This window comes from Xyrauchen texanus, chromosome 42 (genome assembly GCF_025860055.1).
Source record: "Xyrauchen texanus isolate HMW12.3.18 chromosome 42, RBS_HiC_50CHRs, whole genome shotgun sequence".
NCBI classification, from domain to species: domain Eukaryota; kingdom Metazoa; phylum Chordata; class Actinopteri; order Cypriniformes; family Catostomidae; genus Xyrauchen; species Xyrauchen texanus.
The window spans coordinates 16,305,967-16,571,213 of NC_068317.1; the positions used below are offsets into that span (position 1 = coordinate 16,305,967).

The 265,247-nt window shown below is 38.4% G+C and overlaps 5 protein-coding genes across 7 annotated transcripts; 3 read left to right on the forward strand and 2 right to left on the reverse strand.

The window, feature by feature from the left end:
- Positions 1–26,310: 26,310 nt before the first annotated feature.
- crispld1a (cysteine-rich secretory protein LCCL domain containing 1a) lies at positions 26,311–42,119 on the forward strand. Its single transcript, XM_052115292.1, has 15 exons — positions 26,311–26,539; positions 27,897–28,217; positions 35,098–35,216; positions 36,118–36,250; positions 36,934–37,049; positions 37,181–37,281; positions 38,430–38,576; positions 39,187–39,247; positions 39,573–39,639; positions 40,320–40,450; positions 40,525–40,568; positions 40,658–40,730; positions 40,983–41,058; positions 41,163–41,296; positions 41,793–42,119. The coding sequence occupies exons 2-15, from the start codon at positions 27,957–27,959 to the stop codon at positions 41,842–41,844; spliced, it is 1,515 nt and encodes a 504-aa protein (XP_051971252.1). The 5' UTR covers positions 26,311–26,539; positions 27,897–27,956; the 3' UTR covers positions 41,845–42,119.
- A 19,696-nt stretch (positions 42,120–61,815) lies between these two features.
- On the forward strand, positions 61,816–166,731 carry LOC127634863 (docking protein 6-like). Its single transcript, XM_052114587.1, has 8 exons — positions 61,816–62,009; positions 105,812–105,919; positions 127,656–127,770; positions 133,818–133,937; positions 137,850–138,039; positions 138,288–138,426; positions 143,021–143,129; positions 165,032–166,731. Exons 1-8 carry the CDS (start codon positions 61,944–61,946, stop codon positions 165,178–165,180), a joined length of 996 nt encoding a protein of 331 aa, XP_051970547.1. The 5' UTR covers positions 61,816–61,943; the 3' UTR covers positions 165,181–166,731.
- A 719-nt stretch (positions 166,732–167,450) lies between these two features.
- On the reverse strand, positions 167,451–186,007 carry LOC127634862 (CD226 antigen-like). 2 transcript variants are annotated; one of them, XM_052114586.1, is made up of 6 exons: positions 185,898–186,007; positions 181,133–181,459; positions 170,590–170,946; positions 170,138–170,240; positions 169,415–169,469; positions 167,451–167,585 (listed from the first exon to the last, which is right to left on the reverse strand). In XM_052114586.1, exons 1-6 carry the CDS (start codon positions 185,962–185,964, stop codon positions 167,565–167,567), a joined length of 930 nt encoding a protein of 309 aa, XP_051970546.1. In that variant the 5' UTR covers positions 185,965–186,007; the 3' UTR covers positions 167,451–167,564. The 2 variants fall into 2 exon arrangements, with proteins under 2 accessions (XP_051970546.1, XP_051970545.1); XM_052114585.1 differs by having other exon boundaries at positions 167,508–168,247.
- Positions 186,008–186,276: 269 nt separating this feature from the next.
- rttn (rotatin) lies at positions 186,277–243,517 on the reverse strand. 2 transcript variants are annotated; one of them, XM_052114583.1, is made up of 49 exons: positions 243,342–243,517; positions 242,649–242,836; positions 242,206–242,401; positions 241,902–241,979; positions 240,696–240,786; positions 240,476–240,590; positions 234,918–235,065; positions 231,874–232,039; positions 231,163–231,347; positions 229,083–229,198; positions 227,777–227,947; positions 226,970–227,182; positions 225,122–225,234; positions 224,884–225,010; positions 223,649–223,774; positions 223,252–223,368; positions 222,828–222,967; positions 221,983–222,154; positions 216,525–216,624; positions 216,037–216,125; positions 212,968–213,085; positions 212,090–212,186; positions 210,995–211,060; positions 210,433–210,624; positions 209,386–209,625; positions 207,712–207,856; positions 206,514–206,686; positions 204,638–204,857; positions 204,009–204,137; positions 203,628–203,738; positions 202,129–202,287; positions 201,126–201,203; positions 200,763–200,940; positions 200,334–200,431; positions 199,746–199,836; positions 199,440–199,635; positions 198,566–198,653; positions 198,202–198,352; positions 197,461–197,598; positions 196,659–196,861; positions 196,017–196,122; positions 195,249–195,346; positions 194,386–194,463; positions 193,384–193,510; positions 189,867–190,069; positions 189,036–189,312; positions 187,190–187,293; positions 186,647–186,716; positions 186,277–186,501 (listed from the first exon to the last, which is right to left on the reverse strand). In XM_052114583.1, the coding sequence occupies exons 1-49, from the start codon at positions 243,376–243,378 to the stop codon at positions 186,419–186,421; spliced, it is 6,705 nt and encodes a 2,234-aa protein (XP_051970543.1). In that variant the 5' UTR covers positions 243,379–243,517; the 3' UTR covers positions 186,277–186,418. The 2 variants fall into 2 exon arrangements, with proteins under 2 accessions (XP_051970543.1, XP_051970542.1); XM_052114582.1 differs by having other exon boundaries at positions 194,386–194,466.
- Positions 243,518–253,675: 10,158 nt separating this feature from the next.
- LOC127634860 (suppressor of cytokine signaling 6) lies at positions 253,676–261,433 on the forward strand. Its single transcript, XM_052114584.1, has 2 exons — positions 253,676–253,994; positions 255,643–261,433. Exon 2 carries the CDS (start codon positions 255,767–255,769, stop codon positions 257,336–257,338), a length of 1,572 nt encoding a protein of 523 aa, XP_051970544.1. The 5' UTR covers positions 253,676–253,994; positions 255,643–255,766; the 3' UTR covers positions 257,339–261,433.
- The last annotated feature ends 3,814 nt before the right edge of the window (positions 261,434–265,247 follow it).

Consider the following 265,247-nt stretch of genomic DNA (forward strand, 5'->3'; position numbering starts at 1 on the left):
ATATGATGTCATTAATTATTATTATTTTTTTTATAATGACACAAGCTGTTGCCTCTATTTGAAATTTAATATACTTTTTGGTTTTTTTTGCAAAGTATTCACAAGGTTGGAACCTAATAATGAACATAGAATTACACATATAACAATTATTTAATAATTTTATTATAAAAAAATATAATTTAAGTGCTACTATATCAAAACTACTACTACAAAATCAAACAAATACTTGCATAGATGTGAAACAAGCCTATTTCTTAAATCATGTAATACCTACAGTGTTTTCTGAAAGTAAAATATTGATGTATGAATGTGCAATAAAATATTTATGTTTTAACACATTTATTACACTTACTACATTACTACATTTTGTTGAATGTTTTTAAATGCACACTTTTAAAAACAGTCAGTGGAAAAGTGCTGCCAAATAAGGTCATTTTCCTTCAGAGTGCATGCTCATGAGCCAGAGCACACTGTAAAATATGAGGCTGAATCCATCTTCTTAATCACCAGCTTCTTATTCAGTAAAAGGATCATGGTGCACAGAGTGCTTCGCCACTACACAACTCAATCTCTGGCGAGTGAAATCTTAATATTTACTCACCAGTGGCAAGTAACAGACATATTTTAGCCGCATAGCACAAAATGTTGTCGCATATGCGAGTGATTTACTCGCAATGTAGAGGGCTGATTGGATGGACCAAGAGAGAGGAGATATTCATCTAAAAATCTTTGTCTGTGTTCAGCAGAAGAAAGAAAGTGATACATATCAGGGATGGCATGAGGGTGAGTAAATTATGAGAAAGTTTTCATTTTTAGATGATCTATCCCTTTGAGAGCAGATTGAAATGATTAGAGACCTTGTTAAAGTAAACCGATATGTTGGGATCCTTTGGAAGGATATGCATCTTTTCTCCATATTACCTCAACGCAATTGGCCGAGCAAAGTTTCTTATCACCCAGTAGTCATCATTGACGTATTAACGCGAATACTCGTGTGTTGATATATTCATCTGTCTGACATCAGAAAGTTGCAAAGGTTTCAGATTGAGTAATTTTTTTGCAGCTTGGTTTCAATAAATGTTCATTTTTGACAAGGGAGGACGTTTGAGATCCGAAACTTACATAGCTCTTTTGTCATAAAAGATCAAGGAAAATGTTATTTCTTGCTACATGACCCTTTAAAAGCTTTGCATATTGCTTGAAAGATTCAGCTTGAAAGAAAGCTTGCACATTTACTCTCAATGCTCACCTTTTAATTCTTGGGAGAAGGGGAAGAAAAACAACACTTGGTAAAATGGAGGGTGAAGAGGTTACAGAGTAGTGTCCTGCATCTGGTGCTCTCCACAGATGCAAGATCTGGTCTACTGCAAAAGCAACAAAATGGACTGTAAACATCCTCTGTGCAATGCCAAAATTTCTCTCTAAGTTCAGTTCCACAGCCCCATCAGCCCAAGTACCCCTTTGTCAACACCAAACCAGAAAAGTGTCCTATTCCAGTAACCCATATTCTGAATACCCATTAATATTGATATTATCAAAATGGCCATTATTACAAATATTCACTTTAGCCAAAACCAGGTAGATTAGGTACCAGGTACCAATCAATACTGTAGGTTTAAACAAACTCACAAAGTAGCTTCTGATCAAACTGAAAAGGAAGTCTTGACCCTTGTTTTATACATTTCTTTAATACAAATTTTATATAAATTGTGGTTACAGTTTGGCACTTACAATGGAATTAATTGGGGCCAGTCCATAAACATTAAATGTTTTTAAAAGTATAGCCTCAAGATGCAAACATTACACTTAAATATGATGTAACATGATTTTAGTGTAATAAAATGGCTAACTAACCATCTGAATAAAGTTCTTTCCAATATTACAACTTTGTTGCCATGACAATGCAATGCCAGCAAGCATGCACTAAATCTAGATGCAAGTGGCCTTGTCGCAAAGTGCTAATGGAATGGGTCAAGTGCAATTTAGTACTGAACTTCTTCTCTGGTTATTGCCTGTGGAAAAGAACAGTGGTAAAAAAAAAATCACAAATCAAAACATTTTACCCTCTTTAACTTCATTCACCGGCCTGTCTTGCAATGACCTAGAAATACATCCAACAAGTGGAAAATGTGTTACACAAATTAGATCATGAATACAATTGTAAATGTAAACATAATAATATTAATACTACTACTAATAATAATAAATATAGCTGCAAGCAGCGACGATGGGCCCAAGTACCATGGGTCCATTTCCACCCGGTGGCTTTTGGAAAACAATGCAAGGTGGGCACATGCATTTGAAATTTTTACATTATTTTAAACAATTTAGAAGCGATTTGGGCCATTAATTTAATGCCTCGCCATGGCAACAATGTTTGATTAATCAAAAATCTGTTCACAATTTGGCATAATATTATCTAAATGTGGTGACAGTCTCATGAATTCCATAGGATTATATAAAAGATCAGAGACTGCAATATTATAAAATCCAAAATGGCTGACTTTCTGTTGGGCAGAGGTATAACTATGATTATGAAAGTTGTCTGGCTTGATGAGACCTATACATGTACCAGTTTTGTTGACTGTAGGTGAAAATGGGGGTATTAAAGAGGCCGTCTTACACATCCATTTTAAAGGTGGTGCTCCAAAGCCGCCCCTTTATTGTCTTGTAAATATACTTTATAAACAGTGTATTTTAAAGATTACTGCAACTTTTATTTTTACTGTAATTGACTTTAATGTAACTGCATTTTTGTTGCTTTTTTAAATAAACAAGAGACAAGACAAAATCATTATATTACAATTTTTGTGGTAATTAACATTATACTACAATGTACATTTTTTAGTTTTGGAGCTTAAATTCTAATGACTCGGTTATTTAAAACATAGTTATTAAAAATTTTTGAGAGCACTAACATTTTTATTTTAAACTTGTAATTTCTGTTTTGTAGGTTTAACAAAGCAAAATCTAAATCTTTTCATGTACTCCCTGGAATCTGCTGAAATGCTCCTTTGGGAATGCATAGCCATGGTTGGGAATCACTGGTGTTGTTGAGCAAGCTGGCAAGAAAACAAAAGTGAAATAAGTCAGATAGTAAGCAGAAAGAGAACCAAATGAAGCCACTCTAGGATTACACATGTCTGCTCCCCTTAGTTGCAAATCATATGTTATTGATAAAGGTGTGAGGAGATCTGTTGAAATTATAGGAATCTGCTTCAGTGTTTTGATGGCTGGAGCACGGTGAATTTAACACATCTGTTTGACAGAAAGCAAGTGCTCTGACTGTAAGCATGTTTGGCAATCTGCACAGATGTTGGCGCATGGGTGTTAAAACATTCTCAGCTGTAAATCTTCCTATGTTTGGTGAGCTACCACTCACAGTCTGCGTTCCAAGGAAGTGATCTAAAGATGCAACCAAGTGAGCGGTGTCCCTTATAGACAAGGGAAATAAGCAGTGGGAAGACTGACCATACTGTACACCACCACCACCACCATTCTAAACAGTACTGTGGCAGCAGTGGAGTCATTCAGGTTCCTGGGCACTACCATCTCACAGGACCTAAATTGGGAGACCCACATTGTCTCCATTGTGAAAAAGGCCCAGCAGAGATTGTACTTCCTTCACCAGTTGAGGAAATTCAACCTGCCACAGGCACTGCTGATACAGTTCTACTCAGCAGACATTGAGTCTGTCCTCTGCACTTCAATAACTGTCTGGTTTGGTTCAGCTATGAAATCAGATATCAGAAGACTACAAAGGACAGTTTGGACTGCTGAGAGGTTATTGGTTGCCCCCTGCCTTCCCTTCAAGAACTTTACACTTCCAGAGTGAGGAAAAAGGCTGGAAAAATCACTTAGGACCCCACTCATCCAGCCCATTACCTTTTTGAACAGTTGCCTTCTGACCGACACTTCAGAGCACTGAGCACCAGAACCATCAGGCACAGGAACAGTTTTTTCCCTCAGACTATCCATCTTATGAACAGTTAAAACTACCCCTTTGAGCAATAATTATGTGCAATTCACAGTCTACTCTTTTTATATTTATCCAACACATTCAACCTCTTCTGCCATTACATTCCCTCACACTGTATATAACAGCTTTGTATTTATATTTGCACTATAAATGTGTGTGTGTATGTATGTATGCATGTGTGTGTGTGTTTTATTATTCTCTATGTATTGTTGCTGTTTTGTGTTGTTGTGCAGTGGAAGCTCCTGTCACCAAGACAAATTCCTTGTATGTGTAAGCATAATTGGCAATAAAGCTCATTCTGATTCTGATTCTATAGTTTGTATAAGCTCGCTCTCTTAACACAAAAGTCAATCTCGAAATGCAAGTTGAAATGACCTGTGACATGCACCAATGGGAAATTGCAATAAATGTGATGATGTAAGATATTGCAGGCTTGATGTAATTAAAAAATAATCACTGTTTTTAGCCAAATTCAAGAAAACTGCATCTTCCATTGATTGCGTTCTCCAGATAACCTATACATTCTCTCGTAAATTATTTTGCATTCTCTTGCAAAACATTGCATTCTCTCGCAAAACTAGTGCTCTCCTATATGCATTCTGCTCCTGAATGCTGTGCAGGCTGTTGCATTTATGAGAGATAAGTTGAGATGACAGGTGCCGGTGCCTAGTTTTTGTGGAAAACTGTATCTTCAAAAACTGTAACATGTAAAGAGTGAGAAGATACAGTGACTCCTTTCTGTATTGCGTCATTACATCATACATAAATCTGATATATGGCATATGCAAAAACTGAAAATATATGATTTTAATTTAATTCAAAATGCAATTTTTTTTATTATTATTATTCTACAAAAGGACAATTTTTATATATGTAGCTTGTTTTCCCAAACTACAAGCCTAATTGAATTTGAATATCATATGCTCAAATATCAACTATTATGTTATATTTATGTATGTTTCTGTGGCCATTTATCATGTGCCAGCAGATGGCAATAATTGTGTTATGTGTGCATCAATCAATCAACACTGACACATACCAAACTGCATAAATGATACCTCCACAGGGCACTCTGAAGGGAGAGCAAACATGGTGGCTACACTAAAGGGTTGTTCCAAATACAAATACAAATTATTTAAAAGTGAATTCCAAATTGCAGTTATTTTAAAGCTCAAAACCTTCAGTCACCATTTATTGCATCATTAATGGAGAGGGAAACACCATCACAACATAAACAATAATAATATGTGATTCAATTGTGCATCAGAGTATTCCATTTCAATTAGACACTCGCAATTAATGTAATTTTAACTGTGCTGTCTTTATTTTAACATATTCATAAATTAAAGATTATGATTTGTGCATTGCCTTGTGCATTGTCAAGTATTGTCTTTTGGGCTTCACTCATTCATTGTACTGGCTTTCTCTTCTTGTTGAACTCAAAAGCTGGAATAATGCTGGAATGCACATAGGAGAGCTAGCAGAAGACTGTCATTATGACGCACGTTTTGTAAACTTTCTCGGGGAAACGCAAAGTTTTGTGAGAGAGCGCAAAATTATTTAGATATTTTTTTCTTTATTTTTTACCACTCAACTAATTTTTTTCCCCACTATCTTGACCCTTTAGGGGTTCAGTATGATGCTATTCCTGGGCAGCGAAATTTAGCTATGATTTAATAAATTGTTTTTATTCCACATGTTTGAAAGTGTATCTGTTGATAACATTTGCCACCATGAAAACTGGGATGATGATTTTGTGCCTGGTAATGAAGTTACTGGTGTGAAGCTGCATTTAAACAAAGATTGCCATCTGCTGGTAAAGGGACGATATGAAAAACATTAGGACATTTGTAGACAGACTATAACAATAGTAAGCATTGACAAAAATGCACATTGTAAAGGGTAGGAAAAATAGTAGAACTGTACAGTATCATCAACAGCATAGCTTGACCCTGGCTGATAGGACTGAAGCCCCGGATCATTTGTTAATAAATGTTTTTTTTTTTTTTGTGATGAGGGAGAGAAAAAAGTAAGGCTTAATGTTAATTACATCCGGGTACAAAAGCAACAAGGCAGGCTTCAGTTCTGGATTCAAATTTAAATTCATTCTGATCAGTGAGCCCCACCTGCATTAACTGACAGTTCGCACTTTGACTTTTACCTGCTGTTTGTGCTCAAGTTCATCAGACACGTTACGAATGCATCATGTTGAAGCTTTCTATTTTCCCTCACTTTTTTGCAGCAGCTTTTTTGTATCAGAGGTATTGAGGTTTTTTTCATTTGTTTTTAAAAATCCACACACACCAAGTAGATTTTAATGCATGCACCAGTCATCTTGGACACTGGACATATTCGAGTTTATTCGGGAGTCGGTGCACAATAATAAAGAATGTTTTTTGCAATGTAATTTCCTCAAATGCAACTCAAAATATCAGCACAGTGAGCTATAAGCCTAAATAGTACAATACATAGGTCTTAAAATGATAAAATCATTTTAGATTTTTAAATGGTTTAAAATCATATGACATTGAACTTGTCAAATTATTGTACTTAAGTCTGCACACCAGAGCAATAGGGGGAAAATACTCTTACAGTTTTCAAGCATTGAAACTTTTCTTTGTTAAAATCTGTCAAGGTTTGTTGAGGAAGGACCCAAATGCAGAAGGCAAGTATAAGGGCTTTTTAAGAACATAAACTCATGAGGGAAGAAACCAACAAATGAAAACAAAATCAAGACAGGACCGACTGGATAACTGGAACAAAACAAATCGGTTACCTAACGTAACCTCGGTTCTCTCTAGACGAGGGAACGAGTATTGCGTAAGCTAGCTTACGCTACGGGAAAGATTAATCTTTTCTGAGATATTGAAGCCAAAAAATTATCCTTAATTTTGTATCATTTGTCAACACAGTGCAGCAACTGCAGACCTTGAGCGGGCTAGCTAGCGAGCTCATTGGTTGCTCTGCGGCAACTGCTGCAGCCTATAGACGAACTTGGGCGAACTCGTGTCCAATGAGAGGCGTCCACGCGCTTACTGCATCAAAGCCCGCCAAAATGGGCCTGGCTAGAGTGCATATAAGCGTAGTTCGTAGGCTGGAACCCTGGTTTTCATTGAATGAAGCAGAAGTCGCTTGTGGCGCGAGCACGGCCGGTTACGCAATACTCGTTCCCTCGTCTAGAGAGAACCGAGGTTACGTTAGGTAACCGATTCGTTCTCTTACGAGAGGTTCTCTCGTATTGCGTAAGCTAGCTTACGCTACGGGAACCCATTGTCAACGCCGTGCGCGCCAAGCATCCACTGCATGAGCCCCGGGGGTTGGGGGACCCGGGGGAGCCCTTGTGAGTGGGGAAATAATATTTGGCCAGCAAGAGTGCGGGCCAGTGTGTGTGTAATACATAAGCACATTGTGGGAAGAGAATGACAGAGCAGCGGTGCCGGTCTGTGTGGAATAAGTCCCATCAGTGCAGCTCACCAGGGGAGCTGTAGCATATTAAACCGCTAGTAGTTTTGCCTGCAGGGCGGGCACTTCCAGATTGTAAAATCTGACAAAGGTGGAGGGGGAAGCCCAGCCCGCTGCCACACATATGTCGTGAATGGAAATCCCGCTGGACCATGCTCACGATGAGGCCATGCCTCTAGTGGAGTGAGCCCTAATGCCCAACGGGCATGGCAGGTCTTTTGACGCGTATGCGTCCACTATCCATCTAGACAGTGTCTGTTTCGAGGCGGCGAGACCTTTGGTGCGCCCTCGAACGAAACGAAAGCTGCTCAGAGCGTCTGAAAGAGGCGGAGCACGCAGTATACAATCTCAGTGCTCTGACTGGGCAAAGGAGATTGGCGTCGCGTTCGCTATTGGATGCTGGCAGCGCCGATAAGGAAATGACCTGTGCTCTGAAAGGAGTACCGATCACCTTGGGAACATAGCCGTGTCTAGGCTTTAAAATGACCTTGGAGTCACTTGGTCCAAACTCAAGACACGCAGCGCTGACAGACAGCGCGTGAAGGTCTCCCACACGTTAGACTGATGACAGGGCAGTCAGAAAAACGGTTTTGAGTGAAAGGTATTTCAAATCCACGGATTGAAGTGGTTCGAAAGGGGGGGCTTTCATAGTTTTGAGAACTATAGAAAGATCCCAGATAGGAACCGATGGGGGGCGCGGGGGTCCATCCTTCTAGCTCCCCTGAGGAAGCGGATGACCAGCTCGTTTTTTTCCCAGTGACTGGCCGTGCAGGGGTTCAGAGAACACCGCGACGGCCGCCACATACACTTTGAGCGTGGATGGGGATCTGCCCTTATCCAGCAGCTCTTTGTAAAAACATGAGCAGCGACGACACCCCACATGTCCGTGGGTCCAGGTCTCTGTCGGTGCACCATTTTGAAAACACAGACCATTTTGACGCATAGAGTCTTCTCGTGGAAGGGGCTCTAGCGTGTATGATGGTGTTTATTACCCCTTCTGGCAGAGCGACGGGTAGTCGTTGATCACCCACGCCTGCAGCGCCCAGCGCTCTGGGTGGGGATGCCAGATCATGCCGCGAGCTTGAGAGAGGAGATCTGCTCTCACTGGGATGGGCCACGCGCTGTCAGTGACAGCTGCGTAAGCTCCGGGAACCATGTCTGATTCTCCCAACGCGGGCTATGAGGAGCACCGAGTGACACGTTTCCTGATCCTCTGCATTACCTGTGGCAATAGCGAGACGGGAGAGAAGGCGAAAGCGGGCGGTTGGGCCAGTCCTGGGCCGGCGCGTCCTCGCTCGAGAAAAATATTGGGCAGTGAGAGTTCTCTTCTGACGCAAAGAGGTCTATCTCTGCTCTGCCGAATATGCGCCATAACTTCTGGACTGTTTGAGCGTGCAGGGACCATTCCCCTGGGGGAATATTGTCTCTGGACAGTCTGTCTGGGCCGTCGTTCAGGTGGCCTGGCACGTGCGTCGCCCTCAGCGAGCGCAGGTGGTACTGGGACCAACTCAGTATGTGTTTTGTCAGATGGAAGAGGTTCCTGGATCTGACACCGCCCTGACGATTTAGGTAGGATACCACAGATCTGTTGTCCGAACGGACCAGGACGTGGTGACCCTGAATGACCGGGAGAAAGCGCAGAAGCGCGTACTCAACCGCTATCATTTCCAGACAATTTATGTGAAGGAGCTTTTCCTGAACTGACCATAGGCCAAAAAAACCGGAGAGCCCTCGCAGACCGCGCCCCAACCCGTGTTGGACGCGTCTGTCGAGATGACTTTTCGGCGAGATACAGCTCCCATCGTCACTCCCCGCTGATACCATTCGGCCACTGTCCAGGGCTGCAGAGCTGAAATACAGGTCTGAGTCACCTTGATCGGCTGGCGGCCTGTGGCCCAAGCCCGGCGAGATGCGCTGGTGTTTAGCCAATGCTGAAGCGGCGCATGCGCAGTAAACCCAGCTGAAGTACTGCTGCGGCTGAGGCCATGTAACCTAGCACTCTCTGAAATTTTTTCAGAGGCGTGAGGCTGTTCATCTGAAAGGACGCGGCTAGTCGCTGAACACGGCGCGCTGTGTAGATAAGCGAGCCGTCATTGCCACGGAGTCTAGTTCTATTCCAAGGATGGAAATTGCCTGACTGGGCTGTAGTGAGCTCTTGGTCCAATTGACTGCAAGACCCAAACTGTTCAGATGGCTGAGGAGAACTGTTCTGTGAGACAGAAGCTCCGTATGTGACTGTGCCATAATCAGCCAGTCGTCCAAATAGTTCAGAATTCGCAAGCCCTGACTCCGCGAGGGGTGCGAGCGCCGCATCCATGCACTTTGTGAAAGTACGGGTGCTAAAGACAGGCCGAACGGAAGGACGGTGTATTGATAAACCTGGCCGTCGAAGGTGAATCTCAAGAATGGCCTGTGACGGGATTTATCTGAATCTGAAAATAGGCATCTTTCAGATCGAGAGAGATAAACCAGTCCCCTGGCGCGTATGCGTGAGGAGTTTCCTGATGTAAGCATTTTGAACGGTCTTTTGCAAGCACCTTGTTCAAAACCCTGAGATCTAATATTGGTCTGAGGCCGCCGTCTTTCTTTGGAACAAGAAAATAACGGCTGTAAAACCCCGACTCGCTCAGCAAAGGTGGCACTTTCTCTATGGCCCTTTTGCACAGAAGGTTTGCTATTTCTGAACGAAGCATGCAGGATGCTTCCGTGTTCACAATAGTTTCGAGCCGCTCTGAAGCGGGAGGGCGGCGATCGAACTGTAGCAAATAGCCCTGTTTTATTGTGCTTAACACCCATTTGGATATCCTGGGATAGCTTCCCACGCTTTGAAGCATAACGCTAGAGGGTGAATGGCCAAATCGCCCTGATTGCCGCACACAGCAGCTGAACAGAATGTGTGAGCCGCTTACTGTGCTTATGCATGACTGCTCGCAGACAGCAGGGACAGGCTGTTCTGTGAGTGACTTCCGATTGAGGTGAATGGGGAAAGAGTCACATCTGTTAAGTGATGCGCGAGCATAGTCACGGGCACGGGACTTACATACAGAGAAGTGTTTGCTGGCCGTGGTGACAGAGCGGGCAGAGAATGGGCGCACACACGTATTGGTGAGCGCGCTTATTGACTCTAACACTCGAGCAGGCTGTGTCCGCTTTATGTGAGTGGGCTCTGATCGGGACACGGAAGTGTAATGCTTGTGTGTAGAGGTGAACAATGGATTGTGGGCACATTTTCTACACAAGGCTGGTCGTGGTGACAGAGCGGCCAGAGAAGGGGCGCGCGACGGATTCGTGGGCACGCTTATTGACTCTAACACTCGAGCGGGCTGTGTCCACTTTATGTGAGTGGGCTCTGATAGGAACACGGGAAGTGTAATGCTTGTGTGTAGGGGTGAACACTGGATTGTGGGCACATTTTCTACACATAAGGCATGTTTGCTCTTTACAAGATTTCTTTGGGTCGCCGTGAAAACGGCGTTTGAGTGCAGAGCAAGCGGGCAGTATCACCGGCTTGTTGGCTGCTGAATCCACCACTGCAGTAGCCTGAGAGAAGGGGACTGACAGAGGGCGAGCTTTGACGGCTGTCCGGCTGCGGCGGGACTGAGCCGCCGCTTTCTCAACAAAGCTAGGAGGACTTCAGTTGCTCAGGTTTCAACACAATCTTAGGCCGAGGCCCGCGGGGGGGCGGCGGTCTGCGGCGGCTGTCTGAGCGCGACCTAGGGCGGCCGCCCTGTTGACGCTGAAAAGTCTGGCTTTGCTGAGCTGGGCGCTGTGAAGAGGCTCGTGCAGGAGGCTGGTCACGTGGGCGGCCTGCAGAGGAGCTAGCGCGACGAGGCAGGAAGAGATTCATGGCTTGGGTGGCTTTCTGGACTTCCGTGAAACGGTCAACAATGCCACTCACCGCGGAACCGAAGAGACCGGACGGAGAGAGCGGGCGTTGTCCGTCAGCGCTCCTTAGATCTGAAACAGCCTCTGGGTGTCCGCCTTTCTCATCCCATTCTCGAAGGAGGTCCGCTTGGAGGATCTGTAAGACGGCCATGGAATGCAGAGCAGATGCGGCTTGGCGGCGGCATAGGCGCGGCCAACACAGGCGGAAGTAGTTCTGCAGGCCTAGACGGGAGCACCGGTTTAGACCGCCATCTCGCAGAGGGCGGGCAAAGGTGTGCTGCTACCGAATCCTCTGGATTCCTGGGCCGAGGAGGAGGCTTGGGAGCCTGACCACTCCTCGCTGTCCGAAGCCATGATGGAACAGCAACCCTTATCCTCCGCCTCGTCATCCCAGATGGCAGCAGTCCGACCGCTCGGCCGCAGGAAGTGCGAGGCATCTTTAAAAAGACGCTCGATACTCTTTTTGTGAAGCTCGCTGAGGAACTTAGCTTGCTCTAAAAAAGGATACGTCGCCGGATGGCGTAGCTCGCAGGATGGCTGAAGGTGGCGAAGACGGCCGGCTACGAGCGCTGTCCAAGCTTGCTAGATGCCCCTCGAACGGCGACGCGGCTTCCAGTTCAGAGATGCGAAGAGCTTCGCTGAAGAGATGAAAATCAGGGTTCCAGCCTACGAACTACGCTTATATGCAGGCGGGCTTTGATGCAGTAAGCGTGCGGACGCCTCTCATTGGACGCGAGTTCGCCCAAGTTCGTCTATAGGCTGCAGCAGTTGCCGCAGAGCAACCAATGAGCTCGCTAGCTAGCCCACTCAAGGTCTGCAGTTGCTGCACTGCGTTGACAAATGATACAAAATTAAGGATAATTTTTTGGCTTCAATATCTCAGAAAAGATTAATCTTTCCCGTAGCGTAAGCTAGCTTACGCAATACGAGAGAACCTCTCGTAAGAGAACCAGGCAACTCACAGGCAGTACATACACAATAGTAAAAAACAATCTGGCAGAGACATGAGGGAAGAAACACAATATAGGCAGCAAGACATGAGGAGCAGGTGAAACTATTAACATTAACAAGTATTAAATGATGGAGAGTGATGAGGGAACGAGAAGGCATCAGTGTCAACAGGGTTGGGAAGTAATGGAATACATGAATACATACCTTTCAGATGGAAAACATTTATACATATAAATGATGTGATCCAAAGTGCATTTGAACATAGGTGAAACACTTTCTTATGATGTGTTACATTGCAGACAGAGAAGTAAGTTTGGAGCAGAAGAAATAGAAATAAAGCTTGCGTAAATTTTCAGCTTTATGCTAAGCTAAAATACTATTTCTAGCCATTTTACATGCACATGTTACCAGACACGATCATATATTTTTTTATCAAGAAAATTCAGGGTGGATCATAATTTCTTTTTTTCTAGTCAGACCTTTGATATTAGGGCAAAATCATATTCTTGAAAATATATATTTTTTAATTTTCCTTTAAAAATAACTAAAAATCGTTAAAACAAGATCAATTTGATTGATCATGTTTTAGAAACAACACTGCATAAGATATTTAGGGTTTTCAGCTAATGTATTTTTAACATTTGTATTTTGTGTTTTTATAGTCAAAATAAGTGAAAAAAATCTACTAGTGCTGAAGAAGTAATCCAAAGTACTTAGAATATGTTAGAGTAATCTAACAGAATATGTTACAAATTATATTTTACAACATGTATTCTGTAATCTGTAGTTGTTTCAAGTACATTTCAAAAGTAACCCTCCCAACCCTGAGTTTCAAGATCCTGTCACCACAATAAACATGACATAGATGACATTAAATCTTAAAATAACCCCCTCAAAAGGGACGCACCAGGCCACATGGTGTCCCAAGGCGAACATCAAACACAAAACAAAACAAATCCCACAGACACAAAACAAACTAAGACAGGCTGAAAACACAGACTAGAGTGAAGTGGTCAGAACCAACCAATGAAGGGAGGGAGGGTGGGGGAAACAATGGAGGTGGCACTAAGAAAGGGGCAGAGTCCAGAGGCCTTGGACAAGGGTCAATGTAGGGGCGGAGTCTGGAGGCCTAGGATGTGGCGGCATGTGGGGGGGGGGTTCCAGAGGCCTGGTATGTGATGGGGTAGGGGCCAGGTAGGGGATGGGGTCCAGAGGCCTGGGATGTGGCACCAGTTAGGGGGTGGGGTCTGAGGAGGCCTGAGAGAAGGGTGCAGGCAAGCGGTGGGGTCTGGCAGCCTGGGAGTATGCTTGAGGAATGGAGCAGAAATCCAGGTTATTATGGCTGAAGACCCAAAAACTAGGGCAAAGTCTGAGAACCAAAGGACAGGTCAGACCTTCAGGCAGGGTCCCCGAAGTTCTGAACCGAATGGGCAGGGGTCCCAGGGAGCTGGGCAGACTGGGCTTTGGTGGTGCAATGGGCCTGGGTGGACAAGTCATTGGTGGCCACAGGGAGTTGGGCAGACTGATCGATGGCGACCACAGGATTTTGGACAGGCGGAGTGGCGGCCGCTGGACAGAGGTCAAGCTGGGTGGTGGCCGTTAAGCAGAGGTCAGGCAGGGTGGTGGCCGCTAAGTAAGTGTCAGACTGAGAGATGCCACTGATCAGGAGGAAATCCGGCAAGGTGGCGTCCACTTGGGACTGGACAGATTGAACGGCAGCCACAGGGAACTAGACAGGCTCATCAATAGCCTCAGGGACTGGACAGGCTCGTCGACGGCCATAGGGAACAGGACAGGCTCGTCAACGGCCTCAGTTTACCCCATGTGACTCTACCCTCCCTAGCAACAGGGCCAATTTGGCTGCTTAGGAGACCTGGTTGGAGTCACTCAGGACACCCTGGATTCGAACTTGTGACTCCAGGGGTGGTAGTCAGCTTCTACACTTGCTGAGCTACCCAGGCCTCCTAGTATAAGGGCTTTTGTAAAAAATTACAAAAAGCAAACTAAAAAATCTTTCGAGGGAGAAACCAACAAACTAAAACAAAATCAGTACAGGACTGTCTGGATAACTGGAACAAAACAAGGCAACTGAGAGGCAGTACATACACCATAGTGCAAAACAATCTGGCAGAGACATGTTCTTCTACTTCTTCTTTTCTGGTTATTGATGGTTGGCAAACCAGCTTTTGGTGCATTACTGCCACCAACTAAACTGGAGTGTGGAGCATCGATGGGACATGAAAATTACTACTCAATATATATATATATATACACTCACCTAAAGGATTATTAGGAACACCTGTTCAATTTCTCATTAATGCAATTCCAATCACATGGCAGTTGCTTCAATGCATTTAGGGGTGTGGTCCTGGTCAAAACAATCTCCTGAACTCCAAACTGAATGTCAGAATGGGAAAGAAAGGTGATTTAAGCAATTTTGAGAGTGGCATGGTTGTTGGTGCCAGACGGGCCGGTCTGAGTATTTCACAATCTGCTCAGTTACTGGGATTTTCACGCACAACCATTTCTAGGGTTTACAATGAATGGTGTGAAAAGGGAAAAACATCCAGTATGCGGCAGTCCTGTGGGAGAAAATGCCTTATTGATGCTAGAGGTCAGAGGAGAATGGGCTGACTGATTCAAGCTGATAGAAGAGCAACTTTGACTGAAATAACCACTCGTTACAACCGAGGTATGCAGCAAAGCATTTGTGAAGCCACAACACGCACAACCTTGAGGCAGATGGGCTACAACAGCAGAAGACCCCACCGGGTACCACTCATCTCCACTACAAATAGGAAAAAGAGGCTACAATTTGCAAGAGCTCACCAAAATTGGACAGTTGAAGACTGGAAAAATGTTGCCTTGTCTGATGAGTCTCGATTTCTGTTGAGACATTCAGATGGTAGAGTCAGAATTTGACGTAAACAGAATGAGAACATGGATCCATCCTCTGATGGCTAATTCCAGCAGGATAATGCACCATGTCACAAAGCTCGAATCATTTCAAATTGGTTTCTTGAACATGACAATGAGTTCACTGTACTAAAATGGCTCCCACAGTCACCAGATCTCAACCCAATAGAGCATCTTTGGGATGTGGTGGAACAGGAGCTTCGTGCCCTGGATGTGCATCCCACAAATGTCCATCAACTGCAAGATGCTATCCTATCAATATGGGCCAACATTTCTAAAGAATGCTTTCAGCACCTTGTTGAATCAATGCCACGTAGAATTAAGGCAGTTCTGAAGGCGAAAGGGGGTCAAACACAGTATTAGTATGGTGTTCCTAATAATCCTTTAGGTGAGTGTATAAATATACTTTAAAAAAACTTTATTCTAGATTCAACTCCTGTTGCTTTTAAAAAGCCCAAAACTGCATCTTTCATTGGTATTCTCCCATGCTTTTTAGCCAGAAGAGTTTCTAGAGACATAATATTAATTTCCATTTCCTGCAACTTTGCCTGCATTACTTGCCTTTCATTGTTATTTGGATATGTTCAACTGTTTCTAGATCATTGCATTTACTGTGGGATGCATTTTGAATTTATGTAAATTGGCATTCAACCCTGTGTGTCCTATACAAAGTCTTGTTTATTGAATTTTCCTTTCTTCTTAATACAGAAATCAAATCTCCTGTTCACACATTTTTCTGAATTTTAAACAGATAGCTCACCTTTAACTCTCTTTCCCATAGATTTTGCCAGATGTTATTAACCGCTTTACAAATACAAGTCTTGGTTTCTGATTTACTCATATTGATGGTAATCTCTACATTACAGTATTTATGTGAGTTCTTTGCAAGTTTATCTGCTACCTCATTACCCTCAACTCCTATACAGTATGTGCAGGAACCCAAAGAAATTAGATGGAAAAACCTCTGTTACTTAACCTATATAAAACCTGCAAGATTTCAAAAATAATATATATACAGGTGAAACTTGAAAAATTAGAATATCGTGCAAAAGTTCATTAATTTCAGTAATTCAACTTAAAAGGTGAAACTAATATATTATATAGACTCATTACAAGCAAATTAAGATATTTCAAGCCTTTATTTGATATAATTTTGATGATTATGGCTTACAGCTTATGAAAACCCCAAATTCAGAATCTCAGGAAATTACAATATTACATGAAATCAATAAAAAAAAAAAAAGGATTTTAAATACAGAAATGTCGGCCCTCTGAAAAGTATAATCATGCATATGTACTCAGTACTTGGTTTGGGCCCCTTTTGCATTAATTACTGCCTCAATGCGGCATGGCATGGATGCTATCAGCCTGTGGCACTGCTGAGGTGTTATGGAAGACCAAGATGCTTCAATAGCGGCCTTCAGCTCTTCTGCATTGTTTGGTCTCATGTCTCTCATCTTTCTCTTGGCAATGCCCCATAGATTCTCTATGGGGTTCAGGTCAGGCGAGTTTGCTGGCCAATCAAGCACAGTAATACCATGGTCATTGAACCAGGTTTTGGTACTTTTGGCACTGTGTGCAGGTGCCAAGTCCTGCTGGAAAATGAAGTCAGCATCTCCATAAAGCTTGTCTGCTGAAGGAAGCATGAAGTGCTCTAAAATGTCCCGGTAGAAGGCTGCGTTGACTCTGGACTTAATAAAGCACAGTGGACCAACACCAGCTGATGACATGGCTCCCCAAACCAACACAGACTGTGGAAATTTCACACTGGACTTCAAGCATCTTGGATTGTGTGCCTCTCCATTCTTCCTCCAGACTCTGGGACCTTGGTTTCCAAATGAGATGCAAAATTTGCTCTCATCAGAAAAGAGGACTTTGGACCACTGAGCAACAGACCACTTCTTTTTTTCTTTAGCCCAGGTAAGACGTTTGACATTTGAAACCCATGTCCAGGACCCGTCTGTGTGTGGTGGCTCTTGATGCAGTAACTCCAGCCTCAGTCCACTCCTTGTGAAGCTCCCCACACATTTGAATGGCCTTTTCCTGACAATCCTCTCCAGGCTACGGTCATCCCTGCTGCTTGTGCACCTTTTTCTTCCACACTTTTCCCTTCCACTTAACTTTCTATTAATGTGCTTTGATACAGCACTTTGAGAACATCCAACTTCTTTTGCAATTACCATTTGAGGCTTTCCCTCCTTGTGGAGGGTGTCAATGATGGTTTTCTGCACAACTGTCAGGTCAGCAGTCTTCCCCATGATTGTGAATTCAACTGAACCAGACTGAGAGACCATTTAAAGGCTCAGGAACCCTTTGCAGGTGTTTAGCTGATTAGAGTGTGACACTTTGAGCCTACAATACTGAACCTTTTCACAATATTCTAATTTTCTGAGATTCTGAATTTGGGGTTTTCATAAGCTGTAAGCCATAATCATCAAAATTATATCAAATAAAGGCTTGAAATATCTTACTTTGCTTGAAATGAGTCTATATAATTTATTAGTTTCACCTTTTAAGTTGAATTACTGAAATTAATGAACTTTTGCACGATATTCTAATTTTTCGAGTTTCACCTGTATATATATATATATATATATATATATATATATATATATATATATATATATATATATATAATGTCTACTATCAGAATGGCCTGATTGCAGGCTTTTCAGGGCTGCCAGAGAATCTGTACATATTTCATCTCTCTCAACATTTATATCCTCCACCCACTGAAGAGCAATGAGATTTGCAGCTAATTCCACAGTTAATACAGATAAGTTGTCTGATGTCCTCTTTCTGATAGATACCAGATTTTTCAGTACAATAATGGCTGTTCCAGTTTTTCCTGAGATTGGATCTTTTGATCCATCTGTAAAGATATGAATCATGTAGCTGTACTTATGTTCCATGTAATGCTATATGGCATATTCTTCTGAAAATAGTGAATTTTTCTTAGTTTCTTGAAGTAAATTAATGTCTGTGCAAGGCATTGGAAAAAAAAAACATGGTGGAATTGTGGGCAATGGCACAGTTTGGCTATAATTGCTATGGTCCAATCCCATTGACTGGGCTAATTTAGTCCCTATCAATCCAAGACTTTGGCTGTTGCCTCGAGTATGCTCCAAGCATTCATCGAACACAGACTTGGTAGGATGTATATCCTTGTGAACCTTTAATGATACCCAATACAACATGGAGAGCTGTTGTCGTCTCAGTTTTAGCGGCATTTCACCCATCTCCACTAGCAAAGCTGCCATTGAAGATGTTCTGAAAGCTCCACAGCATATTCTAAGTGCATGATTCTGCACTACATACATTTTATTTAGAAGTGTCTTATATGCTGAATCGAAAGTCATGCAACCATAATCTATTGCAGATCTAACAAGGGCACAATAGTTGTTTCTGTGTGAGTTGCAGCTTGCACCCCACTCGCATCCTGCCAGTCATCTCATGACATTCAGGGCTTTCTTGAATTTTGTCACCAATTTCTCTATATGCACACTGAATGTAAATTTTTCATTCAGCCATACTCCCAAGAACTTAATCGCTGACACCTGTTCAAGTGCATGACCATAAAGTGTCAAACCAACTGGAATATGTTTCTTTTTTGAGAAGCATATAACTTAGGTCTTTGCTATAGACAACTGGAATCCCCATCTCATAGCCCACTCTTCGACTTGGTTTATTGCTGTCTGAACTTTGTTAGCTGTGAATACCACATTCCACCCTCTCTTCCACAATGCTCCATCGTCAGCATAAAATGATCTCCCCATATTCATTTCTACCTGACTAAAGATATCATTAATCATGATATTAAATAAGAGCGGACTACACACACTTCCCTGTGGTGTTCCATTTTCAATTTGATATGTCCTAGAGTAAGATGTTCCAAAGATTTCATTTTTATTAAAAGGCCATCTCTCCACAGCATATCATAAGCATTTTCAATATAGAAAAACAGAGCTATGGCAGTTTCTTTACAGATTTGAGCCTTTCTTATGTCAGATTCTAGGCCAAGCATTGCATCCATTGTAGTGTGTCCACAACGAAAATCACTTTGGTATGGAGAAAAAAGCCCTCCATTTTCAAAATAATACATTAACATATTAACTGTCATTCTTTCCATGAGTTTACACAAATTTGAAGTTAATACTATTGGTCTGTAACTAATTGCTTCTGAGTGATCTTTACCTGGTTTCTTGATTGGAATAATTATTGAGTGTTTCCATGGTGTGGGTAGTGTGCCTGTTACCCACACCTTGATTAGCAGTATAACTGTAAGTGCTGCATCAGACAGATGTTCAATCATATTACAGCATATCTCATCTTCACCAGATTTCTTCTTTGCCCTAGCAATAGCTCTTTTAAGTTCAAACATAGAAAAGGTCATATCTAATGGGCTTTCATTTGTGCTACTTTTCTCCAATACACCAGGATTTTCTCTTCGGACTGATACTGTTCTTTCACTAGCTTCCTCGGTTAGATTACTATTGCTATGCACCTTAACAAAAACTTAAAGCAACATTTCTGCTCTTTGTTTATTTGAAATTGCTACCTCCTCTCCATTATGAAGGGCATGCATATTGCTAGTCTTTCTAGTAACTCCATCTTCATTATCATACCCCATATATCTGAGATCTGAGTTTCTCTTCCTATAGTATTGCAATATTCTCTCCAGTAACTTCTCTTTTCAGTTCTTATAGTTTTTCTGACTATAGCTTGTGCTCTCCTATAATTAATTAGATCTGGGAATGAGTGAGATGCTTTCACCTTCCTAAATGCACTGTTTCTGTTTCTAACTATTCCACACTCACCATTCCACCATGGAACTGCTTTCCGTTTACTAACTTTTGCCACCTTTCCAATTACCTCCTCAGCTGTATTATGCATTATACTGCTTATACTGGAGTTGCATTCCTCTTCTTTACCTTCTAATTCAGACACTTCAATTAATCTATTACTGCATATTGTGCTAAACCTATCCCAGTCCACATTTTTTTAACTTCCATCTAGGTATATACACTCATCTTCAATCAATTTTACTTCCAAACCAAGTGTGCAATAAATAAGATAGTGATCACTACTTAATGTAGACTGATTTATAATTCTAAATGTACTCTTTCTTGCCACATCCTTAGAAGCTCAAATAAAGTCCAGCACAGATTATCTTTCTTTACCACAACCAGTCTAATACCACTACCAACATTTAGACAAACTAATCCAAGTTAATCCATCAATTCCTCAATTATATTACCATTAAAAGCACTCCCCCAAAAGAGTATTGTGGGCATTAAAATCACCACACCAAAATATCTTATCAATAAAACTCCCATCCAATAATTTCAAGTGCTTCTTCTCTTAGTTTATTACATGGATTAAAACAATTTATAACATAAATTTTCTTATTACCATACCGTATTTCCACAGATATCACCTCCAATTCATTATTTTTAATTTCGCTGAATTTCAAGCCTTGTATTATAAAAGAAGCTACTCCTCCCCCATTTCTTGATTTCCTATCATTCCATATAACATCATATACATGTATAACAAAATCAAGACGTGGCTTGTGCCATGTCTCCTGTATACATATAATATCTGGTTTCTGCTGTAAATCCTGAATAAACTTTTTAAACTCTTGTCCATTTGCTCGAAAACTTTGTGCATTCCATTGGAGTCTGCCTAATCCTTTCATATACTTTCCCCATTTTGCCTTTGAGTGCTTCATTAATTGCTTTTACTGTAATATCCTCTACTTTTAAATATTTTTCTGCTGCTCTGATGATAATTTTAATCCTTTCCGTTCTGCTAGTGGTTTAGTCAGAACAATTAACCACTTAAGCCATAAATCGAATCTTTGGTATGTCTGCATTTGTTTACTTCTTTCTCTGGCCTCCACATAAGATATTCCTTCTTTCATTTTAATGTTCTGCATGTCAGCTGCTCTTTTCCTAGCATCACATTTCCATAAGCAACACTACGGTCACCCCCACAGTTGCAACATTTTATTGTATCCCCCTCACCTCATGCTCCATACTGATGTTAAAGTGATTTGATTTGATTTGTTCCCCTCAACATTTCCGAAATCTTTGTTTACCTTTACAGATTGCCTCTTCATAAACCCAACCATCTCTCTAGACAGTAGAATTTCCCCTTGGATTTGCAACATTACATTACTGGACTTCTCCAGTCACAGCTCAGTTCTGCATCCCGCCTCTCACCAGCTGAATCTGGCAGAGACATGAGGGAAGAAGACACAGGCTGTGTCTCGTTTGGAAGGATGTGTCCTCCGGAGGTCGCATTTTTCGGCTGCATACGTCATCGAGGCGGTCTCGTTTCATAAAAGCGAGTAGGACACTTCGAATGCGACCTTCTTTCACGGGAAGTCAGAGGATGCATGAGGTACTCACAACCCACAATTCTTCTCAAGACCAGACATGAGCGTATGGCAAGAAAACCTAAACCGAACATGAAGCCATGCGCTCACAAAGACAAGACATAGAGCATGAGTGTCCAGATCCTGAGACTGAAGAGTCAGGATCAAGACACCATGCTCTAAACATGGAACACAGACTAAACAGAAGAGTACATGGGAAGGAAAACATCCAAAGCTGTGTGCTCACACAGAAAAATATTTTGGGAATAAAGTCAAAATTACAAGAATAAAGTTGTAGCATTATGAAATTTAAGTCGTAATAGTTTGAGAATAAAGTTGTAGCATTATGATATAAATTTCATATGAGAATAAAGTCAAAATGATTAGAATAAAGTCTTAGCATTGTGAGAATAAAGTAGTATACTGTGTGAATAAATTAGAAATATTAGAGAAAATATCTCAATATTAGGCTAAACAGAGCATCATTATCACAACGATAGAACAGATGGATGTGGAGGATGTAGTTAAATCATACTTTAGGATGGTATTTATGCAATAAAGAAATCCTTGGTCTTTTGGTATATCAGTACTGAGTTAGTAGTATCCAGACACTGCAGCGGACAGATTTGAGCAGTCCCGCTTGCATTGTTATTGGGTGTCCTCTCTATCCAATCATTTTTCACTTCACTTGAGTTAGAGCCTATATCTCGTGCCTCCCTTGACAGGCGCCCACATGTTGAAAACTCCTGTACCAATGCACACCTCATTCATGAACATAGAGCTTGCCAAATCATCCCACAAATTCAGCTTGGTTGCATAGCAAGTGGTTATCTCCCTGGTTAATGATGTTGTATATAACGACCCAGATGCTTCGGTTTGCTAATGTCCACCACATCACTTTGATGTTATTTTCCTTTCGACTTACTCTAAAAAAAGATTATGATTTTAATCTCCTATTGCTTACATTTTCTTCTCGTTATTTTTACTGTATTCTCAAAATATTATGATAAATGACAAGTGCAAAATTAAATTGTTAAATTACTTTGATTTTGTTGTTAGCGTTAATTACAAGTTGTAATTCTCACTTTGATCCTCTGTAATTTTTATTAAAATGTGTTTTGATACATTTATTGTTTGTCTGACGTTGGCTTATATAAAGTTCTGAACTTGTGTTCATTTTTTTTTTTAGGCAACTCTTATGTCTGTAGTCTTCAAGGAAGTGTACACCATTTTAAACACATTTTGAACAATTTTGTAAATTTCTTATGTGTAAAATGTTTCAAGGATGAAACTGCGGAGTACCTTTTTTATTTTTATTTTTTCTCAAACAATACATACAGTGTGGCGATGCGCTGGAGAAAAGACTGGGATCTGCTGGTGATTCACTACACAGCTCAAAGCTAATACACAAAATATCCAACCATCCTGATTTTGTGTACAATTGGTAGAAATCCTATGCTAAATTGAGGGACTCACTATAATAAAATAAGGCAATTTAGCATACATGACAAAATTCTACAAATGCAAATTCTTGGCAACATATTACATACAACCATGACTGCACCACTGCTCAAAATTGATCAAAACTGAATTTTGAATAAAAACATTGTGGAAATCAGAATCAGTGAGACAAAAACCACGTTACTATTATTATTATAATATACTTTATGGCAAACTTGTGCCTGATAAAAATCAACAATTAAACACTGTAGATAGAGTAGACCCACTATATAAGCAGGGTTGGGGAGAAACGGATTTCATGTTATGGGATTACATATTTAAAATACAAAAATATAAGTAACTGTATCCCAAGACATTTACAATTTAAATCATTGATAATTAGAATACAGTTACATTCAAAAAGTATTTTGATTACTAATTACTTTGCAGCCATTTAAATTTATTTCATTTAATATTTAATCCTTTCAGATGGAAAACATTTGTACATATAAATGATGCAATCAAAAGTGCATTTGAACATCAGTGAAACATTTCTTATAATGTGTTACATTCACACGAGCAGACAGAGAAGTAAGTTTGAAGTAAGTTTGGAGCAGAAGAAATAGAAATAAACCTTGAGTAAATTGTCAGCTTTATGCTAAGCTAAAATTGTATTTCTAGCCATTTTACTTGCACACGTTACCAGATACGATCATATTTTTTTTTATCAATACAATTCACGTTGGATCATACATTATTTCTAGTAAGAACTTTGATATTAGGTAAAAATTTTATTCTTTTTTTCTCCCCTTTTTCACCAAAATTTGGAATGCCCAATGTGCTCTAAATACTTGTGGTAGTGTAGTGACTCACCTCAATCCAGGTGGCGGAGGACAAAGCTCCCTCTGCGTCTGAGACCGTCAATCCACGCATCTTATCACGTGGCTTGTTGAGCGTGTTACCGCCGAGACATAGCATGTGTGGAGGGTTCACGCTATTCTCATCCGCGCACAATTCCCTATGCGCCCCACCGAGAGTGAGAACTGCATTATAGCAACAACAAGGAGGTTACCCCATGTGACTCTACCCTCCCTTATATTACAGAGTTGGGAGGGTTACTTTTTAAATGTATTCCTGCAGAATACATGCTGTAAAATATAATTTGTAACGTATTCCGTTAGATTACTCAAGGTCAGTAATGTAGTCTAAATACTTTGGATTACTTCATCAGCACTGGTAGATTTTTTCACTTGTTTTGACTATAAAAACTCCAGTAATTTAGAGTAAGACAAAATACACATGTTAAAAATACATTCTCTGAAAACCTAAATACCTTATGCAGTGTTGTTTCTTGTAAGCTCAGCGAGTAAAGATGCTGACTACCACCCCTGGAGTCGTGAGTTCGAATCCAGGGCATGCTGAGTGACTCCAGCCTGAGACTAAGCATCCAAACTGGCCCTGTTGCAAGTTAGGGATATATAAAAGTTGGTAAATCATCAAAAAGAAAACAGTAGAGGGAGACATTGAGCAGCATTTGGTGCAAATATCTGGGTTCATCCAGTTTATTGGGCAGATTACATACACATAACTTCATTGTGTACACTTTGTAAGGAAGGAGAGATTTGGCTGCCCAGCAGAGACAGCAAAATAAGAAAAAGTGTGGAAAGAGACTTCAACTGAGAAACAGGGATTCTGAATGGAAAGAACCAAGAAGCAACTGCACTGTACAGCAAATGTCTTTCCTTTGAATTACCAATCTGAATATTTGGTGAGGTTGACGTTTTATATCTTTTCATGGATAAGTAATGAAAAGAAATAAACCATAAATAAAAGTAATATTATAAATAATTATAAAACACCTGGTAAATATTTACTTGAATCCACTGTCTCAATAACTGACACCGTGTTTCTGAATACCTGGGTGTCTAGTACAACGTGTTTAGATATTTTCCCTCTATTTTAAGTTTATATGAATCATTTCATGTACCCTGCTTATAAAACAAATTCAGAGGTGTTAATACAGGTAAGTTATGTCTAAGCAGTCCAAACAGTATATTTTAGCAAAACATACAGAAAAGTGAAATGTGGAGGAGTGGCCATGACTGTCCTGTATGTGTAAAATAAATGGTGAGTGATGGTGGCGTAGTGGGCAAAACCACATAACTGGTCATCAGAAGGTTGTTGGTTCAATCCCCATGGCCACCACCATTGTGTCCTAGAGCAAGACACTTAACTCCAGGTTGCTCTGGGTGAATTGTCTCTGTAATAAGTGCACTGTAGGTCACTTTGAACATACAGATGTTCAAATGTCCAAATGCATAAATGTAAATAAATGAGTGTTTTGTGGCAAGCTCCAGCTGGCATGGGGAGTACTGTGGCATTTAATTTGTTGTGAGTCCTGGTCACTTTGCACAGCTATACATTCTGATGGCTGCGGTCAAGTCCCTGTGTCAGTGACCCAGAAGACTAGCCACAAATTCTGGTTCATTGCCGTTTAAAATCTGTTAGGTCAAACAGAGGCAGCCCATTAAGGCATTAAGTGAAAAGGTGTACTAACAAATAATTATAATAAGAAGAATAAGAATTGTTTCTGGTTCAGAAGCACACATAAAGACAGCAGAGTGAAGCTAAATATGAATTAGAGTTTGAGAGTCAGCAATAAAACAGGACTGGATAAAACTGTATGGATGTGGTTGTGGAGTATAATAGAGAGTGAGAGGACATTGATGTGCAATGTAAGTTCTGCGAAATGTAGTTAATGAGGGAGAACGTGTCTCTTATGCTGTACTCTGCTGTGAAAATAATGTGAATTTCATTATCACTGATAAACAGTAGAACAAAAGTGATGTAGACCACTGAAATGTTTTGACCACATACAGTAGCCTACAATGATTTTTGTGACCATTTATGGGATGGTTAGATTTGAGTAACAAAAATACCCTTAAAATCAAACACATTACAATGACCTCAAAGCACAACAATATTAAAAATAATACAAATGAATAAACATAAAAATAAGTGACAAAAATGAATAACATGACATTCTAAATGTGTACCTAATAAAGTGACCACTGTGTGTGTTGATCATGCACAAAGGAAGCTTCACTGGATACTATGTGCTGCATTTATCATGGTACTGTACATACAGTAGTGCTTCAACCTCTCTGACACGCATCCACACAAACATTTGGAACTATTATGTCTTTGAACCCAGGTAAAAACTGGTGAGTTCACTAAAACACGGGAGGTGTGGTTTAAAAAGAAATTCGACACTGTAAAAGAAGTTCAGTGCGAATTTAAAGAGAGATGTACAGTCGCATTCTGTCCCACATTGTTGAAACCCTACTGGGCACGCTGCTGATCCAGAAACGGCCTTATGTGCATTTTTTCAGATGATTGCATTATGGTTTATGGATGAGACGTTGATGCAAACAACACAGCAAGTGCAGTGATTAATAAGTCGGTATTATCCGCTGAGTGTACGTGAAGACTCGCTTTTGTTGCCCGTTGGCTGGATACAGTGTAAGGTAATTATCAACATTCAAACGTGTAACTAGGATTAAAAATAGGCACTTTCTCTTTCAACACAAGTTTGAATGTGTTGGCACCGTTTTACGCATGATCGTGCACTGATGAATCATTGGTTTTGTTTGATGCTTTAATTGATCCGATGCTGATAAGTGTAAACACTTGGATCAATGTTTAAGTAATGTAATTATAGGCACATATAACAGTTTAATGACATCTGGCTGAACTTGGTCATAGTGCTTGTCAAACATGATCAGAGAATATGTTTACTTCTACGTTGCCTGTTGTCATATCATAAACCTTAATGTCTTAATTTCCTAATTTCCATTAGGCTACATTGCAAACCAATGTAATATTTAAGATTTCAAATATAGTTCACCTAAAAATTATAATTCGCTTATCATTTGCTCACCCTGTTGTCTCTAACTCGTATTTCTTTCTTGCTTCAGAGGAACAAATATGAAAATATTTTAATGGAGATGTGTTGTCAGTTTGTCCATACAATGCAAGTGAATGGTGACCAAAATGGTCAAGGTCCTAAAAGTACATAAAGGCAGCATAAACGTAATCAATAAGAATCCAGTGGTTTAATCAATGTCTTCTGAAGCAATCTAATTGGTTTTGGGAGAGAATAGACCAAAATGTAACTCGGTTTAATTGTACACCTTGTCATTGCAGTCTCTAGGCACGATCATGATTTCAAGTTCAATTGCACTTCCTAGTGCTTGACACATGCACAGAGCTCTAGATTGAAAATGTTGTGAGCACTTGCATTGTTTGGACAAACAGACATCGCATCTCCAACAAAATGTCTTTGGTGTTCCACGTAAGAAAGTTTTAGATGGCAGAGGGGTGAGTAAATGAAGATAGAATTCAAATTTTTCTGTGAACTATTACTTTAACAGAATCAGTGCTTATATATGTTACATGACGTCTAGGGGGTAACTGATATTAGAGGCCGTTCACACTGAACTCGTGTTTGCACCACACCACATTTAGACTCTGTGTCAAGTTAAAAAGAACTTTAACTGTTAAAAGCCTGTCTCGAAACTTGTTCTGCTCAGTTGGTGGCGCTGTGTCTAGCTTTATTGTGAACAGCTGCTTATGCGTCTTTGGCTGTTGCATTATGTCTTGTGCCTTGAGCTTCCTGTGCATACACCCCCTTAACAATAAAAAATTGTATCAGTAAAGTTGTTGGTTGGTGGGATGGAATTTTCTGCATTTTTGTCTTTCTATTCTAGCCAACCACTACACTCTGTCTCATTCTCTATCCTGTTATTACTCTCCTCCTCCTTTCTTAGCTTTGTTACCTTGAAGTTTATCAGAGTTTTCAAACTCCTTTATGTCTCAACACAGCCAGAAGACCCTCAAACGTCATAGATAAGGTCACCTCTTCAAATCCAGAACTCATCCACCATGATGAGTCACTTAGCCTCTGCATTACTCAGGGGTCTCTCTCTCTTGCTGGTGACCCAGAGTGTGTTCGCTATGGTGCTATTGAATGCCACAGATCTGGGAATTCTCTTGGAGAAATACTTGGATGATGATGGAGACAGGGTGGTGGAGAGACAGCGAGGCAAGAGGGCCATCACTGCCAGTGACATGCAGGCAGTCCTGGACCTTCACAACAAACTCAGAGGACAGGTCTACCCACAAGCTTCAAATATGGAATACATGGTAAGACAAGTCTACTCAACATTGAATGCTACAAATGTTAAAATCATATACTGTAAAAATAATTAAAATATTTTTGATATAAAGAAGAAGATGCTGCCCAAATAATAGTACAGCTTGACTGAATTTATTGCTTGGCCTTAAACTTTGATGTGAAAGGCATGGTTATTTTGTTATGTCTTTGGTCAAGCACTGCCAACTTTCAATGGATTGTTTAGTTTTGTGAAGACACAGTGATTCGGGCTAGCGGGACCACACACTTGTAGGCAATTACCACCAACTTTAATTTAGTCTTCATGTAAAAACACAATCCTCAAAGAAGGCATTACAGATGAAATAACCTAACATTTGCTGTTTTGTCTGAAAGATCAATGTCAATATGACAAGTAAATTGCAATTCCATTATTACTCCTGTCTGTCTGTGAAACTGACAAAGAACCCCTTTAGTGAGAGTTTTACTCGTGGATATAAAAAGCAGATTGTCATTATCTGCGTTACAGTCAGTGGTGGGTAGAGTAGCCAATACTTTACTCAAGTAAAAGTACAATTTCTTTAAAAAATAATTACTTTCTTCCATGCAACATAATAAGGAGATATTAGACAGAATGTTAGCCTGAGTCACCATTTACTATCAGTGAATGTGTTTTTGTTTCTCTATATTTTTAAAGTGAATAGTGAATGAGACTGTCAGACTCTAACATTCTGTCAAATATATTTTGTGTTAAACATAATACAAAGTGTCATATGGGTTTGGAACAACATGAGAGTAGGGAAATGATGACGGAATATTGAATTATGGCTGAGCTATCATTTTAAAGGAATAGTTCACCCAAAAATGAAAATTCTCTCATCATTTACTCACCCTCATGCCATCCCAGATATGCATGATTTACTTTCTTCTGCAAAACACAAATGAATATTTTAAAGAATATTTCAGCTCTGTAAGTCAGTACAATTCAAATTAATGGGTGCCAAAATTGTGATGCTCCAAAAAGTACATAAAGGAATAATAAAAGTAATCCATATGACTCCAGTGGTTAAATCCATATCTTCAGAAGTCATATGATAGGTGTGGGTGAGAAACAGATCAATATTTAAGTAATTTTTTGAGAGAAGTTCTTCTCCCAGCCCAGCAGGAGGCGATATGCAGAGAAGAAAGTGAATCACCAAAAACACAAGAAGAAGAATGTGAAAGATATTGATTAATCCACTTGAGTCATATTGATTACTTTTATGCTGACTTATGCAATTTTGTTTTTAGCTTTAAAATGTTGTCACCCATTCACTGAGAAATTCTTCTAAAAATCTTAATTTGTATTCAGCAGATGAAATATAGTCATATACATCTGTGATGGCATGAGGGTGAATAAATGACGTGAGGCTATTCACTTTTGGGTGAACTATCCATTTAAGGGCTCTTGTCAGATCTGGATGAATTTGTCAATAAGAAGAGAAGTTTGGAAAACGTTCTGTAAATACTATGGTGAAAACACAGGGACATTATATATAATGCTGAAATATAAACAAAAGCAGCCCCAGAGCTCCAACGCTCTGTGTATAGGTCAGCATCCGAATTCACTCACTCATTTCGCTCACTCACTGCTGAGATATAGTGCACTCACTGCCATTCACTATATAGGAAATAGTGAATGAGTGAACGACACAGCCACTCTCTTCGCCATAGGATTGCCTCACGCCCGCACATCTCTCATGCGTGCCCCTCGCTTTGCACCCACAGAAATACTGTCTATTCGAGCTCCAGTTGTCAATCACGCAAATGGCAGAGCAAAAGGCATTTACACATAACTTGGATGTTATACTGTTAATCATCCCAAAGTAGCTGTGATAGTACCCATGCGAGGGCATGTGGTAAATGCGTATATACTGCTCATGACATGCGGGACATAGCACACTGATAGATTTAAAAATGTACATTTAAAAACTGATGTCATAAAAGCTCATATTTACTGAATCACCCTGAAAATGACCATCACATTACACAGAAAAGCCTGCGTTATCATTAGAGCCAAAACTTACTTCAGTGTGCTGCAATTTTAATCTTGAAATATCCGCTTGACTTGGTGTTAAATGAAGGCATTGCATGATGAAACTATTATTTTTTCACCGTGCATATCGAAGAAAGTGTTTTACTTAGTTTGAAGAGCTTGATGCTGCAGCATTGATGGACTCGGCTTGAGTGACATTCTGTGACAGCGTGCGCAGCTGTGTGAACTTCCAATGTCGTAAAAGTTCCATTCAATAATCTCTCAATATATTACACATTAATTAAAATTAAACCCAGTAATGTAACAAAAGGAACGCCAACCATTGTAAAGAAGTAAATGTACATTTTTATCATTAGAAATTTTAAAAGTACCCACTTTTAAACCTACTCTAAAAGTACATTTCTTTCCAGAAAGTTACTCAAGTAAATGTAACGGAGTAAATGTAGCGTGTTACTACCCACATCTGGGTAATGTAAAACAGTTAATTAGAGCTTCAGAAGGAGGACTCCTGCAAGTTAGTCAGACTGGCTCAGCATTAAACCCTTTGGCTCTGAAGAAGTATTAAGGTTTTATGTATTTTTTTTTTTTTTTAAAGAAAAATGCATTAATGGTCTATCCTTGTAAAAATGCAGACATACTACAATCACTACATCACTAATGTTATGTTTGGAGGTGCATACGATCATACTACTCTTACTATTGCTGCAGTATACAGTATGCATACTGTGCATGCATTATACAAATGTTCTGTATGCATAGAATAACCAGATGATATACTACATTTGCCAGCATGAGCAGTATTCAGCAAAGCCTGCACTTGCTTTTGGCTGAGTTAGAAATTACATACTACCATACTACTCAGTAAGAATAGTCTGATAGTACACCATTCTGAACTCAGCCCTGATAAATAAAATTTGCAGAAATAATAAATAAATATCGTAGTCCGTCCCAATGGCCCCAAAGTTTCATAAAGTAGCCAATGTGCCTTATTTGTCATATTCCAAGTCTGCTAAAGGCATACATCAGGTTATGTAAAGAATTTTTTTACTTCCTTTTTGTTTTTTCGAAGATGATAATTGAATGGCACTTCCTGAATTGTAACATGATGAGGTTATGTGAGAAAAATTTAGCACTAAAAACATTTATCATGGAATATATTATTTAATTCTATTATTTAATTTACTATTAAATAAAAAAAAAAAAAGAAAATTGGTAATGTAGAGAATGTACTGCGCAGTATTCAGTAAGATGCTGTTCCATTGCTTACCCTGTGACCCAATTTATATTGCAGTTTTTCCACAAGTCAGGAAATGGTTTAAGAGATGCATTGCAGGCCGTTGTTAACAGGGTGTCAGGATTGGAATTTGGGCAGCACAGCAGAGTGAAAGTAATAGAAAAGGTGTGATGGATGTGGAGACATGGAATGTGATGATGCGCTGTTCCAGCCCTCCACAACCTCTTACAATAATGGAACAAAAACAGCAGAATTTCTGACTGCAATGTGCAATCAACAGACCCTTATTTCAACAGCCACTCATTCATGTTCCCACACTTTTTCAGTCTGTTGCTGTACAGCCCCTCCACTGACTTGCTCTTTTAATACTTTCTCTGTGGCTCTTTTCCCACTCAACAGGAAAAATATCAACTCCTGAGGGATGCTGGAAATTTTAAAACTTTCTTGGAATGCGACCAGATGACAAAAACCTTTCAACTAATGAGGTGTCAAATTAAGTAAACAATAGTGTGTGAAGGAGTGTGAGTGTTTGCACTGACGGGTCATGTTTTCCTTTACCGGGCCTGTCTAAGTGTGGTCGGATTCTTTGGGGCCTCCCCTGTCGAGAACGCTGTGCAAATTATTTTTTCAGTTTGCAGATTTTTCTCTGGAAATGTGCAAATCTATGCAACTGGTACGAGCTGTAGTTCCGCTTTGGAATTCCAGCAAATGTTATTTTTTCTAATCCTTTGGTTTACTGAACAATCTGTTTGGTGTTTACCAATTAGCTTGTATATTCATGTGCATTTTCGGTTTCCTTGTGTTTGTTATATTCAAGATTTTGTACACCATAACACTTGAGGTGTTATAGACCAGTAGATATCAGCTGGTGGGTTACAGATCTGTTCTGGTCATGGACAGAAGGGAAAAACAATGCTAAATGCAAATAATAAAATGCAGCTAACCATATAATTTTGTATTTAGGAAAGCAAAATTAATAGGCTTATCAAATTTTAAAAGGGAGGAGAAAGAGCTTCCCAAATCTTCTGTTGCTGATGTCAAAGGTTGTGCGTCCAATCAAACTGTATGATACTTTAGCACAAATTGATTTGTCACTTTGTAGAAGCCAGTCAAACTAGGTAGATGCCACCATGGGCTGCTTGCGTGATGTGCTCTTGTCTTAAAAAACCATGAACAAAACTACACAAGTTAAAAGAAAATATGACTCAAAATAGTAAAATCAATGTAAAATCTGGGTCCTGAAACAAAATCTGTTGAGAGCACTAATATAGATTTCTCTCAAACTTTCGTCATGATAACTCCACAGTTTAAAGGCCCACTTTGATCATTGACTTTGCAAACCAACCAGATATCTTGTTGGCAGGTGCTCACTTCAAGGATTAATGTCTTCTTTATTCTGGGGGCACAGCAGCTATTTTGGGTGCCTTACTGGACCAGATTTACCGCTGGACTGTGCTTTGGGACTTCCCAGGGAAAAAGTGTAAAATGTATGGGTAGTGACAGGGCAGACAACTTCCCCATCACCCCCCTCGCAGTTCTGGCTCTGATTTCTCTCCAACCTTGAGTTCTGTGTGTTTTCTATTCAAGGTGAATGTGGCGTTTTGAAAGCACACATTTTCCTGAAGAAGCTCTCAAGTGAGCTAAAATGGATGGTTTGTACAAAAATGTAAGTTTTATCATTATTTAGTCCAAACTAGGGACGTGCTGGTGGTCGACTAATCGACTAGTCGTCCCAATAGCTGATTAGTCAATAGTAACATTAATATTTTTAGCGATTGTGGTTTTATTGGGAGGCTCAATTCTCAAATAATATTAAAGACGCAACTACTTGGAGAAGGTTTTTGCATGGTTATGGCTTTCTGTGCTTAAAAGTGAATAATAGGTAGCACAGTAAAACCTTATTCAGAAATGTTGTCTCTTTAATGTTTTAAGATTTGTCCGTTTATGCACTGCTGCTGTTTTGTCATCAAAGTGCTGCAGCAACAATACATTACAAAACGTTCTCCGTCGGACGTTAAATAATGTCCCCATACTTGTGAGGTGTTTTGTAGAGAATAAAGTCTTTTGCTGATTTTGTCTGACATTTCTTGAATAAATAAAGTAAAAAAATGAAAAGGTTTAATCTGCTTGATTTCGTGAACTGGATGTGTACCCGCATCATTATCTTGCAGTTCAGCACTTTTTAATGCACTCCCAAGCTCTGGTTATATTGAAGTGTGTATGTGGCAGCGGGGGCGTGGTCAAGCGCCCGTCCGGGAGAGAAAAGCGGTAAGGGCGCTCACACCTGAGCTAAATGATGACTAACACCTGTGTCTGATTGCAGTAACATGAGGAGAGCGGCATAAAAAGGGCAGGAGCGACGGAGCACGGGAGAAAAAAGAAGCAAAGACTGTCTCTGCATACCTTTAAAGAAAAGATTAAAAAGACTTACCCTTTAAATTGACGCTGGTTTCCTTGTATTGTTTTACAGTGTCATTTTGTGTTCAGGATGCGCACGAGGGGTTTTGTGCCACTCTGTATTGGTGCCTTTTTTTATTATATTGTAACATTCTCTATCTGATGAAGCACCAGCACCAGCACCAACTTAACTATGTCTAAAAAATGCAAAGGTCCTTCAGGGTACACTGAAAAAAGTTAGTTGTGGCACAACGATCAAAGATGTCCGTCCAGTGCGTTTATGTAGAAAAACAATTGAAAAACAGTGCAGATGCATGTGTGAACAGCCCCTAACTCATCCTATAGCCTTCTTGGAAAACTGACCCGAACCTGGCCCAAAACCTGTAGGTTTGTCCGGTACGTCGGACAGGTTGAAGACATCTAAACACGTGCAGAATAACTGAATAGTGATTTTGGTATTGAATACAGGTGCTGTGCACATCCCTAATAATAATGCATGATTTTGGATCAGTTTATAATTAAAAAGTACATATGATTGGCCGTGTAAGCCATTGCTCCAAACCTTTCTTTTGTCTATTTGAAAAATGAAGTCAATCATGTCTTGGAGGGTCTCTCGGTTATTAATATGTCCTTGGATCAGGGTCACGTGAACATAACAGAGCCAGATTATACATTATTATCCTTAACAGCCACTAGTCAAATAGTTTTTCAAACAACCGACCAACTAGTTGATTATTAAAAGTAATGATGGTGCCATATTATTATGGTAGCTTTGCACATCTCTGTTTCAAAAGTATATGACTTTCTTTATTCTGTGAAAGACAAAACAAGATGTTTCACTTATAAAGAATTGATCTTTTTTCATCCAATGAAAGTGAATGGTGACTGAGGCTGTCAGTCTCTAACATTCTCCCTAACATCTCCATTTTTGTTCCACAGAAGAAAGAAAGTCATATGGGTTTGGAAGAAATTGAGTGTGAGGAAATGGACAAAATTTATATTTTTGGGAGACGCATACTTTTACTTATTGAAAACTGTCAAGTCTTATTTACAATGGCAATTGACTTGTTTGCTGTCTCATCAGTATTTCACTGAACCAAACCCTTTTTATTCATCACACTAGCCCAAAAGCGCAACACATATACAAATGCAAAGGATTAAGGATTAAACAGATTTGTTTTTATAATGCTCTACTTGCCCACCCGTGTCCATTTGAACCTCAGCCCAGTCTCTTTATTTCTGCTAGGTTTGGGACACTGAACTGGAGCAGAGTGCTGAGGAATGGGCCGAAACCTGCTTGTGGGAGCATGGCCCAGCAGGCCTGCTGCCTCAGATTGGACAGAACCTTGGAGTGCACTGGGGAAGGTTTGAAATTGAACTAAAAATGCAAATTAATTGTATTGATTTCCAAATAATAACTGGATGCCACTTGCAATGTGATGATGTCACATGCGTGAAATGCATAGTGTGGAATGGTGCCTATTGTTTCCCATATTATTATTCAAGTAGGCAGTAAACAATGTGTTGTGTGCAGAATTTAGTAAGTAGAAAGCTAATAGTCAATTCACACATATCCAGTGTGATAACGTAATGTCTATACTGCTAGAATTCAGCTTTATTAAAGGGTTAGTTTACCCAAAATTAAAATTCTGTGATCATTTATTTTCCCGCATGCCATCTCAGATGTGTATGACTTTCTTTCTTCTACAGATCACAAACAAAGTTTTTTAGAAGAATATCTCAGCTCTGCAGGTCCATTCAATACAAGTGAATTTAAAGGCAGCATAAAAGTAATCCATTCGACTGCCGTGGTTAAATCCATGTCTTCAGAATCTATATGATAGGTGTGGGTGAGAAACATTCTTCTTCTTTTGTTTTTGGCGATTTACATTCTTCTCGCAACCTACTGGGTAGGGAGGAATATTTATAGTGAAAAAGGACTTAAATATTGATCTGTTTCTCACCTACACCTATTATAATGTATTTCTCCAGAAGACATGGATTAAATCACTGGAGCTTTATTCACCATTCACTTGCATTGAATGGACCTACAAAGCTGAAATATTCTTTGTTTGTGTTCTGCAGAAGATAAAAGTCATACACAGGTGGGATGGCATGAGGGTGAGTAAATGATGAGATAATTTTTATTATTAGCTGTTCCTTTAATACAAACATGTCTTTAAACTAGTGAATTGCTCTTTTTACATGGACTTTATTAATCTGACTTTTGTTATAATTAATGATGCTGTTTGGATGTTCACCTCAGGTATCGTCCACCTACCTCTCATGTGCAAGCCTGGTATGATGAGGTCAAAGACTACTCTTTTCCATACCCCCAGGAATGTAATCCTAACTGCCCTTTTATGTGCAGTGGCCCAGTCTGTACCCACTACACTCAGGTAGATGTAGTGAAATATTACTTATGGAGTACTGTACAAATGGAACATGCATCATAAACATATCACATGACAATTTGTGTTCAAGCACATAGATGGTTTTGAAGACCGAGACAGTGAGTGAATTCTTAAAACAATCCTGAAATTTTGGGGGACCCATTTTATGACTCGTAAAACAGATGTAATGTATGATTCTGTTCTGTTTAGACCCACCCTCATATCATTCCAAACCTGTATGTTGTTATACTTTTAGTGAAACAATTTTTTTTTAAAGAATCTTCACTTTGTTCTTTACCATCCCATGAAAGTACATAGTGACCATGGTGTCAAGTTTTAAAAATAACAAAAAGACATTATATTCAAAATTTTTGTGAACATGGACAGTGACAACATTAGCGGAAGGGAAGATTATCAAATAATAATAGGTTCATTTTTGGTCTGTTCATCACACAAAGTTATTGAATGTCTTCTAAAAACTTGGATTATTTCACTTGGTGATGTGGTCACCAAGAACCCCCTTTGCGTTAAAAAGAGGGATAACCCATGCGCGAAGTTTATAAAATCTTTGAATATAAAGCATTTCTGTGTACCTGATCGATCATGCCAAAGATCATTATAGAACTGAATGCAGATTCCATAGAAGCAGTTATATTTGACTTACTATTTTGCTTCCTTACTGATTTCAGCTTGTTTGGGCGACTAGTAGTCGAATTGGCTGTGCGATCAATGTGTGCTACAACATGAATGTCTGGGGCCAGATCTGGGCAAAAGCAGTTTATCTTGTCTGTAACTACTCACCAAAGTGAGTTATCTAATTATTATTAATTATTCTTTATAAATTATTAAATACTGCACTCTTTCTCTGTCAGTTGTGCTATGATAGGTGATAGGCTCTTTAGTTTTTCTCTTTTCTGTGTGTTTTGACCATGTTAGAGGTAACTGGTGGGGATATGCCCCATATAAACATGGCTCCCCTTGCTCTGCCTGTCCACCCAACTATGGAGGAGTGTGCAAAGAAAACCTCTGTTATAAAGGTTTGTTTTTATAAGTTGTGTAACACAAAATGTTATTTATCTAATCTGCTAAAAAAGCTTGTCCTCAAGCAGTTTCCAACATGGTCCATACAATATTTTAATATGTTTAATAATTTATACAACAGTTCATCTCGGTCCTCCAGTCTGATTGGACAAGCAGCATTTCAAGATTTCAACATGATTGGAACACTTCACTGTTTGTCACACTCTGATTTTTTTGGTGCTTGGTGACATGCAAAGATTGATCCTGTTTAGCGTTGTGTGGAACTTTTTAAATTTCACCATTTCAAAATAAATGGCCATATTGTGTTTATAATGGAAGCTACCCAATATTAACTGTTGTATAAACGCAAAATATCTTGCTAAGAGCTATACTGTATAAACTACTGTAGATCAGCTACAATGGAATACACAATAAGGGACATTATTCTAGAATCATTAGCTGTTAAAGGGATAGTTCACCTAAAAATGAAAATTCTCTCATCATTTACTCACCCGTGTGCCATCTCAGATGTGTATGACTTTCTTTCTTCTGCAGAACACAAATTATGATTTTTAGATGAATATTTCAGCTCTGTAGGTCCGTTCAATGCAAGTGAATGGGTGCCAAAATATTGATAAAGCCCATAAAGGCATCATAAAAGTAATCCAGTATTTTAATCAATATTTTCAGAAGTGATATGAAAGGTGTGGGTGAGAAACAGATGAATATTGAAGTCTTTTTTTTTTGCTTTAAATTCTTCTCCCTGCCCTGTAGGGGGCAATATGCATAAATAATGTGAATCACCAAAAACACAAGAAGAAGAATGTGAAAGTGATCTTTATCTCTCCCACACCTATCATGTCACTTCTTGAGATATTGATTTAACCACTGGAGTCTTATGGATTACTTTTATGCTGACTTGTATGATTTTTGGAGCTTCAAAATTTTGGCACATATTCACTTGCATTGCATGGACCCACAGAGCTGAGAAATTCTTCTAAAAATCGTCATTTGATTTCAGCAGTTGAAAGAGAATCATACACATCTGGGATATCATGAGGGTGTGTAAATGGTGAGAAATTTCATTTTTGGGTGAATTTACCCTTTTAGCTCCATGTTATTTATCAGTAACAAGACATTATAGTCCCCTTCATTTCACTCTCAGGTGATGAAACAAATAGACAAAGCCCACGTGAGGAAACAGAGGAAAGAAACTCTGTAGAACTGGATGCACCTCATAGCCCTGGACCCCGTTTACAGGCCCCAAGTCCAACCAGACGCCCAAACCCAGTTGTGAGCAAAGAGCAGATGTGTAAGCTGTGGATTTCTGATAATACTTTTCAGCTTAATAGTGGCACCACTTTCTAAAATAATTGCTGTCCTTGAAATACAATTTCTCTTTTATCTACAAATTTATTTTCTGAAACTGCCTGCACCCAATTACATTAGTTGCAGATGAAAGTGCTTGCCCCCAAACTGAAACAAACTTGTTTCTGTTTATCTCAGATTGTTTTGATGTTCAGCTGGCATAGATCTGTCAATTCTACTGCCTTCCGTGGCAGAGTTAAAAATTATTATTTTTTTTTTTACATGCATTTAATACATGTAAGTCTCTTTGTGCAGCAGGGAAGTTTTTTTGTTCTCATAATGGCAGTCTTCCTGCTGAGTATGTTTGCTTTGGGGATGTTGAATACTTGTGTGTTTTAAATTGCTTCCATTGCTGAAATGGGGGTTTTGACTGAAAGCTGAGACCTCCTGCTGGAATTCCTCAGCTTGATTTTAGAGAATTGCAGAAACAGAGCTGTGCAATACCTGTCTGGTCCTTTCCATATATCTGCTAAAATATACAGCATGTCTAAACTTTGCAATATACCTGATCTTGCTGAACTACCTGTGTCAGATTTTTTTAATTTTTTCTGCAGCCCAGATTGTGACGTGCGACACAAAGCTGAGAGACCAGTGTAAAGGCACTACATGTAATAGGTGAGGTGTGAAAGCTTTCGTTTTTAAATCATATAAAAAATTAAGAATTTTAATCAAGACAACCTTCAATTCATATTTGTACACAAATTATATTTCTCCATCAATAATCATAAAAAAATTATAATAATAATACAAAAAATATATTATTATTATTATTATTTTATTTTTTAAATCTTAATACACTTTGCAACAAGCTAAACAGCACATTTTCCGTAAGGGGCACCTTTAGTCCCATTGTACCCAATTTTTATTTGATCTGTATGCCATTCTTTCTAGTGAAACATTATTTTTGCCTTTACCAAAATAATGTTTTGCCTCTGTAAAGGTACGAGTGTCCTGCTGGTTGTTTAGACAGCATAGAAAAAGTGGTTGGAACAGTTCATTATGATATGGTAAGAAGTCTAAAAATAAAGTATTAACACAATAACTTAAAGGAATAGTTCTCTCATTGTTTAATCGCCCTCGTGTATTTCCAAACCCATACGACTTTATTTTTTCTGTGGAAGACAAAAGAAGACGTTTTTGAAGAATTGTTTTGCAGCTCTTGTCATAGAATGACCAGTTAATTGTGACCAGGGCCTATCAAGCTCTAAAAAACGTTTTGAAGCACCAAAAAAGGTAATCCATATGATTTAAGCGCTATAGTCCAAGTCTTCTGAAGCCATACTTTAGGATCGTGTGAGAAACAGACTGAAATCGAAATCATTATTCACTGATAATTTTCACCTCTGCCAAATCTCACATCAAGCCTGTGTTTGCATTCAGATTCAAAAAAGCTGCATTGGTTACTATATGCAAGAACCAATAAGGTTTTGGCATCAATGACATCAATACACCATTATCTGGATATGGATGCAGGCTAATTCAGCTGGAGTGAAGAAGATTATCAGTGAAAATTATTTAAATAATGATTAATACTTACATATGGTATAAAGTATGTAAATATTAAATACGTTTTTATTTGTGGGTGTCCTATTCCTTTATAATAATTTTTCAGTCAATCATGTTGTGATTATCTTCATGCTTTTCAAGTCTTATTGCTGAGATTATCTTTATATTTATTGTTCTTTAGCAGTCTAGCATTTGCCGGGCAGGTATTCATTATGGCGTCATTGACAATGATGGAGGTTGGCTGGATGTCACAAGACAAGGCAGAACGGATTTCTTCATTAAATCCTACAAAAATGGAGTCCAGTCTATTGGGTAATCAATCTGTTAAAGAATGACATTCATATACAACAGAGACGACTCAATCTAACAGAATGACAATGTTACAGGAAGTACCAGAGTGCCAATGCTTTCACAGTATCAAAAGTGACAGGTAAGTTTTAAATACAAGTTTTTTCCAGTTAAATATACAATACATGCCTTTTGTTGCTTTAATGTTCAATTTAATCATATGTGTTGCAGTAAAGGTTATCACATGTGTGACTACAGTTTCTGTGCTATGTCCTTACCAAAAGTCTGCAAGACACTGTCCAAGGTAAGCTGAATTTAAATGTTATGGAAAACAGATAGACATTAAGACAAGTCAAAATAGTTAGAGTTTTTCTCCTGACAACTGGAGAAAAAAGTGTGGGTTTTCCAAAATGAACCAAACCTCCATTTGAAATGCCCTTGTTACCACTTTTGAAACAATTTTGAAATGAAACTTGGCACAAACTGTTGGAACTCTTAACCCTGTGACAGTGTCTAAAATATAAAGAAAATCTGACCTATCTTATCTTCCTGCAAGGATTTACTGTCCTCAGAACTGCATGCAAGAAAATTCCCACCTTTCCAGAGTCATTGGTACTACAATTTATTCAGATGTAAGCATCCTCTTTCTTTTTTTCAAAACTGATCTTAAAACAAACAGAATGCTGTACCACCAGAATGTGTTTTTCATTTGTATTTATTCATTTATTTTGTTCAGAAATCTAGCATATGCCGGTCAGCAATTCATGCAGGTGTCTTAAACAATGAGTTAGGTGGTTACATTGATGTGATGCCCACCGACAACAGGAAGCTGTACATTTCCTCTTACCAGAATGGCGTATTATCAGAAAGGTACAGTATGGTCACTTTTGTCTGCTAGGCTAAATGGTAAATAATTTGGTCCCTTCAGCTTTTACCCCCCAAACTGGCCCATGTGCACCTGGTGTAAGGCAGAGTATGGGGTAGCCTGTCTCTCCCTAAGCCTCTAAAATCACAGGCCTATACTGACAAAGCTGATTAGAGCAGAGCTGTACCAGCACAACAGTGGTTCCACTCCAAGTGTGGTAGAGTAAAGCCAAAGAATAAAAACCACTTTGTGTGGTAGTATGTGTGCTGTCTGCAAAATCATTTGGTGAATGGATGAATGCTATAATTATGCTAATTTAAAATGCCTTGTAATAACATAAAGTCAGCCTCCCCATCCCATCAAATAACCACAAAGATTTTTCCTAATATTGTAAAATATCCTCTTACACTAAATACCCTTTGCAAGTGCAGGTTTCCATGAGCACAATAATGCTTAAGGGTTTGAAAAAATTGCTTATTTAACTTCTGAATTCTTTTGCAGCCTGCAGAACCCCGCAGGAGGCAAGGCATTCAGAGTGTTTGCCGTTATTTGAGTGTGTGCTGAAACCGTGGTCACTCATCAACTGTTGATTAGACTGTAATCGTGCCCATTGTGAGGGCTGTTCTGCTTTAAACCAGCTTATATTTCCTTTCACACAAATGTTGACTGATCTAAGTATTTGCTGTATAGACGGAGAGCCCCTCCAATGCATCAAGTTGATTAGCCATTGTCTTGCCTAAAAAGCATGTAATTAGAGGATCTTTCAGGGAATGTGGTGCCTATATTGCAGAGAAAATCACTTAAGAGGTTTTAATCTTTTATTATATTCACTAAGCACATTTCAGCGAGTGTTATAGCACATCTATGACATCTTCTAGTTTCATTACATGCTGAATATGCATCTAGTTCTCACTCATTTATCATTTTCTTCATTTGTCCACTAGGCCTATGTATTTATTTTTACCATTTTGTTGCTTTAGAGCAACGAAGGACTGCTGATAAGGTTTTTTATTTTATTTTTTATGTTTGAGTTTTGTTTTTGATATTTTGCTTATTATTGTGATGATAATAAAGAATGTGGAAATAATCCTGCAGGGCAGGAACAAAAGATTGTATGGATCTTTGAACTCATTTAACATTCTGTAAATAGCTTGTTGTAAATAGCCTGTTCATAGTGTTAATTGAATGAGGTGCTGTATTCGTGTTTGTATGGTTATAATAAGCTTAAATTTAACAATTTAGTAGGTTGGTAAAAACAAGCATTTGTTCATAATAAAAACATTTGAGGTGCTTTTCATTTGTAAAATGTTTTGAATGTCTGTGTTTCCTTAGTGTATGCATATGATTGTACATATTATTTTTCCTACCTCATATTGTCTAAACATTTTACAATAAATTTAATTAATCAGTCCCAGTGTCTCTTATGCATTCCTAACTGAGAATATAGTGTGTGTTAAACCCACTCTTTAAAATTACTTTTTCACTTTTTTGAAATATGTTTAAAAAACATGTAAGTGGCACAATGCATTTACCAGAGAAATTATTGAGGCCATATGTCAGTAATGAAAACCAGATGCAATCATTCTTAGTGTTTACTGGTCTCTCACCCTTAGGGTAACAGCTAAAGCAATTCCCTTGTGCATTATTGAATCATTTTATAGAGCAACAAACTTCCACATCACTTTCATTCATTTAAGTTGATGCTGTAGATCTGTTACATTTTGGGGTCTTCTAAATGTCTTCTAAGTAAGAAGAATGGGCAAAAATGATACAATCCGAACTACTATTGGAGTGGTGGTGTAGTGGGCTAAAGCACATAACTGTAAATCAGAAGGTCGCTGGTTCGATCCCCACGTCCACCACCAATGTGTCCTTGAGCAAGACACTTAACTCCAGGTTGCTCCGGGGGGGATTGTCCCTGTAATATGTGCTCTGTAAGTCGCTTTGGATAAAAGCGTCAGCCAAATGCATAAATGTATATGTAAATGTACTTAACCAGGTTAAGCCAGGCTCTGTTAAAACACTTGCCATTTTGGGCATCTCAAGTATTTTTTTAAATAGCTTGTGTATAAGGTACTGTGCAAATCATACGTAAGTCTATTTTTTCCAATGCTGCCTGACTTAAGCATCATATTTTTATTGAGGCCTGAGAGAAAGAAATATATATGATTGGTTGATACGTCTTGACTTGATCTTATGAGAACTGATTATCATCAAATCTTGATAACATGCGTCAATTTCCCTTCATAAAAAGTTAAATTAATTATGTTTCTAAGAGACCCCAGAAATAAAACCATAAATAAGTTCATAAATTGATAAGTTAATTTCCAAAGTATTTGGTGTTCATATTTTAGAGCTACAATATATATTTGTCACATTGCTAAAAAGTGCATGAATGCTTTGTGCCAAAACGGAGGTATATGGCTTCAATAATATCTGCCCATTGGGTTTTCATTTGGTCAGATGAACTTATTGGAAGATTTTGAAGGGAATATAAAACGTAATTCTTTTTTTAACTACAACCCCAATTCCGAAAAAGTTGGTACAGTATGAAAAGTGTTAATAAAAACAAAAAAGAGTTAGTTGTAAATTATATTCACCCTTTGCTATATTGAAAGCACTACAACTAAACATTATATGATGTTTTTCCTTTGAATTTCATAGTTTTTTGAAGATGTACAGTAATTTCAAATCAGATGATTGCAACACATTCCAAAAAAGTTGGGACAGGGGCAGTTTAAGACTAATAACAATTTGACTAGTTGAAATAACAAGGTGTTGTGAAACAGGAGATGTTAAACAGGTGAGGCAATCGTATCATTGTACTGTATACTGTATAAGCACACTCCAAAAACAGCCTAGTCCTTCAAGAACAAGGGTCATTTGAGACTTGTCAATTTGCCAACAGATGCTTCAGCAAATAATCCATCACTGAGAACAATGTTCCCCAAAGACAAATTGGAAGGATTTGGGGCATTTCACCCTCTGCAGTGAAAAATATAGTTAAAAGATTCAAGGAATCAGGTCAAATTTCAGTGCTTAAAGGGCAAGAAAAAAACCACTTCTGAATGCAGGTGATCTCTGATTCCTCAGACATCACTGTCTTAAAATCATCATTCTTCTGTAATGGATATCATGAACATGGTCTTGGGATTACATTAGTAAACCATTGTTGGTCAACAACATTCACCGCAGCATCCAAAGATGAAAGTTAAGACTTCACTATGCAAAGCAGAAGCCGTACATCAACACTGTCCAGAAGCGCTGCTGACTTCTCTGGGCTCTGTCTCATCTTAGATGGAAAATAGAACAGTGGAACAGTGTTTTTTGGTCTGAAGAGTTTTTGAAAAACACAGATATCATGTTATCTGGGCCAAAGAGGAAAAGAGCTTTCCAACCTGTTATTAGAGTCAGGTCCAAAGCCAGTGTCTGTATGGGCCAGGGGTGTGTCAGTGCCCATGGCATGGGTAACTCATACATCAGTGAGGGCACCATTAATGCAGACAGATATGTTCAAATTTTGGAGCAACATATACTGCCATCCAGCACCTTCTTTCCAGGGACATCCCTGCATTTTCCAGCAGGACAACTTCAAACTACATACCGGATTTCAAGTGCATGGCTGTGTGAGCAGAGAGTGCTGGTGCTCCTGCAGTCCTGACCTGTCTCCAATTGAGAATATGTGGTGCATTATGAAGCACATCATACTGCAACAAAGACCCCGTACAATTTTGCAACTAAAGACCTAATGGATGATTGGGGGTAAATTCCACTTTCTAAACTTGACAAATTTGTGTCTTCTGAGCCCAAATGCATAATAATTGTTATTAGAAGAAATGGAGATGTTTCACAGTGGTAAACACTCGACTGTCCCAACCTTTTTGGAGCGTGTTGCAATAATCTGATTTGAAATGACTGTACATTTTCAAAAATGGCAATTCCATATAATGTATAGTTGTAGTGCTTTCAATATAGCAAAGGGTGAATATAATTTACAAATCACTCATTTTTGTTTTTATTAGCATTTTTCCACATTGTCCCAACTTTTTCGGAATTGGGGTTGTGCTACACTCACTAACATATAATTTTAAGATTTATAAATGTCAATTTCATAACAAAATCCCATCAAATTGAATCAAGTAATTTTTCAAAAAAATAGTACTTTTTTTATTTTTATATATATTTTATAAGTTTTATAAATGCAATTTAGTTTAAATTACACAAAAAAAAAATTAGCACATACATTCTACATGTCATCATTGGGGTCTCAACAAATCATCTCTACAGAACATAATGGTTAAGACAGTTCAGACCCTTTACTAGATATTTTTTGCAAGTACTTGTTTTTTGTTCCCCAATCTCTTGTTTTGCCTTTGAAAGTATTTATTATCTATGTCCAAAACATCACTCTCCTTCCAGGTTCTGTTCTGCCTGGATGCCTGCAGTCCAAAAACTAAACTCTAGAGTAATTACTGACCAGCAAGCTGATGTCTGACATCATAACAAAACCTTTGTTTATACAGAGTAATGCATGGTGACTTCAGCTGTCACAATAATATATGTCAATAATATTGAGAGCTGCTAACATGGAACAACGTGATTTTAGCACCTCGGTAAATAACTATGCCTGTTAATGGAAGTTAGGTGCCTTTCAAAGTAAATGACCCAATGATGCAATAAAGTAAGAAATGGAAATATTAATGTTAGGCCTACTACTGCTTTATGCTCCTTCAAAATAATTGGCAAAATGTAAAAAATACAAGGAAATTCCACCCTATATAAGGAAAAGTGAAAATACAGAACTGCAACTTATTAAGTATAAAGTTGTGAGCTCAACTGCTCTTTGACTAAGAGGGCACAAAGAACAACATTGTGAGCATGTCAGAATAATCCTGGCCTCTTTAACTGCTGAAGCTGGACATGATAGAGCGCAGTTGAAGTTTCTTCTTGTCATTTACACATATTCTGTACGATTTTGCTAGTGCTGTTAAATGCAGTGCTATGACATGCATTTAAACATTGGTTTAGAATTGGTGAGAACAAACAAATGACAACTCCTCAATGGTATGTTTAGTGATATTGATACTGGCACTATTCTGAGATTATTCAACTCTTATTTGTTACACTTTAATTTGGGTCCATCCACATTGTGAATTTCATCATGATATTTGAATACTGTTGACATTTGTGATCTTTTCTCTTTCTTTCTTTCTTTCTTTCTTTTTTTCTTTCTTTTAAAAAAATACATTGTTTGTGGCCATTCTCCAAAGTACCACTCTCCACCAAAGTTCAGTTTGTGCTTTGAGAAGTGCCCTATACTGTCAGTAAGAGGGTTTTAGGAACTTGAGCTCTCTCTTATAGAGAGGGCCTCTTTGTTCAGTGACTTTTCAAATCACAACTTCTGAAACATTGACAGCACAGGTGAACAGACTGCACCAATCTGCTGCCCTTAAGGAGTTGGGATTCAAACATTAAACTGCCATGTTCACAAGGAAATGTCTTCTTTAGCAAGCACAATGGTACAACTTAGAATAATAATGAATAATGTTAGAAATAACACATTGTAGCACACCAAACTCATAGGTCTCCTCTTATAAGCCAAAACAGAAGGTTGCATAAAATACAAAGCAGTTCATATGTACCTTTAGAGAGAGAGAATAAAAAAACAGGACTAAAGTGTCTTTGAACAGCATGACAGTAAAGGTTCACAAAGGACAAATAGGTTTGGGTGTTGCCTCAACTTTCAATTGACACGTACAGTGGTTTTGAAGACTGAAGATATCTGTGCATTTGTGTGTTTGTGCATATGATGAAAGACAAACTCTACAGACTGAAGGTACACTTGTGTTTTCTTTGTCATTTGAAATAACAATCAACCTCAATCTTCTTTGCTGCAGTGTGATGAACTAAAAGCAATATATATTCACCTCCTGGCACACTTTGTCAGTAAAGCCAAAGAAAACGTATGACTTTTCCCTTTTAACCCTTTGGAACACATGCGCCAATCATATTCATTCATGTATTTTGTCTATTTACATGCTGCATTACCTAAATGATTCAGTCTGGCTCCCATAAAGTTGTTGACCATGAATTGAAATATTATGGTCACCAAAGGCAATGTCTGCCTTTCTACAGCCATCTTTTCCTTGGCATTGGAATTGAACTTACAGATGAAGGAATATTCTAAAAATATGACACACAAATTAAAAAACATTTGAGTGGAAAGAGCTTTTTACTTCAAATGAGTTGCCAAATGAGTCCTAATAGTAGAGCTCTTTCTTTGTTTTTCAGACATAGAGCCCATACAAACACAAGACAAGTGATTTTAAATATCCTTTAATTACTATCTGGCTTTCTTTCTGGGATACTGAAACACTGTCTGCTTGTGTCCATGAACATTGCTTAGGATTGATGTGGAACTTGCACGTGTATGTGTTTTTGAATTAGAGATTTGATTTATTAAGTCTGACACATTAACAGGACTAATAATGTCTCACTCTAAGCATATTCAGCATCCCATTTGTATATAAAAATGACATGTAGTCTATTTCCACAATAAATTTCAAATTCAACTTCCAGTACGAGTCTTTCATAATGATCAGTCAGCAATCATTACAGCAAATGAAGTGTCAGTTGGATTAGGTACAGAACATGTGATCTGACATGTGCATTTATGAGTATATAAAGCCATTCGTGTACTCTTGCTACACGGTAATGCAGTCATTTTGTGCTGGTTCAAATTTTTCCTTTATACATGTATTGTATTGTTTAAGAAATGTGCCATGTTTCATTTTTGGATGGAATTTCTGAAGTATAAACTGTTTAATATAAAAAGACTGGTATTGTTATCTGCCCCTGCCCCCTTTAGGCTATTTTGCCCTAAATTTGCACCATTCTGTAAGAAGACAAAATGTAAATGCTGCCATTCACTGTAAAACATGATATACCAAAACCATGCCAACAAAAGCCTAAGAAAAACATTTGTTCTTTTGAGATCCAATAAAACCAATCTAGCATTCACTTACGGACTGTCAGGAAAGCCATAACAAGGTTTTGCTTCAGGTGTGTACCATATGTCAAAAGCTTCTAAAAACAAGCAATCTTAATGTCAACAGTTCAAAAGCCACAAACGGCACATGAAAATCGAGTGCATCCAATATCCAGAGTTTCCCTCCAGAGATTTCCAGTCATTGGAAAGGTTCAGTTTTTATACTCTATTGTAATGGCATGTTGTTTGTGCATAAATAATCAAATTCAAGAAATGATTTATGAGATGAAAGTTTAAAGAAGTAGTGTACATTTTTAACATGTAAAATTATGATCATAATTTCTTTCTTTTAAAATGAGAACAAACCCACAGTTTTAGTTTACTGAAAGACCACCTTCACATTAGTTAAATAAGATAAACATAGGAATTGGCTCATATATTAGGGCAATGTCTATTTTGGCTTTCCTGAGGGAAGAATACTGGGTCAAATAGGATCATGGAGATTTTTATATATTTTTTTGCAATCAAATGTAGAATGAAAAGTAGAATTGCAGTGAGGAAATCCAACAGATTATGTTCTGCATAAAAAGTGGTCTGGCATTTTTATTAACTTTAATGCTCATATTTTCGTAGGAGTGAATTTACTGAATAATCTTTAAGTAGTTTGAAAGTTAATGTAATCCTGCAGTAAGGATAGCGTGAACATACGGGGCTTGCAGTTCCTGGCAGAGGGCTTGAGGCTCGATACTTGACCGAATGCCCAACCGATTCACTGTCACAGGAAGTGAGGCATGTGGGGCTTTGCTTCTTCACGTCACAACTGACCTTTCTCTGTTTATAAAACGAATTTCATTTTGCTCCTTTTTCAATGTTCACACATAAGCCATTGTCGGTACCCACGTGGGGAGGTAAAAGAGTCTTTGTCTTGATGAAATGGCAGCAACGGTCACACGTGTCCCTGCCTAACCAGCGCAGATTCAGAGTCATCAAAACTTCACCTGTTTTATATTAAACCTGTCAGATTAAATGAGTGAGCCAATAAACTGCTGCAAATACAGTGTGAGCCAAAACATACGCCTCTTTCCCCTTCACTTCCCCTAGCAGTTGAACCCAACGTGATGTGAGCAACACGATCAAAACGAGAATGCCCCCATTAATCAACAAGTCTGTACGGCTCGCTTGCAATGACAACCTGTGAAATGAATTCTGGTCCCAAATAAGCAACATTGTTCGATAATAAATTTTCCCCTCCAGTTGGATAACTTCTACAGTAATAAACAATTCTGTACAATCAGCATTTAATGGAGTCTCCCAATCTCTCGTTGTCCATGGCAGGCGATGAAAAAGATTGATTGAGAAAAAGTAGGCCTATAGCAGTATGTAAATCAATGATCAAAATAAATAATTGAGAACAATACAGAAATACAAATGCTATTCGAATCAATGTATAATCCACTCTTGCTTTGATGCTAAGGGAAAATATAAAACAGACAACTTTATTTTAGAATTTTTTCATTTAGAGGCTACATTTTTACCATCTATCTGAGGGTGTGGTACCACAAAGGCTAAATCGTTACTATATACTTTAGCAGCCTGTACAAAAACAACATAAAAAGTAGGCTTCCACAGTATTAATTAAAGATGTGCACGGATCGGTTAAATGTTCAACGCGGCACTATTCGAATATCAAAAACACTCTTCGGTTGTTCTTTACATGCAACACAGATCTGCAACCTGAAGAGCTTGACGAGTTCTGACAAACCATCAGATTTCCGGCAAGGGTTTAGGTAATTTTTTCAAATATAAGGAGAGTTCGGGGATGTTCAAACATGCTTTTGTGTGCATCTGCGCTGTTTTTCTGTTATAGATCAGTGATACACTAGTGATGGGTTGTTCATGAATGATTCATTAATTTTGAGTAGTCTCAGTGAGTGATTCGTTCATTATGTGTTGGCCGCGCATGCGCAACCTCCGTTCATTTGTTAAGAGAAAACCGAATAGGCGCTTTACAGGAAACCTCTAGAGTCTTCTTGTCCAAGTCGTTCGTTCTTTTGTCATGTGACAGCCATATGCGCTATGCACACACAGGAAACAGAAAGATTAGTTCACCTCTCGAGTCATCTGGTTCGAGTCATTTGTTCTTTTGTATGTGCTGCAGAGAACCATTGAATAACCTTTTTTTCTCTCCAAGAATTATTGATAAACCATCATGAGGCCCTTTCTCACCTACAGTCCTGGTACTTTTGCCTTAGTAACTTTCTAGATGTAGTGATTCCATCTAGTCATTAATCGGCCATTAATATTCTGACGTTATTTGCTTGCAAGTTTCAATAGCAACAACAACAAAATCAACCACACCGACGGAGGACGTTTGTAGTTTCCTACAAACAAAAGTGTAGGAAAAGCTTTTTTTGGAATTTAATGATATTGCCCTCAAACACTTTTCCGTGCAGGCTTGAATGAGCCTGTGCACTCCTGGATGACTGGAGTGGAGTACCTTCAATTGGAGTACCTTCAATCTGGCTCAATATATCAACCTTGCCCTGCGGAGAAGTGGATCAACTTTTACTGTGGGGGAGGTGGATAACGAGCCAAAGTCCCACATCTTGGGCATCAAGCCAGAATCCCAAGTCATCCCCGCCAAGCCAGAGTCCCACATCATGACTGCCTAACCAGAGTTCCCCGTCATGGCCGCCGAGCCAGAGTGCCTTGTCATGGTTGCCGAACCAGAGTTCCCCATCATGGCCGCTGAGCCAGAGTGCCGCTTCATGGTTGCCGAGCCAGAGTTCCCCGTCATGGTCACCGAGTCAGAGTGCCAATCATGGTCACCGAGCCAGAGTGCCACATCATGGTTGCTGAGCCAGAGTGCCACGTCATGGTCGCCAAGCCTGGGTCCCACATTGTGGTCGCAGATCTTGCGCCACCTTCCACCCCAGATCCTGAGCTTGCTCCAGGTCATGTCACAGCCACATCTGAGTCTGCTCCAGGTCATGTAACAGCAACGCCTCAGCCTGCTCCATGCCATGTCACAGCAACACCTGAGCCTCTCACAATATCGCCTCAGTCTTCTCCATGCCATGTCACAGCCAAGCTTCAGTCTGCTCCATGCCATGTCTCAGCCAAGCCCCAGATTTCTCCATGCCATGTCACAAGCAAGCTTTTGCTCCATGGTCCAGGCCCACCTCTGTTCCAAGGTTCAGGCCCACCTCTGCTCCACAGTCCAGGCCTGTCTTCGCTCCACGGACCAGGCCTGCCTCTTCTCCATGGTCCAGGCCTGCCTCTGCTCCACAGTTCAGGCCCTCCTCTGCTCTATGAGCGCCTGCCATGGCCAATGAATCAGCATCCATGCCTACCATGGCCAAGTCAGTGATCCTGCCGTAACATTTTGCCACGTCATGTCATGTAGCCACGTCATGTTGCCATGCACAACCCCCCCAGCTCCCTACTGAACTTTGTGTTTATGTTTTGGGGCTTAAACATGTTTTGTGTTTATGTCTTTTGATTCCCTGTTCCATGTCAAGTCATGTGATCATCCCATTTTCCTCATGTTTTTTATGTCTGTTTCCCATTGGTTCATAGTCTTGTTATTGGTTCTATCATGTTTATGCTCATTGTCTTGTTATCTTGTTTATAGTTCTGTCTGGTCATTGGTGGATGTTACCTTTGTCTATGTATCAAGTCTCATGTTTCCATTGTATCAAGGTCAGGTATTGAATGTACTGTATTGAATGTTAACGTGAGCGTTTGTTTTGTGCAACGCACATCAAGTCAAGTCCATGTTCATGTTTATGTCTAGTGTTATGTTATTCAAGTCAAGTCAAGTCTAGTCAAGTCTGTTTGTTTGGATTTTATGTTTCTGGATATACCAGATCAAGTAATAAACAGCATTTTGGTTCTTACTCTTCATCTTCATCGACTGTTCATGCTCTTCATGTCTAAGCTACGTTTCAGCACAGACCCACATTACAGAGGCAACTTTACTGAGTCAGCCAGAGTATGATATGAGACGAGGCGGATAAAGCACTGTTTAACCACACAGCATACTCCAAACTCAGCAGACAATTACTGAAAATTCACTATAAACCTATTTATCAACACAATCTTATACATTATGACTCAACATAAATTACTGTACTGAAATACTCACTCATTGGCTTAAAAAAGACATCTTGATGCAAGTTAACCATGCAGTAACAGGCACACAAATCTTCCCTTGTGTAAACTAGATTTAATGACCGTTAACTGTATAATAGAGTTAAATTACCCACTCTTGATAAATATCTGATTATCTGTCATCCCAGGAAAAAGTCAACATAATAATCCAGAAATCACTTTATTTTCTGTGTAGTCATATGGTAAAGATGCGATGAAAACTCAAATGAAGTCACACACATACACACACATGTGAAATGGGTGATTTTTCTTTGGATACTTTGTTTGATATATGTTATTTCTGTTAAGAGAAATGTACAATTACCACAATCCTCTCAGTAGAAGGCTAGCAGCTAGTTGTTTACTACTGGTGTCTATGGAGCTACTCTCTTTTCATAATGCAGGTTTTTGTCCAGTCACAGACTGCAGCACCTCCCAAATTCCCACAGTTCCTATATGCCCCAAAATGATCTACCCCAGATTAGGAGCTAGAAATATCCCCTAAACTGCTTCGAGGAACTATAGTTCCTTAGGTGCTAAATCGACGAAAACTACTGTATAAACAATCTTAGCCTTTTAATTTGTTTGTTGATATATTGCACATCATTCTGATTAGTACATTTCCTCAGTGAATGCCATGCTCCTCCGTAGGCTAGATAAATTGGACATTTGTGAGTAGTTGTGAAATAATTGTTCTAATGTGAGAGTTGAACAGCCACAGATTGATATCAACCCTCATGTGGTTGCTTGCTTATTAGTTCAGTTATCTGCTGTATGATTTACTGCACACTGCAGTAAATTAATACCGAAGACAACACTTCCTTTCGAGGAAACCTGCTGATCATGACACATTTTAATAGGAACATCTCATGCTGCCAGCATTAAAAGTCTATTCCGGGTTCAATACAATTAAGCCAGCATTTATGGTAAAAAGTTGATCACCACAAGAACTGCTTTCAATTTGTCCCTCCTTTAAAAAAAAAAAGAAAAATGGTAACAATTAGGCACTTACAAAGGAAGTGAATGGGACTAATCCATAAAGGTTAATAAAAAAAAAGATATATATATATATATATATATATATATATATATATATATATATATATATATATATATATATATATAACAAAGTGAAGTCTAGGCAATGTTCACTAGAAACAAAATAAAATTCTGTTGTTGAGCAGCTTAAGACTATGAGTAATCAAACAAGCACTCCTTTCCAAGTAATATAAATGTATCCACTTTGGGTCCTGCCATTGGTAATGTACTATCTAGCCTTTTAGAGAAATGGTTGATCGAACATATAAAAGGACTGACGTCATAAATGCCCTGTCCTTGTCTAATACATAGTGTGCAATGATCCGTTGTTTGTGGGATTTAAGAGGAGAGAAGGACACAGACAATTGATGGATTCTTGATTCTTGTCTGAGATTTTGTAGGACAAATCTCTCCACAGGCCCAGCAGACATCAGAAAAACACAACAGGTTATTTACCAAGCAGTACAGAGAATCTATTAATTGGAAAGTTCACCCAAACAAATGAAAATAGTGTCATCGTTTATATCCTCATGTTGTTCCAATCTCATGACCTTCTCTTTTCCATTGAACACAAAAGGAGATGTTAGGCAGAATGACTCAGACTCCATTTACTTTTCATTGTTTTGGTAACAGATGCTTTGAAAGCGAATGGTGACTGAGGCTAATAAATTATGGCAGAATTTTAATTTAGAGGTGAACCATACCTTTATGATGCTTTTTTGGGATTAATTGTCTTGAAGTAATTATAAAAAAGTGAACCTATGTTTTAATTTGTTTAATAAATACATTTCCACATAATAACTAAGATAATAGTTTGTTTAAAGGAAAATAATTTAGATTAGTGCCATTGAGGTCTACAGTAGCAACTATCCACATCTCACCACCTGCAAAACCTTCGCTTATATGATGACATCAGTTACTAAGAACAGCAAAACTCATGTGTGAAGCACTATGTATAGAGGATATTGCTGAGCACTTTGCTATAATTAGCACAGGATTTTTGCACTGCAGCATTTATATCCTCATGTATTCTTGCATGATTGAATCTGACGACTTGATATCTTTCTCCCTCTCATGGGATTGGAATCATCATTGGTAGAACTCACTCTTAAACTCATCTCCACCATTCTCGGTGTTTTAATTCATAATTGATTCAAGTCTTTAAACATTTCACTAAGCAGAACATTGTTAATTGCACATTAATATTAATGACCCAAAAAAAGCAAACAAATTGTGTCCTTGGAGAAGGTTCTTTTATCGAAATTACATGGCAACCTGTGTACTGTGTTCTCTCTGCACATTCTCTGTACTCAGCCTGACAGTTATCTGCATTATATTGTTTTTACAATGGTTTTTACAGGTGTTTCAAGGTCAGCCATTACTTTCTAGACTTTTCAAATGAAACAGATCAAGTGAGATTATTATGCATGCATTTTCTGCAATGATCCTCTCAGATTAACAGTATATGATCATTAGATTTATATTGCTTGAATAAACAACTTAATGCAAAGTATGAGGGAAGGATTGAAGAGATCATTGAATTGCTAGCATGTATTTTACACTTGGTTCTGCATAGAAGTGTTAGGAAACAAGTTATAAAAGAGAGATAGCCTAGTTCATAAAAACGTCTAGGTTACGATTGTAACCTCCGTACCCCGATGGAGGGAACGAGACGTTGTGTCGGAGAAGCGACACTAGGGGTCTCTCTTGAGCACCGAATATACCTCTGATCTATGAAAAAAGTGTTTTTTATGCACCAGACGACCAGCTATATCAAACTACACGTACCCTTCCCCAATGCCCCACAAAACTCGTCGGAATCCTTTTGGTTACCCTGACAGCGGAACAAGGCGACGCTTGCCAACCTGGGAATGGGCCAAGCCTGGCTGGGCCTCTTTTCTCTCTATGTTTCTCGCATAGAGCAATAGACAGCCGGGGCCCTTGCATGCACTGAGGGAAGGGGGTCTTACCCAATTTCCTATTCTTTCAGGGGGAAAAGACCCTGCGGAGACCACCCATACCCAGCTGGGGAGGTAACGTGGTGAATACATCACGTGTTTTTAGGCGACACGTGGAAGTGGCGCGGTGGTAGATCCAGCCTCAGAGAGGGGGGAGTTGCTACACACGGCGACCGAAGGGCAGCCGAAACTTACCCAAGGAAAACGCGGGTCCACTTGTAAGGGGACCGTATCGTGGAAAATACACACAGGGGGAGTCCGCGTAGGAGTCCTCACCCTGTGGAGCACCTATTCCAGTACAGGGTAGATTTGAGTACCCGCAGTGGATTGGGTCGGCAAGTTCCTCTGCCGAACTGCGGACCCATGAGGGCTAGGGAGGAATCAACCAGGGATTCGAGTTGAGTGGAATCTCCTGGGAAAAAAGACACACAGTTTTACCTCAAGCAAGGGAAAGGGCATATATGCAAGCGATTCACCCGGTCAGCCCATCAGTGTGTTACCGAGTTCTACTGGCTCAGACCTGAGAAAACACGGGATGAAACTGACTCAACCCTGAGATTATAGTATCTCGTAAAGGTGTTGGGTGTCGCCCAACCCGCTGCTCTACAAATGTCTGTCAGGGAGGTACCCCTGGCCAGTGCCCATGAGGACGCAGCACTCCTTGTCGAGTGAGCTCGCACCCGCAAAGGGGGGTTACGGCCTGAGTGTGATAAGCCAGTGAAATGGCATCTTCTACCCAGTAGGAAAGCCTCTGTTTGGAGACAGCGTTTCATTTCCGCTGTCCCCCAAAGCATACAAAGAGCTGCTCAGAGTGTCTAAAGCTCTGCGTGTGGTCCAGATAGGTACGCAAAGCACGTACCAGACACAGCAAAGATGGGGCTGGGTCTGCCTCCTCCTGGGGCAGCGCTTGCAGGTTCACTACCTGGTCTCTGAAAGGCATGGTAGGAACCTTGGGCACGTAGCCCGTTCGCGGTCTTAGGATCACATGAGTGTCTGCCGGACCGAACTCCAGGCAAGTGTCGCTTACAGAGAACACTTGCAGGTCCCCAACCCTCTTGATGGAGGCGAGCGTGATCAGCAGGGCAGTCTTAAGAGAGAGGGCCCTGAGTCCAACTGATTCTAGCGGCTCAAACGGAGGTCTCTGGAGGCCCGCGAGGACTACCGAGAGGTCCCAGGAGGGGAACAGGCTTGGCCGGGAGGGATTTAACCTCCGGGCGCCTCTTAGGAACCTGATGATTAAGTCGTGCTTACCAAGGGACTTGCCATCTACTGCGTCGTGGTGGGCCGCGATAGCAGCAACATACACCTTCAAGGTGGACGGGGACAGCCTCCCCTACAACCTCTCCTGCAGGAATAGGAGCACTGACCTAACTGCGCACCTCTGTGGGTCTTCAGCCCGGGAAGAACACCAATTTGTGAACAAGCGCCACTTCAGGGCGTAGAGCTGCCTGGTGGAAGGGGCTCTGGCTTGGTTGATCGTGTCTACGACAGTAGGTGGTAGGCCAGCTAGATCTTCCGCGTCCCATCCAGGGACCAGACATGGAAGTTCCAGAGGTCTGGATGCGGATGCCAGAGCGTGCCCTGCCCCTGAGAATGAAGGTCCTTCCTCAGGGGAATTCGCCAGGGAGGGGCTGTAGCGAGGAGTACGAGGTCGGCGAACCAGGCCTGGGTGGGCCAGTATGGAGCCACTAGAGTGACTTGCTCCTCGTCCTCCCTGACCTTGCACAGCACCTGTGCAAGAAGGCTCACTGGGGGAAATGCGTACTTGCGCAGCCCCGTGGGCCAGCTGTGTGCCAGCGCGTCTGCCCTGAGGGGAGCCTCTGTAGTGTGGCGTCGGGAGGCAAGGGTGCGTCCAGAGGCTTTGGTGCTGAGAATAAACTCAAAGCACTTACCTTGCCTGTTGAGGCCTGGCGGCAGAGTGCCGTGAGAACAGCATTTGCGGGCCAGGTGACCCAGAGACAAAAAAGGAAATAGCTCTATTATTGAGAATGTGAGTACCGCAGCCCCCGTTAGGGGGTGCAGCCAAATGAAATGGGATTTTCCCGGCGAACACAGCCTTTCATTGTCCCCAAATCACCTCCATCGCCCGTGGCACCTGCCTCAATCCCGTGGGAAGGAGGCGAGGCGCGGGGGGTGGCTGAAGTGGCTTTCTCTCATGACAAAAGAAAGCCTACAACCGCAATGCTGCCTCAGCTATGTTCTCGCACTGAGAACGTAACCCATTGGAGAGAAATCGCTCATCCCGAGCTCGGACGGAAACCAGCAAGCGTGCCGGGGAGGCGGGTGGTTCGCGGGGATTTACCCGGCAAACACAGCCCGTCATTGTCCCCAAATCGCCTCCATCGCCCGCGGCACCTGCCTCAATCCCGTGGGAAAGAGGCGAGGCACGGGGGCCGGCTGAAGTGGCTTTCTCTCATGACAAAAGAAAGCCTACAACCGCAATGCTGTTGTTCTCGCCCTGAAAACATAGACCATTCATAAAAATGCTGCCTGCGTGTAATCGCAACCCAGGTACGCCAGGCAGCTTTTATGATCGTCCGAGGTGGGGAGAAATCAACCGCATCCAGAAACTACACAGAGGCGGAAACACGTCTTTAAAATGACGCGTCCTGAAAAGGACGTTCAACGCCGCTGTGTATTGATCTTTTAGAGAAAATCACTCTTTTAAACAACTCTCTTAGAGTTTGGGTTTCTGCACTGTCGAAGCGCCCAGGGGCAATTGCACTGCCGTGCAAGAAGGAGAAATCGCCGCTGTATTGCGCCATCAATCCAACAGCATGCAAAGCGTCAGAGGAATACTGGAACTGGTGTGGTCTCACGCAAACAGCATGCACAACCATCGGCTCCGAAGAAAATTTCTGAATGAACTCTAGTATTTGCCTCGCCTTTGTACCCATATGTCCGGGGGCGGGGTATGCAAATACTAGCTGCCAACTTCGCATTAGCCTTTTTTCATAGATCAGAGGTTTTTTCGGTGCTCAAGATGGACCCCTAGTGTCGCTTCTCCGACACAACGTGGAGAGAGCGATAGAAGGGGAACCAAGCATTTAAAACTTTTGCATGTAAATTTTATTTTTGTGTAATCTTAGACTTACTTTCAAAATCTATAGTTTTCAGTTTCATATGACATTGTAGAAATGCACTATTATATATGAATGTTATATGAATATTTTAATCAGCCAAGTTGAATCCATGAGTGAAAGTGTCCAATAAGAGGACAGTTACTGTGATTAAGTGAGTAGCAATCTGCTGGTAACGTGATCCAAACATGGCAGCCCCCATGAGGGGACCCTCTCCACGTAGAATAAAACAGCTTTTATGAGGCTACTGATGTGACTGGATTCTTAATCTTTAATTAATTTCTTTAGGAGTAAAACTTTTTTTAATGAGGAAAAATTACTCAAATTTAAAATAAATGTGCTTTTCATTTCAATATTTTTTTTTTCTCTAGTAAGATAATTTTTGTACCAATTGGTGGAGGGTGAGCACCTAAAGTGAGTCTCCAAATTAGGCTATATCACATTTATTCAGGTATAAAGATTCATCCATGTGCCATTTGAGTGCTCTGTAAACAGTACATGAACTGACTGGTCCCTGAGGTCACTACGAACTGCATCAAATGTTACATTGCCATCTAATGGAGAATAGTTGCAGTGACAATTGAATGAACAGTAGGCATATGGGTGTTTGTCATTTCAAACTTTAATGTTTTTAGAGCACAAAAGATAGAAAATCACTTGAGATATTTAATCATCTCAAGTGACATCTCATGTTTAAGCAAATGTAATGCTGTTAATAGCCAAAAGCAAATTTAGCATATTTAGACAAATAGCATATTTAATTTAAGCTCAATCTATGGAAAAATCTTTAATGGTCTTCATGCATTATATGGCAAGATATTTATAATAAATATCACCATTGGAACACTTTAATGAAGAAAAACATTACTAGATGAAAATAGCCATCTATTAGGGAGTGCTTTTAACTGAATTTTCAATCAATGTGCAGTGGCAATGAGTCGTGTGACATTTCACATGCTCACTGTGTATGTGTGAATGAGTGTGACAGTCAGACAGCAGTTAAAATCTGACAAGATGCAAACATTTTTGACAAAATATATCTTAATATAGCACAGCCAGCCCATGATTAATAGTTTACCGTTAACACTTCTGCCTCACACAGACACACATTCTGCACAATGAGATGTGTGATCTCCTTTGTTTTTCTTTTCCAGTTGAAGACTTTGTTCCATTGCAGAGTGAAGCCACCTACAGTGACAGCTCTCAGACTCCTTAGGGTTATGCATTTTGTATAACTCTCTTTTATTGTTGAGTTGTCCTAAGCACAGGTAAATTACTTCAAAGGCAGCTAGCCTGCTAAACAATGTTACCTCAAAAGTGAAGGGTAAACACACCCTCAAACCATTTCCTATTCAACATTTATGAATGTATCATTAATATGACAGCAAACTCCTGTGGGTGGACAGTGGAGATTTCATTTTGAATGCATTACATGAAGTGGGGGGCTTGCAAATTGCAAAAAAGTTGCTGTGAAAGAAATGCTCCGTCTTAGGGTTGTACATTTATTGAGTGCTTTATATGAAAGGTCAAAAAATGAGGAATAAGCTGAAAGTTTGTTGACTGATGTGTATAATCATACTAATCTACTAATATAATACAGGTTGGTATGTAATGTATGTTGTACCATTGTTTTACATAACAGTTATTCTGGGCAGATTTGTATGTGTTAATTCATAAATAGAGGCATAATGTTGTGCACTGAAGCACAATAAACAAATGAAAATCTCTCAAAGTAGCAAATCTGTGAAGTAACAAGGACTTTCTTTCTTAGAAAGATACCTTTTATCCCTGGGGGAAACAATGAATGACTGTGTGACATGATTTTTAGATATACAGAGAGATAAACTAGCAGATTTCTTACACACATGTGCAGGATTCATTCATATCAGTGTCATTCAATTGTCACTGAAGCAGTCAGAACTCTCTCACACAGTCACACATGTAAATGTATCATCAGCTGTATTTAATGTGCTGGATTTGGGCAGTTTATCACAGGAAAAAGGGTGTCTCCATGAAGTAGGAATAGAGGATGAAGCTTTTGCTGGCATGTTCAGCATTTGTGTCAGTGGAGCTACACCGTGCTGTGCATCTAATATATGAATATTTTATCACAGTTTTTACCCCCTTTTTTCATTGCTTTATATCCACTTTGATCTTTTAATCATGAGGATGCAATCAGCAAAACAAAATCTCCCATCACCTAGTATCACCACCCTTTGATTGTATTACTAACGGATGCTAATATAAAAGAAAAATGAACTTGAATGAAAATTAAGTCTCAGAAGATATCACAAAGCACATGCAGTTTGATGTAAATTAGTATCTGGAGTCTTTAGGATTACTTATTGCTTGTGTTTTGGTTTGGTTTGTGAATCTTGGAATTAATAATAACATGCAATTATTAGTTATAATACACAAGTGTATTATTTGATGAATCACACAAAACCTGTCAAGAACACGTTAACCCCAAAATCAAAAGAAATAAATAAAAAATTAATCTATATTTATATTTAAAAAATGAAACACATTTTTGGGAATAATGTGAAATATGATGAACATGTAAATCACAATGAGGTAATTGTCAGGAAAATAATATCACGATTAAAAAAAAAAAACATTTTCTTTATGCTGAATAATATACTTTTTTTGAAACCTAAATAATAGTTTATTCATTTTTAATATTTAACTGACATAAAAATGTACTATTATTTTCTTTTGTTTTGAGGTGAAATGTGACCTGAAGATGTTTTTGCAAGATTCACTCATAATAATATGATACTGCCACAATGCCAAAAGACACAAATTTAAATAAATAAAAACATTTCATGTGTGACATTTATTACAGCAATATCAGGACATTTCAGTAAAAAATAAACAAGCAAAATAAATAAAAAGACAAATATTTAAATTACTTTTTATGACACTTAAATCACATTCAAATAAGTAAATAAATATCAGGACATTTAAACACACACACACACACACACACACACACACACACACACACACACACACACACACACACACACACACACACACACACACACACGTATTTACATACTTTTCATGTGTAAAATCTTAAATTTTATGACTCTTCAATCACATTATCAGGACATTTAAATGAATGAATGACTGAATGAACGAACAGACGAACAAATGGAAAATAAATCTATATTATTTTTATGCAAGTGATTCACAGCGAATCCACCCCTCTGACACTCCTCGTATGGAGCATTCCAGGAAGCTGCACTCCTTTCTGAATTAAATCATCTGACGCGCGCTGTCTCCCTATTCTCGGATGGAATGAGCCGCTCGAGCCGGTTGCCCGAGCAGCAGCAGCGGCACTGAGGCAGGTTGTTAAAGGACTGAATGTCGTACTGACTTCTAAAGGGACTCGCATCCGAAAAGGGGGAAAGAGGACTGGGAGGCTGTCAGGATGGCTTCAAACTTCAACGATATAGTGAAACAGGGATACGTGAGGATTCGGAGTAAGAAACTAGGGGTGAGTACAAGCAGTCACAGTCTTCTGGACGTTACTGTGTGGTCAGTATATTTGGGTCTCATCCAGATGCCTCCACATCTGTATTTAAAAGGGCTCGAGGGAGCAAGCGCTGATCAATGAGAACATGCTATCAACGTGCACGAGCAAACCAACTCAGTGCGTTACATTTGTATGGTTTTATTCTATTAAGTCAGTTATTTTAAAATCCTGTTCTGAATTAGTAGACAATAATGTGTATTTAAAAAAAAAAAAAAAAAATGTGTGTGCTTTAAGCGAATGTGGAGTGTTTAAAAAATGGTCACATTATTTTTTGCCATAAACTGAACACTGGCACTAGGCACAAATTATTATTATTATTATATATATTTTTTAAATATATTTTATTTCAAAAGTTATAATGGACTTTTATGAATTGTAAAATAGATTCTTAAGCATTTAATTAAGAACCTGCTGTCTTCAATAGTTTCTTTGCATATTTAGAAGGCACATTAATCGAGTCTGTCCAAAGCAGCATCATGTTTAGCTACTGTTCACCTGATTCTGTAGCTGTGACAAGAGTGAGTAGTAGATCATCAGGTCTGTGTGATACAGCAAGTGAATTAATCTCTACGCTTCACTGCCACAGAAGAGCTGGATACATGGATATAAAACATTACTAGTGCAACAATGACAAGCTACAATTTAAAGAACTAAAAGTTCAGAAATAAACTTTACATATGCATTGTGCAGTATTGTTTTATAGCAGCAAGGGGTTTGAAGACCTCTAGTTTTAAAGTGTCAAACATCTGCTGTGAGTTAAGCTTTTTGTTTGAATGCCAAGTGGAGTTCAGACTGTCTTTGAAAATTCTGAAAGATTCTTTGAAAAAAATAGGACACAGCACATCATACAGTATAATGTTATGCAATATAAATAACAAAATACAATACAGTACAGCACAGAGTTAACACTTTACAAAACAATATACAGTACCACAGAATAAGTAGTGTTACCAAAAACCATATTGTCTAGGTGCTTCAAATAAAATAAATTGGCCTATATGTTCAATTTAGATAGCATAACATATGACTTAAAGCTCAAATCAATACTTGATGCCCCTTTCAGCCTGTTTCATGAACGCCTGACCAAGAAGGTTTGTTTTTGCCCTTAGACATGGGTTATGAGATGTGAGATAAAGTTTATTGCCACAGATATTGCTTCCATAGTATGGACTCACCCTAATTGTATTACTTATTTGTATTACTTTAGATCAAAGTGCCGATTCATATTGTTAGTTGATTTTTGTTGGTTTTATAAAGTTACCAGCCCCATTTTAGATATACAGTACAGTACATCAGTCTGTTAATATACAGTAGAGGCCATGTCTCTTTGGAACACATAAAAATGAATGCACATTAATGCCATATTTACTGCATTTGTCCTGGCATGCAAAACATAGAAATATTATTTTATAGTAGTGTAGCGAAAGAACACAACCGCTTTCATTATTTTCAGATTATGTGCAATGAATTCTCATAGTCCCATTTGTCATTAATTGAAGGAAATGAATGTTCAAAAAAAGAAAATGTTTTAAAACCATGTTGCTGTGAAATTACTGTAAAACATTGAAAAATGAATTTGCATCTCAGTGCACTTGACATTAACTGACCTTATCACAATGACACAATGACCTTTGAACTCACCATCTTGTCCACCTTTGGCATTTACCCATTTCATCTATTTACATTTATGCATTTGGCAGACGCTTTTATCCAAAGCGACTTACAGAGCCCTTATTACAGGTACAATCCCCCAGAGCAACCTGGAGTTAAGTGCCTTGCTCAAGGACACAATGGTGGTGGCTGTGGGGATCGAACCAGCGACCTTCTGATTACCAGTTTACCAGTTATGTGGTTTAGACCACTACACCACCACCACTCCACCTATCCTATCTATCTAACACATTAATGATTACAACACGATAGAAGAAAGTAGCGGAAAGCTTTTGTTGATATTTAAAATGGCTATTACTGGTCTTTAGCGACCATTTGTATCTGTTTGAGTATAATCTGTTCATCTGATAAAATATTCTGATGAGACAGCCAGCTGCTCCTTTGAAGACTGGTTTAAAGGGAAATACTGCTTGTCTCATCAGAGCTGGAACAGACTTTTTTCTACAAGTACGATGTTTTGAACTGCAGGATCAGCTAAGGGTTTCCCTCTGATCTCTTTCTATTTTCCCCTTCTCTTTTTTCCTCTCCTCTCTTTCATGCTCTTCTGAGATATAGAAATGTGATGCAAACTCCAACGAAATGAGAAACCGTCAAGGATGCAAATAAAGTCAGGTCTTTATTAGATTAACTCATTTAAGGTTCGATTGCTTGGTCTTAACTCAAGTTCGATACCACACCCCTCCCCCTGCCATCGCTAGTCTCTTTTCATATTGTACTTTTGGGTCCGAACTGAGGTATGATTGGGCCATCAACGTTAGTACCATTGTGAATACTAGTGGCAGCTGTTTACCACTGTAGCTATAACATCTCCGGGAGAAAATGTGCCAGTTTTGCTGTTATTTAAGTGTTTGTCCGTTTGGATTTACCTTCAAAATTTTACACACAGAGAAAGGCACTTGTAGATGCTTTGCAAGAGATGCAAAGAATGTGTACTGTTCTCCGATGACAATTTATTCTGAAATTAGCAGTTTTGAGAAATGTTTCAGTTTAAATGTAAGTTTTTGGAAATGTTATGTTGAACGAGAGAATGCAAATATGAAAATTGCATGTTATCAAAAGCAGTTCACTTCCACATGTTATGGCAGATTGCTTTTATACCACTAATAAACTTCATCAGAGTTTACCTGAAACATACTGCTCAAAATCACATCAAACTGCATTCACGCCAACTACCCAAACCCAATTCAGCAAACGCACCGTTAGACTATAATGCATTTCTCCTGCCATCTTAATCTGTATTGCCCAGCAGACAGTGGATAGTCGGGGAATTTGTAAATAAAGTAAACCCAGTTCTTTCTGAAATGCTAGTACCCTTTAACCTAAGGTAATTTAACATTTTGTCTCTTTATGTCGTCTCTGTTATCCGAGACGGACACAGTTTACAATGCGTATAAACATCATTCTAAAGCCTGTTAAATGCATTGTGAATCCATAGAGAATCAACTAGGCTTACCCTTAAGTAGTCAACTTAAACCAGCCTTGCCTCTCAACAGTTTCAATGGAAGTGTAATCTTATTTAAGCTGTCGTTGCAAGCCTGTTCTTGGCCCACATTTGAGATCCGTGTCTCCAAATGTACTGCTAGAGATTAATGTTTCTCCCAGAAAAGCCCATTAGATATGCAAATTTTATTTAGAATGAATAATGCTGCGCTATTGTGCCATTTCTCTCGCAGATAAATCTCCTCTCAGTCTTCACTCTAGCATTTCACATCATCGATCCCTGCTGTTTTTAATTATATAGCATACTTTTGTTTTGGATAGAGGCAAACATTACTATTAGCCATCACCGATGTGTAAGACATGAATGATTGTATAGGCTCTTCAAGAGTAGAAGGGATCACTGCTCATATCACATTGTTGAGTGAGTCAGTGCTGTTTATGTCAGGCTATTTTCTTGTTAAGCTCACTCACATTCTCAAAGTTTGGAATCCTCACACAATATAGTACATTATGTACCATGACAACACTCTGAACAGTTTTTGTGTGTGTCTTATTTGATACTTTATTCAATTTACAGACAGTATAATAGAGAGAGAGAGAGAAAGGGTGAAAGTGAGAGAAAGCATTTACACACTGCAGCTGATAAAAGTCAAAGGACTATTTTGTTCAAGGTCATTTTAAAGTTGAAATTTAGCCAATCACCAGACTGAAAAGTCAAGTTGCAGTAGTTTGAATCTGAAAAGGGCTCTTTTAGCTTTGATTTTAGCTGTCCACAACTTTCATCTGAGAGTTCACTTGAAGAGAATAACTTATACGATTTGTTGACAAGCCAAGAAATGTGTGTTGCAGGGTTAATTCACCATAGCTCAGGGCAAGAATCCCATGACAACTGACAAAAATGCCCTTGTAATGAACATATAATTTGCAACATCTAACATATTTCAGTAAATTCTTTGATTTAAAAGGATGGCAGACTGGGCCTTTTCACACTGCACTAAACCCCAGGTTATCTTCATTCTAAACCCTGCTTTTAACCAACCTTGTAATTTTGAAAGGGGGTTAGCACCGCTTTTTACCCAGGGTTATAAAACCCTGCTTTGGAGCAGAAGAGCAGAGCAGCTCCATTGACGGTTTGTGTGCCCATTGCGAGCCGCATTTGTCCAATCATTGTTATCGACACAGCAAATATACAAATAAGAACATTAACCTGGGGTCTACGAGTGCACAGTGTGAAACATCGGAACATGAAAACCCTGGAAATTATTAATCCAGGGTAAAATATTTATTGTGTGAAAAATGGAACGGGATAACCTAGAATACTGTTTATCCAGGGTTTAGAATGACCCGGGGTTAACAATTTAAAGTGTGAAAAGCCCTACTCTGTCCACATATACCATGTTGTATGGTAAAAAAATATATATTGTAGGTTGAAAGTTCTTAAACTGAAATCCGGCTGCATTTCCCAAAAGCATCGTTAGCCAACTTTGGTTGTAAGTTCCATTGTTACCAACATAGTTAAACTATTTGGTGTTTCCTGAAACCAGCTCTTTGTAAGAAGCATAGTTCCTTTCATAATTTGCTGTGTGGACATTATTTGACTTCGCTGAGGCTTCTATAGTTTTTATTCTATTTATCTTTCATTCTGTCAAGACTCTGATCACATTTACATGCATTAAAAAAATACTTATTCTGAGTTTTGCAGAAAGCAAACGTGAATGCAGCAATTTAAGCGCTTATAAAGCCTTATAAGGTAATGAGAGAGCGCATTAACACAAGTAATTTATTTTAGAGAGCACGGCTTCTGTTCCCATGTTAATGCGCAAGTGACATTTTTGGCTGCCTTCCAAATGGGATAAATCGTCTTCCAACAATCAAAATAGATCAAACTATATACCTCCACTGCTTTCACAGTGGATGCTAAAGACTTTGTAGGGAATAGGGCATAGGGATGATCTCTTCTGAATTGAAGGCGCCTATTTGAAGATTGCGAATGTGTGTTTGTACTCAAGTGCATCGGGGGAACCCCGAAGTCTGATGTAGAGCAAAACACATCTATTGCAGCACAATGCATCTGTTTTATTACATAGTGCATGCTGATTTAATGTCTTCAGCTGCTTTCTTGCATTAAACTTCTTTCTGGTGTACGTATAATGAGCTGTTATAATGACATTTTCGTTGAAGTTTTCACTCCACTCCTGCGTACCATCATTAATGACAGTTCTATGTTGTTGAACCATTGTGGTTCGAACGATGGATGTGCAACATAGTTACTACGGTTTCAGGAAATGGTCGTGACTTACTAGTTAATTTCTCCAATGATGCGTCGTACTATGGTAGTTAAGCAATGAGTTATGTAATTGTTTGGGAAATGCACCCCTGTACTCACAAACTCAAAAGCAAGTTTTAAGTTGTACATGATGTAATACAGCCAACAGGAATGCATATTTTATTATCCATATGCCCAAACCCAATGGTGGACTGTAACAAAATGTTTTTACTTTTTTACTGTACTTAAGTACATTCTTCAAGTATCTGTCCTTTATCACAGTATTTTCATTTTCATATCATTTTCATTTTCATACTTATACTAAATTTCAGAAAAACATGCCATTTCTCATTATTTCAAAGTAAAGAAATACATAACAATGATGTACAAAATGATTAATTGCTTTGAGCAGTTTCTTTTCAATGAACTGGTTAGTTGGTTGTAAAATTTACTGAATGATTCCTTCGTGATTCGGACTGATCCTGTCCTAGCGGTTCCCCAGTAAACAATCAATGATTCAATGACGTGGTTGGTTGGGTCTTAAGTTGGCAACTCACTAAATTGGTCTTTCTGGTGTTGTCTAACTTAAAATAAGCCAACAACTGGGAGCAATATGATCCTCAGAGCTTAAGTATATGGAGAATTTGACTGATGTAAGTAATAGCTAAATGCAGCATATACAGTATGTACAGCAAACATGTTCACAACTTTGAATGACATATATACTAGAGTTTATTTTTTTTTTATTTATGTTTTATTAAAATTATGATAATATGACAACCATTAATTCTAAAATCATATTACCTAATACGTTCAATAGTAAGTACTTCTGTACTTTTACTCAAGTTGACATTTAAAAGGAATACAGTAATATTTTATCAGGGTTTCTGTACTTTAAAAAATGTGTGCTGATCATTGATAATTTGAATGCAAAATATGATTCTTGGAAGTTGGAGTACTTGGAATATGATTCTTGCTTCTTGGTTTCCAAGTGACCAGAACCAGGACCAGAACCTGAGTCTCTTAGGCTGCTCAATCAGCACGCTATTAGTTACGGAACAGGAAATGGTAAACATGTGAATTGATGTAAACTTTCTGATGTGAGATGCTTCTTGTCAGTAACTGTGCAGATTGGGGTCAGAGTACGAAAGGTTGGAACATGTTGAGTTCCAGTGTGATGATTGTGAATATTTTCATATAAGTAAGAAGAATATATCAGAAGGTGAGGTGCTGAAATGCCCAAGACTTACTTAATGTATGGCATATACTGTATATACAGTTACATGTCCCCAGTCTATGGAGACTCTTTCAATTTGTGTGGAAAATCTCCTACTCTGAATAAAAAAGTACCATATATAGGTCCATTTACCCAGTGTCTCCCTCCTCTAATCATCTAGCACACATTAATCATAGCTGTGTCTCCTGGGTTTTGCTCATCTCTGAGCACAGTACAGTATGTGCTGTGGGCGAAAGCATCAGCACCCAATCTGGCCTACCCAGCCCCATTCATGCTATCATGGCCAATTGAACACACTTCTGTGGTTTTGTTTTCTGCAGGGCATGTTTTATTTCACTCCACTATCGCCCTATTTCCCACAAACATCTCAGTTTTCTTTTTTTCTATCATGCTCTCTTAAGCTGAGAACATTCTTGATGCTTTAGGCCTCTGAGAATTTGCTATGTGGACATGCTATCTGCTTTCATTTGCCAGACGCTAGAGTGTGTTGCTATTCTGTTGAGTCTTGCTATATTGTATCCACAGATAAACCACACATCCATAGTATAGCTTAGAAGTTAGACTTTATTATTTTCCTTATAATTCCATATACAGTGTACAGTTAAGTGTAGTTTTATACAATTATGTCCCTAGTACACTAGGCCACTATGTGTTGAAACTGTGTTGTATGGCCATTTAAAAGTTTGTTGATGGGGATTTTTTAGGGATGTCAAATGAATGTGTTAATTCAGTGCGATTAATTGTGTGTGTATATATATATATATATATATATATATATATATATATCTCTATATATCTATCAGGCTCTGGGCAAAAAATTAAAAAAGGGGCTGGCCTGGAAATTGGGGAAAACACACGGGACCGACTGGAACAAGACCAACATACAAGACGAACTGGCACTGGACAGCATACAAGAGGAGACTAAAATAGGGAGAGAAATCAAACAGGTTAACAGACAGGACAGGTGTGACTAATTAACTAATAATAGGCAAACAAGTAGGAGGGATATGGCGTGAGACTGAGAGACACTTGGCAACAGAAACAATTTTTTTTTTCTCAAAGACACAAACACCCGAATGGCATGAGCACTGCTCTTTAAGACAATAAGGCAATGTACGCTCCTTCCAACCAACAGAGAAGATGAGAGAATGCGTAGTAATGCCAAACAAAGCAATGCCATGCATTCCCACACTAAACAAATCCTGAGCGCTGCATGCAACAGGCGACAAAATGAGACAGGACACCTGTGCAAGAGTTTGGCCACACACAAACCCGACACCTCAGACTAAATTGACCGAACCCAAGCGCAACGGGAAGATAGTTCATGACCCGGGCACACAGCGCAATAATAGCGCAACGCAAAGCGCAGCCGTGTTTGCTGGAGACAGACAAACTATTGACGCATGCTGCCAAGCACATGCCGCAGTGCCAAGATGACATAAGTGCAATGCACTCACATTAAAAACAGACAGAACATGGAGCATGACCCAGACCGAAACCAAACCTGACGGAAGTCAGGATCCATACACCATGCCCAGACATGGAAAACAAGACAGACTGAAGAGCGCACGGCAGGGAAATCAAAACCAAATCCGTGCATTCACACAAAGACAGACAACGGAACACAAGACAGACATAGGATGATTATGTCAAGGTCCTGTCACACAAAAACCCAGACTGACAGAGTCAACAGGCAACACTGGCAAACTGCATAAGATGAGGAAATATTCTTGAGTTCAAACAGAGCTGGACGGAGCGCAACTCCAAAGGGACAGAATCCTTGGATAGATTGATTAATTCAATTGCAAAATGGATTGCTGTGGACTGTAGGCCAGCTATATATTGCCTTTCAAAGCCAATTTATCTATTGTCCAGTCAATGCTTTAATTGTCTGCCATAATAATTTTATGTATTTTAATTAATTGATTTATTAGATTTATAATATACACTGTCAGACAAAAGTTTGAAATAATGTACAGATTTTGCTGTCATGGAAAGAAATTGGTACTTTTATTCACCAAAGTGTTAAAGTGTAATTTTGCTTTTTACTCTTGCACTTCAAGTTATTTTAATCTTTCGTAGTTCTCACCATGGTTACTATTAATTATGACAGACATACTCCTATCTCTATTGGTCTACAACTTACTCACCCATCATTGTTTTAAACACCGGACCCATGCTGGCCAAGCGAGATTATAAGGAAGAACAAAGGACATGACCTGAAACGGCAGACCCCAGAGAGGGGAACGAGCCTGCGTCAGAAACAGACTGAGGATTCGCGCCCACCGCACTCCCCTGCCTAGTATTCTGCTAGCCAACGTTCAGTCACTGGAGAACAAGCTGGATAACCTCAGGGCCAGGGTAAAGTTCCAAAAGGGCCTTAGAGACTGCAACCTCCTCTGCTTCACTGAGACATGGCTGAACCCAGCGATTCCGGACAACGCCATCCAAGTTCTTTTTGGTTTTTCCCATGGACAGAACAATGGAGTTAGGGAAGTCAAGGGGAGGTGGTGTATGTCTGATGGTGCAACAGCTGGTGCAACAGTGCGAGCATTTTTCCTCTCACACATTCCTGTACACCCAACCTGGAGCTTCTGACCATCAACTGTCGCCCTTTCTACCTTCCTCGAGAATTCCCCTCGATCATAGTAAGTGCCATTTATATACCACCTCAGGCGGACACTGACACTACCTTATGTGAATTACATGTGGCTCTTGTTCATCACCGGGACGCTTCGCTCGGTGATGGGGGACTTTAACAGCGCCAACCTAAAACAAACCAAACTTCCACCAACACATTACCTGCCCTTAGAGGCAGCAGGACTCAGGACTCACCCCAAATTAAAGAAGGCTACAAAGCACAGTCTGTACCATCGTTTGGGAAATAGGACCATGTTGCCATCTTCCTCATACCTAAATACAAACAAATGCTGAAAAAAGAAGCCCCAGTTCAGAGGGAGGTCACATGCTGGACTGACCAATCAGTGGCCACTCTGCAAGGCGCTCTAGATGACGCAGATTGGGATATGTTCCGGCACAGCTCTGATGATATCAACGAGTTTACGGAAGCAGTCGGGGGGCCGATCGGTAAACTGGAGGATGATACAGTTAGCAAAACCACCATCAGGATGTTTTCCAACCAGAAGCCGTAAGTGGCTAAATCCATCCGCGACGCTCTGTCATCCCGCACTGCTGCCTTAAAGTGGGCAGCAGTGAACATGTCATTAGGAACATGGACAATAACAAAATTGCATCTTAGAACACACACAGGTTGTTGAGGGAGGCAAAGTGGTGCTATGGAAGTAATTGGAGTCACTGTTTCAAAATGGTGGCGCTAGAAGCCTGTGGCAGGGACTGCGAACGATAACGGACTAAAAAACACCATCCACAAAAATCGCGAACGCTGATGCTTCTTTCGCAGATGAGCTGAACACTTTTTACGCTTGCTTCGAGGCTGCAACGTTGTTGACAGCACCAATATTGATAAAAGGCTGCTTGTATGCTGACAGCATTAACGCTGGAAACACGTTCACCATCACAGAGTGCGACGTGAGAAAGGCTTTCTTGAGAGTGAGCATCAGGAAGGCCGTGGTACCAGATGGAATCTCAGGTCTGGTCCTCAGAGCCTGCACTGACCAGCTAGTTGCACTGACCACTGGTTTTCACAGAGATATTCAACCTCTCCCTGGAACAGTTAGTAAATCCAATCTGTTTTAAGCAGTCCATCATTGTTCTGTCCTGTTGCACTGACCTTAATTGTGATGAAGTGCTTTGAAAGACTGGTCAGAGACGTCATCACCTCCTCACTACCTGACACCCTGGATCCCTTACAGTTCACTTACCCTCCAAATTGCTCAATGGACAATGCCATCACACATCTCACAGTGCACCACACAGTCCTAGATCATCTGGACAAGAGGAAGGGAAATTATGTTAAAATGCTGTTTGTTGATTACAGTTCAGCTTTTAATTCTATAATTACCTCTAAACTCACCACCAAGTTGAAGGACCTTGGATTTAGCCCATCTCTGCGTCAGTGGATCTCCAACTTCCTGACTGACAGGCCACAAGCAGTAAGGGTGGGCAGACATGTCTCACCCCCCATCACCCTCAGCGCTGGAGCCACACAGGTTTGTGGCTCCAGCCCCCTGCTGTACCCATTGTACACTTATGACTGTGTGGCCACTTACAACTCCACCACCAATGTCAAGGAACTACCACCACATTATGATCAACAGGGCCAGAGTGAATAGAGTGGACCGTTTCTGATATCTTGGCATACACATCTCACACGATCTGTCATGGACTTGCCACATTTACACCCTGGTGAAGAAGGCCTGTCAGCATCTTTACCACCTCAGGTGCTTAAAGGACTTTAAACTACCCTCTATGGTGCTAAAAAACTTTTACACCTGCACCATTGACAGTATCCTGACAAGAAACATCACAGCCTGGTTTGGAAACTGCACGAAACAAGATAGACTGGCACTACAAAGAGTGGTGCGATCAGCTGAGCGAATCACCTAAATCAAACTCCCTGACTGTCATCTACAGAAAACGATGCTGGACCAAAGCCAGGAGGATCATGAAAGACCTCAACCATCCTAATAATGGACTCCTCTCTTTGTTGCTGTCAGGGAAATGCTTCCGCTCCCTGAGAGAATGAGAAGGAGCTTCTTTCACCAGGCCATCCGTTTCCTGAACCAAGGACAATACCTGGACTAGTTTCACTATTTAACTCCACACGCTTGAAGCAATATTACACTCTGCATTATCATTATACATCTACAACATCACCTCTATAACACAAGCCTGTTGCAGGTCAACATTACTGCACAATTGCACTTTACCTTGCACAATGTACATAATGCCAGTCAACCGTTGCTGCTACAACTTCTACGTCATTTTGCACTATTTCATATTCATTTTCATACTTTGTACATACAATATATATTTCTTTAGTCTCCTATTTTATTATGTTGTAAATTCTCCAGAGTATATATTCTCGTAATCGCTTAATCTTTTTTGTTGCTCTTAATCTTAAATTTTAGATTTCTTTTTTTTTTACTTCTATTCTTCTATCTATCCATCTATCTATCATATAATATCTAATTTTATAATTGTATTTTTTTTTTATTATTATTGTAAGCTGTGGGGAGAAAAGTTGTCCAAGAATTTCAGTACATGTTGTACTGTGTATGGTTATGGGTGTGACCAATAAAACTTGAAACTTCAACTGATCACAATGTATAGTCAGGACATTAATAACTTGAAAAACTACTATTATAAATAAAAATAAAAAAATTCAGATCTTAAACTATTTCAAAGAGTTCTCATCAAAAAAATCCTCCATGTGCAGCAATGACAGCTTTGCAGATCCTTGGCATTCTAGCTGTCAATTTGTCCAGATTCTCAGTTGGCATTTCACCCCACACATCCTGTAGCTCTTACCAGAGATGTGGCTGTCTATTCGGGCACTTCTCATGCAGCCTACTGTCTAGCTGATCCCACAAAATCTCAATGGGGTTAAGATCCATTACACTCTTTTCAAATTGTCTATTGTCCAATGAATGTGTTTCTTTGCCAACTCTAACCTTTTTTTCTGTTTCAAAAGTGACTTGTTTTTGTGCAATTCTTCCCATAAGGCCTGCACCCAGAGTCTTCTCTTTACTGTTGTACATGAAACTGGTGTTGAGCGGGTATAATTCAATGAAGCTGTCAGGTTAGGACATGTGAGGCTTATCCTCTTGTTTAGTTATACATCTGGCCTTCCACATCTTTTTCTGTCCTTGTTAGAGACAGTTGTTCTTTGAAGACTGTATTGTTTCACCTTTGTATGAAATCTTCAGTTTTTTGGAAATTTCAAGCATTGTACAGTATAGCCTTCATTCCTCAAAACAATGATAATTGTTGACCATAAGACATGCCAGTCTATTGCATAATGTGGCAAAACACAAAGACAATTTTAAGCTTCATTTAACAAACCAAATATTTTTCAACTGTGTTTGATATAATTGTGATTATAGGTGATTTTCTAGTACCAAATTAGCAATTTAGCATGATTACTCAATGATAAAGTTTTGGAGGGATGGCAGCTGGAAATGGGGCCTGTCTAGGTTTAATCAAAAATGACTTTTTGCAAATAGTGATGGTGCAGTTTTTTTGGTAAATTAAAGTACCAATTTCCTTCCAAAACTCTGTATATTATTCCAAACTTTTGGCTGTCAGTGTGTATATATGTATGTATCTTATATATATATATATATATATATATATATATATATATATATATGTATTTAAAAAATAAATATTTGGCAGCATTCTCTGCAAAAATGTATATATACAATTGTGATTAATTTTATAAAATAATTGTCAGATCATGTAATTAATTTGATTAAAAATGTTAATCAACTGACAGCACTAATTTCTTTACATTACATCTTATTTATGTATTATCATGTATATTAAAGTTTCTCCAAGTTAACCTATATAAAAGGTAGACTTTTGTTTCAGTTCAATGTAGATACACTCACCTAAAGGATTATTAGGAACACCATACTAATACTGTGTTTGACCCCCTTTCACCTTCAGAACTGCCTTAATTTTACGTGGCATTGATTCAACAAGGTGCTGAAAGCATTCTTTAGAAATGTTGGCCCATATTGATAGGATAGCATTTTGCAGTTGATGGAGATTTGTGGGATGCACATCCAGGGCATGAAGCTCCCGTTCCACCACATCCCAAAGATGCTCTATTGGGTTGAGATCTGGTGACTGTGGGGGCCATTTTAGTACAGTGAACTCATTGTCATGTTCAAGAAACCAATTTGAAATGATTCGAGCTTTGTGACATGGTGCATTATCCTGCTGGAAGTAGCCATCAGAGGATGGGTACATGGTGGCCATAAAGGGATGGACATGGTCAGAAAAAATGCTCAGGTAGGCCATGGCATTTAAACGATGCCCAATTGGCACTAAGGGGCCTAAAGTGTGCCAAGAAAACATCTCCCAGACCATTACACCACCACCACCAGCCTGCACAGTGGTAACAAGGCATGATGGATCCATGTTCTCATTCTGTTTACGCCAAATTCTGACTCTACCATCTGAATGTCTCAACAGAAATCGAGACTCATCAGACCAGGCAACATTTTTCCAGTCTTCAACTGTCCAATTTTGGTGAGCTCTTGCAAATTGTAGCCTCTTTTTCCTTTTTGTGGTGGAGATGAGTGGTACCCGGTGGGGTCTTCTGCTGTTGTAGCCCATCCGCCTCAAGGTTGTGCGTTTTGTGGCTTCACAAATGCTTTGCTGCATACCTCGGTTGTAATGAGTGGTTATTTCAGGCAAAGTTGCTCTTCTATCAGCTTGAATCAGTCGGCCCATTCTCCTCTGACCTCTAGCATCAAAAAGGCATTTTCGCCCACAGGACTGCCACATACTGGATGTTTTTCCCTTTTCGCACCATTCTTTGTAAACCCTAGAAATGGTTGTGTGTGAAAATCCCAATAACTGAGCAGATTGTGAAATACTCAGACCAGCCCGTCTGGCACCAACAACCATGCCACGCTCAAAATTGCTTAAATCACCTTTCTTTCCCATTCTGACATTCAGTTTGGAGTTCAGGAGATTGTCTTGACCAGGACCACACCCCTAAATGCATTGAAGCAACTGCCATGTGATTGGATGATTAGATAATTGCATTAATGAGAAATTGAACGGGTGTTCCTAATAATCCTTTAGGTGAGTGTATATGTCCACTTCATCAGCACTGTTGTTCTCGGTGTTCTTTAGTATGTATCCCCACAGTGTTTTGCTAAGAAATATCATGGTTACTGTTGTAACCTCCATTCCCTGATGGAACGAGATGTTGTGTTGAATGTAGTGACGCAAGCAGTCTTTCTTGAGAGCCTTGCATACCTCTGAACTTGAGAAAAGGCCAATGAGAAATTGACAGACAGAATTTGTATGTCCCGCCCCCAGACATACAGGGCGGGACATGTGTCAAATGTAATGACACAAGGGGTCCCATTTAAAAACACCATGCACTAGACCATGTTATGTTAACTGCTGACACAGGTGCAAGCAAGCTACTGCATGCTAGAAGAAGCTGTATCGGACGCATGTAACCCTCCCCAATGCCCCCAGAAAAAGGTGTCATATACAGTCCTTAGGTTCCCAGCACCCCTAAGGGGGGAATGGGCGATATGACTATCATGGGAGCAAGCCGGCCAGCCGCAGCCTTTTCTCTCTCTATGTTTCTCATCATAGAGCATAAAGCTGGGGCTGTCTTAACGCTATGAAATACATTGGGGAAGGCAATCTTTTCTGTTCCTATTCTTTCAGGGGGAAAAGACCCTGCAGAGACAACATCCTGCCCAGACTGAGGGGAGGTAATATGAGGCCAATACTTCACATGGCTTTTCAAGCCACCCGTGGAAGTGGTGCAGTGGTAGGTCCTACCTGAAGAGGGAGGAGCTCTACAAACACAGCAACACAGAGGGACTACCTAAGGTAGACGCGGGTCTTCCGACATGGGGACAGAATTAGGCCTGTGGAGCCCTACCCCAGTACAGAGCACTTGAGGCTCATAGTGGGTCTGGCCGCAAATTCCTCCACTGAATTCGCAGGCCAGAAGGTTAGGGAGGAAGAACATCCAGGAAGCGAGAGCTTGGTGGCTAACCTGGGAGAGAGAGTGCACTGGATCACTTTGGTGAAGGGCGCTAGGTGCAAGCGGAACACCTGGTCGGCTCGGACCTGACAAAACACTGGATGAGACCGACTCAACCCTCAGATTGTAGAATCTCGCAAAGGTATTGGGTGTTGCCCAGCCCACTGCTCTGCAGATGTCTGCTAGGGAGGTGCAGATGGCCATTGCCCACAAGGTTGCCACACTTCTCGTCGAGTGTACTCGAACCCGCAAAGGGGTGGGCACGGGCTGGGTCTGGTAGGCCAGGGAGATGGCGTCAACGACCCTGTGAGCTAACCTCTGTTTGGAGACTGCGTTCCCTTCCCGCCGATTTAGAAAAGGAGCTACTCAGAACATCTAAAGCTCTGCCTGCGGTCCAAATAGATATGCAAAGCACGTACCTGACACAGCAACGAAAAGGCTGGGTCTGCCTCCTCCTGGGCAGCACTTGTAGGTTCATGACCTGGTCCCTGAAGGGGGGTCGTAGGAACCTTGGGCACGTAGCCTGGTTGCGGTCTTTGGACAACATGGGTATGTGCCGGACCAATCTCCAGGCAAGTGTTGCTGACGGAGTACGCTTGCAGGTCCCCAACCCTCTTGATGGAAGCTAGCGCTATCAGGAGGGCTGTCTTCAAGGAGAGGGCCTTGAGCTCAACTGAGTCAAGCGGCTCGAAGGGGGTCTCTGAAGGTCAGAGAGGACCACTGAGAGATCCCATGAGGATTCAGCCTCCGGGCACCTCTAAGGAACCTTTATAATCAAGTCAGGCTTACCCAAGGATTTGTCCGTCCACTGCATCGTGGTGGTGGTGGGGGGGTCGCGATAGCAAGGTGGAGGGGGGACAGCCTCCCCTCCAACCTCTCTTGCAGGAATGAAAGCACTGACCGAACTGCGCATCTCTGCGGGTCTTCAGACCAGGAAGAACACCAATTTGCAAACAAGCGCCACTTGTGGGCGTAAAGCTGCCTGGTAGATTGAGCTCTGGTATAGTTGATCGTGTCTACGACCGCAAGTGGTAGGGCACTCAGATCTTCCGCGTCCCATCCAGGGGCCAGATGTTGAGGTTCCAGATGTCTGGGTGCGGATGCCAGAGGGTGCTGAAGGTTCTTCCTCAGGGGAATTTGCCAGGAAGGTGCTGTCACGAGTAGCGTGAGATCCAGGAACCAAGTCCAAGTGGGCCAGTATGGAGCCACTAAGGTGACTTGTTCATCGTCCTCCCTGATCTTGCACAACACCAGTGCAAGAAGGCTCACTGGGGGAAATACGTACTTGCGCAGCCCCCGGGGCCAGCTGTGTGCCAGCACGTCTGTCCCAAGAGGAGCCTCTGTTAGGGAGTACCAGATTGGGCAGTTGGAATTGTCTTGGGAGGCAAAGAGATCTACCTGTGCCATGCCGAACCAGCCACAAATCAGCTGGACCACCTGGGGGTGGAGCCTCCACTCACCGCTGAGCGAGACCTGCTGCGACAGATGCAGGAGTGTCCGCTGTCATGTTGAGGTTGCCCGGGATATGAGTGGCACGTGCTGCTGACTCCAAAGGAGGAGATGGCGTGTAAGTTGTGACATATGACGAGAGTGCACGCCACCTTGGCGATTATGTACACTACTGTCGCGGTGCTGTCTGAATGGATCACTACCCAGGCACACAAGGTAGCACCTATAACCGTCAGTCTGGAGAGATATCGACAGCATCCAGGAAGGACATGAGCGGAAGGGCATCTTTAAAAAGATGCGTCCTGAAAAGGACGTGCAATGCCTGCTGTGTATTGCTTTTTTTGTGAATGAAAATACACTCTTTTAGAGGTATACACATTTAACAGAAGCGCTGTCAAATCGCCCAAGTGCGTGGAGTACACAGCATGCAGAGAGAGAGAGAAAGCCGCTGATAATGCACCGTAGATCCAACAGCAATGCTCGGCTTAGAGGTGAGTGGAACAGTAGTGAGATTCAGCTTGCTGCTGCACAACCGTTCAGCTCCGAAGAAAAAAAATCTGACTGACAGACGCATGCCCGCTTCCCTTTATACCCGTATGTCTGGGGGCGGGACATGGAAATTCAGTCTCCATATTTCTCATTGGCCTTTTCTCAAGTTCAGAGGTACGCGAGGCTCTCAAGAAAGACCCCTTGTGTCACTACATTCGACACAACTTGGGAACCGCTCTTAATGATTCAGTGAGAGAGCAGTCCGAACAAATGGAACTGAATCGTGAATCGATTTAGACCATTTTGCATGCCCGTTCAGCCAATTCACAAAAAAGAATCCACTCAAAAGAATGATTCGATTGCAAATTGGGCATCGCCTTCTGATTTTTAAACAGCCAACAGACATGCAGGACACACAGCATTATAGCTGAAATATTTGAAGAGAAAATGTTTCTCATGTTAGTCGGAGCACAAATGGTACGCACATTGCGTACAGCCACACAGCTGTAGGCGCCAGTGTATTTGCTAAAGTCATAAAATCCTCTTATAAACGTAGTGTACTTTAGCTGACTGATTGCGAACGTGGGACGTTTCAAGCTCTCCTTTAATTGGAGAGCCACTTGTTAAGCACCTGATCCATGCAGTAAATTATGCAAACTGCTTTCCACAAATCCATAATGCTGTTTGATTTGAAATTTCTCTAAAGCCAAGGCTTAGAAGAAGTCCACGCCATCTGTGAAGTGTTGTTCGGCCATTTAAAATGAATTATTTACAAGCAGGAATAGGCTTTGTGATTTTCTTTAGGGTTGTTTTTGATCCCACCATGACTCATTTTTTTAGATTAGCTGCCCACGCGGTACCATGAGCCCATCAAACTTAAAATAAAATCCAGAGTTTACTTAATGGGTGCCCATTCTGCTTTGTAATATCTGCCAGAATGAAGAATAGTCCCTCTCACATATATGAGTGACCGCAGGCATTCTGTCAAGAAATGGTGGTCACCCATATAACAGTGCAATAGGCTATAATGAGGAGAGTGATGGCTGGATGGAGTTGCAAAATTATCCAGTTTTTGATGAATATAAATCATTTTATTTTTAAGAGTAATTGGGCAGTGGAATGAATTCTGCCTTTTGCTACTCACCATTTCTATCTTGGTCAAATCTAAATTTTTTCCAAGGAAATTTATCGGTAATAATAGGAGATGCAGAGGATACAAATGACTCAGACGGTAACAAAAACATGTAATTTATGGGAACATTGCCAGAAACAAAATTATGTGTCATAAAAATGATGAATATATTCTTGGGAATGGAACTTGACTTGAGATCTGTGAATTTGTGGGCCACTGTGGTTCTTTTTGATAAAAGCTTACTATGTTTGATTTTGAATTACCTTTTTCTCTCCCATTAGGGGTTCTCAGGCCACAGATTTCTGTCCACAGTGGCAATTGAATGATTATGGCAAATTACCTCATTCTGTCATCCACTGTATAGTCTGCCTGCAGAATTGTTCAGGCTTTGATTTCTTTATGAAACCACATTGTTGTGCATGGGACCTCAAACTGAGTATTTCAAAGAGATAACAAGTATAAAAATAAGCATGTAATGATATTGAATAGCTATTTTTCTCTGTGCACTGTTGCATTTCAATGCTTCAAGTCTCCGGCGATCTGTCACACAGGTTTTACAGTAGATTTATGCTCTTACAATGAATTAATATATATAGTGATGCACCTGAAATCCTGAAAGGGCAACAGCAATTTCTCAGAATAATCTTTGAACAATAGCCGTGTATTAATCCTGGTTGTTTACCATATAAGGTGTGTGAGTGCACGTGCTTAACCTCAGTGATTAGTCCAAAAATAGCAAACCAACAGTGTTCCCAAACTCCACTTCATTATTTTCCACTGATCGTGTTGTCATGTGGGAAGATGGTTGTCACGGTGGCATGAAGGTAAACAAGTTAATGTGACAGAAAATCAAAGCTTCCTCGAGTTCCTTAATCATGTGTCTAAGTAAGATAGAACTTTGCTCATGAATAAAATTTGAAAAGAGCCTTTGAAAAAAAAAATATATATATATTTCATTTCACTGAATTACAAACCCTCATTGAAATTCTGTTTTAGTTATAATAATTATATAATTTCAAATATATGTATTCTTTTATGTGGTATAATACACTGAAACTCAAAATGTATTCTTTTATGTGGCATTTTTTTATGTTAGGTAATATAATGTTTCAAAATAAAATTAAGAATTTGAAATCTGCTGTAAACCCAAAAGGAGACATTATTGAAAAGGCTAAATAATAGGAATTGATAGCCTCATTTAACATTTACTTTAATTGTTTGGAAAAAAGATGCAGTGAAAGTAAATGGTGACTGTTACTAACATACCAACCTGGTCTCATAGAATCAAGTTACTATATCTACATTTTGCAAAAAATATTTTTACGTGTATGTATCATGGCACCTTCCTGGTGAAATGAACACTAGAGGTTCTACAACAATGACTTATTCCTTTTCACACAATTCACAAGTTTTCACAAAATTTAGATTTGCACCGTATGCATGAATCACTTTGAATTTTGGATTTGTCGGCTCTATCGTAGGCTCATCTGTCCCCAATTTTGTTAATAAATTGTAAATGGATCAATATTATACTTTTCGACTAATTTCAGACATGGTTTCATGCAGTTCTTTTTGTGAAATGGCTTCATTTGTGTTTGTGCTCTCATACAGGCAGTGTTATGCAGGGCTCTTGATATGGTTGACTGCTGCATCTTTACTTTCTTCCCAGCTGCCAAACTCTTAAGCTTCTTCAAAGTAATTGTTGGCCTCTCTGTGGCTTCTCTCACAAATCTCCTTCTTGTTCGGGTGGAGGGCTTTGACGGATTACCTTTTTCTAGACAGTTTCTGGGTGGTTTCCTGTATCCTCCACTTGAGGATAATTGACAATTCAACCAATAGTGCCCACTGAAACTGGCAACATGCTGTATGTGTCCCAACCCCAGGTAATGCACAAAAATCATAAGCAATCAGCCAAGACCTCAAAGAAAAATTGCGGACCTCCATAAATCTGGTTCATCCTTGGGAGCAATTTACAAATGCTTGAAGGTACCACGTTCATCTGTACAAATAATAGTGCGCAAGTATAAACCCCATTAGAACACGCAGCCATCATATCACTCGGGAAAGAGACAAATTCTGTCTCCTAGAGATGACAACAACAACAAAGGACCTTTTGAAGATGCTGGTGAAAACAGGTAGACAAGTATCTATATCCACAGTAAAATAAGCCCTATACTGACATAAACTGAAAGGCTGCTCAGCAAGGAAGAAGCATCTGCTCCAAAACTACCATAAAAAAAGCCAGACTACAGTTTGCAAGTGCACATGGGAACAAAGATCTTACTTTTTGGAGATATGTCCTCTGGTCTGATTGAACTGTTTGGCCATAATGGCAATTGTTATGTTTGGAGGAAAAAAGGTGAGGCTTGCAAGGCAAAGAACACCATCCCAACCGTGAAGCAAGGGGGTGGCAGCATCATGTTGTGGGGTTGCTTTGCTGCAGGGGGGACTGGTGCACTTCACAAAATAGATGGCATCATGAGGAAGGAAAATTATGTGGTTATATTGAAGCAACATCTCAAGACAACAGCCAGGAAGTTAAAGCTTGGTCACAAATGGGTCTTCCAAATGGATAACGACCCCAAGCATACCTCCAAATTTGTGGGAAAATGGCTTAAGGAAAACAAAGTCAAGATATTGGAGTGGCCATCACAAATCCCTGGCCTCAATCCGATAGAAAATTTGTGAGCAGAACTGATAACGCATGTGCAAGCAAGGAGGCCTACAAACCTGACTCTGTTACACCAGTTCTGTCTGGAGGAATGGGACAAAATTCCAGCAACTTATTGTAAGAAGCTTGTGGAAGGCTTTCCAGAACGTTTGACCCAAGTTAAACAATTTAAAGGCAATGCTACCAAATACTAACAGAGTGCATGTAAATTTCTGACCCACTGGGAATGTGATGAAATAAATAAAAGCTGAAATAAATAATATATTATTTTGACATTTCACTCTATTAAAATAAAGTAGTGATCCAAACTGACCTAAGACAGGGAAGGTTTTCTACGATTAAATGTCAGGAATTGTGAAAAACTGAGTTTAAATGTATTTGGCTAAGGTGTATGTAAACTTCTAACAGCAATATGATTATTAACATGAAAAAAAACAAAATTTTAAGTGTTTTGTTTTGGCCAAAATTAAATCATGGGCAAACATGCTCAACTGCCAATAAAAATAATGTTCATGAAAGGGTGTTTACACAAGTCATAAAATAACCAGATTAATTAAAAATGACAGTGAAACATAGAGGGGGAAAATAAAAAACAGATTCACATCATCTTCACATTGTATCATAGTCAAAAAACTATGGAACGAAATGTTCTCCCAATGGCCAGTCCGCCCCTGATCGGCCCCAAAGTGCGTCGGCCCACCGGCAAAATGCCTGTATGCCAGATTACCAGTCCAGCCCTGCCGACAAGTAGAAAACAGAAGAACACTTTGACCTTTATGCTTATGACACATAGAAATGGCTGGATATAAATGCAATTTCCATGAGTCAGGGTTCACAAACAAAATTATGTTTGTTTACAAATTACTGCAGAGAGTGGTACATAGACGAGATACATAGAGATACAGTTTCAGAATTGCTTGGCCTTAAATGTCATCTAAACAAGAAAAAAAAAAAACTGCTTGTTCACTTTACATGTTAGTCAGAGGAATCATTTTTGACCAAAATGGGTGGCAATGTGGACCAGACATTAAGTCGATATTTAAATATCTGACTGTGTGAAACTATCTGGTTTGTGTGATTACAGATTATCACCACTGCCAATGCTTCTCTTTAAGATGAGGAAACTTGACCTACATATTGTTTCAAAATCATTTAACAGCTATTTTGGTAATGTACTGGTATGTGTAGAGCACAGGCAGGCGGTTAGACCTGCCTCAAACCTGACATTTTAACTAATGTTCTTCACGAAAGGTTAGAGTGACCTACATGCTCCATGTTGAGAATTTTCTCCCCCTCCCTCTCTATTTTTGCACCTGAATGAAAGGTTACCAGTGCTGAAGTGTTAGAATGCACAAAATAAGATTTGGTAATTATTCAGGTTTTCAATTACGTGTTTCATGATAAGGATGATGTTGATAACAAAAGTGTCATCAACAGTAAAATTAGCCCTTCTAAAAGAGAATATAAACCTTGTAACCTGACTCTCTATCCCTGAAATCAAACGGGACATGGTGGCTCTGATCACCAGATGTTTTTGAGTCATTATCTGCACCTGCTGAATGTCACCTGAATTAAATTTCCTCCTACACCTTCCAAATCTGTTGGCTGCCGTTACAGAGATGGCATGTGTTCATCCAAAAATTGGAATTCTGTCATTATTCACTCACCTTCATTGCAAACCTGTATGACTTTATTTGTTCTGTGTAACACAAAATGATACATTTTGAAGCTGGTTGCACTTTTCCATTTTACAATGAATGGGGACTGAAGCTTTCAAGCTTCAAAAAGAGACATAAAAGTGATATACAAAGCTATTGTATGACTTGAGAGCACTTAATGCATTTGCATCCTCCTTCAAGCTTGAAAGCTCCAATTCCTGTTCATTGTAATTAATTGGAAAACATTAACCAGCACAGTCCTCAAAATTTCCCATTTTGTGTTCTACAGAAGAATTAATGTCATACTGGTTTTTTACTAAATATGGATGAGTGCATTATAACAGAATTTAAATTTTTGCATGAACTATTCCTTTTAAAGGTATAGTTCACCCAAAAATTAAAATTCTCTTATGATTTACTCACTCTCATGCCATCCCAGATGTGTATGACTTTCTTTCCTTAACAGAACACAAACAAAGATTTTTAGAAGAATATTTAATCTTTGTAGGTCCATACAATACAAGTGAATGGTGATCAGCACTTTAAAGCTCCAAAAAACACAGACAGTCATAGTGAAATTAATTCATGCAACTACAGTGGTTAAATTAATGACTTCTAAATTGATACAGTCACTTTGGGTGAGAAATGGAACAAAATTTAAGTCATTTTCAATATAATTGTTTACCTCATGTGAGGACAGACTACACAGAGCATCTCTTGTGGCGTAAGCACGTTGGCATGTTCAAATGAAAGCAAAACCAGGGAATATTGTGAACATATGTTGTTTTGTAAATAAACCGAGCTGCACTTCCGGTTGTATTGCGTCAGCGTTCCCCTGATCATTGCAACACGCTTATGTCACTCGAGAGGCAGCGTGAACTGATTCTCCTCATGCCTTGAAAAACTACCAGAAGTAAACATTTATAGTGAAAACGACTTAAATATTTATCTGTTTCTCACCCAAAGTGATCGCATCGCTTTAGAAGACATTCAGTTAATCACTGAAGTTATATGAATTTCTTTTACAATGACTGTCTGTGATTTTTGGAGCTTTAAAGTGCTGATTGCCATCCATTAGCATTGTATGGACTAAAAAGCTGTAATATTCTTCTAAAAATGTTTGTTAATGAGGAAAATCATACACATTTGGGATGAAATGAGGGTGAGTAAATGATGAGTAAATAAAAATTTTTGGGTGAACTATCCCTTTCAGATAGTTCTGTTTGTCACTGAGCGTTTTCTTTTTTTTTTTTTCACTGCCTCTCATTATCTTCCTCCCTCCTGCAGTATGCTGGACACTGCTTCTTGCTGGCAGTGTTATCATCCATGCAGATCTGTGAAAGGCTTGGTTTTGGATTAGCCCTATGCTGACACAGCTTGACCTTGTTTGGCTGTGTTTATCTCCTTGATATGTGAAAGTGTATGAATCTGTATGTGTGTCAGGAGCATTTTCCCTGAAAGAGGCTAGGGTGGCAGTGTCTCCTCAAAATAAATAAATGAATGCAAATAAATGCAAAAAAGCATAGTCCAAAACATTAGATTAAACATTGTAGTAACCCTTTCTAATGTAACACTGTCCAACAGCAACACCAAACTAGTGGAAATGGACTAATTACAAAGAAAAACAAAATTTACTCTGATGTCATCACTTTTGGCCAAATCTACATTAACTTGAAATTATTTGGAACTTAAAGTTATCTGTGTGGGATCCAGTTTTCAGGTGAACTCGGTTAAATTAAAGGTGCATGTGACCATCTACATCTGTTATGTTTACTGAGGATTTTATCACTTATAATCCAAAAAATATGACTATTAATGAATAACAACAACTAAATAAATAAAAGATATGTTAAAGTTATAAATTGTACTTATTGTTTTTGAAGGGATGTAAACATTTAAAAACATAAAATAAGATAAGAATTTGATTAGTTTTAATAAATAGTGTGTTAATAGAAACACAGATTACAGTATTGGTCTCTTGTAGTGTGAGGACTTGTGTTGCATAAGACTTTAATCTGGAAATGGTGTAAATTGAAACAGAAATGGAATATGAGTTTACGTTGGACTAAAAAAAAACAAAACAAAATGCAGCGAGTAAACTTTGCATCCTTATTTCAGAAGTCTGTGACACGCCACTGATGTGTGTGTGTGTGTGTGTGTGTGTGTGTGTGTGTGTGTGTGTGTGTGTGTGTGTGTGTGTGTGTGTGTGAGCGTGTATTTATCACTTTGTGGGGACCAAATGTCCCCATAAGGATAGTAAAACCCGAAATTTTTGACCTTGTGGGGACATTTTGTCGGTCCCCATGAGGAAAACAGCTTATAAATCATACTAAATTATGTTTTTTGAAAATGTAAAAATGCAGAAAGTTTTTTGTGAGGGTTAGGTTTAGGGGTAGGGTTAGGTTTAGGGGATAGAATATAAAGTTTGTACAGTATAAAAACCATTATGTCTATGGAAAGTCCCCATAAAACATGGAAACACAACAAGTGTGTGTGTGTGTGTGTGTGTGTGTGTGTGTGTGTGTGTGTGTGTGTGTGTGTGTGTGTGTGCATGTAGGCATGTATCTTCTTGATATGTGAAATTGTGTGGCTCTAAGTATATGTCGCATTCGCCCATGCCATTAACTCCATATTACATTTCTGGACTTGGGTGTGAGCCCAGCAGGGATATTTTATTAAAGATTGTCCGTGCATGGGAAATGAGCTGGAATTTTACTGTGATTACTTGCTATTGGGGCAGCAGTATGCTTTACATTTGGAATGGTCCAGATAGTGTAATCTATGATTAATAAGGAAGACATTTCCCTTTCCATGGAGCAGTTGTTGCCACAGACTAAATTGATAAATTAAGCAATGTCTATACCTGAGATGCATCAGCATACAGTGACATTGCAGCCACTGGGAGTGGAATCCAATCTAATCTGGCACTAATCTGAGTGGAAAACTCATACAAAACCATCATCAGAATGCAAACAGAAGTCTGGATATGATTGCAGTTATGATGGCCTTAGCAACCGCCCGTCCAGATAACAAATCAAATCATTGCATACTCTTCAGCTCTGTCCCAAAACAGCTTGGCAATCAAGAGGAGCCCATTTTCTTGTTCGTAAACTGGTACTCACAGTGTCAGGATATTCCCAAAAAACATCACTGCTCATCAGTCTTGCCACTTCATTCTTCAGTTTCACACAATCAGCAGAAAATTGCTTTTGTGTGTGTGTGTTTAAAGAGATTATCTTAGCTTTAATGTGTGTTCCTGTGCCAAGACTCTGCTGTTGACCATTATTTTTCAAGTGTTAAACTTACTTCTTTTAGCTGATAGGCTGTGATTGTATTTAAAGGGATAGTCCACCCAAAAATGAAGGTACTCTGCATGTCCATACAGTGCAATTGAATAGTGGCCAGAAATGTGAATCTCCAAAAAGCATATAAAGGCAGCACAAAAGTAACCCATAAGACTCCAGTGGTAAAATTCATATTTTGAGAAACAGATAAAGATTTAAGTATTTTTTTTTTACTATAAATATCCTCTTTTGACCAGCCCCAACAAGTAGGTGCAAATATACACGAAGAATACGAATCGCCAAAAAATAAAAGAAGAAGAATGTGGAAGTGAACCTGGAGATTTGTAGTAAAAAAAGACATAACTATGATCTTGTTTACACCTGGTATTAAGTGTGTCTTGGGTAATCCGATCACTCACATGTGTCAGCTGAGAAGCACTGCTGTTTACGCCTGGTCACTTAAAAATTCTCCTTTGACCTCTTGTATTCGTATTTCAAGACAAGGGTTTCTGTTTCATGGTGACATACATCAATTACTATGTCTGTGTGTTACTGCATGAAAACAAACCTCAAAAAGTAATGAAATACAAGTGTGAATAAAGCTGGCACGCTGTTTTTACCAGATGGATCTGAAATTTAATTAAAGCAAAAACACAACATTTCGAGCAGAATACATTGGAAGAAAAATAGAAAAATGTCTTTGCTTAGTAGGTCCTTAAAATGCAAGTGAATGGCAATGTCTCTTTTGAAGGTCCAAAAATCAAAGATTATTAGCATAAATGTCGTGGATACGACTCCAGCTGTCTTCTAAAGCGATGCGAATGCTTTTGGTGCAAAAAAGATAAATATTTAATGACTTTTTTAACTATAATCCAACACTTCAGAAGAGCGGTTTCTCATGTCACCGAGGCAAGCTCACGTTCTCCACTCGGTTGAGACATCCAGGATGAACACGCAAACTCACCATTGTAAAGAAACAGATAATAACAGATCTAAACCAAAATCAACCAAGCTACTGTACAGCATTCTACAACAATGCAGCTCTTCCGGCTGTGACGCATTTGCATCAGTTCTCACGATTTTCAAATATATGCGATTATGTCACACGCGCGTACCGCTGCCAACCAGAAGCATGGTTTAGAGTTTAAAAAAGAACTTTATCTTTTTTGCTCCAAAATTGATTATGTCACTTTAGAAGACATTAATTTAACAGCTGGAGACATATCAATGACATTTATATTGACTGTCTGATTTTTTTTTTCTTCAATGAAAAATCCCCATGCTCTTGCATTTTAAGGACCTACTGACCCAAGACATTTTTCTATTCTTCTTCAAATGTATTCTGGTGAAGCCCCCAAAAAAGCTGCTGAATTGCTACACTTTCCATGTCAACACAGATTAAGTATTTCTTGCACTGAAATGGAAAAAATGGCTACTGAGATTTTACAATTTTCTGACAGCTGCTGGTGTAACCAACAAAACCAGCAATGTTACAGTACTATGCAGGTGAACAAGTGCAAGACATTTTTTTAAAGATTCCAGAAAATGGCGCCAGTGATAACTATAAAGCAGTACAAATACTGACAGAATACTTCCACCCAAGTCATTATGTTGATAATGAGGTCAATGTCTTCAGACAAGCTAAACAAAAGCCAGGAGAGACATGTTCATCATCAAAAATACTGAGGAGAGCATTAAGTTTGACATTGCAGTTTGACATTGAAAGGACTTTTGGATCTAGCAAGAGCATTTGAAACATCAGAAAAACAGGCAGCTGGCATTGAAAATGACATAAAAGTCAGTGACACTGAACACATTGCAGCAATACTGAATACAAACATCAAAAAAAGGATAAGCATAAACCAGCAACAGAAAACAATACAATGCAAACAACAATCAACATACAAAAATTGTGGTGGTTCTTTTCCACATCCTGGTGGACAATCAGCATGTCCAGCTAGAGGGCTATTGTGCAAATCCTGTGGCAAAGCAAATCATTTTGCTTGTTGTTGTTTCAGCAAACACCACAAAGACAGAGTCTAACACATAAAGTTAGAACAACACAGATAAACGAGAGTAAAAGAGTCCGCTACATCCTCAGGTACAGACTATGAATGTGTCTATGTCACGCAAGCATCTTCAAACTTCAAACAACCAATGACAAAAGTCTGGATATCTGAACAACCTCTTGGCATCCAATTGACACTGGAGCCACTTTTAACAGGGTTTCCACGGGTCTTAAAATGGTCTTAAAATGACCTTAAAATGGTCTTAATTCGCCCTTCCGCAAAATAAAGCCTTAAAAAGGTCTTAAATCAGAGTAACAAGTCTTTAATTCATAAGGTCATGGCATTAAATGTTGTTTGGGGGATTGTTTTCTCATTGGGGGATTGTTTTCTCGTTGCCCTTGTGCTGCCCTTCAAAATCTACATAACACAAAATGTACTCTTATTTACACAAATCATACTGTTAAAAAGTTTACACCCCTTGGTTCTTCTTATGTTGGCTTCTTGAGCATCAAACATTTTTGCACCTTTTGTAATAGTTGTGTATTAGTCCCTTGTTATTACACAAACAGTCATTGATCATCGAGAAAACAACACACCATATAGAATCCAAGGAAATGTAAACTTCTTAACAAGACCATGTATGTAAATTCAGTAAATATCTTGTTTTGTGGAATATATGCAAGGATGTATTATGTCAAATAGCTTCTTCAGGGCAGTACTAAATAAAAACAAAATGCAATTTTTATGATCCCTCTTTTAAAACATAACCATCCAATGTTTCAGCCTGTGGAAGAACCACTGAAGCAACATTCTATGTGGTTCAAGGTGATCATGGTTCACTACTCAGTCACAAAACTGCTTGTCTTCAGCTTGAGCTAGCACCTGAGTCTAGGTACATAACATCGTTTTCAACTCATCTAGGTCTGAGAAGATACAAAAGGCTCATCTTCGGTATCTCCTCAGGAGCAGAAGTCTTTCAAAATGCCATTCAACAGGAATCCTTGGAGCCAGAAATTTTAGTGATGACATCCTAGTGTATGGCACCATAGAAGACGCCCACAACAGATCTCTTGAAGCTGTTTTTCAAAGACTGCATGAAAACAACTTAACAATGAACGAAGACAAGTGTGAATTTCACAAAACAACCCTGGAATTCTTTGGATACTTTTTCTCCAAAGATGGCATCTCAGCCAACCCAAAAAAGATCACTGGTATCTCACCCCCACAAACTCAGAGTCCATAAGATGTCTTCTAGGAATGGCAAATTACAGTTCAAGGTTCATTCCTGACAAATCCTCAATCACACACAGTGTTGGAAAGATTACTTTTAAAATGTATTTCACTACATATTACAGAATACATGCCATTAAATGTAATGTGTAATTTTGTTAGATTACGCTAACGAAATATGTGATATATGACTGATAAGTGAGTAACGTATTTTAAATACTTTGCATTACTTCAACATTGTCTTACATTATTATTATATGTAACAGTGTGCATGAATGTGGCATTCACACAATACTACTACCTTAAGTAGACTGAACCCAGGAGTCACTCTGAATGGATATTAACTCTTGTTGTAGAGATGGACGCTATAAACAGTGTTGGGGAGTAACGTATTACATGTAATGGTATTAAGTATGGAATGATATTCCGGACATTATTCAAAAGGAATTGCAAATTGTATTTGCAATTGCGTTTTCAATTTGTGGACGCATAAAATGTGACATAATCCAAACGCAATTGCAAATCGCGCATTACGGTTTGCATTTTCGTTTAGCGAACGCACAGTGACTGCCAGATTTCAAATGGAAAAGCAAAGTCTGTTTGCAACTGTGTTTCCCATATCTTACGAGTTTTGGCCCTGTCATATTTAAATAGCAATTTCAATTACCATGTCTGCTTTTTCACTTTCTCAGCGTCGCGTATGTAGCCAGCCAAAACTCAAATGGAATACTAATTCCCTTAGTATTTCCATTTCGATGCCTTACACAGAAACCTGTCAATCAGGGTCAAGGGTGGGATTATGCTATGGGGCGTGTTTGTCTTGGGAAGTGACATCACTCACAGTCTATCAGGATCAATAATTAGCACTGCACTTTATTCATCTATAATCTCACACTGGACTGTCAACATATTCTCCTCAATATACTACTTCAGATTATGTATATATATATATATATATATATATATATATATATATATATATATTTCATATACTCCTACTTATTGTATTGTATATTGTGTGTATTGTTTACTGTACATTGTATATAATTATTGTGTTGTGTAAGTATGTGTACATTTGATTTGTAAATTGTTTTGTGTAAGTATGTTGTTTACTGTAATTGGTATATGTCTCGTCACTGTCATGACTGCTATGTTGCTCGGAACTGCACACAAGAATTTCACCTACTGTTGCACTTGTGTACATGGTAGTGTGACAATAAAGTGATTTGATTTGATAAACCGGCGTCTGTTCAGGGCATCACCTCTTGACCGTCAACTGTGAGTGATGTCACTTCCCAAGACAAACACGCCCCATAGCATAATCCCACCCTTGACCCTGATTGACAGGTTTCTGTGTAAGGCATCGGAAATGGAAATACTAAGGGAATTAGTATTCCATTTGAGTATTAGAAAATCAGTTATTTTGAATTCTTATAATAAAGGTGGCTTAAATTTCATTGATTTTGATTCTCTTAACAACCTTAAAAATTAATTGGCTTAAACGTTTCCTTCACAATCAATCTTCTATTTGGAGTATAATCCCAAGATATATTTTTTCTCAATTAGGAGGTATACATTTTCTTTTAATGTGCAATTATTCAATTAGTAAACTTCCTGTCAAACTTTCCAATTATCATCAGCAGATGCTTATGGCTTGGAAACTTATTTACAAGCATAATTTCTCGCCACACAATTTTTTAATTTGGAACAACTGTAATATTCTTCATAAGAGGAAATCTTTATTTCTTGAAAACTGGTTCAATAATGGGGTGATATTAGTAAACCAGCTATTTGATAGTGAAGGTAATTTATTTAATTATTCCGATTTTGTTTCAGGATACCAATTCCCAGTATCTAGTAAAGAATTTAATATAGTTTTCAAGGCCATCTCTTTGGAAATCTGTATGCTGTTTAGAAACAATAATAGTGCTACAGTGACTTCTGTTTCTCCCCTAGCCCTGAATCTACTGTGGTTGGTTCTGTTTGTTTTTCAATACATAAATCCAATTATAAAATTAGGTCATTATTTTTGGACCCTGTTACTTCAATTCCTTCCTCCATTTCTTATTGGAATAACCTTTTTGATGATATTAAATGGTCATATGTTTGGTCACATCCTCAGAAATTCTTTCTAACTAATAAAGTTAAAGAAATATCCTATAAAATTATTCATAGATTTTATCCAGTTAAATACTTTTTAAAGAAATTTAGAAATGATATTGATACTTCCTGCTCTTTTTGTGAAGCCTCCTCTGAAACTGTTGATCATTTGTTTTGGGAATGTCTTTTTACTCTGTCTTTCTGGAACAATATTGATGCTCTGATTGTCCTTTATCATATAGACACATTCTTTTTGGATTTTATGTTAAAGACAAGAATCTAATTAATGCATGTTTTTGTATAAACCTTCTTTTATATATTGGAAAGTTTCATATCCATAAATGTAAATATATAAAAAGTAAACCCCACTTTAGCTTTTTCAAAGAAGAATTGAAGATGTATTTAAATACAATTTCAACTTCTGTTAACAAGAAAGCAATGAAAACATCCAGAATTAGTGCCATGTTTAATATTCTCTCTTAATATTTTTTCTTTTGTGCCCTCTTCTTCTTCTTGTTTCTTTCTTTTCTTACTCTCTTTTCTTTTTAGACTATTGTTGAATATATTTAAATTTCTTTCACATTTCCTCTCTTAATGTATTCTGAACCATAATTTCTCTTTTGTTTTGAAAGATTGTTTATATTTCTTGTATGTATCGTCTTGTTCTGTTTGTTAATATTGCAATAAAAAAAATAAAAAAAATAGTATTCCATTTGAGTTTTGGCTGGCTACATACGCGACGCTGACAAAGTGAAAAAGCAGATGTGGTAATTGAAATTGCTATTTAAATATGACAGGGCCAAAACTCGTAAGATATGGGAAACACAGTTGCAAATGGACTTTGCTTTTCCATTTGAAATCTGGCAGTCACTGTGCGTTCGCTTAAACGAAAATGCAAACCGTAATGCGCGATTTGCAATTGCGTTTCGATTATGTCACATTTTATGCGTCCACAAATTGAAAACGCAATTGCAAATACAATTTGCAATTCCTTTTGAATAATGTCCGGAATATCATTCCATAATTACGTATTTCAAATTCAAAGTATAAATAAATGTATTCCACTAGTTCAGTTACAATTCAAATAATTTGTAATTAGAATACAGTTACATTCAAAAATTATTTTGATTACTGAAGAGATTACTTTGCTTTTTATTGTCATTTGTTATATTTCATATTTTGTACTTTCAGATGGAAAAATGTATACATATAAATGATGTGATACAAAGTGCATTTGAACAGCAGTGAAACACTTTCTTATGATGTGTTACATTGCAGACAGAGAAGTAAGTTTGAAGTAAGTTTGGAGCAGAAGAAATAGAAATAAAGCTTGTGTAAATTGTCAGCTTTACACTGAGCTAAAATGCTATTTCTATCCATTTTACATACCACAGCATAAAAATGGGTGAAAAATAAATAATAAGAACATAAACTTACTGTTAAATCAAACATGTATCTAGATTGCCCACCAAGTCAAATGCTATCATTATTTCAGCATTCACATCGCAACTGTACACATTCACATTCAGGCAATATTCACATCAGTTCACATCAGGCAATATAATTCTGGCAATATAATTCTTCTTACACAAATATTTCCCTCAAAACAGGATTAAACAGTTTAAATAACTCAAACTGGATGCAAAGATGGCAAAACATGAGAACAGTATTGGCACCAGATTTTGCATTTGAAATGGATGTACAATCAAACAAAAGAAATGACAATGCTGTGAGCATTAACTTGCTTTCCAGCCCACTTTACAACAAAGAGAGTAGAAATGCAAATGCAAATTACACAATATAAGAATGGTCTTGGCACCAGATGTTGCATTAACATGCATTCAAAGTAAAATAAAAAAAATAAAAAAACAGACTAACAATGTTTTGAGCATGGCCCAATTTAATTACTCATTTACTTTGCAGCCCACTTAACAACAAAGGGAATTGAATGCAGCAAGAGTCTGTTAATTTCTCTTTTTTCACACCTTTCCAATGTTGGATAAAAATAATCCCTTGTTAATAAATCAAATGTATTATCAGTGCATTTGCTTTATGCATGTACAATGCTGCTTCAACATGCATTAAATGTAAAAAAAAAAAATATGAAAAAATGTGACTTGAACTAACATGCAAAAGTGCAACTGCTTTTGACCAGTTTATGTGCCAGCATGTCCCAACTCCTCTACTTCCCACTGTACTACCCACCTACTCCATTACTCTGCAGTCCAGTAACTGTGGTTGCAACTCAGCAAAATAATCTGTTCAAAGTGTTTGTCTGACGTACAGTTTTGGTGTGGGGTGAAAATAAGCTTTCCTTGACTAAAAAGTCACTCCACCGGAGCACTTGACGGCAGTGTGGTGTTTTAAGAAAAGGGCTCTGATCATTCGATACGCCTTCAATGAACCCAGTGACTTGTCTGGATTTTAGAGTTACTTTTGCACCTCATCCTCTGGTTATTTGTGCATTTTCAAAAGAGAAAAAATGGTCCTTGTCTTCATTATCCTTCTCATGGGTTCCCTCTTGTCAGCAGCAAGCCACCACAGTCGGAACTTTGGGATGGTGGATGCTGCCATCCTTGCCTCATGGGAAGCCAAGGCATCTCCAAAACGAGTGACAATTGCCTGGATTATTGCTGTGAGGTTGTGTGATGAGAACTGTACCTGTGGCAACTTTTCAGACAGTTCTTTTCACCTTGGAGATAGAGTGAGTGGTTTCAAGATAGCTATGTGCACTTTGAGAAAAATTGTCTCTTGAGGATATAGTTTTGCTATTTGGAGATGGTCACAGACTGCAGTGAGCTGAGCTTTGGTGAGACTCATTATTTTTCCAATGCCAGTGTACTCTGAGCTGCACATGGTCATGGATGGGACAACACACCTCATGTTGGCAATGTCTTCAATGACATCAGCAGCACCTGAGGAGCGAAAAGACTTGTTCAAATTGGCAGCATATTTGTACATAGCACTAATTTCCGTGAGGCACCTTGTGATGCTGCCTTGTTTAGATCAGTTGTGGCGACAAGATTGAGAATGTGTGCAGCAGAGATGGTGTGGGGGCAAAAAAAAAATTCTGACATCAGCAAACTGCCCACATCTGTGCTATCCATGTCATCTTCTGGATCTAAAGCTCCATATTCAGTAAAAGCATTGACAAAATTGCAGCCATTATCTGTCACGGTTGCACTGACTTTGCCCTGAAGGTGAAATTCGTCATGTATTTGGCTTATTTTGGCAGCAATTACATTGTATGTGTGGCGTCCTCGAATTCTTTCACATGCCAACACAGCTGACTTTCTCTCCAGCATCCTTGGCTCAATCTCATGACATGCCCATGAAGCTCCTATGATGAGCCATCCATATGTCTGCTGTTGTGCACACTGTTTCAATGCTCTGAAGCGTTTCTGTCATCATTCTCCTTCATTCTCAAGTATATTTTTTCAATGTGTTGCATCAAGGTTTTCCTACACATGGGTACATTTCCCCCACTCATTCCCTCAATCATTTTATGGAATAGGGCATTCTATACTAATGAAAAGGCTTGCATATCTTGCACATCACAAATATAAATTCAAAAATCAATACATTTACTTTCCTCTGGGTGGTGGCTGTTGCCATGAGCGTTTTTGGAGGAGGAGGTGCACATGATCACCCTCATGTGAGCAAATAAATTGTTTAAGGTGAGAATAAAAGTATAAGTAAACAACATTACATAAAGGTTCCTGTAAAACAAAATAACCAACCTAATGGCTGGTTGCATGGTCAAGCATCATTTGTGAGTTCAATACCATTGCATTTATATGCAAGTTCAAAATGATTAAAGAGCATGTTACAAAAATTGTGTCATGGGGATGTCAATCGCGTCTCCCAATCGCATACCATTTGTTGCGTGTCGGGATGTCATGGCTATAATTTACATAATAGGATATTATATATAATAGGATATTATATATCCTATTATATAACTACTATACCGACTATGCTAACAGGCTGATCTGCAGTCGGCTAACAATTCGGTTGAGTAGGTAGCTCGATATGTAGGCAATTTGACTAGCAAGTGTTCAACTTTTTCCAGACAAAAATAAACTTGCTTCAATGTGTTTCTTCAAGTTAGACATAGAGTGTTTGGATGGAGAAAGCAGCTTTTTTTCCAGGCAAGCAGAGGTTGCACTGCACAATAATATTGCAGTCTACTTTGCCCTCTATGAATGTGACCAGGGAGTGGTGGTGGCATACTGGTCTAAGGCACTAAACTGTTAAGCAGAAGGTTATCAGTTCGATCCCCACAGCCACCACCATTGCGTAGAGAGGCTTCTCATTGCAGAGCCAAATAGGTGGAGCTTGACTGACATGGACGCTACACTGCATGCATAGCCTACAATGGTGCACTCTTTTACATCAGGGGTTTATTGGAAAATAGTGATGCATTTTTAAATTTCAGTGCAAATTATGTACACTTAAAGTAATCCTTTAAGAAATCTATTGATTTTAAGAGTTTAACTGTATTCTGAATACGACCCATAACTAAATACAGTATGTCATATTTTGTACTCTAAATATGTAATGCCGTTACATGTATTTTGTTACTCCCCAACACTGATCACACAACATTTGAGGGAGCTCACAAGGAAAGATTCGAATGGCTTTGGGGTCAAGAGCAAGCTGATGCACTGATGACTCCCAAAAAAAGACTTGTCAACGCCCCTGTGATGAGTTACTTCAACCCTGAAAGAGAAACCAATGTTATTGTCGATGCCAGTCCAGTTGATCTTGGTGCTATCTTGAGAGACAATAACACTAACAACACGTACATTGTGGCTTATGCAAGCAGGGCATTAACCCCAGTTGAACAGAGGTACTCTCAGACTGAAAGGGAAGCTCTTGCCATCGTCTGGAGCTGCGAACACTTCCTGTAACAAGGTAAAAGGGAAAGGAGGAGGCGAGAACCGGCTTGACAATATATATGATAATTTAATAATGAACTGAACCAAAAAAAGACAAACACACACAGCTGTCAGACAGCTGCCCATAATTCTCTCTCTGTCGCACTGACATCTCCAGTCGGCCCTTACCCCCCCTTCTTTCCCTGAGTGCTCCGGCAGGTCATCCCCATTTACTTGGATGAGGGAGGGGACAAAGGGAGGGAAAAAAAAAAAAACGGTACTTACACGCCATAACGGCGTTGTACCAAATTAAAACACTAATATTTAAAAAGAGAGGGAAAAGGACAATGCAGAGCTGCAAGGGAGAGAGAGAGGAGAGAAAGAGAAGGAAAAAATAAATGCATTTACTCACCGGTTCTACAATACGCCGTAGCTTGGTCCTCGGCCACTTCTCCACCCTCTAGCAGACAACAGCTGCGCCTCCCCGGGAGAGGGGCTCTCAGACTCGAACCCTACAAATACAAGGTGATTTACAAAGCAGGAAAGACAAATCTGGCTGACTACATGACTCGTCACCCACAACAACTTCACACATCCTCTATCACAGATGATGTTGACACAGAAATACATGTCAATTTCATTGCATTCCCCAAAACTGGAAGAAATGAAGGCCAAAACATCAAATGATCGTCTATGTCACCATATTATTGACATCATTCCCACTGGTCAGTTGCACAAATTGTATGATTTTTTCACTACACAGAATGATCAATCTGACTTAAAAGCATTCTACAATGTCAGAGAAGAACTCACTGTTCTTGATGATAAGAGCGCACTTCTCAGAGGACACCGCATTGTCATGCAGAGAGCTTTGCAACACAGAGCACTTGAACTCGAACATGAAGGCTATCAAGGCTTAGTCAAAACAAAAATCTGCTGAGAGAAAAGGTCTGGTTCCCAGGAACAGGCAGAACAACTGATATCATCCTGCATTCCCTGTCAAGCCTTAACAGTACCCCACAAACATCAACCGCTTCTGAGTTACCTGTTGGTCCATGGAAGAATGTGTCTGTAGACTTTTGTGGCCCATTCCCCTCTGGTGACTATCTTCTTGTTGTTTTGGATTAATACTCCAGATTTCCCTTTGTAGAGAAAACACCATCAACATCTGCACACACAGTCATTCTGTTATTAGACAAAATATTCTCTACAGAGAGAGATTCATGAGAACCCAGAAGGCAACATCCATTGCCACTGTAGAGGGAAAATCATGGAAACAAGAACTTAACAAATTTTATAGAGCAACCTCCCATCAAACTATTGGGACATCCCCCACTGAACTACTGTTTGGTAGACCTAAACAGAATTAACTACCTTAAACAGTCCAGTAGTCAACAACACACTTCGATGCAAGGATACCTCCAAGAAGAAGAAGAAGATGTAACAACATGCTGACAGGAAAATGTAATCACATTTGGAGCTTAGGTGATGTCGTACTTCTTGAATCTTTCAATCCAAAAACCTACAAAGTCATAAAGACCAAGGGAACAATGATCTCTGTCCAAAGACAACGACACATCTCCCATCTTAAACATATGAAACAATGCATATCAGTTCCACTTACCAACACTGATAAGGAGACAGATGATTTGGATGACGTAAGCAAACGTCAGGAGCACCAGTATCCCCATCTTCCTGAAAGTCCAGTATGAATAGAGATAAGATATACTGAAAGAGAGAACAGACACGAGACTGATGGATTACTCAAAATAATACTAAAACAACACAATACAAGTCGATAGTCATTGAATTCAGAAAATATATGTTTTAGTCTTACAGCATTCTTTTAAGTTTGTGGTCATTTTGCTCAATTCAGTTGTGAAATTAAAAGTTAAAGTTTACTTTCTAAAACAAAGGGAGGGATGTAGTGTTGCAAGTGTTGCACTATAGCTTTAAGGAGTAATGTTGCACTCCAGCTTCAAGAAAGACTCTGCTAGAACATTAGCTGTCTAGTGATAGTCTGGCGAGCATGTTGCTGTCTGTATGCTGCACTGGTGTTCAGTAAAGACATTTATTATTCTCACAATGGTGTTGGTCTGAAATCATTACAGTAACCAGCAAAGTTTAAACTGTGGCGCTTCAATGCTGTCGGTACACATACAGGACGGATTAGTGTTTACACCTCAAATACAATGTGGTCACGTGTATTTTACCACATTAATTTTTGTTTTTTGTGATCCAATCACAAAACGTTTTAGACCCCATTTAGACCTGTATATAGCGCTGACGTGTGACTGGATCACCCGAAATGCATCTTAATACCTGGTGTAAACAGGATAAATGATCTGTTTCTCATCCACAACCGTCATATTGCTTCTGAAGATGTGGATTTAACCACTGGAGTTGTATGGATTACTTTAATGTTCCTTTACATGATTTTGGAGATTAAAAGTTCTGGCCACTATTCACTTGCATTGTATGGACCTACAGAGCTGAGATAGTCTTTTAAATATCTTAATTTATGTTCTGCAAAAGAAAATAAGTCACACATCTGGGATGGCCTGAGTGTGAATAAATGATGAGAGAATTTTCATTTTGGGTGAACTATCCCTTTAATTGGCACAGTAAATGAACTGTCATGTTTTATATAGACAGATAAAGACCTTCAAATATCCATTTTAGTTCAGTGTGGTCCAAAAGTCTGGGACCACCAGTGAAAATTCTTCTATTTTGCATTATTTTCCATTTTGTTTTCATTACAATTTATATTCTAAGACTTTTAATTTGAGTGCAAAGTTGAATTGAAAAAAATATAGGCTACATTTCTTTGGGATGTCCCTCTTTTCCATGTTTTCCAAGTTTGTGCAAAAACTTTTTGATTTTAAGATTTTTCATGAGAGTTTATTTTTGGCTTGAAAAAAAAAGTTAATATGGTCAATGTCATAAACATGATTATTTGATTAGTGACCTAGATAAAGTCCAGAATCTAAAATACATCTTCATTTTACATCATGGCATTTCTTTGTTTTACATTTTTCAGTATGGTTTCAGACTTTTTTTGTGCTAATAAACAAATGCACTTAAGCTTTGAATTGCACACATTGAATAAGCAAAAAGTCCTTAAAAATAAATTTACCAAATCTCTAAAGATGTATTACTCATAAAAATGCCACCGCAGAGCCCAATTTATGCCATTTTCTGGCCTACTGTCTTAATTGAATATGTACATTGAATGCATACTCTTAAAGAAACACATTTTCTGCAAATATTCCAATTGGAAACAGTTTGTATTTGTTTTTCATGTCACAGCACTGTGTCAGACTTTTCACACACTGCATTGGCTGGACTATGATCTGGTTGGAAAAGAGCCTCTGTTTGTGTCTGAGAAATTGGGTGTAGAGTGAGTATGATTGCAGTGTCTTATAGGTAATCCGATAACCTTCACCGCTCACAGCTGGTGGTTGGTGGATCACAACAGACACAGATTTTATTAGAGAGGTGAAACGTCAGACTGGGAACCTCCACAGTGCTCACATCATCTTGCTGGCACATAAAAAGGTCGGTCATCTTCTTGACTGAGCTGCATTGTCTCATAGATACAGGGTTCGTTTATGAAAATATTTAGGTATTTTCAGTTTGGTTTATGAATAGTGCCCTGTTGCAGGATTCAGACACAACAACCGTTATGACTTGTTTCAACCTGCTAGTAATTTAACACACTGCTTTTCTTTGGAGACTCCTCAACAAGGATCATTTGGGATTAAAGCACTCTATTGAACATCATGGGGTGAATTCCCTAACAGGCGGTACCTAAAAGAGTTGCCACTTTTACACACAATATTTCAATGCAAAAACCTGTGTAATATTCACTAACTATTAACAATACAGTTTAACTAAGTCCTAAATGTGCTGTAATAGCATTGTTGTATGACTATTGCCATTATCTTTAGTATGAGCACACCTCCTTTCTAGGTAAAATAGGCTACATTATATTGTATCCAGATGGACCGTGTAGACTTAAAGGCTGATTATGGTGCCTGGATCACAGTGGAGAAGCAATGCTGTACAACCCCAGTAAAGCCTGATCGCAGTAATCTGCTGCGTCCTCCACAATCCTCCAACTGGCCTACAAGGTCTGGCATTGCACCGTGCGAGGGTGTTTTTGTACATTACCTGATTTGAATAATTCCTTTAATAAATCTGCTCTAAAAAACAACAAAGACAGCATGTGCAAATAAACAATGCAATCAGTGACCTCATTTTAGTCTTAGTGAATTCTCCCTATATTCCCTTGAAGTGTTTCACGCATAATTTGATATAAAACACTGTGGCATTCTCTGTAAACACTGTTTATGGTCTGCTATTAATGAAGTGGCAAAATTTACCTTGCTTTGTTTCCAGTTAAGAGTCCTTCTGTGTGTACATGTAATTTTGATGCTTTGGAGGGTACATTGTGTTCTGATTCCTAATGAAACAATCCACTGTAGAGACGGAAGGTTTGTTCATTAATCAGCCTTTGAAATTTCAGTATGCAATCAGGGAGCTCTTAGAGATAGTCCACCCGTAATTCCTGCCACCGATTGAGCTAAACTAAGTGATTGGCAAAGAGTGAGGCTGAGTCATAGTTAGACTTAATGACTTTTGCCATGGTTGCAGTAAAGTGAAAATATGTGTCCTGTGACCACATGTGATTAGATTTAGAGGGGAGAGATTTCATGAGACTGTTGGTGGGGGTGGGGGGGGGGGGTTGCTTGCTGTCCTTTTCTGCATATCGCAGTGCCATTTTGTGGTCCGTTCTGCCAAACACTGTGGCTCATTTTAGCATATCGTTGCCCCTTCAGCACGTTTCAGGGCCGGCCCACTCTGTTCTACCCATGGCCATTTCGCCCCTGATCGGTTTGCATCCGTCGGCCCACCGGGAAAATGTCCAGTATGCCAGATTACCAGTTCAGCCCTGTTCATGACTGCATAAATCAATCACTGTATCTGTATGTTTGTTACTGCATGATAATAAATTGCAAAATACTAGATAAATAAGGCATGAACAAAACCTGCATGCTGTTTCTCCCTGATGCAGTTAAAATGTTATGCAATATTTGGAGCAGAATTATCCATTGTTTTAGTGGAGTTCCTGTGTTAGTTGAGCTTCAGATGTGTGTGTTTATCATCTGTGTCCCTGCATGTCAGACATTCTGAAGAAGATCCGTGAAGTTCTTGTGCTTGTAAATTTATTTGTTTTATTATTTGTTTTCCTTTTAAAGCCGCTCATAACCGGCAAAGTTTAAACTCTTGTTTTAGTGCAGCGGATCATTAACAGGTGAGGTTTGGCAATACGGATTACTGTTTCAACCTCAAATGCGATGTGGGCATGTGTTTTTCACTGCCTCGTATGTGTTTCTTGTGATTCGATCACAATATGTCTTTGACCCCATTTCCACCTGTATTTAGCGCTGACCACATGTGATTGGAGCACCCGAAATGCAACTAATACTAATAAAACTAATACTAATACTGGATCTTTAATATTAGAGTGCAATTTTTAATCTCTCAAATTTGATTGCAGACTTTTGTGTCTTGGCAAATCTGAGCACAGAGCATGACATTGTTGGGATCCTTTCGGAAAATCTGGAGCAGTAAGAGACTACTGGAGTCTTGTAAGGAGAAAAATCTTTTAGCAAAAGTCTGCACTTGCTATCCAATTCTATTTTATTGCTGTCTAGGAGATGAAACTGAGATATGACACAGATTTAATTTGTGATTTATCAAAAATTATGTTCTGTTTGTTCATGCATTTTCACAACTGTTGGCAAGTAAAGATGCCATGTGATTGACTTTGTTCTCATTAGGCCTTTGAGCCATGGCATTACAGTTCAATAAAAATGATATAGGTCATGAATGTTTGCCATCACTTGACCACTATCAAGGGTTTGTTAGAATGGTTAACTATGGTCTCAAGGGTTAACCAAACATCTTAACTAAAAACCAAAGTGGAAGTGTGCGAGAGGTAAAGACGGTTATTTAAGACTATGAAAGTTTACTTCTCTAGTTGAAGGTCAAGAGGCAGCTGTATGTCATGGTATCGAAGTGATTTGTTTGAAATGGTTTCTTGCTGGCTTTGCTTGACCTAAATCAAATTGAATTCCTTAACCAAAATCAATTAAAATAGATGGGATTATAGATAGCTTATGCTTTAGCACAACATAGAAATAAGAATGAAAAGTGTTGAATGGCCTCATTCAGTATGAATAAAATCCATGTATCCATTTTGTGGGTCTAATATTTGGGTATGACATACATACAGTAGGAAGAATTTGGTATCAGGAGCAACAGGAATGCACCCAGATCAATTATGTTGAGTGCCAAATTAAGCATTGTTCTTTTTCCATGCACTACATCAGCAAAGTAAACAAATTAATCTTGCCTATGGATATGAATCCTGCTGTAAAGTGAGAGGAATGCAAGTACATCAACAAATGAATATTGGCTGCATGCAGCAGGATATGGAGAATCCCTTCTGTAAATTAATCCTCATAACCTCAATAGCATGTGGGGGTCATACATTTTAAGGGGTGCTCTGGTGGCACTTCTCTGCTTGGCTCAGTACAGAATGTAGGTGAGTAGAATTTTGGCTTCAAGGTACCATTAAAGTATTATATTAGGAAAATATTTGTTATAATTTGTTAATTATGAAGTTGCTAAATTGAGAGAGTTTTGTGTCTATTTATCTACAGTATTGAATTGTCAGGGGGAAATGGCATGAACAGACTGTGTGTTTGAGGATATTTTTATGTTTTCATAATTTGTTTTTAAATAGAGATTGGCCACATTCTTTCACACCCTCTCTATTCCGTTGACCTTGAAATGCTATCTGGGGAATGTGAGTGTTTAATCTGTAAAAGTCTCAGATGTTGCTGAAAGGGATGTTCTAGAGGGAATTTTATGCCTTTATTTCTTTAAACGTATGAAGGGGCAAACTCAGACAAATGGATCCATGCTGAAATGAAAGTGGCACAGAAATCTAAAGAAATCTTCCATTTTAGTTTTTATGGTTTAATGGTACATTTTCTTTCTTAAAAAGTAACTTTAAGCCCAGAAATGTGTATGCCTGAAAACTGAAAATATACATGTTGGATAATGTTGGAGTGTTCTATAAACTCAACAATGAAAATAATGGACAACTAATGTCATTATCATAATTTTTCTTCTAAAACAGTCTTCTAAACTGTGGATAAACAAGGTTATTTTTTGTGTGAAAAACTATTTGAATAAATAGTATACAATAGTAATATTAATACTGTATAATAGGGTCATAATTTGTAGTTTTTATATATATATATATATATATATATTTCCAATTATTATTATTAAATACAGGATAAAACATGTCTTATTTTATCAGATTAATCAATTTATTCATGTAATTAGTTGCAGCCTTAGAATGTTGTATGCAAGTTGTTTTCTAAGCATTACCACTAATAACTGGCCAGGTGACCAGCCTTACATATGATGTGATTTTGTCGTGTACACTTATGTTCAAAAGTTGCAAGTGCAGTGATAATTATGTATCTGTCTGTTATAGATTTTTAGAAGATGCTGGCTGGTATTCAAGAAAGCATCCAGTAAAGGACCTCGACGACTTGAGAAATATCCAGATGAAAAAGCTGCCTACTTTAGGAGCTTTCATAAGGTAACATTCACTTGTTAACATACATTTCTGTCTCCTTAAGGGTATACATGTAGCCAAAACAAGGGATGGCTGATGTACCTTAAACATTACATTTTTTTCTAATTGTGTATGATAATGCTTCTGTTTTTTGGCCAAGTGGTCAATTGCGCTGATTTCAAAATGGTCAAATGCCGGCCAATTTTTCAGTCTGTAATGGGGTTCCATTTTTCATTTTAACAGAAAAATTCCAGCCTCTATCTGCTCAAATATGCAAGCATAAATACTGCATTTTAATCATGGTAACAAATCACTGATTGAATTAATTGAGTTAAGAACAGCATTGGGTCTGTTCTGTTTAACATGCACCCTCGGTTCATTCCAGGTTCAAGGATAACTCTATTCATTACCTGCACAATTTATTTGCACTGTGACTCTCAAGAAAAGTTCTTCTGACAGTGAGGGTTCTGGCTCAAGAGTTCATGCCATGAAAGAAATGCAGAGTTTAATTATTTAGTTAGCAGGGGTCGTAAGCATTCCATAGCGATCGGTGTGTGATACTTTTGGAGCTGACAGTTGCTCAGGTTAAAGGTGTAAACATGAGCGCATGAGTTTTTATTTGTATTGTGGCAGAAGCGATGGCAGATGATGTTATGATGTGCTCTCTCTGGAGTTCTGGTCTGGGTAGACCTGTATCTGTATTGATATTGGCACCAATCCAATGACTTTGAAAGTCACTGACATAAAGGGTTTAATCTTATGAGCATAGAGTTACCTCCTCTTCACCAATCTAAAATTGCTTAAAAGGGGGGTTGGGTTTCCTCAGGTGCTTTACATAATATCTAACTGAACACAAAAATTAAGGATTTTATAATTTCTTATTAACATAACAGTTGAGTGATTTATCAGAAAGGCTTTTACTAATTAGAAGAATATTAGATTGCCTTAGGAAAGTTGCCTGTTCAGATTATTCTTGTAGTCTACCAGATATACCCTAAAAGTCAAATTGTTGAACTCTTGTACTCATTCTTTTTTATTCTTTATTCATATAATTTTTTACATTTACTCACATTTTAGAGTAATCGTAAAGGCCAGTTTATATTTCTGCTTCAACTTATGGCATAGGCTATGCAGAACTGCAGTGATTACGGCGTAGCCTACACCATAGTCTGACGTGCACCTCTCCAAAAATTTAACCAGTCACATGTGTCGCATTTTCTCCAAGATTATTTCAAGATCTATGCATCGCATTCACTGATCAGTGATTGTTTGATTTTCTTTTGGGAGCATCTGCTGTTTGTATATTCTGTTTATGTCAAGTTACAAGCAAAAGCACGACAAAAGATATACAGATAACTTACAACTTATAAACTCAACTTATAAATTTTTTAAATCTTTAACTCTACATATTTTTGTATGTGAAACAATACTTTTTGTATTCTACTTGATACCTTTCCGTTGTGTGTAACGTTTCAAAGACAGTCTTTAGGTCATCGGACTGTGAAAATAAACAGAAGTATGGGAATTATGTAGTGTTGAAAAAGTGTTAAACAAATAAGTCAAGTCATTTTTATTTGTATAGCGCCTTTCACAACATACATCATTTCAGTTTTACAGAAGTTCAGTCATTAACAGAAGATAAAACTGTAATATCTATAATGTCTATGAGTCATCATTGTGTAGTTTGATAAAATACGATTGTGAATTGTGTTTAAAAATAAGAAATTAAATAATAATTGTATTTATAACAATTATAATAGAAAAGTAACCTTGGGAGAAACCAGACTCACAGTGGGGCCAGTTCCCCTCTGGCTAACATCATGAATATAATGCCAATATTACTTATATATTGTGCAAGTCATGGTTTAAAATGATTAAACTAAGTAAGCATTAAGGGACAGTGTTTAAACAAAGATTTTGTATGAACTGTAAGATTAATGACTAATGTCTTTGAAGTCCATCCTGTATTAACTGCAGAAGTTCACATAGATGCAATTGTTCTTGTTAGTTGGCTAATGAAGGGTTTTGTTGGCAATTAATTGATAGTCTATGTATTCCATTTCAAGGTGATGCTGGCAGAGATCAGTTAGGTGCATCACAGTTCAAACTTGCCAGTAATTTTGGTGAGGTCTATCCTAAGTCCAAGGTTCAGGCAATGGCATATGAAGTATCCCATGTATTATGGTTGGAGTTGGCATCAGTTCATCCTCTGAAGTCCATCATAATAGACTGAAGTGATGTTTGGCTGGCAACGGCTGCTATTAGTCATCATCACACAGCAACACGTAGCAGTGGAGTCCAACACGAAGCAGAAATGGAGCTGGATCCAGCCGGTTCTGGTGACCTCAGGATAGGAGTCCCAAGGTTGAGAAAGTGAAAAAATAAAATTATATTAGCATAGATGCCATTCAATTTATTGCAGAGTTATAGATCAGTGGTGGGCAACTATTTTTGTAAAGGGGCCACATCGGGCTTTAATTAGTGCATGGGGGCCACATTGTATTCCTTTTGAGATACAATGTTCTGCATTGATTTGGTTTTTGTATTTTTTAAGGCCAGAAATAGTTGTGTACTCAATTTTCTTAAGTGTATCTGTGACTAATGTGACTATTCTGCAATTTCCTAAAGTATTGTATAGCTCTACAAAGGTATAGATAATTTTATATCAGGCATTAAAAAACTGAATAAAGGCTGAGCTTATAAATGTATTTTACCATCTCTACTTCCCTGTTCATTTATTATTCAATTTAACATACTCTACAGTGCCCTTATTACAGGGACAATCCCCTTGGAGCAACCTGGAGTTATGGTGGTGGCTGTGGGGATCAAACCAACAACCTTCTGTTTACCAGTTCAGTGCTTTAGCCCACTATGCCATCACCACTGCTAATTTGGAGAATTGTGAAATCTCATCAGGTTTTGAAGAAATACAGTATATTCAATATAAATATAAAGTAAAGAAGGCATAAAAGTGGAAATTTATTCCACGATTCCTGATAATATCTCCCAGGGGAAGCATATACAAGGAGAAAAACAGGGGACCTAAAACTGATCTTTGTGGCACTCCATACTTTTGTTTGGTTTGACAATTCCTCATTTACAAAACAAAGTGGTAGTAGCGGTCTGCTAAATAGGACCTAAACCATGCTAATGCAACTCCACAAATGCCAACATAATTCTCCAGCCTATTCAAGAGAATGTTGTGATCTATGGTGTCGAAGGCAGCACGAAGATCTAAAAGCACTAGAAGTGAAATGCAGCCTTGATCAGATAAGAGTGAGTCATTTGTAACTCCAATAAGTGCAGTCTCCGTACTGTGATGGGGCATAAATACTGACTGAAATATAATCTCATATACTATTTCTCTGTAGAAACAAACATATTTGGAAGGATACTACATTTTCTAGTATTTTCAACATAAATGGGATATTTGAAATCGGCCTATAATTAGCCAGTCTCCAGGATCAAGTTGTGGCTTCTTAATAAGCAGTTTGATAACTGCCATTTAAAAGTTTCTTGGGACATGATAGCCAGGAGTTAATAATATTAAGATGAGGTTCTGAGATTACAGGGAAATACCTCTTTTGAAGAGCTTGGTTGGTATTGTATCTAACAAACAGGTTGTGGCTTCGATAAATTTTGTTAGCTCTTCGCGACCTATGACAGCGTAGTATTGAAGTTGCACGTGAGGAAAATTATGAGACACTGTTTTCTGAGGTCAAATTTTATTTCTGATTATTTCTATTATATCAGTAAAGAAATTCATTAAGTCATTACTCTTGTGCTTCGTTGGAATATCTGGTTCTGTTGAGGCTTTATTCTTAACCAATTTAGCCACAGTACTGAATTAACACCTATGATTGTTGTGGTTATTTTCTATGAGTTTGCTAAAATATGCTGACCTGGCAGCTTTTAGTGCTTTATTTTAGTACCATGGTGTGGGGCTTATTTCTTAAATGTTCTTTAATCGAAGGGGGGCAGCACTATCAAGAGTGCTAGAAATAGCAAGTTCTTCTAGGCTTTGGGGTTTACTAAGTGTTTGAGATAGATCTGGAAGATTATTAGTGAAGCTATACTGAACGATAACATGGTGTGGACTGAGTAACATTAGCTGATCGCAGCATACAAGAGATAAGGTAATGACCCTAGATGTCATCACTCTGCGGCAGAATTTCTATCCTTATCCATATTATATCCATAATCAACTCCATATGACAGAATTAAATCTATTTTATGATTATGGTGATGAGTTGGTGCTGTTACATTTTGTCTGACTCCAAATGATTTGAGAATATCGATAAATGCTAATCCTTATGTGTCATTTTCATTATCTATGTGAATTTTGAAGTCACCAACAATTAAAGCTCTATCTACAGTAACTACAAGATCTGATAAAAAAATTAGCAAATTCACAAATCGGAATAAGGCCCATGTGATCTATATCGTATTGTAGCAAGGGTAAAAGACGACAAGTTTTTTTTTTATTTATTTATATCTGACGGTGTCACATTAAGCATTATTAGTTCAAAAGACTTACATTTATACCCTGTCCTCTTAGTAACACCAAAAACGTCACTGTAAATTGTACTCTTCAGGTGAGGCTCATGTTTATATGGAGTAGATACATTTAAACTAATATATGAATCCGGTTTAAGCCAGGTTTCAATCAAACAGAGCACATCCAAACTATGATCTGTAATCATTTAATTTACAATTAGTGCTTCGGTAGAAAGACATCTAATGTTTAGTAGCCCTATCTTTATATGATGTTTATCTTTAATTTGTTTGTTTTGTTCAAGTTTGACCTTAATTACATTTTTTCTAAATGATTTAGTGCTAGTAGTTTGGTAGTTTGGGGAACAGACACAGTCTCTATGAGATATCTAGGTGATACAGTCTCTGTGTTGTATTTTATGTGACCTGTGTGACGTTTCAAGGCAGCTAGCAGATGTTCGGATTAACCAGTTTTTCTGCTTCCTGACCTGGCCCCCATTTAGTAAAATACTGTCATTATTAAGACCATGAGCCAAATTACTAGAGAGGAGAGCGGCACCTTCCCTGGAGGGATTGAGTCTGTCTCTCTTTAGCAGGTCAGGTCTACCCCAAAAAACTCTTCCAATTGTCTATAAATCCTATTCTATTCTCCAGACACCACTCAGACATCTAGCCATTCAGTGACACTAATCTACTATAAACCTCATCAATACGATGAGCAGGGAAGGGGCCCGAGCATATTACAGAGTCTGACATTGTTTTTGCAAATTCACACACCTCTAAAAACTATCCATAATTCACACACCTAAATAAAAACAATCCTATATTTTAGCATTTTCAAAGAAGCTGTTTGCATAGATTACAGCTCTTCACACTCTAGGCATCTAATGAAGTTTATGAGGTGAGGTATCTATCTTGGATGCTTTTTAAACAGTATTGAAAGAGTTACCATCTATGCAGGGTACTTGTTAGCTGCTATCCTGTTCAACCATTAAAAAAACTAGAGATGTACTGATGTACTGGCTAAACCATCAGTATTGGCCGATAAAAGCATTTAACAGACGATAATCAATTATTTCAAAGTTGTGTAATTGTCAGTGATTTGAAACAAGGTAGCATAAAAAGCAGAACTTCCAAACTATCACTATTTGTCTTGCATCCCTAAATAATAAAAGTTGTTGTTTTTGTATAGAAATTAATTTCTATGCAGAATTTATATTTGTCTGCAAAACTAATTTCAAGAATTTAAGTGTAAACATTGAAATCAAAAGGTTTTAAGATGTTGAGAAACTTAAATTAAGTGTTTTTAAACTTTTAAATTCTATTTTATTTTTCTCAAGATTATTCTCCCTTTGTGTATTTTGCAAATGAGTCAAGATACATTTTCCCTTTCTACAGCAATATGGGAATTAGATGTTTATAACTATAAATTCCATTAAGGTCCATTTTCCAATTCCACTAATTCCACCAGGAGCCAGCTCCTATATTAGTGTGTATAATACCAAACATTATATCAGTTTCCTGTCCTTAAGCCCTTTGAAAATATTCCAATTAGGTCTCATTGTCAGGGGGATGGCTGAAGATCTAACGCAATGAACATGCAGAACATTCTAGAATAATGAGCACAGATGCTGCTGTAGATTAGGGCCGTGACACCACGGTTTGATGTCGCTGCATTGTGGAAACGTGGCTTTATCAGCTCTAACAAGCCTTCTAATAAGATTACTAATTAGACAAGAGGGAGAAAAGGGAATATAGTACAATGCAACAGCTCTGCTTATCAGTATTTGCGATGAAGATGCTATAGCAGTCATACTGTATTACACAGGCTCTGGCTGTGTTAAATTCTGTGTCTTTATCCTCTGAATCTACACAGGCTCTGATTTTTTTGGTTCTGAGAAGTGTATTCAAATAATCCAAATATAGTGAGTTTGTTGGGGATTTCTCTGAGCTGCGTGAGCAGAAATGCTTTACTAACATGTTTATTATCTCACTCAAACACATCCTATATGAGATTAATCGGCTACGTTTTGTGCTAGTCAAGATTTCCTTGATAAATGTGCTGCTCATTATGCAATATACTAAATTGTCTAAAACACAGGAAATTTAGTAAGCATGAACAGTCCACAACACTGTAACTTTAAAAAAGGAGCTAACACTTCCTCATTCAAAACGTTTTACTTCTAAAGAAATGTATTGTAATTTTGAAGCATTTGTATAAAATAATTAGCACTTGCATGAAGAGATGTCTCCAGTCATAGTAGTAGCCTTATAAATGCTGTTTTATTCTGCATGGAGAGGATTCTCTCTTGGGGGCTGCCATGTTAGAATCACATGACCAGCTGAATAGTTCTCAGTTAATCTCAGAAACCACCCTGTAATTGGACACTTTCACTCTGGGATTAAATTACTCCTCGCTGCCAGTGAATAGAGACATTCTACAATGTCATCAGTAACTAAAAACGATTGCTTTTGAATAATTCGCTAGTTTTAATGGAAAGTAGTTAAAGCCTGCTCAAAAAGTCGCTAAATGTCGCTAGATGATGTCATACGCTAATTAACATATTCGTGCCGTCACCGCATATTGCATATTTACAAAGAAAAACTAAAAACCTATGTGCATATTTACAAAAATCTATGTGCATGTTTAGAAAAAATTCAGAGAGTATATGTGTGGCTGGGGAGCCACACATATAAACAGGAAACAGGAATGAACAAACAGGAAACAGGAATGAACAAGTGCATGAAATGAATAAAAATAAACTGTCAAATTAAACTCTTTAAATGTAAAACTTAAAGGGGAGCAAACAATACAGATTCGTGATTGGTCTTTGACAACGCTGTTTGCACATGCGCAGCTCATTCATGTCTATGTCAGCTACTGTGCGGTCAACTGAATGTGCTGCTCTGCCTTCTCGCCTGCTCACCTCTCTCTGTCAGTCTCACTGAACAGAGTAGACGCAGAGAGAGGTGTGCCTCCGAGTCCGGGCAGGAAATCAAGACCACGTGCTCGCGGGGCAGTATTGGCGACTTTCTCCTACGGAAGTAGCTAAGGTTTGAACAAAAATTCGCTTTTTTGAATAAAAGTTGCTAAGCAGGTCTGAAAAGTCACTAACTAGTGACAAAATCGCTAAATTAGCAATACTGATAATTCTGCATCCACACCCCTTTTTTAGTGCAAGTCTAAGATGGCATATTCAAAAAATAGGTGCACCTTTCAATTATAAATGTTCACATAGTGAATTTTTTCAAAATGTTTGAATAGTGAATTCAAATTTGGTCTTTTACAGTTGGACACACACACTTTTTTTGTCATTTTGTTCATTATCGTCAACTAAAATGTGTTAATGATATGCAATTTCAGTCAGAGTTAAATTGACTAAAATGTATTAATATTACATTAAAAAATATTGATTAAATTAAGGGAAAGTTTAATTTAATCAATATTTGATTAAAAGAATAAAATAAACTAAAAAAAATTAATTTACACTGTTCTGGACACTTTTTTTTTTTAAGCCAATCACTTGTAAACGTCATGAATAATTTCTCAAGAGCTGCTGGATAATGATTGTGGCAGGGCGGAGGGCGGGGCCGGGTCGTGATCCTACGCACCCGGTCCCGTATTAGGCTAATTATGCCTCCGTGAGGGTTACAGGCTGACTGCAGAGGGTCGTGCGGGAGAGAGAGATCGTTTACGGACATGTCCGTTGTGTGTGTTTATGTTGTCTTTTAAGTTTACTATTAAAATATGATTTACATCGTCAAGCCGGTTCTCGCCTCCTCCTTTCCATTGATCACTTTACAATGATGTTGTGACATGCTGACAGTACTGACTGGCTGATGGCACAACAAGAACATGGACAGTCCCAAGCCCTAAGGCAGCAGACAGGGAAAATTTGTTAATTTGATTTTGAGAGCAATTCATAAAATTGGGCAATGGTAAAACATCTACCTTATAATATAATTAGTGCCCAAGCACTGAAAGTGCGGAGACCCTATTGTTCTTCTAAGGATTATTATTATTAATATTAAGGCCCAAGAACTTAAAATGCGGAGAACTTATTGTTCTTCTAAGGATTTTATTAGGGCCAAAGCACTGAAAGTGCAAGGCCCAATTGTTCTTCTAATGATTATTCTTTGTTAGGGCCAAGCACTGAAAGTGCAGAGGCCCTATTGTTCTTCTAAGGATTATTATTATTTTTATTAGGGCCCAGGCACTGAAAGTGCAGAGGTCAGTCATAAGCTCCATCCAACAGGAAGTTGGCCATTTTGGATTGTTACATATGTTTGGCCTTGCAGGCTCATCACATTGATTTGGCTATTGTGGGTTACGGTCATAGTGCTACCAACTGGCGGAAGTAAGTGTGGCACTTTTAACAGACTTTGAAATATGCCTCTTATGTTTACCTGAATTGCTTCAAATTTTTTTAGAATAGTATCAAGGCAGTGCGTATTTAAAATTCTGAAGGGATTCTTGATATCTTAAACTGTGTTGCCATGGCAACAAATTAAATGTCAATATTCCTTTTTATATATATTCACATGTTTTTGAGGTACTTGGCATGCTTGAATTTTCATGATATTTTGTACACACATCAGTGTTGTCAGCCATTAGTCGTGGGAAAAAGTTAACACATGGGTGTGACTTGGGAGCTCTGTAGCACCACCTTTTGACAAAAGTGGTGTGGTCAGTTTCTTCTACGGTCACAAAACTTACTATATATATTATTCTCATCAAGCCGGGCAACTTTCAAAATTACAGTCATTAGCTTGGCACAAGTCAGCTATTTTGGATTGAATGTGCATTTTTTTTAAATTGCAGGCCCTGAACTTTTGAATACTCCTCCTAGGGTATTCATGTGACTGACACCAAACTTAAGCAATATTATGCCAAGACATTGAAGATGCTAAATTGTTAATGGATTTTTGATATTGAATGGAATGCAATAAATTAAGGGCAAAAATGTGAAACAGGAAGTTCCATATAACTTCGGTGTAAATTGTATGAAAATGGGGGCTGATCACATTTATGCGGCAATTGTGGGTCACGGTCATAGCTCCACCAACTGGCACCAGGAAGTAAGGCAATTTTAACAGACTTTGAAATAGCCCTCTTGTGTTTAAATGAATTGCTTCAAAATTCTTTAGAATAATGTCAAGTCACTGCTGGTGTAAAATTGTAAAGGGATATTTGATATATTAATAGTGTAGCCATGGCAACAAATGAATAGTTGTTATTCCTTTCTTCCTATATTTGGGTGTAAACGTAACCTGTTCATACGCAATTCCCCCACACGTGGTAGTGACGTCACTCTGCTTACATTTAATATATAATTTACCATCTATAATTGTAATTAATGTTAACAAATTTTACATCTTTTCAAAGGTCAAAGGGTTTAACTTTGATTTCCGATCTCTGTTTTACGATAGCATTGCTCCAGTAACAGCAATTTAGTTATTTGTGCCAGGAGTACAAATGAAAACATGCAATATCAAAACGGGACTTCATACCTTTGTAATGAAAACATGATCACCAGATGAATCCAGTTTGCCACACTTGGGTCAATTGTCCATGACAAGCGTTCAATGAAAAAACATCCAATAGCACTTTGTGTCCATAAAAAGGATAAATCTGAGAAATATTGATATATTCTCCATTGTTTACATGAGATCTCACCTGAAAGAATTACCCTTCGTCATCGTTCTTCAACAAACTATGCTATCTGAGCAGCATTCATGTTGTAAAACTGTATATTATCATATATATTTGAGTCTCGTAAACAAAATGAGCCTGTCTCAAGTCTATTTTTATAAATGTGCTGTAGTTTTATTCATAATAGCCAAGCATTGCAGTCAGATTTTGTGTTGTCTTGAAAGGCGGAGCCTTAATTTAACTCTGTATGCTTCCGGTGATTTTACATAGAAAAAAGCTTGCAAGACCTAATTTTTTGTTAGATCATCTTCAAATTTGAAACTTAACTTCTTTATACTTGTGGCTTTGAGAACATTGTATTTCTGGGTTGTCTTGGCACTTTTATTATTGTTTTTTTAGATAAAAATATCATGTTCAGCACAAAATATTTCCATTACTATAAACTTCAGCTTCTCTAACTTTAAAAACATTTAAGCTCAGGTATATCATTTACATGGTTTGTGCTCAAAAAGGGGGTTATTTTAACTCCTGAATGCTAGGGAGTTTAGACCTAAGCCTTGTATCTTTTTAAAGAAGACACTTGACAGTTCATTGTGCAGTTGAATTTTATTTTTTATACAAATGTATGTTTATTGTAATGAATTTTTTTTATATTAATCAAATATAATACAAATATCAACTGAAATTTAAAAATATTAGAAAATCAAAGTGCATATGTTATATTCTAAATTTTAGGTTGATTTATAAAAATGACCATTTGTTGGCAAATATCAGATGCAAGCTCCATTGGTGAATGATTCCCAAAATATCACATCTGCAAAATAGACCTTTTTTCACGGACTGTGATGACATGTTTCCACCTTATGTATCAGTATAAATTTTGCATTTTTTTATATTTTATATTTTTTTAATATTGAGTGCAAATTTATAACATTATGCTTTAATTCGTTTGAAAAAATTAATTACCACAGCCAGTGTTGGGTAAGTTACTTTCAAAAAGTAGATTTCAATTAGATTACGAATTACTTCATCTGGATAGTAATTCGATTACTAGTTACTTTATTTTGAAGTAAAACCAATCAAACCTGCATAAAAATAAAATAAAATGTGACACTAATTCTGCCCTGCAAAAGCAAAAGACCTTAAATCACTAGAGTGTGAAACTGAGAAAAATGACTTTAAAGTTTCTGTTTTGTCCAGACAAAAGTATTATAGGTAGGACTCAACTATTTAGGACACAACTATTTGCTATACTGAAGAAATGTTTGTATGCAAAACATCTTGAGCTCAAAATTGACCTTTGACCCTTGTTTGGCAGTTACTCTACTCTGCCTTTGTATCATGTGGCAAAAATCAGGAGTCATGCAAAGGCAAAATGCCGTAACTGACATATAATCAATATTTACTTGCTGTTCACCATACTTACATCCATTATAAGAACACCTAACCAAGGTCTAGTCATCATGGTATTTGTTTTAAATTATATAGAAGACCTTTGGTTGTTCCTATTTAGTGCTATAATGATCAGGATAGTGCGGCAACACTAACAGAGTTAAACAGTATAACAGATAAGTTACTTTGCAGTACAGTATGTACAGTATGAATAAATACAATAAATATTTTCACAATAAAGATAATTTAATTATAATTGAATACAAAGGTATATGTATTTAAATGCAAGATATAGAGTAATAATTAATTAAACATTGGACCAATACATTAGAGATTAGAGACTGCTCATTCCAAGTTTTTTACTGCGCCCAAATAAAATCTTACTGAAAGCCCATTTTTTTGAGATATCAACCTAAAATTTGGAACACAACTTGTCCATAGGTATATATGACAAAGCATTTTTGAAATACAACCATTTAAGTTTGGATAGTGATTTTCCTGTCTATGCGAAAAAAGGGGGAGGGGTGACAGTTAAAGGGTTAAACTTTGAAGTCCAAACTGCTCAAGATGCTCAGTCAACGAACACGACTTGGATTACTACTTTTAAATTCTGAGATAATATAGACAGAGTATACCGAAAAAAAGTTGGAATTACTTTTACTATTTAGGTTAGCCTACTTTGTACGGACGTTAGCGATAACCAGCTGTAAAATCTGACGTGAACACCTGCAAGAAGGAAATATGGCTCAAACACGTATGGATTGTTGTGGATACAGCAGATGACGTGCATTGCTATGGATTATATCTTCTATGGATTATATCGGATTGCATGGAAAGGTAGGATGCCTCTGTATGTAATATTTGGTTTTCAGCATCTGATGTGAGGCGAGTGTCAGCGTCAACGTTAGCGCTAATTTACGTGGCACAGATTAAATTTAGCAAGCTCCGGGCTGTCACTGACATTGACAGATCTGAACCATCGCCCTATCACATCGCTATCACAGAGTAATAATACAAACAAGCAGTCGGCAGTCTACACTTTATTTCAAAGATGTGTCATGTGTATGTTACGTGGTTTGGTGACAATAAAAGAGCAGTAATCTTTGACAGTATGACAAAGCCAGAGTACAGTAACATCACAGCAGCACCGTAACATCTCTCTTGATGCACTCAACTTAAGCATGCCGGAACAAAGGCTAAGAGCCGTAACAACTGTTACGGCATTCTGCTGTGGTTTCTCGTATGGTTTTGGATGTTACGGTTGTCATAGCCCTTTAATTTCTCGTTAAAACAATCAAATTGACTCACGATATTTATTCACATGATAAAGGAGGTCTTGAATACCCCAAAAATGACATTAACTCATTTTTGACCAAACATGATGTTACGGCGTTTTGCCTTTGTAGGGCAGAATAGCTCTTTTAGTACTTTAATATTGACTGAAATATTAACCAAATTACAGCAATTTGACAAAGACAGCAACTTGCCTAAAGAGATCTAATGCATTTCTAAAAATGCTAAAAATTCCTTATCTCAAATATGCTGTAGTAGTATCTTCAGGTGTGTGTGTGTGTGTGTGTGTGTGTGTGTGTGTGTGTGTGTGTGTGTGTGTGTGTGTGTGTGTGTGTGTGTGTGTGTGTGTGTGTGTGAGAGTCCACTATATACAACTTTCTTAGCTGTGTGTGGCATGTATGTGTACATTTAAGTTTGTTTACCTGTGTTTATGTTGGTGTGAAAGACAGAAAAAGAATACTAATGAACTGAAAACATTTCTGAAAACACATTTGCAGACAGCTTTGATAGTAAAACCATTGTGTATTTGAATGGTTGTTTTTTCTTTTCTGTGTGCATATATAGGCTTGATTGTGTGTTGCATCATGCATGTCTGTGTGCATGTATATCTGTTTGTGTGTGTACATGTGCAGCATGTGTGTGTTTACACAACTTTACAGCAAGTGGATTATCTCCCTGCTTGTGCTTGGATGAATTGAGGATCCTTTATCACTTGCAAATCTGTAACGCTATAGCATTGTGTTTGTGTTTTATTGTGTACAGTAGATAAAGAACATAAAAAGTTATTTGTTTAGCGACATCTTCAAGATGACATTCTGCAAATATTCCCACCTTTTGAGCGATATATATCCCTCTGTCAGATGAGAATGATCAATGTTTTCCATATACACCCGAAACCGATTCCCTCTCATCCCACGGCAGCGAAGGTGGGGCGGAGCACAGATATTTAAGGAGGATTTGTAGGTGGCCCAGCCTTGCGTGCCTCAGCCAGGGCTGGGAGCATGCTGACACAAGCTTGCGGAGATTGATTGTGAGTGCATGAAAACTTGAAACGTTTCACTTTCATTTTCAAACAACACTCTGCTTCGTCCATAATAACACAGCTCACTCATCTGCCATCACCTCGATAAGTGTCCTCAATGTCCTCAGATTGTTTGAGCACATGCTCATTAGCTGACACAGCAACACACACATGAAAGTACCAACCTAGGAATGTAATACATTTTAAAATGCATTCTACTTAATTAATATTACTGTTTTAGCAATAAATGTGTAATCCAATTAATTTAATTGTATTCATGTCTGTAACTGTAATCAGATGATTTTTAACTAAATTTTGTTAAGTAACGTGGTACATTACTGCGTTACCGCAAAATTTTATCCAATTAAATGTTACACCCAACGCGAAGGGGTTTCAATTTTCAGCTGCTGAGAGAGTGACAGTAAATTTGTCATCTTCTCCCAACTGACTTGTTTAATCCACCGCTTATTTTTTTCCTCTTCTGGAAAGTCGTTTAAATGTAATAGTGGATTTTTTCTATTGGTCTTGGAGCAAATGGATAAGTGAATATTTGCTGTGATCTCCCATTCACCTCCATTCACTGCTGTCGAAGTTTACCCTACAAAAGTTTACTTCCACGTTACAAAACCCGGAGTCTGAATAACTTGGCAGGAATTGGTATAAAAACACAAAGGAACCAAAGCCACTTGTCTGACCATGTCCTGATATGAATTTGAGAACGCAATAACTGCATTTTTATAATTTACTCTACAGCGTACAAGCGTTATGAAAATATGTGTTACCTATCAGGATGTGCTGCCAACGCTATAATCACATTAGGGTTTGGGGTAGGGCTTAGTACAGCCTCACACCCGTTTCACATCGCAAACTTGAACAAGACGTGAGCTTAGCATCAGCTTAACTAAGTGTAACTGCAGCTGCAGACTTGACAGAGCTTTCACTCTGGAAGCATTTCTATACAGAAAAATACAGTGATTTCGATGTTTTTAAGGTGAGTTTTTACTTTAATAAAACCATAACTTATAAAATGGTTATCAGGAGTGGGTCATTGATAAGTATTACAAACTTGATAGTCATGAAATCCTATTTACATGAGGAGGAGGAACACATTTGCATCTAAAAGGTAAACGATAGAGCAATTTGTTCTTCACCACCACCACAATTAGTCTGGTATCATCCATTGTTGAACACGAATTAGATAAGTTTGGAATTTACTGATGTCACTGTCTGTCATGTGTATGTGTTTACAAGTGAAAGCAAACTCGGCTGTGATTTGGGTATTGCTGAAGCCAAGATGAAGTTGGTGTTTACAAACAAACGCTCTGCCCCTTCTGGGTTCTTTTGGTAGCCCAAAAAATAACTGCTGTTTAGGGGTGCTTTGCTCAAATTGTGCTGAAACCAAAAGTGCTGTTTGTGGGGTTGGAACACCCTGTTTTCCGCTGATTATTGGAGAGTGGGGCTTCTTTAAATTTCCACCAGATCATTGCATCAGGAAAAACTCAGGATTTTACATAAATGATGATAATTCATGGGTCATCATTAGTGCTGCACGATTAATCATATCCCAATCGCGATGTCAGCCTGTGCGATTTATATTAAATAAATAAGTGCATGTGTGGACGTGACAGCCCATTCTCTCTGAGAGCTATTTGCCCATTTTCTACACCGCTAGTAAAAATATGACCAATCAGTCTCAGTTTAGGGAGTGGTACGTGTGGTCAAGTCATGTGAGTTTCCGGTGTTCAGCGTAGAAATCAGGTGAAGATGGACGCCGAGCAGACCGACACTGAACTGGTGGCCAGAAAAAATAACACAGATCACAGCTTGGCGATATATCTTTATTTCATAAATAATTAAAGTTCATATAATACGGGAGCATGGCATGTAAATAAACACAAACTCCAAAACTGTCATTCTCGGTGCGATCAGAGCCGCTTCAACCAGTCGCGGAAGAGACACAATCTGAGCGGGAGTCGAGACCGGGAGAGATTTAAAGTTCTGCCGGGTGATGCACACTCTAATACGGAGACGCTCGTCTCTCACCCCCACTGTCTGCAGTGCAAAGTGTAGCATCATTGATGAGATCATCATGATAAGATCAATCTTATGTGAAAAATAACACTAAAATGACAACAACAATAAAATGTGTGTGTGTGTGTGTGTGTATATATATATATATAGGTTTTGGATAGACAAGATTGACAAATGCTTATAAATAACACTCTTATGGCTAAAATGTTTACAGTGTTCTGTGGCTAAAATGTCAACAGTTTTCATTGACTAAAACTACATTAAAAAGCCCAGTAAGCCAAACAAAGCACAATTACTGATGTGTTTGTGAGTGTCACGCCATATGACAAGTCTTCACAGAGATATAAAGAGACATGATGCACCGTTAGCAAAGTGGGATTTCAGAAATCATCCACAGACTGAACAAGAGGTACCAGCGATAAGTAGAACTTTTTAGAAAGAGGATTTGGAAATACCAGTTGTCATTTAAAAAAAAAAAAAACATAACAGCAACAACAACAGTTTTAGTGGTTTGATTGAACCACACTTTTATATCCAGTTTCCTTTTCAAAAGAGTTTATAGAAAGTACACGTTGCATCCTGATTAAATGTCCCTGTTTGTTTGGACAATCTTAATTTCATGAAAATGTGTATGTTCTTATTTATTGTTCCATTTTATTTAGGTGAAATATTGAGAAAATAACAAGTTTGCAGTAATGCAAAGATGTTATTATTTAATTTTGTAAAAATATTTTAATTTGAAAACACTGCATTTATAGTTGTTGTTGTTGTTGCTAGTTTGTATGTTTGAGTTGAGAAATACACATTTCAGCATTATCAGTAATCTATGTGCATTTTCCTTGATAATCAAGCAAGTTGACTCATGTTACCATTTGTTTATTATATCGCAATCGCATATCGCAATATTAGCCTCAATAATCGCAATGTGACATTTCCCCCAAGTCGTGCAGCCCTGGTCACCATAATTTTTATCGCTTCTGCTCTATTAGACACAATTGACCCGCAGCAGCCTAATGACAAAACATTCCCAGTGGGTCAGAAGTTTAAATACAATTTGTAAGTATTTGGTAGCATTGCCTTTTAAATTGTTTAACTTGGGTGAAACATTAGGGGTAGCCTTCCACAAGCTTCTCACAATAAGTTGCAGAGGACATTTCTCCAAAAAGTTAGATATTTTTTCTGAGGTCTTGGCTGATTTCTTTTGATTTTCCCATGATGTCAAGTCACTGAGTTTGAAGGTAGCCCTTAAAATACATCCACAGGTACACCTCCAATTCAGTACATCTCCAATCAGAAGCTATGTGGCTAATTGTCTAAAGGCTTGACATCATCTTCTGGGATATTCCAAGCTGCTTGAATGCACAGATAACTTGTAAACTATGTAAAGTTCTGACCCACTGGAATTGTGATATAGTCAATTAAAAGTGAAACAATCTGTCTGTTAACAATTGTTGTAAAAATTACTCATGTCATGCACAAAGTAGATGTCCTAAACAACTTGCCAAAACTATAGTTTACTAATATGAAATCTGTGGAGTGGTTAAAAAATTAGTTTTATTGACTTCAACCTTATTGTATGTAAACTTCTGACATCAACTGTATTTGCATTTATTTTGAATGCAGTAAATCAGTGGTTCCCAAACCTTTTACAGTGGTGTACCCCTCCAAACATTTAACATCCTTTTAATGTTACCCCTCTCTAATGCATAGATATCATTTACACAAGGTATTTTGAAAATATGTATATTTAACACAATAAAACAACTCCCTTTTATTAAACGTTATATTTGTGCATGTTTTTTTTACATGTTATATTAATCATATACATATTGAATAAATGGCTTACCAACTGAGATGGTATGCTAGATATGATATAACTGCATAACTTGAAAACTCCCCTCTCATCATGTTGCGGTATGCAAGAATAGCGTTCAGATCTGTGCCTGGATTTGCGCATCGTTACAGGTAAAGTATTGCCGGCCGACTTGGAGCATTATAGGTAAGTAGCTGTACAATTGCGCAGTCAGCTCAAGGTGCTTTTTTATGTCACATTTGACACTAATAGCAAGGTTGAGCTCATTTGCTGAAAAAAAAAACATCATGCAACAATGTAAAAACAAGTCTACAGTGTGTGAGAAAATGTTAGTGAAAATTACTGCTTGTGCATGTGGAAAATGTCTCGGTTACTGTCGTAACCTCTGTTCCCTGATGGAGGGAAGGAGATGTTGTGACACTAGGGGTCGCCCTTGGGAGTCCCACATGCCTCTGATCTTTGAGAAAAGGCCAATGAGAATTGGCGAGTGGAATTTGCATGCCACTCCCCCGGACATATGGGTATAAAAGGAGCTGGAATGCAAGCACTCATTCAAGTTTTGTACTAAGGAGCCGAGACATGGTCCTGGCCATTTCAACAGGTAGTTCAGTGTTGTGGTAGGAGGGACACAAAGTCTCGTTCCCTCCATCAGGGAATGGAGGTTACGACAGTAACCGAGACGTTCCCCTTCTGTCACTCACTCGATGTTGTGTCGATGTAGTGACACTAGGGGTCCCTATACAAAACACCACAACTAACTGAACTGTGTTACACGGACTGGCGGTGCGAGAGGAGCAGCCCTGTGAGTGCCTCGTTGCCAGCGCTCCAGGCCGTCACATAACCTCCCCCAATGCTCTCACAGGCATCAAACGGTCCCCTGCACCTCGAGGACAAGGCAACTGCCAAAAAATAAGGACCGGCTGACCCAGCCGCGGCCTCTTCTCTTTTTTTTTTCTCCCCAAAAGGAAATAAATCGTTCAGCTGGGGGCCATATAAGGTCCGCGTCGGGGGGTGTCCCTCCCAAGTAGAGGACACCGTGGAGACCACACCCCACCCAGAGGCGAAGGTGGGGCTGGAGAGGTCACCCAGGCTGGACTGGTCAGAAGTAGTTGCCTCATCCCTGGGCTGCCTGTGTCCGGACCATCTCAAACCACCTGTCAGAGTGTCTTGGGGGCCGGCTGATGGGCAAGTGGTGCCAACTTCTCATGGGAGGATCTCTTTCTCTGAGGCCAGCATATGGGCTCTGATGGAACTGGAGCCGGGGGCTGGCACCACAGGGGAATGGCTCTGGCGAAAAGCAGACAGGGCACTGGACTTCAGAGGCCCGAAGGTGGCCAAGTCGTGCCGTGGCAGGATGTGCTTAATCGCCTCAGTCTGTTCCTCACCGTCAAGAACTGATGGGCAAAATCCTTGACAATGTCGCAAAAAAGTCCCCCCTTGGGAGATGGGCGCATCTAGAAAGCAGACTTTCTCAGCGTAATGCATCTCCGCAAGTGCTGCTCTTGGACCACAAGAGTGGACATCGTTCGAGTCCAGGGCACACGGCGTTACCTTCCTCGCACATAAGGCGAGGTCGGTCGCAGTGCCCAGTTCCTGCATCAGCCCTGGGTTGGTTCTGCCTTTGTGCAGATCTAACAGTGTCTTGGCCTGGTGGACCTGCAGGATAGCCACGCATGCAGGGCAGAAGTGGCCTGACCCTCGGCCTTGTAAGCTTTTGTTATTAAAGAGTAAGAGAACTTAAAGACCTTGGAAGGGAGCCTTAGTCGGTCGCACCAGCGGGCATAAATACACCACTATGGCACGCTCCACCTGGAGAAGCTCGACATATCCTTTAGCCGCTCCGCCGTCGAGGGTAGTCAGAGTGGATGAGCATGCGAAGCGTGTATGGGGAGAAAAAGGTGCCTTCCACGACTTTGTTAGCTCCTCGTGCACTTCTGGGAAGAAAGACACTTGCATTAAATTAATGGTGAAAAATGGGGAACAGATATTGTCTCATCTACTGGGTGCAATGTGTGATTTAGATCAAAATTGAGATGTATGTTTACTCTTGGGGGCTAATCAATTTTAGTCATGGTCATAATGCCACCACCTGGGAGCAGGAAGTGTGGCTCTTATGACAGACTTTAAAATAGTCCTCTTGTTCTGTATTTACCCACATTGCTTCAAAATTGTTTAGAGTAATGTCAAATGCCAAATCCATGTGTCCACCTTGCATTGTTTTCCGAAATGGACCCATGGTGCTTGGTCCCATTATCGCTGCTTGCAGCTATATTTCATTATTTTTTATTTATATGTTATTTCAATATGGCCACAAAATGAATTGCTACTTGTCTGTCAGTAGAGAAAGTAGAGAGACCCTGATCCCTTGATTTTAAAGGGCACTATGGACAGGCTTTTAATATTAATATTATATTATACCTGTGAGGCCCAGTTCCATATTATAAGCTCCCTTTTGGCCAATATTTCTGTATTTGATATTCAAGTTACTCTTACAACCGTGTCTCATAAACTCAGCCAGAATGTGAATGTGTTATACTGTACTTGATTTACAGTAAAGATTTACATTTACATTTACATTTATGCATTTGGCAGACGCTTTTATCCAAAGCGACTTACAGTGCACTTATTACAAGAACAATACCCCTGGAGCAACCTGGAGTTAAGTGCCTTGCTCAAGGACACAATGGTGGTGGCTGTGGGGCTCAAACTAGCGTCCTTCTTATTACCAGTTTACCAGTTATGTGCTTAGACCACTACACCACCACCACTGCCAGGGGCGTAGATCCCCCTGGAATCTACGCCCCTGGCAATTCACTAAAGATGAATTAATCACTTACTACTAATAACATAAAAATGTTACATTTAAACAAGCAACTTTTTCCAGGAAGCTATACAGTTGTCGTGTAATTCATTGTATAGTGCGATAACATGGTAATCATATAGATAATGCACGTTTCTGGAAATCTTGGAGTCTGTGCACTGCTGGCAGTAGAGCAATTTTTAGAAGATGCTTTATCACGCCCATCAGTGAATCATTCACCCACTGACGCACCTGAGCTAGAGAAGTTCTTTCAAAGCCTTGAGCAAACCCTTCATCAGATTCATAATCCCTGAAGACACACTCAGCACCATATACAGGCACACAAACACATAGACAAACATACAAATGCAGAAACCTCCGTTCTGATGGCACAGGCAATACCTAGAGGAAAGGTGTAGCAACTACAAAAATATACTTTAAGAGAGCTCGGAAGAAGTGAATATGTAGTATTTTTTTTTTTTTTTTTTTTGAGGAGTGTGACACTAGAAGATGAATTAAATTCTACTTGAAGAAGACTTGAAATATAGATAGTGTATAAGAACAGCTGCTTATTTTCTTAGCTACATGTAAGGAGATTGCTTTTCTTCGTTGTTCATCATGAATGTGGTCACATTTTAAATCATGAATGAAAATGTCTTGTTATATGAATTTGTGTCCAGGCCAGCTGTATTTGTTAAAGTGCTGACCGTCCCTGTCCTCAACCACAATTAAACAGAATTCATCGCAAAAAAATTTCAGCATTCATTCAGTCTAATTGCAGTATTTTTATTTATTTATTTTTTGTATGGTGACAGCTTAGTGATATCTCTCATTACCTTTGTTATTTTAGTGTACTTGACAAAACCAGTTTGAATGGAAACATTTTATTCAAAATTTATTTTTAATGAAATAAAAAAAACATACAGAACATTAAAAAAATAAACATACAAAGCAAGAACTTAGGCTTGGTTTTACGATTGGTGTACTGTAGGTGCATTTGAAAATAATCCAGTATGATGTTATTGTACATTTCTGGATGATCTTTACTTTCAAATTCTAAAATGTATTATAATAGTGTGAAAATAGATATGAGAGAAGTCCATCATTAACTCTTGTCCCCATTACTCCCTAAAGCCAGGCACAGTAATTTCAAATCATTGCATTGTCAGATAACATTACCTCTGTGTCACCCTTCTTTTGTTGTTCTCCCCTTCACTTGAGTTCATTAAATTTGGTAATGAGTTTTGTCTTTTACTTTTGTAGATTACTGAGCTCCACAACATTAAGAACATTACGCGAATGCCCAGAGAGACTAAGAAACATGCAGTGGCAATTATTTTCTGTGATGAGACGACAAAGACATTTTCCTGTGAGTCAGGTAAGTGCTTCAAGGGCAAAGATTTGGTCTGAACATGGGGGGTGGGTGTTTACAGTGTGAAGAATTTACATGTTTCCATTGATCATGGTACAAATATTGGGGGGTTGTACTTGCTTGTTTTGATTATTGGTGAGGTTACCTTCTCCCCCATCCCCCCAGGAATCTACGCCCCTGTCTCTCTCCATCTCTGAGAAAGTATTTTACGTTAAAGTTCAACCTCAGAGACTGAAGGCTGGATAGTATATAACTTCAAATAGCTTCATTTATTCTATACTTAAAGATGCTAAAGTATTTATTTTCACATATTTTGAAAAATAGTCCATATAGAGTTTGTAACTAGGGAATACTCTTCAAACATTCAGGCAGAGTTATAAGTAAATGGTGGAAGGGCCTAGTGAGACACACAGTGTAGATTGTTTTTTTAAATTGTGTTGTAGTTGAGAATGAATACGGCCAAAGTCAACCAGCAAAACATCAGTTAGAAAACAAAACAAGAGAAAGGTTTAGCATGCACAAACACACGTTTGAAATACGAATGAGATGATATACACACTACTAGCTTGGCAGTCTCTCTTCCCATGTGCTTTCTCCTCTCTCACACTGAGAATCTTTTAATGAAAATATGGCATTGTGAAAACTGATCAAAACGCTCATTCCGAAAAAAAATCACACCCAGAAAACAAACATTGCTGGTGAAATTATATTAAATGCATATTGATTTTCAGTGCTGGGATTAACCAAAGATGGTGTTTTACTGTTACCGTTTACTGGATGGTGTTTTACCCTAACCCTAATAAAATTGTAATTAGCATTTTCTTTTTCAGTTGAGTTGGCTGTTTAAATACAGTTGGCTGTTTAAATACAGTGGCCCTAAAAAGTATTAGGTCAAATTATGAATTACATTACATAGAAATATCAAACCAAATGGCAAACAAATTATCCTAGAGTTTTTCTCAGAACTAACTTCACTTTTCTCAGCCATTTTTTGCAATTACATTAAATCAACTGGTCTTAAGGTGATTTTTAGTGGCTGTATTTGGATGTGTTTCGATAACAATGATTGAACAAATACAGCTAGCGACAGGTACACAACCTGTCAATGGATCTGCTCTGCTCTGGAAATGTTGCCAAGAAATTCAGCTCTGTTTGTGTTTTGTCTTTTGAAATATGCCTCAAAACATGGCGTACACTCTCTTCATTGCAGCAGTTGTCTCGTTTGCCACCACTGTTTGACACTTTACCAGTTTCACTCAGACGGAGAACATAAACAGCCAATAGTCTCTGAAATAGCAGCGACGGTACAAAGTTAATTAATATTTAATGAGGTAAGTACTGAGGCTTTACAGAGCGCAACAGTGCCCCGCCCACTTATTTAGCGTCTGGGTTCCGGAAGTATTTTTCTCATAAATTTTTTGAATAGGCTTTTCATAAAATCCTCCATAAAAGAATTATAAGCCATGAACAAAAATGTTCAAGTATTTGAAAATCTGACAAAAACACACCAGTACAAGGCTGTGTACTCACCATCTTTCACGAGGTTACAAACTAAAATCCCATGAAGCATTGCCATTGTAAAAAAAAAAAACTTTAAGAATATATCAAACTATTGATTTTAGGTTGTTGATTATATGTATAGAAACAATGAATTTTATATTTATTGCAAAATTATTCAATATTTAAAATTATTCAAGTAGTTTAAGGGTAAAGGGCGACCAACTCGTTCACGTCACTCACAGTACGTCATGGGAGTGGGGCTTTGTTTTGAGGCTAATTTTGTGGTCTTTGTTGGCCGAGGTTCTCTGATTGGTGAAGCGTTCTCTGTTGTACCATGGGTAATGTAGTTGTTTACCAAGAATTCCACAATCAAACACGCTATTGAAACAATTAAATAGAAACAACGCAGACAGATGGCTTCAACAGAAGCATATACCATCGATAAACAACCTCTGAGCTCAAGGTAGGTCTGTCTTAAAATGTTCATAAAATATCTTTAAAAATCAATTAGTCTATGAAAACATTTTAAGGGATTTTCACTTCTGGAACCAGACTGTTGCACTCTATATGGCTGGTTGCCTGTTGCTAAACAACATTCTGAAACATTCTAACGCCGCATCATTTCACATACCTTTGACACTGCAACACAGTGTTAAAACCGCAAATGTGGGGCCACCTGCCCAACCAAGTGGCAATATTCTATTCTGTTCTATTCTATTATATGATAAATTGACCTAATCAAATACTAAAATGACAACAATCTCCACCAAGGAAATTTCCAAGAGTAAAACTCTTCCTCTTCTATCACAGAATTAGTCCTTTGGCTTCAAATTTCCTGTCAAGCAGAATTCCCAGGTATAGGCGGCTGATCAGCGGGGCAGGCTGGGGTGGAAAAGAGAAGACAGAGAAGGAGGGAAGAGGAGGATGTGGAAAGGAAGGGGAGGCAGTGGAGTGGATGAGCACAGGGTGAGCAGCATGGAGGACCCGCTGGGATATCATTAGCACCTCTGGGGTCTTCCGCACTGCCAGGGGGAGGCGAGGAATGTTCTCCTGAATCCATTTACCACAATAACCTTCCCACCCCCAGCTCTGCCTCGACTCTCCTCCACTCCCTTCTGAGGCAGGATATTAATGAGAAATGGTTAGAACGGGCAGATGCATAAATTAAGAGCTGTGAAATATATGGGCATGCACCAAGGGTGTGTGTATATGTATATATATATATATATATATACAGTACGTGCCTTAAGGCTGAAGTGTGTAATTTCTGTTCCGGTAGCATCACCAAGCGGAATCACAAATATATAATGATTATATTCAAACTGGTTTCCATCTGTCTGTCTCTCAATGGCTGGACAAACAGATAGTTCCACCGGAAACTCATGCCATTTGTTGAGCCAATGTTGCTTTGTCAGGCTGGTTGGGAGGCAAAAAAAAAAAGAGTTTCGCCACAGTTTTACACTTATTGGGGAAATCAACCTACAAATGGCTTACTTGTACACCGATCAGCCACACATTAAAACCACCTGCCTAATATTGTGTCGGTCCCCCTTGTGCTGCCAAAACAGTGCCAACCCGCATTCCCAAAATAGCATTCTGAGATGATATTCTTCTCACCACAGTTGTACGGAGCAGTTATCTGAGTTACCGTAGACTTTGACAGTTTGAACCAGTCTGGCCATTCTCTGTTCACCTCAATGTAAACCAATGTAAACATTGAAAAAATGCACACTTTAGCTTTAAGGCTGTTTATATTAAGACGTTTTTTTATCCAGAGTTGTTTTGTGTATTGGCTTGCTGTTAATAAGACCCGGTGTTAATATATCCTGCTGTATTAGATCTCCTTTACATTAGTAGAGAGGGCAGGAGTATATATGTGTGTGGCGTGGTACACTCTGCTCGTAGCTCTTTTTATTTTGGCACAGGAACATGTCCACGAGCCGCCTCCTATCAAACTTCCGCTTTCTCACAAACCATGGCCATATGGAGCAAGTGTACTCCCATGTCCGCTGTAGGAACTTGACATCCCCAGATCCTTTACTTCCACTTCCTCACCTCCCTCTGAGTCTGTCAGGTCACGCCTCTGCTACTTTGACCTGTACTACTGTTTTCTGCTTTCTCACCATCTCTCTGTCCCTGGATGATATGACTCACATAGGGACAAGAATCTCAATGTAAAAGTACTTTTTGAATAATAATAATGCAAAATACAGTTCCATGGCTGGTAGGAAATATTTATGGCTTGCATATTTCTCAATGTTGTCAGGTGTGACAAAAAGTTTGATTTGTACCCTGATTTCATCCAACCTATGTAACCTCTTTTATCCATCTTGACCTACTTTATTTCTCCTAATTGTTTATCCTATACTTTCATGTCCTTCTCACAATGTGCGCTTGTGAACTATTAACCATTTAAAGATGTTGTCCTGTAAAGTGCCTTGATTCTGCTAGGCATCTTTGTGTTTGTGCACATAGCTGCCTGATCACTTGGGAGTCTGCCACGCTGATGAAGTATTTGTTTATCAAATTTTCCACTCAGTGGACCCAAAAGTTTGTGAATTTAGACACACTTAAAGGGCACCATCTCAGGAGAGAGGCCATGCAAAAACTCAAGCGAAGAAAAGCTTCCATGAAAAAAAGGGTGCACAGTGATTTATTTGTGTTTAAGAGGTTTATTGGGTCTATGTACTGTAGTACTATAGGCAAACTATTTTTAGACAAATTATTTGGAAAGACATTTGAAATGTACTATTCCCAAATGCATTTGGCACACAGCCTAGTGTACATACGGTTAATTAATTTTGATTGCACAAATTTTAAAGATGCCTGCCTAAAGCCCAAAAACAGGCAGACTAAAAATGTGAACAAACATAGTCATTTAAGCATCATTTAGCCCTGCTGAAATGTATTTAGGGAAGCATATCATGCACACAGCTGTTGTTATTCAAACAAGCTCCGCAGAAAACATAATCTTGACAAGGTCACGAATCTGTTAGCAACTACTTGGCTCGTAATTAGACAATTCTAATCTCATAATGTTGAGTTTTCATACCTTGTGTAATGTGCAGAAACAGTGTGGACAGGGCTCATTTTGAGGCAAGCTGGCAGTAGTTTGTGCTTGTTTTTTTGTCCCTTTTTTGTCATGGTGCTAAACTGCATTAGACGCTTGTGGATGGTAATTTGCAGGGTTTACTCATTAGAATGGTACAGCTAAGAGTCTCCTGTAGATAAGCTTGGAGCTTTTGAAAATTGGAGGATTTAATAAACTGGATGACAGAAAAAAAAAGTGTCTTCCTCAAAAAGCTCAACTCCTGCAGGATGCGATTTGAGTGTGAATATTGTGTGTGTGTGCGTGCGTGGAAGGGTTTGGGTGGTTTACCAGGACATTTTTTTTTAGGTAACAAACTGGTAATTACAAGGGTATTATGTATAAATGTGGTTTATGAGGACATTTCTACTGTCCCCATAATTCAAATAGCTTAAAAAAAACATACTAATCAATGTTTTTTTGAAAATTTAAAAATGTAGAAAGTTTTTTGTTAGGTTTAGGATTAGAGGATAGAATATATAATTTGTATAGTATAAAAATCATAATATCTACGGAGAGTCTTCATTAGCACACCAATGTGTGTGCGTGCGTGCATGCGTGCCTGCACAGAGACCATAATTGACATTTTACAACACCTGGCAAGTGCATTAAGGAAATGGAATTATTTTTAATTTTTTTTTCCAGCCATGGAACTGTATTTTGCATTTACTTTAAAATATATGTTTGCCTCTATGACAAAGGAATAGTCATTAATAGCTCTTTGTCTTTCATATCTTTGCAGCAAAACATAGTAGATCATTCGGTTGTACGCAGCATCTTATGTTAGTCACTGAGTGAAACACCACTGTTCACAAAACATAGACTTGTGACTCACATTTTCGTTTTCGCTTTTGCACCAGCAATGTGTTGTGTCAGGGTTCTGGAGTTACAACTATAAACTTCGTAAAAACATTTTTAATAAATATCACTTATGCTTCACTGTCTAAACTTCTGATGGCAATTTTTTGACTGTTTCGTAACAGTCACTGAATAAAAAAAAAAAGTAACACCAGTATCTTTAGAATAGTGTTAGGAGCCATTTACATGCATACTTGCATTCAAAATCACCTGGATGGAAGGAAACTGAAGGAAAATGCAGGGGTCTTGACATTTTTATAAGATGAACTTCTTGACAAACCATCTTCAAATACGCAGTGCTCATGACATAAGATGCTGAAAACCAGCAAAATGCATCACATTGGCCAGAGACATATTATCTGATGCATATGTACTTAATCCAACAAATAAAAAAGAACACGGATAAATCACATAAATCCTGGGTGCATGGAAGACTAGAAAAATCAACATTCATCAACAATTTACTGTTTATGAAGTGTTTGTTTCTTTGCATTAGTGCTTAATTGATAAAATGTGTTTTCCTCCTCTTCATGGAATTCCTGTTTGCTCTCCAGACCAACTGTATGTTTGTATGTAAACATGATGATACGGATGTATGTGTTCACAGAGCTGGAGGCTGAGGAGTGGTGGAAGTTATTGTGTTTGGAGTGTCTGGGCAGCAGACTTAATGACATCAGCATGGGAGAACCGGACTTGTTAGCAGCAGGGGTGCAGAGGGAACAGAACGGTCAGTATCTTTTTAGAGGCCGGCTTTCTGGTGATTTTTTTTTTTTGTTTGTTTTTTCTCCTGTACTCCCTAAATGATTCTATTACAGGGACCAAACGTGTTTGTTAAACACACTCCCTCCAGGTCTGTTCTCGTGTTTATAAATGATCTGCTCGGGCCAAGGTTCTTCACTAAGCACTAATGAGTACTGCCATGCATCAGAGCATCAGCCCATAATGAAGCTTGTCATAGAGATGAATGAGATTATGACATTAAAGAAAAGCAGGATTAATGTGCATGGCACCTGTGCAAGTAACGGTTAAGAGAATGAGCTACAATATTCTATTGCCATTGTTAGCAAGTGCAGACTGGTTCCTTTTAGAATTAATGAGAAAATGTGTTACTAAATGGTTAAATTACTTTAAAGAAGTAGTTCTTGATTGTTTTTGCTTCAGAAATCAGATTTTATTCATGGGTCATCAAGTGGCAACTAAGCTAGCACAATAAAAATTATGAAATCCTTTCAAAAATGTTCTATTTGTTAGCATTATTAAAATGCATCAGGTATCATTAACACAGAAAAAAAAAGATATATATATATATATATATATATATATATATATATATATATATATATATATATATATATATATATATATATATATATATATATATATATATAATTTTTATTTATTATTTGTTTTATATATAATTTATTAATTTTGGTTCCTGTAAATTAATCCTGTAAAAACACAATTGGTCATTATTTGTTCATGTTAGTTCATGATGCATTAACTAATATTACCATATACAACTTTTAATGCAAAAACTTTTTAGTGAATGATGTCATTAATATTAACCAAGATTAATAAGCGCTGCAAAAGTATTATATTAACTAATGTAATTAACTAATGTAAACAAATAAAATATGGTAACACTTTACAATAAGTTTCCATTCATTAACATAAATAAATACATTAGGTATCATGAGCTAACAAATATCAAAATATTTTAACAGCATTTATTAATCTTTGTTAATATTAGTTAATAAAATTACAATTGTTCTTTGTTAGTTTATGTTAGTGCATAGTGCATTAACTAATTTGAACAAATACTACTTTTGATTTTTAAAACGTATATGTTGAAATTAACATTAACTAAGATTAAAAAAAGTATTGTTCATAATTGATGTTAACTAATGTTAACAAATGGAACATTATGGTAAAGTGTTGCCTAAAATATAATTGTAAAATGTTACCCGAAATTGTTTATTGTACAAAAATAAACCAAAAAGTCATTTAAAATGTTTCAAAAGCATTGAAAAGTATTCAATGTGTATTTGAAATGTATTTGATGGTTTCATGCTCTCAGCAGGCAATATTTCACTGTACAAAACACATAGTGGTCAGCACAAACTTTAGATTTTTAGATTTACAAATTGTATGTGTCTGGGTCACATTTATTATCTTGTTTTTAAAACCTTTGTTGATGGTTTGTGTAGATGAGGGCATGCCACGCAACATTTCCATATTGGTATCGACCTAATGTGGCTAGCTTATTACAAGTGACTTTGATTGGACATACAGCCTTTGATGTCCACAACAAAAGAGATGTAAAAGCTTTTCTTCTCCTTTTAAATGTTGATAAGCCTATTCATTTAACTACATTAACAATGCACAATTGTGCATTTTATTATTTGCATTTAGAATGTTTCTCCCTGCTGTCTGTGACCCTATCAGAACAGAGACAGGCAACAGTCTTTTGACCTTTGAGCACTACAAGAGCCATGTCTGTAAGGAGGGAAAATAGTGTGACAGAAAAATAATAATCATGTTAGATGATGGTCCTACATATTTCTTACCCTCTAATTCTCTGTCATCTTCTCTGTCATCCCTTTTTGGGTCGCAACACACCAGTTGAGAACCCCTGCATCTTCTCCAAGATTGTTTCAGTCTGAACTGGTCTTTGAAAGGAACTTAGGCCTGTCGTGTGTGTTTGTTTGTTTGTTTTTTTGTGTGTGTGTGTGTGTGTGTGTGTGTGTGTGTGTGTGTGTGTGTGTGTGTGTGTGTGTGTGTGTGTGTGTGTGTGTGTGTGTGTGTGTGTGTGTGTGTGTGTGTGTGTGTGTGTGTGTGTGTGTGTGAGCGTGTATTTATCACTTTGTGGGGACCAAATGTCCCCATAAGGATAGTAAAACCCGAAATTTTTGACCTTGTGGGGACATTTTGTTGGTCCCCATGAGGAAAACAGCTTATAAATCATACTAAATTATGTTTTTTGAAAAGGTAAAAATGCAGAAAGTTTTCTGTGAGGTTTAGGTTTAGGGGTAGGGTTAGGTTTAGGGGATAGAATATAAAGTTTGTACAGTATAAAAACCATTATGTCTATGGAAAGTCCCCATAAAACATGGAAACACTACGTGTGTGTGTGGGTGTGTGTGTGTGTGTGTGTGTGTGTGTGTGTGTGTTTTAAAACATAATTCAGAAAATAAATATTAGTTCATCTCTGAGTTCTGCTGAACCATTCAAGCATTAAGCAATGGCAGGCATCATCACATTTTTTTAAATCAAATGACAGGCAAATATTGATTTGTTTTCATAACGAGTGCGCAATGTGTATATGATTATATCAGCAGGAGGTCAGTAAAATGATGGTTTCTCCACTGTACGACAGCTGAGAAATAACGAGCAGAGAGTTTGCCATTTGCGCTTCAATTAAACCCCTCTAACGGCGCACTCCGATAATTAAATCAGAGTTAATTTTCACAATCCCTAAAATAGCCCCCACATTACATCGCCTCTTCCTCTGGAAAGACACATAGCTTATTTTGAAGCGTTAGGTATAATTAGGCACTATTAATTTGTATTATGTAGTGCACTCTTGTCTTTTTGGAGCTAATTGAGATGGTGTGGTTACTCCAGCAATGGTTGGCTGCAAAAACACTCACCATCATTTTTCCTACTGTGGCTCTATGGCAACAATCTTTTGACCTTTTGAGCACTGCAAGGGCCATGTCTGCAAGAAGGGAAAATAGTGCGACAGAAAAATAATAATCATGTTAGATGATGGTCTACATATTTCCAGATGTACCCTCTAATTCTCTGTCATCTTTCTGCAAAGCAGGATCTTTTACCAAAGCACCATTAAATCTGTGTAGCTGAGAGGACTATACCATCATGGGGTTGCCCTTTTTAAAGCATATTTAATTATTATTAAAACAAATGTCAATCAAAAAGCAGTCTCTGACCTTTTCAGATCGGTTAAAAAACAGTTTACTCTATTGTGGAAAACGTCTAGGTTACGGATGTAACCTCCGTTCCCTGATGGAGGAAACGAGACGTTGTGTCGAAGAAGCGACACTAGGGGTCTCTCTTGAGCACTGAATATGCCTCTGATCTATGAAATAGATTTGCATACTCCGCCCCCGGACATACGGGTATAAAAGCGGGCAAATACGTTGAGTTCATTCAGAAATTTTCTCAGTGACGTGGCCGGGAGGACACAACGTCTCGTTCCCTCCATCAGGGAACGGAGGTAACATCCGTAACCTAGACGTTCCCCGTCTGTCGCTCACTTCGACGTTGTGTACCATTTATATACCTATCGTCTCCCCTCAAAATTTGAATTCAACATGAACTTATTTGACAAAAAAAAAAAAAAAAAACATTTTATTAATTTAATTTTGTTAAAAATTACACAATTTGATGGAATTTTGTTATCAAATTAAAATTTGTAAATCTTAAAGACGAAAATATTTTTTTTTATCTATTTACCATAAATAGTTAATACAATTTGATGGTTTTAATTTTATACATGTTTAACTATTCATTTTTATTTAAATTCATTCAGAATTTGCATTTCTGCTGTAATCTCACAATCCTCTGGTTTGGAAACCCTTGTCTACAGCACTTTTGACTCTTAATTATGTAATTCCAGAGAGAATTAATGTTTACTTGATGCCGACCCCAAACCTGGACATCTACGGAGAGTGCACAATGCAGATAACCCATGAAAACATCTACCTATGGGACATCCATAATGCCAGAGTCAAGCTGGTCATGTGGCCGCTCAACTCCCTGAGGAGATATGGCAGAGACTCGACCTGGTTCACGTTTGAATCTGGGAGGTGCGTGTACTACATTTGACTCTAGTTGGGAGTGCCTTTTTTCCGACAAGATGTAGTCATCTAAATCCATCCTAAATCCAATATTCCTGATGCTGCTGCTCTGAGTATTGATTAGCTGATTCAGGAAGGTGCTCAACATTTAGCATATGCTTCACTTTCTTTGCAGGCTGCACTTAAAGTGTTCTGTTGTTGTTCCGCCTGTAGAAACGCTTGCTCAAGTGAAGTGGATGTGTGCTGTGATCTTACAGGATGTGTGATACAGGGGAGGGCTTATTTACATTCCAGACCAGAGAAGGTGAGATGATCTATCAGAGAGTTCATTCTGCCACACTGTCCATCGCCGAGCAACATGAGCGCATGATGATTGAGATGGAGAAGAGCACACAGGTCCGGTAAAACCACCCATCCCATAATTACACACTTGCAACACTTGAATAGTAGTTTACTATTTACTGAATACTGTTCAGTGTACATTGTATTCCCAGCAATTAATACAAAATAAAAAAAATAGGAAACAGTAGGCATTATTGCACAATAAACGTTTCAAATGCCGCCTTCAGTTGCACCTTGGAAACTCCTACATTTAGTTGGGCAGAGCCATTTCAAGCTATAAAAAGTATAAGCGACTGCTTAGTGTCCTTGAGCCACCAGGGGACCCTGCTAAACAAGGTGGGGTTTTTGTTTAGATTTTAGTTTTTTTTATTTAAATACTAAAAACTTTGTTTTAGGAGGCCCTCTTGTGGCAGCAAAGGGAAGGGAGAATGTAACTTCAAGGAGTCTGGCATGTGTTATTACGAATCAGACACATTCCAGTCGGAAACAAAATACTGAAGCCAAACTTAACCCTTATGCCTTGTTCATTATTGAACCACAATACATTTGTTCTCGGTCAAAAGTGACAAGAGACGTTAAGAGTGTAATTTTTTGAATTGCTATAAAAGAAATGTAACAACTCTAACTTCAGTCATGTAAAAGGACTTGAGTTGTGCATTTGAGTGGGTTTTGGTGAATTCAAATACTGAACCAATCCTCATAAATCATATACCGTTTGAAAGCTTAAAGTCTGAAGAAGCAAACTGGGGTGTCCATTTAAAAAAAAAAAAAATATATATATATATATATATATATATATATATATATATATATATATATATATATATGAAAACCAGATGAAATTCCAAGTATAAACAATAGGTGGCTGCAGAGAGCTACTTATTCATCCCTGGTTGAAGAGAAGATGATTTCTAGATTTTGTTAATTTCTACATTTAGATATATATTTAAACATTATCAAAGACTACTTTTTTGGTATGAGGTTATTTTTGTCAGTTTTTGCAATAATGCCACATTATTATTACAGTCAACCCTGAACATGGTGTTACAAAGAGTGTAAACTTTCCCTTTGATTTGTATGTCTTTTCTATGTATTTGTCTTTGGTGTGTGTGTGTGTGTGTGTGTGTGTGTGTGTGTGTGTGTGTGTTCAGCAGATGTGGCTGATTGTTTTATTTTTTTAACATATTTCTAAATATTGTCTGACCAGCTTTGTGTGGGAATGTGTGTGTTTTTTGCACTCTTGATGTTTGGTAGTCTCACCCCTTCATGTCTGTGTGGGTTTTTCTGCATTGTGGCTGTTTTTTAGATTTGATATAAATAATTATAAAACAAAATAAAAACATTTAAAAAATCAGATTTTTAGTGTTTCCCATTCATTTCTTATGGTGGTCATTTTTGACTAAGAACAGTACAAATGAGACTTTTTTTCCCTACCTCTTAGAATGATCAAATAAACAGATTTTTTATGTGTGTTCAGATTTGAAATGGACTGAAACCAGTTTTATTGAAGAAACAAAATCGATTTAGCTCAAAAATGACCGAACAGTCCATATGGGTTAAACAAATACACAATGAATGACAGCAAAAGCTACATTTCTGTTGTACCAGTGAATACGAATAAGTAAATGCACCTGCATCACTTTTACATGGCTTGCATGATTTATTAATTCATGATATCTAACAAATTATAAATTAATTTTCTCAAAACAAACCAGGAAGGGTGAGTCATTAGTTGACTATCATATATAAGAAATTAATATACAATAATAGAAAAAACAAACAAATAAACAAACACTCAAAATAATCACTTTCCATCATCTTTCATGTTAACACGCTCCTTCCAACGTCACAACTCCGTAACTCTGGAATTACCTAGAATTCAGATTTTCCCACTTGTAGATACGAATTTGCATGATCATTCATGTACTCAGAACTCCGTAATTTGGCTGTATAAAATAAGGCTGTAATTTTTATGTAAACACATTATAAAATTAAATCACTTTAGTCAAATAAATTAATGAGTCAAAAAGAGATAAAGCTACTGTTGTAATCTTATTCATTTGTTACAAAGGAAATGGACGGTCAAGATGAGTGCTTTGCATTAAGGTATACAAAATAGAGTACTGTGCAAAAGTTTTATGCATTTGTGAAAAATATTGTATAGTGAAGATGTCTTCAAAATTAATGACATAAATAGTTTTCAATTATCACTTAATATTATTTAGTACTGCCCAGATAACAATTTCTTTAAACATATATTCCATATATCAGACAAAGTCCAGTAAACATAAAAATGCTAAATCATTATTGGGTGAGACCATCTTGGCCTTCAAAAGCACCAATTCTTCTAGGTACATCTGGACACAGTTTTTCTTAGTTGTTGGCTGATAGGATGTTCAAAGCTTCTTGGAGAATTCACCCCAGTTCTTCTATCTATTTAGGATGTCTCAATTGCTTCTGTCTCTTTATGTAATCCCAGACTCAATGGGATGTCAATGCTTGAATGACTCAATCAATGTTCAGTGGGGGGCTTGTGGGTGACATGACATCTGTTGGAGGGTTCCCTGTTCTTCTATTCTAATCTTTTCTATTTGCAAAAGTAATGTTTGGGAGTCTAACATTTATATTTGTCAATATAATAGATATAAATAACCATCTTAAGACAAATGCTTTTGTGAAACATTGAAAAAGACTTAAGGCACAGTACTGTATGTTTACTGCATATTTTGGCAAATGTAGTATTTCTTTCATGTATTCTATGCATTCAAATTTTTAATAACATTTTCATATACTGTGTTTAACCGGTCTTGCTCGACCCGCTCCGTACCGGATTAGAAACGGCGTCTCCGGCATGAGAGGCAGGTGTGCTAACTAGGATGCTAAAGGCTAGCTAAGCTATTATGTATCAGCTGGCTGCTGTTACATGTGCACATTATACATACTATATACTACAGAAATAGTAAGACTAGTATGTTAGTATTCTATTCTGAAGAAAACCATTGGAAGTTATTCAGCATTCTCACTCGTTTAGTAAACATTATGTGGTGTTTCAAAAATGTAGATCACAGAAGACCCCCTTTTATCCCCAATTTGGAATGCCCAATTCCCTCTACTTAGTAGGTCCTCGTAGTGGCGCGGTTACTCACCTCAGTCCAGGTGGAGGAGGACAGGTCTCAGTTGCCTCCGCTTTTGATATAGTCAATTTTCCACACGCCCTATTGAGAGTGAGAACCACTAATTGTGACCACGAGAAGGTTACCCCATGTGACTCTACCCTCCCTAGCAACCGGGCCAATTTGTTTGCTTAGGAGACCTGGCTAGAGTCACTCAGCACACCCTAGATTCAACTCGCGACTCCAGGGGTGGTAGTCAGCGGCTTTACTCGCTGAGCTACCCAGGCCCCAGAAGAATTTATCAAATGTGCAATTTCCCCTTTCGGTTACAGCAAATATTGATTATTTATTATCCAGAATGCCCACTTTTAGAATATTAAAATCAGATACAGTAAGTAATGATTAATAAATTCAGTTTATTGAAGGCTGGAATATTTGAAATGTAATTCTGAACCACACTATGTATTGGTCAAGCACTTTCAAATGTTTAGCACTGGATTTGAGACAGTGACAAGATAAGTTACACGCTAACATTGGAAGTAACCACCATATTATATGATTCTTATATTATTTAAGAGTTTTATATGAATTTTGCTGTTCAAATGCAGAATGTCATGCCTTTAAATATGATCTTGCCAGTTCAATTGTTATAGCATGGAACTAGCAATGCCAAAGTCATGTATTCAATTACCAGGGAAAACACAAAATGATCAAATGTATACTGAATTCACTTATGTCACTTTGTATAAAAGCATCTGTCAAATGATTTAATGGATGTGAAATCCTGACATTTTTATAATGAACTTATCATTGAAATTACATTTAAACCCAAAATGGTTATTTCTTAATGGCCTTTCTGGAGCTAGTGAAGTCGATAAATTGTTCAGTTGCCTGGTGTGTGCTGCTGAATCACTGGCAGTGAATCTTTGCTGTCATCTCTAAGGCCTTCAGTGGAAACTGATGAGACTTGACCATATGGCCCTCCTCTCAGATCTTGCCATAAAGGACCACAGCCAAAAATGCTTCTTGCACTAATATCCAGTTCTGCTGGAAGTGTATAGTACACACTGTTTACAGAATCATTAAATCGTTTAAAAATATATATATTTTTATTTAGTACTGCCCAGAAAACTATTTTTATAATATATAGTCCATATATCACAATTTATCCTGTTAAGAAGTTTTTAAGAATGTAATCTCTTATTTTTATATATATATATATATATATATAAAAAGCTAAACATCTGCATGCAAAATTATAGGAGTCACGCTAACCATCTTGCCAAGAGTCTCGTTTGTTAGAATTTACAAATTCTCTTTACATGCTGTGATAAATGGTACTTTCACTTTCTTTTTTAAGGCTTGTAATGACATTACAGTCACCTGTCATCTCTAATGATCAAAACAGGCTAAAGGAGGGGTGCTGTTTATTACGGGACTTAGTCTTTGAAATCCTCTCAATGTAAGCCCTTTCCGAGTAATTTGACTGGAAATATAACCAATGTAACCTAGTGATTTTCTGCTCTGCCTCACAGACTCTTTCAAACGAGAGCACATTAACAAAGTCGATATCTCTTCCGCGAAGTGCTTACTGGCACCACATCACGCGTCAGAATAGCATGGGAGACATCTGCAATTACCAAGGTAAGATTGAACACTTCACAGCTCAGTGCAAACACCATCTTTAAATGTCCACTGTACTTTTGAGGGTGACGATTTCATCCGCAGCTTCATTGAGTACATTTATAAGTTGGTGAGCAACACTGATTTCATTGTTTGGAAATGGCATTGACGTCTAGTAAATCAATCTAGCGTTCTAAATTGAGTAAAGCTTTAATATGGTGACACAATTGTTGAGCGTATACCAGCATTATAAGCTAATTTATATCATGCTGGCATTTCCAGAATAAAAAGTGTTTTTGAAGAAGGTTTTTATATGGCACTGCATTAGTCTAACTTGAAATCAGACTGGTGGATTTAATTCAATACTTAAGTGAATATAAATTAAGCACTGAAGGTTTCCATAGTAATTTTGAATTATCAGGAATGCTGTGTTCTGCTTAGGGAGTTGATTTGCATAAAGTAGCTAATGAGTATGTGTTTATCTAATTAAAGCAATTGTTTCAGTGAAAACCTTGTCAAATTTACACTTTCTTAAATGCCAACAAATAAAATCATACTGCATCTCTCCCTTATGTTACTGTATATCTGCTAAATCATTCTTAAAGGGACATTTTATCCAAAATGACTAAAAATGTTAATTCTGTCATCATTTACTCATCCTCATGTCGTCCAAACCTCTACGACTTCCTCACTTCTGTGGAACAGTCTTCTGAAGACATACGATTGCTTTATGTGGGGAACAGAACAAAGTTTTAAGTCATTTTTCACTGACAATCTTGCTTCACAGTTGTGGTCACCATTCACTTTCATTGTATGATAAGGACCAGCCTGGACAATCTGCTGTACAGTAAGTTATATTGTAAGTTGTCCATGTATTGTGTTTCATGGAGGAAGGAAAGTCATACAGGTTTGGAACAACATAAGGGTGAGTAAATGATTACAGAATATTCATTTTTTGGGTGAACTTCCTTTGAATGTGGTCCATTTTGTGTTGCTTATGCTTAACCCCTCGTTGTCTATGTAGTGTCACACGCTCTACATTTACTCATACTTTGAGTCATACTTAGTATATCTATGTTAGAAAATAAATGTTTCATTTACTTTCTTTTTGTGGGCCATTGATTTTTCATTTTTCATGGCTCCCTTTTAGCTAATGGTTTGAGTGTTGGATTGAAAGTGTGTACTTACTGAGAGGGCTCATGTGATCCAGACACACATACCATTAGGGAAGTGATGTGTCCATCTGCTGGAAAAGAGATGAGTCTTCTAAGAGGTAACTGGATGCCACTTGGGTTGCATCCAAAGGTGATATTCAGAGTAAAATGTTCAAGCTGAAGCTGCTTTTGTCAACACAATGAAAGTGAATTTTGACCATGGACTTATTTTCAGTGCATAACAGCCATAATAATCAATATTTGTCCAAGTCATGGCAGAATGACAGCTTTAGTGTCCATTTTCTGCCATTGCATCTTTTTCCATACAATGAAAGTAAACGGTGACCATGGCAAGATTGTCAGTGAATAACTGCCATAATAAAAAATAGTTGTAGGGCTCATGCACTATTTTCCAAGACTAGGCAGAATGACAGCATCAGTCACCATTCACTTCCACTGCAACTTTTTTTTCCTTCAGTGAAAGTGAATGGGTACCGTGGCTGTCAAGAAAGATTTTCAGTGAATAACAGCCATAATAAAAGTAGTCCATTCGATTCATGAACTATATTCCAAGTCTAAGCAGAATGACAGCCTTAAGGCCAATGTATACGTACTGGACGAACAGGCTTCATTTTGTTCGCGTACAAATGATGACAAAGTGCGGTGACGTTTTTGTTCTGCCAAGGTGTTCGTTTGGTGAGATTTCTCCTGTTCGCGTACATCTCTGAAATTCTTGACCTTGGAGAACACGGCTGGTCGAAGAGCTTTAATGAATAGTTAAAACTAATTGTAGGTGTGGTTTGGATGTGACATTTTTTTATTTACAATCGTGTGTGCCAGCTGAGGAGTTGGTACCTAGGTTACTGTCATTAAAATGGATAAATTTGAAGCCCGTCTCTTAAGAGATTGTGCAGAAGTATACTTTTTACATGATTTGCAACAAAAACTCTATAAAGACTGTGTGACCCCAACAAATGAGTAGGGAGCGATTGCAGTTTTTAAGTGGAAGGGGCTCTGTGACAAGTTTAATAAAACAAAGAAGCAGCAGTCCAAGAAAATAATTATTTGCTTTATTTGTAGCTGGAACTGTATGTTAAACTCTGTGACAACACTCTAAATTAACTAATTTTAATACGACACCACGTGTAGAAAAAAACGCCGGCTTCGTTCACCTAGGTTGTTTTAGTTCGTCCAGAAGAAAATTTTTGGACTTCCTAGTACAAATCAGGCTTTACATTTACATTTATGCATTTGGCAGACGCTTTTATCCAAAGCGACTTACAGTGCACTTATTACAGGGACAATCCCCCTGGAACAACCTGGAGTTAAGTGCCTTGCTCAAGGACACAATGGTGGTGGCGGCTGTGGGGTTCGAACCAATGACCTTCCGATTAACAGCCCTGTGCTTTAGCCACTACGCCACCACCACTCTGCTTTAGTTGCCATGGCTGTCGAGCAAGATTTTCAGTGAATAACAGCCATAATAAAATTAGTCCTAATGACTAATGCACTATCAAAGTCTATGCACAATGACAGCCTCAGTCACTGTTTACTTCCATTATAACTTTTCTATACAATAAAAGTGAAAGGGGACTGAAGCTACCATTTTGCCCAACATTGCCTTTTGTGTTATAAAAGTCATATAGGTTTGGAACAACATGAGATGTAAGGATGACATAATTTTCAAGTCCACTTTGCTGGGCATTATCAGGCAGTTGGTTGTACATTGCTGAACTTGTAAGCCGTTAAATGGTCTTTTGTGAAATGCAAATAAATCTGTTTTACTGTTTTTACACAGGCAGGATATTTGAACAAATAAGCACATCAGTGTATGTACACACAAAGGTTTCTGGCAATTATTATCCAATATTTGCTTCTGTAATCAGTGAAATAATGTTTCGAGGCAGCTACAGCTGCTGATGTATCTGTGACTGAAGCAGCCAGCCTTAAAACCTCTATCTCATTCATCATTGTGGCATTTCCATTGTTGAGATGTTACCCTCTGATATAGTGAATGCTCCCCCTCATCAGCTTCTTTCAGAAATACAAATTCAGCAGAATGCTATTTTTTGCAATGAATAAATTGAGTGCATTACCATGTCGAAGGACGATGTGTTTGGGTTTTGGAGTCAATGAGTGCGTGGCTTCCAGTGAGAGGAAAGTTTAAAATATTACAAAGCTCTTTGCAGTGCAATAGCACACTCTTTACGAATTGTGCTGAATAGAGGACTTTACCACCTGCTGAATAGAGTATATTTCTCAGGTATATATATATATATATATATATATATATATATATATATATATATATATATATATATATATATATATATATATATTAGGGCTGTCGATTTAACGCGTTAATTCAGTGCGATTGATTTTACCAAAAATAATGCGATAAAAAAAATGTATGCAATTAATTGCAAAGCCCCCGGACCGTAATAAGGAAGATTCTTGAGAAATGCAAGCTTGTAGTACCACCTGTTTACTCCAGGGGGCAGTAATTGAACTTTCAGCTGTATGAGCATTGCGCAGTTTATACAGTGAAGAAAAACACATCAGTAGGCAGAACAACACAAACATGCGTTAAGTTATATATATATAATTTTTTAATATTTAAAGATCAGCATGCAAATAAGCAACCCTCTGCACTGCTGTGTACAATAATATACAGTTCATGGCATGAATGTAAATGTGCATATGTGACCTGTCAAAATATGGTCTCAGTTTATGTTTCTCTTGATCTTAAAAGCCTTTTTGATATAAAGGCCTTTATTTAAATGCTTATACTAAATTGAATTTGACTGCAGATTCAAAGAAATACAGTCAAAAAGCATTTAGGACTCCTTCAAAACTGTTTAAAAAAGCATCCCAGGACCTTTCACCTCATGAAGTTGATTAAGAGAATGCCCAGATTGTGCAGAGTTCGAAATCTAGGCAAAGGGTGTCAACTTTGAAGTAGCTTAAATACTGTATTAGAGTTCGAATTTGTTATTTTCATCACTCCATTAAGCCGTGGGTTGATAAGTCCATCCGCGATGCTCTGTCATCCCGCACCGCTGCCTATAAAACGGGTCTCACCACCGAGAACATGGACAATTACAAAATTGTAATTTTGCAGAGCGGTGAGGGAGGCAAAACGGTGCTACGGGAAGAAATTGGAGTCACAGTTTCAACAGGGTGGCTCTAGAAGCCTGTGACAGACTGAGAACGATAACAGACTATAAAACACCATCCCCCAAAATCGCGAACGCTGATGCTTCTCCCGCAGATGAGCTGAACAATTTTTATGCTCGCTTCGAGGCTGCAGTTTACTGCGCTAACGGTGCTGACAGTGCCAATAGTGATAACCGCTGCTTGTATGCGGGAACATTAATGCTGGAAACGTCCATCACAGAATGCGACGTGAGAAAGGCTTTCCGGAGAGTGAACATCAGGAAGGCCGCAGGACCAGATGGAATGTCAGGTCGGGTCCTCAGAGCCTGCGCTGACCAGCTAGCACCGGTATTCACAGAGATATTCAACCTCTCCCTGGATCAGTCAGTGATTCCAACCAGCTTTTAACAGTCCATCATTGTTCCTGTCCCAATGAAACCCAGTCTTCCTGCCTTAATAACTATCGTCCTGTAGCACTGACCTCAATTGCGCTATGAAAGATTGGTCAGAGACTTCATCACCTCCTCACTACCTGATACACTGGATCCCTTACAGTTCACTTACCGTCCAAATCGCTCAACGGACAATGCCATCACACATCTCACAGTGCACCACACAGTCCTAGATCATCTGGACAAGAGGAAGGGAAATTATGTTAAAATGCTGTTTGTTGATTACAGTTCAGCTTTTAATTCTATAATTACCTCTAAACTCACCACCAAGTTGGAGGACCTAGGATTTAGTCCATTGTAAAGGGATTAGTGGAAAGGAGGAGGCAAGAACCAGGTTGACAATATAAATAATAATTTAATATAAAACTTAACAAAAAGACAAACACACAAAGGTGTCAGACAGCTGTCTGTAAATCTCTCTCTGTCTGTCCCGCTGCAGTCTCCACTCTGCCTTTATCCCTCTCTGAGGCTTGATTAGCCTGATTAGTGTGTAGCATCACGACCCAGCCCCACCCTCCACCCTCCACCCTGTCACATCCATCTTTGCATCAGAGGAACTCCAATTTCCTGACTGACAGGCCACAAGCAGTAAGGGTGGGCAAACATGTCTCACTCCCCCTCACCCTCAGCACTGGAGCCCTCAGGGTTGTGTTCTAAGCCCCCCGGTGTACCCACTGTACACTTATGTTTGTGTGGCCACTTACAACTCCACCACCAATGTCAAGTTTGCTGACATCGTTGTTGTGGTGGGCCAGATCTCTGATAACGACGAGAGGGCCTATCTGCAGGAGATCAAAGGCCTGGAGGACTGGTGCCAGGAGATCAACCTCCTTTTGAATGTCAGCAAGCCAAAGGAGCTGAAAGTGGACTTCAGCACAAATCAGGCGAGTAACTACCACCCCATTATGATCAATGGGGCCACAGTGGAGAGAGTGGACAGTTTCCGATATCTTGGCATACACATCTCACATGATCTGTCATAGACTTGCCACATTAACACCCTGGTGAAGAAGGCCCATCAGCATCTTTACCACCTTAGGCACTTAAAGGACTTTAAACTACCCTCTATGGTGCTAAAAAACTTTTACACCTGCACCATTGAGAGCATCCTGACAGGATATATCACAGCCTGGTTTGAGTGGTGCGATCAGCTGAGTGCATCACCCACATCAAACTCTCAGCCATCCTAATAATAGACTCTTCTCATTGTTGCAGTCAGGGAAACACTTATGCTTCCTGATGGCCAAAACAGAGAGAATGAGAAGGAGTTCTTTCCCCAGGCCATCCGTGTCCTGAATCAAGGAAAACACAAGGACTAGATTCACTATTCAACACCACACATACATTTTAATTGTAATTTAAATTTTTTACTTATTTTGTTTTTATATATTTTTTTACTTATAATTTTACTATCCATCTATCTATCTATCTATCTATCTATCTATCTATCTATCTATCTATCTATCTATCTATCTATCTATCTATCTATCTATCTATCTATCTATCTATCTATCTATCTATCTTTATCGTAAATTGGGGGGAGAAAAGTCATACCAAGAATTTCACTACATGTCGTACTGTGTATGTATGTAACTAACAAAACTTGAAACTTCTATTCTTCTATTTCTGAGATTTACAGTTTTGATGACAATGACCCTGTTTACACCTGGTATTAAGATGCATTTCGGGTCATCCGATAATTTGCAGTCAATGCTAAATACAGGTCTAAACGGGGTCTAAATGTTTTGTAATCGAATCACAAAAAACACATACGAATGTGGTCAAAAACACATGTGATTACATTGCATTAGAGATGTAACACCAATCTGTCCTGAATACATCCTGATTGCACAACAGAGTAGCGCCACCCCTCACCTGTCAATCAATTGTTGCGCTAAACCATGAGTTTTAATTTTGCCGGGTATGAGCGGCTTTAAAAGTAAATACATGTTCAATCAGCAGATACATACACAAACATGAGAACATTTTGGATCTTCTTCAGTGTGTCTGAAATCAACATGCACAGACACTTTTGAGAAGTACGAACATCTAAAGGTCCTTTAATACAGTTACTCCACGGGCCTGGGTAGCTCAGTGGTAAAGACGCAGGCTACCACCCCTGGAGTCGCAAGTTTGAATCCCAGGTTGTGCTGAGTGACTCCAGCCAGGTCTCCTAAACAACCAAATTGGCCCGGTTGCTAGGGAGTGTAGTGTCACATGGGGTAACCTCCTTGTGGTCGCTATAATGTGGTTCATTCTCGGTGGTGAGCCTGGTGAGTTGTGCGTGGATGCCTCGGTGGATGGCGTGAAGCCTCCACACGTGCTATGTCTCCGTGGCAACGCGCTCAACAAGCCACGTGATAAGATGTGCGGGTTGACTGTCTCAAAGGTGGAGGCAGCTGGGATTTGTCCTCCGCCACCCGGATTGAGGCGAATCACTATGTGACCATGAGGACTTTGCACATTGGGAACTGGGCATTCCAAATTGGGAGAAAAGGGGAAAATACAATAAAAAATGAAATACAGGTACTCCACTAAAATAACAAAATTCTGTTCAAAATGTTACTTTTGTGCTTAGATTTCAGATGCATCTGGGGGTAAAAGCCCCGTATTAGAATAAGAATGTATCAACTATAAATGTTTAAGATATCTAAAATGTTTCCCCTCATATTTATGTATGAATATATAAATGAACCACCATATAAAGATAAGTATGCACTCTTAAATAGATTATTCAGTGAATTGCACTGTTGTTCATTTTGCCAGTTAATATCCATCTGGCAAGAAAGAACACAAATTCCTGCCAGTTTATGAATGAAATATACTATCTGGAAGTGTTATGATGATATTCATTCAGTCAGAGCTCAAGTGACCGACAGAACAGAGGCACCAAACTGGCAGCCTACATTTGGTCACAAGATAAATTTGCAGTCACCAAGTATGGATTTGCTGACTCATATTCATGTTAAAAATGGATCACTCCCTTTACACCTCCTTTCCCCTTCCCTTCTAGACTCCAAATACAATTAATAAACACTTCCTGTCACACATGGATTTTCAGTTTTAGTAAATGTATTTTTATTTTCACCTAATATCAGCTATTATGAAGAGGAAGGACTACATCTGATAAACAAATATAGTATTAATAGTATTAACTTTTCGTCCATGGTAGTGAAATCGCATTTTGGAAATCCTCTGTTATTGACTCAAACCTAACCAAGTAGGTATAGCTGCAGGCCGGAGACCTCCAAATGGGGGCGGAATCTAAAAAAGAGGGTGGGGTTACCCCAAAAGGGGGCATTGTTACTCCAAAAGGGGGTGTCACTTCTACTCTCAGTTAAGGTTTGGGAAAGGGTTAGGTAAGGGGCTCCCTATGTCTTTAATTTGGAGCAACTGCCCCTTTTTGGAGAAATGGCTGCAGCTATACCCATCTCAACTAGGAAACAGCACTAGAAAAAAACTAAAACAATTGGAGACAGATTTGTGAAGGTTGAGTGTGTACAGCAGCCTTACCCTCTCTATATGGGTTTGACAGTATTGCAAAACCAAGGGTCACATGACAAGGAAGGGTCGTGAAATGCTCTTTTGGAAACGCAATGGCCAAATAGAAAGTGCATTTAAATGATTGCACTGTCCACGATGTTGCTTAATCTTATATCGCCAGCAAAATCATTGCAATATATTGTGAGTATTCAATATTTCACCCAGCTCCAATGTCAGTGGGGGTTAAAACGTATCATAAAAAAGGGGGAAAAAAGGAAATATGATTTTGTAAGCCATAAATCCAAGAGCAAATATTATTCATCTATAAAGATTTTTTTTTTATAGATGAATAGTGAGTGTAAATTGAGCTATTCTACACTCTGAGCTTTAATTTATTTGACTTTTTTACTATCCTCTGTGATTTGACATACTACATTACTAAGCTTTGTAGCACTCAAATACACCATAATAGAAAAGCTCCACATGTATCATAATTATATCTCATACTCTGACAAATCTCAGATGTAACAGTGAACTGTTGAGTGGAACAGAGAGACATTCATAACACATTAATTGACATGGGTTCCTTAATTACATTTTTTCTCTAGGAAACATGTGCTTACTCAAGGTTGTTTGGGTTTAAGCTGAGTGAGTTAACTTGGTCTATATACAGACTCAAAATGTCTGTCTTCACAGACTTCACCATCTCGCTAATCTGAAATCAATACACTGCAGTCTTAATCCGCATGCCTTCCTACCAGGCAGCACGTTCCAAGCAGTTCCAACCCAGTAACGATGATACAAAGAGCTTTTTCTGGAAGATGCAGGCATGGGAAGGAAGGAGAGTGCTTTTTGTATTAAATAGACATACACACTGGCAGTTCAGGTCTTGGAACACTCTGGAGTGGCTTGATAAGCCTGATTGGTCCCATGTGTGTCTTTTTGACCAGCTAGACCTTACTTTTCTAATGATTAGGCCACTTCTGCTCCCTACCGATAGTGTGTGTGGGCGGGTTTGGGTGGTTTACGAGGACATTTTTTAGGTTACAAACTGGTAATTACAAGGGTATTATGCTATAAATGTGGTTTTTTTTATTTTTATGTAAAAAATGCAGAACGTTTTTTGTGGGGGTTAGGTTTAGGGATAGGGTTAGGGGATAGAATCTATAGTTCATACAGTATAAAAATCATTATGTCTATGGAGAGTCCTCATAAGGATAGCCGCACCAACATGGTTCAAATCTACCTTTAACTTGACAGAGCATCCTAAAAAATTGTAATTCGCTAAGAACCAAAGTAAGACACTCCAAAAGCGACTCGTGTACATGGACTCATCCTTAGAAAAGCCCTTACAACAAATTTATCTCGAACCGATTGACAAATTCAATTCCAAAATGGTTTGCTATGGACTGTTAGTAAACCAATGACAGACTTATGTTCAAAAATATGAAAATAAACAATTTATCTTCTAAAATCACTGAAGTCACTTTTTGTATTGTCTCATCAATGCTTTACTCCTCTGCCACAATAATGTAATGCATTTTAATAACCAGAATTGCAATTTTTTTATATATATAAATATATATTTGTAGTTATTTAAATGCAACTATAATTACTTAATCATTGTTATTTTAGGGTTTTCTCTGCAATTGTTTTAATAATTGCAATTATTTGATTAATTAATCCGTATAGCATGTACTGTAATTAATTAGATTTTAAAATTGTATCTATTGACAGCCCTAAAAAATACAGTATATAACTTTTATTTTTAATTCTTGATGTTAAAAAGTGTATTGACATGTCATTTCTCAACTACCCAATTATACCTTTTCCTTTTTCCTGTGGCTTCATTAGTTTGTCTCATTTGCTTTGGCCTTTAGGTTTGTAATCACCTTGCGATGAAAGACTGCCTGGTGATGACAGGTTACGCGTGAGCAGATCCGGCTTAATGTTATGTAAATTAACTTTCATAGAGGGAAATTGTCCTCTGTGTTTTGTTTAGCTGTGAGTTTACTGATGCATAGTAATGTAAAAATAGTTAGTTTTCCACGGCAACAGAAAGTCAAGTCCAGAAAGTTTCAGTTTCATTGTAAGACTGTCAGGCCATTGTAAGACTGCTTGTTCAAGCAATGTCTCTAACATTTTCTGTTTGATAGAGATAAACGCTTTGTACTTAAAAAAAAATAATTTACATTATTTGATGCTCATCATTTGAACTAGTTAAAATCCAACTTGGCCAGGCTGAGACCAACTAGTTCAGCTCAAGGCCAGCTTGACCAGGCTGTGAGACCATCTAGACCAGCTGAAGACCAGCTTGACCTGGCTGTTAGACCATCTAGACCAGCTGAAGACCAGCTTGACCAGGGTGTGAGACTATCTAGACCAACTAAAGTCCAGCTTGTCCAGGTTGTGAGACCAACTAAACCAGCTGAAGACCAGCTTAATGATGCGGTGATGCCAACTGAAGACCAGCTTTTATGCTCATCATTTGAACCAGTTAAAATCCAACTTGACCAGGCTGAGACCAACTTGTTCAGCTCAAGACCAGCTTGACCAGGCTGTGATTCCATCTAGACCAACTAAAGACCAGCTTGGCCTGGCAGTGAGACCATCTAGACCAACTGAAGACCAGCTTGACCAGGCTGTGAGACCATCTAGACCAACTGAAGACCAGCTTGACCTGGTGGTGAGACCAGCTTGACCAGGCTGTGAGACCATCTAGACCAACTGAAAACCAGCTTGACCTGGCTGTGAGACCATCTAGACCAGCTGAAGACCAGCTTGACCTGGCTGTTAGACCATCTAGACCAGCTGAAGACCAGCTTGACCAGGGTGTGAGACTATCTAGACCAACTAAAGTCCAGCTTGTCCAGGTTGTGAGACCAACTAAACCAGCTGAAGACCAGCTTGATGATGCTATGATACCAACTGAAGACCAGCTTTTGTACTCATCATTTGAACCAGTTAAAATCCAACTTGACCAGGCTGAGACCAACTTGTTCAGCTCAAGACCAGCTTGACCAGGCTGTGATTCCATCTAGACCAACTGAAGACCAGCTTGGCCTGGCAGTGAGACCATCTAGACCAACTGAAGACCAGCTTGACCAGGCTGTGAGACCATCTAGACCAGCTGAAGACCAGCTTGACCTGGCAGTGAGACCATCTGGACCAACTGAAGACAAGCTTGATCTGGCTGTGAGACCATCTAGACCAGCTGAAGACCAGCTTGACCTGGCTTTGAGACCATCTAGACCAGCTTGTCCAGGCTGTGAGACCATCTAAACCAGCCAAAGACCAGCTTGATAATGCTGTGAGACCATCTAGACCAACTGAAGACCAGCTTTTATGCTCATCATTTGAACCAGTGAAAATCCAACTTGACCAGGCTGAGACCAACTAGTTCAGCACAAGACCAGCTTGACCAGGCTGTGAGACCATCTAGACCAACTGAAGACCAGCTTGACCTGGTGGTGAGACCATCTAGATCAACTGAAGACCGGCATGTCCTGGCTATGAGACCATCTAGATCAACTGAAGACCAGCATGACCTGGCTGTGAGACCATCTAGACCAACTGAAAACCAGCTTGACCTGGCTGTGAGACCATCTAGACCAACTGAAGACCAGCTTGACCTGGTGGTGAGACCAGCTTGACCTGGCTGTGAGACCATCTAGACCAACTGAAAACCAGCTTGACCTGGCTGTGAGACCATCTAGGCCAGCTGAAGACCAGTTTGACCTGGCTGTTAGACCATCTAGACCAGCTGAAGACCAGCTTGACCAGGGTGTGAGACTATCTAGACCAACTAAAGTCCAGCTTGTTCAGGTTGTGAGACCAACTAAACCAGCTGAAGACCAGCTTGATGATGCTGTGATACCAACTGAAGTCCAGCTTTTATGCTCATCATTTGAACCAGTGAAAATCCAACTTGACCAGGATGAGACCAACTAGTTCAGCTCAAGACCAGCTTGACCAGGCTGTGAGACCATCTAGACCAACTGAAGACCAGCTTGACCTGGTGGTGACACCATCTTGATCAACTGAAGACCGGCATGTCCTGGCTGTGAGACCATCTAGATCAACTGAAGATCAGCATGACCTGGCTGTGAGACCATCTAGACCAACTGAAAACCAGCTTGACCTGGCTGTGAGACCATCTAGACCAACTGAAGACCAGCTTGACCTGGTGGTGAGACCAGCTTGACCTGGCTGTGAGACCATCTAGACCAACTGAAAACCAGCTTGACCTGGCTGTGAGACCATCTAGACCAGCTGAAACCAGCTTGACCTGGCTGTTAGACCATCTAGACCAGCTGAAGACCAGCTTGACCAGGGTGTGAGACTATCTAGACCAACTAAAGTCCAGCTTGTTCAGGTTGTGAGACCAACTAAACCAGCTGAAGACCAGCTTGATGATGCTGTGATACCAACTGAAGACGAGCTTTTATGCTCATCATTTGAACCAGTGAAAATCCAACTTGACCAGGATGAGACCAACTAGTTCAGCTCAAGACCAGCTTGACCAGGCTGTGAGACCATCTAGACCAACTGAAGACCAGCTTGACCTGGTGGTGACACCATCTTGATCAACTGAAGACCGGCATGTCCTGGCTGTGAGACCATCTAGATCAACTGAAGATCAGCATGACCTGGCTGTGAGACCATCTAGACCAACTGAAAACCAGCTTGACCTGGCTGTGATTCCATCTAGACCAACTGAAGACCAGCTTGTCCTGGCAGTGAGACCATCTAGACCATCTAGACCAACTGAAGACCAGCTTGACCAGGCTGTGAGACCATCTAGACCAGCTGAAGACCAGCTTGACCTGGCAGTGAGACCATCTGGACCAACTAAAGACTAGCTTGATCTGGCTGTGAGACCATCTAGACCAGCTGAAGACCAGCTTGACCTGGCTTTGAGACCATCTAGACCAGCTTGTCCAGGCTGTGAGACCATCTAAACCAGCCAAAGACCAGCTTGATAATGCTGTGAGACCATCTAGACCAACTGAAGACCAGCTTTTATGCTCATCATTTGAACCAGTGAAAATCCAACTTGACCAGGCTGAGACCAACTAGTTCAGTGAGACCATCTAGACCAACTGAAGACCAGCTTGACCAGGCTGTGAGACCATCTAGACCAGCTGAAGACCAGCTTGACCTGGCAGTGAGACCATCTGGACCAACTGAAGACTAGCTTGATCTGGCTGTGAGACCATCTAGACCAGCTGAAGACCAGCTTGACCTGGCTTTGAGACCATCTAGACCAGCTTGACCAGGCTGTGAGACCATCTAGACCAACTGAAGACCAGCTTGACCTGGTGGTGACACCATCTTGATCAACTGAAGACCGGCATGTCCTGGCTGTGAGACCATCTAGATCAACTGAAGATCAGCATGACCTGGCAGTGAGACCATCTAGACCAACTGAAAACCAGCTTGACCTGGCTGTGAGACCATCTAGACCAACTGAAGACCAGTTTGACCTGGTGGTGAGACCAGCTTGACCTGGCTGTGAACCTATCTAGACCAACTGAAAACCAGCTTGACCTGGCTGTGAGACCATCTAGACCAGCTGAAGACCAGCTTGACCTGGCTGTTAGACCATCTAGACCAGCTGAAGACCAGCTTGACCAGGGTGTGAGACTATCTAGACCAACTAAAGTCCAGCTTGTTCAGGTTGTGAGACCAACTAAACCAGCTGAAGACCAGCTTGATGATGCTGTGATACCAACTGAAGACGAGCTTTTATGCTCATCATTTGAACCAGTTAAAATCCAACTTGACCAGGCTGAGACCAACTTGTTCAGCTCAAGACCAGCTTGACCAGGCTGTGATTCCATCTAGACCAACTGAAGACCAGCTTGGCCTGGCAGTGAGACCATCTAGACCATCTAGACCAACTGAAGACCAGCTTGACCAGGCTGTGAGACCATCTAGACCAGCTGAAGACCAGCTTGACCTGGCAGTGAGACCATCTGGACCAACTGAAGACTAGCTTGATCTGGCTGTGAGACCATCTAGACCAGCTGAAGACCAGCTTGACCTGGCTTTGAGACCATCTAGACCAGCTTGTCCAGGCTGTGAGACCATCTAAACCAGCCAAAGACCAGCTTGATAATGCTGTGAGACCATCTAGACCAACTGAGGACCAGCTTGACCTGGCTGTGAGACCATCTAGACCAACAGAAAACCAGCTTGACCTGGCTGTGAGACCATCTAGACCAACTGAAGACCAGCTTGACTTGGTGGTGAGACCAGCTTGACCTGGCTGTGAGACCATCTAGACCAACTGAAAACCAGCTTGACCTGGCTGTGAGACCATCTAGACCAGCTGAAGACCAGCTTGACCTAGCTGTGAGACCATCTAGACCAGCTGAAGACCAGCTAAACCGGGGTGTGGGACTATCTAGACCAACTAAAGACCAGCATGTCCAGGCTGTGAGACCAACTAAACCATCTGAAAACCAGCTTGATGATGCTGTGAGACCAGCAAGACCAGCAGAAGATGAGACTAACCAGGCAGCAAGACCACCTACACCAGGTGAATACCAGCTTGACCAGGTTGTGAAATCCTGCTAGACCAGGTTGACCAGGCTGTGAGGCTATCTAGACAACTAAAGACCAGCTTGACAATGCTGTGAGACTAGCGAAAGACAAGGCTGACCAGGCAGCGAGACCACCTAAACCAGGTGAATACCAGCTTGACTAGGCTGTGAAATCATCCTAGACCAGCTAACAACCAGCTTGAACAGGCTGTGAAACCAGCTTGAAAAGGCTGTGAAACCAGCTTGTCCAAGTTGTGAGACCATCTATCAAAGACCAACTAAAGACTAGTTTGACCAGGCTGTGAGAACATCTACACCAATTGTAGGACCAACTTGACCAGGTTTTGAGAGCAGCTTGACCGGGCATGGTCATCTAAACCAGCTAAGACCAGATAATCCTTTTTTGCTGGTTTATGCTTTTTTTTTTTTTTTACAGCAGGGTAATGACATAGTGCAGTATGGGTGTTTGACATGAAGTACAATATTCTATCTAGCTAATATTTCTCTCTTGTTTCTGTTATGCATGCTCTAGAGCTCCTGTGTAGAATGGGGAGACCGACGTGTTTTAATGTCAAGGCAATGACAGATCATGTGCATCCCACAGGTTAGATCAGACCGATGGAGTCTTGTGTGGGTGTGTATGTGGGTGTGTGCGCATGTACATATGTTTGCGTGTGGTTGTGTGACAGCTGTGATCTAACCCGGAGCCCTGGCACTGCAGGAGCTGTCTCGCACACCACAAATATGCTTGTTTACCAGCCCAGCTGATAATTCCTTTTTTGTCCTACTCTGCAGAAATGGGGCCAGAATTTTGAGCAACAGATCTGCAGAGTAATGGCATTTTTTTATTTAAAAGACTGGCTTGTTTCAAGTGAGATACGGCTTGTTGAAAATGCTTGTATGGCCTCTGCCATCTCACAGAAACTAATGAAGAAGAATCGAGAGGATGTCACTTTGTTTTCCTCTTTGGCGTTGTTAGTTCAAGCTCATGTGGTGGAACTGATGGTGTTGACCAACTGGCTGTTTGCAGTTGAAATTGGCGAGTCATACACAGCAGCGCTTCTGTCATTGTTATTAGTTAGAATAAATGTTAGAAGATGCCCATGTTCCAACATCCCTCTTTGAATAACCCACTTTCACATATAGGGTACAACTGGGCTAACGGCACCCCTTTAAGAAATTTAGTTTCAAGGTCAAAAAGTGTATTATTTTTATTGATTATTGATGGAGCAATATCATTTATAAAAAAAAATTAAAAAAAAGATAACTGAATGTGATTAAAATTCAGTAAAAAAAAAATGGTGAGGGAGACTTTTACCCAATGCTTAGGGTAAAAGGCTCACTCGTTTGGGTTAAAAAGGCCCCTAGTGGGTTCAAATTGATATCATGTAGATATTGGAGCAAAAGATATAGGGCACAATTTGTCAATTAATGCAAATAATTTTGAGACCGCAAGATGCTTTTTTGAGAAACAAATTAAATAAATACTTCAGAAAAATAATCAACCATTTCCTGTTTATTTTAAACACATTTTGCATTTGATTACATCTTAAGTACTTTATAATCTCTATGATTGAATGCATCAATGTGAGCCCATATTTTTCATTACAAATCAATTCGCCTCACTTTAAGAAAAACAATGTGTTTAATAGGGGCATTTAGCCCCTGCAAAAGGGGAGATTTTTACCCCAAATACTATCCTTACACTTATTGGACAGTTATTAAAAAATGTTTGAGTTAATTACATTAAAACTGAAAATGATAAAGTATTTTATCTCAAAAGAAATGTGTTAATTTCAGGGATTTTCATTAGCTACATAAATTTGCAACATTTAAAAAAATAATAACAATTTGCTGAAATTGCCTCAAATCAAATTTTAGACATTACACACAAATATCTCATGGATCAGGAACATTTTCCAGTGTATAGTGATTAACAGGTGTTTAGAAAAGTCCTGTGGTAGTTTCTGTTGTTATTTAGTGTTTTAGGAGAAAATAAAATCAATGGAGCCTTTTACCTGCGGAGCCTTTAGCCCGTTGTACCTTATATAGGTTTAGCTAATAGTTAATGCTTGTGTAATCATTGACATGTTTGTTAGGGTTTTGCTTACCAAACATTTCTTCCACATTTTAAAAAATGTTCAACACATGTAGGTCACTCCATCATAAAGTTAATGATGTTGTTTACTGACCTTCAAGATGTTATTTTTCAAAGGCTGCTCTTTTAAAGCTCAGGATACTTAATCAGGTTTTCAGTTATACTTGTATATATTATGCATTTATTAGAAATTAATGAGGTATTTGTTAAGGTTCCTGTACAGTAGAGCCATACAATTTACAATATCAAGATCATTTTGTTGATTATAGTTAATATAGTCAAATCTGAACAAATTCTGAGACAAACACATACAGTATATTTGTTATAGATAAGAAGTCAGAGGCAATTGTTGACATACAGTAGGATGTGGAAAGCACATAGCCAATATAATTTGGTCTTGGAAATATTTGATATTGTTGAGATCTCTTCTGAAATTGTAGACTAGAGGAGACAAGTGTCAGGTTGCTGGTGTCTTTTTAATGAGAAACATCTTTGAATTTTATTTCTATATTTTCTTATGAGCTATATTGTCTGAATGGTTTCTAATTTGATTTGCTAGGAAGGCAATGGTTTATCATACCAGCTTATACGTTTAATTTACACCTTTAAAGTTATTTTTTTTGTGTGTAATTTATCATATTGCTATATTTTATACATGATAAAATGAGTTAAGTGCTCATACTCCTGGCTACAGTCATGTAATTTGATAAAGATACAGTTTCCTGGTTGACTGTATCTTCTTTCTTATAGAAAGTGATACAGCACGTAGGCTCCATGCAGGCTGTTAATCTGGCTGTTGCTTTATTTCCTCCATCCTGTTGAGTACACTGCAGCTCAGTCGTGTGTGTGTGTGTGTATCTAATATATACACTCACCTAAAGGATTATTAGGAACACCTGTTCAATTTCTCATTAATGCAATTATCTAATCAACCAATCACATGGCAGTTGCTTCAATGCATTTAGGGGTGTGGTCCTGGTCAAGACAATCTCCTGAACTCCAAACTGAATGTCAGAATGGGAAAGAAAGGTGATTTAAGCAATTTTGAGCGTGGCATGGTTGTTGGTGCCAGACGGGCCGGTCTGAGTATTTCACAATCTGCTCAGTTACTGGGATTTTCACGCGCAACCATTTCTAGGGTTTACAAAGAATGGTGTGAAAAGGGAAAAACATCCAGTATGCGTCAGTCCTGTGGGCGAAAATGCCTTGTTGATGCTAGAGGTCAGAGGAGAATGGGCCGACTGATTCAAGCTGATAGAAGAGCAACTTTGACTGAAATAACCACTTGTTACAACCGAGGTATGCAGCAAAGCATTTGTGAAGCCACAACACGCACAACCTTGAGGCGGATGGGCTACAACAGCAGAAGACCCCACCGGGTACCACTCATCTCCACTACAAATAGGAAAAAGAGGCTACAATTTGCAAGAGCTCACCAAAATTGGACAGTTGAAGACTGGAAAAATGTTGCCTGGTCTGATGAGTCTCGATTTCTGTTGAGACATTCAGATGGTAGAGTCAGAATTTGGCGTAAACAGAATGAGAACATGGATCCATCATGCCTTGTTACCACTGTGCAGGCTGGTGGTGGTGGTGTAATGGTGTGGGGGATGTTTTCTTGGCACACTTTAGGCCCCTTAGTGCCAATTGGGCATCGTTTAAATGCCACGGCCTACCTGAGCATTGTTTCTGACCATGTCCATCCCTTTATGGCCACCATGTACCCATCCTCTGATGGCTACTTCCAGCAGGATAATGCACCATGTCACAAAGCTTGAATCATTTCAAATTGGTTTCTTGAACATGACAATGAGTTCACTGTACTAAAATGGCCCCCACAGTCACCAGATCTCAACCCAATAGAGCATCTTTGGGATGTGGTGGAACGGGAGCTTCATGCCCTGGATGTGCATCCCACAAATCTCCATCAACTGCAAGATGCTATCCTATCAATATGGGCCAACATTTCTAAAGAATGCTTTCAGCACCTTGTTGAATCAATGCCTCGTAGAATTAAGGCAGTTCTGAAGGCGAAAGGGGGTCAAACACAGTATTAGTATGGTGTTCCTAATAATCCCTTAGGTGAGTGTGTGTGTGATATATATATATATATATATATATATATATATATATATATATATATATATATATATGGTAGCCTGACTACAATTACTAAAGGTGATGTAAACACACACACACACATGTGGATTTTGTGTCTATCAGCAGGTCGCTAGGGCAATAGAGGCATATGTGTTTACCAAGCATGCAGGACAAGTGGCGCTCTGAGCCGCCTGCCCTCGAGTTCACGGTGCCTCCCACAAATCCACTTACATCAAAAGTGTGACATCTGGATGAGAGGACCCCTCGTGTGCTCTTTGAATCATGTACTGGAGCAGGAGCTGCTCAGTCCTGTTCCAGTATGAATGTGCCTTCCTGCAGAGGTTACTTCTAACCATCCACTAACACACCTGCCTTGAATTTTCAGGAAAGCCAACAATGTTGATTAGATGGTTGTGGTGTGTTAGAGGTGGGTTGGAACTGAAATCAGTTCTCAGATCTCCAGTGATGTGTACAAATTTGCATACTTCAACAATTATGTTCGGTTCAATAAGCTAAGCACTGTCGACAATAGTTGTGGTGGCATGTTGTTGACCGCTTTAATTAATTTTAACTTGAAATTGAAGAAAAGAAAAAAATAACTTTTACATTAACACACTTACAATGACAGTAAACTGGGCCAGTGTTCCAGAGGGTTTAAAAGCTGAAATGTGAAGCTTGTTTTTTTGTTAAAGCACTTAAAACCCAGTTTATAATTTGAGCTTGTTAACTTGCCTAAATCATCCTTTTTGAGGTTTGAGTTGGGACTACTTTTCCAGGCACATTATCTTTTTGTTGTAATATTATCAGAATCATTTCTGTGGGTAGAATTTGTTTTTTGTTAGTTTTTTTTACTGAGAGACAAGTGTAAATTCATCAGCTTGTCTATTGTGTGAATGGTTCTCAAAGACTTGGATACTTAGGATAACAGCCTAAAGAAGACTGAGTCTGTTGGAAAGATGGAGAGAGCAAAATCCAGTCCAGAGCTTCTAAGAGAGGCAGCAAATTTAATTCAGGCAGAACTAAATTCATCTACAGGTGCCTCGTTCTGTTGAACATTTTCCGATTTGTTTGCGGTTTGTCCAGTGGAGCAGCCATAGTCTTACTACAGTAGGCATACACAATTGATTCAAGATGACCCAGTCATCCCTCCCTTGCATCTTTCCCACAGGCTCAGCCTTCTTTTGGCTGTGAAGGCGGGTCTTTGAGAACCATTCAGCCAATCATTTAACTCAGACAGTTTACATTTCATTGTGTATTTCACAACTTATTTCATTTCAAGGTGTATCTCAAAGGTCATTTAAAGGCATATTTAATGTCATGTTTCATTTGACACAAGTAAATGTTCACGCTCTATTTATTTGAACTCACTATGCTACTGAGGACTAGAGGTCCTACTTTTAATTACTGATTGCAACATTTCATAATGTATTTAATTATTCTTTGACATATTTTATTTAACGTTGCGCATACTTCATTTCATGAAGACCATGTCATATTTCATGTAGTTTTTTCATTTTACACACTTGAATAGATACATTTCATCCATTATATCTTTATTTATACCCATATAATTTATATATAATTTATATCTTTATATATATGTGTATGTGTATATATATATATATATATATATATATATATATATATACACATACACATACACATTTATATATATATATATATACACATACACATACACATTTATTTATACATAGGCTGCATGTCAAATTACTTTTTTCTATACTACTTCACAGGGCAGAGTGCACCAGATATCAAATTCACCACACAAGGACAGACAAAATGTCTAAGAATAGGCTATGCGTGCATTCCCTCTTTCCCCAGTTCCCACGTTTGTGTACATAAGAATGGAAGCCAATGAACCACAAAATCTAGTGTGACCACATCTTTGTAAAATACATGAGTTTACTTTATGTACAGTATATGTGTAAGCATCAATCTCATTACTAGAGACATTATTCATAGTAGAACCATCTTTGATTTTTAACAGGAATTAATGAAAACGAGGCTGTGAGAGATAAATATACAGTCACTTCAATGGCACACATGGTATAAAGCTGTACAACGCTCCCAGATCCCATCTGACTTTCCACAATTCATGTTGTCTGGAATTTTTTGTCTACCGAATGTTCCTGGAAATATATGTTTTTGATCAAAGATCTTGTAGTTTGTGCACATTTTCTGCATTATGTTGTGTAGTATGAGTGCTGCTAAGACTAGAAGACGACAGATGACAAGAAACCTTATTGTGCATTTCGTGTAGTCTTGACAGTCATGTAGTGAGAGTGCGGCTTATACGAGTAGTATTCGGCTGGTCATGTGATTCTAAAATGGCAGCCATCTAATGGAAATAATATAACATACAGGTACCTTTGGCATAGGCTACTATTTTTAACATACTATGAATTGGGAAACACAAATTATAATCTCGCATACCTACTATACTAGGATGTAAAAGTTTGCAAATTGGGACACCGCTGAGCAGGTTTGAGTACCCTGATTGAAAGTTGCAGTACTTTAAAAATGGCATGCAATTTTGTTTCCAACCAGATGTAGCCAGCTCACTTGGTTTCTAAATAAGGCCCGTCATGTGCTCCTTGAGCTTGTATTTATTTGTGTCAGTGCACTATATATGGGCTGTGTGTATCACCTACTCAGATATCCTCACCTAACCCTGTATTATCCATATTTGATCACACAATCACCTCTAGAAAATCGAGTTAAGCCATATTCCTCTCCTTCAAGCATGCCAAACACTGATACATGGACAGTTGCCAGAATATTTTTTTCTTGTTTCAAAAACAGTGTGATATTAATGCACAAAGGCAATCAATGCTGTGCTGTGAACTTGAATGTCTTTTCAAATCAGTACCGTGTCAGCAACGTGTAATGATCTCCATCTCTCTCACTCTAGGCACGAGTATGACTATGACACTCATTCCACGAGCACAGACGTTTCAAAGCTTCCTCTCCGAGAAGACGGAGGAAGAACAGAACCAGGAGCGTGCAACAGCGGCCTCTAGCGGCCACGATAGGAAATGCAGCACTTCACCGCTCCGTTGACATGCACTCTCGTGGCTTGTAAAGCCAAAACTCCTGGACATTCCAAAGCTTTAGAAAGCTCATATAGACACATGTACAGTATGAACTACATATACATGTATGACCTAATAATGAATTATTATAATTATTTGTAGAACAGTGTGTATACTACAAACTCTAGAAGCCTCTTTTTGTACCTTGACACAAAAAAATATAAAAACAAATGCCAAAAAGTTGCATCATAAACTTTTTATTTTCCTCATGTAGTTTCAAAAATGTACTTTCTGCATTTATTTTTTAGATTTACTGTAAATATTGAAGCACTGTAGCGCTTGCAACACAGAGCAAAGTATGTTTGTTGCATTTTTGTCTGTTTTCTTTAAACACCTAGAAGAGGTTTGCTTCATTAGTATCTGTCAAAAGATAATAATTATTATTATTATTATTTTGCACCCAGCACTTTCAAGTTAGCGCTTGCTTTGCACCTTGGTCTGTGTTGCAATATATACAGCCATAATGTCTGTAGACGCCTGCGGTGTGGCAGGTTAGGTCATTCTGAATCAAGCTTCACACTGCATAAAAGTGCCTTCAGACTGCTAGATCAGACTCTGGCTAGAAAGATGATTCAGTTAGAAACACTCTAGTCATCCATGTAAAACTGAATTAAGTTTAACTGTTGAAACCCCTTTTTTCTAAAGGCAGAATCAAATATCTATTTTCTCCCTGCACAGGAAAATGCTGTTCTGATAATTTTACTTAATGACTGCAGTGGTCTTATAGATATAGATATTGGATAATAAAAGCGTAAAAAGAAACACAAACACATTCAGTGCAGACAATCAATAGGCCTACAGATTCACTCATCTAATGGGTTTTATGCCTAGACCATAACATACCTTCAAATGACTGTTTATTTATTGTGCAATTTTGCTAGGAAAATCTGTTTTGACCAGAACAATATATATATATATATATATATATATATATAAAGATCATGTCATAATGTGAATCTCAAGGTTTTAGAACCACACGAAGGATACTAAGAAAACTTTATTTTGTTTTTTAAAGTAGTTTGCACATTTATTCAGAATAGTCAGATTTGTAGCGCTTGACTGTGAATTGAACAACCACTGTTTTATACAGTGTGTACTATATAATTTAAATGTCTTTTACTATTTAAAAAGGGAATGACCCTTTCTGAAGGGGTTTCTAAAGGAAAAATTGGTCAAACACTGTTTAAATCCATGTTATTACACATCTTGCTGGTTATGAAAGTTACCTGGACATTCCCTTTAAGGTTTTTCTGGATTCATTTGTAAAGATGTCTTTCTCCAGTTGTGTTATAGCATTTACACCAGCCTTTATTTAATGTGTGTGTGTGTGTGTGTGTGTGTGTGTGTGTGTGTGTGTGTGTGTGTGTGTGTATGTTTGTGTAATTGAATAGAACATGGAAGAACAAAAAAAACCACATACAATCTCATTATGTAGAACTTTGTCCTGTGTGGATATGTTGTTTACTGAGTGAAATAAACTGGACTTTTCATAAACCTCAATGTATGCATGTTTGATAATTAAGAGCGATATATTTGCAATGATTGTATAAAATTAGAAAAGTCCTCCAAGCATGTTAATTGCTTTATAGGAGTCTTCTACTGTACAGTACAGCATGCATGCAACAAAATGCTGAATGAGCCCAAAACCTTTTTTTTTTTTTTTTTTTTAAGACTAATATTTGTTGAGGGGGCTTGGGTAGCTCAGCGAGTAAAGACGCTGACTACCACACCTGGAGTCAAGTTCTAATCCATGGCGTGCTGAGTGACTCCAGTCAGGCCTCCTAAGCAACCAAATTGCCCGGTGGGTAGAGTCCCATTGGGTTAACCTCCTTGTGGTTCTTGCTCACTGTGGGGCACGTGATGAGTTGTACGTGGATGTCGCAGAGAATAGCATGAGCCTCCACAAGCTCTAGGTCTCCGCGGTAACATGCTTAACAAGCCACGTGATAAGATGTGTGGATTGACGGTCTCAGACGCAGAGGCAACTGAGATTCGTCCTCCACCACCCGGATTGAGGCTAGTCACTACACCACCACAGGGACCTAGAGCGCACTGGGAATTGGGCATTCCAGATTGGGGGAGAAAAAAAGACTAATATTTGTTATGTGTAATCAAATAAAGTACATTTTTGAGATCAAGGCAATGGGGGGAAAAAATCAAGACATTGATGCATCAAAATGTGATTCATTTTATTCCTGTAAATGGCAAGTGCTCTCTGCTCATAGATCAGAGATTTCAAGTCATTATTACTCTTAAAAGTAATCAAGTAAATCATGACAAAGAGACAAAACATATTCCATCAAGAACCCAGTAAGCTGAGCATTTACAGTTCTCATCGAGAGCCTCTGGTCCTCATTCTCTGTACGTCCACTTCTGTAGAGAAAGAGAACATGATTTGGCCTCAAACTGAGACACAAAACAAGGATGTGATTTTTAGCAGTCATCCACTCAATATGCCCTTGGGTCCAATCGTTTGATAATTAGAGTCACTCAAATGAAAGTGTTGCTTTGGAGTTTGCTTAAAGTGGACTTTCGCTTAGATCTGGCTTTTAAGAAATCATCCAGAAACCTTCTTAAACAGATTACCTGTCAAACAGGCTTTATAGAGGAGCAGAGGAAATTATTTTGTTTTCCCCCAATATGGTCATGAGCAGCCAGCATCCAGTGTCATTATGCAATGAAATACCATGTGGATTCTGCGCCAAGCTTGAATGGTTAATGCAATGATGAAGATGATGGTGGCGGTGGTAGTGGTTCATCAAATGATAAATGATACGCATGGCTCCATTAATCTTCTGCATTATGATGAATTTCTCCTTTTCTTCTCTGAAGCATCCATTAGACTGACATTAATTTTAGGTTAGTCTTTTCTCTTATAGAATGTTGAGCAATAATCTCTTTTGTTTTCGTTTCTGGTTTTGTTTTTCATGAGCTCTCACTATCTGAACGTTAGCATATATTTCTTTATCTTTTGCCCCAGTGCATTTCCCTTTTTTCATCCTGTCATAGACAAGGCCATGATCATAGTTGTTACGCTGCCATAGAAAGGAAACATGAAATAAATAATGAATGTAATGAAGAAACATTAATGTAAATAACAAAATGAAGCATTAGAAGTATTGCACAACTTACATGTTAAATGACTTTCATTTGTTAAGCTTGTTTCATTTATAGTTGTTAAAGTAAAAACAAATTTAAGACTGATATTTACTACCTAGTCTCATAGAATGAACGTTACTGTAACTACATTTTTGCAAACTGAGTTTTATGTGCCAAATGGTTTAGATGAAAGTTTTAGGGAAGGGAGGGACGTTTAACTCATTAAAACCTTTTAATATTCACCTTAAAAACCTTGTCTGATTACGACAACATTTCACTCACTTTTGGGGCCCCCGCTGGTCATTTCACTGATACTGCAGCCAAACGTGTAACAACGCATCATTTCATTTTGCAAAAATGTTGCTACGGTTACATAATGTTCATGAGACCAGGCTGACCATTTGATACTGATATACAGTAAGTAGGAGAATTGGTATCCTTGCAGTTCCTATACAGGTTAAGTAAAATAATGTATAATAATTCTGAAATGAGGCATCATGAATATTATTCCGACACTGAAAAATGGATGTGTCCTCTTAACAGCAGCTGTATGTTAATGAGCTGCTCTCTCCATAAGGCAAAACAGGATAAATCAAACAAAATCTGTCAACATTTCACAAACAATTAATAAAATTGTAAAATTGAAAGCAAATTAACCCTATTTTTTTTATTTAATTATAAAAACAAATAATAACCTCTTTCATTATGACATATTTTTCTTAAGTATTTCATTATATTAAGCATATCTTAATTCTCACACTGTAATGCAATTGTCGTAATTGTTATACTGAATTGAATGTAGTGATAAAAAAAAGATGAAAAGGAAAATTGCTAGGATGATTTTCATTACTGTATTAACATAGTGATGAGTTTGATACTTTTTTCACATTACAGTACTGAGAATTTTAAGGGTGGCTGTGCTTAATTGTCATGAAAATAATGTCATAGAAAAAAAGGCTTCATTCTCTTCATGCAAAATATCATCTCTTAATTTATTTCCTTTACATTTTGTGGTTAAATATGACCTGGACATTTCCTGAGATTCACCAAGTAATAATACATGCTCAGATGTGTACAGTAAAATTTTTATTTGACATATTTACCTGTCTATTACCGGGCTGCAGTTTGATTCTATATTCCTCTCTCCTCCTTTTCCTCCTGTGAAAACAGAGACAGATTTTATATGACAGAAATTAAGGTCCACTTCATCATTTACTAAGAGCCCTACAAGGAGCAGGAATGCAAACACTGCAGTATGGAGATAACCTTGCGTCACTGAAACTAAATAAACTGCACACACCAGTATTAAACTTGGTGAGGCTGGCAGCCAGTGTGTTGGGCATATGGTGAAGGTGAGACAATGTACTAATAGGTCTTCTAACAAACAAACAAACCACAAGGTTATAACTTCATACATTTTGAAAGCTATGGAAAAGGTATTTTGCTTCGAACTTCAACCCAAGTTCAGCCACAACATTCATCACAAAACTATTAGATTTGCAATATATGGGTTTATTCTTTCATTTTCAACATTCTTGTCATTAAACAGCAGTTCTAGTCCTTTACACTGACTGGAAAAGTGGAGTTCCAAAAGTGCTGATATTTAGTATAACAGCAGCGGGATGCTTTACTGTTTGTATCACTCTGCTTTTCTTTGTGAACGGCGTGCACGCTTGATCCTGCTTTGGTTCATTTGGAAATATTTTAATCACCTGTAAGATCTTTTCATAAAGAACACATCTAAGTATCATCTCAGTTGGTTTAAAGTTTAAAGCTAAAGTCTAAAAGTAGTGGGACGTCTTTAAGATTAGTAGTAAATGTTATACCTGTTCACCCAAGTCAGCAATAAAATGAGACTCATCAGAAGAGTGCCACCAACAACCCCTCCTCCAATATACACATACAGCATGTACCCAAGACTCCACAACTCTGAAATGAGTAAAACACAGGCTTTAAACTTCCTTTTCAGCTTTGAATTCCTGCGGAATACTGCGGCAGGAGTTGGAGGTATAATGCAATTTTCAAAAAAATACATAGTAATCTAATTTAGACATATTTTTATGGCAAAAAGGCACTAAACTTGTCAAGTGCTGAAGTTAAATATTTCTTAAGCTAAAGTGTGTCATTTCTTTACCACTATCATCTTCAAATGGAATTGCAAATATAATCACTTTTTTCCCCAATCTTCCATTTGTACAAACAAATGATTTGCATGTAGTTGTCTCTGCATATTAAACTGGGAAATGTAGAATCTTTTAACATTGAAAATGAGCACTACCTTGGCTAGATAAAGTGTTCAGCAGTACTGTGTGGGTCTGGACACCATATTCAGTGCTGAAGTTGCAACGGTAGAATCCTCCATCCTCTTTGATGATGTTGGTGAGGTGTAGACTAACCTCCATAGCATCACTACAGTTTAGTCGGCCTCTACTGGAGAGCTCACTCAGCTCCACACCACTATCCAGCATCTGACATTTTGCTATAATGGTGCTACTGCCCTCCTCTTCTCCCAACTTTTCTATGCTTACTTTGTAAACCTCACCATTGTGGGTGTGGTCACATCTAATGGTCAGGTTGCCATTCTCTGTGGCCACCAACTCAATGTCAGGATGAATAGAGATGGTGGTGGTGATTGCTAAGGGGAAAATAAGAATCAGGGGTCTGGTTATACAAGATCCTTTTAAATTCTGATTCTATTGGGCTTTTCACACTTATTAACCCTGGGTTAACGTACAGCCGTGGCCAAAAGTATTGGCAGTGACATACATTTTGTGTTTTGCAAAGTTTGCTGCTTCAGTATTTGTAGATAATTTTTTCTCATGTTTTTATGGTATACTGGAAAAAAATGATAAGCATTTCATGAGTTTTAAAGGCTTTTATTGACCAAAAAATTCAATATATGCAAAGAATCGATATTTACTATCACTCTGGCATGCTGGATATCAGCTTCTGGGCCAAATCCTGACTGATGGCGATCCATTCTTGCCTTATTGGTGCTCAGTGTTGATCACAATTTGTGGGCTTCTGCTTGTCCACTCGCCTTTTGTGGATTCACCACAGGTTCTCTATGGGATTAAGATACAGGGATTTGCCTGGCCACGAATCCAAAATTTAACTGTAATGATCTCCGAGCCACTTCATTATCACTCTTGCATTGTGACATGGTGCTCCATCATGCTTGAAAATGCATGGATCATCACCAAATTGCCCATGGATCATTGGGAGAAGTTGCTCTTGCAGGACGTTTTGATACCATTCTTTATTCATGGCAGTGTTTTTGGGCAGAATTGTGAGAGAGCCCACTCCCTTGGATGTAAAGCAACCCCACACATGGATGTTCTCAGGATGCTTCACTGTTGGCACAACACAGGACTCTTGGTAGCGTTAACCTTTTTTTCTCCGGACTATCGATTTTCCAGATCGGAAGGGGGCTTCATCAGAGAAAATAACTTTGCACCAGTCTTCAGCTGTCCAATCCTTGTACTTCCTTTAGAATATCAGTCTTTCCTTGATGTTTTTCTTGGAGAGAAGTGGCTTCTTTGCTGCCCTTCTTGACACCAGGCCATTGTCCAAAAGTCTTCTCCTCACTGTGCATGCAGATCCACTCACACCTGCTGCCAATGTTGAGCAAGCTCTGCACTGGTGGTGACACGATTCCGTAGCGGACTCCTCAAGAGGAGACGGTCCTGGCACTTGCTGGACACCCTGGGATGTCCTGAAGCATTCTTCACTGCAGCTGAACCTCTCTCCATAAATGGTTCTTTCAGGTGCAATATTCTTTGCAGCAATTTCCTTGCATTTGAGGCCATTTTGATGCAAAGCGATGATGGCTGCACGTCTTTTTTAAGAGGTAACCATTGCGAACAAGAACACAATGATTGGAAGCACTTCTTCCCTCCTTTTATAGCAATCAGTCTGCTCTTATAATCCAATCAGAATGATAAAGTGATTTCACCTGACTTTTGACACTTTCCCAAGTGCTGCTGATATGATTAGTGAAATTATGTTAACTGGTCATTTTGTGCCAGGGCCAAAAAAAACAGTGAAATTTGGGTTTTTGTGATAAAGTAAAAAAATTTGGCCAATGAAGCTTTTTGCAATTATTTAAAATGCATCTGATCACTCTGCAGAATAATCTAGAAACAATTGGAATCAACACCACAACAACTGATGCAGAAAACTTTGCGAAACACAAAATGTATGTCACTGCCAATACTTTTGGCCACGGCTGTAATACTGGGATATTTTGTGCCATGTTCATACTTTAGACTGGGTTAGCAATTCACTTTGTGAACCTTTGACATTGCAATTCTGGGTTACCACCAAAAAAGCAGCTTCACAGCCCTAACCTTGTATGATTATGTTGAATCTGATATCATGAATGAAAAGAAAAAATGTGTGTTGTGTTTTCTGTGGAGTTTTGTTATTTTTTATTATTATTTATTTATGTTTAATTCAAATGTGTACATTAAACTAAAGTTACAACTGTTATAAGGAATGTTTTGAGGTTAGTAGCCTAATGGTGTAGTGCCTCTTTAAGAGATGAGTGTGCTGTGGAACATGTGACCGGAGCTCACTGTGTGAAAAGGAAGCGCGATTCATTGGATCTATAATGACTTCAATCCGGTGTGCAGCCACTTGGTGAGCTCTCTTAATTTTAAATGTTTCTTGTCTGCTTTATGATGTACGCTTCATGTTGTCTGCTGTCACCATGCTATGTTGTTGTACTGTGTTTGTGTCCGTTTCACGTTAAAGATAATGCTATGCTCCGGTAGATCTAAACAGTCTAACGTTAGTTGACTGATAAATATATCGCTATGCTTCAAAGTTATAAGTTGACGAGGTAACCGTGAGACAAAGCTAACATTAGACTTACTTAGAACATCACTAAACTAGACGTGTCCAGTTGTTTACTTTATTTGAATTTATAAATGTTTGAAGTATGAATCGCGGAACGGTATTTAATGTGAGTAATGTTATTCTTCCTGGTTTGCCGCGGAGCATTCTGGGAAATGTAGTTTCTTGCTTGCAGAGGTTTGGTAGGATTTGAGTATGGTGTATAATGTAAAGTGTGAAACGTGTATATGATAATTGTGAAATTATTATTATAGCATATTAATATTGTTATAATTAGTATTTTGATTAATGTTATTTATTGTTGCATATTATTATTATTATTATTATTATTGGGTTATTGAATTGTGTTTGTACTAATACACATGAAAATTGAAACGTTGTATTCTTCTTATCTTCTCAGGTTTATTACCTGGTTATTTATTGGTGAGAAAAATAAACAAACAAAAGTGAACCAAGAAAAACGTGAGTAATATCCTTTTGTACACTGGGTTGCCCTTTCCGTGGGGAGAACACGGAACAGTAATAAACCAAGGGCCAGAGAGCGTTAAGCCAAATTTGCCACTGGCCTATCAGCATTGACCAGTGAAGGAGCACCAAGGGAAGAGGAACAGGCCGAATAGACCCCTCTGTTTTACAGTGCCTTGGTCAGTGCAGAAAAGGAAGATGGATTCGGCAGAATTAGTGGCCTTAAAAGGAAAGCGCTCAACAGCACAGAGCTCTTTCAGCAAGAGAGCCAAAAAGCTGTCCCTCACTATAGATCTCCTAGAAAAAAGGGTGCATATTGACGAGATCAGAGCACTTGGTGTGGACTTTGGAAAGCTGCACGACACTGGACTCGAATATGTTGATGCTCTAGGAGAAGTGGATAGCGACGAAGAAAAAACAGAAAAAGAAGTGGCTCATGTGGAGGAGAAGATAGTGACGTGTCTTGCCACCTATACAGAAATGCTCCGGCTCGCTAAGGAGACGTTATGGTCTAAATTCGCCTATGTCGACCTTAAATTGTATGCCGATGGTGCAGAGGAAAAATGTACTGAAGTGGAGGACACCGATGTGAAGGAGTTGTCGGATGAGAGAGGTCCTGGTGGAGAGAATCAAAATGCTTGAGGAGAAGGTGGTTGAATGGGAAAGTCTTGTCCCTGGAGCCAAGACAACAGTGTATAAGCAGCAGTTATACAAGCTGGTCAACAGACTGCATGACTGGGTACAGAGCTGGCAAAAGTTGAAGCAGGTAGAAGAGGTCGATGGGAGAGATGAGAATGAAGAAGCAGGTTCTGATGAAGAGCATAGCGAGTCCGGTGAGGGACCCACTAGAGCTAGCACGCAGCCCCAAATCCCCAGTGTAACACCTGTATTCAGTACTGGAGCTGGTGCGTTTCCATATGCACCACCACAAAGCATCCCTGGCCTGCATCCCGGGGCACACGGCTTCAGACCACAGATCAGTCTTGAAAGAATACGCCTGCCCAAGTTCTCGGGAGACATGACCGACTACTATCGGTGGAAGGCTGAGTGGGAAGAGTTGGAACAGCTGGGAAACCCACCGAGGACGGCTGGTGTTACAAGGTTCCACCTCCTAGCAAGTCTCGGCGACAGGGTGAAGAAAGACTTGGTTCTGTCTAGCTGTGCATTGGCGGATGAAATGTTCAGGCGCCTCGACAACTGCTTCGGGAACAAGGCGAAAATCATCCTAGAAAAGATATCCGAGGAGGTTCAGGGCCTACCTTCTGTAAAGGGAGATAGCCCTAGGAAAGCAATTGAGCTGATTCAAGCAGTGGAGCGGGCCCTAAGTAATCTTGTGATCCTGGGAGAAGAGGAGGTAATAAAGAACCGTTGGGTAGCGCAGTCCCTTGAATGCAAGCTACCAAGTGCTCTGAAGGAGAAATTGGTTGCCCACAAGACTGAGCCTGTGAATGGTTTTGCTCCACATAACCACTTCGACTGCTTACTGCACTTCCTGAAGAGGCAGGAGTTGATCCTGGAGGAGCTAGATCAGCTGGAGGTAGGACTTAGAGAGGGAAGCTCCTCAGTGAAAGGCTCGGTAGACAAGCCAGAAGGAGTCAAGAAAGCATTCTCCAAAGCTACCTCAGGCCGAAGAGAGTCTCAGTCGAACCCACGCTTAACCTCGTGCACTGCCTGTGCTGATGAGACACACGCTGGCAGGCTGTTTGCCTGCAAAGCCTTCAGGGAGTTGGATCTCCAGAGGAGAAAAGCTCATCTAAAGACCCATGGGATATGCAATCGGTGCCTGTGCTTCCACCTAAAGGATGGTCGTTGCAACCCGAAGTTCCTCTGCAGTAAAATGGACTGTCGCAAAGAAGAGCCTCACCACTATCTGCTCTGCCCCAAGTCCATTGCTCAAGAGAAAGACGTTGGCAGCGAGGTGCAAGGAACCAAAAGGATGGAGAGAAAGGGCCTCGGGCTGACCAGCAAGCAAGAAGAGCTCCTTGCGAAAGTCACTCCGGAATGAAGAGCAGAATTCAGGAAGGCATTTTCCAACAAAGCCTCAACTACGATCTGCACTGCTGGTGGTGGACTGAAAGAGTACCCAGTTATAATGATGTTACTGGAAGTGACAACTAACTCAGGCCAGTTGATAGGCACTCTTATTGACCTTGCCTCTGACACCAACTATATAACAAACAACGCTGCCCAGCGCCTTGGACTGATTGGTGAGCGCATCAAGTTAATTGTCCACGGAATAGGAGGGATGAGAACGACAGTTATAGCCAAGAGGTACTCCCTGCGACTAAGAGTGAAGACCATCAAGGGGACGGTAATGGAACACAAACTGCTCTGCTATGGCCTGGAGAGTATTGCGGAGATAAGTCGGCCTGTCACTCCACAACAACTGCAAAAGATCTTTCCTGACATCACTGCAGAAGAGCTGGTCCGTCCTGAGAAGATTGATCTTCTGATCAGCCACAGGGAAGGTCGTCTTGTTCCACAGCCGTTCAAGTTGGAGGGAGATCTAGTACTCTGGGACAGCCCATTGGGCAAAACTGTTGGCGGTACTCACCCTGATCTCTTTGAGGAGGCTGACCTAATGCTGCACCAGTCTGAGACTCACTTTGCAAGGTCTATGAGAACATCCTCAAGAGTGGACAAGGAGGTTCTTGTGGACACCAAAGATTTGAGTGAGGACCCAACGAGAATGGAAGAAGTGACCCTCAGCAGCACCACTGTCACGAATAAGGAGGTGTTTGAGTGGTTCAGGTGGGATAGTATTGGAGCAGCATGTGACCCAAAATGCGGGAGCTGCAAGTGCAGCAAGTGCCCTCCGGGAGGCAAAGAGATGACCCTTGGAGAAGAGAGGGACTTAGAAAAGATAAAGGATTGTCTCTCTTATGTGCTAGCGGACAAACACAGCGATGCCCCACACTGGGATGCGGCCTACCCATGGAAAGTAAGCCCAGCGATTCTGCCAGATAACCGCCAAGCAGTAGAAGCAACCTTCAAGAACACAGAGGCTCGGCTGGCGAGAGAACCTGTGTGGAAAGCGCCATATGGAGAGCAGATCCGTGAGATGGTATCAAGAGGAGCAGCCATCAAGCTCACGAAGGAAGTGATCAAAGGCTGGAACGGCCCAATCTGGTACATCAGTCATCTGGTTGCCCCGAACCCTCATTCTAGCTCAACGCCAGTGAGGATAGTCTGGAATAGTAGCCAGGAGTTCAGAGGGTTGAGCCTGAACAACCTCTTGCACAAAGGCCCTGATGTCCTCAACCCGATCCGAGGTGTCCTGCTTAGATTCAGGAGCAGATTGCATGCTGCCCTTGGCGATGTTAAAAAAATTTATAATTCAGTGTGGCTGAAGGACGAGGAGGTTCACCTCCATCGATTCCTATGGAGGGATAACCCCAAAGATGAAATCGGTGTGTTTGCCATCATCAGAGTTAACATCGGCGACAAGCCTGCTGGATGCATCGCTCAGGTTGCCATGAGAGAGACGGCAAACCTGCCTCAGTTTACATCCATGGTTGAAGAGCGCCGGATCCTGACAGAGGACTGCTATGTGGATGACATTTTGACGTCACATGATGATCTCCAAACTCTGAGTAGGATGACCGAAGGAGTGGAAGAGATCCTAAAAGCAGGAGGCTTCTCCCTCAAGCCCTGGGTCATGATAGGCCAAAGTGGGAGGAGTGGAAAATCCACTGACCCCAGCAAAGTCAGGTCAACAGAGCCCAAGACTCTGATACTCCCCAACCAGATGCGGGACGAGGAGAACAGGGCATTGGGATTGGGATATGAACCCGAATCTGACAAACTCCTTGTGCTTATGTCAGTGAACTTCTCAAGGAGGCGAGGAAAGATGAGGACCGGTTTGGATCTACGAAAGGATGAGATCAGAGGCAGCACCCCCGACCCTCTCACCCGACGCATGCTGCTGAGTCAGATTGCAGGGTTCTATGACCCCATCGGTCTGGCCTCACCTGCTAAGCAACGAGGAGTGATGCTCATAAGAGAGTCCTTTCAGGAAGCAGGAAGAGACCATCCCTCCAAGGACACCTGGGACGATCCGCTTTCGCCATGTCTTCGAGAGGCTGCAATAAAACTCTTTGAGCAATATGTGAGGCTTGGCCAACTTAGATTTAACAGGAGTCTCACACCCCTTGGAGCCATAGATTGCCCAATGGGGATCACGTTTTCCGATGGTAGTGAAGCTTCCTACGGAGCCGTTCTTTACCTACGGTGGGAGACAGAAGATGGAGTCATAGTGAAGCTGGTTGAATCGAAGGCCAAGCTCACCCCTCTAGACCAGAAAGGTGATGTCATTAAAGCAGAGCTGTGTGGGGCTGTCTTTGCATGCCGCCTGAAGACATACTTCGAGAAGCACTGCTACATCAAGGTTGATCGGTGGATCCATTTTGTCGATAGTCAGACAATCCTGGGAGCCATCCAGAAGGATAGTTATGGCTATCAGACATTTTTTGCAAACCGTATTGGAGAAATCCAAAAGGCCGGATCAGTAGAGAGTTGGAGGTGGGTCGAAGGAAGACAGAACGTCGCCGACCTCATCACAAGAGAGGCATCTCCTGAGGAGCTTGCTGAAGGATCAGTCTGGCAGGAAGGCCCAGAATTTTTAAAGTTGCCTGAATCAGATTGGCCTGTGAAAACTGCCAGCAGGACTCTTGCTCTGCGGAGGGAGAATCCAACGCTGGAATGAGGATAGAGTGGCTATACCGCTAATCCCATGCCAGTCGTGGCTAGCAACCCTACTGGCCAGGGAAGCACATGAAGAAAATCATGAAGGTGTTGCCTCTACCCTTCTACGGACAAGAAGAAAAGCCTGGATCATGCAGGGACGAAGAACTGTTAAGAAGGTGTTGAACAACTGTCATCTGCAGAAAGCAAAGAGCCAAGATTTGTCAGCAAGTAATGAGTGAGCTCCCACAAGAGCGTACCGAAAGAGCAAGTCCATTCGAGTATACAACCCTCGACCTCTTTGGCCCCTTCGAGGTGAAAGACGCTGTTAAAAGAAGGACAAGTAAGAAGGTCTGGGGTATTGTTTTCTGTTGTATGGCCTCGAGAGCTGTCCATGCGGACCTCACCGATGACCAGTCGGCAGAAAGCTTCCTCCAAGCATACTCCCGCTTTGTTGCTCTGAGGGGGCATCCAAGGAAACTATGGTCCGACAGGGGTACCAACTTCGTTGGCGCCAAGTCGGCTCTGAGTGAGCTGTATAAAAATCTGGCTTGCTTGCAGGCTACGTCCATAGAAGATGTAGCCGCTAAGAACAGGACTGAGTGGAAGTGGGATTTTCACCCTGCAGACGCACCCCACAGGAACGGAGCTGCGGAGGCTGCTGTGAAGCTTTTGAAGAGGGCACTCATGAGCCTCGGAGGAGATACAGAGTATCTCACATAGGGGGAGCTCCAAACTCTGTTCTATCAGGCAGCCAACCTGACAAACGAACGCCCAATCGATGCCAGAGCTCAAGAACAGGAAGACTCAATTGAGTACTTAACACCCAACTCTCTCATACTGGGTCGAGCATCGCTTGGAGGAGACACCAGTGGGCTTGACCTAGAAATCCATCCCTGGCGTCGTCTAAGGGCTATTCAAATCGGAGTAGACAGTTTCTGGGCTAAGTGGAGGGAACTAGCTGGCCTCAAAAAAAAATCTGTTCATTCGACATAAATGGCACCGGACGGAGAGGAACGTCAAAGTCGGTGATCTCGTCTGGATTGCTGACCCAAATGCGTTGAGAGGTCAGTTTCGTTTGGGCCGGATTCTGACAGTTTATCCTGACAGGAGAGGAATTGTCAGGGATGCTGATATTACAACATGTGCTGGCATTCCTGTTGCCCTGGTAGGTAGTCGGAAGAAAAGGAGTTCTTCACTGCCCATGACAGTTATCAGAAGAGACGTGAGAAGACTAGTGGTCCTTCTCCCGGTGGAGGAAAAAACTCATCCACCCTAGCCACCATGACACCCGCATCTTCCTGAAACCATCTTATTCTGCACATCGCCGTATTCCCTACCCCTGTCCCAATGTCACTGCCCTTACCCCTGTAGGCTGGTTGGTGCAAGCCTAGCACTGCCACCATGCCCATCACATTGCACATACATGAAGAAGTAAGAGCATGCACATCCTATATTTCGCATACCCTGGCGGGACACCACACCTGCCAAAGGGATGTGATTGACTTGGACTAAGCTGCTCTTTCATCGGTCATGCCTTCATCAGACACTTACACAATGACATTGTGCTAAGCCAAGGGCTCTATAAAAAAAAAGAAAAAAAAAAAGAAAAAGGTGTCACTAAGAGGGGTTCTTTGTGTGATTTTAGTAAGTTCCCTGGATTATAAGATCAGGAACTTAAGTGGGAGGTGTTGTGTTTTCTGTGGAGTTTTGTTATTTTTTATTATTATTTATTTATGTTTAATTCAAATGTGTACATTAAACTAAAGTTACAACTGTTATAAGGAATGTTTTGAGGTTAGTAGCCTAATTGTGTAGTGCCTCTTTAAGAGATGAGTGTGCTGTGGAACATGTGACCGGAGTTCACTGTGTGAAAAGGAAGCGCGATTCATTGAATCTGTAATGACTTCAATCCCGTGTGCAGCCACTTGGTGAGCTCTCTTAATTTTAAATGTTTCTTGTCTGCTTTATGATGTACGCTTCATGTTGTCTGCTGTCACCATGCTATGTTGTTGTACTGTGTTTGTGTCCGTTTCACGTTAAAGATAATGCTATGCTCCGGTAGATCTAAACAGTCTAACGTTAGTTGACTGATAAATATATCGCTATGCTTCAAAGTTATAAGTTGACGAGGTAACCGTGAGACAAAGCTAACATTAGACTTACTTAGAACATCGCTATACTAGACGTGTCCAGTTGTTTACTTTATTTGAATTTATAAATGTTTGAAGTATGAATCGCGGAATGGTATTTAATGTGAGTAATGTTATTCTTCCTGGTTTGCCGTGGAGCATTCTGGGAAATGTAGTTTCTTGCTTGCAGAGGTTTGGTAGGATTTGAGTATGGTGTATAATGTAAAGTGTGAAACGTGTATATGATAATTGTGAAATTATTATTATAGCATATTAATATTGTTATAATTAGTATTTTGATTAATGTTATTTATTGTTGCATATTATTATTATTGGGTTATTGAATTGTGTTTGTACTAATACACATGAAAATTGAAATGTTGTATTCTTCTTATTTTCTCAGGTTTATTACCTGGTTATTTATTGGTGAGAAAAATAGACAAACAAAAGTGAACCAAGAAAAACGTGAGTAATATCCTTTTGTACACTGGGTTGCCCTTTCCGTGGGGAGAACACGGAACAATGTGACTATGGCGACATTTTTGCAAAATGCAAAAAGCGTAGTATGAAAAGCCTATTGGGTTAGTAATCTATATTGTGGTAAAATAAAAGGTTGATCCCAGCTCTTTCTCAGAGACAAGATGGCAAATTTTAAATCATTTTGGCTGGGTACAATACTTGTACCTTTTTTTTCAATGAGTATGTCTTTGGTCCAGGAACCTTGAGGATAGGTCTGCAGAGAGCAATGGTAGTGGCCGATGTCGCCCTCAGTGACGTTCATTATGGAAATGCTGCCGTCCATGGGAGTGGTTTTGAGAAACTCCACTCTACCATCATAAGATGGGGCAAAGTTGGAACCATGCTGAGGATGATATACTGCTACAGGTCCCAAAAGAGATGTTTTAGTCCAAGAGACCATAGTGAGTTGGCCGCTCCATGGGCATAGGCAGTGCAAAACCATTCCCTCCTGCAGTATGATTGACGATTCTGGGGCTTTCATCTGAACAGATCCTAAAAGACCATTGTGTAAACAGGGGATGTCAGACACAATTAGTCATAAATAAATGCATAACCACTAAAATAAACTAATAAAAACATAATTATACATAATTTATTGTTAATACGCACTGGCAGAGAAAGCAAAATCAGCAACACTTGTTGAGCGGAGACTGTTTTTATCCCTGAGGAGGGCCTGTGTGCTGCAACTTGTAGGCTTATAGGTTGGTGACATGACATGTTTTTAGACAGTTGACATGTCCTGGTTTGTGACATCCTATGCTTCATATAAAACTATTTTTAAAATAATTTTGCTAAATCTTTTATAATTATTATGCATGCATCTTAAGATCTATTTATGTTGGCCCAAAGGAGCAGAACAAACCAAAATTTACAAGGCAACCAAAAGTTCATAACACAATGAAATCAAGCCAAAGCACAAATAAATTATGCCAGAAACACAACAAAATTAAGACACAACATAACATAGTTATGCCACAACACAATGAAATTTAGCCACAACATAAAAAATGTATGCAAAAACACAACTAAATTCTGCCACAACACAATTAAATTACGCCACAGCACAATGGAATAAAGCCACAACATAAAAACATTAAGCCACAACACAAATAATTAAGCAACATCACAACGAAATTATGCCACAACACAATGAAATTAAGCCAGAACACAAAATTAAGTCACAACACAAATAAATTAATCCACAACACAACCAAATTAAGAGATAAATACAACCAAATTAAGCCAGAATCACAACGAAATTAAGCCACAACATAATTTATTTAAACCACAACACAATGAATTTAAGCCACAACACCAATAAATTAATCCACATCACAACAAAATTAAGGCATAACACAATGAAATTAAGACAACCAAATTAAGGCACAACACAATTAAATGAAGACACAAAACTACGAAATTAAGCCACAACACAAATAAATTAATCCACATCACAACAAAATTAAGCCACAACATAAATAAATTAATACACAACCAAATTAAGCCACAACACAATGAAATTAAGCCACAACACACTGGAATTAAGCCATAAATACAACTAAATTAAGCCAGAAGCACAACAAAATTAAGACAAAACAAAAAGTTATACCACAACAAAATGAAATTAATACACCACCTAAAAAAGTTATTCAACAACACAATTAAATTACGCCACAACACAACAGAAATAAGACACAACACAATGGAATAAAGCCACAAACAATACAATTAAGACAGAAACACAACACAATTAAGCCACAACACAAATAATTAAGCTACAAAACAATGAAATTAAGAGATAAATACAACGAAATTAAGACAGAAACACAACAAAATTAAGCCACAACACAAATAAATTAATCCACAACACAAATAAATTAATCCACATCCCAACAAAATTAAGCCACAACACAACAAAATTAAGGCATAACACAATGAAATTAATCCACATCACAACAAAATTAAGCCACAACACAAATAAATTAATCCACATCCCAACAAAATTAAGCCACAACACAACAAAATTAAGGCATAACACAATGAAATTAATCCACATCACAACAAAATTAAGCCACAACACAAATAAATTAATCCACAACACAACAAATTTAAGCCACAACACAACGAAATTAAACCACAACACAAAGAAATTAAGCAACAACACAACCAAATTAAGTCACAACAAAACTAGATTAAGCTACAACAAAATTAAATTAAGCCACAACTTAATGAAATGAAGCCACAAAACAATATAATTAAGAGATAAATACAACAAAATTAAGCCACAACACAATGAAATTAAGCCACAAAATATTTTAATTAAACCACAACACAATGAATGTAAGCCACAACACAACATAAATGAAGCCACAACACAAATAAATTAATCCACATCACAACAAAATTCGAAATTAAGCCACAACACAACAAAATTATGCCACAACAGAATGGAATTATACCACAACACAATGAAATTAATACACAACAAAATTAAGCCACAACACAACGAAATTAAGCCACAACACACAAAAAATTATCCACAACGTAACAAAATTAAGCCATAAATACTACGAAATTAAGCCAGAAGCACAACAAAATTAAGACAAAACATAAAGTTATACCACAACAAAATGAAATGAATACACCACCTAAAAAAGTTATTCAACAACACAATTAAATTACGCCACAACACAATTAAGCCACAACATCAAAAAATTAAGCCACAACACAAATAAATTCATCCACAACAAAACAAAATTAAGACATAAAACAACAAAATTAGGCCATAACACAAATACATTAAATAAACAACACAACAAAGTTAAGCCACAACAACAAATAAATTAATACAAAATACAACAAAATTAAGCCACAAAAAAAATTAAGCCACAAAACAACAAAATTAGACCATAACACAAATAAATTAATCCACAACACAACAAAATTAGGCCACAACACAATGAAATTAAGCTACAACACAATGAAATTAGGCCATAACACAATGAAATTAAGCTACAACACAATGAAATTAGGCCATAACATAATGAAATTAGGCCATAACACAATGAAATTAAGCTACAACACAATGAAATTAGGCCACAACACTATTAAATTAGGCCACAACACTATTAAATTAAGCCACAACACAATGAAATTAAGCTACAACACAATGAAATTAAGCTACAACACAATGAAATTAGGCCATAACACAATGAAATTAAGCCACAACACAATGAAATTAAGGCACGACAACAAAAAATAATCAAAATTAAAGAAACAACAATGAAATTAAGCCACAACACAATGAAATTAGGCCATAACACAATGAAATTAAGCCACAACAACAACAAAATAATCAAAATTAAAGAAACAACAATGAAATTAAGCTACAACACAATTAAATTAGGCCACGACACAATGAAATTAGGCCATAACACAATGAAATTAAGCCACAACAACAACAAAATAATCAAAATTAAAGAAACAACAATGAAATTAAGCCACAACACAATGAAATTAAGCCACAACACAATGAAATTAAGCCACAACACAATGAAATTAGGCCACAACACAATGAAATTAAGGCACAACAACAACAACAAAAAATAATCAAAATTAAAGAAACAACAATGAAATTAAGCCACAACACAATGAAATTAAGCCACAACACAATGAAATTAGGCCACAACACAATGAAATTAGGCCACAACAACAACAAAAAATAATCAAAATTAAAGAAACAACAATGAAATTAAGCCACAACACAATGAAATTAGGCCACAACACAATGAAATTAGGCCACAACACAATGAAATTAGGCCACAACACAATGAAATTAAGGCACAACAACAACAACAACAAAAAATAATCAAAATTAAAGAAACAACAATGAAATTAAGCCATAACACAATGAAATTAAGCCATTACACAATGAAATTAATCCACAACACAACAAAATTAAGCCACAACACAATGAAATTAAGGCACAACAACAACAAAATAATAATCAAAATTAAAGAAACAACAAATAAATTAAGCCACAACACAAAGAAACTAAGCCACAAACACACAAAAAAAAATAAGACAGCACAACGAAATAAAGCCACACCACAACAGAGAAGCCTCAACCCAATGGAATTGAACATGCTAAGATCAGCCTGTCCAGCTCAATTTTTTTTTTAAACCCCATTAAAACCAGCCTGACCAGCTATGACCATGCTGAGCGACCAGCTAAAACCAGCCAACCAGCTTATGCTGGTTTTAGATTGTCTTTTCAGCAGGGCAGCATTAAATTATTATTTCAAATAATATGATGTACATACAATAATATCATAGCCTACCATAAACAATTTTATAGGCATAAAACGCAACTCAATTTTCTACAATACGCAAAGGTGGCAAGTACTCCAAGACACCTGGAACATCCGACCTGCCCACATCCAATAAAAAAACGTATCAAAGAATACCTAGGAGAACTGATGCAATTTTAAAGGCAGAAAGTGGTCACACCAAATACTGATTTCGTTTTTGTTTATAAAAAAACCTTCAACTACCATCACCTTAAGTTATACGTTCTGCTTCCAGTTTATTAATTTGGTTGAATTACACCAGAATAACTTATTAAAAGCAAAATTGTAATGGACACTGACACCACAAGACAATTCTAGAACTAATTTAACAATAACAATGCTTAAGTATAAATACAAAGTTACTTACAATGACAGCACATTTTTAAAATGATTATAAAGTGATTAGTCTAGGATGTACATCTTTTCATCAATCAGTTACTTTAACCATTCATTAACCACTCATAATTCCGACTACAAAATATACACAATATTCAATTAGGAAAAAACTAATCCTTACAACAAACTCGCAAAAGCATTTAAAATTAATCTAAAAATGTCTAACATTGTGCCAAAAACGTTACCTTTAAGAAAATAGATCGACATGATGAGTACCAAGAAGTACCAGTAATCCTTTTGTACTGCCACCATCTTGCTCCTCTGAGACAGAATGAATACCGCATTGATGGGGACCACTGCCACTTTCTGTTTCAGCTGCAAGAATCTGCAATCACCTCAACCAGTCGAACACAGTTAGAGGGGAGGTTTTAAGTTCACCAAACCATAATTGGCTGAATTTCCCTTCCTACACAACTGAAACTAAAAGAGACTTTAAAACCAATCTCTGAAATCCCCCTTGACAATAAAATAACATCAGATATTTCATCATCCAGTCATACCTACCTGACGGTAGGAGTAAAAAAAGGAGTCTAGCGTATAAAAATGTATTTTATTGATTCAGTACAAAAACAGGACACATTTCTGATAAAAAAAAATCTAAATTTACAGTGTGCTATTAAATCTAAATACACAAAAACATAAATAGACGTTCCAAAACATTCACATTCTTGTTTGACAACCATGATCTTCATCAGTGGTGAGGCCCTTAAGAGCTGAAGATCTGTGTAAGATTTCTCAGGCACTTGAGAAGATAGGCATTCAAGGGTTTGTCACTGCTTTGCTCTGCATCTATGGGCAAGAAATAGATAGAAAATTGCCAAAAAAATACATTATTCTCAAGAAAAGATCCATTCCAGATAAATATACTTCTGTAGTACCATCTGAGAGGTAAAAATGAGAGGCTCTCCTATGATCAAACTGAATTTATTCCTACCTTTCCTGGCGGATGCGAATGCCTCTTCAAGTTTGAGTCTGATGGAAGGACACTTCAAAGTAGCCTTTGCCTTTGTAAGAGGAGATGTGCAGGATAGGAAGATAAAGGGTAAGACAGTGTGCATGAGATGACACTCACATTTAATTTGTCTTTATAAAAATGATCATGAACATTAAGTTTCTTGTGTCACATCTTGTTGCTGCTTGACTCTTAACAGTACCAACATTTTTGGCATTTTACACACAAAGCTATTGTATGCCTTCAGAAGACTAGAAATAACACACACACACACACACACATCATATAGACTACATTTAGTCTCCATTTACATACATTCTCCATTTATTGTAAATGCATGGAAAAGATCGACCAGTAAATTACTCAAAATTGATCCTTTTGCATTCCAAGCAGGAAAGCCATACATACAATTCTCATATCACAGAATGTGTATTTTTGGAGTATCCCCCATTTTTCCTGAACTATTTGCAAGAAATTATTTAATCAATATATAATGATAGGATGCCTTTGAATAAATAACAATACCTTTTGATTGTTGTGCAACAGAGCCCAGAGGGCAGACGCTCCTATGGTACGTACATCTGATGAACTACTGCTCAAACAAGAGACCAGCATCTCAACGGCTTTATCTGAAATAAAAAGGCATGTTGTCTACTGTAATTGTGTGTAACAATAGGCTATATTACTGATATTATCAGTAGTGTTTTTACAGCGTTTTACACTGTTTGGTGTGTGCATTCAAGCCATTTCAAGTCAATGATCTTTTCCCCTTCACTTTCTAAAAAAAAGCAGTTGGGCGGAAATGTTGGTTTGATGTGCAAACTCCATCACTCCATCGTGGTTGTTGTGACACATCCAGAGTTCAGAGTTTGTCTGTGCTGCAGTGAGAGTAAAACATATGTGTGTGGTTGACCACATTTGGAAAGGTAGTCTTAAAGAGATAGTTCACCCAAAAAAGAAAATTATCTTATGATTTACTCACCCTCCTGGCATCCCAGATGTGTATGACTTTCTTTCTTCTGCAGAAAGATTTTTAAAGAATATCTCAGCTCTGTAGGTCCTCACAATGCAAGTGAATGGGTGCCAAAATCCACATTAAGGCAGCATAAATGTAATCCACATGACTCCACTGGTTAAATCCATATCTTTTTTTTCATACATTGTCTTCCCTGCCCAGTAGAGGGCGATAAGCATGAATAATGTGAATCAGCAGAAACAGAAGAAGAATGGGAAAGTGAAAATTATCTGAGCAGGGAGGAGAATTTATAGTAAAAAAAGGACTTAAATATTCATCTGTTTTTCACACTCATCAGAGTCATCTGGAGTACTTTTATGTTGCCCTTATATGTTTTTGGAGCTTCAAAATGTTGGCACACATATACTTATATTACATGGACCTACAGATTTGAGATATTCTTCAAAAAATGATTTGTGTTCTGCAGAAAAAAGAAAGTAATACACATCTTGGATGGCATGAGGGTGATTAAATGATGAGAGAATTTTCATTTTTGGGTGAACTATTCTTTTAAATTCACCCAACCTCAACAGTCTTGCATCTTCATTACACCCAGGGGTCCCAACCTTTTTGACCAATGATTACTGGATACAGATTTTTAAGTCATTTTGATTTAGACCGATTGGCGAATGATTGATTTGTGAACGGTTTTGTGAACTATTTTTACCTATTTGTTGACTCAAAAGAACCATTAACTTACAAATCACTATGGTTTGCCAATCAGATATTTTAGTGTACAGGAAACCAAGAAAATGTGTATTCACTACAGAATTTTCCCTGACTTTTTAGATTTTACCAATTTTCCACTATTATCCAGGTCTACAAAGCACAATTAAGAAAATGCCATGTATTTTCAGGTTTTCCATGACCATGGGAACCCTCTGCACTTTTTGAACAATTAATTTCAAATGGCTTGATACATTTATTTTATTTTTTTTATCATTTTAAAGGTTGCACTCACAGAGACCAATTTCTAGCTGATTAAATATTTTAAAGCTAAGCTAAACTTAAAAAATATTCACTTCAGAGATATTCTGATAAGACTTTTCTATGACCTTTAAGATTTCATTAATTTTCATGACATTTTCAGGCCTGGAAATCAAAATTAAAAAATTCAAATGTAAAATTCATGTGTATAAATTAAACATAAAAATGTATGCAAAAAAAAAAAAACATTAGCATAACACGAAAGGTACAAGATTATAGACAGATATATTAATTAGGACAATGAATCAGACAATATATGCCAAAATACTGCTGATAGCCATGCCCACAATGTCGATTAGATACTGGCATTTTCTACAACCACTGCAAAACCCTTATTATGTCTAATCCCTGCAACACTAGTGCTCATACCGTTGGCCAGGACTTTGGGCTTGTTAGCGGAGCAGAAGCAGATGTTATGGAGAATAAGCAGGATGGTGGGTTTGCAGCTGGAGTGTTTGGACTGGGCCAGTTCCACCAGCAGCTCCAATGCTCCTCTCAGCCTGAGGATCATCTGCTGTCCATCCTCCCCGAAGGACACATTCAGCAGCAGCCTGAGCCAGAGTGACAGCAGCTCCACCGCCGGCCCACCACTCCGACCACCTGTCTTACGCATGGGGAGAGACAGGAAGTGCTGCAGGAAATTACTCTGGGGAGAGAGTGAGACGAAAGGGGGTTGGGTTTAGATAATGATTCATTTTCTTAATTAACCGTTCAAATATAACACAATTCCAGAGTACTATTTTGCTTAGCATTATTCATGATTCAAAAACCAGCCAGGAAAATGTTTAATAATCAGAATATTTAAATGCTGTTTTCAAAATCTCAACATTTTGAAATAGTATCTGTAATAAGAAATATTAATAGTGATAGAATGTCCAGCATTTAGGTGCAAAGAGTTTTATCAATATAAGTTGAGTCACTGGCACATCTTACCCCATATCATCTGCCACATTTTTCATCACATCAACAATTTTGGGAAAAAATGCTTCATTAAATAATTAATGGCTAATATTTAGAATGGTGCTATACATTGTTTATTCACCAACACACCGACATACTGAATGTCATATACTTGGATATGTTCGCTGTGACAATAATTTACTTATTCCTTCAACAAATAAAATGGCCTTTGCCATGAAAAAGAAATAAATAAGAAATGCACAGTTTGCTAGATTAAAGGGGATTAAGCTGGTTGGTTACCTTCTGCAATACCCCTTTGCAGTCTCTTGAGATGGCCAGGTTGGCCAACAATGAGAAAGCCAGACTGTGGATGCTGCGGTTGTCAGGGGCAACCTGTGAGGCCAGTTTCATCACCCCATGCATCAGTGAATTTGTAATCGTCTTCGGAAGAACAGACTCAACTGAGCCACCACTGCTGCTGTTACTACATAAAGCACTGCATGCTGAAACAGAATAGGGGCTAGAGAGAGAGAGAGAGAGAGAGAGAGAGAGAGAGAGATCATGATTTAGGGAAAAAAAGAGTGCTATACTCCATCTAAAACTTTAAGCAGCATTTTTATAATTATTTTATTAGTATTATTAGGTCTGCCAGTCGATTCCAATGTTTAAATACACAATGTGCAGATTATTTAATCGATTGGCATATCAATATTTCCTTCGAAAGGCCCCCAAATAAAGGTAATTTAGAATATGATTATTAAAATTATAAATATCATTATAATAAGTATTAGTATTCAGACAATTCAAATACAGGCAAATTAAGTATTTAACAATGCAAAAAGTGTCTTCAAAAGTCAAAATATTGTTTATTTCCATATCATTGAACATAACTCTATTAATGGTCTACATTCCTTTTTTGTCTCACCTTGCACCTTACATTTTCAAGTTCCCATATATATTTATATAATGTTTAACCTAAAATCTTGATGTTGATAAAAAAAAAAAAAAAAAAAAGGAAATGACACTATGCATCAACTACCACCTCAAACAGACCCAAAATAGAACAAGCAAACTTATTTCAGTCTAGGTGTAAAAATGACATTTTAAATGAGCATTTTGGAAACGACAAGCCTGTTGATATAAAACCACACACAACCCATTATTGTTCTACTCTGCACTGATTGTGTAACATAAAGAGCTTTGAAACTGTATGGAAACTGCTTTGTATCAAAGTCTGTATTTAATTTTTTTTCATAAAAATAAGCATGTCCTTTATAGGTCTGACAATGTTGCATTAAGAAATGTCAAAACCACTCAAAGTCTCACTGCTGGGTTAGCAAAAATATATATTTTTTAAAAGAGTATTATGTTTGCAAACAAATCATTTATCCTGGGTAGTGTGGATTGTTGAAAGACCTAAGCAGATTTTTTCTTGCCGATTACATCTAATATTAATCAGCCAGATGAAAGAATGAGGGTTGTGTGTTGCAGGTTAATGAGTTCTTTAATATATACTGGCAGCCAAAAGTTTGGAATAATGTGCAGATTTTGCTGTGTCTGAAGGAAATTGGTCCTTTAATTCACCAAAGTTGCATTTAACTGACCACAAAGTATAGTCAGGACATTACTGATGTAAAAAACAGCACCATCACTATTTGAAAAAAGTCATTTTTGATCAAAACTAGAAAGGCCCCATTTCCAGCAGCCATCACTCAAATACCTTACCCTTGAGTAATCATGCTAAATAGCTAATTTGGTTCTAGAAAATCAATTGCCATTATAGCAAACACAGCTGAAAGCCATTTGAGTCATTAAATAAACTTAACATGGTCTTTGTGTTTGTTTTTGAGTTGCCACAGTATGCAATTAGACTGGCATGTCTTAATGGCAAAAAATAAACAGCATTCTCTAGAAACTCATCAGCCAATCATTGTTTTGAGGAATAAAGGCTTGAAATTGCCAAAAAGAAAACTGAAAATGTAATACAAAGGTGTACACTACAGTCTTCAAAGACAAAGGACAACTGGCTCTAACAAGGACAGAAAGAGATGTGGAAGGCCCAGATGTACAAATAAACAAGAGGAAAAGTACATCAGAGTCTCTAGTTCGATAAATAGACACCTCACATGTCCTCAGCTGACAGCCTCATTGAATTCTACCCACTCAACATTTGTTTTCAAATTGTATTAGTAATTTTTCACGTTATTAATGTCCTGACTATACACTGTGAAAGCTGAATGTCACTTTGGTGAATAAAAGTAAAAATGTATTTCCATAAGAGCAAAATCTGTACATTATTCCAAACTTTTGGCCGCCAGTGTAAGTGACACAGGAAAGGATATGGAGGGCAAAATGTGCTGTTTTACCCAAGGCCTGACTGTATAATTAAAGAACCAACCTCATGAACTTTAAACATCACCTGCTGCGCATACAGACCTTGAGAATCACCACATTTGACAGCACGCTATTGTAGCACAATGCTGTTAAACCATAGTGACAGCCCAACACATACACACAAAGATACAGTCGCATATAAGGCAAAACACATAAACACACACAGTTGTGCACCCACACAAAGAGTTATATGTACAGACTGACATACGCCCATGCATTGCACCTCTTTACATGTGTGAAGCCACATCCTGTTCCAAAGCACCACTTTCCATGAACTCAGATATAAGACAGAGCAATCATTGTGTTCAAGTAAATACCCACATACACAGAAATGCTTTCACTCACAAAATGCTTTCATGAATAACCGTCTCTCTCTTTAACACACACACACACGTTGTGTTTCCATGTTTTATGGGGACTTTCCATAGACATAATGGTTTTTAAACTGTACAAACATTAATATTCTATCCCCTAAACCTAACCCTACCCCTAAACCTAACCCTCACAGAAAACTTTCTGCATTTTTACCTTTTCAAAAAACATAATTTAGTATGATTTATAAGCTGTTTTCCTCATGGGGACCGACAAAATGTCCCCACAAGGTCAAAAATTTCGGGTTTTACTATCCTTATGGGACATTTGGTCCCCACAAAGTGATAAATACATGCTCACACACACACGTAGTTTTTGTGAATATTACCGTTTAACTTTCCATTTCAGTGCTTGAATACCAATTTCTTCTCAGTTTTAGAGATGAAAATACACTTTACAGGTAAATTACTTTACCTGTTCAAACATTTTTATATGAACATTTTTCATCATATTAAATATGCATAAATTCAGATATTTAAATATCAGTGATATAGTTCTCACAGAAAATATCCCAACTTTTCAAATATTTACTAAAATACTAAAATGTGAACAAAGTCCATTTAAAGAAAGACAGGTCACTTGGCAACAATATCCGTAAAATCTACGGCTGATTTCTAGTCATACCAGTACAGCTTATATCTACTTGAATGGAGAAAGACCAAAATCCAAAGAAAACTGTTATGTGTTAACTGTCTTATGAAATTTTCATAGCTGAGGTTGCAAAACATTGAATAAAGTCCAACCAAAATCATAACTTATGCTGCAGTGCCTCCCTTTAAACCACTTGTTCCATCCAAGACATCCAGTAATCTGACAGCATACTGTTACTCTGACACAATTCCTTCTCTAACTGTCAGGCTCATGTCAACTTTGTATTTGGCACACAATGGCCCTTACTGTACCGCCACATGACTCATGGAGAGAGTTACAGTAAGCACGGAGACAAAGCTCATTCATTATCCAAGCGCCCTGTCTGTCACTTTCTAATCGTCTTTCAGTCTCTTGTGCCCTTTCTCTCACTCCCGTTTCTACTTCTTTCACGCATACTAACCCGCTGTGCAGTTGGCTGTGTAAACACACAGCAGTTCCAGGGCAGCCATCATGCTGGGGTCGTCCAGCAAGATCCAGGGCCACAAGGCCATCAGTACCACCGCCAGACGCAGCTCTGTGGCTACAACCTGTGAGACGGTTTAATTAATCAGTTTAATCGGCACAATATTAGTTTAAAAGTTCACCCAAAAAGAGAACATTTTGACATCATTTACTAATTGTCATGTTGTTCCACCCTTGTATTTTATTTTCTCTTTAAAACACAAAAAAGATGTTAGGCAGAATGTCCAAGCTGGTCTTTTCCATTTAACAAAAGCAGTTCCGATTTATCCTGTCATAAAGCAACATAAAAGTATCATAAAATTAGTACATACCACTCATGCTACATATTCCAAGTCTTCTAAAGTCATGCGATAGCCTTGCAAATTGGCTAACCTTGGTAATATAAGCTATTATTCACTGATAATCTTTTCCTTGGCTAGAGTTCTCAATAGACTTGTAATATATTGCATTCATATTAATTACCTTTATGATCCTTTTATGGTGCTTTTTTGTTCTTTTTGAAATCACCATTCATTTACCTTATATGGAAAACAGAAGCTTGGATATTCAATCTATGATCTCCTTTTGTGTTTCAAGAAGAAAGAAAATAACATGTGATTGGAACGATGTGAGGGTGACTAATTTATTACATTTTGGGATAAACTAAGTCCTAGATATGAAAAATACAAATGTGCTTCTCAAATGTTCATGGAAAAGCTGTAAATTAGGCTAATTTATTGGTGAAATATTCATGCAACAACTTCAGGTTTATTGACTTCACATCAACTTCATAGAAATATTCACATGACTGATCACTCTCATCTTGTTTGTTGTGCAGATTTTCTTGTAAAGACTGTGGTTTCTGCTTCAAACCCAGAAGACCCCCGTGAGCATGTCTGCAGTATGATGAATGTAACCAGTGAAATAATCAGCACAGGGAGGGTTATTAGAGCTGACTTACTTTACATTCATTATGTTGGTAGAGGCAATTTCGCAGTATCTCTAGAATCATCTTAAGCTCTCTCATGCTGTTCTCAACCTGCTGACATTGAACAAAGAGAGAGCTGGTATAACAAGAGATAATGCTGATACCAATATATTTACACTGGTATGCAAGTCTGATTAGTATTCACATACATTTGTGTTTAACTTCATTGTTTGTATTAAAAATATGTTGCGATTCATAATAACATTACATAATTCTTTACAGATCAGTTGTTCATGTAGCACAAAATATTTTACTAAAGTAGGGCATGGATTCCTGGATGAACAACCACTGTTGTTCTTCGAACAACATTCCTACTAGCCAATCACTGCCCTACCTCTAAAATCAGAGGGCACTGATTGGTTAATCGGATATTGATCCAGGAATAAATGTTTAATGACATATTTAACCACATATATAATGGATTTTCACTAATGATTTGTAAAGTATTAACTGGAAATAATAAAGGAAGCAAAAGAATAGTGTTAAAGAATTAAGTTAGGTCAAAATAAAATGCTGCACCAGAGCTGCTTTGCTGTTGTCAAGACACTCTGCATGTACTGTAAACGGCATATGTGGAAAATCAATACAGTGCAGCTGTGGAAGAACTTTAATAATGATTGTCACTGTACTGAAAGTTATAGTAAAGTGGTATCAGAATAAGGAAATTGTTAAATCATATGAATTAGAGGAGCCCCAGTTTGGTCTTTTTTTTGTCACATCTGTGATAGCAGAGTGTCTTCCATTTCACCCGCCTCTACCTCCCCCATCCATCGACTTCAAGTTTTCAGTGTTTCTGAAGTTGAAGCTGGCTGTCATGTTGTGGGAACCCTCCATACCTTCCTCCTGTGAGCACGCTTGCTTGCTTTCACAGACTCCAGGTGAAGCTCTGCGTAAATGTTCTTCATGCGTTCCAGACAGCTGTCAATCACACCAGCTGAAGAGGGAGGAACAGACAAGTTTCTGTCTATGCACTCATCCATCACACAGTGACATCAAGCATTAGACAGAAGTTTGATGTCATATGGGACAGAAATTAATCTGTATGTGTGATTTCCCCCAAGTCGTGGTAGTGGAGCAGTTATCTATTTAAGGAGCAATATTCTATTGACTAATAATGCTAGTCAAGCTTATTTGCACAAAATGGATTATTTGCACTCATGGTTAGTTTTACTTGGCTATTTTCCATCCTCTTTTTGATTCTGTTTTGGCTATTGTACTTTTAAAGTGATAGTTCACCTAAAATTGACAATTCAGTCTTTATTTACTCACCCTTTTGTTGTTGTAAACCTTATGACTTTCTTCTGAGATGTTAAGCTGAATGTTTAACTCAGTCACCATTTACTTTTATTGCATTGAATTAACAATTCTACCTAACATCTCCTTTTTGTGTTCCACAGAACAAAGAATGTCATTTGGGTTTTCAACTGATGACAGAACTTTCCTTTTTGGGTGAACTCTCCAGAAGGTGTTGATATGTAAACATGGGCAGTCAAAGGTTAATGTTCTATTGGTTGTAACGCAATAACCAGGACAGTTTCAGAATGAATAGTTTTTGCTAGTTCCTTATCGTCTGATTATGTAGAAAAACAATGAAGTGACTTTACCTTTACATGCATAACTCTGAGCACTGGGGCTGCAGGCTAAAAGAGACATTAGCGCTTTGGCCGTCACCTTTTTCAGAGGGTCTGGGAATGGAATCTTCTCATATCGCTGGATATTGATTTAAAAGAAAATATGTATTTGAGACATCATCAGTCAAGTGAATCATGTAGATTACAATCTAAACCTGTCATTCTCAATTGGTATTGTTTAGGACCCAAACTTTACATTGTACATAATTGTACAGGCAATTTTGGAAATGCTTGAACAACAGTATTAGTCTGGTGAATATGACATGTCATGCATGTCAAGCAACCTGTCTATTTTGACAAGCCATGTGCCTAAATTGGCTACCAAGTGACATAAATGTGGAAAAATGCCATTGAGTTTGACACAGCCTTTATGGTGAATAAACAATGTGGCAAGTGTTTACTCCCATCTTTTAGAAAATTGATAAGCCCATTATTATTTTTTTATCCTAACTATGCATGACTACATGATGAGTTGCATTTTATTGTTTGCATATAGTTGCATTACATTGCATTTATCCCCCCACTCTGTGACTCATATAGAACATAGCTGCAACCCATTTTTGGGTGACGATCAACCAGTTGAGAACCAGCAATCCAAACTGCAGTCTGTGTTACCTCTAGCAGTAGTTTACACATGGCCTCTCCTGGTTCAGAGGACAAGACTGCAGTTAAAGTGGATCTGGAGCTGGGCTGATCCTCTTTGTGGCCTCCTGATCGTCTCTTGGACTCCTCCGTGAAAAGCACACACAGAAACTGCATGGCTGAGGTGTAGATTGGAGATTCTGCACCCCCGTGCTCCAAACATACTTGGACAGTGTCTGAGCAGGGACAAACAAGGGCAGAGACTAAATGTAAAGAATTCTAATATCTAGTTTTTGGAGCTTTGCTCAAACTCACAGACAAGAAGATTCAAAAGATGCAAAACTTCACAACAAACAATCGTCACCAAGGGGGAACATCTAACGAAAAGTCTCTCCAAACTCACAGGCTTTTAAAACTGCTTCCAAAGCCTGGATACCTCCAGGCAAGTCAGCGAGTCTACTGCCCACCCACCTGTTCCAGCATTTCTACCCCATCCATCAGATCTAAAGCAGACTGATTGTTCTACCTGTCTCTGTCCCGGTCTGTCACATACACTCATCCACACATACAGTCATAATGAGCTGGCCTCCCACTGCATCTGTCTCCATCTTTCGGTCTCCTCAGCTGTCTCTTTCTTACTCAATGTTTATACAACCTTCCCATCTCCCATCAAAACTCCTCAATCTCTCTTCTCATTTATCACTCCTTCCCTTCGCACTTTCTTCATGTTTGCTATCAATTTCTCTTTACAGTCTTCTTTCTTTATGCCTTCCCTCTGCATTTGCCTGTCTCCACCCTTGTAGCCAATTTTAGTGTGTGCACTTGTGTGTGTCACCTGAAAAACGCTGCCAGTGCTTCCCCAGTGCCACACCGACAGATGGGCCGACCGCAGCTTGGTTCCTGTACAGCAGAGTAGCCAGGAGCATCAACACGTCCGCCCAGGTGTGAAGCACTGCACCCTGGGTCTGCACATCTGAGGACAAACAAAATAAGTACACATTCGTATAAAACTCACTTTTAGTTCATTTGAAGGTTCCGTTTGAATGATTTTTGAGGTTTACTGACTCGCTGAAAGCGTAAGATCACCCAAAAATTAAACCTAAAACCACTTAGACCCCTAAAACGTTTGTTCTGTGGAACACACACAAACTAAAGATTTTGAAGAATATACTGGTTGCTCTTTTCAATGCAATTACAATGAATGGGGACTGAAACTTTCAAGTTAACAAAGGACAAGGAAAGTTTGTAAATTAATCTTTAAGAGTGGTTTGTGAACAGGATCAACATATTCCTTGCTACTTCTCTCATAAACACTCCAAGGAGAGCTGATGTAGGGTGGATATCAAGATTAACAGTGAATAACTACTTAAATTCAGTCTGTTCCTCTGGCTTCAGAAGACATGGAATATATCAGTGAAAAGGACCACTTTTACAATCAATTTTTTGTGCTTCTTCTTTGAAACTTCAGCCCCCATATATAATACGGGTTTGGAAAACACAAGTGTGAGTAAATTATTATTGAATTTTAATTTGTGGGTAAACTATTCCTTGGGTTGCCAGTTGTGTTAGTGGATACCCAAGTCATTGACGGGCAGAGTGAGGATGGAAATGAGGTTATTCAGCAGGGGTTTGAAGAGCTCTTGCTGGAACGGTAGATCCTCACTGTGCATTGCAGCTGATTGCAGGAGCTTGCACAAACTCTGCACATAATACACACTAGTCAGCATCTGAGGGAGAAACAAATGCATTGGGTCGTGGGGGGTGGAGAGAAAGAAAGAGTGTTAATGAGCACCAAAATTTCCAATCAACAAATACACACACAGAGCACCTTGGTTTCACAAACCTGCAAAACCATCATACTATTCTACCAGAAGTAGTTGAATACAAGGGGCAGTACATTTACTGATAGGAGTGTGTGTGTACAATAAATTATAATGCACCTGGTGTCTAGCATCTTCCATAGCAGCTGAGAGAAGAGGTGTCCTCAACTCATTCACACACTGAGCTATGACCGCTGCATCCACCACACTGAAACACAAAACCAACAGTAAGTCAAGCAGCCCAACTCAGAAAAATGACATAAATTGTATTGAATGTAACATTTAAGTTCAAACCAGACAAAAATGTGACATACTGTGGATAAAATGTAACAATGTAAAATGATAAGTTTCAAATTAGCATGTAACCCAATAACGCAAACATGGTGTGAATATTACAATATAATATAATAAGATTCTGTTAGACCATAGAGGTAACAGGCCTCAATAAATAAGACGGCTTAATGACTGGATCCAGAGTGCAAGAGCTTCTGGTCAGTTAAAAGAACAGTCACTAGCATGTACATGTGTTTTTCTGCCTTACAAATATAGACATTTGTGTTTCTTTTATTTCTGTACATTGCTGTTGTGAATTCTGCTGATGTAAATAGTTCTCCAAGGTAACATGGCAAGTATAAAGCTGCTTGACAAAGCTAGTAACATTATGAAGCTAATTATCAGCTAGGGTCAGTAAAATGGGTTAAAATAATTAATAAAAAATGGCAGCCAGGATGTATTTGTGATAAAGTGTTGTCAGATAACCCAAGATTATTATTTTTTTTTGTGTGTGTGCACATGTGTGTGAAAATGAGGTGAGAGGAGTATACTGGTCAGCAATATGTGATACATTATGTGCAATGCATGCAAAAGGCTCAGAAAGTCTTTTAGATAGATTCACTAATGTCAGCATAATGACTCAAACAAATATAAATAATGCCAGAATGTTGAAATGGGGAAGGAATATCTGTTTTTGTCTGTGTGCAAGTGTCTCTCTAACCTGACCATGCTCTCCAATATTTGGTTCTGTTTAAGAGCCAATAGACTAAACTCAGGAAGCACAGCTAGCAGGTTGTCCAGTAGGCCGCAAACAGCTAGCAACAGCTGTGGGGTTGCTATGGCAACAGGTTCGGACCTCCCCGCTGGGTGGGACTCTTGAGAGAGGGCAGAGTCTGAGCTGTCTGTGTCACTCTGACCTACAGGACAAACAAAGTAGAGCAGAAAGTCTCAAATCATTGAAGACTGAAAGACATTCCACTCAACTTCAGTTATCTGAAAAATGTCCAGTATTTTTTTGCAATCACACCCTGAGCAGTGAGTCTGTTGACTGGAATGTCCTGGACTGCAGAGGAGGTCGGAAATGGAGAATGAGTCCCACTAGAGCTACCTGACGTTATCTGAAACACAAAAAAGGACCACAGATATTTGAACAATCTGAAAACAACACAGACATACAATACCCAAAAACTCTTTACATACTCAAGGGAGATATGAATTAATTACTTATTTGTGAAAGGTTGATTATTCACTGAAGAACTGTTGCACAAATCATATATATTTTCTGAAAATAAAAGCTATTTTTTTTCTGTTGTACTGTAAATATTTAGTGTAGTGATAGACTTATATATATAAAACTGAAGTGCAGTACCATTGAGCAGTTCTGAAATCATATGTATACAAATGTACAGAATATTGTCTGCTTTTAAATATGCTGGAGTGAGCTTTGAGTAAACATTGGGTAATTTCAATAGGTTTTTTATGTTTTAAATATGTTTATAATATGTCTAATATTACATTTCATTATACTGTATATAGGGGCATAATAATGTCCATCAGCCACCCTAATCTTTAGATACAATATCTGCATCGACCATCAATTCCTATACCTACTGACCAGAGTGCTGGAGGTGGATATGGATCCTGAGCCCTGACTTTGGTTTAGAGGAGCAAGCATCCTTCTCCAGTGCTTCAAAGAATCATTCAGATCTGTGTCTATAGAAACACACACACACACACACACACACACACACACACACACACACACACACACACATCTGCAGCTAAAACAGCAATATTTACCACACATTTATATACACTGGAATAATTAATAGATCTAACAGCTTACTTTTATTATAAATTCTGTTCTGATAATTGCAAACAAGTGAATCCCAATTGCAAACACTCTTTAAAATATGCAGCAGCACACCACCCACAGTCAGTCTCAGTAATGCAGAAGCATTAATAATGCGTATAAACATATGGGGACCACTGAGTCAGACATCTACTAATAGCTGCCAGTGCTCTGGGCACCTGGACACCGTACCCTGTGTGACATTGTCTGGTGGTGGAGGGGGGCTGAGAGTGAAGGCTTGTCTGCCCGTGTAACAGCACTTCACCATCTGGGCAATGCTCTCAAAAAACTGGCAGTGGTACAAAAGAGCCTGCAGGGCAGGAAGCCCAACCAGACACAAGCCTGAATCCTCGTCATGGACACAGGGACTCTGGGAGGCAAAGGAGAAGAAAAAGAATGAAAGAAATGGAAAACAAGGGAAAAAGAGATAATCCTTCAGGAACCACAACCGTCAGAAATCAATATAGACTTATTTGTTATGTCTACAAAGCTTTTAAGACTGTTTGTTATAGATATTCAATTCTCAAGGTTTAGTCTGTTCTCTTGTAAACATACCTGCCAGGCACCCTCTTTGGCCTCTTCTGCATTTGCAGGCATTGGCATCACAAGGAGGTTTTGCAATATAAACGCTGCCTGTGGAGAGTGGAAACATAAAAAGTCAGCAACACTGCCATCTTGTTGTAAATGAATGTAAATGCATACTGGCTGGATTCTCTGTGGAATTGCATCAGATATAATGGAATTCCTTTGTCTGATGTAACTAGAGAATAGATATAGGGTTTTAAATCTGTCAATTGATTAATATGTCAATTATTTCTTCAATCAATCAGACAAAAAGCCCAATTTTATGTAATGCATTTTATTGTAGGCAGAAAAGGATTAAAATGTAAATTTGACATAAGCTGCATTTCGATTTTCGCATTAATCAAAACAAACCAAACATGACTTGGATTGTGCATTTTCCTACTGTAGCCAGCTCTGTGCCCACCACCACTTTTCAAATGTGTTTTGTCATACAAATGTGTTTGTTGCTATTTTAAAGTGATGTCACTGAATAAGGTTCTCTGTGCACAGCACACACATATAACTAATCAACAATGATTACAGATCAGAAAGAACAGGTAATTAAAGGGTTGGTTCACTCAAAAATGACAGTCATCAGTCATCATTTAACCCTAATGTCATTCCAAACTTGTGTGACTTTCTTCTGTGGAACACAAAAGATGATGTCAGGTAGAATGATAGACAGCTTGATCAGTCACCATTCACGTTCATTGCATAATTTTTCCATACACTGAAAGTGAATGGTGACCGAGACAGACATTCTGATCATTTTGTGTTGCACAGAAGAAGAAAAATAATCATGTGCGTATGGAAGGAACAACATAAGAGTGAGTAAACCATGTAAAAACATTTACTTTTGGGTGAACACCTTTCAAACCCTCTTATGTCTAATATTTTTACATTATGTATCAAGATCTCCATTCTACAGGCTGTGGAGCCACACATAGACCTTTCAAGCCAGTATGTCTGTTTGACTACAACTGGATAGACTCACCTCCCTGCGCACCATACTGCACTCTTGTTTCTCCAGCAGGATATTGAGTACCGTGGCCCACAGGCCGCCAGAAATGTTCTGGCAACTCGCTGACAGCGCCACACATCCTCTCTCCAGTGAACTCAGAGCTGCACCCACAGCCAGGCTGGCACAGCGTACCTACAGGCAGACAAATACACACGTATTCACTTGCTTAGACTCAGCACATGTGCTTGGCAGTGCTACATGCCATGGGCTCTTTGGCAGGCAATTTTGGCACAGACATGGGATCATCATTCCCATTATTTTCAGTGCTCAGCATCTGCTCGGTTGAGGGGGGCATGGGGTGCTTGGGGAAATTATAAAAAAAAAAATATATTTTTTTAAAATAAGGCTTCCACCAACTATACATTATTACATGTATGCTTAACAGTTTTGAATTACTAATGACTGCAATCAGCAAAAATCTTAATAATAAAATAAAACATAGTGAAACTTATGAGTTGAAATGAAGCGCCCATAACTGTCATGTAACTAATGCTTTATTATAGGTAAAAAGACATGAAAGGAGACCGTTCATCAACAGTTTTAAAGAAAAGTCTACATGCTATTCAACTCTATTTATGTTGAGACTATCTGACCAGCAGAATATTACTCGCTTGAGCCCGATAATCCCTTCTAATTAGGAGCTTTCACTCTGGAGTCTGATGTCTTCTAAAGCATCACGATCACTTTTGGTGTGAAAAAGATAAATATTTAAGTACTTTTTAACTCTAAATTATCACTTCTGGTCAGCAGCAGTATGTGAGTTCATGAGATACCTTATCCAATAAAATGAAAAATAAACTTTCTCTTCTTAATAGAGCTGCGTATTGCCGATATTCTTGATAATATACACACAGTGAACGTGACACATATATTATGATTCACTACTTTGCGAGCCATCACGTTATAATCTAGCTACAGCAAATGCGTACGAGTGACGAGCGTCACTACACCAGAGTGTGCACAGCCGGGAGAAGATTCAATCTATCAGTTTCTGAGTTTATTTTCATAACCCGCTTCCTTATTATTTGAACTTTAATAACAGACAGTTTAAAGATATAATGCCAGGGTGTTTCATTGTGAAATGAACTGTGGCTCAAAAATCTTTTATCTTGTTTTCATAATCGTAGGAAGCAAAAATCGTAATTGAAAATAACATTTTATTAATCACCCAGTTCTACTTAAATTATAATTATTTTGCACCAAAAGTGATCATACCATTTTAGGAGACAATAATTTAACAGCTGGAGTCGTCTGGATGGCGTTTATGCTGACTGTCTGTCTCAGAAAGTCTGATCACCATCCACTTCCATTTTAAGGACCAACTGAGCGGAGATATTTTTCTATTTTTCTTCAAATGTCTTCATTTGGGTAAATGATCCCTTTAAGCAACATTGTCTGAATTTACACTTGCTATTAAAAATGTGTGTCTGAATGTTTGTTTATCATGAACTGTATGTGTGCATATATCCCACCTCAGGGTCACGGTCCACCCACAAGGGAATTAACCAGGCCAATCCAAGTTGGGCGGCACTTTGCTCTTCAGAACTTTGCTCTCGGCCCAGAGACCACAAAGATATCCAGTCCTTGAATACAGACAAACTCTACATATAGAGGCTTATGCATGAAGCATGAGCAAAAAATTCCAAATCTTCTGGCAACACTAACAACAGATAATGTACATTTTCTGTTTTTAAAATATTCTTGAGTAAAAATACATTTAATAATTTTTTTAACAATTTCAACAATGGTCATCGGCCACCCTGCTTTCTAGATATCAGCATTGGCCATTAAAAACCAAAATCTGCTGACCGCTACTTGATTCTAAAATCCAGAAGAAACATGGTAATCCTGACCTCATTTTTACTGTCCTTCATCATCTCATGTGACAGGTGAAGCAGGCAGATAACTGCATTCTTCGTCACTCCTTTGCCCATGAAAGACATTGAGTTTCCTCCCAAATCTACATAAAATGAGGAGATGACCTGGGAAGACAAGTCAAATCAGGACAATCATCATTTGCATTGTGGAAAGAGTAAATAGAGTTTCATCTTGTTTCTGAGAAACGAATCAGTCAGGAAAATGTATGTTAATTTTTTTTATTTACTGCTTTTGAGTAAAAAAAGCAATTTTGTCATTAATGTACTATTTAGGGAGGACCAACAAAAACAAGGACAAGTAATTATTTTTATTTTTTTTATGTAATCGGAATCTAATGTTTTTCAGCAGTTATGATAGGTGTAATTGAGTTATAGAGACATATAGATGTAAAGACATTAGATGATCTGAAACTAGGGCTGGCTGGCCAGTAGTGATTCAAGTGTTTGAGAACATCTTGAACTCATGGACCAGTTTTGAGAGAAAAAAATGTGTGCGTGTTTATTGTTATATCTGGCAGAGAGCAACAAGAAGTGCATGAAATCTGTGCACAATATATTGTAGTGTATGACCGAGGCATTGGAGTCAGACATGTGTGTGTTCATACCTCCAGGAGGCCACTGAGGTACTTGAGGCAGAGTGTCTGTGGCTCTATGCTGGGTGTTTTTGTGCTCCAGCCTGGTAGGGCAGTCACATGTGCCATGGTCCTGAGTGTGCGCTCAAGAGAGGGCAGGCCGTAGAAGCGAGGTGCGTCGGACAAACGCAGACCCTGCAGCAGGCGTAGAGACAGCTCAGAGGCAAATGGGCCAGATAACAACTCACTCATCCTTAATTAAGACATGGATGAAAAGAGAGAGAAAGAAAACCAGATGTGATATGAATGGTGTACATATGAATGGTGCTTTTCCATGCAAAAAGGTCACCAGGGCGTTGCTGTGCTGTTGCTAAGGTGTTCTGGATGGTTGCTAGGGCTACGTGAGTGTGTTCTCTAATATTTGGATACCACCCATAATGCAAGTTGGTGGGATTTTTGCAAGTCTGACTGTTTAGAAAAGTATTAGCAAGCACTACTCATAGATATTCTCTCTCAATATCTCTCTGCCTGTGGTATAAATTAGTGGTTCAAATCTCGACAGGTGTGGTGATAAAGTTTGATTCTAATCTAGTCCTTTTAATGTAAATGAATACTGCAAATGAACATGTTCACAATGGTATTCTAAAATACTTTGCTTTATTGACAGAATGATACCTGTTAGATTGCATGTCATAAATCACAAATGTATGCAGGGAAATGTCTTGGTAAATCAGATTTGCATTACAGGGCCTTGATACATCAATAACAAATAGCGGTGGTTTTCAATTTACAGATCCTCAAGGAGGTTTCCAACGAGCTATTCCATAAATAACACAATTAAATCAAAAGCATAATTACATTTGTATGTTTCCCCTGATGGCAGGTAGAGGTAGAGGTCTCCACATGGGAGTAGTAAAATTGTTTATGCATGTATTGGGAGGAAAGAGAAAATAGGGGTGTATTTTTGGAATAACAAATCTGCCTTGTCTGCCTAAATGGTTTCCATAAGCCTGTTTTAGGGAGCAAACAGATGTGGTTGAGTGTTTTCTAACTCCCACAAACCACAGGCGCACAGTAAGCTCAACCTACTCTAGCTTTTGAATACACTTGGTTTGAAGTTTTAATTAAAATGCACAGCGGATTAAAAGTAGTGTTGAGCGATAAATTACCACTGTATCGGTTATTGGACGATATTACTTTTTTATGTATTTTTTACTCTTGTTTTTGCCTTTTTTAGACATAAGATTTGCCAACATCTAGCGCCAAATTAAAAAGAAAACAAAAGTTTCCAGCAAATATATATCACTTATATAGCAGTTTCCCTTTTTACGATGTCAGTGCTGTGCGTGATTATGCATAAAATGAGCTAAGTTTACAACATAAAGAAACGTACACAACCTTCACGGTTTCTTTGAAATGTAAAAACATATTTCTGTTGTGAAAACAAAATATTTGACTTATTTCATTGACATTTCACATGTATGTCTAAACTATACTAGGCATAATGTATAAAATATTTTCCATTTATATCTTATTGTCCATAATGTGTCAATAATTACTGTCTTATCGGTATAGGACAGAATTTTTATATCAGTGCATCCCAAATAAAAATGATTAGAAAAGATGGGGGAAAAAAATTCAATTCTATAGTCTTTAAACATGAAACAGGGCCAAGGAAGTACTCAGGTGGCACAGTGTGTGTGGGCATGTTCTATAGATAGAACTGGCTGATGGTTGACTGCATGTGTTATATGGCTGCAAGATGAGTGAGTCAGTAAGTGTGAGTCTGTCGCTAAATGAGTCAGTGAGTCATTATGTGTGTGTTAGAGTTAGTCATTCAATGTCCCTGATTTAGGGAGTCATTATCCTGCATTTATGTGTCATCCACTACTGTGAGAGTGTGTGTTACCTGTCAGAAGTGTGTGTCAGTCGTAGAAGCAAAGTGTTGAAGAGTCCTGTCAGTTCTCTTTGAAGTCGGTGACTGAGGTGGGCATGGAGCTCATCGGCCACCTCCTGCGATTTGATATTTGTGTATGTTTGTGAGTCACCACTCAGCAACAAGTTCAGCAGGGTGTGTGATTCCTACACACACACACACACACACACACAATGTGATCCGTCAATTTACAGCCACCAGATACCTCCACAATAAGTTGAACAAAATGTAATCCCACCAACCACACTGCCTCAGGAAAAACTAGTTAAAATAGCAGCTTCATTACAAATTCTTCACTCAGCAAAACACTATAAATCACAATCCAGCATATAATCTACCTGCAAATTAGATCTGTACCTACAAACTATAATTACACATTTTGGAACCATATAAGTGTGGTGCTTGCCTGTTGGGGTGTTTGCTAGGGCATTGCTAAGGTGTTCTGTGTAGTTGCTCGGGTGGTGCTAGGTAGAAACTATGCATATCTGGGTTGTTGCTTAAACACCTCTCCTCAATAAAGATCACGGTTTAAGGTATTATTCACAAATGGTGGAACGAGTAACACACTGATGTTTGGGGCATAAGAATAATAAAAAGTGTGAGCAACAACAATAGGGATGTTTGCTTTAGCAAGCAGTGGGAAAAAAACTATTGTGCCATCATTTTGTTTAGATGGCACAGATGTTTGAGAAACACTCCAGCGACTGTGGATTTGCTCTACAATTCACCACCTCCCCCACCAGGCTTCTCATCAAATCCAACCGTCAAGGCAGGATTGTTTGCATACATACAGTACACATTAATGCGAGGTAGGGTAGGAGGAAACTCTAGCTGAAACTTTAAGGTAATAAAGCCATTAATACCCAAGAGAGAAACAAAAACCAAGTCTCTGTTGAGGAATAACAACATTTTAAAAAAGACAATTGACGAACAGCTCTCCATTACAAGCGGTAATACGATAATTATGCATTTCTATTGCTCTGCAGTGTGATTTATTTCTGCGACTCTTAATAAATACACCACACTGTGTCCGAATTCAATTACCAAGGATGGTAAACGGTTTTATTGTTTTAAGAGGACCGCAAAGCAATCTCAGAGAAAAACAGGCACTCATCTACTGTATAACAGGTTCTGATGGTTGTGGTATATGGCTCTAGTGTTTTCAAAATACCTGGTTTAGGAGCAGTTCTAAGAACCATTTCAGGTCCTGGTGGTCTGATTCAGATTGATTCTGCCTGAAGAAGGTGTTGAGGAATGACACAATGTCCACCAAAAGCCTCTCGTCTTGATGGCAAGCTGGACGCACCATGAGGAATCTATAAGGTGATAAAAGCATTGGGCTGAGTGATATGGATCATAACAATAAGCATTATTTTTCAGCCATTTGAGGATATTTGACATATAATCTTGAAATGTATGCATGGTTGATCTTTCAATCAGAGCTTCAAAGTAGATTTAAAATGTATAATGTAAGACTTAAAATACCACAAACATCTAGTTAATTACGATATATCACACAAGTAAGACGGCAAAACAGCACAATCACAAGTGTAATCAGGGCCGCTCATAAGGCGGGAAAAAGGGACGGATTTCAGGGGCCCAGTGACTGGGGGGTTGTTGCCAAGAGAGATAGATCAACACCCCCAATATTGCGTCTGGAATTTCTACATAATCTAAAATATTGACTATTGTAGACCGTGTCGGTCAATTTACTTTCATGTGTTGATGGATGGCTCTTGACATCTCCAATATGGCAGATGCGCCAACATATCATGGCCCATAAGAACAACTGCTAATAATGTCTCTACATATAGATATCTATGGGTGTACCAACATGTACCAGCAGGCGCAGTATTAAAAGCTAGTTTTAAACGTTTAAAATTTAGTGTATAAATAAACATTACAGTAAGACAAACAGCCAGGTAGCTAGATGGTCAAACAGACGGTCTCATTCAGTCAGATAAGCCATAAGAGAGAGAGAGAGAGAGAGAGAGAGAGAGAGAAATAGTAACTTAAAGCACATTAAATGCCATTTGTGGGTTTGTTTATATTTGAATTTTTGACAATTGGAGTTTGAATTAAGTATCAAGTATTCTGTTGGCCCATTTGAACATTCCGTCAAAGGCATTGCAAACTATTCTAGAACCGACTGAAGGTCTTTGTCAAGTTTGGTGGATGTAGCCCGAAATTTCTACAAGAAAGTTTGGCTTTGGTTTGGAGATTTTGAAAACATCCTAAACAAAGTTTGGAGAATAACAGTATGTTGGATTTGTCAAGCCAACATAACAAGAAGCTAAAATGTAAGTTACTTGATCTTAAACACCATATGACCAGTTATTTTGTCTATATTTCTCAGCTAATGAAAGTAGTTCCAAGCAAAGCTTTAAATCAAATGAAGTTGACATCTCCGTCAAGAATTGAAAAATTTGTCATCTAATGATTCTCTCTTTTTTAAAGGCAAATACAAAGCGCGTTGAAATCATTGCAATATTAAGATTGTTGTTTAATTTTAAATTGTCAGCAAAATCATTGCAAATAAATCATGAATATGTGATGTATGTCTTAATAAAGGAGCAGGGAATCTGGCGACATACAGTCATTTAACAAAACAAAAGTACTGTATTTAGTTTCCAGTAGTAACAGTGCCATCTCTGAGCTAAATTTTTTGCCAAAGATAAAATAATGTTCTGCTCTGTGTCAGGAATCTTGTCAGCTCATTTATTGTTCAGCGTTTTGATATGCAAGCACAATCCATCAAACTCATGCAAAGTCATGCCTGGTGATCACAAATCACATATCTGAGGTTATGAAACCAAACAAATCTATAGATCATAGGCGTACATACCTTTCAACAGCAGAGTGCCAGCTAAGGGTTTGCAGGATGCTTTTGCTGCTCTGAGCGGTGGGTTTGAGGGCTAGTCTGTCAATGAGGAGGTACAGGTGCATTCTAGTCACAGCAAAGGTCACAGCGCTGTGAGAGCTTGCGTCACGGACTGCATGAACGCAGTCCTGTAAACCAGATCTGATGTTGCTTAACCGCAAAACCATTGCCTGAGTTTCAGACAGCACCAGATCGCTATGAAACCTTAGGGTGAGAGGAGTATAGGGTTTGGTAACTTGTTTTATATTTTTACAAATACAAATAATTCAACAAAACTCTGTCCTGAATTTGTGCAATAGGTTTTCAGATTAAATCAGTAATAACATTGATCAATTCATTAAATGCAATAGGCTTATATAAGTAATTCATGACTTGGACTACACCAGCAACGACAACGCAATAAAAAGATGTGTCATCTACTTATGGTCTATGTACTATATGGGGTACCACATGACATTCGGTTTGTCTTTATTTTATCTTTATTCTTCCACCAGTGCAGATGGAACAGTGCATTTTTAAACAATGGCTTGTTATAAAAATGGCTTATTCAGTACTGGTTCTCTACACCCATCAATTACTCAATACTATTTATTTATTCTTTTTTATTTTTAATGCACGAACAGATGCATGCTTCTACAACTTGAAATTCTCCACAACATTAACTCAGCATTAAGGAAGCCAGACAGGTTTATGGCCAGTGAGTCTGTATTCATTTTAAACTTGGTAACAAAATAGCAGCAGAAATATATTTAAAAAGACTAATGTCCTAAACCGAAGTCATATGCTGTTAAAGTTTCCAAACATTGAGAGCAACCTATCTTAACTCTTAAGATGAACCAGATTTACTGCCTAAATCTCCTGGTGCTCAATACAATTTGTATGCTAATAAATAAAGGCTAACCAAAACAAATCAATAAAAGCACAACAAAATTAAATCAAGTGAAATTTTCAAAGCCCCTGAAAAAACACTCCACTTCAAAAACACACATACACATGAGTAAATTAACTTACTCTGGTACATCACTCCTAAAGCCCCTTAGATGCTCTAGCAGTCCATCTGTCCCAGAATACCATGCTCTGTTCCACGTGATCTGCAGTGCTTCCCAGGCAGGCTTCAGATTTAGCAGATCAGAGTATGGCGGGAGAACTGAACAGTATGGGCTCACTGCGTGGTGTGCAGGAGCTTGAAATGGCAGATTATACCTTTGAGAAGAGTTTGGGTAAGAAAATATAAGATAGTTTCATATGCAAATATTATTTAAAATAATATTAAAAATGAAAATTCTGTCATGTACTAATGTACTAAGCCCATCATCCTTGTTATTTTGTCATTTTGGAGCTTGAAAACCAAGATCCCTTGTCACTTTTGTTAAATAGTATAAGAGTGACCAGTACATTCTTCGACATATCTCATTTTGTCTTCCACTGAAGAATGTCTTATGGATTTGGAACAACATAAGTGTGAGTAAATGACACATTTTTCATGTAAATCACCACTTTTATCAGTTTATAGGTCAATTAAGTTGGCTTTTTTTAAATGCACAGTAAAAAATGTGTAATGTATGTGACACACCTTCGTATAACAGAGGAAGGCAGTGAGAAGGGAGACAAGCCTGTATCTGAGCTAGCTTTGTCAGTCCTGATCGGGAAACAAAGATACAAGAACCACACAACTCAAGTGTGATTATCAAGAAAAAGTTGTAACTTAAATTTCTGCTTAACAAAACAGATGCCTTGAATTAATGGAATTATATAGTTTATATATAAATAAACATATACAGTAGGCCTGTCACGATTATTAAATAATCATCTGATCTGGTAATTTGAGATTACCATGATTATTGTACACTTCATTTTCAAATCACATTTTAATGCCCAAATAACGGAATTTTAAACAAATATATCAACGCCATCAACAGAATGTTTGCGTTTCATTCAATAATGCAAAGTGCTCCAGCTTCACTTTAAACAGTCATCTAATGGCAAATATTCCTGCTCATAGCATGTTTAAAGCACGCAAAGTTAATGACATGCAGTGATACAGAGGAGAAGACGCACTCTTATTCTGTGGAGTGATAAAATATTTACATTAAATCTCAAAGGTTTTGCTTCATGGGAAATAAGGGCTCGTGGGTTTAATCAAGGAGCATTAAAATAATGTGTGAAAGTGAAGAAATTAGGACAGAAATATTTTACTATAGCATAATATAATATAGTACAAAATAATAAAATACATAAAAATATCTATTTATATCTAAACAACAGTGTAAATGTAAATTTGACAAAAATGTTGAACAAAAAGAGAGACATATTTGAAGTATTAAGAAATATTCCTATTTTTAAAAAAATGTCATGTCATTTATACGTTTTTAAAGCCTTAAAAGGAAATCATATCCCTACTTTATTTTTTCATTGATATATTTGAAGTTAAATATGTAAAATTACTTCTTAAGGTGTATGAAGCACAAATGCACCTTAAGAAGAACGAGAATTTACAGTATATGACAATTAATCGTGAAAGCCCTAAAAAGACTCAAACTTCATAGCCCTAAAACAGATAATTAATCGTCATAATCACAATTATTTGTTTGAAAATTAATCGTCAGCCAAATGTATTAATCGTGACAGCCCTAATATACAGTGAGATCATATAACAACAAAAAATTACCAAACATCCATGCGTGCTATTTCATCAAATAGTAGCATGCACATCAATGCAGCAGCCTCGCTCACATCACCCTTGTTCTCCTTTATTAAGAGAGATGCTAAAATGAAAACAACAACAACAACAAAAATTAGTTTCCTGAGCCAAACCACAATTATTTAAACATGTTATCACAGCAAATCATATGAATTTTAAATATTATATGTTTACTTCATTAAAACAATGATAGTTTAAACGCACTAGTTAAAATTTCCACATCTTGGAACCAGTGGAATAAACCATGAAAACAAAAACTATAAAAGGCACAATAACACAACTCATCCATAATAGATTTGAAAGTAAAACAAAACAAGAAAACTTAAAGAACAATTCAGTGGAGCCAAAAAAAATACAAATAATTTCTGTTTATTAGGATAAACTCCAGATGCTCACAAAGAACAAACCATTCACAGACAACATATCAGGGAGCTCTCAATTGAAAATGCTTCTAAATGTCTGAATGCTTCAAGAGGGACAAGCATAAATATTACATCTGCCATTTGTGCATCATTCTAGAGAACTGGAAGAAGAAGGTAATTTAAAAAGCTGTGCATTTTCAGTTAAAAGGAAGTACAAATGGAATTAAAACATAGAACAACTATGTGGTAATTTGACAAAACTGCATGTTACTTATCTGTGCTTGTAATGTTTAGTTCTGACTCCTGCATATGCATAAGTGAGTTACAGTATAATAATTCATGTCAAATTAGGATTTTGTGTATCCTGAATCATTTGGGAAAGAATCACAATGCATCTGTGAATCGACTAGCAGACTGATTTAATCAAATTAGGACAGCAGGGAGAAGTTTTGTTGCCGGCTTTCCGAGCATGCTGGGTTGTACCTTTTAGCAGCGTGATGAGAAGAGACGTCTGCAGGGCCAGACTGTGACGCAGGGAGGGGTCGGCAAACACCAGTTTCCTCAGCATGCAAACACTTGGCTCCAACAAGCAATCCATGCCCTACATAATGCAAACAAACCCAAATGCAACACCTGCAGTCACAACATCCGTTCAGATCAGATACACTTCTGCCATTTATAATGATTAAAACAGGTATAGAAAGATTACCCTATTTAGCACATGTTTCGTAAAGTTGAAAATTGAGAAAAAGAAGTGTCTTTCTTTTATTTATTTTTTTTACAAAAATCTGGTTTTGGGGTATAAAAGTTTTTTGGTATGTCCTGTATTTTTCTTCTGCTGTCTAAAGCATTAGATGCCTTTAATTTTAAAAGACTATTTATAACTTAATATCCATTTTATCTCTAGGTTGTCAGTTAAAAGTTAGCATGAATGACAGAGTTGTAGTTGAGAGGTTGGGGGCAATTGTAACAAATTAAGGAATAAAACTTGTATAACTGAATCAAGTCTTTGAAATATCATAATACATTATTAATACTATTCCTGAAAGGTGAAAACTATTCAGATGTTAGGAGTGGGCGATATACCGGTAGACATGATAAACCAGTAGAAATTTTCATCTGTATTTGCGGTAATGCAAAATCGCCTGTGCACTTCATCCTATTCACGTAAAATAGTTTTTTTTATTTAACTATCGATATATATATATATATATATATATATATATATATATATATATATATATATGATATGATATCTTGATATATTCAACAGTTAGTTCTGGTCCTTGAATCTGACCGATGGTCTCACACCATCAGCAATCAGACGTGTGTGTATCACTCTGCTTGTGTTCGTGCCATTCTAAACTAAAGTGTAAGCATAGTGCATATGTGTTAAGAGCTACTGTATGTGTCTCTTTTTACATGTTTTTTTTTTTTTTTACATTACATATGTTAGCCAGCAGGTGGTGTAAAATGATCATTTTTGTGTGTAATATGAGCAGTAAGTGAATCCGTGTCAGCCAGTGTTTATATACAACAGCTCTACGTGATTACTGGTATTACTACTACACTACTAAAGCTAGGAAATAGCTTTAAACGGCTTTAAACAAACAATTTCAGCATTTCGGCTCGTCACAGCTGAGAGACACAACAGACTGATTAATTACACAACTCAAGGCGCTCACCTCTTACCGGACTTTCCACATTGGAGAGGACCTGCTGTTTAAAATGGCGGAGGAGATTGCCGTTTCTATAGTGAAAGACATTTGTGCACTGCCTACTGTGAAATAGGGAGAAATACCCCCACTTGGACGCTATTTTTCCACAGAGAAAGTTGATCTCCAGAAAGCTGACAGCATCTTTGCTTGGGAGTGGCAACAGGTGTTCACACACGCACCATATCTATCTATCTATCTATCTATCTATCTATCTCTCTCTCTAATAACTTATTACAAACAACACAAGCCGTGATACTAATTCTGAATTACTAATGACGCATCATTTGGTTTGAACCAGCAATGGCAGATTCTGATCCGTCACATAAAAAAAGTAGTTCCATGCACAAATGCGTTTTTATGACCGTACTCAGTTTTTCTGAATTATTTCAAATTTACATGTTCATTGAATTGTTGTATATAAGCAATATCACACTCATAATCGTGCTATATTGCCCTACATCAGCACTGCTGTGATGGCTTGCAGCCACGTGCCATTATAATTTATTGATGTACAAAGTGCCCCCAAGAACTACAACATACTCCCCAATAACGGCGGCAATTGTTTAAATTCAAATTTATGTTTGTCGACACAAAGATTTTATTTGTACTATTTAGAGGTGTGAATCTTCACTAGCCCCTGACAATTCGATTATGATTCAAAGTATAACAATCAGATTACAAAACAATTCTCGATCCATCACAATGCATCTTGCCCTCCAATTTTTTTTTTTATCAATACACTCATTATTTAATAGTATTCAATTATTAATATAGAATTAATCAATCCCTAGCCTATAACTATAACCACAAATAACAGGCTACATTAGATATCTGCTTCAGTTAAGAGTGCAGATGTCAGCTTCTCCTTTCCACACTACAGGTGATAGTAAAGTGACGCAAATACCAGTGTTGCTGCTCAAGAAATCTATCAAGCACCATGTATGTCCAGACAAGCAAGAGACAGGCAATGAGGAAAATAAATAGAGTGTGCAAGAGGAGGGAAATGTATTGGGAAGCAGGAGACCAAAAATAATTAGAAAATAAAAAACATCACCAATGTCTACCGAAGCACTCTCATCATTATTTTCATTATCATAGTGCAATAACGAGTGTGAGCCCATCTTTCGTGTTATGAATAAACTATGCCATTGCTTTGTGCTTGAATTTGTGAATACATTTCGGGATCGTAATTTCAGTCTGGGACGACAGTCGTGTGGTTGATGCATTTGGTCTACGATTAGTTCAGTAGTGTGCGCTTAGATTTAGTATATGCACGTCTGACTATTTGTTTCTAGCATCTCACTCTGTCTCTGCCACACATATAAGTGGTACTGCACTGCTGTGGTTTAAATTGAACTCAGAATCTATTCCAAATGTTTGAGAATCGATTCAGAATTGTTGGAGAAAAAAAATAAATAAAATCACAATGTATCAGAGAATCGATTTATTCTCTCTCACCCCAGTACTATTAATGGTGGGACACACATGGGTTTCTTATACCAAAAGATGGCAGGAAGATTCATAGTAACCTGAGAGTTATGAAAGAAAATTTTGAAAATGTTACAAATGCCCTCAGTTTCCCCTATTGAATAAATACTGAAAAGTAAAATAATTAAAGGCAACTAAATTGGAGTCTTAGTAATAATCGGAAGAATTTTGACGCTGCGTTATGTACTGCGTGTCTGCGGAAAACCACACATCTGTAAAAAGCTATTTGATTGCAAAGTTGTTTAGAGAGGTGTTATGCCACTTACTTGACTGACACCATTAACTCAAGCTTAAACTAATTCCTACATGATAAGAGGCTAATGAAGAGAAAGAAAATGAGGTTTACCACCACATTGTTGTTGACACTCTCCATGATGAAAGATATGAGCGTGTCTGGTAGACCCAAGGCCTTCAGCACAGAGTGCATTGATGGATCTATAAAAAAAAAATGTATGAAATATATATATCAAGAATGCCTTTGTTTTGAACATATGCAGACAACACTGATTTCTTCTCTTATTTGAAACAGAGGATTTCGAATTTTTTAAGTTTTAAATCAATTTAAATTTCAAAGATAAAAAAAGTAATGTTTTCCTCATTAAATAGTTTTTTTATTACTTTATGAGATTAATATTCCTTTAAACAAATATGTATTAAATCATGTGCACTCCAGATGAAGAATCCAGTCATATCAATAACTTAATAAAAGATGATTCATTTTACATGAAGCTGGGCTGCTGCATGAGGGCTGAAATTTTGAGATCACTTAAAAAGCTAAAAACTGCTCATTTTATCTCATTAACCCCCCCTGTTATGGATGGATGGATAGCTCACCCTGCAGAATGACAGCCAACTGTTCAGCTGAAGATTTTCGCAAAACTATATCCACAGTTTCCGATGTGAGAATATTGTACAGCTTATTTACAGACTCCACCTTTTTAAAGAGAAAAAAGCCCATACAGAAAGATATGACTCTTTCTATATGTGATATAATAGAACAGGGTTTTTACGATACCTACAGAACAGCACAAATCATATGGTAATTACCACCAAATCTCAATACTGCACACTAGAAATTAAAACCTGAAAATGTTCATATTCTTTACCATTAACTACCACTTACTATAAGGGCTGCCAATCGACAATGTTTCTTTAATTGAATTAATTACATTGTATGGCGATTCATTTATCAAATGAATCGCAATTAATACTGTATATTGGTTGACAGACCTTCAAAGGTGTGCAATTATTTTCCAGTAAATGCACGGCTATGTAGTTCATTATTTTTAAATAATTAAACAACACGTCATCACCTATTCCTTACATATATACACATACACTCACCTAAAGGATTATTAGGAACACCATACTAATACTGTGTTTGACCCCATTTCGCCTTCAGAACTGCCTTAATTCTACGTGGCATTGATTCAACAAGGTGCTGAAAGCATTCTTTAGAAATGTTGGCCCATATTGATAGGATAGCATCTTGCAGTTGATGGAGATTTGTGGGATGCACATCCAGGGCACGAAGCTCCCGCTCCACCACATCCCAAAGATGCTCTATTGGGTTGAGATCTGGTGACTGTGGGGGCCATTTTAGTACAGTGAACTCATTGTCATGTTCAAGAAACCAATTTTAAATGATTCGAGCTTTGTGACATGGTGCATTATCCTGCTGGAAGTAGCCATCAGAGGATGGGTACATGGTGGGCATAAAGGGATTGACATGGTCAGAAACAATGCTCAGGTAGGCCGTGGCATTTAAACGATGCCCAATTGGCACTAAGGGGCTTAAAGTGTGCCAAGAAAACATCCCCCACACCATTACACCACCACCACCAGCCTGCACAGTGGTAACAAGGCATGATGGATCCATGTTCTCATTCTGTTTACGCCAAATTCTGACTCTACCATCTACATGTCTCAACAGAAATCGAGACTCATCAGACCAGGCAACATTTTTCCAGTCTTCAACTGTCCAATTTTGGTGAGCTCTTGCAAATTGTAGCCTCTTTTTCCTATTTGTAGTGGAGATAGTGGAGTGATACCCGGTGGGGTCTTCTGCTGTTGTAGCCCATCCGCCTCAAGGTTGTGCGTGTTGTGGCTTCACAAATGCTTTGCTGCATACCTCGGTTGTAATGAGTGGTTATTTCAGGCAAAGTTGCTCTTCTATCAGCTTGAATCAGTCGGCCCATTCTCCTCTGACCTCTAGCATCAACAAGGCATTTTCGCCCACAGGACTGCCGCATACTGGATGTTTTTCCCTTTTCACACCATTCTTTGTAAACCCTAGAAATGGTTGTGCGTGAAAATCCCAGTAACTGAGAAGATTGTGAAATACTCAGACCGGCCCGTCTGGCACAAACAACCATGCCACGCTCAAAATTGCTTAAATCACCTTTCTTTCCCATTCTGACATTCAGTTTGGAGTTCAGGAGATTGTCTTGACCAGGACCACACCCCTAAATGCATTGAAGCAACTGCCATGTGATTGGTTGATTAGATAATTGCATTAATGAGAAATTGAACAGGTGTTCCTAATAATCCTTTAGGTGAGTGTATATATACACACACACACACACACACACACACATATACAGTATAAACTGATCAGCCACAACATTAAAACCACCTGCCTTATATTGTGTAGGTCCCCCTCTTTCCACCAAAACAGTGCCAACACGTACCTCAGAATAGCATTCGAAGATGCTATTCTTCTCAACACAATTTTACAGAGCTGTTATCTGATTTACCATAGACTTTGTCAATTCAAACCAGTCTGACAATTCTCTGTTGACCTCTCTCATCAACAAAGCATTTCCGTCCACAGAACTGCCACTGACTGGATGTTTTTTGTTTTGTGGCACCGGAGTATATTCTATAAACACTATAAACACTTTATTAAGAACAGATGACAGAAAAGCAGTCTATGCGCATGTATGACACGCTGTTTGAGGCGTGCAGTCTCATGGAACACGTGCTTGTAAAAGTTTCTCACTCTTTCTTTGTTTTTGCAAGAACAGTATCGTCTATGAGTGCTGCAAATGACCTCAGACACCTCAGCTGAGGAGGTGCTTTGAGTTCAGTTCACTTTATTTCCACAGAGCAGTTCATTGTGACCATCTCTGCAGCCTACAGCCTACATCTGTGATTAAAACATAAAATAATACAAAAACATGTTCACCTCGAACCATGTATATTCATACTTTTTCATTTTGGTTGGAGTGCAATTTGAATTTAGAAATGTATTTGATCGTGAAGGAGGGAACAAAACAAATTTATTCACACACAATGTATTTTCCCAGACAACGAAATACAGTGGAGAATGCACAGATTAAGTAGTTTCTTTGCCAGAGAGATGTTGCCCTTCACAACTGTTGAAAAGCCATCTTTCAAAAAGTTCAACACACATTTTAATTGCAATTAATTTTTTCCAGTTTCATTTGAATTTTTTGTTAAAATAAAAACAAAATAAAGTTATATGTATGAAATCAAGGTGTCTTGCTTTATTGTGTACTGTAGGCTTAACCCAAACCCTGCTTAACGAAAATTACCCCATAGTACCACCTAGCTTCGAACCAGCGGTAATACTGGCTGATGTTCATCGGATTCCTGTGAAGTTTTTTTCTGCGACCAACCGACAAATCAAAACTTGGTCGACAAATGCCTTGTTGATGAGAGAGGTCAATGGAGAATGGCATGAATGGTACGAACTGACAAAGTCTACGGTACGGTAACAATTTTGGTGAAAAGAATATAATCTCAGAATGCAATTCTGAGATGCGGGTTGGTGCTGTTGTGGTTGCACGAGGGGGACCTACACAATATTAGGCAGGTGGATTTAATGTTGTGGCTGATAGGTGCATATATAGAGTTGAAGTCAGAAGTTTACATACACTTTAGCCAAATACATTTAAACTCAGTTTTTCACAATTCCTGACATTTAATTGCAGAAAACATTCCATGTCTGAGGTCAGTTAGGATCACTACTTTATTTTAAGAATGTAAAATGTCAGAATAATAGTAGAGAGAATTATTTATTTCATTGCCTTTAAATTGTTTAACTTGGATATAGATACTTGTCTACCTGTTTGCTCCAGCATCTTCACAAGGTCCTTTGCTGTTGTTCTGGGATAAATTTGCACTTTTTACACCAAAATACGTTTCTTTCCAGAAGTGCAAAATCTGTACATTATTCCAAACATTTGGCTACCAGTGTGTGTGTGTGTATATATATATATATATATATATATATATATATATATATATATATATACACACACAGTACTGTGCAAAAGCTTTAGGCACTTAAGATGTTTCACATAAACATTTGTCTTAAGATGGTTATTTATATCTTCAGCCTTAGTGTGTCAATAGGAAAAATACATTTTAGACTTGCAAACATTTCTTTTGCAAATAGAAAAGATTAGAATAGAAGAACAGAGCACTCTGCAAGAGATGGCATTGCCCCCACAGAGCCCCCCACTGAACATCGAGTCAGTCTGAGATTACTTAAAGAGACAGAAGCAATTGAGCCTAAATAGATAGAACAACTGTGGCGAATTCTCCTAGAAGCCTGGTACATTCTATCTGCCAACAACCAAGAAAAACAGTTTCCAGGTTTAACTAGAAGAATTGGGGCTGTTTTAAAGGCAAAGGTGGCCACACCAAATATTGATTTAGCTTTTTATGTTTACTGGACTTTTTATGATGTTAATTGATAAATAAAAACTATTTATGGCATTATTTTTGCTCACAATGCAACATTTTTCACATGTGCTTAAAACTTTTGCACAGTACTGTGTGTGTATATATATATATAAATACACACACATCACACCATGGCGCTTCCACATAATACAGCAAGAAAGGTAGAAATAGCAAAAATGCTTTGTGTAATGCTACCATCTGTAGAGTGAAGAAAAGACTTATGCATCATCCTGAAGACCCGTTACATATCTCATCTTTCCAGAGCTCCATCTGATGTTCTGTATGACTGTGAATCAGTCAATTTTAATGTTTTAGATATTTATATTGGAAAACAATCCAAAACAAAAACAAATCAAAAAAGTATTTTGTTGCAGTGTATAATGGGGTGAAGACTACCCTCTTTCACATTTTTGTTCACTTCAATCCATATTTAACTCACAAATAACAAACGCTCTCTTATTAATAAAGCTGTGAATTGCCAATTACTGCCAATTTTCTTCATGATAAGAAATGCACAGTGACATATAATATAATTCAATAAGTTGCGAGCCATCACGTCATAATCTGGCTGCATTAAGCAAGTAATGCTCGAGGGATGAGTGTCCCCGTGACAGTGTGTGCATCAGCCGGGTGCAGTTTCAATCTCTTCCCCTTAGATCGGGACATTCGCAAAACTTGGGACAACTCATAGAAGAGGCACTGACCGCACAGAGAAATGGCAGTTTCAGAGTTTGTTGTTATTTACATGATCTGCTTCCACATTATTTGAACTTTATTAAAGCTATAACGCATTAAATATAACTGCATTAAAGATGTAATGCCGGGGTGTTTCCTTTAAAGATGTCAAGAAATTTTGCTCCAGCTCCACATATACCACAACGAGAGTACTTTTGTATTTTTGCATTATAATTCCCTCATACCATGCGATCTACATCACCTGAACTGTTTGGAAAGTTTAGAGTGCATCTGGACTGTGAGCTGTGTAATTCTTCCTCTCCTCAGTCAGGTAAGAACTGCAGTGCTGCATGCCATCATTAGAGTTTAATGTGATCTCACGTTACGTTAAATGAGATCAAATGACTATTCGACAACGAAAATGTTTGCTGACAATTTTTTTTATTGTCGTCGTTATCGAAAACGTCCATTAATTGTTTCAGCCCTATTTGAAACTTAGAAAAACAAGCCTTGAGATCCCTGCATTTGTATTTGTGCTCAATCAAGCTGTGTTTGAATGCAAGAATTAGTCCTCATCTTGTGCTCACTGCTGTGGGTAAGTGCGGTTTGTACTCTGTATAAGATGTCCATAGCCTATACAGCTGAAATTTCGCTTACTGCCTCCTGCTGAAAACAGGTGGTACTTCAAGCTTAAATTGCGCCAATGGTAGGAATATTCCTTATTACTGTCAGGGAACATGATTAATTATGTAATTTTTTTTAACATGTTATTTTTTACATAATTAATTGCACTAAATGAATGTGTTAAATCGACAGCCCTAATTACTATACAGTGTTATCGTAAAAAAAACAAAAAAAGTGCATATTAATAAAAAATTGTTAGTTGAGAGGAAATGGCTGTTACCTTTACATATGACTTGTCTGAGTTATTTAACTTAACGTCCACAATTTTGTTGAGAACGTAAAGAGATGATAAAGATGACAGTGTTGAGCTGTCCAGGGCTGGTCTGGAGGTACTGGCACCCTCAGCGCTGGTCACGTGTGGTAGCAGTTGCTGGACTGCTGTATTCCTCACACTGAAAATGCCAAACCAAGAATGTGAGAACATAAACCTGTAATAATGCTGAAATACATTATTTAATGTCAAAAGGAAACAAGCCATAGGCATTGCTAGACCTTATTTAGGAGGGCTTTAGTTTAGGACTTTGCAATCAGCACAAACATTTGTGTGTGCTCAATGTGAGTACAGAGGCAGCACTGCACTAGTTTGAAGTGCGGGACTGTTTTTCTGCCTTTTCCCTCCAATAAAGACTTAGCATGATCCAAGTGCAGGCAGTAAAGGAGTATATTATTGGTTTGACAACCCTTTACTAAATGAAATGGTCATTTGAGTTTTATGTCGATTCGTGATTTAGTGAGGATCAGCGACTATTGAATGACTGAAGGAGAGAAGGATGTTGTTCATTTAGTTTGGTAATCTCGTTTAAAAAAGAAGAGAATGGGGCTGGATGAATCAGGAGTAAATATGACTAATGACATTACAGTTCGCAAAATGACAGATATGCTGTGTTGTTATTGGTAAGGAATGCTCTTCTGATGTTTAAACACTGCTGAAGTCTCTTAGTAAAAATCACTGAGAGCACCTTTAATAGTAGAACACTTTAAGGTGGAAGAATTTCTAAAATGCACAAGAGACTGCTTATTTTTAGACACTTTTGTACAGAAATCCAAATTGACCATTTAACTTACGTGTGGTGCTTGGTGAACAGAAGCCGGAGGGAGGCTCGTAGTCTGGCTGTTGGTGAACGCACCTCATCTCCCTTCTCGGCAGATGCGTCACTTATCAGCAGGATGCAGTTTCCCAGGGCATCCTCTGTGCCTGCATAACTCTAACATACAGTACATAAACGCAATAGGCTTTTTTTTAACGGTACATAAAACGGCAGACGATAGACTTACGAGCGGAAATCCAGCTGAGCACAACAATAAACAAACACACAATTCTGAGAGCAATTCACTAGCGCTATATTGACAGGACAAACCAATTACTGGGTGTCCTCAGGAAAAAATTATCAACCTTGACAAGATTTATGAATATTCAACACAAAATTGCAGCTTTGTGTTAGTGTGGGTGTGGAGAGTAACTGAGAGGAAAGAGAGAGAATGTCTGCACCTGTAATACGGGAATGACCGGGTAAAGTGCCTCATTAAATCTGCTCCAACTTGTGGTTGTCATCATCAATCCCCCCTTCAGCAGATAGAGGAGAATATCCTTGGCAGCAGAGCTCACCTTTGGAACACACATAAACTTAGTTGATGGCTCTATGATTCTGCACTTTAAACAAGCTATATCATCCAAATTAAGCTCTTAAGCTATACCACCTACAGCAATGATTCAGGGCCATTACCAATGTCAAACATTAGTTTAACATGACCTGACTAGCACATTAAACATTGAGCATGGCTACATTATTTATTAGCAAGAGGAGTATCGATATATATATAAATATATCTTCTTTGTGCATTACACTTGGTCTCGCTGGAAAGAGGAAGCTGAATAATGAAATAACCTCTCTTGCTTGGTCTTGAAGGCCAAACACACTGATCTCATACAGGACATGAGAGTGCAGCAAAAAATGCACGCTGCTGCAGATGGATGAGGTGGGTCTGGCCACGTTCTGAACTCCCAAAGACTCCTGTGGGGGTGAGAACAGTGAGATAGTGTGGCAATCTTACTTTCAATAGAGTTCATGGGTCACTTGCACTCTATGTGCAATGTAATAGAACTGCAAGAAAATGTAATAGTAATTTAATATAAAGTACACAATAGCAGCAATTACCAAGGGTTAGCAACACAGCCCAGCATTTTAACCTCGACAAAGTGCAGTTCACCAAAATATAAGACTCCCTGCTGACAATACCAGGTCATACCAGCTTAAGCTGGCCAAGCTGATCAGCCAATCAAATTTCCACACCTTTTAACCAATACATTTCCATGACTTTTCCATGACCTTTGCATGATAACTGGATAAAAAAATGTATAATAATTTTGATTCATACTGTTTTGTAAACTGAACATTTAAACCAATTTGTTAACTGTTTCGACTACTTAATTGAAAAGAACTGACTCGAAAGAATAATTCATTGACAAATCACAGTGGCTTGCAACAATTTTTACACTGCAAAAGATCATTATCTAGCACATTAAACATTTTAGAGCAGTGAAAAACTAGAAAAAATATACTGACTTGACAAATTTGAATGACTTTTCCTGATATGGACAACAAATTTAAAATTCCTGGTTTCCCTTATCTGTGGGGAGCCCTGACCGAGCCCTGTCCAAAAAGCTTTACTAAGGTGGACTAGCAGCTTAACTTCAACTAGATCCTGCTAGTAGTCCTGCTGATTAACTGACTAAACCAGCTTGGACCAGATAACGACAAGCTAGAAACTAGGGGTTGGCACAAGTATCTGAGTACTCAGAAGTGACAGCAATGATTGATCGTAAAATCACAATATTTGTGTCCCTTTTCAACATTTTGACCTTCATAATGGTGTATTGGGTGGTAGCTTGCATTTTGATTGGTTAAAGAGTTTTGAGAGCAATTGTATGCTGCACATGAGTACTTGAGCAGTCCAAAATAAAAGCTCCCTATTACTAGCTACCATCAAAAACCAGTTTCAGCTGGATTTTGTGGCGTTTTGTCTGCCAAAACTTGGTGAATTTTTTTTCTGACTGTCACTTATCTACAGGATCTTGCTCAAAATAGGCCCAAGCACCCAATTTCCAGAGAACATCTTGTACCTTCAAAATGCTCAGTGTGCAAGAGTAGGTTTCCGCCTTCACCGGGGACAGAGGATGAGACAAAAGCTTCAGAAATATCTTCTGACTCAATGACTGCAGGAGCGGGCTTGCTTGTGCAAATTTCCACCTACGAAGAGACACGACAGATTTTCATACAATGACACCTTTTCCGCAGTGCCAGACAAAACAGCAGATGTCAATGGCAGTTTTGCTGTTTCCATAATTGTGATCATCTTACAGGTAGGAGCAAATCTGGATGCATTCTTTCACCACCGGCAGGTGCTGATGGTATGGAAAAGCATCTATTGCTTGGTCAGCAAGCTCCAAGAGTTCATGCCAATTTTTATCACCCTGTGAAGAAATGTTTCAACTTTAACAACCCCTTCTTGAAATTTCAAATGAAGACAAACTATCTTTCAAGTTGGTTAGTCATCCAAAAATGTACTTAATTACTGAGGTAGTGCAATTTCTATAAATATATTATGGTTGGGAAATGTAATGCGTCAATTTCTGTGATTAATATTTTTTGTTTAAAAATGAACGCAATTAACGCAGTATCCATTTTTCTTTTTTTTTTTTACTTCCTGAAATTTCACGCGATTAAGATTTGTTGTTCCTGGCGTGCTACTTAAGACTTACAGGCTCCGATTAGGGTGGGGGCAGAGTTAGGGCATCTGCTCCCTGCTAGAAACAAACCGAGGCACATTTGTACAATGGGCAAAATTTCAGTAATCTTTTTCTCCACTTTCTGTGGCTAAAATAAGTTTTCGGGAGGTACATGATCGACTTGACTGAACATCCTAGCAGAGAAACTGATTGTGTGGAGCAGTGCATGTTTATTCATTACGTGCGACGCATGTCCCAGACATAATAAACACGGGAGTGAATTTACTGCATGGAGAATGGAGACTTCACCGCAAGCAGTGAACCAGGCATGTGAGAGATACGGGCAAGCTGCCGTACTGAATCTCAACTCATTGCCCGAAAATGTTCAATAAATTTCATTCTAACCACTTTCAAAAGCAATACCGCATGAGAGAGACCCAGCATGTGAACAATAGCAACTGAAGGACCTGGCAGCTACAGCCAGGTAAACTTGTAGCGAGTAGAGACTGAACAGAACCCAGAGAAAATAATAGTTCGCATTCTATTGCAAAAAAATTGCACTTCAGCATTCTATGTTTTATATTTGTATGCATAGTGTCTAATTAAGTTTCTCTTGCCAATAAAGTTTGACATGAATTGAATCTGCCCATTTGATCCTATTATTTAAAACAAATGTTTTTTTACCCAAATTTTTATTACAGCAAGTCCACTTATTTTATTAATCTTTTATAACTATACTTGTATTAGAGATTAATCTGTGTAAAATGTGTCTTATTAACTAAAAATTTAATTTTAACATGTACATATTTAATAATTAAAATAAATGATGATTAATACATTTCTTGCAATTTCTTTACACAAATTATAAAGTAAATATTTTTATGATGATCTTTTACTGTTTGTTGTGAAGTAACATGTACCATAATTGAATTGCAATTAATTGCGAATAAATCACAGAAAACTGTGATAAATTACTTAAATTCTTTTAACTTTAAATTATTGCTTCCATCCAGTGCTGGGATGCTGTTTGAAATGAACTCTCATGTGACGCTCATTCCTCTGCTGTATACAAAGAGTGCGCTTCCGAATTCTCACGTGAACGCGCCATAGCGTTTATGTTAATGATGCGTCGACTACTGGCAAAAAGCTATTTTTTAAAGTTTATAAAGTTTTAGTTACGATTTGTTTCTTACACCAACCTATCGATTTGCTTCAGAAGACATGATTGACTAGAGTCGTGTGGATAACATTTATGCTGCCTAAAAATGCCTTTTGGACCATCAAACTCATTTACTTACATTACAAGGGCCTACAGAGCTTCAACATTTTTCAAAAAATCTTAATTTGTGTTCTGCTGAAGAAAGACAGTCATACACATCTAGGATGGCATCAGGCAGCGTAAGTGAATTATGTGAGAATTTTTATTTTTGTGTAAACTATTCCTTTGAGGGATTCTTTCTTAAAGAGTTGCAATTGTTACCTCAGCCAGAGCATCCTTTAGAAAGGTGCATGTAGCCTCCATGCAGTTAGAAGCACAAGATACTCTACGATACAGGCTGTATCTTTCAGAACAAGCCTGCTCCAAGTAAGCCACTGCTGATTCATGGATACTAGGGTATGCCACACTGAAGGATGTATCAAGACACAAGAGAAATATGGCAGCCACTGTACTCTCTGGAATGTTATCTCCAGCCTGTGTGTAACAAATAATAAATAATTTAGATTACAAGTTAGGTTTTTCAATTTTAAAATACATTTCCTATCCCATCTTAATATGCAGAGATGACTATAAGTAATCCATTTGTAGGTTGATTCCCCGAAAATGTGTAACACTGTGATTCTGTGGCACTATCAAAACATTGCAAAGTTTGCTTGGGTATCCAAACCAACCCAACAAAGCAACATTGGTACTATCTGTTTTTCCAACCAATGGAAGACATGAGGTATTCAGAAAACCAATTTTATTTTTGCAATTTCATTTGGTGCAGACATAACATAATTCTAATTTAACATGAGCAAAGCTGAAATTAAAACAAGCATTAAAATAAATGCAAAAATAAAACACGCACGTACACTAAATTAATACTAATGATTTTGTCCATAATTGTAGGGCTGTCCTTAGGTCTCAGACATAACTGAACAACTGACCCTTTCACAGCCACTTCTGGTGAGTTTCACACTCTCATTTGTATTAATAATGACTGTGAAGGACACAGCCATATGTCCATTAGCAACGGCAGCATGGCTTATTAATGTCTAAGAATAGCACAGTCATATGCTCACTCACCTTCTCCACAGGTAACAAGGTTTGCAGGAGACGGATGGTGAAGATCCCAGTGCCCACGAAGGCCATTCTATGGTGGATCAGAGATGAATCTGATTGTTCAGAGGATGTCATACCATGATGGTAGCAGATAACATCTCCCAGTGTCTCTATACAAGCCTGTAATTTCTCCCTCTTTTACCAGACAAAAAAGAAAGGCAATAGTCTGTGAGGACTTATTGATCATAGCATATTCCTGCCAGCAGGGGGCAGCAAGAGTCCTGTGCATTTCAAAGAACGTTTTCAGATGAATGCAGTTTTCAAGATAAAACGCCATGAGCGTGCATTAAAGATCAATGAGGTAGAGAGTCATGCCTTGAAACATACATAATTATGTGCAGCAGGGTATGTTCTCATAAGTATGCACACATAAAACACAATGAGTGCATTTAAAAAGATTTCTATGGGCAATAAACATTGCTGAAAGAGGCAACTTTGAAAATCCATGCAATGCAACCTACTTAATTTTAAGCTGAATGAGACCAGGTGAACTTTACAACATTATCTTGCATAACGATTTAATGTGCCTCTGTTTGATTGGTAACACTTTACAATAAGGTTGCATGTTAACATCCATTAACAAAATTGTCAAAGGTTGTTTTTAATCCATGTCTATTAACTCTGAAGCCATCTATTTGCTAGTTTAGTGCAAGTTTAAAAAAATGTATTTTTAGCATATATAGTAGACATTTAAAATTTGCAGTCTTACTTTTTCAGGAAAGCGGACCAACAATATTGATGACTTATCCTGTACTACACAGCTTTTTGTCAACTCAGATGCTCTCAGATGGCTACTGATAATACATTTCTACACATTAGTTAATATTATTATATGTTAACATTAGTAAATGTATTGTGAACACAGACTAAATATAAACAAAAGTATACTTAAAAAAATAACATAAAAAACTGATTTTTCATTGCTAATGATACCGAATGCATTAACAAAGGTTAACCAATTGAAATATACTGAAAGTGTTGTCATACTATTAAACTGATACAAACATTTGATCCAGATATACCAATGTATTGAATTGAGGTCAGGAGCAAACAGGGACTTCAAAGTGGTAAAACTGGCCTGAGACACAACTGTCATGCCATGATTGATTTGAGCTGACAGCTTAATGCTCTACAATGACCATCTGTCTCTCAGAGCAAGTGGAGTGGGTGAGACTGAGAGGCAACAGGTGTGTGTGTTTGTATGCACTAATGCAGACATCAGCCTCATGGTTGTGGAAGTGCAGTGTGGAGGGCTGTTGAAGATACTTGCCAGCTCTGATGCAGCGAGGCTGTGCTCGTCCCACACCTCGGGGGCAACGCTGTCTCCCAGAAGCCTCTGCGCCTCTGCCAGCAGCTCCAGTGCCCGTTGGAAAACCTTCAGGCTGTCTGATAGGATGGGTATGTGATGAAAAAATTTTATATAAAAGAGAAAAGGGTTGTCATGAGTATCAGTACTTTGGTACCAAATTGATACTAAAATTAAAAAGATTTATCGATACCAGTCTTTCAAATGTACTGAGTAATATAGAGTACTGACTCAATTTGGTACACATGCGCTGATTTATTGAAAGGTGGCTGCATGCTTTCTGTGTGTGCTCATGATCTGTGAAGAGAACTTGCGGAAATGCTGATGCATGCCTGAGTGGTCAAATACACCTCAAAATTAGGTCAAAATGTTGATCTTATCCGGTATTAATGTGAGCACAGTTGGCTATTTCTTAAATGAATGCAAACAGGCAGAAACAAATAAGATATTGTATGTGTCAAAATATTGGATCTGTGCATTAGGTCTTGCCGTGTAAATGCAGCCTATTAGACCTGCCATGTTATGTCATTAATATAAATCAAACAGAAAACTTCACACTTGGCTGTATAAATTAAGTACATTTCAAAATAATTTATGTATTATCTCAAATTTACACAGCAAAAACTATATCAGTGTATTCTTTTTGACATTTCATTACCTTTTTCAACATTTCTGAATGTTTACTTTAATACTTGATACTGCTGTTAGAAGCCTGAAATTTTTTTTTAATCTTTGTTCTATTGTCTTTGTTGTTGTATTGTTTTATAATTTATATTATATCATCCGTTTCTTTGTTCTTAATGTATAATTGTCTGTTTACTTATATATCAAGGAACAGTTCATCCCAAAATGAAAATTCTGTCATAATTTACTGTCATAATGTGAGATGTTTGAAGAATCAGTAGCTTGTTTTGTCTTTCCGTACAATGGCAGTGCATTTCTATACATCCTAATGGGATAGTTCACCCAAAGATGAAAATGTTCTCTTCATTTACTCACCCTCATGCCATACCAGATGTGAATAAAGTTCAATCTTCTGCAGAACACAAATGAAGATTTTTAGAAGAATATCTCAGCTCTGTTGGTTCACACAATTCAAGTGAATGGTGACCAGAAATTAGAATGTCCAAAAATCACCTAAGTCAACATAAAAGTTATCCATATGACTCCAGTTCAGGAGCAAGGAGAGGTATGGGTGCGAAACAAATCAATATTAAATAATTTTTCACCATAAATCTCACCATTACATTTTGACAATTCACATTCTTCCCGCATATTGCCACCTACTGGTCGGGGCTGGTCAAAGGTGGAGATTTATAGTAAAAAAGGACTTAAATATTGATCCGTTTCTTATACATATCATAGTGCTACAGATGATATCGATTAAACCACTGGAGTCTTATGGATTACTTTCATTCAGTCCTGATCACCATTTACATGCATTGTATTGACCTACAGTACTAAGATATTCTTCTAAAAATCTTTGTTTGTGTTCAACAGAAAGAAGAAAGTCATACACATCTGCGATGGCATGAAGGTGAGTAAATGATGAGAACTTTCATTTTTGGGTGAACTATCCCTTTAAAAAAAAGGACCCTAAATTATCATAAAAGTAGTCCATGCAATTTGTGCGTCATATTCCAAGTCTTATGAAGGCACACGACACAAAATATAAATCTTTTTCATTTGAGTGCACGAGAGAAGCTTATTCACAGTGGCACCCACGTTCAAGCTACATTCATGGTTGGAATTGCATGAGGGTGAAAAATTTGTGACCGAATTTTCATTTTTTAATGAACTATTCCTTTAATAATTCCTGGAGAACTTAAAACAATGTTTACTATCCCTTTTCTTTATTATCGGTGTTAGTTTTTTCTTTGGTATTGAAATTGTTAACGAGAATTGTGGGTATCAGCTTCTGAAATGTTGGTATCATGACAACCCTAGAATATATGGCTAAGCATCAGAAGCACAAGTGTGATGAGTACAGCACCAGCTGTAGCCCTGTTTAATATCGGAAAAAGAGCTTTATGAGTGCTCTCACTTGTCCTGATGAGAAGCAGAGCGTGTTCTACAGCCGCCACACTGAATCTAGCCAGGCTCCACTGCTGCAGCTGTAGCTCTAGTGACTCTTCTGCCTCCATCTCTGGAGGGAGCTCCAGGTGGGGCTGCGGGAGAGGAGACCGCTGGGTTGGCCTGGGGGGTGCCCCTATCTGACTGCTGCTACCGCTGTACACAATCAAAAAGAATCCTTAATCGCTAAAGACGCGGATGGTTGTGAGTAACATTTAAAAAAAAGAACAAGATTTTAAGGCGGTGTTGAATTCTTTTAACTCAGTTCTTCTCATCTTTCAATATTTTTTCCACATTAACTTAAATGTAGTATTTATAGCCTTAAAAGGACAATATAAAAAGGACAGCAAAAACAGTCATCATTTAATTTTATAATTTTCAACCCTCTCTCTGAATCAAAATTACCTCTGACTGGTTATCCTCCACATAACAGCGTAGTTCACACAGCTGTTTATTAAGGCAGGTCAAGTTGCTGAATAATGAATAGGGGTTGTGGGTGGCTATGTATTTTAATGTGATGTCATAACAATGGCCCATTTTTGCAACTTAGGTTTCTCTAATTTCATAAAAAGCTTTGCGTTATGAACATTTGAGTATGTCAACATCAAACTCTTATTTCAAAAGGACAAGGATCCTTTTGATTTCCATTATATAAATGTAGAAATCAAAGTTTGGTAGAAACCTAGAGGAGGCTGCATCCCCGTCCTGGCCATCCCCTCGCACTCTCTGCCCAGGCCGACCCACAACAGAGGGTCTGGGGGAGCATTCCTCTGGGGTGGTGACCCCTGACTGCTGGGTCCCTCTTACCTCCTGAGAGTAGGAGATAGAGGAGTTCTGAGAGATGGGGTCTAAAGAGTGTAAAATAATGAGATGGATATTACTATTCAGTATTTACAGTTGATGTTATAAGTTTACATACACTAAGGTTGAATTCATTAAAACAAATTGTTTAAACACTCCACAGATTTAATATTAGAAAACTGTAGATTTGGCAAGTTGTTTAGGACATCTACTTTGTACATGACACAAGTAATTTTCCAACAATTGTTTATAGACAGATTGCTTCACTTTTAATTGACTATATCACAATTCCAGTGGGTCAGAGGTCTACATACTCTAAGTTAATTGGGCCTTTAAGCAGCTTGGAAAATTCCAGAAAATTATGTCAAGACTTTAGACAATTAGCAAATTAGCTTATGATAGGAGGTGTACTCAATTGGAGGTGTACCTGTGGGTGTATTTTAAGACACTCTCAGTACCTATTTGCTTGACATTATGGGAAAAACAAAAGAAATGAAAAAATGGGAAACTCAAAAGACCTCAGAAAAAAAAATTGTGGACCTCCACAAGTCTGGTTCATCCTTGGGAACAATTCCGAAATGCCTGAAGGTACCATGTTCATCTGTACAAACAACAGTATGCAGGTATAAACTCCATGGGTCCACGCAGCCATCATACCGCTCAGGAAGGAGACTGTAGAGCGGAGGAGGGTGGGGCCGGGATGGAACGGCGCACTCCCAGTCCCCAATCAGCCCGATGGGGCACGCAAGGGATAAAGGCGGCCGGTGATGAGGGCAGCTGCCCTGTAAGGGTTTGTGTGTACCTTTTTATTTAATTCAATATTATTTATATTGTTAAGCCAGTTCTCGCCTCCTCCTTTCACTTTAACCCCCTTACACTGGTGCCGAAACCCAGGTGGGAGGAGGGATGCCCGTCGTAGAGTCATCGACACTGCCGTCCACCTAGGGGAGCGCAGCTGCCATCCGCCGGGGGACAGAGTAGCCCGACCGCCTGGATGCAGGGAACGGACACTGTCCACGAGGCGAGGAGGGACTGGACTCCCCAACCACCTGGAGTGATGGAGTCGCTGCCAGGGGCGGAGGAGTGACCCCAAGCCAAAAAAGTGGAGGGGCGTTCTGTCCGCTGGGGTTGGAGGTTTGACTACGGTCCTCCCCGGGGAGGAGCAGCTGCCGTCCTCCTGAGAGTGTGGCAGAGTGATCGGCGACCATGCGAAGGTGCATCAGAGAACCGGTGAGTGAGCTTCTTCTGTCTTTCTCCTCTCTCTCTCTTTCTGTCTCTCCGTGTTGGCCTTTCCCTCGCTTATTTTAGGTTTTCTTTGCTGTTATTCCCCTCCTGTCTCCTCCCAGGTCGAGGAAGGCGGGGATGACCAGCCGGCAGACGGGGTGTAAGGCACGCCGGAGAGGAGGGGGGATGTACGTCATGCCGGGGGCTCCCCGGCCTGAGGCAACACTGGGAGGTGTGTAGAGCGGAGGAAGACAGGGCAGGGCTGGAACGAGACACTAACGGCCCCCAATCAGCATGATGTGCGTGAGGGATAAAGGCGGCTGGTGAAGAGAGAGAGAAAATTATGGGCAGCTGCCCTGTATGGGTTTGTTTGTGTCTATTAATTTATTTATATTGTTAAGCCGGTTCTCGCCTCCTCCTTTCCCTTTAACCCCCTTACAGAGATGTATTCTGTCTCCTAGAGATGAACGTAGTTTGGTGCGAAAAGTGCCATTCAATCCCAGAAAAACAGCAAAGGACCTTGTGAAGATGCTGGAGAAACAGGCAGACAAGTATCTATATCCACAGTAAAGCAAGTCCTATATCAATATAACCTGAAAGGCTGTTCAGCAAGGAAGAAGCCACTGCACCAAAACCACCATAAAAAAGCCAGACTACAGTTTGCAAGTGCACATGGAGACAAAGATTTTACTTTTTGTAGAAATGTCCTCTGGTCTGATGAAACAAAAATGTAACTGTTTGGCCATAATGACCATCGTTATGTTTGGAGGAAACAGGGTGAGGCTTGCAAGCCTAAGCATGGGGGTGGCAGGATCATGTTGTGGGGATGCTTTGCTGCAGGAGGGACTGGTGCACTTCACAAAATAGATGGCATCATGAGGAAGGAAATGTATGTGGATATATTGAAGCAACATCTCAAGACATCCACCAGGAAGTTAAAGCTCAGTCGTAAATGGCTCTTCCAAATGGACAATGACCCCAAGCATACCTCCAAAGTTGTGGCAAAATGGCTTAAGGAAAACAAAGTCAAGATATTGGAGTGGCCATCACACAGCCTTGACCTCAGAACTGAAAAAGCGTGTGTGAGCAAGGAGGCCTACACACCTGACTCCTGAAACCAGTTCTGTCTGGAGTAATGGGCCAAAATTCCAACAACTTATTGTGAGAAGCTTGTGGAAGGCTTTGACCCAAGTTAAACAATTTAAAGGCAATGCTACCAAATACTAACAAAGTGTATGTAAACTTATTTCACATTTTTTTCACATTTTTTTCACATTTTTAAAATAAAGTAGTTATGCTAACTGACCTAAAACAGGGAATGTTTTCTATGATTAAATGTCAGGAATTGTGAAAAACAAAGTTTAAATGTATTTGGCTGAGGTGTATGTAAACTTCTACCTTCAACTGTAGACGATTCACAAAAAACAAAACTTTAGAAACTTTCACCAGGTTTAAAAATTACACTTGAAAGAAAGGCCAATGGTTATCAAAATTAGTTAACATTCCAAATCTATGTAAACCATTAAAACAAAATCAAAGCATCTTACCAAATTCAAATTTTATTGACATAATATATCTCAATAACTTTGATATAATGTTGAATGCCCTGAAAATCTCATAAAAGATTAACTCATAGAAATGACTGTCCACATTAGCCCAAGAAAGTGTGCATATAGTAAAAGTTGTTGGGGGTTTGGTTACCTTGCTTGGCAGAACAGAAGCTGGAGTCTCTGTAGAAACGTAGGCGGCTCCTCAGGTTTCTACAGAGCTGCTCTAGACAGGCCAATGCCTGAAACGTCAGGTAACTGACATCACCCTCAACATTCATACCAAGAAGTGACAGGAGACTCTGAAGGGGAAAATAGCAATCCATAAGAACATATGTTGATTTTGAATTTGGCAAGTCTTGTAAACATGCCAGGAGGACCTGCTTGAGCTATTATAACAATCCAGATTTAGATGTTAAAATGGCTGAAAACAACGTTTGCAACACATCAATGTGACATATTTCTAAATTAAACAGGATATTCAAAAATAAATAAAAATGAAGGGTGGACTTGATTTTATCCATCTAGAATTGATTCGATTGTGAAAGGTGGGTATCCCATACCAGAAAGGCACAAAATATGAATGTGTTTACAGTTGATTATGGAGGACCGCTAACCTCCAAAAACCCCTTTGGTACGAAATTTTGAGGATACTTTTTGACTGAGACATGGAGGCTGAACGTCAAGTTCACCCCCAAGAGCATCTCCAAGTATCCCAATGGTAACGCTTCATTTCCAAATTTAGTTTTACTAGGACTGGGTAAAAATATATATTTTCTGATGCAATGAACAATCTTATGAAAAATCTCAATATCGCTTATTAAATAACAAGATCGATCTTTTATTCTATGCGGCAACCCTTTACAAAGTGTGTAAATCATTTGCATATATGACCAATTATGCACCATGTGACTAAAATGTCTGTGATTAGCCACTGGCTGGTAAACTTTCAGATTTCAATCACCAGTGATTGAGCAGTGTAGTGACAAAGAAGTTCAGCAGCGAGATCCTTTCACTGCATGTTGAGAATAAAAGTTTGAAAGTGAAATGACTCGTTCTGTCATTGAATAATGTCTCTTTTAATACCCTTTATGTACTTTTGAGTCAATTGTCGATTAAAAAGCAAAAAAAATTTAATTGAATTCTAATCACACATAGCACAGATGCAATAAAGAAACGCATTCTCTCCTTAATATTCCAGTAGTCTTAAAGAGACAGTAGAGATTTAGAATTTGTTCTACATATCAATGTAAATACAGTACTTGTAAATAGTTCAAGTTATGCATTTAAATCATAAATATGTCAAATAAAATATACAGCATATATGCAATTTAATGCAGGCAATTTTAAGATATTTATTTATGGAATACACTAAATTTGAAAATTTTCCAAAGCTAAAATGTGACAAATATGATGAAAAACTAATGAACATTTAATTTTTTAAATAATTATTTTATAATTGTACCTAGAAGGGCTACCAACTAGGTTAGAAGGTCCCTGTATATTTAAGAGCATTAGCTGAGAGAGAATTTCTTTCATATGGAAGCAAAATGAAAAATTTAACCAAAATATACCCATATGAATTGATGTTGAATTGAATCAGAAACAAATTGAGAGCTTGTGAATGGGAATTAAATCGGAAAGCCTTACTTGCTATTATTGCTGCAAACTTTTCTACATGAACATTGACATTAAATTACTGTGTCAAATTACTAGGGCTGCCCCCTGATAGTCGACCAAAGGTTAGTCGATGAGAAGAGTCTAGGTCGACCAAGTTTTGATTGGTCGGTTGGTTGCAGAAAAAACTACACATAAAAACTAAGAACACCGGTATTGGCGCTGGTTGGACACTAAGTGGTACTATGGGGTAATTTCCGTTAAGCAGGGTAAAGGTTACGCCTACACAATAAACCAAGACACCTTGATTTCAAACATGTCAAAATTCAAATGAAACTGGAAAAAAAATAATGTAATTAAAATGTGTGTTGTTCAGATTTTTGAAAGATTATTTTACAGCAGCTGTCAACATCTCTCTGGCAAATAACCTGCTTCATCTGTGCATTCTCTACCAGTCGGGTATTTAGTTATCTGGGAAAATACATTGTGTGTGAATAAATTTGTTTTGCTCCCTCCTTCATGATATATATTTCTATCACAATATCCAATTACATCGGCAACCCCAGGGCTGAGGAATCAGTGAATATTCTTGCTTTAGTGATTTTACATTAAAAATTAAATTAACTTATTTAAAAACGAAAAACTTAAATCAAATACATTTCTAAATTCAAATTGCACTCCAACCTAAATGAAAAAGCAATTAAAATAATGGAGATAAAAGAATATATATATATATATATATATATATATATATATATATATATATACAGTGAGGAAAATAAGTATTTGAACACCCTGCTATTTTGCAAGTTCTCCCACTTAGAAATCATGGAGGGGTCTGAAATTGTCATCGTAGGTGCATGTCCACTGTGAGAGACATAATCTAAAAAAAATCCAGAAATCACAATGTATGATTTTTTTAACTATTTATTTGTATGATACAGCTGCAAATAAGTATTTGAACACCTGAGAAAATCAATGTTAATATTTGGTACAGTAGCCTTTGTTTGCAATTACAGAGGTCAAACGTTTCCTGTAGTTTTTCACCAGGTTTGCACACACTGCAGGAGGGATTTTGGCCCACTCCTCCACACAGATCTTCTCTAGATCAGTCAGGTTTCTGGGCTGTCGCTGAGAAACACGGAGTTTGAGCTCCCTCCAAAGATTCTCTATTGGGTTTAAGTCTGGAGACTGGCTAGGCCACGCCAGAACCTTGGTATGCTTCTTACAGAGCCACTCCTTGGTTATCCTGGCTGTGTGCTTCGGGTCATTGTCACGTTGGAAGACCCAGCCTCAACCCATCTTCAATGCTCTAACTGAGGGAAGGAGGTTGTTCCCCAAAATCTCGCAATACATGGCCCCTGTCACCCTCTCCTTAATTCAGTGCAGTCGCCCTGTCCCATGTGCAGAAAAACACCCCCAAAGCATGATGCTACCACCCCCATGCTTCACAGTAGGGATGGTGTTCTTGGGATGGTACTCATCATTCTTCTTCCTCCAAACACGGTTAGTGGAATTATGACCAAAAAGTTCTATTTTGGTCTCATCTGACCACATGACTTTCTCCCATGACTCCTCTGGATCATCCAAATGGTCATTGGCAAACTTAAGACGGGCCTTGACATGTGCTGGTTTAAGCAGGGGAACCTTCCGTGCCATGCATGATTTCAAACCGTGACGTCTTAGTGTATTACCAACAGTAACCTTGGAAACGGTGGTCCCAGCTCTTTTCAGGTCATTGACCAGCTCCTCCCGTGTAGTTCTGGGCTGATTTCTCACCTTTCTTAAGATCATTGAGACCCCACGAGGTGAGATCTTGCATGGAGCCCCAGTCCGAGGGAGATTGACAGTCATGTTTAGCTTCTTCCATTTTCTAATGATTGCTCCAACAGTGGACCTTTTTTCACCAAGCTGCTTGGCAATTTCCCGTAGCCCTTTCCAGCCTTGTGGAGGTGTACAATTTTGTCTCTAGTGTTTTTGGACAGCTCTTTGGTCTTGGCCATGTTAGTAGTTGGATTCTTACTGATTGTATGGGGTGGACAGGTGTCTTTATGCAGCTAACGACCTCAAACAGGTGCATCTAATTTAGGATAATAAATGGAGTGGAGGTGGACATTTTAAAGGCAGACTAACAGGTCTTTGAGGGTCAGAATTCTAGCTGATAGACAGGTGTTCAAATACTTATTTGCAGCTGTATCATACAAATAAATAGTTAAAAAATCATACATTGTGATTTCTGGATTTTTTTTTTTAGATTATGTCTCTCACAGTGGACATGCACCTACGATGACAATTTCAGACCCCTCCATGATTTCCAAGTGGGAGAACATGCAAAATAGCAGGGTGTTCAAATACTTATTTTCCTCACTGTATATATATATATATACATATACACACCTTTCCATTTACCGTCAGGCAAGAATCCATCTAAACATCACGGCGGAATATTACTTAAAAACAATAAGACATAAAAACAATTATAAATGTAAAAATAATAATTATAATAATGGTAATAATCGCTGAAATATAAATCATGGTTCGAGGTGTTTTTAGTATCATTTTATAAATTGATTATTATTTTACAGGCTGCAGAGTTGCGTTCACAATAAACTGTTCTGTGGAAATAAAGTGAACTGAACTGAACTCAAAGCACCTCCTGAACTGAGATGTCTGAGGTCATTTGCAGCACTCATCAGTGGACAGAATTGTTTTTTTTTCAAAAGACAGAAACAAAGAGTGGGCTTTTACAAGAGCTTTTATGTGCATGTGTTCCACGAGACTGCATGCCTCCGTATAAAAATACATGCACATAGACACTTTTCTGTCATCTGTATTTAATCATATAATAGTGTTTCTTCAAGCATGTGTCTGTGTCTACGGGCATATTATTTGTAATATTAATTTGATAATAATAGCCTATTAATAATCATTTATACATGGGAAAACGAGCCAAATTGATTCAGAGTCAAGACATGGTCACATGCATCAGCTTTTGGCGATCACTCTGATCAACATCGATCATTGTCTGTCGGCAAAACCCTAATGTGCATTTCTCTCTATAAATTAACAAAATGTTCAGACAGTCTCCTTGCTGGTTTTTCTGACACATTCAGGATCATTACCACTTTTGCTGGTGTCACTTGGCTACTGGCTATAGCTATTTGGCTATGGGTTAAAAATAAGCAGCTTATTTGACATCAGGCTAAAGGGAAAGTCATTTTCAGAGGTGGAGCAAGTACATGACTGGATGATTTGATTACAATTTGATAAATATTACAAATATTCTTCAGAATAAGATGCATAAACAAATTAATTGTAAACAATTAGGCCGAGAGGAATATCTTGATGGTAAACAGGGTTCATTTTGAATTAATATTGATTTTAAACTGTTGAAGTGATTCCACATTAAATTAGGCACTAAATAAATGGCCACCTGATACTGACTTTTAAATTGTGTAATTTGTACCAATTTAAAACTCCCTACCCCTCCAGTGGTACCAAACTAATTCCAATGAATCAGGTTGATCCAATAAACTTAATTTAATTGATCAGCTAGAGTCAGATTAAGTGCCGCCTTCAATTCCTAAACAGTTAAACAAAAGATCAAGAGCATTAAGAACAGATATAAGGGGTGACTGAGGCGAATGAATCCAAAACAATTTCAGACATTTTATTGTTACACTTAAATGTTTTCATTGAGGAAATTGAGAATAATTTAACTCTCAGAGACTATTTCAAATGCATTTGCGCCAAAACACACATTTTACAGAAATACAGCAACGCTTATCGCTTGTCATTTAAGAAGCATTTAAAGCCAAGTGTCAGCTTGCCAGCTAATCATCACAGTGCAATCCTCAACACAAGACACGATTTCCCGCTGTCATTCCAATACTTTCCAGACATGAACATATTCTACAACCACTCAGATTCCATAGAATTAAATAGTTGTGAATAGAATGGAACTGGAATTATGCAGCCCACAATATCAGTTTCATCAGTGTCACTCTCACGTGACAGCTTACATAGAACTTACAAGGCCTCATAAGGTTAAACCCACATGACAATTCGAAGACAGAAATGAAATGTAAATCTTACTTGCACTGTACTTGGCCTTTGTAGGAATATTTCAGCAGGAAAGTCTTGCATGATGACATCACGGAGAAGCTCACAGGTGGTTCGCACTAAAGTGTGGTTGTCGCATCTAAGGGAACTAAGGATTGAGCAAGTGACAGTTCAATTTAAATTTAAGATTCTGATATGTGTAATGAGAGACATATATGATACTAGTGAAATTACAAGGGTAGAATACAAATACCTTTCGTTTGATGACAATATATGTCGATCTGTTGTGTTCAAAGACAGCCATGGAAAAACAGAGAACTTCAAGCATCTAATAGATGTACTGACTGTGTGACAAAACAAATAAATACAATTCTCAAATAAAGCACAAATGCATAGAGGTCTAAGCATGAGATGAAATAGACCCAGGCTCAGAGGATTTTCAGCAAATAATGAGTTCAATTTTGGTCTGTTCCTCTAACAAAGCTATTTTGGCAATATGGCTTCCGAAGACTTGGAAAGTTGAGCATGAGTCATGATGTGGACCACTTTATTATACTTTAATGTTTAAATTTTTGTCAGTTTTGGAACTTTTCAGCCCCTATGAATGTTCAGAGCAGTATATAATTAATGGTCGATCAACATATCGCTGAGGCCGATAAATAGGCCGATTTTCTGACTTTTTTTATTATCAGCATCGGCCGATAAATATTCCCATTTGGCAGATTTGTTACTTAAGGGCACTGAGAATCACCTGCTTTCATGTGAATCGATCCAGACATGTAAACGACCAGTCACGGTTCGTTTTGTTGTTACGTGCCATCATGTTACTACAATAATAGACCAGTGTGCAACACAGTCTCATTTAAACGCTCCACAAATCAGAGCTGCGGCAGATGCGTTTGAGCTCATAATGTTGAAGTGCTCGCCTGTTTCATCCTCCCTATTCTTCTAAATGTCTTACACACGTGCATAGTGTATGTACAATTGGTTTGATTTGATTTGATTTTTTTTTTAAATGCAACTGCTAACGTGGACATGCCATCCATGGTTGCTGGACTATTGTGTACTATTATTTCCTTCTTCCTAATATATGAACACTTTCTTCATGTGCAAATAAATTACAAAAAATTTATGACTAAACAGAAATCAGAAGAAACTGCTATCTAACATTTAAAATATAATATTATAATTTTTTTAAAGTTTTGTTTGAAATTGAGTAAATATAGTGCTAAGTCTGTTAATTTATTTAGCAATTGTATGTTTGTTATTAACTATTTTTAATTGTGTGATATATCGACATTGTATCGGCATTTCAGCCACCCTGCTCACTGGATATCAGTATCGGCCATTAAAACCACATATCGGTTGATCACTATATATAATATCTCAGTTGAAGTTGAAGTTCCCCTTGAAAGTTAACAAAAAGTATTTTGATGTTTTGAGAGTTGTTGTCACCTACCTGATACTCCGGGGTTTGGAGCATCTGTCTGCTTGGGTTTACTGCACTGGAAATATCCCCTAGCCGACGAGTCCTCTTCTGAGGACACAAAAGCAGCTATAGTTGAAGGCCTAATCAAAATGCAGTTCTTTGCCTTGAATCAGACAGTCTGCTTATGTTCATTCAGAAGGTATTGTAAGACAGCTATTCAACAGGGCTATGTGTCAGCCTTGACAATTGTAGTAATGACATCAACATAAAGTAATCTGTGGAACAGACGGATAAAAAAATCAATGCAACATATTTTTTACTTTTTTTTTTATACCTGTCTGCAGCAAGGGAACAGAGTATGACTGGTAGGAGGTGGTGGGTGGACAACTAGGCAGAACCTCGGGAAGGTGGAAGAGCTGATCGAAGATGCCGTCTACGACTGTTCGAAGGCGAGGATCCACATTAGGTGAGAGCTGTGTTAAGAATTCAACAGCCCCTACATCCTGCAGCATTTGTGCTCCAGTTGGGTGCTTTGACATGGCACAGAAGCCAAAATTAGATACTGCTCAAAACATGTCAACTAGTAGAATAATCTGGACATTTTTTCCTTGGATTCTGACATCCCCTTGTGTGCTTTTTTCCCCAAATCTGATTGGGGATGAATAGTGCCTTTGCACAGAGACCCATTAAAACATCACTCCCTGTCATTGAAAACCTCTCATTTAATGCAGCCAAGACACTAAAATTATTTTATATACATTCAGTGCATATTATTACCCTGGACAATGTGCTGATCAACTCTAGAACCTCCTCTTGCATTGGAACCTCAGGAAAATTAAACCATTCCAGAAGGAAAACAAATAGCATCCTTTCCTGGACCAGATCAGGAGTAGAGATGAGTCCATGATCCAGTTTGCTTCTTATATTTTTAAGTGCCCGAACTCTGATTTCCACTAAGGAGTGACCTAATGGAAATAAATAAATGAATGAATAAAACAGTGCAATGCAAAGTAATATACTGTGTACTGTATATTATAGCTCTTTTCGGTTTGGTGAATTTTTATAATTTCACAAAACAAGATTGCTTTCTCAAGCTTACAAAAAGGTGCAGCTATATGTTATTATCATCAACTAAATTACAACAAACAAATAAAAAAAACTTAAAGTATGAAAAGTTACGTCAACCTTTGACAGACCATAGTACAACTCATAACAATGTGATCAAACAATACTGGCTACATCACACTATCTTTTTCATGAATGCAAGACAGAAGTAATACGAGACAATACATTAGTAGTAATAGGAGAGATAAATACACATTATATAGACGGTTATTTGTCAAATTATTTGATCTACACATATAGTATGCAGCTTCACTTTTGGTTAGCTTATCATGCTACTTTAAAATCATATTTCTGATACATGTTTAACTTCCAGAAACTGGCGAAATATCGGACAAACCGTCTTACCGATCTTCTTAAAGAGCGACGACAACTCCATGGTCATCTGTCTCTCCGGTGAAAACCAAAACAAACTACAAACTACACAACAGCAGTATTCTGTTAAACGTCACATCCTTGCCATCATAGCAGCTGCGCGCGGGTTTGTTTCAACTAGCGCGCCACTGTCAGGAACTTCCGGTATATGTCAATGAGAAAGAAAGCTTTGTTTAGATAAACTTCACACAACGGCTCGAAACAAATATACATTTTGACAAATAAATAAGTAAATAAATGTATATTCACGTCATGTGTATCCTATTTCATTTGTATTCTCCCCAATGAAAATGTACTGTGGTTTTACCATAGTAGCTAATTGTTGTAAATACTTTTGGAATGATTTGTGCTTGTGTTGTAGATTTGTGCTAAATAATCTATTAGGGGAGTGAGGTAGTTTATATTACTTTTACAAACGTACTGGATCAGTTGTATGTATAGTCTCTAAATACTATTTTCAAAGTTTTCAATCTACTGTATTTAACAAATACCTAGTTTGTTTAAAAGAAACCACAGTTTGACATTGGATCTTCCCATGATAAAGAGTCATCCATGATTTTACCTGTGATATCTTTGGTAAACAAAATACCACAATATTATCAGTTTTATTGTCTTATAGAAACAGAGAATTTCTGACATGTTGTTTGTAAGAATGTTGTTTTTAGTGCCTACTTTCAGTTTGCTTTTTCTTGCATTTGAAGGATCATTGTTTGGAACAACAATATGAGTTTTTGAAGACTAAATATGACCTTTATTGATTTCGTGGGTGGCATTTGTACTGTGAATCTTTTTACCAGCTGGAAATGTCACTGTTCATTACAACACAGATAACTTTATCAGCTTCACTGTTTACACACAAGAAAAGTAAATAAAACTCAATACAGTGAAAGTAATGCAGTGATCTGTCTGGTTTTTAAAAGTGATCAGTAGAATAGACACTTTTGAGACATCAGATGATTTCTAGTTCCTCCACAGTCTTGCCAGCATGCTAATCCTCTATCAAACATCAATAATCAGACAAATTATAACTGGTGTGCAAAGACTAAACCTGCGCATATGATCTTGCAGGCAGTGTTTGTTTGGTGACTAACATTTTCACACACTGGACGGTGACATATGACAACTCAGTGAGATCCTCATAGGTGAAAATTAAGGATGTCTAGATTTTGATAGATAACTGTGCATGCACATGTCTTTTTACTTAAAATGGTCCATACGTTATAGTACTTGACAGAGGACAAAGATGTGTTCCACTTGATTTTGATTTAAAATGTACTGTGATTTAAACTGATAAAGGGATAGTTCACCCAAAAAAAATGAAAATTCTCTCATCATTTACTCACCCTCATGCCATCCGAAATGTGTATGACTTTCTTTCTTCTGCAGAACACATATTAAGATTTTTAGAAGAATATTCCACATCCATACAATGCAAGTGAGTGGTGTCCAGAACTTTGAATTTCAAAAAAGCACATAAAGGCAGCATAAAAGTAATCCATTCAACTCCCGTGGATAAATCCTGATCATCCTAAATGTCTTCAGAAGCAATATGATAGGTGTGGTTGAGTAACAAACAGATCAATATTTAAGTCCTCTTTTACTAATCTCCACCTTTGACCACCCTTGACCAGTAGGTGGTGATATGCACAGAGAATGTGAATTGCCTAAAAAACTTAAGAATGTGGAAGTGAAAGTGGAGATTTACAGTAGAAAATGACTTAAATGTTGATCTTTTGTCTCATCCACACCTATTATATCACTTCTGAAACATTTATGCATTTGGCAGACGCTTTTATCCAAAGTGACTTACAGTGCACTTATTACAGGGACAATCCCCCCCAGAGCAACCTGGAGTTATCTCCTGGAGAATATCAACCTGGAGTTGCCTTGCTCAAGGACACAATGGTGGTGGCTGTGGGGATCAAACCTACAACCTTCTGATTACCAGTTCTGATTACCAGTTAAGTGCTTTAGCCCACTACGCCACCACCACTCCAATCTAAATACTCTATTAGGGGAGTGAGGTAGTTTATATTACTTTTACAAACGTACTGGATCAGTTGTATGTATAGTTTCTAAATACTATTTTCAAAGTTTTCAATCTACTGTATTTAACAAATACAGTTTGTTTAAAAGAAACCACAGTTTGACATTGGATCTTCACATGATAAAGAGTCATCCATGATTTTACCTGTGATTACTTTGGTAAACAAAATACCACAATATTATCAGTTTTATTGTCTTATAGAAACAGAGAATTTCTGACATGTTGTTTGTAAGAATGTTGTTTTTAGTGCCTACTTTCAGTTTGCTTTTTCTTGCATTTGAAGGATCATTGTTTGGAACAACAATATGAGTTTTTGAAGACTAAATATGACCTTTATTGATTTCGTGGGTGGCATTTGTACTGTGAATCTTTTTACCAGCTGGAAATGTCACTGTTCATTACAACACAGATAACTTTATCAGCTTCACTGTTTACACACAAGAAAAGTAAATAAAACTCAATACAGTGAAAGTAATGCAGTGATCTGTCTGGTTTTAAAAGTGATCAGTAGAATAGACACTTTTGAGACATCAGATGATTTCTAGTTCCTCCACAGTCTTGCCAGCATGCTAATCCTCTATCAAACATCAATAATCAGACAAATTATAACTGGTGTGCAAAGACTAAGCCTGCGCATATGATCTTGCAGGCGGTGTTTGTTTGGTGACTAACATTTTCACACACTGGACGGTGACATATGACAACTCAGTGAGATCCTCATAGGTGAAAATTAAGGATGTCTAGATTTTGATAGATAACTGTGCATGCACATGTCTTTTTACTTAAAATGGTCCATACGTTATAGTACGTGACAGAGGACAAAGATGTGTTCCACTTGATTTTGATTTAAAATGTACTGTGATGTAAATTGATAAAGGGATAGTTCACCCAAAAAAATGAAAATTCTCTCATCATTTACTCACCCTCATGCCATCCGAAATGTGTATGACTTTCTTTCTTATGCAGAACACATATTAAGATTTTTAGAAGAATATTCCACATCCATACAATGCAAGTGAGTGGTGTCCAGAACTTTGAATTTCAAAAAAGCACATAAAGGCAGCATAAAAGTAATCCATTCAACTCCCGTGGATAAATCCTGATCATCCTAAATGTCTTCAGAAGCAATATGATAGGTGTGGTTGAGTAACAGATCAATATTTAAGTCCTCTTTTACTAATCTCCACCTTTGACCACCCTTGACCAGTAGGTGGTGATATGCACAGAGAATGTGAATTGCCTAAAAAACTTAAGAAGAATGTGGAAGTGAAAGTGGAGATTTACAGTAGAAAATGACTTAAATGTTGATCTTTTGTCTCATCCACACCTATTATATCACTTCTGAAATGTGGATTTAACCGCTGGAGTCTTATGGATTACTTTTCTGCTGCCTTTATGTGCTTTTCGGATCTTCAAGTTTGTAGCCACCATTCACTTGCATTGCATGGACCTACAGAGCTGAGATATTCTTCTAAAAATATTTTTTTTGTGAGTATGTGTGTGTTCTGCAGAGTCATACACATCTGGCCTGAAGGTGACTAAATAATGAGAGAATTTTCATTTTGGGAGGACATATCCTTTTAAAACACTCATTTTATTTTATTTATTAGTGTATTTCTTGCCAGATTCTGCCAATGTCAGGTGATTGCTATTGCTGATATTATTACTAGGACCACAATGATTATTGTGTTTGTAACAAGTCAAGCTCTTGCTTTTATTCCCAAATAATCAAACTGAATTTATGTCTATCTGTGTTTCAGTCCTGAAAAAAATAACAACATACAAACTACAACACTTTCTACTGTCTGATGAGCCCACAATCTATAAAAGATTGATTATATAATATTTCTGTCTGATTTCAAAGGACACATCTTCTGGATAGCATTGGATGAGTTACCCTACCTCTATCATCAGTCTTTATATATAAGAAGAGTAGTATGCAGCGGATGAAATATGATTTAAACACCTAAATGTTCACCATATGCTCACTGTGATAGACCCCGTTGGTAATCAGGCTAGATCTGAGATCAGTCATTCAAAGCATTCCAGCCTGCGGAAACAAACTGTACCTGTAGATGAATGTGTCCAGGGTTCAGTATGATTCATCACCTTCTCTGGTTCACCCAAGTTTTACTGTAGAAATCATTCTATTTGTCTAAAACACCACAGTGCTGTGGTCTCGTCCCCAAGCAGTCTGACCAGTTGATATGGCTCTCAGCACATCCCTGACATACAGACCTTTAGACTGATTTCCCTGTTTTATTTTCCACATGGCTGTCTCTTTCTGATATGTGAACCTGCGATATGGAAGGGGATCGCTCAACCCGTTCTTCTCCTGCTGTGAGATAAAGTGCTTGGCTGATTAACCAAATTTATCGCCCTGGCTTGCACCCATGCTCCTTCTCTGACTCATCATGAATATTCTGCACTAAAAGTCCAATATAGAGCCTAACCCAAACACAGTGCTTGGAATCGTTTGATTTTGCAATTTGATTTTGTACCCATATGTGATGGTCCTATTTCTTATTAGCTTAATTTTTTAGTTCTTTTTGCGACTCAAAAATGGGACACAGGTCTGTTCTGATAGGGTAGCATACAGCAGGAGAAAAATACTTGAGAAAATAATAAAATGTAAATATAATTGTTCATAGTAAGAAAAGAAAAATAATTAGGTTTGTAAACTTTTAAAAAGGGGAAGATTTGTTTTTGTTTTGTTTTTGATGACAAAGGCCATGCATTTAATCAAACTCTACAGTGTTTTTGTGCCAATGCATCTGTCACTTAGTAGAAGTCGACAAATTTGGTAGATGCCAAGTTGGGCAGGTTGTGTGACATGCCATAACCAAGGTTAATTTTTCTAAGGGAAGGTTAAGGTTAGGTTTAGGTGTCAATGTGGTGTGTCTGTGGGACTCTAAAGAAACACAATAAACACACTGCAGTGATGCCTGTTCTGTATTTTATTATTTATTGTAAATATGGGTGCAAATAGTATCTGACACTGTGAATAGCATATACCATTATTTGCTCTAGGGTGCAAATAGCATCTGCCTTCTCTAAATGCATTGCGAGTAGGCAAGGATAGAGGGCAGAAGAAGCTTGCCGAGGACACTTGAGCAAGGAAGCCAAGGAGCATATACGGAAGACTTTTTAGTCGAAACACCTGATGCAAGCATAAATTCTCCTCCCCCTTCACATCTGACACAACAGTTTTAACAGTTTCACCTTTGCAGTGTATATATACCGTAATCGTCACATACTTTAACAGTGAATCTTGAATTATTAGTTTTATTATGAATATATTCATAAATCAAATTTCAGCAACATAACGCTAAGCACTCCAATGTAAGCAAAGACAGCACTCTGAAGTGAAGCATGAGTGAGCAGGACATTCCATTTTACAAATCTGTCTTACTTTGATTCCTCCATGTTGCTCCTGCTTGTCAATCCATTCCATTTAATGTATTGTACGGTGAAGTTTTTGTTTGATCCCCTTGACACATTCAATCTCTTTTTAGTGAGTGTAGGGCACATCAAGGCTAAAGGCACCCCTTAAGGAAATTTAGCTTTTTTTCTGGTCACAAAATGTATCAAGCTAATGTATATATATATATATATATATATATATATATATATATATATATATATATATATATATATATATATATATACGTTGAATATTGAGGAACAACATAATTTGTGTGAAAAGAAATAATATTGGAAGGTTGTTTTGATTAAATATATATATTAAAAAAAGGTGGTGAGGGAGCCTTTTAACCCACACTTGGGGTAAAATGCTCCCTCGCTTGGAGTAAAAGGCCCCCAGGGGGGTTTAAAGTGATATTGTGTAGATACTGGTGCAATAGTTATAGTGCAACATTTTTCAACTTATGCAAATAATTTTGAGACAGCAAGATGCTTTTTTGAGAAACTAATTAAGATGACGCTTACTCAAAATAAATATTTCAGAAAAAAAGCCCCTGCAACAGGGGAGATTGTCACCCCAAATACTATCCTTACACTTATTGGACAGTTATTGAAAAATATTAGTTTTAAAGACCTTAAATAAAACTGAAAATGATAAAGTATTTTATCTCAAAAGAAATGTGTTAATTCCAGGAATTTTCATTAGCTACATTCATTTGCAATATTTAAAAATGGAAAATATTTGATCAAATTGCCTCAAAATCAACCTTTAGACACCACATGCAACAGTGACATGCACAGACATTATCAGGGACAGGAGTGGAAGGATAAAAAAGGGCCCCCCTAGGGAGTTGGTGCCCTATGCAGACAGCATAATATGCGTATAGGAAGCTGTGGAAGTCTAATAGTATTTTTCTGTAAGTGATTAATCTAATGGCTTATTTGCTTTAACAAAACCAATCTGGCTTTGGCTGAACCAGACAGCTCTTTCGGTTTATGTCAATATTCTATAAAACATGAATTTAACTTACATCACTGAAAACGACATGACAGCTCCCATTATAATGAATAAATCTGTCTACACTAGTGGTACGCAATGTCGGAAATGTGGTAGCAATTGAGTATTATTCTTTTGATGAACTTACGACACAATACATGGAGTGGACTTTTTATCTGACCTGTTACTTGTCTGAGGTAATGGCACTTCGATGTTCCCTGGGCAAATTCAAAACTGCAGTTTTTGGGCACAACAAGCCCCATGGCAGTACCTTTTATTTGTTGAAAAAGCTAAAACAAACACAATGTTGCTTTGCCAATTCTGTAAGTGTTAAGATAAAAGCTGTAAGGAGATTCTCACCTACAGGTCTGGATTTTAATTTGTGGTTGGTATTGGTATATACAGAGCCTCCACATCCATAACTACCAAATAAGATGTGTTTTTGCAATTTTGCAATGCAATGTTGATTTTTGTACAGTTTTGTCTACTTTTGTACGATAAAACGTTTTTGTACTGTGCAAAACCAGTTGAGAACCACTTCTCTATCTGGCAGTTGATTTAAAGATCATTTGATCTTACTCTTAGTCTTCCATGCACAAGACCATTTCTAAAGGGTGAACGTAATATCAGAAGGTGCATAAGTGACGTAAACAGGCATGCAATAATGACTCATTCTGAAATGCACAGAATACAACACATCACATTTTAACATTACACAACTAAACTATCATTACATAAGAACACAAATTCAATGTGCTCACTCCAAGCACAATCCACTGAATACTTCAAAGCACATTAACACCCAAATGGACAAGCTTAGTGTAAGCACTTTGAGTACAATGTTATACATGCTTATGTAAATATTGATGATATTTTCTCCACATGCTGTGAATTTGATCATTGCATTTAGCTCAATTCGTACTATAGCTGACTCATAACATCTGGCGCAGCTCCAGCTGTTTTAGGCGTAATTAATGCAAACTCTCTCAGATCCTTTAAGGACACTCCATGTGGAATGAGCAGAGGTTTTTGCCTTTCCTGTATGCTAATGCATCTGCAGCATGCACTTGTTGGCTTGAAAGGAAAGGAGGGCACAAGCTAAAGAGGTAAACATGATCAATCCAATAAATGACCCTGGACTGGTGCGCAAGAGCTGCTATATCAAGTAATCTTAGACAACAAAAACCCTATCATCACTGTCTGACATGTCTGTAATACACGTCTTCCGCTCCACTGCAAGTGTTGAAGATATTAGGGTGGGCATGGAGGGACCTCTGACAACCGCCCCCCCAGCAAAAACAGTCAAGCTGAAGGACTAAATCAATGTGAGGGATGTGAGAGATGTGAGGGATCATTTTATCATCAAAAAATACTAATCTGTCTATATTTATTAAAGATTCTGATTTGCCTTCTTAAAATAGGTTAACTAAAACCAGACTGTGATTTTTAAATGCTCTCACAAGAAACAGGCTTTTATTCTCCTCTCTGGATATAAGTGGTTGAGCTTGATAAGCCCTAATGGGGGCTTGTAATTATACTCTTTGAATAGAGGCTGTCTCTGCGCAAAGAGCTAAGGCAGGTTCACCACAGCATTTTATTATCTTGACAGTTTAACTTTAAGGGGGGAAACAATATCTTGGAGTGCAAGGTTCAAATAAGCCCCAAAACAGTAAACACATTACCCACTTTACAACAGTACTGACACTAATTTGGCTACTAATGAATTACATTAAATTCCACACTTTATCTCTGAAACACTGCACCACTTTAGAAAGAAAGAAGATAGACATGAAAAGTATTTTAAAAAAACAAAAAACAAAACCCTTAGCCAAGAACATATATAGATGTGTTTATATGTGTATATTACTGTAGGAATTTGTAAGACTCACCCTTATTTATTTCAGATTAATGTCTATTACAGAATAAACACTGTTGTGAAAAGGAATGCAACACCTAAACTAACCTAAGTGTTGCTGTGAGAGCTTTATAGAGAAGTTTTCACTTTTTGAAGGAGATTTTATCAACTTAAAATGCAACAAACCAAAAAGGCACAACAAAATTTCCTCTTGTGCATGCTTTATGGCCATAAGTAATTGCTTTTTACACCCTTCCAACTGCTAACATCCTTAGTTATGAATAATAAATAAATAAATAAATGCGGTTGGCTAAGGAACGTCGCCTTGTCGTACCAAAACCGAGAGGCACCAAAACACTTTCCCGGACTTTCAGTTTCATCATACCAAACTTTGTAGTATGGCACTTTTCGTACCACTGTCTCCTTAAGATGATTCGCTTATGTTTTCCTCTTTTGTAAGTCGCTATGGATAAAAGCGTCTGCAAAATGAATAAATGTAATGTAATGTCAATAATTATACAAATATTCCAACAATATATAGATATAAAAAAAAGCTTACTCAAGATTAAAGATGACACCCTCTAAGTCATATCCTTACCTTCTGGTATATGCATTAATTTACATAACAGTATTCTGTAAGAAAAACACCTTTGTAGGTCTTGTTCCACACTAAATGTGAAGCTTAGCCATGTTGGCTATTTTATACAAACAAATAAAACAATTTAATCTAATGTAGGTACAGTGCATTCAGAAAGCATTCAGGCCCCTTAATTTTTTCACATTTTGTTATATTGTAGACTTATGCTAAAATGCTTTTTTCACATCAATCTACATTCCATACCCCATAATGACACTGCAAAAATCAGATTTTTTCATAACTTTGCAAATTTAGTAATAAGAAAAAAAATGAAATATCACACTAACAATTTTAGACCCTTAACTCAGTACTTCGTTGAAGCACCTTTGGCAGCAATTGCAGCCTCAAGTCTTTTTGGATATGATGCGACACGTTTTGCACAACAGGATTTGAGGATTTCCCGCCATTCCCCTCCACAGAACCTCTCAAGCTCTGTCAGGTTGGACGAGACCATCGGTTGGACAGCCATTTTCAGGTCAATCCAGAGGTGTCCAATTGGGTTCAAGTCTGGGCTCTGGCTGGGCCACTCAAGCCCATTCACAGAGTTGTCCCGTAGCCACTCTTGTGTTGTCTTGGTTCTTTGCTTAGGGTCACTGTCCTGTTGGAAAGTGAATCTTCGGCCCAGTCTGAGGTCATGAGCACTCTGGACCAGGTTTTCATTAAGGATATCTCTTTATTTTGCTGTGTTCAGACTTCCTTCATCCCTGACCAGTCCCTGCCACTGAAAAAGACTCCCACAGCATGATGCTACCACCATCATGCTTCACCGTTAGGATGGTGTTGTGCAAAGTGTAGAAACATCTCAAAGATGATCCAGAGATATGTGATGCACCTGAGCTAAATTTCAAGTGTCACAGCAAAGGGTCTGAATACTTATGACAATGTGATACTTTTGTGATATTTTTTTCTCATTAATACGTTTGCAAAATTATCAAAAACCTTTTTTTGCTTGGTCATTATGGGGTATGGAGTGAAAATTGATGTGTTTTTTTTTAATGATCTAAAATAATAATAAGTATAATTAATAATCAACAGTATACTACATAATACAAATATTAGGATATTATTATGAATTAATTTGCATAGTAAGATTCTGTGAGAATAAAACTTTGTTGTATGGCTTGTTGTCCACCAAATGAAAAGCTTTTATGTTGGTATATTCAAATAAATAAACACACAAATACATACCAATATAATAGGATGTAATAAGCTATAATATATTACAATATAATATAATATAATATAGACTACAAATTGGCGTACACACACATCCCAGTCCAGCCACCCTTCTCCCTCTTGTTATCCTTTCAGTGTCTTTTCCCATAATGCAACAGTCAACAAAGAAAAAGGGAGAGGAGAATGTAGCCAAAGAGGCTAGCTAGCAAAAAACTGAAAATAGTAATGGACTTGTTATGAAACTTTAAGGAATGTCTCTCTCATAACACGGCCAGCTGCAGATGAAGAAAAAACAGCCTCGGTGCTTCACGTGCATGAGATGAGCACAGTGTGTGTTTATGTAGTGAAACTGCTCTTGTTCGTGTGAATGAGTTGTAGATGCTTTAGCTAACGGTTAGCAGTCTATTATCAACAAGCTAATACGAAATGCCAGTGTCGTCGTCACTTTCCACCCAGATCCTTCTTTTGAAAAGGAATCAATTCTCTTAATGGTAAGTGTGAGTAACTTGTGTTTATAGGTGAATATTCACAATATCTAGTTGTGTCTTGACATATGAAGCTCCCTTAGGATTCTAGCTGAGTTAGCTCACTTCAAGGCCTGTTTCTTTTGTGGGACAAAGTTATAAATATTGATGTGACAAGCTTGTAATGAATTGATCTAATTTGACTCAAGAGTTTTTATTCTATTCTGGCGCTGTAGTTAACATGTCGTTTCATACTTCAGCTAAATGTGTTGATGCATAGGCAGGTCAGGCTTTATATAGGCTGTAATGATTGACAGCTGATTTCGCTGAATAATTGGAATTATTATCTCAAATGCATTCAAAACAAACAAGTTCGTTTTACAAGGCAACGGGAAAGGATGTTTAAGTTGATCTGATGATTATTTTTATTTTTTTAAGCATCTACACATTAACTTGTGAGTCTGAACATTATACTAGTGTGTGATCGCTTGATTTTGATTATATCAAAGAAAAAAAATAAACATATGATGTCAGACATATTTATTAAGTGATAGACAATGGTTGAAGTTTATGTTGCCAATATATTAAGTTACACAGGTTTAGTTTGAAGTGTTAACATAAATTGTAATGAAATGGACAGCCTCTCATCAAATGTGTTAAAACAATTAAATTAGTAGAATGTGCCATCCAGTGAAAGTAAAGATGCATTTTGGACTCTTGTAAATATAAACATTCAGTATATAACTATGTAAATGTATGTAATAATTTTTATGTAGAACTGACATACAAAAAATATTGGATATATAGACTGTCAAAAATGTATAAATTATCACATTAGGATTTCATTTATTAGAAATGTCATAAAAATATCCATACATTGATTATTGATCAGCACATTATTATCTTTATAATTTTTTTTGGCATTGATATATTAAATGTCAGGTAATATTTGATTACCTGACATTTAAATTAGAAGCCTAATTTGTGTGCTTTCCAATTTACTGTCGGTTGGCCTTCTGTTTAATGTAGTCTGTCGTAATAGCTTTGAGAGGCAAAAGGAGGTAATTTAACATTTACTCAACTTAATACTGAAAGACACTTCGATGCAGTACAAGTAGCAGCCTAGTCTAAAGTTGTGAATCAAGTCATCATAAACAAAAGTCGCAAAGGTTTTTGTACTTTTTCAAGAACGAGCGTAACGAAGTGACATTGACGAGTTTGCAGGTTAGTGTTTAAAATGGTGTAATCGATATAATTTTAAATTTTATGCAGCCTCTGAAGTCATAGCTGGGCACTACCCACAGTGGCAGTGGTGTGCGTACATTCATAGAAAATAATTGATTCTAATTTTAGAATGCGCCATGTCGTTTACCAGATGCATTCTTTGTGCGACACTTTTTAAGTTACCCTGTCTCTGACACTTTGCCAAAGTTGTGTTTAGAAATATGTATGAAGAGTTACAAACTGTTCTGCAATTGTAGCCCTATTTATATCTGAAACAATGCTCTTGTATATTGATAATCATCTGGAATATTTTCTGATTATCGATAAGTGAAAAAGCCATCAATCCCAAGCCTATAATTTATGTATTTTTTTACATGTAAATACACTATAAAGCACCATGTTTCATGGCTAGTTCACTTTTTAATTATACATTTTATCTCACCTTTTATAGATGACAAGAACTTTGATGTTCACATGAACAACATTTCCCATTCACATGGCAAGATTCTGCAGTTAGCATCTAACGGTCAGCAGTTAGGGCCGTCTCATGCCCTCACCTGACCAGGTGTGTAAGGATGAAGAAGATCAGTCTCAAGACGATCAGAAAGTCACTTAACATAAAGGGCAAAGAAGATGGGGATTTTGTCATGCTCCAGCAGCCATCTTTAGCTGCTGAGTTCACCAAGGATGACTCTCTCTTTGGAGGTTGTTACACTAAAGCTCTGGTCGGTTGTGATCTTAATGTGGAGGATGAGAAGGGTCATAAGAACAGATCGAAGAGCGAGAGTCTTATGGGCACTCTAAAAAGGAGGCTGTCTACAAAACAGAAAGCTAAAGTCAAAGGAGGCCCCTCAGCAGTGGGCTCTGGGGATGACGATGACACCTTTTCTTCCTCGTCAGTCCCAATAAGCTTTAGTGAAGTCAAAGCCCAGCGCCCTTTAAGATCCTCGTCTCTCCGAAGCCATCATTACAGCCCTTCTCCATGGCCTTTCAGGCCTGTGAGCTCAGAGGAAGCTTGCATCAAGATGGAGGTGAAGTTAAAAGCCATGGTCCACTCTCCCAACCCTAGTCCCTCCTTCAATGGCATCAGAAAGGAGTTCCATGGCGTCCATTTAGAAGGTCTGTTCCAAGATCAGAGAGATTCTCTGAAGGACATGGAGACTCAAAGTGGTAACTTGCATTTGAACATTGAGGATCATGTGCCTATTGGACTCACACCTCAGGACTACATCCAGTACAAAATGCCTTTAGATGAGGGAATGTACCCTGGTTCATCCCAGTCTTTTTGCTTAGATGGCCCCTTACCTATGGAAGTGGTAGATCAAGTTGAATCTAACTCGCTGCACATGGACCAGGCCCAAGATGATCTCATGCCATCAGACATTCTTATGGACCAGTCAGTGAATGGGCATCTACCTGGTACTCCATCAATTGTCCTTTCCAGTTCCAGAGCCGATACACCTTTATTTTCTCCCTCACTCTCACCTCTTTCCACCATTGAAATGCCAAGGACCCTCTCCGGATTCAGTGGTGCAGACTCTCACGTTGTGGAGAGAGTGAGGCATCATCTGAACTTTGATCTCAGTTCCGCTCCCGGTGTTAGCAGGGTGTATGATTCTTTCCAAAACAGTGGACCCACGGTTGTTACAAGCCTTACAGAGGAACTTAAAAAACTGGCCAAGCAGGGTTGGTACTGGGGACCTATAACTCGATGGGAGGCTGAGGAGAAGCTAATCAACCTGCCAGATGGTTCTTTTTTGGTGAGGGACAGCTCAGATGATCGCTATCTTCTCAGCTTGAGCTTTCGATCACAGGGAAAGACGCTCCATACCAGAATTGAACACTCAAACGGCAGGTTCAGTTTTTATGAGCAGCCGGATGTAGAAGGTCACACTTCCATAGTTGATCTCATTGAACATTCTATAAAAGACTCGGAAAACGGTGCGTTTTGTTACTCAAGATCACGCTTGCCAGGGTCGGCCACGTACCCGGTTCGGTTGACCAATCCTGTCTCTCGGTTCATGCAAGTCCGTTCACTGCAATATCTTTGCCGATTTGTCATTCGACAGTACACACGGATCGATCTGATTCAGAAACTGCCTTTACCAAACAAAATGAAAGATTATTTGCAGGAGAAGCACTACTGAAATGAGTGCAGTGGGATACGGTAGTGAATTGCACTTTTTGTTAAGTGATGCATTCTTAAAACAGTTTACATGTATGGAGGTAAAGGCTTGACTTGTGTCAAAAGCATAGGTTAACAATCTGATCTTCCCACAAATATGAGCGTAAATTTGTTGTTGCTCAGATTCAGTGTTTAAATTTCAATAGGTCTCATCATGGCTACATGTTTAGAAACATTGTCAGGATTGGGATGCCATTCCTAATGAATTTATAGGCATAAAGATTATATGAATATGTACAGCAGATGCTGTTTTGAAAGCTTTGATTGGATTGTGCATTGATGGGCAAACAGTCATGTTGCTGTAAATCTTCAGTGTTTCTATGTTCTGTGCTGGAAAAATATAATGTTGGCCAAAAATTTGGCAGGATTTCTCTCTAATAATCGGTACGTTTTAATTAAACTTGCAAATAATCTGGATTTTTGGTGGAATATGTGTAAAACTATCAAAGATCGATTAACAGATTTAGTGAAAGAACAAGTATTTATTCAGGATTGATCTTCTACAATTGTTAAAATTAAAATGTTTCACTTAAATTGTACTTTAAACATTCTTTCTTTCCCATTCATTATGTTTTTTTTTAGATCTGTGCAACAACAAATTGAGTCAGTCAGGTATCAGAGCACCAAAAAAGGAAAGACTGTGAATCACATTCAGAATAGACATTATAGAAAAATACTTAGATGCCTAGAATCTTTGATTTTCCAAAAAGGGAGCTTGCAAAGGAGAAGAGTTTTTGTTTTATTTTTATTTATGTTGTGTTGTTTGATTTATGCAGTATTCTGCCCTGTCAAAATGATTGTACCATTTGATCATATTAAATAATTTTTGGCTCATAATATTATGGTTCATGAACACAATGTTTTTTGTTTTTAAACACCATGATAAAGAGTGTTCACCCAAAAATAAAACATGTCATCATTTACTCACCGTCATGTTGTTCCAACCCCACATAACTTACTTTCGAGGTGTTATGTGAATGTTAGCCTCAGTCAACATTCCCTTTCAGTGCATCCTTTTTCATTCAATGAGAGTGAATGTGATTTAAGCTAACATTCTGCCTAACATCTCCTGATGTCTACATGTCACATTGGAACAACATGAGGGTGAGTAAGTGACAACAATTTTCTTTTTTAAGTGAACTATCTCTAAATATTAGATTTTTCCGATTGTAGACCTGGATGATTGTTGTCAGTTTTTATCATTGTAGTTGCTCTGATTGAGTGAAGGAATTAAAGCAGGAAATGTTTATGACAACCTAGCCAAACCTGAAAGCACAGTTTTATAGAGACATTACACCTTAAATGGCTTATTTATACTTGAATAGGCAAACGTTCAAAAAATGTATCTGCAAATATCCCAAAGGAGTTATGCATTCACAATTAAATGTGCAAAAAGTCAATGTGGGAGATTTTTCTTTCCTTTGCAGAACGAAAGCAGGTTTTCCCTCACCATCTGCCCTCCATAATAGCAGCATTTTAGCCTTTCAATATTTCATAAACTATGCTTTAAGCCAAAAATGTTGCATTCTTGGCATTTGAGAATTTATTCACTGTTGTGCATTTTGTTTGCACTACTCCTTTTCACCTACCTGTAATCACCTCTCCTATCACTTAAATGGGAATTGTCTGTTGCGTTTTTCTTTTAATGAGAGTTTTCTTGTAGGAAAAAAACAAATAGTCTTTGGACATTTTTTTTTTTTTAAGTGTTGTTAATGTTATTTTGTGCATTGTAGAAAGAACTATCAGCTCTGGATGTGACTATAATGAAATGATAAAGGAGCTTAGCTGGCATATTGAATGTGTGTGAGTCAGAGCCAGAACTTTCTATTCATGGTTTTCACACCACACATGGTCTAAGGCATTTTATGGACGTTTAAAAAAAGTGCCAATTGGCGTTCACGAGAAACATTGAACAATAAAGTGTGAAACACCTTGGGGAGACTTTGAAGGTTAGCTGTCAAATAAACACAGTTTGCCATGTTTAATATTCATCAGTGAATACAAACCCATGGAATGAATTCCTTAAAGGTATAGTTCACCCAAAAATGAAAATTTATCTCATGATTTACTCACCTCCATCCCATCCCAGATGTGTATGACTTTCTTCTGATGCAGAACACAAATGAAGATTTCAGCGCTGTAGGTCCATACAATCTGAGTGAATGGGTGCCAACATTTTTAACTCCAAAATCTACATAAAGGCAGCTAAAAATTAAGCCATAAGACTCCAGTTGTTAAATCCATGTATTCCGACAGAATATGACAGGTGAGGATGAGAAACAGATCAATATTTAAGTCATTTTTTTGTCATAAATTCTCCTCCCTGGGGGCAATATGCATGAAGGATGTGAATAACCAAAAACAAGGAGAATGTGAAAGTAGAAATTGACTAAGTAGGGAGGAGAATTTATAATAAAAAGGACTTAAATACTGATCTGTTTCTCACCCATACCAATCAAACCGCTTCAAACTCTATGGATTTAACTACCAGAATCATCTGGAGTACTTGTCTGTACTTTGCCTGTATGTGGATTTTGGAACTTCAAAATGTTGGCACCCATTCACTTACATTGTATGGAACTACAGAGTTGAGAAATTCTTCTAAAAATCTTTATTTGTGTTTAGCAGAAGAAAGAAAGTTATACACATCTGGGGTGGCATGAGGGTGAGTATATGGTAATTTGTGGGTGTTTTATTTGTGTGATACGTTTGTTTTAAATATGCTTATGAGGGACCAGTTTGAGGTGGAAAATGCTCCTTTAAAGGGATAGTTCACCCATTAATGAAAATATTGTCATAATTTACTCACCGTAATGTTTTTTCAAAACTGGAACACTAAAAGAGATGTTGCCTCAGTCATTTTTTTTTTTTTTTTCTTCTATTTAATGAAAGTGAATGTCGATTGAGGCTGACATTCTGCCTAATATCTCTTTTTGTGTTCCACTGAAAAAGAGATGAAGTTTGGAACAAAATAAACATTTTTTGGTGAACTATCCCTAGACACACCATAGATGTTTGGTTTGTGGAGAAAAATGTGCTCTCAATATTGTTGGCTCTGTGTGCTGTAATGGCAAAGTTGCCATTTTTTCCCATGAAATTAAGACTTGGTTAAGAGAATTTTCTTGAAAGTAGTTGCTAATGTCTGTATTACTTGTAAATTGTGTGTGTGTGTGTGTGTGTGTGTGTGTGTGTGTGTGTGTGTGTGTGTGTGTGTGAGAGAGAGAGTGAAGGAGAAAGCAACAAAAAGAGGAATGTCTTCGGCATGGCACAAGCTTTTCAATTAGTTGAAAATGCATTTACTACAATGTGGAAGTTGACTAATGCAAAAAATAAATGTGAAGTGTTTGATCGCAATGTGCATTTGTTTAATTTCCTTTATTTTTGCCAAATGTGTGGAACATAATTAGATAAACACTGAAAATGTTCAGTGTTTTCTGCAGTGTGTGATCATGCATTTTTGAAAACATTGCTGGGACTCCATCATGTTCAATATTGTTTTCATAACCTTGTATGTATGTTCTTGCTTGTTCGGATTGCTGAGGTATTTTAAAATAATGACAGTCAAGCACTTAAAAAGCTTCACTGAAATATATATTTTTCTGATCTCTATTCTGTTGTCCTTGTGCTGCGAAAGAAGGTGAATGTTTACATGATATATTTAGTACAATTAGTTTCTCTTTGTTCATAATATCTCTTTCGAAACATTGTGGTACAATTTGACAAAATATTTTCTTTAATGTGTCATACATATTTGTTCTGCTTTACAATTATGATTTAATTGCAAAATGGGGAGATAGAATGTCACCTAGTTGGCCTATGTATTCACAATGACTTTGGGATATTCTTGAGAAAGTCAGATGCAAAAATTGTAAGTCAATGTTTCTAGTTAGTGATAATGCTCTGAATTCAAACCTTTGTCAAAAAGGGTTTGCTCACTCCAGTTTACATGTCAGTTATTGTTTTGTCAATTTGAATTAATGAAAGAACAAAATAGTGTTTTCTTGCACATTTGAGTACTGTTGAAACATTTTTGTATCTGCTGGTATAAATTATGAATAAAAAAAGCAATTCAAAACTTTTTGTATTTTCATTATTTTTAAACATTCTATTTCTCAGAAAGAAAACCAATAATCATTTTAAATGAATAAATGGTTTCAATTCAAGCTATGAATTTTTGTATAAATGAAGAACATTCTTGGACAAAGAAATGTGCAAATTGTAAGGCATATAGTAGTTGGAGTGTGGTACAGTTTGGATTCCTAATTACAACAACAACTCTTTGGGCATTGAAAAGACATATTTCTTTTCCTGGGCATGAGATGTTTAATTCATTGTGTAATGTGGCGACAACTTGTCACAGTAGGATACCTCCCTCATGAAAATAGCACGCCCTTTTAAATGTGCTGCACCGAGTGAGTCAAACTTTCAGTGTGAAAAGAACCTTAGGTTTGTTTGGTTTTATTGTACATGTCCTGTTCCAGGATATAATTGCTGTTATGGATCCGTCATATTATATATTCACAGCTTCAGTCTGTGAGAGTATCCAGTATACACCCATGGGTTACATACATTGTTTAGCTAAAAACATTATCCAACCATATTTAATAGGTATTCCACATACTTTTGAATCAAATAAATTGTGTTGATACTTAAAAGGGAAATTTCACTCAAAAATCTGCCATAATGAACTCACCCTCATGTTTATCCAAACCTATACTACAAAAGAAATGTTAGGTAAATTGACTGCCTCAGTCACCATTCACTTTCATTGAATGAAAAAAAAATAGTGAATAGTGACTGAGACTAACATTCTGCCTAATATCCGCATTCCACAGAAGACAGATTGTCATATGTGTTTGGAACAACTTGTGGGTGTGTAAATATTTACCATCATGGCTATAACGGTGAACTATCGCTTTAAACCCCCAGTTTAAAATCAAGTTTATCCAAAGTATATACAACTTACTTCATTAGCTAAATGTTGTCAAGGAGCCAAAATAGCTTCAAAGATTTTCTAGTGTTGTGTGAGTTTCAATTAGCTTTAAATTGCCATTCGGTTTGTTTCATAGTGAGAGTGTTTCTTTCTCTCTAAAGACATCAATCACATGTCTTATTTCTGAGATTTATGACTTAGCCTTGCCATCTGGTCCTCTGCATGAAGTTCCATTTGTCACCAGAAAGCAACGGATGATGAAGACAACTCAAATTACCCAGTGAACATATCTATGGCTTTAAAATGGCAAGACAGAAGGAAATATGTAGGTCTGCAGCATAATGAGACCCAAAGTGCCTGCTGGCAACAGATGTTTGTATTTGTGGGTTACTAGGTTTACTTTTGAGACAAGTCCATGATCCCATGCCAAAGGTCTAATCACCACTGAAGCTATAAATATAACTTATTTACCAAGCATAATTAATGATTTAATGGCCTTTTCACTTTCATTTTGGTGGCATAATCCTGTTTTCTGTTTGTTTTTTGTTTTATTTTGTTTTTATTTTTTTGTCTGTTACAGTAACAGTTCACCTAAATTAAAGCTGTCATTATACCCTAACCCTGATCTATATATTATACATTATATTATAACCATGTAATGTTACACCAAACCCGTATGACTTTCTTCTATGGAACACAAAAGGAGATGTATACATTTGTGTCTTATATGTATATTTATTGATCATTTGAGTTGATCGTGCTTTTTTAAAGTGATACTTTATATTCACCCAAAATTAATATTCCATCATCATTTACTCACCCTTGTGTCTTTCCAACCTGTATGATTTTCTTTCTTCCGTGGAACACAAAATGAGATGTTAGGCGGTGTGTTAGTCTCAGACACCATTCACTTTAATTGTACAGGAAAAAAAACAATAACATCAACATTCTTCAAATTTTCTCCTCTTGTGTTCCATAGAAGAACGTCATACAGGTTTGTAAATGATGACAGAATTTCCATTTTGGGGTGAACTGTTCCTTTAATTAACTATGTAACCATAATTTTTATTTTGTGTCTGACAAATAGAAATGATGTCTGATTTCATTAGCAGGAATCATGCCAGATAAGCTAATATAATATGGCCTTTATTGCACCAACAATCACATCTGCTACCTGAAGGACAACAGGTGACAAAAGAATTAAGGGAGAATGAGAGGCAACCTCCTGCAGTGTTATGGTGACAATATCCTCTTCCCCTAGGCAAGAAAAACAGGTGGCACCCAACAGGAAGTGGTTCGGTAGAACTCTCTGTAGCTGTACTTCAAGGAAGAGCATCCCACTATTGGTCCTTTAAAATCCAAGCCATACTGTAAGAAGAGAAAGATCAAATCCAAGCAGGTGTTCCTTTGCCAGGTTAGTCTCTGATAGAGTCTCTGGAGCAGGTATCATTGGTATCTGCTCCCTTTGCACCTATCAAAATAATTGAGATAATATGAAACATTCAGGACTAAACATTGAGTTTTACTTTAAATGATGCTGATCCATGTTATATACACTACCAACAAATCTGGACATAATGTGTGTTTCTCATGATCTTAAAAAAATACGCTAATTGTTTGTCTACACACTTACGTTTTGTAGACAAAAATAAATTGTGCCTGTGTATGGATCTCTTTTCAAAACAAAAAAGTTATTAAAACATATTGAAATGGATGAGTTGGATAAGCAACATTCATGGTTATTACAATACTGTTTACAGTAAAAAGCATGGCAGATGCATGAACTTGTTTAAAAGAAGGCAAAAGGTATTTTCTATGAAAAAGTTAAAATTATGACACAACATAATTACCAAAGCCACTTCCATTTGTACTATTTCATAGTTTGAATCTTTCCCCCCACAATTTTTAACTCCTAGCCGTAATATGCATAATATGACTAGAGATTTGTTAAATACACTGCCATTTTATTCTCACAATTTTCATCATTGCCACTTGCCACTCTGTCTCTACCTGCGTTTACATGATCTGTAAATCCCTCAATTTATACAAACCACAACAAGCAACGCAGTTCAGATTAATGACGGTCCAAACCAGCACAAAAGGTAAGATGGTGCCCCTGTAGAGAGTAGGTGCTTTACGCAGACTGTGTAATATGCTTATCGGGAGCAGCAGTACCAGTCAGAAATATTACATTGAAGGTGAATAATACCAAGAAATCTATTCAGATGGTCCCTTCAAAGTTTTAGCAATAAATGCTTTTTGAGTTATTAATAATAAAAGGTGTATATCCTTTCTTATATGCTGAGAAATTTCCTGACCCATAAAATATAATTATTTGTATTTCTTCGATTATTTATCTTCTTTATTTTATTTATGGCACATCTGTGTTGGTTAATATTTATTTTTACATTTTATTTTATTTTAATTTACTTTATTTTAATTATAATTATTTTCCCTTCACCTGTACTCCTTGTCTTTATGACTCAGTGATTATATTCATACATTGCTGGATCTGTGTAATCTTATTGAAAATTTATATTGCACCTTCTGTTTTTCACCAAAAAATCATTAACAGCTTTAGCACAGTGTGTGGACTTTTCTGACAGTTCCTTACCCACCGTATGAAACATTTCCAACTTATATCATTGTTAAATTAACCTTCTGGAACAATTTTAAATTATATGGATTTATTGTGAAACTGCTTAATTTTTGTCAATCCATGCTAATTTTGACCACATTTAATGTGCTATCACTTTAGTTCAGCATGTGCAGCACATCAAAAATAGACTCAGTGCGGAAACGATCGCTGCACTGCTGCTTCTGCACCGCTTTTGCAACGCATTGCCATCCTGCACCCACGTGCAGTCTGAATGCTCTAACCTGTTAACATGGGCACTTAAAAAAATATGTACTACAAACGCACTGCACACGCATCATA

Coding starts and splice junctions, on each gene's coding strand:
- LOC127634862 (XM_052114585.1), bottom strand. CDS start 185,964: ATGGTGGCAGTACAAAAGGATTACTGGTACTTCTTGGTACTCATCATG. Junction 170,241..170,589: donor GAACACTTTATCTAGCCAAG/GTAGTGCTCATT, acceptor TACTCATTTCAG/AGTTGTGGAGTCTTGGGTAC. Junction 169,470..170,137: donor TTGCTGACTTGGGTGAACAG/GTATAACATTTA, acceptor CTGTTTTCACAG/GAGGAAAAGGAGGAGAGAGG.
- LOC127634860 (XM_052114584.1), top strand. CDS start 255,767: ATGAAGAAGATCAGTCTCAAGACGATCAGAAAGTCACTTAACATAAAG.
- LOC127634863 (XM_052114587.1), top strand. CDS start 61,944: ATGGCTTCAAACTTCAACGATATAGTGAAACAGGGATACGTGAGGATT. Junction 127,771..133,817: donor GACATTTTCCTGTGAGTCAG/GTAAGTGCTTCA, acceptor ATGTGTTCACAG/AGCTGGAGGCTGAGGAGTGG. Junction 138,040..138,287: donor TTCACGTTTGAATCTGGGAG/GTGCGTGTACTA, acceptor GTGATCTTACAG/GATGTGTGATACAGGGGAGG.
- crispld1a (XM_052115292.1), top strand. CDS start 27,957: ATGATGAGTCACTTAGCCTCTGCATTACTCAGGGGTCTCTCTCTCTTG. Junction 28,218..35,097: donor CTTCAAATATGGAATACATG/GTAAGACAAGTC, acceptor TATTTCTGCTAG/GTTTGGGACACTGAACTGGA. Junction 36,251..36,933: donor TCTGTACCCACTACACTCAG/GTAGATGTAGTG, acceptor TACTGATTTCAG/CTTGTTTGGGCGACTAGTAG.
- rttn (XM_052114582.1), bottom strand. CDS start 243,378: ATGACCATGGAGTTGTCGTCGCTCTTTAAGAAGATCG. Junction 240,591..240,695: donor ATATTGTCATCAAACGAAAG/GTATTTGTATTC, acceptor CTCAATCCTTAG/TTCCCTTAGATGCGACAACC. Junction 213,086..216,036: donor GTGTCAACAACAATGTGGTG/GTAAACCTCATT, acceptor TGCATTATGTAG/GGCATGGATTGCTTGTTGGA.